Source organism: Bufo bufo, chromosome 11 (assembly GCF_905171765.1).
Source record: "Bufo bufo chromosome 11, aBufBuf1.1, whole genome shotgun sequence".
NCBI lineage: Eukaryota > Metazoa > Chordata > Amphibia > Anura > Bufonidae > Bufo > Bufo bufo.
In genome coordinates, this window is record NC_053399.1 from 83,117,107 (window position 1) to 83,405,464 (window position 288,358).

General features: G+C 45.1%; 1 protein-coding gene across 4 annotated transcripts; it reads right to left on the reverse strand.

Annotated features, from left to right (window-relative positions):
- Positions 1–22,487: 22,487 nt before the first annotated feature.
- FUT8 (fucosyltransferase 8) lies at positions 22,488–195,173 on the reverse strand. Of its 4 annotated transcripts, XM_040411703.1 has the most exons (12): positions 195,005–195,173; positions 194,208–194,386; positions 114,568–114,662; positions 110,750–111,103; positions 98,780–98,898; positions 90,393–90,561; positions 87,804–87,918; positions 80,740–80,977; positions 50,461–50,707; positions 46,839–47,015; positions 44,562–44,712; positions 22,488–23,413 (listed from the first exon to the last, which is right to left on the reverse strand). In XM_040411703.1, exons 4-12 carry the CDS (start codon positions 110,950–110,952, stop codon positions 23,096–23,098), a joined length of 1,737 nt encoding a protein of 578 aa, XP_040267637.1. In that variant the 5' UTR covers positions 110,953–111,103; positions 114,568–114,662; positions 194,208–194,386; positions 195,005–195,173; the 3' UTR covers positions 22,488–23,095. The 4 variants fall into 4 exon arrangements, with proteins under 4 accessions (XP_040267637.1, XP_040267636.1, XP_040267635.1 ...); XM_040411702.1 differs by lacking the exon at positions 194,208–194,386 and having other exon boundaries at positions 110,750–111,082; XM_040411701.1 differs by lacking the exon at positions 194,208–194,386.
- Positions 195,174–288,358: the final 93,185 nt, after the last annotated feature.

Sequence of the window (288,358 nt, forward strand, 5' to 3'; positions counted from 1 at the left end):
CCCAAGCTTTCCCCTACAGTAATATCAGATACCAAATTGCCATTTGTGAATACTAAATCTAAAATGGCCTCCCTCCGGGTTTTCTCCTTAACTACTTTAGAATTAGTGGAATTTAGAATATCTGTACTCCTGGCAGAACTAGCTATTTTGGTTTTCCAGTTTACAGCAGGAAGATTGAAGTCTCCCATAATGATAACTTTCCCTTTCAATGTCATTTTAGCTATTTCCTCAACTAGTAGATCATCTAATTCTTTGACTTGGCTAGGTGGTCTATATATCACACCTACACGAGTTACTGCATGGTTATCAAGCTGCAAGGTAACCCACACTGACTCTAAATTGGTCTCGCTAACTTGTATCAAATTAGATTTTATGCTATCTTTCACATACAGGGCCACCCTTCTTGGGGATACTATGGTGGATGCCATTACTAGGAAGCACTTTAGGGGGCATATTTACTACTGGTGCACACTATGGAGGCTTTAATACTACAGGGGGCATTATTACTAATGGGGCACTGTAGATGTGCTTTATTACTTATGGGGGCATTAATACTGTGGGGGGTATTATGGTGGGCTCTGCTACCACTGGGTGCACTATAGTGGAATTATTATTATTACTACTGGGGGGCATTATGGTGGTCTTTATTACTGCTGGGGGGCACCATGGGGAACATTATTACTTCTAGGGCATAATGGGTGACATTATTACTATTGGGGTCTCGGTTTAAACTTCTGTCTCTAGGGGGTATACCTGGCATGAAAAGATTGAGAACTGGCTTAGTTGACAGTACTATTTAATACAGAGGTATCCCACACTAAACGTATGTTATATATGTTTTTTTTTTTTTTTTTATAGTGGGAGATATGTACAGTATTATCTGATGTACAGATGTAGTAAACATTAAATTGAGATATAATGGGTTACATACCAGTAATTTCAAGGGCATGTAATAGGTTAAATAGCAGCTTAAATGGGTTGTGCAAGAATAGGGGGGTGAGGTGTTTGGCAATGCTGTGATGCTCCGCTGGACTCCATCGATGTCAGTATCAGGTAGGATATGCCCCCATTGTCTGATAGGTGCGGGTCGGGGGAGAGCTGTGGCTGGAGAACCCCGGATTTCCCGGGGTCCGTCCACCACTAAGCGCTGCTCCCCGGTGCTCCCATAGAAGTGAATGGGAGCGCACGCACGGCCCTTCTCCCATTCATTTCTATGGGGCAGACGGAAATAGCTGAGCAACCGCTCGGCTATTTTCGGCGGCCCCATAGAAATGAATGCAGGGCGGCTGCGCATGCGCAGTGTGCCCTCCGTTCATTTTTCTGCTCTGTTCTCATTGTAGGTGCCGCAGAGATGGGACCCGCAGCTATCAGACAATGGGGGCATATTCTAGCGATATGCTCCCATTGTCTGAGATGGTAAAACCCCTTCAAAAAAGTTTTCTAGGCTATTGATATTGGTGAGTTTACAGCGAAAAAGAAAAAAACTTCTATAAAACTTAAACTTTATTATTATATTCAAATAAAAACTCCCACAAAAATATATAGGTTACCCCAATAAAACCCCTATAGTGTACCGTCCCGTCCCTGCCTAAAGTGGAACTTCAGGATAGATCATTAGTAGCTGATCAGTGAGGGTCTGACCCCACACACCACCACTATTAAAGGGGTTATCCAGGAAAAGATATTTATGACTTATCCTCAGGATAGGTCATCAGTATTACATCTCCCGGGTTGTCACACTCATGACCCCTGCCGATCACCTGTTAGAAGAGGGCTTGAGCGCTGCAGCCTCTTCCTAGGCCAGTGACATCACTGTATATCGGTCACATGGCCTAGTTGCAGCTCATCCCCATTCAAGTCAATTTGGCTGAGCTGCCATACCAAGCACAGCCACTATACGATGTATGGCACTGTACTTGGAAAGCTGCCGGGAGCCTGCATCGCTCACCATAGCTTTGGAGAGCACAGCGGCACCCTGAAACAACTGATCTGCGGGAGGTGCCAGAACTTGGACCTCTGCTGATGTGATAATGATGACCTATCCTGAAGATAAGTCAGAATTATCTCTTCCAGGATAACCCCTTTAAACTGTTCTCTGCACCCTCTGGCACGGAAATTAGCACTGTGAATGGAACAGGAAGTGTAGTGGCCGCTTTGGGTCACTGCACCTCAGCTCCTATGGTAGTGGATGAGAGCTATGCTACAGAAACAGCAGAATGTCTGCCCGCTTGTCTGTTTCTGTAAGCCTTGCCCCCACTGAGTTCCTTCTCGCCATGAAAACAGTAAGTTGGGACAACCTCTTTAGGACTATTTTGTATCTTTTTAATGCCAGATCCATTGGATTCGTAAAAATAATTGCACCGCCATAGGAGAAGCACCTACTTAATTTGCATACACCGCGCATGCGCACTCAGGGGTAGGTAGATTTTTCAGTGCAAAATGTTCCATCAGACCTTCCTACCCCTGAGTGCACGGACACATCAGCTGGAGCAGTTCAGCCTCACCACATAGCAGAGCTGAGTGCAGGATATTGGGGTGGTGAGGTCACCACAGAGCTGAGTGTGCACGCGCGGTGTATGGTTTCGCGCATGCAAATGAAGTAGGTGCTTCTCCCGCGGCGGTGCAATCCAGTGGATCTGCGCTTGCGCAGATCCAAACACACCCTCCTCCAGATGATTCTGCTGGGGTCAGCTTTCTACTCATATACAACACCGAATGTTCCTCCCCATTCACTACCTGTGACAGAACTGCTCCCAGTCTTACATCAGAAGCATCTGTCTGATCCAGGAACTGTTTCCTAAAGTCCGGGTAAAAGAGTCCCGGCTGTTGACTCATAGCAGACTTTAGGCTCTGAAAAGTTTTTAAATACGTAGATATGAATACAGTAGTAATTCAACGAAGTCTTGCGCGATGTTGGGCAAGACGAAGTTTGGCTACACGGAGCCAATACATTTTAATGCTGTACAGAAACAACAGCATTAAAAACAAAGTTTTAAACGATTCGCTCAAGCCTAGTTACCAGTTATACCAAGAAACACCCTGACTTGTTTCTCGATGGCATCTGGTAAAAAAGTTCCAGGTCAATTGACTCAATTCTGTATTGTCTCAACCTTGTTGACCTGGGGCGTCACTAACCCTTTGCCCACAATGTAGCCGAAGTATTTTGCTTCTTCTAAGCCTACTGCACACTTCTCTGGGTTTATGGTAAGGCCCACATCACTAATGGAATTTCACAGTCTGTAGTTTGCAGAGGTGACTGTTCCATTTTGACCTCATCTGACAAAGATCTGCCAGTAACCCCTTTTGAGATTAAGAGTTGTCACATACCTTGCATTCCCGAGCCTCTTAATCAACGTCACCATTAGATAGCCGTAATCTCGCGATGCACGAGCTCGCGCATGCGCAGTGCCGGTATAGTGTTCCTTCCCTGTGCTGGCATCAGCCTCAGGGAAGGAACTGCGCATCGCGAGATTATGGCTATCTATCGTTGATGAAAGGAGGAGATTCGGAGGACGCAGGCGGTGCTGGGCTCCTTCACAGGCGGGCGTGGCTGGGCACCAGGAAGGTTCGTACAGCCCCTTGGTCACCTTACAAGACTAATTTACATATCTCTAAAATCCTTTTTTAAAGAAAATAAAAGCACACAGCCCTATAGGACCGGTATATTGTGGACATGCTAGCGGCGATCTAACCGTGCATCTCCGTATCTCTATAGCCTAAAACTTGGTGACAGAATCCCTTTAAATAAGGGCAGTAATTGTCACCTGTTTTTCAAAGAATGAATGACCTCACTTATTAAACTCCACACTGCTATTATTTTGAACATGCCCCTTTCAATAAGTGATTGAATTACAGAGAATCAGCAGCATGCATGTTTTGACTGTTGGGTCTGTTGGGTTTCTATTACTCTACTACACCTGCTAGTAAAGTATTTGCCATGTAGAAATATAATTTCTACCAAAAACAGTGATTGATCGGGTTAGTGATGTCTGACTGCTATTATTTTGAACACAACTGTACATACAGTGCCATGAAGAAGTATTCATACTCCTTGAACTTTTCTAAAAAATTTTTACGTTTTATCCAAAAACTTACACATGGGATTATGTGTGAAATGAAAATAAAATGATACATGGTTTTCAAAATTTTTAATAAAATTCTGGAAAGTGTGGCGTGCATTTGTATTTAGCCCCCCTAAGTCAATACTTTGTAGGACAACCTTTCGCTGCAATTACAGCTGCAAGTCTTTTGGGGTATGTCTCACATTGCACATCTAGAGGCTGACATTTTTGCCCTCTCTTCATTGCACAATAGTCAGATTGGATGGAGAGCGCCTGTGAACAGCAATTTTCAAGTCTTACCACAGATTCTCAACAGGATTTATGTCTAGACTGTGACTGGGCAAGTCGTTGCGCTGCTGGAAGGTGAACCTCTTCCCCAGTCTCAAGTTCTTTGCAGCCTCTACCAGATTTTCCTCCAGGATTGCCCTGTATTTAGCTCCATCCATCTTCCTATCAACTCTGACCAGCTTCCCTGTCCCTGCTTAAGAAAAGCATCCCCGCAGCATGATGCTGCCACCACCATGGTTCAGGGTGATGTGCAGTATTAGTTTTCCGCCAAGCATAATATTTTGCATTTAGGCCAAAAAGTTGATCTTAGGTCTCATATGACCAGAGCACCTTCTTCCACATGTTTGCTGTGCCCCCTACATGGCTTGTGGCAAACTACAAGCGTGACTTCTCATGGTTTGCTTTCACAAATGGCTTTCTTCTTGCCACTCTTCCATGAAGGCCATATTTGTTGAGTACTGTAGACAGATTCTCCCACCTGAGCTGTGGATCTCTGCAGTTCCTCCAGAGTGACCATGGGCCTCTTGCCAGCTTCTCTAATTAGTGTTTTCTTTGCCTGGGCTGTCAGTTTAGGTGGATGGCCATGTTTTGGTAGGTTTGCAGTAGGGGTGGGCGATATAGGAGATATGCAATATAAATTTGTGCCACGATATGGATTTTGTGCATATCGCCTATATCGCCGGACCGCGATATGATCGCGCTCTCGGCGCACACTATGTTCTCCTGAGCCGGCACAGTGGAGAAGGAGGGAGTCCCTCCCTCCCCACTGTGCGCGGCTGCCGCTGACCACCAATGAGAACAGAGTAGGAGGAGGAGGAGGGGAGGGACTGTGGCCACTGCGCCACCAATGAATATGCCGGCCATATCCCACAGGGTCCCCCTCCCCCCCCCCATCATTGGTGGCAGTGGGCAGTTCCGATTGGAGTCCCAGCAGTGTAATGCTGGGGCTCCGATCGGTTACCATGGCAGCCAGGAGTCACGCTACTGAAGTCCTGGCTGCCATGGTATGTTAGTGAGCAGCATTATACTCACGTGCGCCGTGGCCGCCGGTCACTCCTTCTTCTGTCTGTGCGGCACTTTGCTAATGCTTATAGCATTAGCAATGCGCCGCACAGACCTATGAGAAGAAGGAGCGACCGGCGGCCACGGGACACGTGAGTATAATGCTGCTCACTAACATACCATGGCAGCCAGGACTTCAGTAGCGTGACTCCTGGCTGCCAAGGTAACCGATCGGAGCCCCAGCATTACACTGCTGGGACTCTGATCGGAACTGCCCACTGCCACCAATGATGGGGGGAGGAGGGGGACCCTGTGGACACTGCCACCAATGATCAATACTGGGGAGGGAGGGGGGGGGGTAGGTTTGAGTTACCAGAGGGGGCTGATAAAAGGGAGAGGCTGGGGGGCACATGAGAGGCTGGGGGGCTGATCAGAGGCTGGGGGGCGGAGGAGAGGCAGGGGGGCGGAGGAGAGGCTGGCTGCCATGGTCAGGGCCGCAGGGAGAGTGTAAAGTCCTATTCATCCTAATAGAGCTCTATTAGGGTGAATATGACAAGGGTTCTAGCTCTTAAGAAGGCTAATAGTTATGAAATAAAAAGTAAAAAAAAAAAAAAAGTTTAAAACCCCCCCCCTCAATATAGAAAACAATATATCGCGATATATATCGCACATGCTTAAAATTATATCGCAATATAGATTTTAGGCCATATCGCCCAACCCTAGTTTGCAGTTGTGCCATACTCTTTCCATTTTCAGATGATGGATTGAACAGATGTTCAGAGCTTGGAATAAATTTAATAACCAAACCCTACTTTATACTTCTCCACAACTTTATCCCTGACCTGTCTCATGTGTTCCTTGGTTTTCATGATGCTGTTTGATCACTAATGTTCTCTAACAAACCTCTGAGGCCTTCACAGAACTGCTGTAGTTAAACTGAGAAAAGAAATTACACAGATGGACTCTATTTACTAATTAAGTAACTTGTGAAGGCAATTAGGCACACAGTTTTTTTTTAGGGGTATCAGAGTACGGGGCTTGAATATAAATGCACGCCACACTTTTCAGATTTTTATTTAATTAAAATTTTCAAATCCATGTATCGTTTTCTTTTCACTTCACACATAATTGATACTTTGTTTTGGTCTATCACAAAAAATTACAATTAAATACATTTAAGTTTGTGGGTGTAACGTTAAAAATGTGGAAAAGTTAATGGGGGTATGAATACTTTTTCAAGGCACTGTATGTGTGTAATTGTAAACAACTTGCACAGCTCTTTTGATACCTTTGACAAATCTTGTCCCCTGGTCAGTGAGTATTTCTTTAGAGATCCTTGTGCAGGAAAACAGAGTAATTGGTGGCATAATCCAAAAATAAAAGGTAGGTGCTGGTGTCCTCTGGCTGACTTGACTATAGGTCCCACTAAATCCATGGCAACCCTCTCAAACGGTACTTCACCGATGGGAAGTGGAGCCACGTGACTACAGAAATGTGATGTTGGGGCACGATTCACAATAATTCTTCACTTCTTGGTATACCCCAGGCCAGTAAAATCTATGGAGGACTCTCTTATGTTTTACCAGTTCCCAAGTGTCCCCCGAGTACATTATGTGCCATGTCAAGTACTACCCGTCGGTATGGTTTTTATATCAGAAGCTGCTCCATAATTTCACTGTTAGCTTTGCTAATCTTGTACATGAGATCACCTTTCATAGAAAAATTGGAAATTGTTTGTCATCCTTTGAAACTACAGCTTCCAGCATGCTTCATTCACTTCCATGGGAGTTACAAGAACAGCCAAGCAAGTGTGCATGCTGGGAGTTTCACAACAGCTGGAGTACTGAAGGTTGCTGACCCCTGCTCTAGAATATTATCTCCTGTATGAGCCCTGTTCTACACCTCCCCAACAGCTGGAACTCTCTTACCAGATGCTGTTGTTGTTCTGATGCTCCAGGGAGGTAATGGCGCCGTCGGGACATTGCGGGGGTAGTGCTTTGTTGCCAGGAACTGTTCCACCAGGCTGATGATCTGTTTTGCAGTCTTAGGGTCTCCATGCCTGACCCAATAATGAAAATCCACAGAAAGGTCCTCCACCACCACCTTCTTCACAATCTGTGCCAGCATACAGTAGATGACTCTAGTTCCAGCCACTTTCTTACCAGGGATCATCTGGAATATGAGAGGCTTTCCAAGCTGTATCTCCAATAGTGTGACCACTGGTGTGACCTCTAGTCAAGCAAGGATCTCCATCTTTAATTTGGCATAGTCCCAGATATCCTGCTCACTGAGATCATAGTAGTCCTTTTGGGGTTAATTTGTCAAAACAGGCGCAATTACTTCTGCGCATTCAACAACTGGCAGTCTTTCCCTCTGCCATTCTCTCAAACACAGTGAGGTAGGCCTCTACATCATCATCTGGTGTCATCTTTTGCAAGGCCCGCTGCACAGCCCTTCTCACATTAACAGTCTCAGTAGGCCTGTCCTCCACTCTTTAGACATTACCGGTTCCTCTCAATGCAGCCACTTGCTCTATTAGCAGACGATTCATCTTCTGCTGCTGAAGATTGGCCTGTTGCTGGGCTTGTAAATCATCCTCTGCATGTAACCTCTGCTGCTGTTTCATCACTTGCTGTTGTCCATGTAAGGCCTCTTCATGCACCTTCTGCAGGTTGGCTTGTATCAGCTGCTTTATCACTTCTTCCATTTTACTCAACGGGCCTTGCAAGGAAGCTGCAGCTTTCCTCCGGGACATATCAGTTTACTGCACTACTTTTGTCATGCTGTTGCCTCTAGCAGCCATTGCATCTTCCACCAATTGTACCGGGTTTGCGTACATGTGGTGATGTTGGCCATGATAGCCTCTCAGACTTTGGGAATTGAAAGTCTAAACAATGTTTATTTTCCTTCATAAACACGACAGGCATCCAGCACAATATCGGGCATCCAAGTTAACCATCACTTGGGTGTAGCCACAGCTCACGAAGTATAACACAAAATATTAAAGAAATACCTGCCCATCTGGGCGCTAACTGTACAGGGACCCCCTCTCTCACCTATGTTCTCTGTAACTTTGTGGGTCAGGCTTTACATAGCAGGCAGCTAACAGCTTCCAGGCACGGCTCTGAGGCCTCTATTTATTCCCCAGTAAAGATCCCAGTAGCCACATCTGGGAACGACTCAGGCTGTACTGGAAGGGGGAATAGGATATCCTACTACCATCCTACATGCCACTCCTTTAGAATCCAGTCCATGAATTATTAAACAACCTGTCTCCGCAAACTATGCTGAAACACAGCTTTCTGGATTCTCTTTCACCCACTTTGCCATAGACATTGTTACAACACATATAGCGGGATTTTTCCATGGTTACATACAGTTTTTCTGGTGTAAAAAAAAAAAAAGGCAAATTTTTTTTGCAAGATATTATATTATTGACAGAAAAACCTTAAAACAATGATGTGATTGCTGTTGTGACCTGTTTATTTTTATATAGATCATGGGAAATTGTGTCAGGGCCGGGGCTTGGAGTCAGTTTTCGGTGTAGTGGAGGTTGGTAGAAAGTTTGACTCCAACTGCGACTACAAAATAAATATATTTAATATGATGTATTAACCTTTTCAGGACACAGACATTTTTCACCTTCCTGACATGGTCAAATTTTGTGTGGTAATAACTTTAGAAAGCTTTTATTGATCCAAGCCATTCTGAGATTGTTTTCTTATCACACATCGTACTTTGTTAGTGATGAATTTGAGTCTATATATATTTTATCTTTATTTTTTTACATTCTAAATTTACCTAAAATTGGGAAAAACATTTTGGAAACTACAACCCTCAAGGAATGTAATTTCTTCCAATAAAATGTTACATAAGCCCCCCATTTTTTCTTTTCACAACAGGAGAAAAAGCACCCTACTTTTTGTTAAGCATTTTCTCCTGAACACGTCAACACCCCATATGTGGTCTGCTGTTTGGACACACGGCAGGGCTCATATGGGAACGAGCTCAATATGGGAGAATGGGAAAGCCCATTTGGCTTTTGGAGGGCAGATTTAGTTCGAAAGGTTTTCAGGCTCCATATCTCATTTGAAGAGACTACTCCTGGGTGTCAGACCCCTCATCAATCAGATACTTATGACCTATCCAGAGGATAGGTCATCAGTATAAAAGTCTAGGTAAAACCCTTAAAGACAATTACTTAAAGGGGCTGTAATTTGGGGATGGGCAGGCATGGTATGTTAGAAATAATAATAAATAAATAAATAAAAAAACACTCCTTTTCTTTGGTTGTCCCAGATCCTGCAGCATGACTCTAACCCTTCCATTTCTGGTCCTGCCATCTGATCAGTGGCCTCAGCATTGACGTGTGCAGGAATGGCACATGACCGCTGAGGCCACTGATTGTCTGGCAGCGGTGATGTGTGGGGACTTGGCTCGATTTTCTATTGTCTCTAGAGCACCCGAGCAATACATACCGGTATTTATATGATACAAAAGTCAACTTTCCTATGAAAGTGCATGTCCGGCCAGGCTGGGACCTGAATACTATTGGAGAATATTGTATTCAGCATCCACGTTCCCTGTGGATACACAGCCATCTGAATCAGGCCTTAGGGAAAGGAGAAAACACAGGAGAGGTGGGAATGGATTTTCTATGGTCTCTAGAGCATCCGAGGCTAAAGCAACAGGAGTAAAATTTCAGGAGTACAATATTGATATCCTCAGGACAGGTCATCATTATCTGATGGATGGGGGTCTGACTCCAGGCACCTCCGCCTATAAACTGTTTTAAGAAGCTGCAGTGCACTGGTGAGTGCTGTGGCCTCTTTCTAGGCCCATGATGGCACGTTCATTGGTCACATGGTCTATTTGCAGTTCAGTCCCATTCAAGTTAAGGGGCCTAGGCTGCAATACCTTGCTACGCTCTGAGGAGGCCGCAGTGGAGTGCCCTAGAACAGCTGATCACTGGTGGTTCTGGGAGTCAGACCCTCATGGATCAGATATTGATGACCTGTCCTGAGGATAGGTCATTAGTATTGTTCTCCCGGAAACCTCCTTTAATTATACCAACCATTTGTTTGTCAAATTTTAATTTTGCAGATGAAGTTTGTGGTCAAACGAGTGTAATGTCCTGATGTGATGTGTTCTTCTCTGCCCATTGACATGGCAGTATTGATGGTAGTCACATAGATGACACTGGTAATGTGCAGCTGAATTGCACCAGCATTACGCCACCTTCTTATCACATGCTGCCAGATTTGCGTGTCCTAACTGGGTGTTAGAAGAAGGATCCTCATTTGTCATGACTTATCTTCTCCATGGTGAGGATGAAATACATTTGAAATTCAAACTAGAAGCGCAGTCAACAAAACACTTTCCATTAATGGATGAGACTCGCCGACAGATAAGAGAATGGTCTAGCTGCACTGCATTTGGTAGATTTTTTTCTAACTTTGAGCACATTCAATACAAATCAGAAGGATGTTTTCAGTAAGGGCGCTTCTGCAGAGAGCAGAGCAATGGTTGAGATGAACGTTCGTAGGAATGTTAGTTCTTCATCATTGCCCGCTCATTAGCTACAATTAGGGCTGCTTGAGACTGAACGATCGTTATTCCAATTGTTCATTCCCATACAGTTTCCATGTTTGCCTGCAGCATATCCCAGTTTACTCAGGCTGATGTGCTGCCGGTGAACAAGGTTTATAGGCACAGCATGAAAGATGTGACCACCTGACGACATTAATCTGAATCTCAGGGGTGAACAGTCCCAAGGCGCAGTGTTCCGAAGGGAGATGAAAGGATTAGATCAATCTTTTATTGCAGTGATTTTCTAAGGGCTCTTTCACACTTGCGTTCTTGTCTTCCGGCATAGAGTTCCGTCGTCGGGGCTCTATGCCGGAAGAATACTGATCAGGATTATCCTAATGCATTCTGAATGGAGAGAAATCCGTTCAGGATGCATCAGGATGTCTTCAGTTCCGGAACGGAACGTTTTTTGGCCGGAGAAAATACTGCAGCATGCTGCGCTTTTTGCTCTGGCCAAAAATCCGGAACACTTGCCGCAAGGCCGGATCCGGAATTAATGCCCATTGAAAGGCATTGATCCGGATCCGGCCTTAAGCTAAACGTTGTTTCGGCGCATTGCCGGAGCCGACATTTAGCTTTTTCTGAGTGGTTACCATGGCTGCCGGGACGCTAAAGTCCTGGCAGCCATGGTAAAGTGTAGCGGGGAGCGGGGGAGCAGTATACTTACCGTCCGTGCGGCTCCCCGGGCGCTCCAGAGTGACGTCAGGGCGCCCCAGGCGCATGGATGACGTGATCACATGGATCACGTCATCCATGCGCATGGGGCGCTCTGACGTCATTCTGGAGCGCCCCAGGAGCCGCACGGACTGTAAGTATACTGCTCCCCGCTCCTACTAATATGGCAACCAGGACTTTAATAGCGTCCTGGCTGCCATAGTAACACTGAAAGCATTTGGAAGACGGTTCCGTCTTCAAATGCTTTCAGTACACTTGCGTTTTTCCGGATCCGGAGTGTAATTCCGGCAAGTGGAGTACACGCCGGATCCGGACAACGCAAGTGTGACAGGCCTAAAAACAACGAGTTTCAAAGCCCAAGAAGGCCCGTTCCTTAGTATTTGTTTAACCTAAGGAAGGGCCTTTCTTGAGCCCCGAAATACTTTTCTTGGAATAGTGCTCTTTTCTGTCCTTTCTTCTACATTTCTGTTTCCTGTGTTAGGGTACTTTCACACTAGCGTTATTCTTTTCCGGTATTGAGTTCCGTCCTAGGGGCTCAATACCGGAAAAAGAACTGATCAGTTTTATCCTAATGCATTCTGAATGGAGAGCAATCCGTTCAGTATGCATCAGGATGTCTTCAGTTCAGTCACTCTTACGGTACGGTATTTGGCTGGAGAAAATACCACAGCATGCTGCTGTATTTTCTCCGTCCAAAATTGCGGAACACTTCCATTGCAAGTGTTCTGGAAAAACGGATCCGGTTTCCTGGTCTGCGCATGCCCAGACCTTTAAAAATGTGAAAATAAAAATAAATACTGCATCCGTTTTTCCGGATGACACCAGAGAGACGGATCTGGTATTGCAGTGCATTTGTGAGGCGGATCTGGATCTGTCTACAAATGCTATCTGTTTGCATACGGATTTCTGGATCCGGTGATGGAACTGCCTGCCGGAATCCAACAATGCAAGTGTGAAAGTACCCTTAGGTGAACATCTGAGGTCATCTGGACAGGTCATATCGGGCATACTTGCCCTAAGGTGCGGCTACCTTCTCTTTTTGTTTTCTAGTCCTGTTATTGCTGCACCTTTACTGTAGGCAGTTATCAGGAATGAGTGTTTGTACAAACATCAGTCCCCAATAATAATTGTCCCAATACTCAGCCTGTTTGAATGTGTCTAGGAACGTGGGAGATGTCCTGACCAATTTCAGTAAGCCAGTAGGCCAATTATGGATATCTTACAGAAGTTAGGGCCCCTGTGTTTTCTGGGGCTGTGCCTCTTCCCCTTGATCTGGGGTGATTTCCAACAAGGGTTTAATATAAACTTTTAGTATATACTAATATATCACAGAATACATTAGACTTCCCTATCCCAACCTTCTTTGATTCAGGAATGGGAGTAAGGTTTCCCCGGGGTGGAAGTGTTTTTATGGGGTAGTCCCGCAGTTGTAAGGTTGGGGACCACTGTGCTCGACTGCTAATGTGCATTCTGTTTGATGGCCAAGACTTTAAAGGGTTTTCCAGGGAAATTCATGTTTTTTTTAATTAAAAGATGACAGAATAAATTAAAAGTAAAAAAAAAGTAGTCAGAACTCACCTGACAACTCGTTCCTCCATTCTGACACTGCTTCAGTCCCCGTTGCTCTCCACTTCCCTCTGCCAGGATTGACACATAAGAAACAATCATTTGATGCAGTGGCCACCCGCCGTAGCCAGTGCCTGAATGTGTTTGGTCATGTGACCTTCCATTGTCGTATGGATGGGACAGGAGGCCATACCAATAATATGGTTGCTTTAAAGCAGGCATCTCAAACTCTGGCCCTCCAGCTGTTGCAAAACTACAACTCCCACAATGCCCTGCTGTAGGCTGATACATGTAGGCTGTCCGGGCATTGTGGGAGTTGTACTTTTGCAACAGCTGGAGGGCCGCAGTTTGAGATCCCTGGTTTAAAGTAATAGTGGGCAGATGTGGCCATAAGGTGCCTACTTTGAGGCCCCATCTTGTTCAGCAAAACACATGCTCTCGTATGGCTATGTCAGTGGAACAATCGGCTTACATTCCTCTAGTGGTGGCTGTTATCTAGGTCAGAAGAGGACATCCTGTCTGGACTCTTTCTACAAAGAACTACGGGGGGTAATTTACTAATCAGAAATATGCCTATATTAGGCTTTTTTCTAGTGCAGATTGCGGCGCAAAGGTTCTTTGCGCCACAATCTGCGACTTTTCCCTGTTCACGCCAAGTCAAAAAAAGTGGGCGGAAGGGGCCGGTAGAAAATGGTCTAAATGTAAGACAATTAGGAAGCTGTCTTAGAAGCCGCGGTGGATCCGCAGAAGGTATGTAGGTGCCGGCACCCCTATGTAACTGTGGCAGATCCACTGCCAGCTGTAGGGAATAAATGACCCCCTAAGATTTTTATGGGCAGTATGTTCTTGGAGGACAAGCCATCTTGCCTCTAGGACCTCCTTAGTTAAATGGGCACTAATCTCTCCAGCCATTGTAAGGGGGGAACATTTGTCATGTTCTTGCTTGGTACCTAAAGTTCAGTTTCCTGTATAATGTCAGTGTTTAGTCCACACAAGAACTGATGATTATAATCATTTGGCTAACTCGCATTTCGGATTTTCTTCCCGAACTATCGGTTGGTGCAGAAAAAAATAATAATGCAGCATGCACTATTTTGGTCTGATTTTCACACTAAATTCACCCATTCAGGTCAATGAGTCTATGGAAAAAACTCCACCATCTGTATGTTCTCCGTTTTCCACGGATGGCTGCTATGCGCTGAGTGGGCATTCTTCTATTTATTTCCCTTTTTGACAGAACTGCAAAATAGATGAAATACTGATGGAAAAATTGAGAAACGGAACACAGTTATAAGGGTCAATTCACACGTCCGCAACTGCTTTGCTGTCCGCACATGGCCGACACTATTATAGAAATGCCTTTTCTTGTCCGTGTCTGCGGACAAGAATAGGACATGTTCTATTTTTGTTTTTCGGGGCCGCAGAACGGAAGTGCTTATGTGGACAGCACACTCTGTGCTGTCCGCATCTTTTGCGGCCCCATTGAAAATGAATGGGTCCGCACCCGTTCTGCAAAATTGCAGAACGGATGCGGACCCATTTTGTGGACATGTGAATAAACCCTTAGTGTGCAAGACATGGACGAGTTTTACATTGCTTGTCCTGAGTATCAGGAGTAGTGCAGGGTACTGCCATGTAGTTAGTAGTGCCTGTCAGGGTTGAGGGGGTGTCTAGTTGTGCTTTCTGGAAAAGTATGCACTGTCCTGTCATGTTCTGTCCTCACTGCACCTGGCACCATTACTAGAGTGGCATGTGTCTGCAGGCTCCCATGGGTGGCTCTTCATCCCTTCTCTGCTCAGTTTGGCTGCAAGAGAAATAAATGGCGCCGGGTGTTTTATTGGGCCACATTACGAGGAGCTTTTAAAAGGAGCCTGTCACCAGAACACTGGTTAACCAAGCACAGTGCCTTGTAGTGCTACTGTAGCTCAGCTGAATGTAGTGATACTTTTCACTTAGTGGTCTGTTGCTTCATTCTGGAGAAAAAGTACTTTTATTCCATATGGAAATGAGCAGTAAAGTGCACTGAGGGCAGGTCTAAACCACTATATGCACCCTTATTCCTCTGCCAACACCTCCCTCTCCCGCATGATTGACAGGGCAAGGTTCCTAATTAGTTATCTCATTTGATTCTGTCAATCAAGAAGAGGGAGGCGCTAACATAGGAAGCAGGAGGAGCAAGGTTGTACAGTGGTTTGGGCCCGCCCTTGGTGCACTTAACTGTTAATTTGCATATGGATTTAAATAAACATTTTAGCCAGAAGGAAGCAAAGAGACGCTAAATTATAGGTATCATTACACTCAGCTGAGCTAGCCCTACAAGACACTGTGCCTGGTTTAGGGTGGTATAAACCATCGCTTTTTTTTTGTACTGTTTTCTGTCTCATTTTCATATCATTGTCTACAGGGGCTGATGATCAGGAGTATTGATGAGCTTATTGATTTGTGGAGATTGCATTTATTAAAAAATTTGCCCCCTTGAGCAGTGAGGGACTGGGCCTTCTGCTTAAAGGGGTTCTGCAGGAATTAGAAAAAAAAAAGAATATACTTATTTATTATTTTATAATAAATATATTCACAAATACCTTTCATTACTTGGGGTACTTTCACACTAGCGTTTTTCTTTTTCGGCACTGAGTTCCATCCTAGGGGCTCAATACCAGAAAAGAACTGATCAGTTTCATCCCCATGCATTCTGAATGGAGAGCAATCCGTTCAGGATGCATCAGGATGTCTTAAGTTCAGTCACTGAACAGCGTTTTGGACGGAGGAAATACCGCAGCATGCTGCAGTATTATCTCCGTCCAAAATTCCGGATCAGTTGAAATGTATTATTAAAAATACCACAATGCGGGATCCGTCCTTCCAGTCTGCGCAGACCGGTAAAAATGTGAAAAAAATATATAACAAATCTGTCTCTCCGGATGACATACGGAGAGACGGATCCGTTCTTGCAATGCATTTGTAAGACGGATCCGTATTTTGAAGGAAGATCACTGCCACAAGTGTGAAAGTAGCCTTAGAATGGCTTGTTTTGTCTAGGGAGCAGTCATCAGGAGAAATAAAATGGCCGCCGTCCTATCAGCACACACAGAACCTGTCCTAATCACACAGGAGGACAAGTTACTTCACCACAATGAGCCACAGTGCTGCCTCATCCTCCTCTCTTCTCTTCTTGTCAGGAATCATGATCCTGAATACAGGTGAATGTCTGTGGGAATGGAGAGGATGAGGAGGGTGAGGTGTAGATAATGAGCAGCAGCACTTGTTTACAGTCTCCATCATTACCACAGTCTGTCCTGTCCATCCTCTCTGTACTTCATGTCTCCTCATGAACTAAATTCCCCAGAGATTCAGCTAAAGTTCTTATCATCTATATTCAGGATCATAATCCTTGACAAGTAGAGAGGAGGAGGAGGAGGAGGCAGCTCTTTACCTCAGTGTTGTGAAGTAACTTTTCCTCCTGTGTGATTAGGACAGGTTTTGTGTGAACTAATGGGACAGCAGCCATTTTGTTTACCCCGATGATTGCTCCCCAGACAAAACGAGCCATTATAAATAATGAAAGGTATTTGATAATCTATTTATTATAAAATAATATTTAAGTGTTTAAATTTTTTTAATTCCTGGAGAACCCCTTTAAGAGACTCCGCCCTTTCCCATTTCACAGTGGTGGCAAATGCAGAGTCTGTGCTGCTGCTACCTGAGGAGTACAGATGGTGACTGCATGCGCTGCTCACGTCTGGGTACACCTGGAAGCATAGAGACGCATGCACATTCAGCATCTGTGCTACTCAGGTAGCAGCACAGCCTTTCCGGTCAGAGATGAGGCGCAGGCACGGGATTGACAAGGCCGGTGCCTCGCTGGTCACGGAGGCCGATTTTTTTTATTGCTAATCTCTATTCAGTAGTGAACGTTTGTGGGAATATTTTTTTTTGCCTGATCAGTGCTCCATCTAATCAGCCAACAAATGAGCAAACACTCGGTTGTCCTGCTGATTGGATCTTTTATGCAGGGGTTAAAAACTCGTTTTTTGGCAGCACATCGCCCCATATAAACAGGGGACGTGCTGCTGACATGGACAGCTTGTATAGGACGAAGGCTATCAATAGTCTGTGAAAGGGGCAGGACTCTATCACTTGCTTCTCACTGGGATTTTATGAAAACGAATGGACCAAAACATGTAAGTGACCCTGCATTTCAGTCAGGTGACAGATGCCACGGTCGATAGTGACTGCAGCATCTAAGGGGTTATAGGAAGGCATCTCCCCCTGTCACTGCCATTGACCCTTGCAAAAATAATCATCACAGTCCTGTTTTTGTCAGAAGGGCTGCATGAAAAAAAGCTGGCTGTCCCCTTTGCTAGGCACCCTATCAGTTAACGGTTTAATTCTGCTGCAGCGCCACCACAGGGGAAATTAAGCATTACACAATGTCCATTTACTGTAAATCAGATGGCTGTGTAACACAAGGACAGGCTGGGCGTCCATACGTTCTGCTGCAGTACGCTTTCATTATTGCAATATTGTAAATTATACAACCAACTACAGTCAGTTGTTGGCCTGGGAAGCACATTGTGTGATATCATGAGCGTCCACACTGCGTATAGGAACACAGTGCCTCTGGAGGAAACAGAATGGCACTGGCTTCAAGTCTTTATTTTATAACCTTATTGTACAGTGCACTGACATGCTGACGTCCATTCTATCCCTGGACTGTGGCGGGTGGGGTCAGGCGGTATACGTTGTCAACCAGAGTGGGTCCGTCACAGTCGCTGAACGGCTTCTGTGCTGCAGTTCTTAGTGAAGATGATCATGTCTACAGGAGAGTGACCACAGTGACATGTCTGCACTCTGAGTCTCTTCCGCAGACAAGGAGGCATATTACTATTGTCAAACACATTTTTGGTTGAATACATAGATTTCTAATAAAAATGCTTACTTTTTAGAAAAGCACGGACAGAGATTTTGAAAAGTTTTATTTGTTGTATATTTATGGACATCAGATTTTCTTATAAATGAGCCAGTTTTAGGTAATTTTATTTTTTGCAGCTCAGGGGTATTCCACAAAAAGTATTTTCTATGCACAGATTGTAGGGGTTCTGACCACTGAGACCACCAGTGATTCAGAGATCGGAGGGTGGGAGGGGCAGATTTCCCTTTCTGAATGGGGCAGTAGCTCATGTCGTCTCACCACGCTATTAAAGAGGATGCCCCACAAATAATATTGTAAAGTTTTCAAACCAGCACCTGGATCTGAATATTTTTGTAATTGCATGTAATCAAACATTCAGCATAGCTGTTATTCAGTAAAATCTATCTGTATAGCGCTGTTTGTTTTTCTTATTTCTCTGTCCTGCTCACGGAGATGGCCGCACATGCTCAGTTTCTTCCTTCAACTGCCTTCTGAGCTGTGATAGGGAGAGCATGGACACGCCCCCTGAGCTGTGATAGGGAGAGCATGGACACTCCCCTTAAGCGGCCAGCTTGATATAAATCTACAGAGCAATGGATGTGGAGATCTCTGGATCCTTGTGATGTCCGATTTTCATTTTTACTTTAGTCAAGTAATAACCCCTGTAACTTCTAAAGGACTGCGAGAGCGCTGTCTGTGTAGACCCATAGAAATGAATGGAATGGTGGACAGACATGCACAGTACTTCATTCAGAGAGGGGATCCAGGGACCCCCTTCCTCAGGATCACTGGGGGTCTCAGACTCCCACAATTAGATATTTATCATCTATCTTGTGTATAGTCCGGGTGGCACAATGCCAGTGTTGCTTTGCATTATTTGGGTCGAGTTCACATCTAACCGAGAACATCTTGTGCGTTGTGTGGATTTATTCCCACATGCCACAAACGTACTGCTAGCTTAACTGGCTTTGTGAGGAACTGGTGTGTGTCTGACACGAAGACTGTTGTGAATGGTGACAACCCGCTGAACAGGTTGGCGCTATATAAGCAACAGGAAAGAAAGAATACAGTAGAAGTGTAGGGCCTACTGTACAATTCAGGAACAATTGTAATCCTCCCATTTTCCTTTAATTGTAAGGCATCATTACATGACAGATGCAAAAAGACAGATACTGTACTACAGAAAGTCTCATCTATCTATAGGCTGAAAGGCACTCTAACAACAATACAATCACTACACAGCCCACTGTGAACAGTGTTAAGGCATCCCCGCTTTATGGTTGTACACACAGTTTTCTGGTCAGCTCTCGGGAACAGAATGGGAGGACATGGAAAGACAATGTGTGAAGCAAAGGTCAGACACTTCGGCACAGTCTGTTGTGGTATAAAATGAAACATAGCTGTAAACATGGACACGAAACATACAAAAAAAGATTTCTAATTGTAAAACGAACGTCTTAATGCTGCATTGTTACTAAGGTTATGTAGTGGTATTATCTACATACATGTTGAGTAACTTTGTGGGACTGAATTCGAGTTACTGTCTGCATTTCACAACTCTGTAGGCTTCAGAGCTGAAATCTTTATGCTTTCTTTGCTGGCCCAGTAGCTACATAAAACCTTCCTGTTTGTTGCGGTCTAGAACAGGCGCTGTGCTCTCGTCTGAAAACCTGTCGATTGTTTCCAGTAGTGACCAGCAGAATTTTGAATGCAGCTCTAGGCTATTATACCGGCTCTAACTCAGTAACGTAATGTATTTATCAAGTCATTGTGACTATTTATGAAGACAATATCTACATTTAAACTGTAAAATGGTGTTTTAAATTTACATTTTAAAGAGGATTTTGCAATTTTGAACATTGATGGCCTACATTTCGGGCTCCCGCTGATCTGCTGTTTGAGAAGGCACAGAGCAGAGCGCCATACATTGTATAGTGGCTGTGCTTGGTATCGCAGCTTAGATCCATTCACTTCTGTGAGGCTAAGCTGCGCCATGTGACCGATGACTGGAGAAGGTTGTGGGGTTACTGCCAGCACCAGTGCCTTATCGAACAGCTGATCAGCAGCGGTTCCAGGAATCGGACCCCAGCTGATCAGATATTGATGTCCAGAAAAACACTTTTGGGAGAGATTTATCAAGACCAATGTTTTCTGCATGTAAGGCCTCATGCACACAAACGTAGTTTTGGTCCGTATCCGAGCCGCAGTTTTTGCGGCTCGGGTGCGGACCCATTCACTTCAATGGGGCTGCAAAAGATGCGGACATCACTCCGTGTGCTGTCCACATCCGTTGCTCCGTTCCGTGGCCCGCAAAAAATATATATAACCTGTCCTATTCTTGTCCGTTTAGCGGTCAAGAATAGGAAGTTATATTAATGGCTGTCTGTGTTTTGCGGTTCCATAATTTGCAGACTGCAAAACGCACATGTGCATGGGGCCTAAAAGTAATGATACAGTAAATCTCCCCCTTTAAAGAGGACCTGTCACCAGGATACATGTATTGAAATAGTTATATTACCTTACAGTGCAGCCCCCAGCAATGTCTTTCCGCTTTTTTTTTTTTTCAAATGGACCCCTTCCCTTTCATCCACTGTGGTCCCCATTTGTTTTGGCGCCTCATATGCTAATGAGGCAATTCGGTTCAACTAGGCGGGGACTTGAATTAGAATTTCTCGCAAATTGAGCTCCTTCTCCCTGGCTAAGAGCGGGGCACTCTGATTGGATGCGCTCACAGCCAGGGAGAAGATAACCGTGGCCAGGACAAATTCAAGTCCCCGCCTAGTTGAACCGAATCGCCTCATTAGCATATGAGGCGCCAAAACAAATGGGGACCACAGCGGATGAAAGGGGGGGGGGGGGGTCCATTTGAGAAAAAAAAAAACGGAAAGACATCACTGGGGGCCGCACTGTAAGGTAATATAACTATTACAATACATGTATCCTGGTGAAAGGTCCTCTTTAAGTAGTATTTTGTAGAATTGTGTTATTTTTCTGAACAAAGGGGGTCATTTATGCAGCTGAAATATCCTTATTTTAGGTGTATTTCAGGCGCAGATTGGGGAGCAATAGCTAGTTGTGCTGCAATCTGCGACTTCTCCCCGCTCATGCCAGGTCTAAAAATGTGGGCAGGGAAGGTCTAAATGTAAGACAGCTTAGAAGTTGTCTTACATTTAGAAGTAGGGGAGGATCCGCTGGAGTTATGTAGAGGCCCGCGCCTCTTCATTACTTTGGAGGATCCAGCGCGGGGGTTTATTAAGACAAAAACGCCTTAATAAATGTGCCCCTGAGTCTTTGTTTAAAGAGGACCCATCTTCTATCTATCCTGACAAGTCTGTTTTAGTAACATTCCCTGTGTACCAATTCAGGAGCATCTATTGTTGTAACCCTCTGTTGTCATTCCTCTATTATTCCTACTTTAAATGTATCAATTAATTACCAACTGGGTGTTACATTTTCATCCCATGTTAGACAGTGCAGGGACACAGCCCTTTGTGACTGGCAGAATTTATTGGACAATGTCAGACCATGTAGGGATACCCCCTCCCCAACCGACCGGTAACACCCGTTTGGCAATGTTTTGCATAAACTTCTATGAGGAACAACAGAGGAAAGGAACAACATGCAAATATAAGAAGAGATCCAGGTGACAGGCCCTCTTCAAATACTGTATATGCATATAGCAGGAATATTTATTAATGAAGATGGCATACAGCCTGGCTAAACACATCACCTGCAGTGGGATCATCTACTGTGTGTATGGGGGTATCCCGACTCTCCTCTGATGGCTGCAGTTAGAGGGCTAGAAGGTTTGAGTATTTAAGATTTCAACATGACTGTTCACCAGAAGTGTATGGCAGTAGGAAGGGTAATTGTTTAGCTTTGACCGTTATCTAAAGTATATGACTACCTTAAAGAGGACCTGTCCCCTCTCCTGACAGGTTTGTTTTAGTAATTCCATGTATTCCCTGTGTGATGACAATACTGGAGCATCTATTCTTATGGCTCTATGTTGTGCCGTTCCTGTAATAAATTGCCAGCAGTCTGCAGTAAAGGTACTGCTGGGTGTTACCAGTAGCGGGTGTGTCTGACTCTGTCCAATCAGTACTCCTGTTGTCTCACTGGACACACCCCCAACCGATTACCACCCCTCTGTACCCTTACTGCTAGCAAGTCAGTCATAGTAAAGGAACGGCACAACATAGAGCCATAAGAATAGATGCTGCAGAATTGTTATTACATGGGGAATGCATGAAGCTATGAAAACAGACATGTCAGGAGAGGGGACGGGTCCTCTTTAAGAATGAATCCACTAAACTGATCCAATCTCTACCCTTCAGAACAGCCCAGCAGACATACCTCCCCATCTCAGCAATGTGCAAACGGTTATAAACAGGTCATTTTTATCTTATTTAATTGTTTGTTATCAAAGACAATGCCAAGAAACACGTGTGTAAGAATCATCTCATGGAGAATTTATACAAAAAAACCTTCCTACAGCAACAAACAGTGAATGGTTTGTCTGCGTGATGGCCGTCCATGTACGGAACAACAATGCGACTCTTTCTCCTCAGATGTTGTTAAGTGAAACCATCCAACTTCCTTTGGACCCTTGGCCCGGAGTGTCATAGTCACAATGAGCATCCACACAGTGCTTCAGGCTGTGCTGGATTCTTCTGGCCATGTGAACCATTAGTAACGGGCATCATTGTTTAAAACCTCGCAAGTATAAAACATCTTCAGGTCGCCCTAATTGCACAATATGGCAGTGTTAACGTCTGAGATACCGTCAGTTAATGGCAGAAGGAGAGCACCGTGCTCTGTTGACCGGGCAGACAGATTGTATGAGACAGCTTTGTACTGGAAATGTTCTGCACAGACCGTCTCCCGTTACAGTCCCTTTAGTCGTGTTTCGTCTTCACATAAGTGAGAAGAGCAGTCCAGTCTGTCTGGTGGTTCAGTGGGCACATAGGAGCTTCCGGCATCAGACGCTCGTGGTAGTCTCTCATTTATCAGCATCCAGATATGTTGGGTATTTGATAGTTTCAATTTTTTCCTTAACTTTGTATGAAGGGTAGAGACCGGTCCGGCCTAGTTTACGATTAACGCCCTTTGAGTAGCCATCCCAGTGATTGCCGGCCACGCCAATAACGTCCCCAGGTTCCATGGGGATTTCATCGGCATTTCTCGGACGGTGGGGATATATGGCAATTTGGTTGTGAGCATTCTGTCCTCCGAAATAATAAATATCATCCAGGGAGTTGAAATTAGCGGAAGCATCGGGGTGGAGTGTCTGCATGATCTCATAAGCTACTCGGCAAACCTGCAAGAGAAGGAACAAAAAGTATATCAAACCTAGAATGGAAAAGGTTAGCCTCACTTTTCTAATTTTGAGCATAAGGTATTGTGGCATCAAAGGGTTCTGGTTTTAAGAGGAGACTCAGGTCATCTACCTGTAATAAAGAATAGATGATTACCTATAGGGATGAGCGAACCGACTTCGGATGAAACATCCAAAGTCGATCCGCATAAAACTTTGTTAGAATACTGTACGGAGCCAAACCTGAGTTCGGTAAAAGGTTATTTACAGTAGAAATACATTTTTGAAGTTATTACCTGAAGTCTCGCAAAGTAATAACTTCGGCTCATCGGAGCCAATACATTCTAATACTGTACGGAGCTTCCCTACACCTAGCATGGACGTTTACCACTGATAGTCCATACAGTGAATACGACGGGGAACCTACCTTTAGTCGATTCTAGTAAGTAGATCCTAACATTGATGATCTAGCATTTAGCTATATAGTCCGTTACCCAGGACTGTTAGTGACCAATATTTTGTGTACTTTGTGTTTCCCTCTTTTCTTTCTCAGTATTCCCTGAAAGTTCATTGAAGTCCCCTGATGAGTTCCGGTAATTCGGGATGAAACATGGCATGTAGGGCTTTATAAATAGGGTACGAGTAGGGATTAGGCTCCAATACAGGGAAAGGTTCCGTATGGGGTCGCCCCTGTCGGGGCGGGTGCTCTGTGTTTGTTAGGCAGGATACCTGTTTAGACCCCTACCCTTTATATAGGTAGGGCCTTATTCTAGGGTACAACAGGAGTGCCGGTCACCAGTGTCCTTCTGCCACTCTACAAAAGGACCACCACGCCACCAGGTGTAGATCTCTCTACTGAATGTGGTAAGATCTACCCTTTTTTCTTTTTCCATATATCCTGTGGAATAAATACCGTAAGTGGCGCTTTTATCTAATTGCGTTTTTGTCTCACAGCAATGTGGTGTATTCTATACCTATTTTAAACAATACATAGTAAAAGTTATGTTTAAGATACCCAGTTCACATAATTTTCTGACCATACATACAGATCCGTTACACACATACAGATATACAGTTCTCTTACACACATACAGCTCAGCTTTAGGCCTCATGCACACGACCGTTCTTCGGGTCCGCATCCGAGCTGCAGTTTTTGCGGCTCGGGTGCGGACCCATTCACTTCAATGGGGCTGCAAAAGATGCGGCCAGCACTCCGTTCCGAGGTCCTGCAAAAAAATAAATAAAAAATATATAAATATAGCATGTCCTATTCTTGTCTGTTTTGCGAACAAGAATAGGCATGTCTACAATGGGCCGCCCATTCCGTTCCGCAAATTGCGGAAGGCACACGGACGGCTTGCGTATTTTGCGGATCCGCGGTTTTCGGTCAGCAAAAAACAGCACGGTCGTGTGCATGAGGCCTTACACATACAGTTCTCTTACACACATACCGTTCCGTTACATACATACAGCTCTACTACACACATACAGTTGTTACATACTATGGGGTTTCACTCTGGTAGATAGGGTAAGTGGGCGCAGTACAGAGGCAAAATACAAGTTCTTAACTCAAAACGTCAGTGTTTATTCAGACTTGAGGTAATTGCACAAAACAGCACGTAACTTCATATAACACAAGTCACCTTGCTGGCAGTTCTGCCTCCAGTAGTCCACAGCCGGCTTTAGGGGGCCTGTTTCCCCAGCGTGCGGCTCTCAGCCCTCCAGCACGGCACAAAGCCTCAGCTCCCAAGAATAGAGCCATCTCTGCTGAGCCCTGCTGCCTATTTAAGGACAGCCAGGTGCTGCCAAAAACCGGACCGGCACTTAAACCCGGTCCGGTATCTGACCTCACCTGGCTGGAAACCAGCCCAGCCGCACATGCTGGGAGGAAAATACCTGCCTTGCCAGACACAACCCGTCACTGTTTCACAATACATACAGCTCTACTACACACATACAGTTCCATTACATACATAGTTCCGTTACACACATACAGCTCTGCTACACACATGCATGCACACACACCATCTTTAGTAAAAACCCACATTTCCCTGCACTAGTGCGGGCTGTATAGTCTGGCTCCTCCCATTGATATCATCAAAGGTCTTTACTTACAGTTTTTATTTCTTTTCAGTACAGCGCAGGACCTTCCTCCCCAAGTGCTGAACGGATGGTTCTCCTGCCGGCCGGCTCTCTGACTGATCAGGCAAAGCCGTAGTCAGGGGGTCTGGCCATTCTGGGTCTCCCCGAATACTGTTTATAAGATGCAGGCACTTTTTAGCAAGATTTTTTCTTCCTAAAAAGTGTGTCTTCTAAAGTGAAAAATATGGTATTTGGTACAATACTGCGTATTGTATGGCGCCATAATAAGGATGCAGTAGATGTACACAGGGCTTCTATAGTACCGCCTGCGGAGGTATACAGATGCGCTATAGAAATTCAATATGTATGGAGGTGCATGTTATAGAGCAGGAGGAACTGAGCAGATTAATATACTGAATAATTGTGTAACTTGTCAATTTAATTCCTGCTGGTTCTAGGCTTTAGAGTCCTGTGGGCGGTCCTAATTCCTTGTATAACTGTGCACATAGATAGCTGTCAGTCACTGAGTAGGCCTGCCCACTTGACTCCAGAATGAGTAGACATTAACCCCTTAGGGACGCATGACGTACCGGTACGGCATGTTTACGGAGTCCTTAACCCCTTAAGGACCGGGCTCATTTTCACCTTAAGGACCAGGCCATTTTTTGCAAATCTGACCAGTGTCACTTTAAGTGCTCATAACTTTAAAACGCTTTGACTTATCCAGGCCGTTCTGAGATTGTTTTTTCGTCACATATTGTACTTCATGTCACTGCTAAAATTGGGTCAAAAAAGTTAATTTTTTTTGCTTTTAAAAATAAAATGTTTACCAATAATTTAGAAAAATTAGCAAATTTCAAAATTTCAGTTTCTCTACTTCTGTAATACATAGTAATACCCCCAAAAATTGTGATGACTTTACATTCCCCATATGTCTACTTCATGTTTGTAGCATTTTGGGAATGATATTTTATTTTTTGGGGATGTTACAAGGCTTAGAAGTAAATTTAGAAATTTACAGAAATCTTCAAAATTCCACTTTTTATGGACCAGTTCAGGTTTGAAGTCTCTTTGTGAGGCTTAGATAATAGAAACCTCCCAAAAATGACCCCATTCTAGAAACTACACCCCTCTAGGTATTCAAAACTGTTTTTTCAAACTTTATTAACCCTTTAGGTGTTCCACAAGAGTTAATGGCAGATGGAGAAACAATTTTGAAATTTCTATTTTTTGGAAAATTTTCCAATATAATCAATTTTTTCCAGGAGTAAAACAAGGGTTAACTGCCAAACAACACTCAAAATGGGTTGCCCTGATTCTGTAGTTTGCAAAAACACCCCATATGTGGTCGTAAACTACTATTTGGCTAAACGGCAGGACATAGAAGAAGGGGAATGTCATATGGTTTTTGGAAGGCAGATTTTGCTGGACTGGTTTATTTACACCATGTACCCTTTCAAGCCCCCCTGATGCACCCCTAGAGTAGAAACTCCATAAAAGTGACCCCATCTAGGAAACTACGGGATAAGGTGGTTGTTGTTTTGGGACTATTTTAGGGGTAAATTTGATTTTTGGTTGCTCTATATTACTCTTTTTGAGGCAATGTAACAAAAAAATTAAATTCTAAAATTGTTTCTACATTCGCTATTTAGTTTTGTGGAACACCTAAAGGGTTAACATAGTTTGTAAAGTAACTTTTGAATACCTTGAGGGGTGTAGTTTCTTAGATGGGGTCACTTTTTTGGAGTTTCTAGTCTAGGCTACATCAGGGGGGGCTTCTAATGGGACATGGTGTCAAAAAAAAAACTGTCCATCAAAATCTGCCTTCCAGAAACCATATGGAGTTCCCTTCGTTCTATGCCCTGCCGTGTGGCTATATAGCCATTTACAACCACATATGGGGTGTTTCTGCAAACTACAGAATCGGGGCAATAAATATTTAGTTTTGTTTGGCTGTTAACCCTTGCTTTATTACCGGCAAAATGGATTCAAATTGAAATTTTGCTCAAAAATGGGTGTTTTGGCACCGTTTTTATTTTATATTTTTAACACCGTTCATCCGAGGCGTTTGGTCAAAAGTAATTTTTATAGCGACGACTTTTACGCACGCGACGATGCCCAATATGTATGTCTCTCAGTCTTTGGAGACACTAAGCAGGCATCCTAAAACTGCGGCCCTCCAGATGTTGTAAAACTACAATTCCCACCATGCCCTGCTGATGGCTGTAGGTTGTCTGGGCATGCTGGGAGTTATAGTTTTACAACATCTGGAGGGCCGCAGTTTGAGGATGCCTGCACTAAAACTAATATTTTTTGGGGAAAGAAAAATTGTTTCTGTGTCTCCAAAGTCTGAGAGACATAGTTTTTAATGTTCTCTAGTGGACTGTTGGGGATTATAAAAATTTAGTACTCCATGGAAGTGTGATACTCCCTGAAGCAATCGATAATGCAGAGGCCCAGATGATCGGGCCACGTGTCACACTGAGTAGTGGTGTTCTTTCGTATCCCCCTCCTGTGACACACTCTGCACTTTTTTTGGGTTCGTCCCTTCTTTTCAGTATGGGGGACCACACCTGGAAAGTGTTGGCCAGGGACGATCCGGGCGCCTCCAATTCCCGAGGTACTCCGGCCTGCTCTTTCCCGGTCCGAAAAGATCAGGGCCTTGAGGACTGCCTCATAGAATTGGAGGAATGTCCCTGTGCTGCCAGCGCTTCGGGATAGTACAAAATTGTTGTACATGGCAACCTGCACCAAGTAGACCGCAACTTTTTTGTACCATGCCCGGGTTTTGCGCATGGCGTTATATGGCTTGCGGACTTGATCAGAGAGATCAACTCCTCCCATATACCGATTGTAGTCGACGATACAATCGGGCTTGAGGACCGTTGCCGCGGTACCTCGCACAGGGACTGGGGTGGTGCTGTCACTGTGGATTGTGGACAGCATAAGGACATCCCTCTTGTCCTTATACCTGACCAGCAACAGGTTTCCACTGGTAAGGGCACAGGTCTCACCCCTGGGGATAGGTACCTGGAGGGGGTAGGCAGGGAGGCCGCGTTGATTTTTCCGCACGGTCCCACAAGCGAACGTGGATCTGGCGGCAAGGGACCTGAACAAGGGGATACTGGTATAAAAGTTGTCCACGTACAAGTGGTAACCGTTATCCAGCAGTGGGTACATAAGGTCCCACACGAGTTTCCCGGTAACACCCAGAGTGGGGGGACATTCTGGGGGTTGAATACAGGAATCTCGCCCCTCGTACACACGAAATTTGTAAGTGTACCCTGAGGTACTCTCACAAATTTTGTATAGCTTCACGCCATACCTCGCCCGCTTTGTGGGAATGTATTGGCGGAAACTGAGTCTCCCCTTGAACGCAACGAGAGACTCATCAACCGCGACCTCCCTTCCAGGTACGTAGGCCTCCATGAATTTGGCCCCAAAGTGATCGATGACCGGCCGTATCTTATACAGCCGGTCATAGGCAGGATCACCTCGGGGTGGACATGCTGCATTATCGGAATAATGCAGACATTTCCGGACGGCCTCAAACCGGGAGCGTGTCATGACCATACTGTACAGTGGGGTCTGGTATAGGACGTCCCCACTCCAGTATTGCCTGACACTGGGTTTTTGGACTAGACCCATATGCAGCACGAGGCCCCAAAATGTCCTCATCTCGGCTGCACTGACCGGCGTCCAGCCACCGGGTCTAGCCAAAACTGAACCTGGGTTTTGAGCGACGAACTGTTGGGCGTACAGATTCGTCTGCTCCACCATCAGATTCACCAGTGGGTTACTGAAAAAAAAAAAAAAGTCAATTTCAGTAAACCCCACTGTGGGAATCTGGATTCCAGGATTGCCAGCAAAATCCGGAATCTCAGGCTCAAAGTCCACTGGGGGACACCAACTAAGTTCATCGGCAGGGGGCTCCGGTGGACTTATTTGGTGGGCCGGGAAACCAGTACGAACCCCAGGGCGGCTCGTACTAGGGTGGGCCACAGGATCCCTAGCATGTGGGGCCCCTGGCTCCGCCTCCTTGGTGGCTCATCGTCATCCGATGATGATGAGGAGGATGCGGATGATAAAAGGAACGTGGGGTCATCCTCATCCTCACTGGGGCTCTCAGAGTCGGAGGCAATCTGGGCGTATGCCTCCTCGGCCGAGAACATCCAACGGGCCATGGGTGTGTGTGTGTGTGTATATATGTGTGCGTGTGTGGAAACCTTTATTATATGTGCGTGTGTGTGGGGGCAACGGGTGTTCACGTACTAAAAAAGGCAAAAAAAGAAAGGGCAAGTGTTAGGAAAAAAAAAGTTCAAATTTGCTGATCAGCGGTCGGTGGGGTGGTGGGGTGGTGCGGGCGATGCGCTAACAGTGGACGGACGCTAAAAAGTGCCGGCCAGTCAGCGCACGCAGAAAAAAAATAAAAAATAAAAGTGGTGGTGAGGGGATGGGGGGCTGGTCTGATGGATGGATCAAAAAAAGTTTTGAAATAAAAGAACTTTTTTTTTTTTTTTCTAACTAACTTTTCCCTTCTTTCCCTGCCTAACGGTGCCTCTCCCTCACTGACCCTAACCTACCTGGGTGGCGATGGGTGCAGGAGGGTGATGGATGGCGATTATGGGGACGCAGGAGCTGGTGCTGGACGATGCTGCACGGTCAGGATGCTGGACAGGAAGAGGAGGGGAGAGAGGAGCGCAGGAAGTTTGAATCTCGCGCCTCTCTCCCCTGCACCAATCAGCACCCTGGACAGCAGGCATCAGCACCAGGGCCAGCACCGCCTCTCCAAATCCTCGGACTGCGATAGGTGGTGTATAATTACGCCACCGATCGCAGTCTTTTTCCGGTTCATCGGGTCACAGGACACCCGAATAGACCGGAAACGCAGAAAACCGCAGGTCTGAATTGACCTGCGGTTTTCTACGATCGTCGTTCCGGGGGGGTCAAATGACCCCCCCCCCCTGCATTGTTACGGGATGCCGGCTGAATGATTTCAGCCGGCATCCCGTTCCGATTAACCCCCGCGGCGTCGGAATGCCGATTTTAAGTCAGGACGTACCGGTACGTCCTGTGTCCTTAAGGACTCGGGAAATAGGGCGTACCGGTACGTCCTATGTCCTTAAGGGGTTAAGGACCCATGACGTACCAGTACGTCATGTGTTGTTCCGATCACTGCCGCCCGGCCGGCTGTGATCGGAACAAGGTGCCTGCTCAAATCATTGAGCAGGCACCTCGGCTAAATGCGCGGGGGGGTCCCGTGACCCCCCCTCCCCCCCCCATGTCGGCGATCGCAACAAACCGCAGGTCAATTCAGACCGCGGGGATCAGAGACTTTAGTATTCCTAAAATATATATGTTTCACCCCCCCCCCCCCCTGCACCCCTGAATGATTTTATCCCGGTGGGAGGTGCAGGGGGGGGTGGGGGCGGTGCGGCAGGCGGGATCGCGATCCCTCGCCCGCCTCCCCTTGAATAATCGTTTGTGGCTAGTGGGTATACCAGGGACCGCTTTATGGAAAAGGTAAACAGCCCCCCGATGGAGAGGGAGAGAGCCCCCAGACAGCCCCCCTCCTTACCCTTCCCCGTCTGTGCAGTTCTGGCCACTGCTGAGCAGACGGGGAAGGTTCCCATGGCAACAGGACACCTTCTCAGGCATCCTTCTGTCCATGGTGCTGAACAGATCTGTGCTAAAGGCATAGATCTGTTCAGACAAAGTGTAAGTAAAATACAGTACAAAACACTATATGGTGTACTGTACTGTATTATACAGACATCAGACCCACTGGATCTTCAAGAACCAAGTGGGTCTGGGTAAAAAAAACTAAAAATCAAAAAACACATTTATCACTGATCAAAAATGAAAAAAATTAAATTCTCTACACATGTTTGGTATCGCCGCGTCCGTAACGACCTGATCTATAAAACGGTCATGTTACTTTACAAAATGAAATCATTGTGTAAAACTTACATAACTAAAAAAAAAAGTATACATATTAGGTATCGATCGGCTCTATAAAATATCACATGACCTGAACCCTCAGGTGACCACCGTAAAAAAATACAAAGAAAAACGGTGTAAAAAAAAAGCCATTTTTTGTCATCTTACGTCACAAAAAGTGTAATAGCAAGTGAACAAAAAGTCATATGCACCCCAAAATAGTGCCAATCAAACCGTCATCTCATCCCAAAAAATGAGACCCTACTTAAGATAATCGTCCAAAAACTGAAAAAACTATGGCTCTTAGACACTAAACTATGACTCTAAAGAGACACTAAAACTTTTTTTTTGATTTAAAAATGAAATTATTGTGTAAAACTTACATAAATTAAAAAATTGTATACATATTAGGTATCGCCGTGTCCGTGACAACCTGGTCTATAAAATTACCACATGATCTAACCTGTCAGATGAATGTTGTAAATAACCAAAAAAAAAAAACGGTGCCAAAAAAGCTATTTCTTGTTACCTTGCCGCACAAAAAGTGTAATATAGAGCAACCAAAAATCATATGTACCCTAAACTAGTACCAACAAAACTGCCACCCTATCCCGTAGTTTCTAAAATGGGGTCACTTTTTTGGAGTTTCTACTCTAGGGGTGCATCAGGGGGGCTTCAAATGGGACATGGTGTCAAAAAACCGGTCCAGCAAAATCTGCCTTCCAAAAACCGTATGGCATTCCTTTCCTTCTGCGCCCTGCCGTGTGCCCGTACAGCAGTTTACAACCACATGTGGGGTGTTTCTGTAAACTACAGAATCAGGGCCATAAATAATGAGTTTTGTTTGGCTGTTAACCCTTGCTTTGTAACTGGAAAAAAAAAAATTAAAATGGAAAATCTGCCAAAAAAGTGAAATTTTGAAATTGTATCTCTATTTTCCATTAAATCTTGTGCAACACCTAAAGGGTTAACAAAGTTTGTAAAATCAGTTTTGAATACCTTGAGGGGTGTAGTTTATAGAATGGGGTCATTTTGGGTGGTTTCTATTATGTAAGACTCGCAAAGTGACTTCAGAGCTGTAGTGGTCCCTAAAAATTGGGTTTTTGTAAATTTCTGAAAAATTTCAAGATTTGCTTCTAAACTTCTAAGCCTTGTAACATCCCCAAAAAATAAAATATAATTCCCAAAATGATCCAAACATGAAGTAGACATATGGGGAATGTAAAGTAATTTTATAGAAGTAGAGAAACTGAAACTTTGAAATGTGCAAATTTTTCAAAATTTTTGGTAAATTCGTTTTTTTTATGCAAAACAAATTTTTTTTTGGACTTCATTTTACCAGTGTCATGAAGTACAATATGTGACGAAAAAACAATCTCAGAACGGCCTGGATAAGTCGAAGCGTTTTAAAGTTATCAGCACTTAAAGTGACACTGATCAGATTTGCAAAAAATGGCCAAGTCCTTAAGGTGAAATAGGGCTGAGTCCTTAAGGGGTTAAAATAAATGTTGCAGGTTAAACAGAATCTTTTCCCATAAAACCATATAAATCTGCTCAGGGACATGCTTCATGCAGACCAGACACCGTGATCAGCGACAGGTTCCATTGAAGGTGTTATCCATGTTCCTGCCCTTGATTACAGTAAATACTTTTTCATTGGTACATATGAAATGGATCACGTGCTGTCAGTTCTGTATGCATGAGAATAAATCTCTCACCACAGTCATCAATATCACTGCTGTGAGCGCTACGTCCTTCTTCTCGGGGATCTCGGCAGCACAGTGTAGTCACACGTGCTTGATCCTCTCACTTAAAGCACTTTTAGATGCTGCGAGATGATGTGCAGTGTAATCCTGAAGAGGAAGTAGCGCTGGGCTGCTGGGAGTCGGACATCTGCCGATGACCTATCCTCTGGCTTTTCTGTGAGCGCTATGGCCTTCTCATAGCTTACTATGCACAGCGCCGTACATTGTATAGCGGTTAGTATCGTGCTCAGTCCCATTCACTTCGATGGGGCTGAGCTGCTCCTAGGCCACATGACATGTGAACGTGTCATCACTAGTCTAGGGAAGCTGTGAGGAGGATGCTGCACTACTGCCAGCACCTCTGCCTTCTCAAACAGCTGAACGGCGGGGGCTCCAAGTGTTGGTCCCCCATCGATCAGGTACTGATTAACCTATCTAGGAGGAGAGGGCATCGGTTCTAAAGTCTTGGAAAACCCCTTTAAATCATAATTTCTGGGCAGCAGATCATGCTGTGCGAACAGGGATCTGCTGCCAGATACAATGAATTTGTATGTGGACAAATGATGGGAGTAGTGATTGATCGTCTCCATACAGTGGAGGTGATTGCTGCATGAAAATGCTGCTTTTTCCTCCACTGAGGAATGGTCCCTTCCCTTGCCTGCTCCCATCAGGCAGTCTAAATATTAGGATCAGTAAATCTGCCCTCATGTGTATCAGATATCTAGTGGCTTCCAGTAAATGTACAGCCAGGTCCATAAATATTGGGACATGGACACAATTCTAACATTTTTGGCTCTATACACCACCACAATGGATTTGAAATGAAACAAACAAGATGTGCTTTACCTGCAGACTGTCAGCTTTAATTTGAGGGTATTTACATCCAAATCAGGTGAACGGTGTAGGAATTAAGGGACGATTGGCTTCTCAGCTGTTCCATGGCCAGGTGTGTGTTATTCCCTCATTATCCCAATTACAATGAGCAGATAAAAGGTCCAGAGTTCATTACAAGTCTTCTATTTGCATTTGGAATCTGTTGCTCTCAACTCTCAAGATGAGATCCAAAGAGCTGTCACTATCAGTGAAGCAAGCCATCATTAGGCTGAATAAAAAAAAAAAAAACATCAGAGAGATAGCAAAAACATTAGGCCTGGCCAAAACAACTGTTTGGAACATTCTTAAAAAGAAGGAACGCACCAGTGAGCTCAGCAACACCAAAAGACCCAGAAGACCACGGAAAACAACTGTGGTGATGACCGAAGAATTAATTCCCTGGTGAAGAAAACACCCTTCACAACAGTTGGCCAGATCAAGAACACTCTCCAGGAGGTAGGTGTATGTGTGTCAAAGTCAACAATCAAGAGAAGACTTCACCAGAGTGAATACAGAGGGTTCACCACAAGATGTAAACCATTGGTGAGCCTCAAAAACAGGAAGGCCAGATTAGAGTTTACCAAACGACATCTCAAAAAGCCTTCACAGTTCTGGAACAACATCCTATGGACAGATGAGATCAAGATCAACTTGTACCAGAGTGATGGGAAGAGATGAGTATGGAGAAGGAAAGGAACTGCTCATGATCCTAAGCATACCACCTCATGAGTGAAGCATGGTGGTGGTAGTGTCATGGCGTGGGCATGTATGGCTGTCAATGGAACTGGTTCTCTTGTATTTATTGATGATGTGACTGCTGACAAAAGCAGCAGGATGAATTCTGAAGTGTTTCGGGCAATATTATCTGCTCATATTCAGCCAAATGCTTCAGAACTCATTAGACGGCGCTTCACAGTGCAAATGGACAATGACCCAAAGCATACTGCAAAAGCAACCAAAGAGTTTTTTAAGGGAAAGAAGTGGAATGTTATGCAATGGCCAAGTCAATGACCTGACCTGAATCCGATTGAGCATGAATTTCACTTGCTGAAGGGAAAATGCCCCAAGAACAAGCAGGAACTGAGGACAGTTGCAGTAGAGGCCTGGCAGAACATCACCAGGGATGAAACCCAGCGTCTGGTGAGGTCTATGCGTTCCAGACTTCAGGCTGTAATTGACTGCAAAGGATTTGCAACCAAGTATTAAAAAGTGAAAGTTTGATTTATAATTATTATTCTGTCCCATTACTTTTGGTTCCTTAACAAGTTGGAGGCACATATGCAAACTGTTGTAATTCCTGCACCGTTCACCTGATTTGGATGTAAATACCCTCAAATTAAAGCTGACAGTCTGCAGGTAAAGCACATCTTGTATGTTTGTTTCATTTCAAACCCATTGTGGTGGTGTATAGAGCCTTAAATGTTAAAATTGTGTAAATGTCCCAATATTTATGGACCTGGCTGTAGTTGGTCCGATGTCAATATGATGGGAATGTGTTATAAGCAGTCAGATTCTGCTTAATGCATCAATTACACAAAGGGTTAAAATCCTACCCTGACTATGTACTAGTAACTAGCCCATGCCAGCTGCCAAGAAGTCCACTGTTTGTCAGCATAATCACATTTAACAATAGAAATGTGACCCTGTATCTGGAAATAAATGCGTGTACATCATACCGTGCTGCATCAGCACACATAGCAGTGCCATCTCCTCGTCTGTGGACCATCCCGAGACCTCTTCAATAAGAAGGGAATTCTCCAACAACAAATCTATTGCTCGTATTGCATGGAAGTTGTGATCTTCTGGGGTCTCCAGCGTAAGAAACCCTCTGTGTTGAGGCGCCATTAAACCTGATAGATGAAAGTTCTGTACCGGGGACTCTCCAGCTATTAAAGGGGATGTCTCATTAAGACAACTTATCCCGTCCATGGGATGGGGGATAAGTGTCTGATTGGTTGGGATCCGACTATTGGGGCCCCTGCTGATCACAAAAATAGGGCCTGTGCTCCCCAGATTGAATAGAGTCTCTTCATTTAGCTCTGGCTGCTGGAGATAGCCAGGCGCTTGTACTGTGCTATCCTTAGCAGTCCGATAACGGTGAATGGAGAAGTGGATACGCAAGCTCATCTGCTGCTCCATATAAATGGGGAGCATGGGCCCAGTAATCAGAAACAGCCCCTCTAACTCTGAAAAACACAACAGGGTATTAAATTGTGGACATCACTGTATGTATATACGTTTGGAGCATTTTCTCAACCTCTGCCAAAAGTTACAGCGTATGGGCATAGAGTGGCAAAAAAGTGTGGTGTAGTGATTTTTTTCAACTATATCTCACTGTATAGGAGACCACACTTTCCTTTAAGGTAAAAATAAAAAAATGACGATGCCATACCAGCCCTATAAATTAGTTTGGTATAGGCGCCAGGAATGTTTACAGCGATGGATGAGCTGCCGAGAGGAATGGTGGGAGGTTACTGACAACTGCTGCCATGAAATGTAGGGCTCACTGTCAGAAATGTAGGGCTCACTGTCAGAGCCCCCTGCAGTGTTACTCACTGGTTTTTTTCTTATGGAAATGCCCTTTATTATAACATAAAACACTTTTATGCATTCCGGGAGAAGAACACATTTGATCTTTTTTCGTTATCTAGGTTTCAGAATAAATTCTACAAGTGACAAATATCAGCAGGCGGCTGGAGATAACAAATGATAATTCTCTGCTGCCTGTGCGGTTTATTAGGCAGCCACCAGTCTGGTAATCAGACCTTTTATTGCACACTATGATCTACAGTTCATGGAGTCACCGGAATACTGCGCCGCTTTCTGGAGATTTCATGGGTTACCCACAAGTGTAAGGCCTCTTTCACACAAACGTTGCGGGTGCGTTGCGGGAACATACGCGATTTTTCCACGCGAGTGCAAAACATTGTAATGCGTTTTGCACGCACGTGAGAAAAATCAGCATGTTTGGTACCCAAACCCGAACTTCTTCACAGAAGTTCGGGCTTGGGATCAGTGTTCTGTAGATTGTATTATTTTCCCTTATAACATGGTTATAAGGAAAAGTAATAGCATTCTGAATACAGAATGCATAGTACAATAGCGCTGGAGGGGTTAAAAAAATTAATAATTTAACTCACCTTAATCCACTTGCTCGCGCAGCCGGCATCTCTTCTGTCTTCTTCTTTTCTGTGTGCAGGAAAAGGACCTGTGGTGACGTCATTGCGCTCATCACATGATCTTTTACCATGGTGATGGATCATGTGATGACCGGAGTGACGTCACCACAGGTCCTTTTCCTCCTGCACAGCAAAGAAGACGACAGAAGAGAAGCCGGGCTGCGCGATCAAGTGGATTAGAGTGAGTTAAATTATTATTATTTTTTATTTATTTTTTAACCCCTCCAGCCCTATTGTACTATGCATTCTGTATTCAGAATGCTATTATTTTCCCTTATAACCATGTTATAAGGGAAAATAATAATGATCGGGTCCCCATCCCGATCGTCACCTAGCAACCGTGCATGAAAATCACACCACACCCGCACTTGCTTGCGGATGCTTGTGATTTTCACGCAACCCCATTCATTTCTATGGGGCCTGCGTTACGTGAAAAACGCACAAAGAGGAGCATGCTGTGATTTTCACGCAACGCACAAGTGATGCGTGAAAATCACCGCTCATGTGCACAGCCCCATAGAAATGAATGGATCCGGATACAGTGCGGGTGCAATGCGTTCAACTCACGCATCGCATCCGCGCGGAATACTCGCCCGTGTGAAAGGGGCCTAAGGCCCTTGTTCGGGGAATCAGGGGATAATGTGTACAGTTCTCATACATAACCCCACAGCTACGTATTCATAGTGGAGGGGTAAAGAAACTGGACCTCAGGATTGGATTTCTATAATGGAGGATGGATTAACTCTGCTGCTCAATAGACAACAAATTACATTTTAAGAACATCTGTCAGCATGATCAATTCTAGTAAACCATACTGCCTGTTAGGGTTGATCATGCTTAGTGAAACACCCCCTGGTTTGTAGCAATCGGTTCTGTCGTTTTAGAGAATTTAAACTTTAGTTCATAAGCTGATTAGGTGTTCGGAGCACCACCTTAGGCACTCCCTGCCTGGCCCTGAAATCTCGCTCATGCACCATTGACAGTTCAGCTGTCCCTGTTAGGCTAGTATCACACTTGTGTTTATCGCATCCAGCAGGGTGTTCCTGCCAGATACTGCCGTTCACCACCGGACCCCATTGACTGGGTTGGGATCTGGCCAGACAAAAACTGGTGCATGCATTCAAAGAACTCTGATGGGTTTATAAACCCAAGTGTGAATATAACCTGAATGAGATCCTAACTGCGCATGCTCTGTACAAACTCATACCAGCGCATGTGTGACAACTCAGGCCCAGGCAGGAGGACAGTGAGAATGCCTTGCCCTGTTCTTCCATGAGGGGAAAAAGCGCTGGAGAAGCAGAGCTCTGAGCACCAAACCAGCATAAGAATTGAAGTACAGATTTTCAAAAATGGGTACAAGACAAAGGTGTTTCACTCAGCACGATCAACCCTAGCAGGCAATATGCCTTCTTTACTAGGGTTGATCATGCTGTCCACCATTAATGTATATAGCCAGGAGTCCTCTGTAATGGCCATCATTGTTATACACTCTTCTAGGACATGTCTAATTATACAGGATGGTCCCTCGACTAGGATTTCTCTAGAGCAGCTAAAGCAGAGAATAAATGAAGGGCATGATGGAAAATTATGGACATTATGGATAACCATCGACTTTTAAAGGGATGCCAGATTTAGGAAAGGGACATTAAGACTACGTCTACACTTAGAGATGGATTTTTTTGCGACTGTTGCATCGCAGTCGCGCGACAAATGTCGTCGTGTAGACCTAGCCTAATTAGGAGTTGGCAGTCCAGAGTTAAAAAGTGACTCCAACTGAAAATAATCCCCTGGATAAAACTTCCATTTAATTACGTCATTGAAATTCACTGATGCTCCTGGCTCTAATGCATTTGGTAAAACATAGGGTTGGACAGGTTCTGCTTTTTAGGTTTGTCCTTTTTCGTGGCAGGTGTGTAGGTTTGGGCAGTCCTAAGTATGTCAACACCACAACTCAAAATGTCCTTGGACTCCATGGATTGCCATGCTGAGGACTCTCCAGATGAGGTTGGGGTGAGTATGTAAAATTCATGTACCAATGCTCCATTCACTTCCATGGGACTGCCAAAGAGAGTACTAAACTCTAAGGTTCAGCTCTGGAGGACCTGACACATCTGCTCATTACACTGGTAGCTCATTGATTTACATTTACACCATGTAATGCTATATTCTCCCTGTGGTGGCGCTGCAGAAGAAGGTAACACTTGCTACCAGGTCCTCATCGCTGGTGGTCCTGCCAGTAGTACAGCGTGTGTTCAGCTTACTTCAGAGGGTCCGTATAATAAGACTGTGTCGCTGCTCAGGAAAACAAGCGTCTACATTGTGGCTGAGAATAATCCTGGTGCTGAACAAAAACAAATGGCCGGTTGTTACCGTGAAAAGAATGAGAGCTGGCGGCAGCCTAGAACTGCAGATGTAAGAGGCCCAGGCATATAGGGGGGTATTATCGGTCTTGAATAACCCATGTAAGGCGCCGATCCAGCACTGACGCTGTGTTGCTCCCAAAAGGTTTTTTCTCCAATACGGATTGTGTGATTGGTGGTCGGATGACAAAGGTTATTAACCAAGCAGTGGTGTCCTGTGCATCCTCTAAGAAGCCTACTCCAGTGCTGTGCTCGCCTTATCATACCGTATAAGCCACTGTATTCATTCCATCTTCCTCTTTAAAAGTGTTTTGCCATGATTAACACATCTCCCCTCTATCCACAGGACAGGCCATAACTACCTGACTGCTGGGATCCCCACTGATCCTCCATTGTGATGAAGCTGCAGGTCAAGAACACCTAACAAAAACCGCTGAGAAGCAATATCATCCAAAAGCTGTGTGGAACAACCTGGGGAGCGCTCCTCGGCTCCGAGTCTTGTATTCCAAGCATCCCGGTATGGCTTAACAGCCCACATATACAAAACATAGACACCCAACTGAACAACACTGCGCATGATATCAGGGACTGTCAAATCAACCCCCACATACTGGCTGCCAACATTAAGCTATATCCCCCCCCCCCCCCCCCACCACCACACCTGCGGAGGAAAAATGCTCTAAAGAGAGAATATAAAAAGATAATGGACAACAGAAACCTGCCGACACACAGGGACATAGAAGATGCCAATTGTGGCAGACTCCGATCCCGTAAACCACCTACCAAAACAGCAAAAATGGAGGAAGGGTACAACCTCACCAATGCATGGATCCAAGTACATAACATGCATCAAAACAACATGCCTATTCCATGCATTACCCAAACTCCACCGGGTTTCCACCTGCCACGCAAAACCTGGTCCACGCTAAACAGGATTAGAACAGAGCATGTGAAGTGCGCATACCTCCTACACAAATGGGGCAAACAGCCACCCCCACTCTGTGATTGCGGAAATAACCAGACTATAAAACACATGATAGAAGAATGTCCGACAAGGTCCTATGACGGCAGCCCAGAAAATTTCACTTATATAGACAAATTGGATGTTTGTCTATAAACTGACAAAGCCAGCTCTGCCACACCTACATATTCACTCTGCTTCATTATTGTTACCTTATTTTGTAAGTGTTGAGCTTATGCATTAGTATATGCCTATGGATGCGCTTATGCATTTTTAGGCCTCTTTCACACTTGCGTTGTCCGGATCCGTCGTGCACTCCATTTGCCGGAGGTGCCCGCCGGATCCGTAACACCGCAAGTGAACTGAAAGCATTTGAAGACGGATCCGTCTTCAAAATGCGTTCAGTGTTACTATGGCACCCAGGACGCTATTAAAGTCCTGGTTGCCATAGTAGTAGTGGGGAGCGGTATACTTACAGTCCGTGCGGCTCCCGGGGCGCTCCAGAATGACGTCAGAGCGCCACATGCGCATGGATGACGTGATCCATGCGATCACGTCATCCATGAGCGTGGGGCGCCCTGACGTCACTCTGGAGTGCCCGGGGAGCCGCACGGACGGTAAGTATACTGCTCCCCCGCTCCCCACTACACTTACCATGGCTGCCAGGACTTTAGCGGAGTCCTGGCAGCCTTGGTAACTATTCAGAAAAAGCTAATCGTCGGATCCGGCAATGCGCCGAAACAACGTTTAGCTTAAGGCTGGATCCGGATTAATGCCTTTCAATGGGCATTAATTCCGGATCCGGCCTTGCGGCAAGTGTTCAGGATTTTTGGCCGGAGCAAAAAGCGCAGCATGCTGCGGTATTTTCTCCGGCCAAAAAACGTTCCGGTCCGGAACTGAAGACATCCTGATGCATCCTGAACAGATTTCTCTCCATTCAGAATGCATTGGGATAAAACTGATCAGGATTCTTCCGGCATAGAGCCCCGACGACGGAACTCTATGCCGGAAGACAAGAACGCAAGTGTGAAAGAGCCCTTATGTGTTGCTATTTTAGTGTCTATGGCATACGATACAGAAACAAATGCAGGACAAGTATGTGTCCTGCTGCTCCATTCACTCTCTGTGGGAGATCAGCACAGACAGAACTCTGCTACTTCCAGCAGTCTCATAAGGGATGAATGAAGAGGCTGGGCACACAATCAACATGCCACTTCATCATGAGACGGAAAAATGACCTGCATTCCACCTTTTACTCATGGCACAACCTGTTTAGTGGGGATCCCTACACTATAAGGCACTGTTTTTTTTTCTTCATCTAGTTAGTTTCGGAATAACAGAGACATGGCTAGATGATAGCTATGGTTGGATCATGAAAACCGGAGGAGGGGGGGGGTCTGCCTTTATGTAAAGTCCTGTCTAAAGCCCACAGTCCGAGAAGCTATAAGTGAGGGACATGAACATGTGGAGTCCCTGTGGGTAGAGATACATGGAGGCAAAAATAATAATTATTATAATAAATTATTAATAGGAGTTTATTATAAACCACCTAATATACCGGAGTCCACAGAAAATATACTACTAAACGAGATAGACGAGGCGGCAAATCATAATGAGGTGGTTATTATGGGGGACTTCAACTACCCAGATATAGACTGGGAAACTGAAACTTGTATATCTCATAAGGGAAACAGCTTCTTGGCAATAACCAAAGACAATTACTTTTCCCAACTGGTTCAGGACCCGACTAGAGGGACGGCCATACTGGACTTAGTATTAACCAATAGACCTGACAGAACAGAAGATGTGCAGGTTGGGGGGACATGTGGGAAATAGTGACCAATCCTAAAATGTAATTGTTAATTAAACTTTTTTAACCTTTTTTTATTGTTAACTTAATTTATACCTTAAGGCCCCTTTCAGATGAGCGAGTGTCACACTCCAGACTCACAGCACAGCTCCCGTCCTGACCTCCCAGCACTGCCGGGGTCACATAGCATTATATTGATTTATGATGCTATGTAAACCTTAGAGGTCTGGAATGTATTGGATAACACTGACATAATGCTGTCACTGTTATCTAATACATTCCAGAACTGTAAGGGTTACATAGCATCATAAATCAATATAATGACCCCGGCAGTGCTGTGAGTCTGGAGTGTGACGTATGGTGGTGGTTTCTGGTTACTGAAGCCCACGACCACTATACACTGTACGGCTTCCGGTTACTTCCAGTGGATGTGGCTCCTGCTTGTAGCTGATCGGTGGGGGCGGTTTATCAAACTCTAAGGCTGGGTTCACACGGGCGCTGCGGGACAATGTGCAGGTGCGTTGCGGGAACACCCACGATTTTTCCGCGCGAGTGCAAAACATTGTAATGCGTTTTGCACTCGCGTGAGAAAAATCGCGCATGTTTGGTACCCAAACCCGAACTTCTTCACAGAAGTTCGGGCTTGGGATCGGTGTTCTGTAGATTGTATTATTTCCCCTCATAACATAGTTATAAGGGAACATAATAGCATTCTGAATACAGACTGCATAGTAAACTAGCACTGGAGGGGTTAAAAAAAATAATTTAACTCACCTTAGTCCACTTGATCGCGTAGCCCGGCATCTCCTTCTGTCTCCTTTGCTGAACAGGACCTGTGGTGAGCATTAATTACAGGTAAAGGACCTTTGGTGACGTCACTCCGGTCATCACATGATCCATCACCATGGTAAAAGATCATGTGATGACCGGAGTGACGTCACCAAAGGTCCTTTACCTGTAATGAATGCTCACCACAGGTCCTGTTCAGCAAAGGAGACAGAAGGGGATGCCGGCTACGCGATCAAGTGGACTAAGGTGAGTTAAATAATTTTTTCTTTTTTTTAACCCCTCCAGCGCTGTTTTACTATGCATTCTGTATTCACAATGCTATTATTTTCCCTTATAACCATCCCGATCGTCTCCTAGCAACCGTGCATGAAAATCGCACCGCATCCGCACTTGCTTGCGATTTTCATGCAGCCCCATTCACTTCTATGGGGCCTGCGTTGCGTGAAAAACGCAGAATATAGAGCATGCTGCGATTTTCACGCAACGCACAAGTGATGCGTGAAAATCACCGCTCATGTGAACAGCCCCATAGAAATGAATGGGTCGGTATTCAGTGCGGGTGCAATGCGTTCACCTCACGCATCGCATACGCGCGGAATACTCGCCGGTGTGAAAGGGGCCTAAGTCCTGGTAAACACCCTTTAAGGGTGCCTGATGCTCTAGTATGTAAACATGTAGTAACTCCCTCTGCTGCAGACAAACCAGAGATCAAAGCCTGAAACCAAACGCATTTTCCGTAATTTCTATAAGATTTATTTTAAGTCTATTCTGCATGTTATAAATACAAACAAGAAGGAAAATAAAAATGCTGAAGTCCATTAAAAATAGTATTGTAGTAAATTTTAAACCAAACCCGCCAGAGTCCTGAAAAAACGCAAAGCAGATTAATGGAATGACAATGTGTCTAGCATTATAAAGTAAGTCCATCCTTGGAGACTTATTACTTAGTACAAGCTGAAAGCGCCATCAATATCTCATCTATTAAATCAACATTAAAGTAAATTACACAGCACTCACCGCGCCGCTTCAAAATTACCTCATGGCCTTAACTACAACTCCACAAAATGCTAAATCAATCAACATTGCTGAATTCATTTGCACATAGCAGTGGTCTCCAACCAGTTTTTGTTTTTTGCAAAACTACAACTCCCAGCATTCCTTAATAGCTTACGGCAAAAGTCAGCAAACTACAACTCCCAGCTTGGCTGCACACACAACTCCTATAAAAACAGAGCATGCTGGGATTTGTATTTTCTTAAGATCTGGTGCGCCAAAGGTTGCCGACTCCTGGCCTATGTGAATTGTAGTCTTGTAATCAAAGGAGACCACAGCCATAGTAGGATGAACAAACACGTCTCGACAGAAAGACTCCAAACCCAAGTGTAATATTGGCATTCTGCGGTATAACTCACCTGCGAGGAGAAGGTGCATACAAGAAAATCCGATTGTGATAAGAAATGGATGTCTAGGATCACGCCTCGCAAGGAATTTTCTGTGTATCGATTATGGAGACCGGCTGACCAGGATATGGAGTTGTCGCTGATGAACTCGTACTGGGGGTATCTGCAGCAGAAGCCGAACAGTTAGAGGTTTATACACAGCACCCCCCTATTGTGAGGGTGTCCATAAGACTTATTATAAAATACTGATTGTAGCCATAAAGCTGCGGCTCTTACACTGACAAACTTGGGACGTCGATGTATACTGTTTATTTTTTGCTAACGGGTAGGGACAGGGAACATTTTTCTCTTTTACTTTATTTAGGGAAAACCTTTATTTATAGTAGAAAACTAGGGCTGAAATGTCCCTTAGCAGCAATATTTTTCAGAGCCTCTTCTAAGGGACATCCATCTTCCTAACAGTGCGGTGCTGTATTAGGAAGACGTGCTGGGAGCTGGCGGGCGTCTGCCCTCACATAGTGGGGCTAATAAAGTGATAACTAGTGTACATATATATGAATATATCAATATATAAACTTCATTGCTGCTCGCTAATCAGCGCAGTCAGTGAGCTCCCCCTTTACTCAGTAACCAGAGATGTTGATGTGAGCGGTAAGCGCTCAGTACTGGCAATGTAGGGGAGCTATTTTACTGTATATAGGGACAGTAATATACTATATCTGTCCCTATATACAGTAGAGGAGCTTCCACCTGCATTGCCTGTACTGAGCGCTTACCGCTCACATCAACATCTCTGGTTACTCGGCATGCCGGGAGTACAGGGGGGAGCTCACTGACGGCGCTGATTAGCGAGCAGCAATGAAGTTTATATATTGATATATTCATATATATGTACACTAGTTAACACTTTATCAGCCCCACTATGTGAGGGCAGACGCCCGCCAGCTCCCAGCACGTCTTCCTAATACAGCACTGCACTGTTAGGAAGATGGATGTCCCTTAGAAGAGGCTCTGAAAAATATTGCTGCTAAGGGACATTTCAGCCCTAGTTTCCCCTAAATAATGTTCCCTTTCCCTGTCCCTACCCATTTGCAAAAAAAGAAATATGACAGTAAAACTTTAATGGACAGCCATTCACTTGGAGATTTGTCAGGCTGAGACTTTCCCTGGTAAAATCCAAAGTCTCCAGAAGGGGCACAAACGCCCGCTCTACTTGCGTGTTCTAATCGGCCCTCACCCGGTGACCAGTTCCCTTTAAGAAATGTCTAACTACTGGATAATTAAAAACTGCACAGTAAAATTTGTCGAGTCAATGACAGAACAATCCTCCTAATTTCTCTAAAAGGATGAGGGGGTTTTACACTGAGCTCTTTCATGTACAACCCATTTGCATTTTACGTCTCATTTTCCTCCAATGAATAGGAGAGGCCCAGTCACTCATGAAGGATACAGCAGCGCTATAATAATTATGCTCTAATATATCTGAAGCCACTTGTGGACTGGAACATATCTCCAGCCGTTCAGCGTGTCATTTCTCTGCGCTCATCTTTCACCAGAGCAGTAGTGATCGTCGTCACACCGCTTCTCGCTCCATTATTAGAGGAATTTCAGTCTCTTGCGTTAAGCTCTCCAGCTAAAACTTGATTTGTCAAATTAAAGATTTTACACTCTCTTGCATTCCTGCGCTCAGAGGCATCATCTGCGATTCACATGTAAAGTATTCAGCATACTCAGGGTGATAAAATGTCTCCTTAGGTGGGTTTTTCACCTTCTAGGGGCCTTTCTGCCAGACCCCCCCAACTGGACCTGTGAAGGGAAGCATACTTACCTGCTCCATGCTTGCTGAGTTCGGGCTCCTTCGGTCCTTCGCCGCTGCTGCCTCACTCTAATCTCTGTTTGAAGCAGGTCTCGTGGCTGCTGCAGCGGAGAAGTCTGCCCCGTGTCACGTCATGCATGGGGGACACGTCACCGCTGCAGCAGCTACATGACCTGCGTCATGTAAACCACAACGAGGCAGCGGTGTTGGGGGCCAAAGGACCTGGAACCCAGCAGCAAGGAGCAGGTAAGTATGAGGTGTCTGGCAGAAAGGCCCCCAAAAAGGCAAACAATCACTTTAAAACAATGGCACCCCTCAAAATTTGGGGGGTGAATTTATTTTTCACTAAAATTGATTAAAATGGAAGAAAAGTAGTTTTATTAATTTTCCAGGAGGTTGACATACAAGACCCTTGTCTTGTCTGGTTTTAAAACCACTGGATCAAAAACCTGAGCGTCCGGCAGCACACTTACTTGGACTTTGCCTCTTTAAGTAATCCTGGGTCATCTGTTGCTAAGTAAACGCGTTTCTTGTCAATCTGCATCCTGCGGGCAAGCAGCTGAAAATGTTCTTCAACATGCACCATGTATTCTTCAATTGGGTGGAACGCCGCCTCCGTCCCTACTTTATCGGTTCTTCTAACATGGACTCTAAGAAACATAAGAAAGAATCATGTAAATAATAATTAGGTCTCGTTAGTCAGATGAGAAACAAGTTATTCGTTTTTACAGGGATCTACAAAGCAGTCAATGTCAGGTTTCCATAACACATATTCACCAGAATAAATGAGAACATAACACTGCCTGGATAGTCAATCTAAAATTGACAGCATTGCTGCAGGATAAGAATGATTCAGCATTATGCAAGCTACCACATGGTGATGGTACATACAGTCTGCAGTACATGCCCTGGATCCTTCATTCTGCTTGGGCTTTGAGAATGGAACCTAAAAGTTCAGCCTGAGCAGGGTGGAAGTGGGAGGGCTGCTTTAACCGTTCATATCTTGGACTCTATAGGATGTTTCAGCTGCTTTCACTCCTGACCAGAATTCTAAAGCTATATCTTCCAATGTAATGCTGCAATATTGATCTTGTTTTAAAGTTTAGATCCTCAACTTTCAAACAAGTCCAGGGCCATATGTAGGTCCTACAGTGCCCGAGATATGAAGGGTTAGAATAAGGTTATCATATTACTTAGGCCTTATGCACACGACCGTTGTGTGTTTTGGGATCCGCAAAACACGGATGGCGTCCGTGTGCGTTCCGCAATTTGCGGAACGGCACGGGCAGCCATTAATATAACTGCCTATTCTTGTCTGCAAATGGATAAGAATAGGACAGGTTATATATTTTTTATTTTTTTTGCGGACCACGGAGCGGAGCAACGGATGAATGGGTCCGCATGCAAGCCGCAAAAGCTGTGGCTCGGATGCGGACCAAAACAAAGTTTGTGTGCATTAGGCCTTAGTGTAAGAAGGTACCTGGAATCATCGTGAATGGAAGGTATGTGTCACCGAGGTTCCTGGCCTCGGTGAAGTAAGAGCCGGTATTTTATGTGTCAGCAGCAGCTATTGCTAATCGACACTGTGAGATTTAGCATGGCTGTCATAGCTGATCCGGGACGGCTCTTACTGCGAGTAGTCGAAAAGTGCTGGGTGGGTGACTACTCCCCATGTTCCAGGCCGGGTTTTGCCAGGCATAAAAACCAGCCAGCACTGCCAGGTGTGGTGGATTTACCTCCCTCTGACAGTGGAGCTCAGGAGTCTGTGTGCTGTGAACTGAGGGCTGTGCTGGGATTTGAGGTTTGACCTGGGCTGGAGGACTCAGGCCCCTCTAAAGGGGAACAGGCCGCCTATGGACTTGATGAGGCTGAACGGTTAACAGGATGTGAATTAACACCCAGGAGAAAAGGTGACTTTTATTGTTTATGGACTTTCCTAGTGTGTGAACAAACACCAAGCAACCTGCATTTTGTTATACACCAATGTGTGAATAAACACTGCTGTTTGATTCAAGAACTGTGTACTTTGCCTCTATACTGCATCCGCTAGTCCTGTCTACCTGAGCGAATCCCCACATTAAATATTACTTTTTTAATCTCCCGCTCTAAAAATAAAATAATAAAAAGCTAGTTAATACCCTATGTACCCCAAAATGGTTCCTAAAAAAACTACAACTTGTCCTGCAAAATTCAAGGTCTCATATAGCTAAATTGAAGAAACAAAAAAATAAAAAGTGGCTTCTGCAAATGGGTACCTAACCACTGAAACACAAAGGAGGAAAATTTTTACTGGTCCTTAAAGGGAACCGGTCATCAACTTTATGCTGCCCATACTAATGGCAGAATAAAGTAGAGACAGGTGAGTTGATTTCAGCGGTCTGTCATTTAAAAGTTAAAAGTAAGCTGTTGCCGAGAACCAACATCACAATCATGGCACACTGGGCCTGGATTAGAGTCACGGCCACCTGAGAAGAGTCATGGCTATTCATAAATTCCTGCCCACCTGCTGATTGACAGTCTTCTACCTAGTTTTCTCCCTAGAAGAGAACTGCCAATCATCAGCAGATTGCGAGAGAGCAAGAGATTATGAATAACTGACTCTTCTCAAGTAGATTTGACTCTTTTCAAGGCCTGGGCTGCAATGATTATGATGCTGGTTCTCAGCAACCACTTACTTTTAGCTCATGAGTGACACACCGCTGACATCAGCATTTCTGTCACTATTTTATGCTGCCCTCAGTGAGTTCAGCAAAAAGTTGATGACATGTTTCCTTTAAGGCTAAAATTAGTTATGTTACTAAGGGGTTAAAATGCACTTCAGTCACCTAATTTATGTGCCAGATATATTTACTTCAGACATTTCAAAATATTTTCAGGAGGGGTTTCACAAATTTAATGTGACTGTTGGGGGTACAGAGGACCCATCACCACAAAATCAGTGCAATCTGCAGGCACTATGTTGAGCAGATTGACATATAGTTTTCATGGGAAAAGTTTCTTGAAACTTGTAATTTATACATTTAAATCTCTCCTTTTTCTGATTTCATTGTACATGCGGAGGTGTTATCAGTAATAGCATTCTCTGTGTAAGTGTGTATACAGAGATAGCTGTCAGTCACTGATGGCTGTACACGGGAGGTGTTATCAGTAATAGCATTCTCTGTGTAAGTGTGTATACAGAGATAGCTGTACACAGGGAGGTGTTATCTGTGATTGTTAGCATTCTCTGTGTAAGTGTGTATACAGAGATAGCTGTACACGGGAGGTGTTATCAGTGATTGATAGCATTCTCTGTGTAAGTGTGTATACAGAGATAGCTGTACACAGGGAGGTGTTATCTGTGATTGTTAGCATTCTCTGTGTAAGTGTGTATACAGAGATAGCTGTCAGTCACTGATAGCTGTATACAGGGGAGGTGTTATCAGTGATTGATCGTATTCTCTGTGTAAGTGTGTATACATATATAGCTGTTAATGAAATCAGAAATAGCAGGGATAAAATGTATAAATTACAAGTTTTACTGAATCTTTTCCTGCAAAACTGTATATCAATCTTCTCTGGTACTGCCTGCAGATTACACTGCATTTAGTGTGTCAAGTCCTCTTTAACGGAGTGGCAAGGGCCATGACCAAGTAAAGCACAATTCACTGTGCATTACACAACACTATTTTCCTGCAGCATGAAACCCAGGGAGAGGGGCAGCTTTCTAATCCCGATATGGCGCTGCTTATGACAGGCTGTTATGGCATATCCACTGTATATATACCGTTGCTGGGACCTCTATCAATGCTTGTCCCCGGAAACTCCTATTCTCTGAACCAGTGCATGTACCCCAATGCTCGTTAAACTTCTGAAAACCCTTCAAGTCACTCATACATACATTAACACAGTGATTAATTCTGATGAAGTGAACAAAGGGGCCCCTGGCACTTCTACGGCATTGGCGTCTTGAATGCTCATGCTTAGACTTAGCACCCTATGTTATTTTCCCACTTATGTGGGTGACACGCCTTAGTGTGCCTGCAGTGTAATGAATGTCTGCCAGCATTCTGTGACCCGCTGCATGATGTTCAATCCTAATAACAGGTTACTTACCCAATTACAGGATGTTTAAATCCTAGTTTTTTGGTGGATTCCTCTATTTCTTTTTCCAGCCATGCTTGTGGCCTAATCAAATACTTGACGAACTGAGAGACCCACCAAACGGCTGGATCCCCATGTAAACGTATTAAGCGATCTGCAAGATCCTCGGGCACACCAAGTGGTAGATAAGGGGGTCTCGGGTGAAGGCTGTCAACGATTGGCAACTCCACAACTTGAACATCTTTGTCATTCGCCTCACCTGCAACAAGGAAATAGGAAAGTAAATGGTATAGAACGGCATCAAGATGTCAATATCTACTGGGCAGCCTCTAGGTATTGTCTGCAGGGAAAAAAGCAAAAAAAAATAAAAAAAAATTTCCAAGGACTATTACTGTGATTTAACATTGTCTGGTATTGCAGCCTTCAACATTTCATTGTATATAAAGGACAGCTTTACATTACTAACATCTGAGAACTCAGTAGTCACCTCAGATATGCACGGAATACACAAAAGCACCCAACTTCTTCTAAAGTGACTCTGTCCTCATTCCCAGTAGCCATTATTCACCTTATTGTCCCATATACCAGAAAAGAGAACACAAACTGGCTATAGATGGGACATACGTCAATATATACGGAGTGATGGAAAAAAAGCCTGCAAGAAGCTTTGATAATCGTAGGACCCCACAATAAAACCAAGAATAGCCTCCCACTAATAGCTCTGCCAGATGTCCTGTGCCTTTATAATGCCAACGTCCACCATTCAATTATTAGGTCCAAAATTTCTTTGTGGCAGAGCTTTGTTTTTAATAAAAGACATCATTTTACCTACTAACAGCAAATAAAATGTCACATCACACTGTTACACGTGCAAACAATAGAACTAAGGATTAGGGATTATTTTGGATTACACTGATAACTATACCTACTATACATGAAAAATGGTAGCTACATTTATGTGTCGGGCCCATCTACCGTCGTCAAGGTGGCTTCTGCAAATGGGTACCTAACACTAACAGAACTGCCTCTCCTGGACCTAAGCCTACAATGATCAGGGTGGTGTAGGAACCAGCGATATTTATACTCCGCGTAGAAGTCCTGGGCAGACAGAGCTGTTTAATTCCAGGGTAGGAGCAACAACATAACCGCTGTTTGCAGGGGTATGAGGCGTCAGACCACGCTGAGCAGATATTAAAATTCTGGATTAACCCCTTCAAGGTAAGTAAATTGAATGTTACTATTTTACTTTTTAGGCCTATCGAAAGCTTTTTATTCTATGGAAAATCTGTTTAAGGGCTCATTCACACGACCAGTCCGCAAATCACAAACCCACAAAACAGGGATACCAGCCAAGTGCACGCCACAATTTCATTTTTAACTCCTGCAGAGCTGTCCTATCCTTGTCCGCAAAACAGACAAGTATAGGACATCTTCTGTCTTTTTTGCAGTGCTGCAGTGTGGACATACGGATGCGGAGAGCACACGGTGTGCCGATTGCATCTTTTACGGCCCCCATTGAAATGAATAGGTCGGCAAAACGGTCGTGTGCATGAGCCCTTAAACTCATTCAGAATACGAGGAATAGTAAATGAAATGTGTTTGCATGCTGTGGGGATCAATACACGCAGGATCTGGATTTTGGGCAAATTCTCAAGGCACAATGGTGGCTTACAGGGGGAACTTCATGTGAGCGATCAGGTTTATATAATAAGGCTACTTTCACACTTGCGTTTTTCTTTTCCGGCATAGAGTTCCGTCACAGGGGCTCTATACCGGAAAATAACTGATCAGGCATATCCCCATGCACTCTGAATGGAGAGTAATCCGTTCAGTTTGCATCAGGATGTCTTCAGTTCAGTCGTTTTGACTGATCAGGCAAAAGAGAAAACCGTAGCATGCTACGGTTTTATCTCCGGCAAAAAAAACTGAAGACTTGCCTGAATGCCGGATCCGGCATTTTTTTCCATAGGAATGTATTAGTGCCGGATCCGGCATTCAAAATACCGGAATGCCGGATCCGTCCTTCCGGTCTGCGCATGCGCAGACCTTTAAAAATGAAAAAAAAAAAAAAACGGATCCGTTTTGCCTGATGACACCGGAAAAACGGATCCGGTATTGCAATGCATTTTTCTGACTGATCAGGCATTTTTCTGACTGATCAGGATCCTGATCAGTCTGAAAAATGCCTGATCAGTCAGAAAAAATGACATCCGTTTGCATACAGTTTGCCTGATCAGGCAGTCAGTTCAGGCAACGGAACTGCCTGCCGGAATCAAACAACGCAAGTGTGAAAGTACCCTAAGCTGGTGGTGTACACCGAGTAATACCCTGCTACCACACCAGCTGAAGATTTACCCCATTCACAATGCTGATTTACCCTCTGCCATTCATCACATTCCAGGGTGACGTATGAGACGGTGATCACAATGCCCAGGCTTACAGGCTAACAATCATATGCCTACACAGGAGGCCGTGTTTCCATAGTGTCACAGACAATACCAGGATCTGTGGCCAGGACTCATCATCATCATCTGGAGATGGTCTTATGGTAGTTATCAGGCATTCGTACTTCAAGTGTAACTGTGGAGCAATTTAAAGGGTTTAGAAACATCTTATAGATGACTCCATTTTAAAGTGTCCACTTAGCGTTCACAAAACCTTTGACATGTCATAGGTCAACCAAAAATATAAACCCTATTCTGGCCCCTAGAACTTTTTTGTAGTTATGTGTACAGCTGTGAGAAAATTTGGGAGGAGGTAAAAGGACCAAAAAACAATGTGCCGTATGGGATAAATTTTATTATATTTTAATAGTACTCACACAGCAATGCCTAGGATGTTTATTTTTGATTTAGATTTTCGGGAAAGGTGGCGAATAATTTTTTTTTAGTTTTTAAAAAACAAATTTTTGGCACTTTTAAAAAGTTCCCCTAGGGAACTGGAACAAGCAGGCATCAGATAGCTTCTCTCATAGATCTCAATGCATTAGCACTGAAGTCTATAGACTTGCACTGCCCTGGGAGCCACCCAAGCCCTTCTTACTGCTGCCAGCCAAGTACATAGTGATCTGATGCTCTCAGCGGTAATGAATGCCGGCAGAATCAGGTGACTGCAGACGTCTTCCTGAATTCAATTGTATGGTTGTCCTCAGGATGGTGAGACAGTTGAATACTGCAGTGTGGCATATCATTTAGAGAACTGGAGGACAGAACTTGCAGTTAGTGATGACCACCACAGAGGGACAGCTTCTGGGGCAGTATTTAGAGTGCACTGTGGTATTTAGTTCTACTGGCATGGATGGTATTTGGTGGTGCACTAAGGAACTCACCCCCCCCCCCCCCCCCCCCCTCTCTACTTGTGCTGCTCTGCCTTATATCAATCTGGACCTGCCTACAACATGGGGGTCACTTAAGTTTTTTCCAGGGCCACTTTAAGTTCCCAGTCCACCCCTGGTGGTCTGAGTGCTGAGGCCCCAACCGATCACTAGAACAAGGAGAAAGACGCGCTGCACAAGACTGAATCAAGACAGGCCCATAGACTTGCAGTGAGGAGGGAGAGCGCAGAAAACAAGCACTTCTCCCTCATTCTACAGAACTGTGGGGCCTCAGCTTTCACACCCTCGCTATGATGTATCTAAAGGTGTTTGAAAACTGACCATTTAAGAGGGAATCAGAAAATTATTATTTCATTAAAAAAATTAATCTAAAATCCTTAAAATTTTTGCTTTGCCCACTAAGCCTACATAATAGCCTGATAATCAGTTTGGGGGGTGTTTTGGAGCTGACAGGTTCCCTTTAAATGGGTTGTCCCATCTGTACATTTATGGCATGTCAATAGGCGATGCCATAAGTGTCTAATCGGTGCGTGCAGTCTCAAAAACAAAGCCCCGCCAAAGACACAGCACATGCGCGCCACCCTCACCATTTACTGCTTATCAGACTTCCAAGCGTAGCATTAAATTCTGTCATGAGGCCAGAGCATGCAAGTGCTGAATTAGGGAAAAGCATATGCACACATTACACGTTATATATTATGCACTGTTTTATGACAACTGGTGTCTTCTGCTCCACAGGTAGAAGGTAGGCTGCAATCTGCTGCAGGACCTCTGCCCCATTATGGCATTGCTTCTACCTACAACTCGGAGAACTCTCTAGTTCCTCCTCCAACAGCCAGGAGAAAAACGGATTTACAGCGCCGCCCAGGAAATGGGACATTGTCAGCCATAACGGCAGACGGCCTGGATTCCCTCACGTTACCAGACTATCCTTGGGAGAACGAACAACCTCTAAGCTCCGTACACAATCATCTACAGTGGTGAACCAGAGAAGAAGATCTAGCAGTGTTTAGGTACCAGTGAGGTCGGCACAGTCGCGTTACATGGCATACGACATGATGAGAGCTTTCAGACATCACAGGTGCGGCACTCGCAGTCTCATGACAAGATGATGGCGGAAATAAAGAACTCTTCAATTTCCGTCTACATGGTGTGAAAGCGGCGACACGTTCCATTAGCACAGTCCTGCAGACCGTAAGGGAGGACTTCTCAAAGACTGTATCTTACAGTATGTTTTTACTTACAAGTAGAGATGAGCGAATTTCATGTTATGAAATTATTTCACGCTTTGTTTTGGCGGTAAAAGCAGAATTGCGTTATGGATTCCGTTACCACGGACCATAACGCAATTCTATGACGAATGCCTTTAGAGGCATTCCGTTATTCATTCCGTCATAATAGAAGTCTATGTATGGCCCGCATAACGGATTCGTCCCGTTTCCGTTAGGCAGTAGAGGACTCCCCTGCATAACGCAAATGGGACTGAATCCGTTATGCATTCCATACAGCAATTCTGCTTTTACCACCAAACGAAGCGTGAACAAATTTCAAAATATGAAATTCGCTACTTACAAGGTTCAGGCAATGGCTTAAGTAGCAATTCTTGAGAATAATGGGGGGGGTATCATGAGGTTCATCATGAACAGTTTTGCTTTTATGTTGGTGTACGTTATGCCACATGTTTGATAAATTTGTCTCATCCTTAAACCTAACACTTTTGTCCTGGAAAGCTACTCCAGTTCTCCTACCCCACCCTCCTACTGGAGTGAGAGTGCAACTTTTTATTAAGTCTCGATAAATCAGATGTGAAACTTATTAACATAGCAAACCACGCGTACACAGACATTTTAAAACTAGAGTGAGTGGTGTAAAACTGCAAAAGGTCACGGAATCTTTACGCAAGCGAGTGCAAAAAGTTGCTAAAGCCCTATTTTGGGACTTTTTGAAGCCAGAATTCTGGAGTGAAGGCATGATAAATCAGGGCCAATTTTCTATATTCTGAATATGGGTCTGCAGGGCTTGGCCTTCTAATTAAACAGATTGTCCCATTAAGGCAACCAATCCCCTATCCACTTGATAGAGCTCGTTCTTCTGCCCCCTTCAGCTCTTGTATTCTGGTGTCTCTGGCAGTCCCACAGAGTTGAAGGGAGCAGCTCCATACACACATGGCACACAGGCCCCCGTTTCTCAGGGTCAGCGGGGGTTGGGGTCCAGTTGTTGGAACCCCGCTGATTAGACGCTTATCTTAATGGGACAACCCCTTTAAGCACCTAACTGGTTTGCCCAAGTCCAGCTCGGGTAGAATGGGGGCTACTTTAGCTGCTCATATCTCCTGGTTGGTGGCAGCTAGAGACATGGGCCTGGTCATGTTTGAAAGCTGGCAAGACCAAGCTTTAGCACATGAGCAGGAGATATTGCTGAAAACGAGTCGGGAATAAAAGCGATAAAACCTACTTTTCCTTTCACTTTCAGCTACCTTCACTGCATTCTAATTCCGATGTACTGAAGATAATGCTGTGATATTGGTATTTTTTGAAAGCTACCAATCCAGAGATATGAGCAGTCTGGAGGAGGGGGAGCAGTTGCAGAGCTGACAGCCTGCAGGAGGAGTTAAAAAATGTATAGAAATGCGGCATTATCATTGTACAGACCCACATAATAAAACTATGTTAGTTATACCACACAGTGAACACCATAAATAAATTCCACAAAATAATGTAAAAAGTGCTGTTTTTCTTTCCTCCTTAACGGTTTCGCCACTGCACTGGAACGATGGGTAAACATGGTGCCCGCTCTCGTGTGCAGCGGGTCACCGCTGTTTCAAACAGCAGATAATGCCGATCGCGGCCATTAAATGCTGTGATCAAGTGAGATCATAGCATCTAAAAACCTCTGAAGCTTGGGCTTCCAGGCTTCTTGCTGGCATCCTCTGCGGCCAATGAGGATGCCGGTAATTGACTTCAATACCCTGGGTCTCTCTGAAGAGACCCCCAGGGTATTATTGGAGCTGCAATTCTTATTTTGGCGAGCTGGTGGCAGGCCAACATAATAAATCTGAAATCTGAGTACCAATATGGATATATAAGAAACATAATGGTACAGAATAAAAAAAAAATAATAAAAAGAGTCCTGTAGCCTCAAACACAAGCAAAAAAAAACGAAAAAAAGTTTTAAAAAAAGTTAAAAGAAATTTTTTTTAAATCACCCCCCTTTCTGTAGAATAAAAAATTAAATACATAAATAACAAAAAATATAAACATCATGGGCATCACCGCCCATACTATTAAAATAAAAAAAAATGTTTTTCCAATACGGCGAAGTGGAGGGTGGCTGCGCATGCGCATTGCGTTCCAGATATAGATGTGATATGCCCCCATTGTCTGAAATGAGAGAACCCCTGTAAGTGTTCTACAATAGTGACATTTTTGGGAGGGTTTTTCCAGTGACTGTGAGGAGGTTAAGAGGTTATTAGGGTGAATGATAGGAAACTGATGCTCTGTGTTCTGGATGACGTCTGTGTGCGGCACGGTATATTAGTCTTTTGGGAAAATCAGAGCTGCATGCTGCGATTTGTCTCGGCACAGACTGATGGTCCATGTGGAAAATCATTTATCTGAATTGACTTTAATGGGTCTTTTCTACTTGAACAATACCTGGATCTGATTGAGCACTTACTGGAATGGGTTGTATAAAAAATGGAGCTGTCATCTGCACAATATGGGGCATGTCCAGCCATATCATGGGATCTGTAATAAAACAAAAGCTCTAACACAGGGATCAGCAGCCTTATGCACTGCAGCAATGGTGAAACTACTACTCCCAGCATGCACACTTGCTTTGTGGGAGTTTCACCACAGCTGGAGTTGTGGAGGTTGCTGACCAAGTCACCAAGGTTTTCCCGCCAGTAGAGGGGCTCTACATCATAGATCTGTAGAGACTCCGTGTGCCGCCAGCTCAGGCTCCATGCAGACATGTGGGGCTTTACACAAATCTACACATTTAATACACGTGGGCCAATATTTAGTTATCTTCCTTTTACTTGGGATGATTTGCGCTCGTTTAGCTCTATGTACATGGAGTAATCATCGGGAACTGGAGGTGACCAAATGATCATTAGTACAGTCCGTCTGGCACATAGTTTTAATACTGTGGGAAGCAGGTCCCTGTTTACTCAAGGCGAAGTGCTGCCAACAACTTGTTAGACTACCTTCCCATCTGCGCTTTGTGTGATCCGACAGAGGATCTCAAAACCGGAGCAAAACGCTTCTGTTCGATTTATCAGGATGCATCCGTTCCATTAGGATGTGGTTGTATTGAATCGAAACTGAACAAACTGGATCTGTCACTAAAAACAGTGTAAGTCGGTGACGGTTTAGATTTTTTAGGATCCGAAAAAAAATAATGATTCGGCACCATTGGCTTTCACACTTGCGTTCGGGGTTCCGCTTGTGAGTTCCGTTTGAAGGCTGTCACAAGCGGCCCCGAACGGATCCGTACTGCCCCAAAGCATTCTGAGTGGATCCGCTCAGAATGCATCAGTTTGGCTCCGATCCGCCTCCATTCCGCTCAGGAGGCGGACACCTGAACGCAGCTTGCAGCGTTTTGGTGTCCGCCTGGCCGTGCGGAGCCAAACGGATCCGTCCTGACTTACAATGCAAGTCAATGGGGACAGATCCGTTTGACGTTGACACAATATGATGCAATCGGATCCGTCCCCCATTGACTTTCAATGTAAAGTCAGGAGTCCCTATTAATATACCATCAGATCAGAGTTTTCTCCAATCCGATGGTATATTTTAACTTGAAGCGTCCCTATCATCATGGGAAAGCCTCTATGTTAGAATATACCATCGGATTTGAGTTAGATCGTGAAACTCAGATCCGACAGTATATTCTAACACAGAGGCGTTCCCATGATGATGGGGACGCTTCAAGTTAGAATATACTAAGAACTGTGTACATAACGGCCCCCTGCTGCCTGGCAACACCTGATCTCTTACAGGGGGCTGTGATCCGCACCTGAGGGGTTAATTGTGCGTATCATAGCCCCCTGTAAGAGATCAGGGCTAGACCCCCCTCCCTCGCCAGTTTTAAAATAATTGGTGGCCAGTGCGGACCCCCCTCCCTCCCCAGTATTATATTCATTGGTGGCCAGTGCGGCCCCCCTCTTTCCCCAGTATTATATTCATTGGTGGCCAGTGCGGCCCCCCTCCCTCCCCAGTATTATATTCATTGGTGGCCAGTGCGGCCTCCCCTCTCCGCCCCCCCCCCCCATCATTGGTGGCAGCGGAGAGTTCCGATCGGAGTCCCAGTTTAATCGCTGGGGCTCCGATCGGTTACCATGGCACCAAAGACGCTACTGCAGTCCTGGCTGCCATGGTTACTTAGCAATTTTAGAAGCATTATACTTACCTGCCCTGTCTGTGTCCAACTGGGCGCTCCTCCTACTGGTAAGTGAAAGGTCTGTGCTATAAGCAATGCGCCGCACAGACCTTTCACTTACCAGTAGGAGGAGCGCCCGGCCGGACATAGACAGTGCAGGTAAGTATAATGCTTCTAAAATTGCTAAGTAACCATGGCAGCCAGGACTGCAGTAGCGTCTTTGGTGCCATGGTAACCGAACGGAGCCCCAGCGATTAAACTGGGACTCCGATCGGAACTCTCCGCTGCCACCAATGATGGGGGGGGGGGGGGGGGGGAAAGAGGGGAGGCCGCACTGGCCACCAATGAATATAATACTGGGGAGGGAGGGGGGCCGCACTGGCCACCAATGAATATAATACTGGGGAGGGAGGGGGGCCGCACTGGCCACCAGTGAATATAATATTGGGGAGGGAGGGGGCCGCACTGGCCACCAATGTATATAATACTAGGGAGGGGAGGGCTGCACTGGCCACCAATGAATATAATACTGGGGAGGGAGGGGGGCCGCACTGTCCACCAATGAATATAATACTGGGGAGGGAGGGGGGCCGCACTGGCCACCAATGAATATAATACTGGGGAGCGAGGGGGGGGGGGCGCACTGGCCACCAATGAATTTAAAACTGGGGAGGGGGGGGGTCTGGCCCCTGCTGCCTGGCAGCACCTGATCTCTTACAGGGGGCTATGATCCGCACAAATCATCAATTGCGCCACCTGAGGGGTTAATTGTGCAGATCACAGCCCCCTGTAAGAGATTGGGTGCTGCCAGGCAGCAGGGGGCAGTTATGTACAGTTATGGGAACAGATCTGAAAAAGCTGTTTATGCAGACGGATCCGTTCTGAACGGATGCAAGCGTTTGCATTATAGGAGCGGATCCGTCTGTACAGATACCACACGGATCCGCACCGAACGCAAGTGTGAAAGTAGCCTTACACTGTTTTTAGTGATCTGGTTTGCTCAGTTTCGCAGCTTGCAGCAGTTTTGTGTCCGGTCACAAACCAGAGCGGAAGGTATCCTGATCAGTTTTGTCCCCGCTGACAACACATGGGGACAAAACATTTGAAGAAGAAGAAAAAAATCCCTTTATTGTCCCACATTCACAACAGGAGCAAAATAAGAGAAATTAAAGAGTAAAATACAGAAAAACATAACACAAAATTTACTTAAAAAATTCACTACTGGGTTTCTGGGAACAGTGGTGGTTATAAATCCTAACCGCTAATGGGAGGAAGGACCTCCGATAACGTTCCTTCGTGCACCTAGGATGCAGCAGTCTGCCACTGAAGGAGCTCTCCAGCTCCACAGCTTCATGCATGGGGGTGGGAGACATTGTCTAACAGTGATGTTACTTTTGCTAGAGTTCTTCTGTCACCCACTTCCTGCACTGGATCAAGGGGACAACCTAGGACAGGGCTGGCCTTCTTAATGAGCTTATCTCCTCTCTGTCTCTCAGCCGCAGATGAGCTGCTCCCCCAACAGACCACACCATAGAATATGGCTGATGCCACCACTGAGTCAAAGAAAGTCTTTAGGAGCGTCCCCTGCACTCCAAAGGACCTCAATCTCCTCAACAGATAGAGTCTGCTCTGACCCTTTTTGAAAAGAGCATCAGTGTTATGGCTCCTGTCCAGTTTGTTGTTCAGGTGAACACCCAGGTACTTATAAGAGTCCACCACCTCAATGTCCATTCCCTGTATGTTCACCGTAACCAAAGCAGAGGGCCTGTGTCTGGGGAAATCCACCACCAGCTCCTTGGTTTTGCCCGCGTTGATCTGGAACTGGTTCCACTGACTCCAGTCCACAAAATCCTGTGTCCCCTGTCTGTACCCTGAGTCGTCCTCACCTGTGATAAGGTCGACTATGGCAGAGTCATCAGAGAACTTCTGTAGGTGGCAGCCTGGGGAGTTGATGGAGAAGTCTGCAGTGTAGAGGGTGAAGAGGAACAGTGCCAGCAGAGTTCCCTGTGGTGCCCCCGTACTGCAGATCAACTTGTCAGAGACACAACCCTGAGATTTAACAAACTGTGGGCGTTCTGTGAGGTAGTCGAGTATCCAATGTGACATGTGGTGGTCCACTCGTGCCATCTCCAGCTTGTCCCTCAGAAGTCCAGGTTGGATGGTGTTAAAAGCACTGGAGAAATCAAAAAACATGATCCTCACAGTGCTTCCAGGCCTCTCCAGGTGAGTTAGAGCTCGGTGTAGGAGGTAGATGATGGCATCATCCACCCCGATGCCAGAAGTGTTTTGCGCAGGTTTTGAGATCCTCTGCCAGATCTCAAAACCGGAATACAAAGCGCAGATGTGAAAGTAGCCTTATGTCTGCGTGAAAGATGCAGGCGGTTTGTAGGTGGCCATGTTTCCACACGGCAGTTATTGGGACTGAACGTTTGTCGACCTGTGTACACTGATCCTAGGGCTCATGCACACGACTGTCCGCATCCACATTTTTAGCGGTTTGGAGTTGGACGCAGATCCATTCATCTCTGGCACCTGCGTGCTGTCCACATCTGTGCGGCCGTTCCACAAATTATAGAACATGTCCTATTCTTGTCCGTTTTACAGAAAAGAATAGGTACGTATTTCTATAATTGTGACGAGGAACGTGCAGGATGCACGCGACCGGCATCTGTATTTTGCAGATCTATGGTTTGTGGAGTGCAGAATACATATGGCTGTGTGTGAGGCCCTAAGTTGGGCTTTGGAATACTTTTCGGCAATAAATGCAGTAATTTGACAAATAATACGATCGTGTATGCAGCCCCAGTGCACACTTGTGTCTACATGCCATCAGAAATCAATATTCCAGCACAGCTCCTTCCTATAGAAGCTTCAGTCTTTAGTAATAACCTTTGACACCACGACATGTTCCAGTAGCCAAAGACGCTTGCGTGTTTCAAACCAAGGTGCACAGGGGTCTTACTCAGAGCTTAAATAATAAGATCACACGCAGTTCAGTGCACAGGGGTGACAACTAATGAAATTACTTGGTTTAACCCCCAGGTGATCAGATCGGACTTTACACAATGACATAATCCCATGTGGCGGAATTACAAGTTGCTGCACAGTCGTCATATATCCAACATCATAAACAGAGCATATCCAATATGCACTAACAGCCCTCTCAGACCCATGACATTGGGTGCAGGCTCCTTTTCGGAGTGTCTGTCTATATGGCTCGATAACTACATACAACAACTCCTGCGTCTGTAGAAGACCCAGAAAACCAGCGATACATTGTGACAGAGCCACGGCTCACACATTACTTCTTGTATTACCTCCAGCTATAGGGCTGCCCTACGGGTGCACGTTTCTGATGTAGCTCGGTGGTAGGAGCAGTGTGTATACACCCTCAGGAATCCTTTCTATCTACTGGTACAGACGATATGGAGGGGCCCAAAAACATCTACAGGGTCATTCATTTCATATTATGCTCTCATTCAGCAATCTACCATAAGGAGCAGCACTGAACGGGGGTCCCGACTTGGAAAGGCTGGACTCTCAGCACGTCCATCAAGGTGTTCATTTACTCACAGGCAACACTTCAGCCATTCTCAAGCCTGTTGCTTTTTTTACACTTTATGGATAGAAGTGTTGCTTTTTTTTCTTCACTACTATAGTGATCACATTCACTGCTGACGAGTCTATGCCAGTTTTAGATATCCGTGTAAATGGGGTTGTCAGTAGAGATGAGCGAATATCATATTTTGAAATTCGTTCGCGCTTCGTTTGGTGGTAAAAGCAGAATTGCGTTATGGATTCCGTTACCACGGACCATAACGCAATTCTATGACGGAATGCCTTTAGAGGCATTCCGTTATTCATTCCTTCATAATAGAAGACTATGGGCTGCAAAACGGATCCGTCCGGTTTATGTCCTCTCGGATCCGTTTTGCAGCCCATAGACTTCTATTATGACGGAATGCCTCTAAAGGCATTCCGTCATAGAATTGCGTTATGGTCCGTGGTAACTGAATCCATAACGCAATTCTGCTTTTACCACCAAACGAAGCGCGAACGAATTTTAAAAAATGAAATTCGCTCATCTCCAGTTGTCAGCATAGGAAAACTCTTTTGCAGGCTGCATATGAACTGTATTCTCCATGCTGCCAGTTGTCACCCAAGACATGCGGTACGCACCGTGCTTGTGGGGGGAGCACCTTAGGGTGAAAAGAAGTTGCAGTACATCTGAAGATTACTTACAGGAGAAAGAACGGATCACATCTAGACTGTCAGCCCGAGGGTACACGAGAGGATTTTGGAATAGAGTCTAGCAGATGCCAGATCTGGAGAAGAGTTTTTACAGCAAAGAAAATAAATGATAAATTTGCAGCGAATTCAGTCACGTTTGGCCTCTCATACAGCCAAGATTGCTGGCAGGTAAGTGGGACCCTTATGTGCTGTATAAGCATCCAACCCTGTGACATTCGTGAACCCGGCTGCAAGTTTGTTGCCAAAAAAATCTAGTAATATTGTTTCACCAAGTTTCTAGAACAAATGGGTGTTATGTGGTCATCAGAACCAGCATATTACATCTGCAAGTGCAAATCATCACACATCAAGAGATGAACTAGGACAGTGCTTCTCAATTATTTTCTCTCATGCCCCCCCCCCCCCCTAGGAAGAAGAAAACATTTCGCGCCCGCCGCGCGACTGTAAATAGTATCATTTGTCGGGGGCCAGGGGCTCCCTCTCTCCAGCCGTAGAGTTGCTAGGCAACCGACGCCGTGTGGGACGCCGCTTGTGAATGACGGACACTTATGGGGGGATCTGTGGATGACGGACACTTATGGGGGGGATCTGTGGATGACGGACACTTACGGGGGGGGAATCTGTGGATGACGGACACTTACGGGGGGGGGGGGATCTGTGGATGACGGACACACACTTATGGGGGGGATCTGTGGATGACTGACACACACTTATGGGGGGGATCTGTGGATGACGGACACTTATGGGGGGGGATCTGTGGATGACGGACACTTAGGGGGGGGATCTGTGGATGACGGACACACACTTATGGGGGGGATCTGTGGATGACTGACACACACTTATGGGGGGGATCTGTGGATGACGGACACTTATGGGGGGGGATCTGTGGATGACGGACACTTACGGGGGGGGGATCTGTGGATGACTGACACACACTTATGGGGGGGATCTGTGGATGACTGACACACACTTATGGGGGGATCTGTGGATGACTGCCACACACTTATGGGGGGGATCTGTGGATGACGGACACTTACGGGGGGGGGAATCTGTGGATGACGGACACTTACGGGGGGGGGGGGGGGGGATCTGTGGATGACGGACACTTATGGGGGGGATCTGTGGATGACGGACACTTACGGGGGGGGGAATCTGTGGATGACGGACACTTACGGGGGGGGGGGATCTGTGGATGACGGACACACACTTATGGGGGGGATCTGTGGATGACTGACACACACTTATGGGGGGGGATCTGTGGATGACGGACACTTATGGGGGGATCTGTGGATGACGGACACTTATGGGGGGGATCTGTGGATGACGGACACTTATGGGGGGGATCTGTGGATGACGGACACTTATGGGGGGATCTGTGGATGACGGACACTTATGGGGGGGATCTGTGGATGATGGACACACACTTATGGGGGGATCTGTGGATGACGGACACACACTTATGGGGGGATCTGTGGATGACGGACACTTATGGGGGGGATCTGTGGATGACGGACACTTATGGGGGGGATCTGTGGATGACGGACACTTATGGAGGGGGATCTGTGGATGACGAACACTTATGGGGGGATCTGTGGATGACGGACACTTATGGGGGGATCTGTGGATGACGGACACTTATGGGGGGGATCTGTGGATGACGGACACTTATGGGGGGGATCTGTGGATGACGGACACTTATGGGGGGGATCTGTGGATGACGGACACTTATGGGGGGATCTGTGGCTGGCACTGTTATATATGTGCCATCCACAGACCCCCCACCCCATAACAGTGCCATCCACAGTGCCCCCCCCAGCCCATAACAGTGCCATCCACAGACCCCCACCCCTTAACTGTGCCATCCACAGATTCCGTGTGCCCGCCGCCGCCGTTTAAAGTTATTAAACATGCCCCCCTCACTCCTAATAGTACCGTATATCCGAATTTCTTCTGTATAATGCCGGTGGTCCGGCGCGTCCCTCAGTGACGTCACTTGTCTGCGCCGCCTGCTTCATTCATAAAGCAGGCGGCGCAGGCACGTGACATCACTGAGGGACGCGCCGGCCGCCCGGCCTGCCTGCCGGCATTATACAGAAGAAATTCGGATATACGGTACTATTAGGAGTGAGGGGGGCATGTTTAATAACTTTTAATTCAATAATACATTTTATATTAGTATACCGGAGGGAGCGGTGGGGCGGGGCTATAGTACAGTGACCGCACCGCCCCACCGCTATTGGAGAAAAATGGGTGTAAAGGAAAAGTGGCTTAGTTGTCCCTAGCAACCAAGCCACTTATCCTTTACACCCGTTTTCATAAATCTCCCCCAATATTAACATTTGAGGACAGTGGGGAAGAAGATTTTGGACTGCGGAGGTGAAAATCATATCACCGGTCATGCAGCTGCCATAAGAACACATCATTGGTACTGTAGCATTTGTATGTTAGAGATAATAATACCACTTCAGGACAGCAGAAGAGAATACTCAGAATAGCAAAAATAAAAAAATAAAAATTACATTTAAGACAGTGGAGGAATCCAGATGGTGGAGAAGAAGAATCAGAACAGCAAAGGAGAAGAACCAAAAGAGGGGAGGAGAAGAACCAGAACAGCGGAGGAGAAGAATTAGAAGAGCGGAAGAGAAGAATTAGAAGAGAGGAGGAGAAGAACCAGAACAGCAGAGAAGAAGAATCAAAAGAGTGGAGGAGAAGAATTAGAAGAGCGGAGGAGAAGAATTAGAAGAGCGGAAGAGAAGAATTAGAAGAGCGGAGGAGAAGAACCAGAACAGCAGAGAAGAAGAATCAAAAGAGCGGAGGAGAAGAACCAGAACAGCAGAGAAGAAGAATCAAAAGAGCGGAGGAGAAGAATCAGAAGAGCGGAGGAGAAGAATTAGAAGAGCGGAGGAGAAGAATTAGAAGAGCGGAGGAGAAGAACCAGAACAGCAGAGAAGAAGAATCAAAAGAGCGGAGGAGAAGAATTAGAAGAGCGGAAGAGAAGAATTAGAAGAGCGGAGGAGAAGAATTAGAAGAGCGGAGGAGAAGAATTAGAAGAGAGGAGGAGAAGAATTAGAAGAGCGGAAGAGAAGAATTAGAAGAGCGGAGGAGAAGAACCAGAACAGCAGAGAAGAAGAATCAAAAGAGCGGAGGAGAAGAATCAGAAGAGCGGAGGAGAAGAATTAGAAGAGCGGAGGAGAAGAATTAGAAGAGCGGAGGAGAAGAATTAGAAGAGCGGAGGAGAAGAATTAGAAGAGCGGAGGAGAAGAATTAGAAGAGCGGAGGAGAAGAACCAGAACAGCAGAGAAGAAGAATCAAAAGAGCGGAGGAGAAGAATTAGAAGAGCGGAAGAGAAGAATTAGAAGAGCGGAGGAGAAGAATTAGAAGAGCGGAGGAGAAGAATTAGAAGAGAGGAGGAGAAGAATTAGAAGAGCGGAAGAGAAGAATTAGAAGAGCGGAGGAGAAGAACCAAAACAGCAGAGAAGAAGAATCAAAAGAGCGGAGGAGAAGAACCAGAACAGCAGAGAAGAAGAATCAAAAGAGCGGAGGAGAAGAATCAGAAGAGCGGAGGAGAAGAATTAGAAGAGCGGAGGAGAAGAATTAGAAGAGCGGAGGAGAAGAATTAGAAGAGCGGAGGAGAAGAATTAGAAGAGCGGAGGAGAAGAATTAGAAGAGCGGAGGAGAAGAACCAGAACAGCAGAGAAGAAGAATCAAAAGAGCGGAGGAGAAGAATTAGAAGAGCGGAAGAGAAGAATTAGAAGAGCGGAGGAGAAGAACCAGAACAGCAGAGAAGAAGAATCAAAAGAGCGGAGGAGAAGAATTAGAAGAGCGGAAGAGAAGAATTAGAAGAGCGGAAGAGAAGAATTAGAAGAGCGGAAGAGAAGAATTAGAAGAGCGGAGGAGAAAAACCAGAACAGCAGAGAAGAAGAATCAAAAGAGCGGAGGAGAAGAATTAGAAGAGCGGAGGAGAAGAATTAGAAGAGCGGAAGAGAAGAATTAGAAGAGCGGAGGAGAAGAACCAGAACAGTGGAGGAGAAGAATCAAAAGAGTGGAGGAGAAGAATCAGAAGAGCGGAGGAGAAGAATTAGAAGAGCGGAGGAGAAGAACCAGAAGAGCATAGGATCAGAACCAGGACAGCATAGGAAAAGAATCAGGACAGCATAGGATCAGAACCAGGACAGCATAGGATCAGAACCAGGACAGCATAGGAAAAGAATCAGAAAAGCAGAGGAATAAAATCAGAAGAGCTAAGAAGAACCGGACAGCGGAGGAGAAGAGGCGTTGGCTATATTCACACTAGCACTGTGGCTTTCCCTCACTGCTATGCCAGATTTGTCTTCTTGACTCTGACTCCACAAGAGTTGCCTACCATTCTCCAGGCAGCAGTTAGTAAATGAACTCAAGATTTGTACTAATTTAATAGTCACTGTCCTAAGTCTTCAGTGACGCTAAATAAGACAAATGCCTGTAGCAAACTTTTTAGCTGGAGCAGAGTGGAGGGTATCATGTAACAGATGCAGTGGTTGCTGTATTATGTCAAGAAAATCCACAGAAACTAGGCCGGGTCCCAAACCAGCAACTGATAGGTAAAGCAAACACGTCAGAATAGCCACAAGTTGAGACTATTTATTTTCTCATTCAGTTTGAGAGAATGAATCTGACTGTGTAACAAAAAGACTAAAAGTACAAATGAATGCTATACTCCCTGTGACGCTGATATGCTATTCAGCCAGAGAACAAAGACCGGCAGGAGAAAATTAGACCAAATAATCACGCTAAGGAAACACCCAACATGATGCCAAAAGGTAGAAAAATCAGTCCGAGCACCGTATTCACATCTGAAACATGTATTTAATAATACATTATAAGAAAAAAATATATAATAAAGAAAAAAAGACTTACACTGGCCAATGCAAAGTAATGTTCCTCCCCCTTTACTTGCACACCCCGGATTACACAGGGCAAAGCGCTGATAACCGAGCACCATTTATGTTGATTAAGCAATGCAATCCACTGCAGCTCAATTACAGCAGGCAATTATCGGGAGCGGGCGTTCCTAGGACAGCTTCTTCCGGAGTTTAAAATTCTTCTGTTTGATAGGGCTGTAATCCCCCCACATACACACAATACATCAATGCACTCTCTCCGTGTGACAGACAAGCTGCGGTCATGTGAGTCATATTCCAGGAATATACTTGCTATAGCACCACCTGCTGTTTATACTGAACAGCCTTGTTGTGTCCACTTCCGTAAATGTGCCAAGGTGGACGCACATGCTCGGTCTTGCCTCTCTCTCTGCCCTGTTGCATATGCGGTGGCACAGTAAGGGTGTGGTGAGCCGGCTGCAGGATCAGAGGATATTACTCTCTCACTCTCATTACTTGCTCAGCATTTCCTCTTTGGCTTCAGACTGAGCATGTGTGTCCACCTTGGCAAATTTACTGAGGTGGACAAAGAAAGAATGTCAAATAAAAACAATAGGTGGCGCTATTCTAAGGCTATTCATGACAAATCTGTGGATATAAAGCATTTTATTACCATATGTAAATACAAAATACATGTTTATATTTCTGGCCAGGAATAACCTATAAGCCATAAGAGAAGAACCCTATTAATAATGATATATAAGGTTTCCAATTCGACTGCTCATTCAGAGAACAGGATACTGGGGAAGACTATGAGATGTGGACAACTCATTTCAGGCCTGTAGGGGGTGTTTACTGTGAACATGTAATCTTGCTCTCCTCTAAGTGAGTTATTTTCGGGACTGGAGGTTATGCTTGCATTAAGTGCACACTGGTGGGGCCTGACTCCCGGCACGGCTGCATATCATATGTCTCTTCCTAGGCAAAGGCGCAACTCAGTCCCATTCAAGTGAAAGGGGCTGAGATGCAATACCAGGCACCGCCACTATACAATGTACGGCGCTGTGAGGAGGACACAGCGCTCCACAGCTGAATGGCAGAGGTGCAGGGAGGCAAACCCCGCCAATCACATATTGATGACCAATTATAACAATAAACCACCAATATCAAAATGTCAGACAACCCCTTTAACCCTCTTAGTGACCAGCCTATGTTGGGCCTTAGTAACCCAGTAATATTTTTCATGGCTGAATTCCAAGAGCTATAACTTTTTTATTTTCCTATCAATGTTTTTTTTGTTTTGAGAGACAAGTTGTGGCACTATTTTGGGGTACACATAAGTTACAGACTAACTTTTATTAACTCCTTCTGGGTGGGTGGGAAAAGACAATACTGCAGACAATACTGCCACTGAGTTTATACAGTACAGCTTTTGTGGCTTTAATTTTTTGGCATAAATAACATGCTTTATTTATCTGGGTGAGTACAGTCATACCATTTTACAACTTTTGCACAATAAAAACCCTTTAAAAAAATAAATAAAATGTTTTTGCATTGCTGCATCCCAATACCCACATTTTTTTTTTTTTCGTTTTCTTTCTATAGAGCTGTGTGAGGGCTTAATTTTTGCGGGACAACTTGTAGTTTTCATTGGTATCATTTTTGATCACTTTGTTACTATTATTTTGTGGTAAATAAGCAGAAAACCAATCTGGCATATTTTTTTTTTTACGCCATTCACCATAGAGGATACATTATATGATAGTTGTGTAGTGTGGACAATACCAAATTAACCATTAACTGGTCCCACAAGAGAACTTTAACAGGCGATCTTTTGACTGCTTGAATATATATTACACTGACAGATACCAGCAGGCTACGCCAGAGAAGTGCAGCCTTCATTAGGCCCCAGGCTGCCATGCAAAGATATCAGCACCCCACTAGGTCATTTGCGGGGTGCTGATGGGAGACAGCGGGAGCTCCCTCTCTCTAAATCAAGCAGATGCTATTCATGGCCCGGATCATCAGAGCAGAAACCCGACTCTCAGGTAAGAACCGAGCTCCTGCTCTCCGCTGTATGGCAGACCCATGCAGCACTTAGATAGGCTATCAAAAAAATCATATTGGTAATAACTAAGGCGTTAAGGCCACAATCCTATTTCCACTGCTATAACTACCATTTATCTTGTAATTATCATTGTCGTCGTTCGGTAGCGTTCACCGTCCTAAATCCACTAGAGTCCATGAATCAGCACTTGAGTTCTTGACATTCCCGGGGGATTCAATTTATTAGTAGATACCAAATTACAATAACTTTCAGTCTGTGATCTTCATTTCTTTATTCATTTTCAGAAAGCCTGACATTCAGTTTGCATCCGGACCCTACAGTAGATTCAGACTTTCCTCATGCTGTGTTGTGAGATATGTGCATCCAGGATGCTGCTGCCTTCACTAGCTCATAACAGATCTCTTCTCCCTTGCACTGACAATCATTGATGTTGAGGCGTGTGTCGCCTGTCCTAAACCCTGAAGAGTCTGCCATGTCTACTCTCCTCTATCTCCATACACAGCCCATGTGACCCCTCCCCCTCAGACTGTGGTTTGTGCTCTCCTTTATTTTAGTCTGAATGATCAGCCCTCGCTGGAGGCTAGGATGCTTTTCGGCCTCTCCACACACTGGTCTGTCATGCAGTTTTTTCACACTGATCACAATGCGATTCAATTCTTTACCAGTATTCTAGCACTTTATGAAATGGAAAAAAAATCCCTTCAAAAAGTAGTCTGGTTTATATTCTCAGAGGTAGTAGGGAATCCCTGCCCTTTCTGCACCTTCCTTTATTATCCAGAGCATTTCTCCATCTGGAAGGTGCTGCTGGATTCTCCCACAGATTACAGCGGTGGTGCTTATTAAAATGAAGCTATAGCATAACCATTATTAACATTATTTCCCTTTATGGCCATTATTAGCAGATTAAGTAGTATATAGACATTGTAATGAACAAACCCACATGGTAACACAGGGGAGCTGTACATGGTGCTACTGTAAAGGGAACCATCTAAGGCTACTTTCACACTTGCGTCATGGACGGATCTGTTCAGATAGTACAACCGTCTGCGTCCGTTCAGAACGGGTCCGTTTATATTATCTTTGAAAGTCAATGGAGGACGGATCCGTTTTTTATTGTGCCATCCATCCCCACTGACTTACATTGTGTGTCAGGACGGATCCGTTTGGCTCAGTTTTGTCAGACGGACACCAAAAAGCTGCAGGAAGCGTTTTGGTGTCCGTCTCCAAAGCGGAATAGACACGGAACTGATGCAACCTGATTGGATCCTTATCCATTCCGAATACATTACAATGCAAACTGATCCCTTTTGGACCGCTTGTGAGAGCCCTGAACCGATCTCACAAACGGAAAGCCAAAACGTCAGTGTGAAAGTAGACTAACCCAAAACATATCTAATGGATTTAAAGGTACAGTCCATGCAGTCCACATATTATATTAGTATTAGCATGTACCTTCTGGTTGAGATACAATTTACATGCAGGGAGATCTTACAAATGGGTATAAAGGGGTCATAAACCTCATTACCATTTGTTTAGATGGCAGAATCCAGTTTGACCTCACAATGCCCCTGAATGGCCTCCTGGTTATTCCAATTAATGGTGAGGGCCCCAAGGCCAAGATCAAACTGGGACCTCCACTATGGTGCTGGGTATTGCCACACAGAGTGCCATCGAGACACCCCTGTCTGGCATAGGCACCCACCACCCAATAGCAAAGGGAATCGGGCCAGTCAGAGCTGGAGCCATCTCTCCTAGGGTCCAACCGCAGCTGCCTCTAAGGTACATACATGAGCCCTTGGTAGGGTTCCTCGATCCATGGCACCTATAGACTATACTGATTCCAAGGAGAGAGAGTACGTGCTCCATGAAGATTGCTGCAGCGTGCCGGAGGCGACCAAGATCTGCTGCCTTCAGTGAAATAATAAGTGTACGTAAGTAAGATCTAGATTTATCTCTAATAGGATCCAGACGATGTACTTCACATGTTGTGTGCATAGGACTGTAATTTTAAAACCACACAGGAGCTCATGTATCAGTCTGTCAACTACTGAAACAAAATGGGGCACATAAGCGGTATATTGGACACTTGTGCACCATATTTACCACTGCCTTGGCCTGTCTACGGGCTCCACATAATGGCAGCAGCAGCCAACAATTCTTCCCAATGACACCCCTGATACATGGCCGCTCTGTGTCTTTACACAGGTGGAACAGATAAAAAAAAAGGGGAAAATGTTACACTTCTGTGCGTATGCCGCCTTCAGGGGATCTGTGGATCCAGTGCAGTAGGCTGTTAAAGAGAAAGAAGAGGTAAGTGGACAGATCAGCAGAACAGAGAGTCTACAGACGGACTACGAGAGGGCGCCTACGATCACTACACACGGCACATCGCTAAGATCTACTGCAAAGTCTGGGGAAATATTTGGCGGGACCCCACCTGTGGCCATTGAGGACAGAATTGGCCACCTACATACTATAGCAGCATCTTCCCGATTTCCCCATAGACTTGCATGTTTGGCCCGGCCAAGCTGTAGTGTATTTGAAATAATTATGGAATGGGGTAAGCGGTGGCCACACTCATTAGACACCTCAGGGGATCTAACAGGAAAACATCCAGATTATCATGGGGTCACCAGAGAAGTTGAGATACAACCTGCATGTCAGACGGCTGAAATCCGAGGGTCTGTCTCCACATGGTGCTGCAGGGAGGGCAGCATGGTGCAGGAGACGGCTTCTCATTAAACCCCACATTATGCGGCTCCAGTGCTGGGTGCACCAGAAATCTGGAGCTCCGAAGACAAAGATCCGACCACTATACAAATATAGCAGGAAATTCATCCACTGACTTTTGGACCTAGGTGCGGATTCACCGTAAAGCAAATTTAATGCTGTGTTTAACCTTACCGGAAATGTGAACCATTGCCAGCCGAAATGGTCATTTATGCAGCAGCTTAGAAATTATGCAAAGGTTCTTACATGACGGACAAACAGTGTGAATGTGTGTGTAAAGGAGCGCGACCATACAGTGTACGTGTACTATATAAAGGAGCGCGACCATACAGTGTACGTGTACTATATAAAGGAGCGCGACCATACAGTGTACGTGTACTATATAAAGGAGCGCGACCATACAGTGTACGTGTACTATATAAAGGAGCGCGACCATACAGTGTACGTGTACTATATAAAGGATCCGCGACTATACAGTGTACGTGTGCTATATAAAGGAGAGCGACTATATACAGTGTACGTGTACTATATAAAGGATCCGCGACTATACAGTGTACGTGTACTATATAAAGGAGCGCGACCATACAGTGTACGTGTACTATATAAAGGAGCGCGACCATACAGTGTACGTGTACTATATAAAGGATCCGCGACTATATACAGTGTACGTGTACTATATAAAGGAGCGCGACCATACAGTGTACGTGTACTATATAAAGGAGAGCGACTATATACAGTGTACGTGTGCTATATAAAGGAGAGCGACTATATACAGTGTACGTGTACTATATAAAGGAGCGCGACCATACAGTGTACGTGTACTATATAAAGGAGCGCGACCATACAGTGTACGTGTACTATATAAAGGAGCGCGACCATACAGTGTACATGTACTATATAAAGGAGCGCGACCATACAGTGTACGTGTACTATATAAAGGATCCGCGACTATACAGTGTACGTGTGCTATATAAAGGAGAGCGACTATATACAGTGTACGTGTACTATATAAAGGATCCGCGACTATACAGTGTACGTGTACTATATAAAGGAGAGCGACTATATACAGTGTACGTGTACTATATAAAGGAGCGCGACCATACAGTGTACGTGTACTATATAAAGGATCCGCGACTATATACAGTGTACGTGTACTATATAAAGGATCCGCGACTATACAGTGTACGTGTACTATATAAAGGAGAGCGACTATATACAGTGTACGTGTACTATATAAAGGAGCGCGACCATACAGTGTACGTGTGCTATATAAAGGATCCGCGACTATATACAGTGTACGTGTACTATATAAAGGAGCGGGACCATACAGTGTACGTGTACTATATAAAGGAGCGCGACCATACAGTGTACGTGTACTATATAAAGGAGCGCGACCATACAGTGTACGTGTACTATATAAAGGAGCGCGACCATACAGTGTACGTGTGCTATATAAAGGAGCGCGACCATACAGTGTACGTGTGCTATATAAAGGAGAGAGACCATACAGTGTACGTGTACTATATAAAGGAGAGAGACCATACAGTGTACGTGTACTATATAAAGGAGAGAGACCATACAGCGTACGTGTACTATATAAAAGAGAGCGACCATACAGTGTACGTGTACTATATAAAGGAGCGCGACCATACAGTGTACGTGTGTTATATAAAGGAGAGAGACTATACAGTGTACGTGTACTATATAAAGGAGCGCGACCATACAGTGTACGTGTACTATATAAAGGAGCGCGACTATACAGTGTACGTGTACTATATAAAGGAGCACGACCATACAGTGTACGTGTGCTATATAAAGGAGAGAGACCATACAGTGTACGTGTGCTATATAAAGGAGAGAGACCATACAGTGTACGTGTACTATATAAAGGAGTGCGACCATACAGTGTACGTGTACTATATAAAGGAGCACGACCATACAGTGTACGTGTGCTATATAAAGGATCCGCGACTATATACAGTGTACGTGTACTATATAAAGGAGCGCGACCATACAGTGTACGTGTGCTATATAAAGGATCCGCGACTATATACAGTGTACGTGTACTATATAAAGGAGCGGGACCATACAGTGTACGTGTACTATATAAAGGAGCGCGACCATACAGTGTACGTGTACTATATAAAGGAGCGCGACCATACAGTGTACGTGTACTATATAAAGGAGCGCGACCATACAGTGTACGTGTGCTATATAAAGGAGCGCGACCATACAGTGTACGTGTGCTATATAAAGGAGAGCGACTATATACAGTGTACGTGTGTTATATACAGGAGAGCGACCATACAGTGTACGTGTGCTATATAAAGGAGAGAGACTATATACAGTGTACATGTGTTATATAAAGGAGCGCGAGCATACAGTGTACGTGTACTATATAAAGGAGCGCGACCATACAGTGTACGTGTACTATATAAAGGAGAGAGACTATATACAGTGTACATGTGTTATATAAAGGAGCGCGAGCATACAGTGTACGTGTACTATATAAAGGAGAGCGACTATATACAGTGTACGTGTACTATATAAAGGAGCGCGACCATACAGTGTACGTGTGCTATATAAAGGAGAGAGACCATACAGTGTACGTGTACTATATAAAGGAGAGCGACTATACAGTGTACGTGTACTATATAAAGGAGAGAGACCATACAGTGTACGTGTGTTATATAAAGGAGAGAGACTATACAGTGTACGTGTACTATATAAAGGAGAGCGACTATATACAGTGTACGTGTATTATATAAAAGAGAGCGACTATACAGTGTACGTGTATTATATAAAGGAGAGAGACTATACAGTGTACGTGTGTTATATAAAGGAGAGAGACTATACAGTGTACGTGTGCTATATAAAGGAGCGCGACCATACAGTGTACGTGTGTTATATAAAGGAGAGAGACTATACAGTGTACGTGTATTATATAAAAGAGAGCGACTATACAGTGTACGTGTACTATATAAAGGAGAGCGACCATACAGTGTACGTGTACTATATAAAGGAGCGCGACCATACAGTGTACGTGTACTATATAAAGGAGCGCGACTATACAGTGTACGTGTGCGATATAAAGGAGACCATACAGTGTACGTGTACTATATAAAGGAGAGAGACCATACAGCGTACGTGTACTATATAAAAGAGAGCGACCATACAGTGTACGTGTACTATATAAAGGAGCGCGACCATACAGTGTACGTGTGTTATATAAAGGAGAGAGACTATACAGTGTACGTGTGCTATATAAAGGATCCGCGACCATACAGTGTACGTGTACTATATAAAGGATCCGCGACCATACAGTGTACGTGTACTATATAAAGGAGCGCGACCATACAGTGTACGTGTACTATATAAAGGAGCGCGACTATACAGTGTACGTGTACTATATAAAGGAGCACGACCATACAGTGTACGTGTGCTATATAAAGGAGAGAGACCATACAGTGTACGTGTACTATATAAAGGAGCGCGACCATACAGTGTACGTGTACTATATAAAGGAGCGCGACCATACAGTGTACGTGTACTATATAAAGGAGAGCGACTATACAGTGTACGTGTGCTATATAAAGGAGAGAGACCATACAGTGTACGTGTGTTATATAAAGGAGAGCGACCATACAGTGTACGTGTGCTATATAAAGGAGAGCGACTATATACAGTGTACGTGTACTATATAAAGGAGAGCGACTATACAGTGTACGTGTACTATATAAAGGAGAGAGACTATACAGTGTACGTGTACTATATAAAGGAGCGCGACCATACAGTGTACGTGTACTATATAAAGGAGCGCGACCATACAGTGTACGTGTACTATATAAAGGAGCGCGACCATACAGTGTACATGTACTATATAAAGGAGCGCGACTATATACAGTGTACGGGTACTATATAAAGGAGAGAGACCATACAGTGTACGTGTGTTATATAAAGGAGAGCGACTATACAGTGTACGTGTACTATATAAAAGAACCGCGACCATACAGTGTACGTGTGCTATATAAAGGAGCGCGACCATACAGTGTACGTGTGTTATATAAAGGAGAGAGACCATACAGTGTACGTGTGCTATATAAAGGAGAGCGACCATACAGTGTACGTGTGCTATATAAAGGAGCACGACTATACAGTGTACGTGTACTATATAAAGGAGCGCGACCATACAGTGTACGTGTGCTATATAAAGGAGCACGACTATACAGTGTACGTGTACTATATAAAGGAGCACGACTATACAGTGTACGTGTACTATATAAAGGAGCACGACTATACAGTGTACGTGTACTATATAAAGGAGCACGACTATACAGTGTACGTGTACTATATAAAGGAGCACGACTATACAGTGTACGTGTGCTATATAAAGGAGCACGACTATACAGTGTACGTGTACTATATAAAGGAGCACGACTATACAGTGTACGTGTACTATATAAAGGAGAGCGACCATACAGTGTACGTGTACTATATAAAGGAGCGCGACTATACAGTGTACGTGTACTATATAAAGGAGCGCGACCATACAGTGTACGTGTACTATATAAAGGAGCGTGCTCCTGAAAGCTATAAGTAGCAGGGCTGCAGAGGCCATGCATACACGGTGTTGTCTGACCAGTGACGCACCCCATGCACTAAAGCATGAGAACCTGTGGCTGCATTCCCACAAGATCAAGGTGAAAGGACTGGAAGAAATACAAGGTGTGGCCGCCTTATTGTGTCAGCAGAAAGTGACCTGCTGTTAAACCTCTTTTTGATATTTAACATCATTTTAAAGAATTTTTGATGGTGCCTTGCAGCGCTGGGGTCCTGGGCTCGAATCCGACCAAGGACAACATCTGCATGGAGCTTGTATGTTCTCCCCGTGTTTGCCTGGGTTTCGGCGCCGATTACGATCAGACGGATTACCATTTTATTACTGCCATTCATTGTGCTGTGAAGAGCAAGTGAGAGAAGCCAAGTGATAAGATCTGGCACTGGTTAATGGAGCAATGAGTTGGAGCTATTTCCGGGCAATGATTTTATGCAATGCTAATCGCACTACTACCTATAAAGACAGATAGCGCTGCTATAAAACTAACAATTATAACACCTGGCAAGACGTAGGAACACAAGCCGTCTCTGCAGGTCACACAACGTAACATGGGCGGCATAGATTCTGATTATACAAGGTCTATAGTACCTGTATAGTGGTAAGCAGGAAGGAGACCCGCCATACTCCGTAAACCTGCTGTACTGATACTACAGGTCACTCAGGAATGAATCTTGGGAAGTCAAAATCCATAAATGCAAAGCATCCCACACGACCTATGGGTACCTCCCAAACAACCCCCTCAGTCCTGCATCTCATCAGCAGGAATAAAGGGACCCCCCACCAATCAGCTAGTGATGTCCTATCCTAATAGGACAAGCCGGAAAAAGAAAAGGAGTCAGGCTCTGAGCAGAAGTTAGAGCGAGAGGAAAAATAAACGTCTAACATTTCACAGTCGACATTACCACGAAGCTTTGTGCTATGAGGTCGCCCCTCGGCACTCTCTTCAGGCCAAGGTAAAACTCGGTGCCCCTTTTGACATGGTTTCTGGCCCAATCACGATGTCATCTCGGGATGTGTGATGTCATCAGTACTTGTTGCCTTCTGTATCTAGGTGAATCTCCATTCCATTATCATGGCCCCGCTGTACAGAGACAAGCAGCCGACGCTGCTACCTCCCCTCCGCTTCTCATTAAGCATCTACTGGCCCCAGGTAACGGTCTTAACTTTGCTTGATAAGGTCCTCTTATACAACTGCTTAATTAAAAAGCTCCAATTTGATAATGAGCGATTTATCCAGTGCAGACACAGACATCGGGGTCAGGCAAGGGCGGTCTTGCTCTAACGGTGATTGGATCCACCAGGATCTAGAAGCTTTTCTTTTATACCTCACTTAGCAATTGGATCCAATCCCAACTGGGTGGAAAATGTGCCATAAATATAAAGTCAAATAAACGACCTTAGATAGATGAAACGGGCAACATGTACTTAACCCATTAAAGGGGTATACACATCCTATAAGGTTAGTGGATACTGCTAGCGAATGATTGTCTGGGACCCATGCTGATCCTTCGAGCTTGTGGAGCTCCCGCTCACCTGCTACATGGGCCTGCACCCCTGGCAAATGGCCACAACCAGCCAGGCATAGCGCCCACTGCAGGAGAAATGTAGTATCGCAGGATGGCCGTTCACATGTACGGTCATCTATGTAATGCAAGGACGGCTTGAGTCTGGTGCAGAACTCCATTCTAGAAAGCACGATCTGGTACATAGACACATCATTTACCACTGTTGTGGCGTGAGAAAGTCGCCAATTATGGCGCATGCACAATTTGCAACTTTTTGGTCTTCTCACCACTTTTCTAAAGTGGATATAAAAGGGGTGGGGCCTAGCAGAAGGGGCGGGTCTTCATGCTGCACCACCAGTCTTACTACAACTTATGCCAGTAGCGGAAGTCAACGCCAGCCCCCAGCTGGCATAGACTTCAGTTTCTGGCACACGGACGGCCAACGATGTGACTAATTTATTAAAAGGCACTCGCTCAGGAATCAAGAATGGAAACACCAGCCTTGAGGAGTGTCCCAAATGTGTACTTCCTGAGAGTTTGGAGAGGCCGCCAGCCTCCATGACGCTTCAGAGCCCAGTAAGTTCCAATTAATGTCAGGATCGGCCGTGACACTAATTGCCATGAACATTTCTGACCGAGAAGAAAAGCCACACAGGGTAATTTAATTCAGGGAGGCAAATGCCAAGGAGGACGCTCTGCAGATAAATATTCTATGGGGACTGTGTAATGCCTCATTTTCCCTGGGGAGGCGCTGCAGGAGAATCAAACACCTGGTTATAAGTTCACAAACAGATTACGGCTGCCGGTTAATTATTAGCTTATTGTCTGGGGACCCTTTGAAGAAAAATAGAAAACTAATAATTATCAGTTCATTACAAGTACCGTGAAAATATAAAACTACAGACGTGTAGGCATACGCTGCCTGGAAGATGTGGCTCATTGATATTTATACCGTCACTGCAGAGTCGGCATTTTGGGTAATGCTGTATCTGTCACTACACAGACCTGACAAATGTATGACGGTCATGGACAGGCAAGCAGATGATTGCCCTGAGAGGACGTTGGTCCAGAAGAAAGGTCAGACAGATCGTCTAAAGTTAGACATAAAGGAACTAAAGTTTGCTTAGTGCTCGATGGCAGAAAAGTAAATTTCCAAATGCAAACTTTCCAAGTGAAAAAAAATCTGCAAGTCTACAGCTCACAGGAGATTACACGCAACGCAAGTCAAGCAAGGTTGTGCTCAGCGGATTGTGAGATGGGTGTTAATGAGTAAATCGTTTCAAGGACACAAGCATCACGCTCCATGAATTTCATTGTGTCATCTACTACATGTGTCATATCACTGGGAAAATTAAGGTCAATGGCCAGATGAAAGAGTCTTCTATAGCAGATGACAAACGCAGCCATGCTAGGGCAATGTTACAGCTACGGCAACACATGGGGTCGGAAGCAACGTTCCAGACTCTAAGCACATTAAAGCAACGCCTGCTCAATCGGCTACTGGGCATATCATGGAGAAGAACCTCAAGCAGTAAGAGACTGACCTGACCAGTGTCCGGTGGAGGTGCCAGACCTATCCGTACATGTGTCACTGACCGGCTTAAAGACCGTCTCCCATCCACCGGTAGCATATCTCCAACTCTGTGACTCCAGGATGAGAGTCCTCTGCGTGCCGAAGGCTATCATGAAGCAGTAGACCACGTGGTGAAGTTGGCATCCGTAGCCGCACCCTTTGTTGATGTTACACACTAATTTCTTGGCTTTGCTGCAATCCTTTGGGTTCTGTGGTGGAAACAAAGGACAGTTTTAGAAAATCCTGAAAAACACATCTAAAAAAACAATATCATCATCATCCACCAATGTGGATTCTGCTTCTGCACTTGTGAACGCCTCCTGGAAAAGGTATCAAAGAAAGGCCCTTCTCCCAGAAGCACAGAGGGCTCAACTGGATTGGGGTGGACAGAGTGCCGAAGACACCATTTTATTACAGGGTCACAGAGTTTGGCAGAGATAGATGAAAACTTTTTATCAGTGGGGTTGTGAGCGCTGAGACCCACACCGATCTTTAGAATGGGACAAGAGAAGGGCACGGACATTGTGCTCTATCTCCTCACTGCAGGAGACAGGACCAATAGAAAGTCTATCAGTCCATCTTCATTCTGAGGAGAGAGAGTGTGATAGCCGCGCCCTTCTCTCGTCTCATTCTGTAGGGGGGGTCTCAGCACTCGGACCCTCACCGATCAAAACTTTTGATATGTCTCTATGACATATCAATTGTTTTTTCAAAACTCAGTGACTTTTTAATGTATAGAAGCCCTTTATGAGGAGCTTTCCATAGTCAAAGTCAAGGATTCTTGATGACCATACTCGTTAGATAGCGGTTGGCTAAATGCTTATTTGATGTGACAGCGCTCTCTCCTGACCGTCCCAAACATAGGCATGTGTTCTAAATCGGGAGAAGAGAGATACCTCAGGCAGTGGCTTATCTCCCAAGACCCAAGGATTGGGCATGCCGAATGCCAACAGCCCAGTCCTTCTCTTTCCTGACATCTGCTACTATGGGAGAGTTGGAAGCCCCCCTTCAAATCAGGTGGTGGGGCAGGTGAGATTGAGGGGTTAGGCTGGCATTCATCTGTGTCTGGCCAGCTTTAAGTACCTTATATACGGGTTGATTATCGCCTGAAAGGAGCATTTATTCCCGACCACTAGTCCGTGTAAAAGGCCCGCCAACAAAAGAGCAAACAATTGTTTGCCGGCTGATCGGATCCTTTATGCCAGCATTAGCTGCGTAAATGAGGGACGTGCTGCCAACAGTGTAAATAAATGGGCGCACAAGCACTCCACCCGCTCCTGCGGCTACGGTCCTTAAACGAGCGTCGATCAACATGCTGTATTCCTGATCAGCACTCACTGCTGGACATAAATCTGTCCGGTCAAAAGGACCTCTAGTCACACAGAAACAGCTGAAGTCCTCTCTACCCCAAGTGGGATTTCTGCTTCTCTGAGAGCCATACATAACTGTATATGTGATGGAAATACACATTATCAGCCCATGCCGTCAGTGACTATCCCTTAGCAGCATCTCATGAATAAATGAGGCATCATGGACAAAGACAAGCCCAGTACAGACATCGCAGAGCTGTGATTGTCAGCATAGCCGAGCTGAGCTTGGCACAGCTCATGGGAATATGACAAAGTGTCATCTATGCTTTTACATAAGATAGCAGGTGAACATACCGCCCAGTGCACAGTCCAGGCCGCCCAGTGCACAGTCCAGGCCGCCCAGTGCACAGTCCAGGCCGCCCAGTGCACAGTCCAGGCCGCCCAGTGCACAGTCCAGGCCGCCCAGTGCACAGTCCAGGCCGCCCAGTGCACAGTCCAGGCCGCCCAGTGCACAGTCCAGGCCGCCCAGTGCACAGTCCAGGCCGCCCAGTGCACAGTCCAGGCCGCCCAGTGCACAGTCCAGGCCGCACAGTGCACAGTCCAGGCCGCACAGTGCACAGTCCAGGCCGCACAGTGCACAGTCCAGGCCGCACAGTGCACAGTCCAGGCCGCACAGTGCACAGTCCAGGCCGCCCAGTGCACAGTCCAGGCCGCCCAGTGCACAGTCCAGGCCGCCCAGTGCACAGTCCAGGCCGCCCAGTGCACAGTCCAGGCCGCCCAGTGCACAGTCCAGGCCGCCCAGTGCACAGTCCAGGCCGCACAGTGCACAGTCCAGGCCGCACAGTGCACAGTCCAGGCCGCACAGTGCACAGTCCAGGCCGCACAGTGCACAGTCCAGGCCGCACAGTGCACAGTCCAGGCCGCACAGTGCACAGTCCAGGCCGCACAGTGCACAGTCCAGGCCGCACAGTGCACAGTCCAGGCCGCACAGTGCACAGTCCAGGCCGCACAGTGCACAGTCCAGACCGCTTAAAAATCATGGGAGCAGACACTCTTAAAAAAGTGTTTGTCCTTTTATCAAGCGATAGCCTATTCTAAGGATAGGCCATCACTACCTCATCAGAGGGGGTTTGACATCCTGCCGATCAGCATTAGTACTGGTGCCAGAAGTCAATGGGAGCACTGCTGCAGTCATGTCCACTACAAAGTAGGCGCAGCCTAAGCTACTGCTGAACACTCATATGAGCCACGCACACGTGTGCCCACCACAAGGTCAGGACAGAGTCTTATTCCCTGGGAGTAAACAATGAAGGTTCCTATTAAATGACAGCTAGAAGAGAACTAGAGTGCCCCTTTAAAATGGTTGTGCCATGAGAAATATTCCACGTTTTTCAAACCAGCACCTGGATCTGAATACTTTTGTAATTGCATACAATTAGAAATTTGGTATCGTCATCGAGCTAAAAATGTATATGTATAGCGCCACCTGCCGTTTGTTATTTTCCTTATTTCTTGTCCACCACACTGAGGTGGTCGCACGCGCTCAGTTTAAAACTTCAACTGGCACCAGCCATATCCTCTGTTAGAAGCTGTGGCATTACAGGGTAGAGGTACAGCAGAAATAACACATCCTCCTGAGCTGTTATAGGGAGAGAGCTGCAGCAGAAAGGACACACACCCCTGAGCTGTTATAGGGAGAGAGCTGCAGCAGAAAGGACACTCACCCTGAGCTGTTATAGGGAGAGAGCTGCAGCAGAAAGGACACACACCCTGAGCTGTTATAGGGAGAGAGCTGCAGCAGAAAGGACACACACCCTGAGCTGTTATAGGGAGAGAGCTGCAGCAGAAAGGAGACACACCCTGAGCTGTTATAGGGAGAGATCTGCAGCAGAAAGGACACACACCCTGAGCTGTTATAGGGAGAGAGCTGCAGCAGAAAGAACACACACCCTAAGTGTTATAGGGAGAGAGTTGCAGCAGAAAGGACACACACCCTGAGCTGTTATAGGGAGAGAGTTGCAGCAGAAAGGACACATTTCCTGAGAAAATCTAGCAGAGCAATTGGAGAAGTGTATGGGGAGATCTCTGCGTACATGTAAGGTAAATGGCTAGCTTTGTTACAGATTTCCATCTACAATACGATATCTGATTTTCATTTTTTTTTTCACCAATAATGGGATAATCCCTTTAAGACATCTGATCTGTTCTTAGCACTGTATAGTCATAAAGCACTGTAGAGGCCAAACCCTTCTCTCCACACAGCCCTGTTACACAAGACCTGCAATCACAGTAAAGCACTGGAAAAGATATTTCTAGTCAAAAATAGTGAGAATCACCAATATAATAGAAAACGCCATGTCCGTGGTAATTAGATAGTAGCAATACATAGGTAATGGGGTGTAAATATGTCGGCAGATGCATTTATTAACACAATAAAAGCTAAATCTATTCTCATTCACAACATATAAAAAGACTGACACTAAAGTGAAAGTTTCAGCGTGGTTTAGTTCGTTAGCTGGATCTGGCTTTTAACTAGATGCCAAGGTGACCTTGTGCGGCACGCGCGGCATGAATAACACTAGGCCGCGTCCTTACATATGCATGAAACTCTTGATATGAGTCCAACTGGGAAAATGCACCAGCAGCATAGCGAGTAAGAGCAGCGAGGTACTTAATGACAGCTCTTCCCGTAATTACCACTGCAAGCTTATACATATAGAGCACAACAGATCAGTGGACGTCACACATATATTCACCCATAAACTGGTTGGCCGACAAACGTCAGATCTGCCCGTCTGAGGCTTCCATCGGGAAGACTTCCGTCACCTCTATGTGCCCGTGTTACTACGGAGTGGCACAGTCCCCATACAGTGACAGACACCACCCAGTAGAGGTCTCCTTCAAGTGAATGGGGCCTATGGGTCCATTTGACGTATGCACAATACTCTGAAAATGCAGAGGGAAAACATCCCCACCCGGGCCTATGAGACAACCCCTTGAAGTTGGGGCGATTTGTGTCTGCTGATGTCTATGGAAGTACACACAATGTGTGCAGGTGGATGGGACTGTGGAAACTGGTGGGGGTCCAGGTGGATGGGACTGTGGAAACTGGTGGGGGTCCAGGTGGATGGGACTGTGGAAACTGGTGGGGGTCCAAGTGGATGGGAATGTGTGAAACTGGTGGGGGTCCAGGTGGATGGGAATGTGTGAAACTGGTGGGGGTCCAAGTGGATGGGAATGTGTGAAACTGGTGGGGGTCCAAGTGGATGGGAATGTGTGAAACTGGTGGGGGTCCAAGTGGATGGGAATGTGTGAAACTGGCGGGGGTCCAGGTGGATGGGAATGTGTGAAACTGGCGGGGGTCCAAGTGGATGGGAATGTGTGAAACTGGCGGGGGTCCAGGTGGATGGGAATGTGTGAAACTGGCGGGGGTCCAGGTGGATGGGAATGTGTGAAACTGGCGGGGGTCCAGGTGGATGGGAATGTGTGAAACTGGTGGGGGTCCAGGTTGATGGGAATGTGTGAAACTGGCGGGGGTCCAGGTGGATGGGAATGTGTGAAACTGGTGGGGGTCCAGGTGGATGGGACTGTGGAAACTGGTGGGGGTCCAGGTGGATGGGAATGTGTGAAACTGGCGGGGGTCCAGGTGGATGGGAATGTGTGAAACTGGTGTGGGTCCAGGATGATGGGAATGTGTGAAACTGGTGGGGGTCCAGGATGATGGGAATGTGTGAAACTGGTGGGGGTCCAGGTGGATGGGAATGTGTGAAACTGGTGGGGGTCCAGGTGGATGGGAATGTGGAAACTGGTGTGGGTCCAGGATGATGGGAATGTGTGAAACTGGTGGGGGTCCAGGATGATGGGAATGTGTGAAACTGGTGGGGGTCCAGGTGGATGGGAATGTGTTAAACTGGTGGGGGTCCAAGTGGATGGGAATGTGGAAACTGGTGGGGGTCCAGGTGGATGGGAATGTGTGAAACTGGTGGGGGTCCAGGTGGATGGGACTGTGGAAACTGGTGGGGGTCCAGGTGGATGGGAATGTGTGAAACTGGTGGGGGTCCAGGTGGATGGGAATGTGTTAAACTGGTGGGGGTTCAGGTGGATGGGACTGTGTTAAACTGGTGGGGGTCCAGGTGGATGGGACTGTGTTAAACTGGTGGGGGTCCAGGTGGATGGGACTGTGTTAAACTGGTGGGGGTCCAGGTGGATGGGAATGTGTGAAACTGGTGGGGGTCCAAGTGGATGGGAATGTGTGAAACTGGCGGGGGTCCAGGTGGATGGGAATGTGTGAAACTGGCGGGGGTCCAGGTGGATGGGAATGTGTGAAACTGGCGGGGGTCCAGGTGGATGGGAATGTGTGAAACTGGTGGGGTCCAGGTGGATGGGACTTTGTGAACTGGTGGGGGTCCAAGTAGATGGGACTGTGGAAACTGGTGGGGGTCCAGGTGGATGGGACTGTGGAGACTGGTGGGGGTCCAGGTGGATGGGAATGTGTGAAACTGGTGGGGGTCCAGGTGGATGGGAATGTGTGAAACTGGTGGGGGTCCAGGTGGATGGGACTGTGTGGAACTGGTGGGGGTCCAGGTGGATGGGAATGTGTGAAACTGGTGGGGGGTCCAGGTGGATGGGAATGTGTGAAACTGGTGGGGGTCCAGGTGGATGGACTGTGTGAAACTGGTGGGGGTCCAGGTGGATGGGAATGTGTGAAACTGGTGGGGGTCCAGGTGGATGGGAATGTGTGAAACTGGTGGGGGGTCCAGGTGGATAAAACTGTGGAAACTGGTGGGGGTCCAGGTGGATGGGACTGTGTGAAACTGGTGGGGGTCCAGGTGGATGGGACTGTGGAAACTGGTGGGGGTCCAGGTGGATGGGACTGTGTGAAACTGGTGGGGGTCCAGGTGGATGGGACTGTGGAAACTGGTGGGGTCCAGGTGGATGGGACTGTGGAAACTGGTGGGGTCCAGGTGGATGGGACTGTGGAAACTGGTGGGGTCCAGGTGGATGGGACTGTGGAAACTGGTGGGGGTCCAGTAGAAAAAGTGTTAAACCTTTTGGCTGGAATGCCCTTTTAAGTCTTTTTTTTATACATTTAGAACCCCTTTTATTATATATTACACATAATTCAACTTTTTTTAAGAAATTTTCCTTCAACTGCAAGTCGCAAATCTAAAACATGTGACAGTAATAACGCCTTTAATGATGGAGCTCCTTCGAGAAGTGGTGAGCACTGGAAGCTGCCATGTTAAAAAAAATACTTTACTGCAATTCTCGTGCCTGTGGGCAAGAAATCCAACTAATATTAATGACAAAGAAATTATAGATGAGGCCGTCAATCATCTGTAACAGGAACAATAAGTAAAGGAGGATTCTTTTCTATTTTTATTACTAGAGGGATCAGAAACCTAATTTTAACAGCAGATTATTTTCCCTGGACTTGAGCGGAAAGAGAAGAAAAAGACTTGGGTAACACAGTTCTGCCAGATTATCAGATGTCCCATCAATCCTAATGGCATGGCAGATCTCAGGTGTCAGTTCTTCTGGGCCAAAAACACAAAACAGGAGGAAATCTTTCCATCATCTCTGTGGAGGCTTCTCCACTGGTTTTGGCTCACCATAACTGATGGAAATGACTGAAGTGTGAACTAGGCCTTAGTAAGAGAATGGCCTGTCGCTGGGAAAAAACGTCTCTTATGATCATCCATTGCATAAGGATAAGGTTAGTCACCTGAACGTAGGCGATCCGTCGCTGTACGAGTTCTGTCAAATCTTTGGCCTCTCTTTCTCGCCAATCACCGGCACCGTCCGTCTGACTGAGGTAGTAGAGATCTGTCATTACTGACCTGTTAACAGGACACATACATGGGTAAGAACACAATACATAGATCCTTGGTCCCCCACCCCACTCACGCTATATGTCGTATCTGCAATAAGTGAGGGAGAAAAAAGGAAAACCGACATATACTGTACAAGCCGGATTATTACGCTTCCATTTGCCTATGCATCGGACGTACACCCCGGGATATGAATGTACCCTTATTCTCCATCATGATTTGCAATACTACACTATATTGCAAGGAGGTTCTTTAGTTTGCTATCCCTGTCCCTCCTAAAACCAGAGATTTTCTAGAAGACCCATCCTCTGATTTTAGTGGTTTAGTTTTCCAGAAGAAGCACTCGCCAACATTATCCATATGCTCCATTTTATTTTATTTTTTACCAAGGTCAATCTCTAGTCCTGCAGTGCTTGATCCTCCCTATCAGCCAACACACAATACAAAAGCTGGGTAGAGTTCAGGAGACCCCATACACAATACAAAAGCTGGGTAGAGTTCAGGAGACCCCATACACAATACAAAAGCTGGGTAGAGTTCAGGAGACCCCATACACAATACAAAAGCTGGGTAGAGTTCAGAAGACCCCATACACAATATAAAAGCTGGGTAGAGTTCAGGAGACCCCATACACAATACAAAAGCTGGGTAGAGTTCAGGAGACCCCATACACAATACAAAAGCTGGGTAGAGTTCAGGAGACCCCATACACAATACAAAAGCTGGGTAGAGTTCAGGAGACCCCATACACAATACAAAAGCTGGGTAGAGTTTAGGAGACCCCATACACAATACAAAAGCTGGGTAGAGTTTAGGAGACCCCATACACAATACAAAAGCTGGGTAGAGTTCAGAAGACCCCATACACAATACAAAAGCTGGGTAGAGTTCAGAAGACCCCATACACAATATAAAAGCTGGGTAGAGTTCAGGAGACCCCATACACAATACAAAAGCTGGGTAGAGTTCAGAAGACCCCATACACAATATAAAAGCTGGGTAGAGTTCAGGAGACCCCATACACAATACAAAAGCTGGGTAGAGTTCAATAGACCCCATACACAATACAAAAGCTGGGTAGAGTTCAAAAGACCCCATACACAATACAAAAGCTGGGTAGAGTTCAGGAGACCCCATACACAATACAAAAGCTGGGTAGAGTTCAGGAGACCCCATACACAAAACCAAAGCTGGGTAGAGTTCAGGAGACCCCATACACAATACAAAAGCTGGGTAGAGTTTAGGAGACCCCATACACAATACAAAAGCTGGGTAGAGTTTAGGAGACCCCATACACAATACAAAAGCTGGGTAGAGTTCAAGAGACCCCATACACAAAAGAAAAGCTGGGTAGAGTTCAGGAGACCCCATACACAATACAGTACGAGTATTTATCCCATTATCCCGCAGTGCTTCAAACACAATAGCTCTTATCAAGTGCAAACAATCAGCGAGACGAATGGCTTTATGTAAGCCGCCCCATATCAAATCTTTTAATTGACTCGCTTTGGAATTTATCAAAGTGCAACCCAAGTCCTAACATAACATGAAAGGCTTTATAAGTACGATTAGATTCCGCGGGGAGATCTTTATGTTGGCGACACATCCTAATACATCTCACTATGCTAAAAAATAACAGATGAACGAAAAAAAACAAAGGTGCATTTACACGGCCCGAGAATCAGGCAGATTATCAGGAACGAGCATTCCTGCAAGTCAGAGGACTCCCCTGCATAATGTAAACCGGACGGATCCGTTATGCAGCCTACAGACTTCTATTATAACGGAATGCCTTTCCGTCATGGAATTACGTTATGGTCCGTGGTAATGGAATCCATAACGCAACTCTGTAAATACCACAACACGAACTTCAAAATATAAAATTCGCTCATCCCCAACAATGATGTAACTGGTTGGGGGTATCTAAAACTGCCAGGTAGGTAGGTCTTGATCTGAAAGAGCTGTAAAGACATTGAGATTAGGGGGAAAAAAGCCTGACTAAGGCCCCATGCACACAATTATATTTAGGTTCGCATCCGATCCACATTTCTGTCTATGGGATTGCAAAATATGTGGGCAGTACACCGTGTGCTGCCTGAATCTGTATGTCTATTCCGCAGCGCCGCTAAAAAGATAGAAAATTTTATATTCTTGTCCATATTGTGGACAAAAATAGGCATTTCTACAACAGTGCGGAACGAAAAAGAGCGGGGCAGGCACAGCCGGTATAGCTGTTTTGAGGATCTGTGGTTTGCGGACCACAAAAATGGATATGGTCGTGTGTATGAAGCCTAAAGGGGTTGTCTCATCAGAGATTACCTAGGCAATCATGGCCTGCTGCAGGGTTATGTGATGTTACATGGAGGACATTTAGATGAATAGCTGGCCATGTAATACAAAGAACGGCTAGAGTCTGCTCATCTAAATGGAGTCAGTCACCCCCCCTATAATGTCCACAACAGGTAATAAACCCCAGTGCCTACCGTTGCTGATCACCCATGTCGATCAGTAATTCATCAACGTGTCTTTGGAGTTCGTTTCGGTCCAAATGTTTCAGTTTCTTCAGCTCACTTTGGACAAAATACCAGAATTCCTTGGCTCCGTTTTCTATTGCCCGTCTTAAGAGTTCATGATCTTTTCCCATGCCAGCCACTGAAAAGAACCCATCATAAAGCAATTAGCATTTCTATTCATTCATTACGTGTAAAACAGAAATATCAGTAGCCATATCGATCACATTTAAATACCGCACACAGGGGTATCTCTACTCACAGAACAAGCACCAGGCCCGTTCAGAGCACTTATCTACAGCTAGGGGTTAAAGAGACTGCTCCGGGAGCTGCGGCAGGATCAGAAGACCGTAGACAGTCCAGGAGAAGGTGATGCTAACGTCACATATACAGCTCATCAGTAGGGTGCGTGCATTACAACTCATACTGGACTACAGGAAAGACCAGAGAGGCTTACCGTTTTTTGTTTTTTTTGGGTCCAATATACATATAAATACATCCAGATCTCCTACATTGATGTAGATATGACAGATCGTGTGGCTTCCCGCAGCCGCCACTAGAGGGAGCTTACTGCATACGCTTATACATTGAGCTCAATGGTTAAACGGTATACAGCAGGCTCCCTCTGGTGGCGGCAGAAGGTAGCCAGGTTCGAGGCTCTGTAGCACAAAAATCAAAGCTCAGAACCCTCTACAGATAGATTATAAAATGTCTAAAGACAGAATTTTAAACCTACTGAGAAAAAAACCTAAATGGTTTTCAAGGGCAGGCATTTAGGTTATGGCATTCTGCAGAGCGACATACACCCTTTACCCACAGGGGTTGTGGCACACAGATGTTTTTAGAACTAGAATTACAGTGAAAAATTAATTAATACATTTATTTCAATGTATTCAACACATTTTAAAGGAGTTTTCCAAGCTTATAAGGAATATATAAAACTACCTACTGAATGTCCACCAGACTATACCACTAAAAGTACTTCTTTTCATTGCCCTGCCACTCTGTTGTTCTCATGCCGCCAAGGCTTGCTGTGGGCGGGATTATAAATGTAAAGGATTACAGTTCCATGATGTCTTTTCTCTGTCAAAGACATTAGGGGAGATTTATCAATCTCTTTGCTCCTGAAAAGTGGAGTTAAGGCGCAACTGTGACTTTATAAAAAAAATTTGCATTGCCCCCTTTTCCGCCAACCTTGCCACTTTTAAAAAAAGGGGCGTGACAATGGCAGTGAGGGGGGAGTGGCCAACAGCTGCAACAACTTTGTCTTCATTTACGGCAGTTTTATGGCGTAAATGAAGCCAGAAATCTACAGGAGTCATAAATTAGATGCACCCTCTGGCAGTGCAGGGGATATCCAGACAGGCGCAGAAAGCGTCAGTCTTGATAAATCCCCCACACTGCCTCTATATAGATCCGCATGCCTCTCTATTACTAGTTGAAATGCAGTGGTATATACTCTTTTGCTCATTGGCTGGATTATTTGCTGCCCAGCATGTGAAACAAATCCTGAAACAGCAGGAAAGAGGAGGCAGCCAGGGAACAGCTCCACTATTCTCTCAGGCCACAAGGCCAGCCAGTGACCATACGAGGGGAGGTTTGAGTCACACGTGTTGGCCAAGATCTGGTCAGACATTAAAGGCATATCCTCAAGGAATGCCCCAATGTCAAAATTATAAGAAGCCCTAGGCCTCATGCACACTACCGTATTTTGATTCCTTGTCCGTTCCGTTTTTTATTTTTGCTGATAGGATGCGGACCCATTCAATTCAATGGTCCTCAAAAAAAGCGGACAGCACACCGTGTGCTGTCCGCATCAGTATGTCCATTCCGTAGCCCCGCAAAAAAAAAAAAATAGTGCATGTCCTATTTTTTTCTAGTTTGCAAACAAGAATAAGCATTATTACAATGGATCCTCAAAAATAATTGATCCGCAAAAAAAAGGATGCCATACGGACGTCATCCGTTTTTTTTTTGTTTGTTTTTTTGCCGGATCCGCAATTTGCGGACTGCAAAACACATACGGTCGTGTGCATGAGGCCTTACTCTTATGGATTCACCTTAAAGGGGGGAATTTATTACCCAGGAGAGGGGCAGATGCTCTCTTTTATATCATACGACAATCAGAGGTCGCCATGACACCCATACAAGCATTTGTACGCTTTTCAAAAAGTCTCATGCGTATGAGACTTCCTTTGGTCTGGATCGCTGTATCAGCGCAGCCTGTGCGGTCTTGCTCAGTCCCTGCCGCCTGCGTCATTAATCCTGGTCTTTAGTGACTAGGGCATATGGGCAGTTAGACAGAAGAAGAAGGCTCCCTGCGAAAGAAAGTCCCACGTACCCCAAAATGGTAGTAATGAAAACCACATCTTGACCTTCAAAAAAAAAAAAACAAGCCCTCGTACAACTACATCCGCGCAAAAAAATTATAATTTGTGGGTCTTGGAATTTGTTGCAGAAAAAATGTTTGTAAACTGGGATTATTTAAAACGTAACCTTTACTAGGTCATTTAAAATATAAAGTCACACTAGATGAGAGACGACAAAGACAACAATAAATTCCTCCGCTGCATCAATTCATATTCATATTCCGTTAAGAACTAAAAAAGAAAAGATGGGTGGATCTCACCTCGTCTGGGCGGGGTCCAACTGTGACGGATGGTCCTGGCGATGGTATAGCCGTGGACCAATGTGACCAGGTGCTGTTTGTGGTGTTGGCACAATATATATCCTAGAAGGCCCTATTGTGGCTTTCCTGCCTACCTAGGGGGATAGGGACTCAAGCCTGCCTACCACAATGGAGCACCCGCCCCGACAGGGGCGACCCCACACCGAGCCTTTCCCTCAGTATGGGTCTGTATATCTAATAAGCCCTAATTATAACGCCCTACATGCCATGTTTCTGTCACTTCTGGACATCATCAGGGGACTCCGTATGTATATTCAAGGGCAACTACAAATAAAAGTTATAAACAGACACTCAATACAGGTCACCAGTTAATGAGCACCGCATGCAAAGTGGCTAGTTAACAGCCACAATTTACTTACTCAGAATCAAGGTGAGTTTGGCCTCGTATTCTTTGGACAAGGAAAAGGATAGCTCTTGTCCTCACTGATGCAGGGGAAGTGTCCCTTGTCAGTCCATGTCTCACCCAACACAACAGTAGTTTGGGTGAGCATTGAATGGTCATTAGCCGCCTCCTCTTATACCTCTACCTCCGCTACGTGTACGCCCCCCGTGATCAATTGACTCACCTGTCCAGGTATCGTGGAACGCATGTATTTCAACGTGGAACGCACGCCGCTCGCGTGCGTTCCACCGGACCGGAAGTCAGCGTCACATGATGCGGCTAAACCGGAAGTGAGGTCGGAGCCTAAGTCAGAGCGTTGCTGTTGCATAGCAACTGCTAGGCTCATGACACTTGGCCTCCGTAGAAGGCACTTGATACCTTGCCTGTCATTTTCATAAATGCACAATCGCATTACAGATATTATTTGGCATTACCACTGTGCATAAGCTCCTCCCCTTTCAAACACTGACCGATTCTTAGGCCAAAAAGCCTGAGCATGATCATATTATAATGCTATTTTTTATCATCGCGTCCTTTGCGCTCATGGTTTAAAGGGTGACAGAGATCATTATCCAGTCAAAAAAAGGCCCACTCCTTATCAATTGCACTATATGTAAACACAGTGGGATGTATCCACCATCATAACCCATATGCTCAGATGGGACAGCGTCTAGTCTGTGGATCATCCTGAACACTTATGGGGGATCCTTTATGGCCAAAGCGAAGTCATTCAGGAGCAACAACACAAATAAAGTCTATACAATTACGGACTTTATTAACTGCAGAAGCACAGGTCTGGTGTATAAGATTACATGCGAATGTGGCGAAGAGTATATTGGGAAGACTGGTAGAGAGTTTAGGAGGAGAATAGGAGAACATTTGAGCGATATAAGAAACGAAAAAGATACATCGGTGGCACGTCACGTTAACACCAAACACGGAGGGAGACCGGACTGTCTATCCTTCTCTGGAATTGAAAAAATTAAACCTGGCACCAGAGGAGGTGATTTTGATAGAAGGATCCTGCAATGCGAGGCTAAATGGATCTTCTATCTCAAAACAGTCCATCCATTTGGTTTAAACGAACAGCAAAACTTTTGCTGTTTTTTGTGACGTACATTTAAGGCTCAACAATTATGGAGGGATATTTGCCGTGCCCCTCCTCTCATGGTATGTGCCCAATCTATGGACGCATGAGATGGGATGATGGACAAGTATGTAAATAACAGAGAGGGAATCCGCTAACCGCGGCTCCCATTCCCCTCTTCTATCCCTCCGCCCCTCCCCCATAAGTGTTCAGGATGATCCACAGACTAGACGCTGTCCCATCTGAGCATATGGGTTATGATGGTGGATACATCCCACTGTGTTTACATACAGGGAGTGCAGAATTATTAGGCAAGTTGTATTTTTGAGGATTAATTTTATTATTGAACAACAACCATGTTCTCAATGAACCCAAAAAACTCATTAATATCAAAGCTGAATATTTTTGGAAGTAGTTTTTAGTTTGTTTTAGTTTTAGCTATTTTAGGGGGATATCTGTGTGTGCAGGTGACTATTACTGTGCATAATTATTAGGCAACTTAACAAAAAACAAATATATACCCATTTCAATTATTTATTTTTTACCAGTGAAACCAATATAACATCTCAACATTCACAAATATACATTTCTGACATTCAAAAACAAAACAAAAACAAATCAGTGACCAATATAGCCACCTTTCTTTGCAAGGACACTCAAAAGCCTGCCATCCATGGATTCTGTCAGTGTTTTGATCTGTTCACCATCAACATTGCGTGCAGCAGCAACCACAGCCTCCCAGACACTGTTCAGAGAGGTGTACTGTTTTCCCTCCTTGTAAATCTCACATTTGATTATGGACCACAGGTTCTCAATGGGGTTCAGATCAGGTGAACAAGGAGGCCATGTCATTAGATTTTCTTCTTTTATACCCTTTCTTGCCAGCCACGCTGTGGAGTACTTGGACGCGTGTGATGGAGCATTGTCCTGCATGAAAATCATGTTTTTCTTGAAGGATGCAGACTTCTTCCTGTACCACTGCTTGAAGAAGGTGTCTTCCAGAAACTGGCAGTAGGACTGGGAGTTGAGCTTGACTCCATCCTCAACCCGAAAGGGCCCCACAAGCTCATCTTTGATGATACCAGCCCAAACCAGTACTCCACCTCCACCTTGCTGGCGTCTGAGTCGGACTGGAGCTCTCTGCCCTTTACCAATCCCGCCACGGGCCCATCAAGACTCACTCTCATTTCATCAGTCCATAAAACCTTAGAAAAATCAGTCTTGAGATATTTCTTGGCCCAGTCTTGACGTTTCAGCTTGTGTGTCTTGTTCAGTGGTGGTCGTCTTTCAGCCTTTCTTACCTTGGCCATGTCTCTGAGTATTGCACACCTTGTGCTTTTGGGCACTCCAGTGATGTTGCAGCTCTGAAATATGGCCAAACTGGTGGCAAGTGGCATCTTGGCAGCTGCACGCTTGACTTTTCTCAGTTCATGGGCAGTTATTTTGCGCCTTGGTTTTTCCACACGCTTCTTGCGACCCTGTTGACTATTTTGAATGAAACGCTTGATTGTTCGATGATCACGCTTCAGAAGCTTTGCCATTTTAAGAGTGCTGCATCCCTCTGCAAGATATCTCACTATTTTTGACTTTTCTGAGCCTGTCAAGTCCTTCTTTTGACCCATTTTGCCAAAGGAAAGGAAGTTGCCTAATAATTATGCACACCTAATATAGGGTGTTGATGTCATTAGACCACACCCCTTCTCATTACAGAGATGCACATCACCAAATATGCTTAATTGGTAGTAGGCTTTCGAGCCTATACAGCTTGGAGTAAGACAACATGCATAAAGAGGATGATGTGGTCAAAATACTCATTTGCCTAATAATTCTGCACAGGGTGTATAGTGCAATTGATAAGGAGTGGGCCTTTTTTTGACTGGATAATGATCTCCAGTTCTAATGCTGTCACCCTTTAAACCATGAGCGCAAAGGACGCGATGGTGGAATCACCTAAAAAATAGCATTATAATATGATCATGCTCAGGTTTTCTGGCCTAAGAATCGGTCAGTGTTTGAAAGGGGAGGAGCTTATGCACAGTGGTAATGCCAAATAATATCTGTAATGCGATTGTGCATTTATGAAAATGACAGGCAAGGTATCAAGTGCCTTCTACGGAGGCCAAGTGTCATGAGCCTAGCAGTTGCTATGCAACAGCAACGCTCTGACTTAGGCTCCGACCTCACTTCCAGGTTTAGCCGCATCATGTGACGCTGACTTCCGGTCCGGTGGAACGCACGCGAGCGGCGTGCGTTCCACGTTGAAATACATGCGTTCCACGATACCTGGACAGGTGAGTCAATTGATCACGGGGGGCGTACACGTAGCGGAGGTAGAGGTATAAGAGGAGGCGGCTAATGACCATTCAATGCTCACCCAAACTACTGTTGTGTTGGGTGAGACATGGACTGACAAGGGACACTTCCCCTGCATCAGTGAGGACAAGAGCTATCCTTTTCCTTGTCCAAAGAATACGAGGCCAAACTCACCTTGATTCTGAGTAAGTAAATTGTGGCTGTTAACTAGCCACTTTGCATGCGGTGCTCATTAACTGGTGACCTGTATTGAGTGTCTGTTTATAACTTTTATTTGTAGTTGCCCTTGAATATACATACGGAGTCCCCTGATGATGTCCAGAAGTGACAGAAACATGGCATGTAGGGCGTTATAATTAGGGCTTATTAGATATACAGACCCATACTGAGGGAAAGGCTCGGTGTGGGGTCGCCCCTGTCGGGGCGGGTGCTCCATTGTGGTAGGCAGGCTTGAGTCCCTATCCCCCTAGGTAGGCAGGAAAGCCACAATAGGGCCTTCTAGGATATATATTGTGCCAACACCACAAACAGCACCTGGTCACATTGGTCCACGGCTATACCATCGCCAGGACCATCCGTCACAGTTGGACCCCGCCCAGACGAGGTGAGATCCACCCATCTTTTCTTTTTTAGTTCTTAACGGAATATGAATATGAATTGATGCAGCGGAGGAATTTATTGTTGTCTTTGTCGTCTCTCATCTAGTGTGACTTTATATTTTAAATGACCTAGTAAAGGTTACGTTTTAAATAATCCCAGTTTACAAATATTTTTTCTGCAACATTTGGGTGTAACTTTATACCACGTATAACTAACACTAAGAGTGGTATACACAATTTGTTTTATTCTTTCTTGGAATTTGTTGACAAAAAAATATTTATTTTTGCATGACATGCTATTATGGTGCAAAAGAAGACGAAAAACAAAACACATAAAACAGTGACAGGAAAACAAAAGCTACAGCCATGGTGGAAAATGCTAAATTCGCAGAGGAGTAATTTTACTACAAATTGGTGCAACCTCTGACGGTTACCCAGGCGGCACATGATCTATCTATGATCTATTTCTGAGGTAAAAGGCACACACCTTAAAATGTGGCATTCCTCGCTGTGAGTCGTGTCCTCTCTGACATACTGAAAGCTGTAACTTTTTTATTAGCCATTGACGCAGCAGTCACGCACACCGTGTTTCAGCACAATGAGTTTACTCGTACAATTTGACTTTTCTCTATTTCTCACAACTCCTTAAACTTTATTGTGGACGTTTTTCACTTTTCTTTGCAATTTAACCTTTTGCTAAACGCACCCCATGGTTACATTCACACGACTGTATGTGTGTTTTTTTTAACTGATCGCCCGCGGATCCATTCATTTCTATGGGGCTGCAAAAAAAATTAAAAAACCGCTGAATGGTGCTGCAAATTACAGAACATGTCCTGATCTTGTCCGTCTGGCAGACAAAAATGGGCATTTTGACAATGAGAAAGTGCAGGATGCGCATGGCCGGTATCCCCATTTTGTTTGTGGACCGCCAAAATGGATATGGCCATGTGAATGTAGCCTATCGGGCAACAGACAGTCCTGGAAACAATCTCCAGTGTGATGCCCTCCTTGGAATTTGTGCCGCTCGGGCTGGCAAGTGGGTCCCTCATTTGGACCAATGCCACAAACTTGTGGCACTGAAGAGGTGAACTGCTGGGATCGGTATACGGGTTCAACAACTGCAGTTGTTAAAACTAACCTTTGAATTTTGCAAAATTTCGATAATTTCACAGATTTTCTCTGCAGATTTATGCAACGCATATGGGGTGAAATCAAAGGCAAATCTGCAGCAGCACATCTACGGATTTGTGGTGGAAACGCCGTGAGGTCTAGAGCGCGGTATCTCACCTGCATTGCTAGACTGTTGCTTGTACATCTCAATCTGTTCTTTGGCCTTCAGCAGCTGCTCCTCTAATGCCCGTATCCTTCCTGCTGCGGCTCCTTGCTCCACTGGACCTTCAGGTATCCTAAAAAACAAAGAAGTGCAACATAATTACATGAGGGTGCAGAAATGGATCAGAGACCAGACGTGTGGACTTTGCTTACTAAAAGAGCAGGGGAAACCTTTATGAAGACGGGTGTTCCCACATACCAGGATAACGTCTGGATTGGGCACCCAATTCTGGACCAGGTGCACGAGGCAGCCTGACTTTATTGGCCCAGGTTCCCCACAGATCAATACCAAACAATGCAAAAGAAATTGCATTTAACTGAAAAACGTCTAGGCACTTTGGCAACCTGGCCCGAGGGATCTGTCAGGTCCTATGTACGAGCATTAAACATGGCCGCTTCCAGTCCTATTAGTGTATTCACAAATGCCAACATCAAGCACGCAATGTATAAGAAAATCAATGTCGTCGAGTGAAAATGAAATTGAATCTTTATGGCCATAAAAAAAAGCCCAAGTCTATTAAATGAGATAACTGTGGAGGTCACAGCGAGGAACGATTTGTTCCATTTCCTATGGCAGAGGGGATCGTCCAGGGCACCAGGGACATTTGTCTTTTATCTCTGGCTGAACGCTGCTTACAAAAAGCCATTCTCAGAGAATGAATTCAAAGTCCTGGAATAAAAGTAACCTCTAGATTAGCGGTGCCGCGATCAATTTTAATTGTGCTCAGTAGCTAGGAGGGAGAAAAAAAATCAAAACTCATTACGGACTCTTAGACTACAAATTAGGTAACGCGGCAACATATTCATTGAATGGAGGGGGAGGTTAACGCTCGGTAAACACGACCTCCGATCAGACTCACCGTGTGCCCGAAACCTGCATATCATATGGGCGTGGGGCGCTGCCCCATTATCTTTAGAAATGTGCCTATCCTAGGAAGCTCAATGCAGTGACTTACACCAGTTAAACCACACAACTGTTACTGTACAACGCATTTTATGCCACATGTGACTTTTTGCATTTTTCCAGACGTTCTCGGCACTTTGCAAAAAGCAGACGGGCTAATAAATAGTGGGGTGTGCAGATATTAAATGGATATATCCTATATTATAACTGAAGAGTATTTACATTAGGGGGCGTTATACCTATTCCATAAACATGAGTGGGTCTGAGATGCAGTACCAGACACAGCCTGAGGACAAGAGAGGTGCCGTTTCTAGAAGGCAGCAGTCATGTAAGGGTAGGTTCACGGCTATGGCAGAGAACAGCCTGCCGGAGTTCACCAGATGTGGCCTAGCCAGATACTGCCATTATAGTTATTGGGATCCCGACGCTTACCGGTATAAGTGCCAGTTTTCAGCCAGGCCGCATCTAGTCAACTCGGATCTGCTGGATCCGATAAACATAAATGTGAACTTTCCCTTATTGGAATCTCACATATTCTTTTTAACCACTTACAGACCGTCAGACAACTTTAAATATCTGGAGGGTACACATTTAGGTCAGCAAGAAAGTTTTATGGAGACTGTGCAGCTACAGAAGTGGGGTGCCAGAGATCAGTGACAGGCTCCCCATAGAGAAGTCAGAGACGGTTTACTACTGTCCCTACCTTCCCCATCCTTATATTGTATGTACACAGCTCAGAAAACAGCTGCCACCTACCTACCGTCCCAGCAATAATCTGATCTCCGGGTAACAGCAGGAGCTGCTGGTTCCTAGCACACCCAGATCAGCGAAATAGAAAGTAATGTAATGTATCCCAAATGTCTTGCATAGCCTTATGCGGGCGTCAAAGTGTAAAGAAAAAAAAGAAATGCCACTGAAGCTTCTAGCCCTGCCCCCGTGAACCCTGACATATGTTGAAGCTACCGTAACAGAATCGAGAAAAATATGAAAAACTATTTTCCCAAGTGTCATGTTCCACCCAAAAAAATTACCTAAATAAGTGAATAAAACAAAAAAGTTATGGCTTTTGAAGCGCATGTACTAGAATATGTGAGGTCATGAAGGGTGGGGATGGCCCATTCTTCAACTGGTTAAGCAAATATACAATTCCTGGATCCAACAAAGAGGAGTCAAATCCTGGAGATAAAAAGAATTATTGAACAATGGCATATATTAGGAAAACGAACCCCATTCTTCTGTCGTTGACTCGCTAATTCTTTTCAGCGCCTCTTAAAACCCGATGCCATGCTATAAAGCCGAGACTTCCGATCGACAAAACAGCTTTCAACTCGCTATCATAGAGGAGACATTGCAGGAAAATCCTCTGGCTTCTTTGTGAACCGGAGAAGAACGTGGCTGTCTTAACGTTGCGAGCTTTGGAGAAGAAAAAAATCTAATTTCTTGTTCCTGAATAATGTTTTGCGCTCATTAAAAATTACATAAAGGACATTGGCAGTCAATTAAAGAATACTCCGTCTAAAGGTCAAAGAAGAAGGGGAAAAACAGAGAATTGACTAGGTACTCAAGCAAAAAGATTTCCCTGAAGAAAACCTTTATTAAGAGCAAAGCAATGAACCATGAAAAATTAAATGTAAGAGAGAGAGAGAATGAAAACTGCAGTCCCCCGAATACTGTGGTGGCATCATAGTGCTCCCGGTAAATCCCATTACAGTATGGTTTCTACATTGTAGCAGTTTGTGGCTGTCATCTCTAAACTAACCCCCCCGAAAGACTGAGAAAACCAGCCGCAGCTATAAACTGAGCCCCCAAAGACTGAAAAAAACTGCCGCAGCTATAAACAGACCCCTCAAAGACTGAGAAAACCAGCCGCAGCTAAAAACAGACCCCCAAAGACTGAGAAAACCAGCCGCAGCTATAAACTGACCCCCAAAAGTGTGAGAACGGCAGCTGCACCCATAAACTGACCCCCCAAAGACTGAGAACAGCAGCCGCAGCAATAAACTGAGCCCCCCAAAGACTGAGAACAGCAGCCACAGCTATAAACTGACCCCCAAAAGTGTGAGAACGGCAGCCTTAAACTGACCCCCCCCCCCCCAAAGACTTAGAACAGCATCTGCAGAATAAACTGACCCCCCCCAAAGACTGAGAACAGCAGCTGCAGAATAAACTGATCCCCCCCCAAAGACTGAGAACAGCAGCTGCAGCAATAAACTGACCCCCCAAAAATGAGAACAGCAGCTGCAGCCATAAACTGACCCCCAAAAGTGTGAGAACAGCAGCCGTAGCTATAAACTGACCCAAAGACTGAGAACAGCAGCCACAGCCATAAACTGCCCCCCCCAAGACTGAGAACAGCAGCCGCAGCTATAAACTGACCCCCCAAAAGTGAGAACAGCAGCTGCAGCCATAAACTGACCCCCAAAGAGTCAGAACAGCAGCTGCAGCTATAAACTGACCCCCCCCCCCAAAGTGTGAAAACAGCATCCATAAACTGACCCCCCAAATACTGAGAACAGCAGTTGCAGCCATAAACTGACCCCCGAAAAATGAGAACAGCAGCTGCAGCCATAGACTGACCCCACCAAAGACTGAGAACAGCAGCCACAGCTATAAACCGACCCCCCCAAAGTGTGAGAACAGCAGCCATAAACTGATCCCCCAAAGACTGAGAACAGCAGCTGCAGCCATAAACTGACCCCTCCAAAGACTGAGAACAGCAGCCGCAGCTATAAACTGACCCCCAAAAGTGTGAGAACAGCAGCCATAAACTGACCCCCTAAAGACTGAGAACAGCAGCCACAGCCATAAATTGACCCCCAAAAGTGTGAGAACAGCAGCCACAGCCATAAACTGACCCACCAAAGACTGAGAACAGCCGCCGCAGCAATAAACTGCCCCCCCCCCAAGACTAAGAACAGCAGCTATAAACTGACCCCCAAAAGTGAGAACAGCAGCCATAGCTATAAACGGACACCCCAAAGACTGAGAAAAGCAGCCGCAGCTATAAACTGACCCCCCCCCCCCCCAAAGACTGAAAACAGCAGCTGCACCTATAAACTAACCCCTAAAGACTGAGAAAACATCTGAAGCCATAAACTGACCCCCCAAAAATGAAACCATTAGCTGCAGTCATAAACTGACCCCCCAAAGACTGAACAGCAGCTGCAGTTATAAACTGACCCCCCAAAGACTGAGAACAGCAGCTGCAGCCATAAACTAACCCCTAAAGACTGAGACCAGCACCTGCAGCTATAATCAGACCCCCCCAAAGACAGAAAACAGCAGCTGCAGCCATAAACTGACCCCCCAAAGACGGAGATCAGCAGCTGCAGCCATAAACTGACCCCCCAAAGACTGAGAACAGCAGCTGCAGCTATAATCTGACCCCCCCCCCCTAAAGTGAGAACAGCAGCTGCAGCCATAAACTGACCCCCCAAAGACTGAGAACAGCAGCTGCAGCTATAAACTGACCCCCCAAAGACTGAGAACAGCAGCTGATGCTATAAACTGACCCCCCAAAGACTGAGAACAGCAGCTGCAGCTATAAACTGACCCCCCAAAGACTAAAAACAGCAGCTGCATCTTGGGGGCTCATGTACATGAGCGCACTTTTCTTCGCTGTGCAGTGACAATAGGGCCATGTTCACACTCTTTCATGCATATGTGTGTCTGATCCGATCTCACTGCAGGTCCTATTTCTGTCCGTTTTTGCACACAAAAATAGCCATTTCTACTCATGGGCATATGAAAATAGGGAATGCACAAGAATGCTACCCGTTTTTCAAGGATCTGTTGTTTTTTTTTGTGGTCCAAAAATCAGACACAGCCGTGTGCATGAGACCTAAAGGTAACCCTTTCACAGGTAGAGAAATGCAGCTGTAAATGTATATAGTTTTTTATAGATCTTTGGATTCTCCTCCATTTTTTCATGTAGGTTTATCAGCACTCAATCATGAAAACAACCTGCTGCGGCTGCTGTCACACGGATGCATGGAGACATAAACAGAAACTTCTTGTGGCTTCCTTCTGGCGACCTGTGATCACATAGAAACCAGACGAGCACAGATCTGCTGAACGCCTCCACCTGCAACATGGCTATAAGAATCAGAAACTAGAAACTGTCTTATTCAAATACAATTTTTCAAGATGACTGAGCAGTGACCTCAAATTTCTGGCATCAGCGCTAAATACCCAGAAAGGCCACGTCACGTGTCAGACCACGAGGCTGTATGTATCGCTATATTATCACTTTTAGAAACTCTCAGTATGACAGGAACTTCACATGAAATTTAGTTGGGCCGGCTGCCAACATGCTAAACCAAGCACACCGGGGGGGATGTTGGGTTGACTATTAGTGTTGAGCAAATTGAAGTTCACAAAGTGGACTTCGATCCAAATTTTAGAAAATTGCACCCGCTATTTACAAAGAAATGCGCTTCATGACAAATTTTTGAGAACTTCATCTCTATTGAGTATATTGGGGTCCCATCTACACTGGTGAATTGTGGGAGATGGCCGTTTCTACATAGTTTTGGACCTCGCAGCTTAACCTAGGCCAGTGACGTCACGTTCATCGATCACGTGGCCTATGCGCTGCTCAGTCACATTCAAGTGCTTGGTGAGCTGTGAGGAAGCAGCGGGGCTCAACTACTTTCAAACCATCTATTTTTCTATTCTTCACAGTACAGAAGGCACAACACGCCTTGTGGTTACAGATATCATATAGGGTACAAAACCTTGCTAGTTGACGTTTACACTAGGTGGCGCTATTGGGGAACGTTCCACACAAATCACAAGAGATCTGAATGCTGGGACTCCCTGTGATCCGGAGTAAGAGGGGTCCACCTCTCTGAATGGAGCAGTAGTGCTCATTAGTCCACCAGTCCATTAACATCTATGGAACTGATGGCTCGCTGTCTCACGCTGCTCTCTAGCCCCCTCTCAGGCCACTCTGTTACAGCCACTATTCGGCTCGTGGGCTGTCTGTTACAGTAGACTAATGAAATCTATGCTTGCTATGTGCAGCTAAAATTTGCGCCATTTTCTATCTTTAGTAATAACCTGTCAAAGATGTTGGTCATATCCTCTCATGATTTGCGACTCTTCTGGGCCAACATACTGTCCCCCGACAGTCTTCACCATGAATGGGAGATCTACATGAATGTGCAGAAATAGCAATCGACCTAGCTGCATGCAGGAACATACAGCGTGGAAAACCTGGGAACCCCAAATGAGAAGACTACAGGCTGCTGGGAAGCAGACTACAGGTGTCACAATCCCTCCCATGACAGAGGTGAGAAGATCAGATAGACTGGCGGCACAAGAGGGTATCTGACAGTCTCTCTGTTTTCTCCTTTCAGTGTTGTGTTTGGTAATGACCACACCTCTTGTCAGGTGCAGCTTGTGGTCATTACTGAGGCTCTATTTAGTTCTGACTCACACTGCTTACCATGGGGTTGATATTTCCTGCTGGAGTTGGATGAGCTGGTGTGTTGTTCCTTTGGATCTCCTGCTCCTCCATTCTGCTTTAAGATAAGTCCATTTTGTCTTGCATTTTGTTTTTGCTTGTGTGTGTTGTTGTCTAGGCTTCAGGGAGACGCTGGTTCCTTCACCTTGGAAGGAACCAGTAGTCTCATTCCCTGCCACTATTCCTAGGGCCTTCCAGGGTCTTCAGGGCCTAGGTTCCGGTGTATGAGTATTTCCACTTTCAGGTTCTACTCATACTGGCAGGAGTCAGGGAGAGGTCTAGGGATTCCTAGGAGGTCTCCCTTAGCATTGAGGCCTAGACTCCAATCTATTCCTTCTGTATGTCATTTGGTGTTATCCCCCCCTTATTACTCATGACAACAGGCCATCATAAAACAGCTTATGCCTGCGTAGACAAACAGCTAGGAAACTGCTATTTATGCAATTCCCTAATACACTTCATCAGGTTAACCAAATGTGCCGGTCCCCAGCTTACGGCTGTTGGAAAACTACAAATTGAAACATGCTGTGAGTTGTACTTTAGTGGCAGCGGGAGCGCTACAGATTAAGTCCACTGTCTTACAGTCAGTTTATTACATTAATATACGACACCCCACGCAGTCATGGCTGCCGCAAGGCCTATATCCTGGGTAGTGTTACAGAATTACGGTGACTTATTACTCTGGGCTCCAGAGAGATTCTTTCCAAATTTTCTCCCCGGATACTATTTCCGCAGGTGGATTAAGAGAAGGATTAGAAGTCCGTTCTTTTATTTGATCTTATAATCAGAGGTATCTGAAGGTTACATGCCGCATTTTATATAGATTTTTCTTAGAGGCGCCTCCTCCAACAAAAACAGGGAAAATGTGATTTTTTTCATCTTCTTTCAGCTTCTGTTGTGCAGATTTGTATCTTCGAAATCATTTCATGAGATTAATCTATGTATAACAGCTATAACGGCTATGTGCTGCCCATCACTAATGCATTACCGTTGAAGGGGTTTTCTGGGGCTTAAATATTGATGGCCTATCCGCAGAATAGGTCATCAATAACGGATTGTTGGGGGTCCGAAACCTGCCCCCCCCCCCCCCCCCCGAGCAGCCGGAAGGGGCTCTTGTGCTCAGATGAGTGCTGCGGCCTCCTGCTTGGCCTGTGATGTCACATCCATTGGTCACATGGCCTTTTTGCAGCTCAGTCTCATTCAAATGAATGGGACTGAGTTTTTACAACGTATCTCGCTATGCTTGGTTTATCTGAGCATGGCGGCCCCTTTAAACGGCTAATCGGCAGGTATATCAGGAGTCAGACCCCCACAGATCAGATACTGATGGCCTATCCTGAGGGACCTAGACAAGCCCTTTAAAGGCAGTCAGTCACCAGGTTTATTCTGCTCAGACACCCTGACTTAGCACTGTGAAGCCTTCATAACATGATGTCCTTAAGCCACCGGCTGCCCCGTGGCGCTGACTGACAGCTTTCTCCTATGCACGATAATCAGCGTGTCTGTCACCGCTTTATGCTCTCCTTTAATTATCATCACTTTACTTGTGTATTGGGTTTCATTTGTCTGGACGGGTCCCTTGTGAGATGCCCTACAGGAGCACGTTCAGATTCAGACCCTGCCCTGCTTAGGTACAGCAAAGCGTGAGGACGAGCACATACACAATGGTCTCTCCAGCCACGGCAGATAATTAAAGTGTTCATCGGCATTGGGACCCCTCCACAACCAGCTAGTTTCCAGGCTTTGTCCAAACCAGGCGACCCCCCTACCCTGTGGATCGGTGATAAGTTCTTAGGGTAGGACAGCCCCTTTAAGGTAAGTAGCTTGTAAATAAATTGCTCTACTTATCTTGTGCTGTTTGTCAGTTACAGCCTTTATTATACTCAAGAGCTGCATTCAGACTTCTGCTGATTATCATCGGTAGCAGAAAACAAGCTTGGTTGGGCACCTAAAATTCAGAAAGGCAGGTTATCCCACATCAGATTACTGTACCATGTAATAGCAGTCTCAAACTCAGTTCTTTACAGTCACCAATCCGGTAAGAATTCATGTGCTGATGCCTGCAGAATTGTGAATGCAGCTCTGGAGTACTCAAGATAAGCAATGAAATGTACGTACAACGTTACTCATCTCATCATGTAGAACAATAATATATGTTAAACCGTTAATAGAGAGCTGTTTTCAAGCAGACTGGCACTGAGCTGGCGGCAGAAAAGGGGAAATGAAGCTTCCCTCCTCAGTGTGCGGTATTAATCAGATTTTTCTAAAAAAATAAACCGGCATGATTAGATCTGAAAGTGAGATTTTATTAGCTTCCAGACCATATAGAAAACTCTTGACGTCTCTAAAAACATAACCCGGGAGACCAGGCCTGGTGGTAAGTGCTGGAATAGAAGAGAAGAATGTCTTATTGATTTGCCATTCAGAAGGAGCCATGGTAACAAGACACATCTCAACTTTCTTTGGATAAGAGGCCGGCACTTGCGTCCTTCTATTAGTTGAAGCTTGGCAGCGTTATCGATCAGAGAACCTGACATGTGAGGATCTCTCTCTGAAGGGATTAGACAGAAGTGTCAGCTATAGGCACGACTCGGACGGCCTGTGGACACAGCCGGCGGAGGCTGGAAACACATTTATGCAGAGAAGCGCTCCGAGAACCCCTGGAAACTCCTTGTACTTTACACAGCAAATACAATGTCTGTATACGCTCAATATGGAAGAGCAGGAAAATTGAGACATTTTCCCCAATTAAAAGGACCCAGAGCAAAAAAAATAAAAATTGCCTACTAATAGGTAGGTAACTGGAATACCCCTTTAACACAACAAAAGCCAATCAGAGTCAAGATAACATCTGCTGCAACTGTTTTATGCGTTATGAGTGGCAAGTTAACCAATGCTTCATCTGTATGTCGCGGAGATCACCCTTTGCAATACACTGGCCTTTCCTGCTGAATACAGGACTGCAGATGTTCTGAGAAGCCTGACTGGTGGACCCCACAGACTGTCTAGTATAAAGTATACATACGTCTATATGGCAGTATACAGGGAGATCTGACCCGCTCCCCACCGAGATGCCAACCCCAGGAAGAGTCTAAAATAAAAGCCTCAATGTACAGATGACTGCACCCTCTCTATACCACAAGCAGCGCTGGATCCAGGCAATGACCCATTTTATTTCGCTGGACATATTGCACATGACTCAGTGAAATTCGCTTTGGGCATCCACACATGTAAAAATCGATGGCGTGGAATCTCCCAGTGTTTCGCTGCTTTCATTTCATGCCGCATACGTTTGACTTTGCTAAAGGGGAAATGTATAAAGAAGAAATGATCAGGCGCTGTGTGCTTTATAGTGTTTTACCAAGGCTTTATGGGGACATCTGCAAATAGAGGATGTTATGAATATCAGTGCAGCAATGGCCTCTATACAGCAAGATGGAGAACTCGGAGCCGCCGCCATGCTAACTGGCATCAAGAACGTTGGTTTCTCAGTAGTCCGCTAACAGGAGGAGGTGCCGGTGTCCAGGTAGGCCCCTAATGCGGAGATAGGTTTGTGCAATGTGATGCTAAATAGAAGGGGTTTGGCACTAAGGGCTTGAGTGAAGATGGTCCGAGTGTGCTGTAGAGCGGTGGTCTAGGTTAGCGTAGCCATGGGAAGGGGCAGCTCTGTGCAGGTCGTCGCTGAGGCTACTGTTGGCCAATATCAGCCATTGGAGCTAGGTAAAGCCTTATGGCAGTTTTTTTTCTATGGCATAAGGCCTCATCTCTATGGCATCGCGAATCTGCAAAACATGGACACCGGCCATGTGTGTCCTGCATTTTCACTCAGGCCTCCAGCTGATCATCTTCAGTCCCGCTCCCGGCACCCTGGTCCAACAACCAGGGGCGGACTGGGAACTTAAAGTGGCCCTGAAAAAAATAGGCCTAGTTTTGTAGTTGGGTCTAAATTGATGGAAGGCAGGGCCAGCAATACCATATGGTGGCACATTATACCACCCCAACAGAGCCAAATGCCACAGTCCATCACCTGTAAGGTCTATGGCCAATCCGCCCCGGCCAACAACTGATCTTGCCAGGGGGAAGTCTCAGCCAGCCAGGACTTTTCCCTGCAGCGCTTGATGCAAAGGAAATGTAGTATTATATGACGCTTATACTGAGAGGGTATGAGTCTGGGCTGCCAACATGAGACGCCCCCAAGTAACTAACCTTTGACTGATCCGGAGTCTCATCCTGAGCCCAAAGCAATGCAAAATTTGTTGTCTGCTACTGGGAACAGTCAGGCAGTAATTCTAACACATGAACCAGCATTTTTCCCTGCTATACTACTACTGGTGCTACAGGATACAGCACTGCTACCCCCCCCCCCCCCCCAATCTACACAACGCCCGCGGCTAGGCCCCCATCTACACAACGCCCGCCGCCAGGCCCCCATCTACACAACGCCCGCCGCCAGGCCCCCATCTACACAACGCCCGCCGCTACGCCCCCATCTACACAACGCCCGCCGCTACGCCCCCATCTACACAACGCCCGCCGCTACGCCCCCATCTACACAACGCTCCGCCGCTACGCCCCCATCTACACAACGCCCGCCGCCAGGCCCCCATCTACACAACGCCCGCCGCCAGGCCCTCATCTACACAACGCCCGCCGCCAGGCCCCCATCTACACAACACCCGCCGCTAGGCCCCCCATCTACACAACGCCCGCCGCTAGGCCCCCCATCTACACAACGCCCGCCGCTAGGCCCCCCATCTACACAACGCCCGCCGCTACGCCCCCATCTACACAATGCCCGCCGCTACGCCCCATCTACACAACGCCCGCCGCTACACCCCCATCTACACAACGCCCGTCGATACGCCCCCATCTACACAACGCCCGTCGATACGCCCCCATCTACACAACGCCCGCCGCTACGCCCCCATCTACACAACGCCCTCTGCTACATGCCCATACAACGTCTCAGGTATTTACCTGAATGAGGCTGAGTTGCAATACCAGACACAGCCCTTAGACAAGAGTGGCGCTGTGTCTGGGGGAGGGGGACAAATACTTTCAATAAATAGTATTTTACTTCCCTGGCATGTAACAATTATGGTAAATGAGTTTTCTAGCCCATTTACACATGAACAGTGTAGGGTGTCTACAAACAGATCATAAAGGCTAATAAAAGACCGGTATGAATGATGTGACCTTAAGTGCAGAGCAGCTTACACCTCAGACCCAGCCTGTACGTGTACAGTCATTTCTGTCACAAATACCCGGCATGAGTACATACATGTCACCGTATCACAAATACCAAGGAAGTGGTTATAAGACTGGGAGAACATTCAGCGTATAAGGGAAAATGGTCGAAAATGGTCAATGTCCTTGACCTGAGCAGATCCATCCTGCACATGTAAGAAATCACCTGTATGAGATCTACACGGGGAAGCTTTATGCATTTCTGCCAAAACATAAAGTTGTTTGTTTTTTTTTAAATAAAGTAATTACCCTAAAAAAAATGGTAACAGGCAAGAAGACGACGAGGATTCAGCCAAGCATCTCTTACCTGAGGGATTCTGCCATTCTTCTCAAGTCTTCATTCTGCTGCTTTAATCGTTCCAGTTTGGCCAATATCTTAGACAGTTCTCTACTGGAATGGTCTGGATTTTCATTATCCCTCACTAGATGTCCTCCAATGTAAAAGAGTAATGTCCCCCAGGCAAAGAGAATGAGCATTATCCACCGCCAGGATCCCGTCCATGGCCGCATCTTCAGCTTCTGCCCACAGAGCGTCGTCTCATGAAAGAAACATTGTTTTCCCAAAGTCCGCCTTGTCGTCCAAAGATCACCAGTCACTCGTCATGAAAGCCATGGTCAGCGGCCTGGTCCTCCAAATTATCTGCAAGTACAGATCACAGCACTGCTACAATTATAATTGGGAATCATACGGGTCATCATGACAGCTCAACTCAGCGACACATTTTCAATTTAAGTGAGGTTGTCCCATCACATGACAGGCGATAAATATCTGATCGATTGGGGAAGGGGGGATTGGGACACCTACCCATCACAAAAATGGGGTCCAGGGGTGAATTGAGCGACGGTTACACTGCCACTCCATTCAACTTATGGGGCTGCCTCCGCGGTCCTATAGAGAAGAATGGTCTATTCAATCTGGAGACTCTTAGGCTGTATTACACCAACAGATTATCTGGCGGATTGTCTGACCAATCATTGGTCTGATAGCCGTTTATACACACACCAACTATTGGTCTGATTGGACAGATACTGGTCAGATAATCTGCTTCGTTCATCGGGTGATCGGCTGCACGTTTCCAGGGGCAGATGATCAGGAAAGAGTGCTCCTAGAAACCTTCTCCCCCCGATAATCTGCTTGACAATTGTGCGGTGTACATCCGCCTTTGCTCCGCTCACCCGACTCGAAACAACTGCACGCTACAGTACGTTGTGCCATATAAGAAAGAGCTGTCCATCAAATTACTGAGAACGAGACACAAAGTCCCATCTGCGGCCACTCTAGAGCGCGGAACAAGGGACTTTTTAATTTTTAAATAGATTTAGAGGTTTGCTGCCTTGTTAAATTTATCATTGTTTTGTCTGTGAAGGTTCTCATTTATCCAGGTCATGGTATATCTGTAAAGAATAAATTAAGGCAACTGGACTTACTGTAGATTTCTTGAACGAGTGAAACGTTTTCAAGAAATCTACACTCAGTAAGTCCAGTTGCCTTGATTTATTCTTTACAGATATATCATTGTTTTATATTTTATTTGTGGCACAAATTGCTGCTTTTAGGCTTATTGTACCACCAGAAATAGGTTTTCAAATCTATTCTATAGGAAGTTATAGTTATCTATGTTATTTGCCTTTTTTTAGTCTATTTTTATATTTCATCTTTAATTCCTATTTATACAGATGCTATGCTATCATGCTGGATGTTCTCATACTGTGCATTATGGCAGGGCCGCTCATGGGTCTTTACAGGGAACTCACTTGTCTGGCCTGCTGTTTTTATACATTTTATATATTAGTGTATTGACGGCAAGTACAGGCAACAGTATAATGTGTATGGAGAACTCCCCCATCATCATCATCATCTGTACTCGCCATCAATACACTAATATATAAGGATGGGGCAAAGTGAATATTTTTGCCTGATCCTTTGGTTCTCCCAGGAGCAGTGTCTGGCGGTGGCTTTGTCCTCTCTCCCCACTGACTATATATACATGTTCGGCTGAACTAACCGTGTGCGGAGGAGTCAGGAAGGAGCTGGAAGAGACGGCTCTTGGCCAACAGCTGCTGTGTATGTTCACCTTTATGTCAGGTCCACACAATGTCCACAAAGCCTCTTTTTGCTGGATCTCATAATAGGAGGCATGTTTTTCTGTATGAGCTCTAAAGGCCCATTTACATGGGCGGACTGAGTAGGCAGTAAGGTTGTCATGGCTTACAAATACAACTCTTACAACACAAAGTATGTATTCGCACAGATTAATCAAAACTAAAATCGTAAAATTACTGTTACTTTATTTCATCATCGTATCAAAAAACATAAAAAAAATAATAAATAAAAAGTCCACAAAACATTGGTAAAATACATGATTGAGGGACCACTGGAAAAGGCTGGCAGCAGTTACATCCACATGGACGAAGCCTGGAGGCAAAACGCGTTGGCCGAGTGAAGGACACTGGTATAGTAGATACACTTACACATGGTCTTCATGCTTTAGTCCTGTTGTTGGACAATCGTTAGGACTCCTTTACATTTGGGCCTACTTTGTTGGTAGTGGGTAGATGGTACTATGTTACCATATGGTGTTTGCCTCTTTTCCAATGTGGATGTAACTGCTGCTAACCTTTTCCAGTGGTGCCTCACTCATGTATTTTACTAATGTTTTGTAGACTCTTTTATATGTCTTTTTAATACAATCATGAAATAAAGTAATTGTTATTTTACGATTAGTTTGGATTTTGATTGATTGATGGGTATACATACTTTTGTTGTAGGAGTCGTGTTTGATGTAGGTCGCCCTTATAGGTTGGCTAATATAGGTATTATGGCTTGCAAACAGTAGAGAATACTTTAAGTTACTTGTGTCTTAAAATGCTCAGCAGGATGTGGTAAAAATATATAATGCATGCATAAAAAAAATGCATACGTTTTTACCATCATTGTTGCAACGTGTAAACACAGCCGGAATCATGTAGGTGCAGGAGCGGGGAGGTCTATTACACTGCCTTCCTGATCACTGTATACAGATTACTGCTGCAGTGCCGGGGACCATGATAACCGGGGAGCTGAAGAAGCCCACAGTGTGGTCAGGAGGCTTTCTGTTCCCCTATATCTGGAGCTAATATGTCATGGTAGAGGGGCGATCAGAAATTAAAATAATCATCATCTTAAAATGTCCCCAAAGGTCTCTTATGATGTTATGGTAATCACAATGGCTGTAAAAATAAGGCTACTTTCACACTTGCGTTAGAGGATTCCGTCGCCGGAACTACCTGCCGGATCCGTCCATCTGTGTGATAACGGACTGCATTTGTAGACTGATCTGGAGGCGCCTCACAAATGCATTGCAAGAAAGGATCAATCTCTCCGTTTGTCATACGGACAAACGGATCAGTTTCTATTTTTTTTCTTCACATTTTTAAAGTTTTGCGCATGCGCAGACCGGAATAGCAGATCCGTCAACGTGGTAATTTTTTTATGCTGGATCGGGCACTAATACATTTCAATAGAAATTAATGCCGGCATTCCGGCATGTGTTCCGGTAATTTTGGACGGAGAAAAATCCGTAGCATTGCTCTCCATTCAGAATGCATTAGGATAAAACTGATCAGTTTTTTTCTGGTATTGAGCCCCTAGGACGGAACTCAGCGCCGGAAAAGAATAACGCTAGTGTGACAGTACCCTAAATAAATAAACGAATCAAATAAATAAATAAATAAATAAATGAATCAAATAAATAAACGAATCAAATAAATAAATAAATAAATAAATGAATCAAATAAATAAACGAATCAAATAAATAAATAGAAAAAGGGAAATAAAAACAAACACAAAGAATGGCAGACCCTTATTGAAAGGGGGACACACATATGTTTTTTCTATTTACAATTTCCCATTATTTCACAAAAGAAAATACTAATATAAAAATGGCATAACGTGACCATGTGTTGTGACAATTTTTTAAAAAAAAAATGAGCAAGTACTAAAGAAACTGAATACTATACCTGGTTCTTAACAGGAGAAAATGGCCGGTCTTAAGCTAGTCGAGCAATGGTCCAGCATATAAACTGAAGCAGTACACACAGGCATACCCGAGAGCAGGTTCAATTCTAGGCTGACTCGTTACTTACTTGGTTGGAGCATAGTCCGATACCTCTTCACACCCGCACAGAGAGAGATCAGAAGACCACGTAGCGTCTGGCAGATGTATCCTGTCTTCTTGTGTCTGTAAAAGAAGGCAAATAGAGGACTATGATTAGATGACTTAATTATCGTGATGAGATATCAGGTCCCTGTGCAGCCACTGAACACTAGCAAAAAGCAACACAAAACTACAGCACTGCTACTAAAGAGCCTTTAAAAAAATTATATACATATATATATGATATTTTAGTGACTATAATCATGAGCTCTGTCCGGCCCTTATACAAAGCCAAAAAATTAAAGTGTCAAATATTCAACATCTAGTTAATCTCAACTATGGCACCAGGTGCAGGAAGATTAGGATCCGTCCCATCATGGCTTAACCATGGGCACATTTTCTCTCCAACTGTAGATGCATAAACAATCGCTTTCTAAAACGCAATTCCCCCGGCGTTCCTTGGAGCGAGAGCGCGGTGTTGTTTTTCCCCTTGTCCCGTCCACATGGGAGTAGTGATGAAGTAAACAGGTTGAGGCTCAGGAGAAGACATGGCTGCCTATGTGTGCATTCAAAAGCTCAAAACCCATAACAACTTCTATGCAAAAGAAAGATATAAATCGTGAAATAGGAACATAATGAGCATTCATGCATAGGACGCGGTGTGAAGTATCCTTCATGTATGAATGTGTGATATGGCGTGTGGCATCTAAATCATCATCATCTCAAGACTCTTGCTGCCCGATTTCTCCTCCTCATGTCTCCTCTGCCAACCCTTTCCCTGGCTCCCCCATTACCCAGCAACTCCGAGATACAATAACACACAAGGCCCTCCACAATCTGTCCCCTTCTTACTGTCCGTGGAAAATGTGGACCGCACATGTCCGTGAAAAAACGGAAATCTAGACAAGGCCTGGCTGTTCTGTCTACTATAGAGACCCGGAGAGGCCTGATCGTGGCGTCTGTCCCACCCTGAATAATCTAAAATGTCTACCTGCACACGAGACGAGATCTGCCGCAAAATGACATCAAATCCACAAGTAACATGTCTGGATTTGGTGCAGAAAGGCGCATAAATTGGCGAGGAATTTGCGCAAGACTACCCGTAGCCTAAAAGATGCGAGACACCCACTAGTGATTGGAAAGATTTTGATGTGGTCTTTAGGCCTCCCATTGATTTTAACAGGGATTTCCACGTGGAATGTTGCTTTTTTTCCCCCCCAAAAGACGCCTTATCAATCAGCACGCAAATTTCCCATCAAAAACAATAAGGAGCGGATGGAGAGCAGATTCCAGGTGGACCCTGGGGTAGAACGTATGTTTGAACACAGCAGACAGAAAGAAAATCCACCATGTCTGAACTCATCCTTCATCTAGAACATCAAAACATTTCACGAAATGGGAGTCATCCATTTTAGGGATCGTTCTAGTATTTTCTGAAAGGGTTGGTCTGGCTTAGCAAAATCATCTTTTCGAAAGCCCTTTTTTTTAGAGGATTGCCTCCCATTCAGGAGCACCCACAACTGGCCAGAATGGAAAACAGTGCCTCTTAACTTGGAGGACCCATTACATCCAGTCAGCCCATTGTTTGCAGTGGAAGGCCTGTAATGCTCCATTTCTCCAGCGGTGGTGCTGCAGACTGACTGAAAACCTACTGCTGATCGCTGAAGGTACAGAGGACCCTCCAAACAAATATGGACAACCCCTTTAAGTTAGCAGCGCCTTGTATTCCGACTTGGGCTACACTGCATGAATTTATGAATTAATAATATATTAGCATAGGACATTAAAAATAATCAAGCCGAAATATCAATTCTAAAACCCAGCAAATTCAAATGAGCAGAGGGCGTCGTGAAATTTACTTACAGACAAATACTGCTAAGTGCCCCTGGGAGCCGGGGCAAAGTAATCGAAAGTCATCTGATTAATTGCTGTAAATGTGCCACAAATTCTGAGAAGCTATAAACCTTAATATAACAAAATACATAAGCTCATAAAATATACATGAAGCTGGAGAAGAAAAAGAATAACGCCATTATATTAATTAATGCAGGAGCCGGTTTTACTAATTCATCCTATGATGGCAGATAGTGCCGGACCACAAAGCCTGCCTCCGCTGAGCGCCCTAATGGAACGGCGAATTAAGATCACTGCATCCGAAAATGAATCACCTCATTACTGCTTATTAGGGAGAAGACCGCGCTCCCGTTAACTGCATTAAAATAACCAATTAAATATATCGCCGAAGCGTTACAGAAAGGGGAGCTCCACCTTTAACATGCCTTGAAGAAAGTTTTGCCATTTTGCTTAAAGGGGCATTGTCTCTCAGTGGTCTAACTGGCCCCTAAAATGTATATCGTTTCATCTGTCTCTGCTGTATTAAAAAAAATGAAAGAACTTAAAGGGGATGTCCAACTAATAATATTCTACCGTTTTCAAACCAGCACTTTTGTATAGCCACTGAGTTATCCAATGAAGCATATCTATGTAGCGCCACCTGCTGTTTGCTCTTTTTCTAATATATCTCTGTCCTGCTCACCGAGATGGAAACACATGCTCAGTTCCATCCTTCCACTGCCACCAGCTGCAGCAGACAGGACATGTCCCCTGAGAAAGGACACTCTCCCTACGATGGCAGCTTGATAGACATCTAGCAGAGCAATGAATGGAAAGATCTCTGGATCCAGGTGAGGTACAGGGCCGGTTCTAGCTTTGTTAGAAAGAGATTTCCATGTCCTAATGTCACGGAAGGTGTACAGAAAACTAGAAGACACAAAATGAAGATCCGACTGACTGGATCCAAAACTAAGGAACCAAAGAGATAGCCCTGCAACAGACCTGGCTCTCTCCCTAACTGCTCAGCCTATGCAAAAATCTCAATGGTAGATGATCGCATATCCTCGTACCTCGACTGTATAACACCTGAACACCCTATAATAGTGAGGGGACACGACCACCGGCTCCCTACACTTGATACGGAGGGAGTCAGGGTCACCTGGGATCCAGCAAACAGGGAAATACAAATGAATGAACAAAACTTATCTGTAGAAGACTCAGTAGTAGCATCCAGCATGCATACACTCCAGGAAGTTGTATAAACCGCAAAGTAATGCAGTATGGGAAGGGATTTAAAGGGATGCAATCAGTGCAACTACATGACAGCTGAGAAAGGCTAACGAGATGAGAAAATGAAAGCAAAACAAAAGGAACCTCAAGGAGGAGGTTCTGAAGGACGTCTGTCAGCGCTTCTCAGATGTCTGGTGGTGACACCTATAGGATGTCCGATTTTCATTTTTTACAGTAAATCAGTGGATAACCCCTTTAAGGGAAAAGGGAACAAAATGGGAAATGGTTTGCAAAGGTTTATCAGTGGGTGAGTTAAGAATAGGCATTTGTAACAGTGTGGGACCTGTGGAAGGGGAAAATGTGGGATGTACACAGCCAGTATCAGTGTTTTACAGTCAATTTACACGGCCATGAGAAAAATCCAAGAAAATCCAGTCGGCACTCGATCGAACTACAGGTTGCAGCGGGAAGGAGCAAACTCCACGTGGAATATATGAAGAGATCCCGGCAACCGAATCTTGCTTCAATCGTGTTCTTTTATTATATCTCCATGTTATACACATTTCAAACAACACGCGTTCCGGCTATTAGCCTTTCTCAATCATCAACTCATACGTGTGAATAACTTACTTTGTAAAGAGTAGGACAGATCAGACGCAAGTGACGCAACACGCCCAGCAGTGGGCGGCAATTAACCTAACACAAATCAGTAACGAGGTTTAATTATCAAACCATAGTAAACAAACCAGCAATTAGATTACGGTCTCTTACGTAGGAATCACAGAGACGGGTATCAGACGTGGTGACGAAGTCTATAAAAGAACTGTCTCCCTTTTTCCTCCCAGATCAACTTGCACTCAAAGGAGGATGTCGAAACTCCTCCACTCCAGGATAGGCTTTAGTCAATAGAGGTCAATGTCGTCTCACTGTTTGGTCAAAGCCGGCATTATAAGGGTGATATTTATGCATAAACATTATCCTCTGAGGTTTTTTAGGGGTTTTATCTCATCATTGGTCATGTCGGTTTGTACATCAAGTTTGGCCCTATCCAAAATGGATTTGGGATAACCCCTCTCCATAAATCTCACAGTCATTTCTGTGCAACAGGATCTGATACCACACGTGTCACCCTTTGAAACTGGGATTCGGGTATCGCTCACTTAAGTGAGGCAGGGTGGGCACCAGTATAATGGTGGACACTGTTCCTGTAGGTTTCTTTTCTGAATAAATCAGTAGATAAAAAAACAGAATCATCTTTTTATTACAGTAGTGTCCAAAAAATTCACCTTGTGTTGGTCAGAGGTCATTGTGAATTTTAGACCATCACACACCCCATTCAGGAAGGTGAAGAAGGACTGGAGGGTCCCATGTGGTCTATGCCCACACGCAAAATATATCATCAATACATCTTTTCCCTATTAGGATATTCCGAAACTGCTCAGTATTGTAAACATGCGACTCTTCTATGGAGGACATAAATGCGTTAGCGTAGGGCAGGGCCACATGAGGATAGGCAAGCACAAGTTTTATAGACTTCGTCACCACGTCGATCCTCTCTGTGAAATATGATATCCGTCTCCCTTGATTCCTACAGAAGAGATCGGAATCTAATTGCTGGTTTGGTTTGATAATGAAACCTCGTTACTGATTTGTGTTTGGTTAATTGCCGGCGTTACTCGTGTCTGATCTCTCCTGCTCTTTATAAAAGTAAGTATGAGTTGATGACTGAGAAAGGCTAATAGCCGGAACGCGTGTTATTTGAAATATGTATAACATGGCGATCTAATAAAAGAACACGATTGACGCAAGATTCGGCTGCCGGGATTTCTTCATGCAGGCCATCAGAATGTGCAAGCATGGTTGGATTGCAGGATGGTCGTAGCCATGGAAACGAGCAGTGTATAATGTGATGGAAAAATGAATCCAGCCAGCAAAGGAAGCAATATGGAGAATCACAATACATTAGTAAGTGCCTGGTATTAATGTTCTCTACATGATAAATGCCATTTATGAAGTGAGAGACCCCTTTAGATCCCAGTGTTGGGAAAAATGACAGTAACAAGGTAAGTACCTGCTAAACAAATTACTCATAGCAGAGCTTATTAAACCCACTTCTAATTAGAGGTCTGATGAAGGTTGTAAGTGTGGGCATGTCCGGATGGTTGTGTATTATCAACATAAAAAAGCAATTATAAAAAGGCAAGAAAGCAAAGCAAACACCCACTTATAAACCCGTCCACCTGCCAATCTTCACACAAGGTGCGGACTTACCTACTCCTTTGGGGCTTTAGGAATGGGAACGGGTCGTCCCACAAATCTATATTCATTTAGGGCTCATTTAGACGACCGTATGCTATCCGCAAAAATGCGGATCTATTTTTTTGCAGATTAGATGCTGACCCATTCACTTCTATGGGGCCCTTTTCTATTCCACGGTTCCGCAAAACATATGAAACATGTCCTATACTTGTCCGTGAAAATCCGGACATGGCCTCATTGAAGTCTATGGGTCTGCAAAAATACTGAATGCTATCCTTTTTTTGCGGATCCGCAAAAAAACTGATAACATTCAGTATTTTTGCAGACAGCATACGGCCGTCTGAATGAGCCCTTACTCAGAACCAATTTTCAACTGCAATAATTTATTAAATAGGCTCCTGTGTCCAGATATTGCTGTTACACACTGGTGTTCCTTAGGTTCCCTCTGAGAATGCCCACCCACAGTGTCCAGTGTGGATGGTCCCATATGATGAGTATGCAAGATGCTTAAAGGGGTTGTCCAAGTAAGAAGAACTACTGATAAATGGCAAGGAAATGGTCAAAATGATAAACCGCCGTTGCACCAGTCCCGTCCAGTGCTCTGTGACCTGTGCCAAGGTCATTGTGCAGGGAGGGGCAGGAGGTGAGCTGTGTCTATTACTTACTGTGTTATCTATATATAAAAGTGTTACCTTACATAATTGCATGGAAAAGGAAGAAAAACTAAAAATGTTTATAGTCTGCAAGTCAATTTCAGATAACATGTTCCCTTTAAGCTTTTCCCAAAATATGAGTTCTGGCAATTCCTGTTGTTTGCAAATGTTCCTATTAACATAATCTGTTCAAGCGCCCCCATCATCTCTCGACGCTCTCGGGAAGGATCTCTCACCAGGGTAAGCGTTTTCCATAGACGCGCTTTACTAAACAAGCCGCGTGTCTGTCAAAAGGCAACCAATTTTCTCCAAATTTAAAATTGTACAAAAAGCCTTGCAAGGCCCTGGGCCAGATTTAAGGCTTCCAACCTCATTATTCCTGCAAGTACTACAATCATTCATAGCTGGCGGTACAAATAAAATGATAGCCGTCACTGGGCATTAATAATGTATGAAAGGCCGGTGATTGCACCGATAAGGCGATGTAAATAATCCGCTCCAGCTTTCTAGATGCGATTTCACCTTAATAGGCCCGGCTGCTTGCAGTTCGATCTCTCTGGGGGTCTGTATTTCACGCAGAAAGGAAAATATCTGGTGCGCGCAGAGGTTTTTGAAGTGTTCAGGTGCTTTTATTTTTTTGGGAACGTTCCGATAAGACGCACAAAGCAGAAGGATCACAGCCTCATTCAAATACTCCAGCCTGACAAATACGCCAGAACGCTATGTACTTATTGTGAGAGCCGGAGCAGAACAACCGCATCGCCTCTGATTTTACAACATACCTCAAGTCTAACGGGAAAAAAACAGAAGCATCCTATGGCGGTACATGACAAGGAAAGAGGCAACTGCAGAGATGAGAGTTTACTAATACGTTCTCATCACTAGACACTTGGAGACGTGTGAAACATGGGGCAGCAACCTTATTTATGTTCTAGAGAAAGCTTGTGAGTCCTGCTGATTGCGTGGGAAGGGCAAGAAGGACTCGCAGGCTTTCTCTAGATCAGGAAAATACTGAAGTCAGTAATGGAGAACTATATATCCCCCAGTTTAGCATCTCGCCCAGTAATGCGTTTTGCACTCGCGTGAGAAAAATCGGCATGTTTGGTACCCAAACCCGGCTTGAGATCGGTGTTCTGTAGATTGTATTATTTTCCCTTATAAAATGGTTATAAGGGAAAATAATTGCATTCTGAATACAGAATGCATAGTACAATAGCACTGGAGGGGTTAAAAAAAATAAAAAAAATTTAACTCCCCTTAATCCACTTGATCGCGCAGCCCGGCTTCTCTTTTGTCTTCTTCTTTGCTGTGTGCAGGAACAGGACCTGTGGTGATGTCACTCCGGTCATCACATAATCCATCACCTTGGTAAAAGATCATGTGACGGACCATGTGATGACCGGAGTGACGTCACCACAGGTCATGTTCCTTTACACAGCAAAGAAGAAGACAGAAGAGAAGCCGGCAGCGTGATCAAGTGGATTACGGCGAGTTACATTTTTTATTTTTAACCCCTCCAGCGCTATTGTACTATGCATTCTGTATTCAGAATGCTATTATTTTCCCTTATAACCATGTTATAAGGGAAAATAATACAATCTACAGAACACCGATCCCAAGCCGGGTTTGGGTACCAAACATGCCGATTTTTCTCACGCGAATGCAAAACGCATTACAATGTTTTGCACTCGCGCAGAAAAATCATCGCACATTTTCCCGCCACGCCCGTGTGAAAGAGGCCCAAGGGTAAAATGGAGCATGGTGGTGTTCACTGTGACAAATACCCTTTGGAGATGTCACCTCATTAAGAAAAGATGCTCCCGAATTCTCAGTTCATAAGAAACGCAGGTACTTCCCATACCCCTAGGTCCTCTTTATCTCCGTGCCGCACACCCAAATCATTGGTTTTCGGCGCCATATACAGTGCAGGGCCCAAATCTGATCAAAACTGCGCCCTTTAAGCAAACAAAAAGCTGCCAGCAATGCATCGTTGGTATAAATGCTTCCTTCAGGTTTCAATGTGAATGAGGGGGGCTGTCTTCTCCGGGCGGCCGTACTAACGGCGATGGAGACAGCCCGCTCTGTTTATTAGGACCTCGGCTTCATTAATTAAATAAAAACACATTGACGGAGAGATTAAAGAGTCGCTCAGGTTTAATAAGAAGCTGAAGCTGCAGTATTACAAATTCCCAGCGCACAAACTCCGCTTTTCAGCAAACATAAGCAACAAATCAAAGACGGCACGCTTTTAACCCCCTTAGCGCTGAAGACTCTCGGCACAAGAATACAAATTTCCAAATTAATCTCTAAATGCCGAAGGTCTGAGATATGTGACCTGCCACCAATACCCAAAAGCTGTACTCGAGAAGTTGTGACATATTAAAGCCTAGCAGCCCCCTTAACAGGGATCTTCCCCCAATTACTCCAAAATCTTATCTGGGCGGCCAAAAAAATAGGAGCCCAATTCTGGGACTGAAAAATCGCCTTCCCCTCAGGACACTGCAAATAGTGACGCTTCACTCAGGGCTGGCGTGTTCTAACCCAGTGTCGGACTGGGGTACTTAGGGCCCACCAGTGTGACGGATTCTGGGGGCCCACCTTAAAGATGAAGTATGATGGCAGACATTCACAGCAAAATGCACAAACATACATGTGGCAGAATGTACACATATATGGATATGCACATGCAGCGCACACCAATCACTCATTGGACACACGTGGCACACAAGACACTTATACGTGGCTCACATGCTGCACATACACCACTGATACATAGGACATCTATAGCACACACCAATCACACATAGGAAACACGCAATGCCCACACCAAGACATTTATGCCTAACCCTATTAAGTATAGCACACTTTAAGGGGTTAAAGGGCTTGTCTCACTTCAGTAAATGGCATTTATCATGTAAAGAAAGTGATAACAAGGCACTTACTAATGTATTGTGATGGTCCATATTGCCTCCTTTCCATCACATTATACACAGCACGTAGCCGTGGTTATTACCGCCGTGTAATCCAGCGGCGGTGGCCGTGCTTACACACTATAGGGAAAGGCTGGAAGTGCTCATAGGCCAACACCTTTACCTATAGTGTGCAAGCACGGGAATCCGCCGCTGGATTACACGGCGGTAATAACCACGGATCTGTGCTGTGTATAATGTGATGGAAAGGAGGCAATATGGACAATCACAATACATTAGTAAGTGCCTTGTTATCACTTTCTCTGCATGATAAATGCCATTTACTGAGGTGAGACAAGCCCTTTAAGCATAAATGTCTGGCATTAAATTTACCAAATCTTAACCTCCCCAAATTGCACATAATCTACAGTATATTTAAAAGGGCTGTCCTACCATAATGACCTATTGCCTATCTACAGGATAGGTGACAAATATCAGATTGCTGGGGTCTGACTGCTGGAACACCCACTGATCATGAAAAAAGGGCTCCTGAGACATTCAATTACATTACCGCCAATCTATGTACACAAAAGTCTTAAAGAGGACCTTTCACCTGTATAAACTATGGTAACTGAGTATGCTGACATGTAGAGCGGCGCCCGGGGGTCTCACTGCACTTACTATTATCCCCGGGCGCCGCTCCGTTCTCCCGTTATAGGCTCCGGTACCTTTGCTTCTTAAGTTATAGTAGGCGGGTCTTCCCTTGTCCTGTGGGCGTCTCCTTCTCCTAGGCTGCAGCGCTGGCCAATCGCAGCACACAGCTCATAGCCTGGGAGAAAAAAAACTCCCAGGCTGTGAGCTGTGCGCTGCGATTGGCCAGCGCAGCAGCCTAGGAGAAGGAGACGCCCACAGGACAAGGGAAGACACCGCCTACTATAACTTACAGAGCAAAGGTACCGGAGCCTATAACGGGAGAACGGAGCGGCGCCCGGGGATAATAGTAAGTGCAGTGAGATCCCCGGGCGCCGCTCTACATGTCAGCATACTCAGTTACCATAGTTTATACAGGTGAAAGGTCCTCTTTAAGACCACGTTCCCTTGATCATGGGGGTCCCAGCAGTCAGACCCCCAACAATCAGACACTTATCACCTGCCGTGTCATAGCTGTTGGACCTTTTCACATTCCCTGTCCTTAAAGGTTTTTTTTGGGGTGTAAAAAATTAAAATAAAAAAATAAAATAAAATTTTTAAATCTGGCCCAAAATATGTGTCAAACTAAAATGGAAATGATCGCCTGTTAAAGGGCCTGAGTCCACCTTTCTAGTTACCCTCTATCCACAGGATCGGGGATAACCAAGTGATCCGTGGGGGTCTGAACGTTGGAGCCCCCACTGATCCCCCTTCTTGACTGAGTGGCAGGTCGAGCATATGTCCTGCCTCTCCATTCATTCTCTATGGGGTCGCTGGAGATGGCAGAGTACAGCGCTGGCTATTTCCAGTAGTCCCAAACAGATTAAATGGGGAAGCAGGGCATATGTGTAGCCTGCCACACCATCACAAAGGGGGAACAGGACCCGTTCCTGGGATCAGAGGGGTCGCAGAAACTGACCCCACTAATCATATAGTTATGCTCTATGGTGTGGAGAGGATAACTTGAAAACCTGGACAACCCCTTTAAATCCTCCACCGCTCCACCACCAGTATCTCTTTACATGGCAGCAGTGATGCCTGTAAATACGGAATATCATCACTGCCGCCATGTAAACCATACGTGTCAATACTGGAGAATGTGACGCACTGGGCAGAATTTTTGGGCATAAGTCCAGCCCCCTTTCCAGGTCACAACCTTTAACAAAGCCCAAGCAAAGGCGCTTGAGGAGCAACATGAGCAAAGGGCACAAACGGAGGGTCATAACTGAAGCAGAGGCATTAGGGTCACCTGAGGTAGGGTAATAGTTGGGATCCTGGAGCAGATGTAACTGGAGAAGAGGCAATGTTAGCGGTGCATTTAGAGTGGGAGCATCTGGAGCTGGGGCACTAATGGGGGTGCACCTAAAGCAGAGGCATTGGGGGGACCTAGGGCAGAATCCCCCCAATGCCACTCTGAACTCTGCAGACAGCAGCACACATACGCAGATCTGAGTCTACTATAAACAAATCCCCTATTTCCCCCTTACAGTCTCCTACAGCTTACTACTGTCACACACATGAGAAATCAGCCCAGCACCGCAGAGGAGTCCTTCTCACCTGCAGCCACAGTTTTCTGACAGCAGGGAGGGCATGAGGATGGCCAGACATGTTCTCTCCTCCTTCACTGCCAGCAGCCCAGAAAGTTTAAAAGATACTGCAGGGCCTCGTGTACAATTTACACCAGTAGGAGGCTGCATCACTGTGCGATACTGCCACCTAGGGGCTACAATAATTATCTCTCCTGAGAAACAAGATTAATAATTACTCCTCCATCTCATCTCCGGGCGCAGGAGACTGGGGCCTACCGAAGAATCCCCCGCCTCCCCGGTGGGCCAGTCCGAGCCTGTCCTTACCAGCTCTAGAGTGGTTTTCAAAGATTTTAAATGTCTTATGGAAAATAAATACTGGGGAATGGGAGAATTTATATAAAATCATAGAAAGTAGGCACCCACCCACAAGGACATCGCTGTACATTGTATAATGGCTGTGCATGGTATCGTGCTCAGTCCCACAGAAGTGAATGGGGCTGAGCTGCGATACCAAGCACAGCTGCTATCCAATGTACAGCGCTGTGCTTGGTGAGCAGAGAGAAGGCCGCGGGACTTATGCAGAATTATGAATACAGCTCTGGATGACAAAAAACAGACTCCATGGTTAGTGGAAGATACACGATGCAATGTATTTACAAAGCTATATGTAATACACAAATCCAATTCAATGGATATGCCAACTAAAACACCTCCACTAGGCAGTCACTCTATAAGCCAGTGCCCAGGAGCAGATCTTAAAAACATCCTATGGGTACTGGCTGACATTGGGCAAAGGCATACTACGCAGTAGACTTCACTTTACTAGCATGTGTGCATGACATAGGCACTGAAGCATCCTTAGCGTCATCGGCATAGTACGCATGTACCCAATGCCACTGAAGTCACTGAAGTAAAGTCCCAGACACTTTTCCCAGTAAGTTCAAAATTCCTTGTGGGGACAGTTTTGTATGGAACCCTAATCGGCATCTGCAACAACGGAACGCCGGTGGTTTTATTGGCCCCCAAAAAGGTGACAGGTTCCCTTCAATTCTTTCTGGGAAGCGGAAGAAAATTCACTCTTGGCCCGAAATATCGAACACAGAGAATTTGTAGCCCCCTCCCCGTCATCTAAAGAAGAAACATATGCTGTCCCGTTTGTGGAAGTTAGGACATCCATCCGAGACTAATGCTATTATATTAAGGAACTGCTATTTAAGCGCTTCCCTGCAGTTTCTGAGTCGGTAAACTTTTCTTACAGTCTGCAGTAGTTCGATATTGCGGCTCTACAATAGGCGACATCCTGAAGCTTCAGACGCACATTATAAGGACCACTAAACAGCAAAATTGAATTTTTTAGTAATGAACCATGAAGAAAAAAATACATTGCTTTGACAATCCAGTAGAGCTGGGACCTATAAATGAAAGCGTATTGGAGGCGTCTGAAGTTCATCTCAGGGGATTGTATTACCGGACAGAATTATATGCAACCGTGTTACTGGGCAAGTGGCGGCTGACCACCCATAGTCTCAAATCAGCTGGACGATGGACAGGAGCCCAGGAATGGTCTGCTGGTGCTTAAAGGGGTATTCCAGTTAGAACAAGTTATCCTTACCCACTGGATAGGAGACAACTGTTATATTGGAAAGGGTCTCAGTGGTTGGATTATGAGAACCCCATGGACCCGTATGAATGGCGCAGCAGGTTGAGCATGCACACTGCCGCTCCGTTCATCTCTATGGGACAGCTGACATGTGCATTATACCGGACTGTGCTAGGTGGCTTGAAGACCTCCACTGAAAGGGAAACGGTCGCCAGATTTTGGCTACTAACCCACGAGTAGGTTGTTGTGAAGGAGACTTTTAGCTGTCTGAACTTGTGCAATGAAGCGAGGTGTACTGTCCCCGATTTTATCTCTGTAAAGTACAGTACACGCGTCCAATACCGGTGGAGTCATCTCTGGACGTTGACAAGATCTTTTACTACGTTTTTGACACGCCCCAAACCAGGTGACCGGTTCCTTTAACATGCTATTGGCATGTCAATGATAATTAGGTAATAACTACGACATCCCCTGTCGATGTGCACTACTAGAGATAATGGACTATGTTAAAGAGGTTCTCCAGCTTAAAGGGAACCCGTCATCAACGTTATGCTGACCTCACTAAAGGCAGCATAAAATAATAACAGAAATGCTGATTTCAGCGGTGTGTCGCTCATGAGCTAAAAGTGGTTGCTGAGGACCAGCTTTATAATCATTGCAGCAAAGGCCTTGAAAAGAGTCAAATCTACCTGAGAAGAGTCCTGGTTATTCCCAATCTCCTGCTCTCTCCCCGTCCATCTGCTGATGATTGGCAGTTCTCTCCTAGAGAGAAAGTGAGAAAACTAGGTAGAAGACTGTCAGTCATCAGCAGGTGGGCGGGAGAGCAGGACTTCATGAATAACCAGGACTCTTCTCAAGTGGCCGTGACTCTTTTCAAGGCCTGGGCTGCAATGATTATGAGGCTGGTTCTCGGCAACCACTTACTTTTAGCTCATGAGTGACACACCGCTGAAATCAGCATTTCTGTCACTATTTTATGCTGCCCTCAGTGAGGTCAGCATAACGTTGATGACAGGTTCCCTTTAAGTCTCTCTCCATTAGCTAAGGCAAAAACTGCTGCAAGGGGCGACAGCTAGCCTGGCAGATTTGGTATGACCACATACTACACGGTTACACATTCACTTGTGTGGTCACCTATAAACCTCTGGTTTCAGCCGCTGGACCTAAGCCAATGCACTGGTCTGCAGCCTGGTTGTGCAGTTGAGACAATCCTTTTAGACCAGTTGTCTGCTTTTTCGTATAAATATTTCCTATATGCCTATGAAAAGCAGATTAGAGGTGGACTCTCTTCCGAGACCCTCAGCTACAACCTGTGGGTCCTTCCAGCAGCAAGTGTTAAATTATCCTACAGCGCCACCACAGGGGAAATTACGAATTACATAGTGTCCACTGAAATCTGCAGCTTCTCATACTTTGTATATGCCCTGTGTTTTAGCCTTCTTACGTCTTAGGCATTTACAGATATCCTTTTGATTCATCGGGGCTCGGTGCTTGACAATCCCGCTGGAGGTTGATGCTCTTTTATATGTAAAGCACTAGATCCCTTCGGGCTCCTGCAGTCCGACTTCAAAGCCTGACCCTTAGTACAAACACTTCTATTCCTCAGAATTAGGCCTCCGTCTACTTCTACCTTCGACGTGCCGGACATGCCAAGGTCCTTTGCTCATCAGTGAAGATTATATGATGGCGGTATTATGCACACGCAGCAGATTTTGTGGTCTGATGGCTTGTTAAAAGAAAGGTCATTTGCACGGGGAAAAAAAAATATAGAGATTAAACAAAATCCCCAAAGTGTCAAGTACATCTACAAAAATGACGTTAACTACGTGAATTTAGCGTAACATGAATTATCTAAACCAGGAGACACCTCGCCTATTGGAACATCAAAATGCTGCTGTTAACCCCCATGGTTTACTCTGCAACTCTTCTTTTCAAGAACAGAGAGATTATTCCCATTACAATAAGAAGACTATTAGAGAAAGGATAAATGTGTACTGAGGTAAATGGTCCTTAAAGGGGTTGTCTCACAAAAAGTATTCTACAGTTTTCAAACCAGCACGTGGCTCGGAATACTTTTGTAATTGCATGTAATTAAAAATTTTGCATAGCCACTAAGCTGTCCAATAAAATGGATCTGTGTAGCGCCACCTGCTGCTTGTTCTATTCCTTATTTCTTTGACCTGCTCACTGAGATGGCAGCACATGCTCAGTTTCAGCCTTCAACTGCCTCCTGAGCTGTGATAGGGAGAACATGGACACGCCCCCTGAGCTGTGATAGGAAGAGCATGGATACGCCCCCTTAACTGCAGCAGGAAAGACACTCCCCTTCCGCTGTCAGCTTGGTATAAATCTAGCAGAGCAATGAATGGGGAGATCTCTGGATCCATGTGAGGTACAGGGCTGGTCCTAGCTTTGATAGAAAGAGACTGTCATGTACTGTATGATGTCTAACTTTCATTTTTTACATTAATCATGGGATACAACGAAACCTGGAAATCCTACAGTGTAGGTACAGTGCAAGTTTAAAGCGCCTGCTATCTAGCATGAGCAGGTTGGGTGCTCAACGGTCTCTGACCCTAAGGGGAAGATAGAAGTGGTTTACAACCAACTGCAGTCTACACAGCGGGTGAAAAGAGACTGCAGAGACGCAGCTCCCTCTACTGGACCTGTCAATCAAGTGCATTTCCGGCGCCAATCAGATATTGGTAGCCACATAATGGTACTTTTTCCCATTTAACTGTCTAAATGTTGCGTCCCCAATCACAGGTGATCGGGGGTGAGAGAAGCCAGCTTCATTTTTAAAAGGGGTCTGTCTTCACTCAGGCCGCGTAATGATGAGCTGAAAATGGAGGACCAAATCCAGCTATCACAGACTGTAAAATGATCATGAAATCTGGCCATACATCAGTCACGTAGTAGAGGTAAGTGTGCAGACTCTGGCCATACATCAGTCACGTAGTAGAGGTAAGTGTGCAGACTCTGGCCATACATCAGTCACGTAGTAGAGGTAAGTGTGCAGACTCTGGCCATACATCAGTCGCGTAGCAGAGGTAAGTGTGCAGACTCTGGCCATACATCAGTCACGTAGTAGAGGTAAGTGTGCAGACTCTGGCCATACATCAGTCACGTAGTAGAGGTAAGTGTGCAGACTCTGGCCATACATCAGTCACGTAGTAGAGGTAAGTGTGCAGACTCTGGCCATACATCAGTCACGTAGTAGAGGTAAGTGTGCAGACTCTGGCCATACATCAGTCACGTAGTAGAGGTAAGTGTGCAGACTCTGGCCATACATCAGTCACGTAGTAGAGGTAAGTGTGCAGACTCTGGCCATACATCAGTCACGTAGTAGAGGTAAGTGTGCAGACTCTGGCCATACATCAGTCACGTAGTAGAGGTAAGTGTGCAGACTCTGGCCATACATCAGTCACGTAGTAGAGGTAAGTGTGCAGACTCTGGCCATACATCAGTCACGTAGTAGAGGTAAGTGTGCAGACTCTGGCCATACATCAGTCACGTAGTAGAGGTAAGTGTGCAGACTCTGGCCATACATCAGTCACGTAGTAGAGGTAAGTGTGCAGACTCTGGCCATACATCAGTCACGTAGTAGAGGTAAGTGTGCAGACTCTGGCCATACATCAGTCACGTAGTAGAGGTAAGTGTGCAGACTCTGGCCATACATCAGTCACGTAGTAGAGGTAAGTGTGCAGACTCTGGCCATACATCAGTCACGTAGTAGAGGTAAGTGTGCAGACTCTGGCCATACATCAGTCACATAGTAGAGGTAAGTGTGTAGACTCTGGCCATACATCAGTCACGTAGTAGAGGTAAGTGTGCAGACTCTGGCCATACATCAGTCACGTAGTAGAGGTAAGTGTGCAGACTCTGGCCATACATCAGTCACGTAGTAGAGGTAAGTGTGCAGACTCTGGCCATACATCAGTCACGTAGTAGAGGTAAGTGTGCAGACTCTGGCCATACATCAGTCACGTAGTAGAGGTAAGTGTGCAGACTCTGGCCATACATCAGTCACGTAGTAGAGGTAAGTGTGCAGACTCTGGCCATACATCAGTCACGTAGTAGAGGTAAGTGTGCAGACTCTGGCCATACATCAGTCACATAGTAGAGGTAAGTGTGTAGACTCTGGCCATACATCAGTCACGTAGTAGAGGTAAGTGTGCAGACTCTGGCCATACATCAGTCACGTAGTAGAGGTAAGTGTGCAGACTCTGGCCATACATCAGTCACGTAGTAGAGGCAAGTGTGCAGACTCTGGCCATACATCAGTCACGTAGTAGAGGTAAGTGTGCAGACTCTGGCCATACATCAGTCACGTAGTAGAGGTAAGTGTGCAGACTCTGGCCATACATCAGTCACGTAGTAGAGGTAATGAGTGTGCAGACCATTTGACTTGCGCTCTTTGGCAGCATACAGTAATGATAATTTTGTATTAATGTGGAAAACATTGCACAGCGCTGATTAACTATTACAATGCTGTCCTCAGGTGCAGGCTGGCGCGCGGGGTGTAATTTGCTGTAATTACAGGTTGTCGTCTTCCTCTACCATCACTGTGTTGTCAGCTCATTTATTTTGTTTTCTTTTTATATAATTCAAAACTGTACCAAAAACACAGAAGTCGTTGTCGTCACATTACTTGTCTACATGAAGAAAAAAAATGTAAAAAAAAAAACGTAAACAAGAAATAAATGACTAGCAGTCACTAGATGCCACGTCAGTGTTCTGGCTGTGTCATCCACATGGATGTCTCTTCTGTGACATGGCTCGATCGTAGGTTTAAATGACCCGAACTCACAGCCTTGTAGATCCCTATATGCTTAAACCCACGTTCGGATCGTGACGCACAGCAGAAATATGGAAGGATAACAGTGGAAACACGGTGGGAATCCGGCCTTATCTGCAGGCAGACACCCTCATTGGAGGCAACGGGTAACAGGCCGTGGAATAGGAGCCAAAATGTGCATAAGATTCAAGCCTTGAGGACAGGAGCGGTGCTAGGGTCTCAAAAGATCCGGGGCCCAAGCCCCAATGAATATGGCCCAGTACTCTAAGTCGCCTCCCCCGACACACGCATTATGCAGTACTTACCTCTCACATCCAGGGCCTCCCAGGTGACGTCTCCTCCGATGTAGATCTTCTCCATCATCATCTTCTCCATTTGGTCTGTACAACTTCTTTCAGCCGCCCCTGGTCTCTGCAGAGTGTGACACACGGACATCTTAGCTTCCTCACTTTTCTATCATCATCATCCCCCACTCTGGAGTCCCAACAGTGTTATCCTGCTGCTCGCTGTGCTCCCCAATACCCCCAAATACTACAAAAGAAAAATGAGTGCCCCCATAGTAAAAGTGCTCCTCATAGTCCCACCAATAGTAATTCCCTTCTAGAATGCCCTGATTAGTAATACTGCCCCCTACAGTGCCCCCAACCGTGATAATGCTCCCCAAGAGTGCCTCCATTAGTAGAAGAGCCCTCCAGTATTTATACTGCCCTCACAGAGCCCCCATTAGATATAAGGCCCCCCTATTGTTACCCCAGTGGTAATAAAGCTCTCTACAGACCCCTCAGTAGTAATAAGGCCCCCATAGTGCTCTTAGTACAAATAAGGCAGATCTGTAAGTCCCTCCTATAGAGCCCCCAGTAGTAATAAGAAAGCCTAATGTCCCCTGGATTTATAATACCCCTAACAGTGCCCCCAGTATTTATACTGCCCCCTACTGTTATAATGCTCGCCCTAAAGTGCCCCCAGTATTTATAATGCCCCCTGTAGTTATATTCCTTCCTCCACCATACAGTCCCATGTAAATATCATCACACCATCTCTAGAGCCCCATCCAATATACAACCCATGTAAATAACATCCCTCTCTATCTACAGCCCCCTCCAAAATACAGTCCCATGTAAATAACCACCTCCTCCCCAGCCGCCTTCAACCTACAGCCCCATTAATAATATCACCCCCTCCCCAGCCGCCTCCAACATGCAATCCCATGTAAACATCACCCCCTCAACATTCAGTCCCATGTAAATTACATCATTCTCTCCCCCAGCCACCTTCAACATACAGTCCCATGTAAATAACATCACTCCCTCCCACAGCCGCCTCCAACATACAGTCCCATGTAAATAACATCATCCCCTCCCACAGCCGCCTTCAACATACAGTCCCATGTAAATAACATCACTCCCTCCCACAGCCGCCTCCAACATACAGTCCCATGTAAATAACATCATCCCCTCCCACAGCCGCCTTCAACATACAGTCCCATGTAAATATCACTCCCTCCCACAGCCGCCTCCAACATACAGTCCCATGTAAATAACATCATCCCCTCCCACAGCCGCCTTCAACATACAGTCCCATGTAAATAACATCACTCCCTCCCACAGCCGCCTCCAACATACAGTCCCATGTAAATAACATCATCCCCTCCCACAGCCGCCTTCAACATACAGTCCCCTGTAAATATCACCCTGCCCCAGCCCCCTCCAACATTCAGTCCCATGTAAATAACATCACTCCCTCCCACAGCCTCCATCAACATACAGTCCCATGTAAATAACATCACCCCCTCAGCAGCCACCTCCAACTTACAGTCCCATGTAAATAACTTCCCTCCCTTCAGCCCTAACATACATTCCCAGTTAAATAACTACAACTCCCAGCATTGCTCTGCCTCTCCCTTTACTTACCTCTCCTCATGTAGCAGACATCACCAGAGCTTCTTCCCCCAGGACTTCTCTTCAGTGCGGTCCTCTCCTGCACTGGTCACAGGATGGTGACATCATCGCAGGGCCTTCTCAACCACTGCCTGTTTTACTGGTCACATGACCTGTGATGTCATCACAGGTCCTTCAGTGCATTAGATCCAATTGTATTGCCGTCACGAGGACAGCAATACAGTTGTATCTAGCAGGCAGGCAGGACATTCAGGGCCTGGGACAAAACATCAGGGACCCAGGCCCCGAATGTTTTAACCTAGCAACACCCCTGCTTGTGAATGTCCCGTGGTAAGGCCTTGGCTACACAGAGACTTTCTGATTGACTTTTTAAGGGGTTTTCGGGCCAAAAATTAAATTGTTAAGAATGCTGTTCAAAATTTTAAATTCGTCATGAGCACCTCCCAGATACCCCACCGCTTTTGTTCTGATGCTGCCCGGTACCCCGCCTCTCTCTACTTCCTGGTCCAGGACATGTCAACACAGGGCCACATAACCACTGCAGCCAATCAATGGGGATTTTTTCTATATACACTGCCTGTCCAAAACAAAAAAAAAGTCGCCACCAAAAAATTAATAAAAAGGTCACACATTCTAATATTTCGTTGGACCGCCTTTAGCTTTGATTACGGCACGCATTCGCTGTGGCATTGTTTCGATAAGCTTCTGCAATGTCACAAGATTTATTTCCATCCAGTGTTGCATACATTTTTCACCAAGATCTTGCATTGATGATGGTAGAGTCTGACTGCTGCGCAAAGCCTTCTCCAGCACATCCCAAAGATTCTCAATGGGGTTAAGGTCTGGACTCTGTGGTGGCCAATCCATGTGTGACAATGATGTCTCATGCTCCCTGAACCACTCTTTCACAATTGGAGCCCGATGAATCCTGGCATTGTCATCTTGGAATATGCCCGTGCCATCAGGGAAGAACAAATCCATTGATGGAATAACCTGGTCATTCAGTATGTTCAGGTAGTCCGCTGACCTCATTCTTGGAGCACATACTGTTGCTGAACCTAGACCTGACCAACTGCAGCAGCCCCAGATCATAGCACTGCCCCCACAGGCTGGTACAGTAGGCACCAGGCATGATGGGGGCATCACTTCATCTGCCTCTCTTCTTACCCTGATGCGCCCATCACTCTGGAACAGGGTAAATCTGGACTCATCAGACCACATGACCTTCTTCCATTGCTCCAGAGTCCAATCTTTATGCTCTCTAGCAAATTGAAGCCTTTTTTCTGGTTTGCCTCACTGATTAGTGGTTTCCTTACGGCTACACAGCTGTTCAGTCCCAATCCCTTGAGTTCCCTTCGCATTGAGTGTGGGGAAATGCTCTTACTTTCACTATTAAACATAGCCCTGAGTTCTACTGTTTTTCTTCGATTTGATTTCAAACGTTTAAGTGGTCGCCGATCATTCATGATTTTTTTCCCGCCACATTTCTTCCTCGAATACGATGGGTCCCCACTATCCTTCCAGTTTTTAATAATGCGTTGGACAGTTCTTAACCCAATTTAAGTAGTTTCTGCAATCTCCTTAGATGTTTTCTCTGCTTGATGCCAATGATTTGACCCTTCTAAGACAGACTAACATCTTTTCCACGACCACGAGATGTGTCTTTCGACATGGTTGTTTAGGAAATGAGAAGCAACTCATTGCACCAGTTGGGGTTAAATAACTTGTTGCCAGCTGAAAGATAATCGCCCATGCAGTAATTATACAATAGGAGGCTCATAACTATTTGCTTAGTTAAATCCAGGTGGCGTCTTTTTTTTTTTTTCCCGGACAGGAAGTATTTGCACAGCATTCTTTGTAGTTAAAAAATAAAATAAAATGGGTGGCTAGAAGACCCTTTAAAGGCCCAAAGGACCACACTGACTTGCATGAAATCGTGGGCTTCAGCTGATTTTTGGTTTGACTGCAGTGTTCTCCAACAGGATTGCAGACTAGAAAAAAAAAAATCTCTGGCCCCCATGACCACTACTTTACCTTGCATCTAATGCTTCTGACTCTACTTCGACAGCAGATGTCAGGGAAAGAAGGGTCAGGCATGTTGGGTTTCAACCAATCCTTTTGTTCTCAGGGGAGATAAGCCACCACTAGAGGAGTCCAGCAACAGCTTATTCCCCTCTCTCTATTGAGAACACATGCACGCTCAGCCACATCAAGAATGCAATATGGGGGGGGGGGGGGGGGCCGGGGGCTGAAACATCTTGGCTAGGAATAAGGAATATGGTCATCTTTCGAGCCTCCAGGAATATTTACATAACAGCTGTGCACTTGGGCTCGGAAACCTTGGTAGACCCTTGCAAAAATGTAGACGATAAGAGCTCCATGTGGGGAGAGAGAACATATTGTGACTGGCAGATTTCTTTACAAGGTCACTGTGACTGCAAATGAATCACATTCACTCAATTGATGCAGAATGAGAGGCGTCTGGGGGTAAGCCCCTGGGATTAGCGTGCGTCTACACATGTAATAGAAAGGATGCAAGTGCCCAGCATGTACAGTGCCAACAAAGCCTCTCGTAATGAGTAAACACGAGAAGAGGAACAAACTCGAAAAATGGCTTGAATTTTAAAGCGTGGAGCAACATAGGATCCGAATGATCTCCATTACCTGGCAGGCATGACTTATTGATGTGCTAAGCTGTCACAACCCATCTCCTCTCTAGTACTGAAGGCACCTAGGCCCGGCCATGATCTGCTCTATGCTATTACTGGACATGCATCGTGTGCTGGTGGGAATGATTTGCTGATTTATCATGCCTTCACTCCAAAATGATGTCTTCAAAAAGTCACAAAATGGGGCTATTGTGACTTTCTTGTGAAAGAATTTGCAACTTTTTGCTTTTCTACACCGCTCACTCCAGTTTTGAAATATGGGTGGGAAAGTTAATGAGTTTCACGCCAGATTTATCACAGAGTCTTGTTCCAGGAAGGTGGGTGGAGCAGGAAAACTGGAGGAGCTTTACTAGATAAAAGTGTTAGGTTTAAGGATAAGACCAATTTATCAAACAACTTCCATTTGATAAAGTACGCCAACGCAGAATCAAGCAAAATTAACTTCTAAATATTCCCCTCAAGATAAATTCGCCCCAAAGTGTTTAGTATAGTCACTACTGACCGCAAATCATTTCATATTGTGCAGTGAAGAACTGTCTTCTAGAAGGATAGCCTTCTCCAAGAAGAGAGCCGACATATACAGGATATAAAAGGAACTGTGAATCCTTCACAGAAAATCTAGGCTAGATTACGGGTGGTCTTCTGTGCCACCGATACATAAACTGTATCGGGGCGAGTGATGATCCATTATTTATCCCCATACTCCCGATCACGCAGGAAACATCACTTAACAAGCTCCAATTAACATGCTGTACCCGCATTTGTCAAGAGGCAAAGAAATCTGCCTGTGTAAAGGCCCTGTTCACATATGTCCGGCTGTCCAGGTCAGTTCTTCTCCGGCGTAAAGCTACCAACACCGGAGGTGAACTGAACCAGAACTGATCCCATAGTTTTCTGTGGGATTGTGCGCGTACATCCGGTGATCAGTTGTGATGCTGCACGTAAAAGATCTGCACGCTCAGTTTTCTGTCTGAAGTGCGGTACACATATATCAGTTGTCTCTGGCTCCAGCAACTGGCCAGGCACAACTGATATATGTCAAGCGGGCTTCAAGGGACTATAACTTTGTCTAATACAGTAGTCAGACTGTGTAAAGTCAGACCAAGCCGCCCAAAGATGAGCCAAATTTATCACAGTGGCTCACACTAGTGCTCAAATTCCAAAAATGGCATACACTGACGTGTAGTGGCATATGAAACACTAAAATATTTCACGGAGTACCTTAGTCCGCACAGTAAAGCCTGCCCAACGTCTATGGGTAACGCCTGTAAATAAGCTGCAGTGTCCATAGTTTCTGAGGTAGGCAGTCAGTGGAAGCGCCTTCTACTGTGAAGGTGTTGAAAGTGTTTGGTGCAGGAGATTCTGCTACCTGTGCATGCACTAAACACTATCCACATCAATGTGGTAGGGGACACAGTCACCATGTTCTCTCTATAGGTAGGGATACAAGGTTTGGGTTCGGGATAAGTTATGGTCCGTGGTAGCGGTATCCATAACAAAATTCTTAGATAACCCGAATCCGAACCTTGTACGCCAAACTTGAAAACACAAGTTCGCTCAACACTATTTACAGGCGTTACTTTTGGACTGCGGGCAAGCTTCACTGTGCAAAACGAAGGTATGCCCTTAAAGGGGTTGTTCTCACTTCAGTAAGTGGTATTTATCATGTAGAGAAAGTTAATACAAGGCACTTACTAATGTGTTGTGATTGTCCATATTGCTTCCTTTGCTGGCTGGATTCATTTTTCCATTACATTATACACTGTTCGTTTCCATGGTTACAGACCACCCTGCAATCCATCAGTGGTGGTCGTGCTTGTGATAGAAAAATGGATCCAGCCAGCAAAGGAGGCAATATGGATAATAACAATACACAAGTGGCTTGTATTAACTTCCTCTACATGATAAATGCAACTTAGTGAAGTGAGACAACACCTTTTAAAGGCTCTGTACACCTTTATGACGGATGCATGCGATTGTATTATTGCAACGGATCCGTTTTTGCAGATCCATGACATATCCACCCAAAACGCGAGTGTGAAAGTAGCCTAAACTACTGGGAGGTCATAAACACTTATTTAAGCCACATTCGTATCAGTAAGATAAGAACTGAGCTATAATGATTGTTTAGAATGTCAGAGAGCAGAGATAAGGAGCCTGTCAGCTCCTGGTCTGACAGAAAATCCACAGACTGCTACTAGAGCATGTCAGCTCTGTACAGAAAAAAGGACGACATATTTTTAATAAAGACCAATTTTACAAAACATTATTTTTAGCTCAAAATGAGTACAATGCAATAATTTAAAAAAACTGCCCCAAAAGGAGACAGGAGGTTTAATTGGAGATGGTACAGGGATGGGTACACCATTTGCTATGGCTCCTAAAGACTAAGTGGGTCATTTATTATCAGTATATCTAACGCAGATTCGGTCGTTAACGGGGATTCACGGCTGAAACTGCAACTTTTCCCCACTCTAAATTCTCACCAGCAAGGGAGCGAAGTTATGTAGAGGCCGGCGCCTCTATTATATCAAGAGTTAGGACACAATGTCAGGTGTCCTCATCCAGTCCCGGTCATCATTGTGTGCACCGCCACCCAAGCGCAAAAGTTTGGAGTTGAGCAATCAGCGGATTGTATGGACTGCAAATCTTTACCAGCGACTTGAAAATACCAATGCACTGCCTTTAAGTGAATATTTTTCAACCAACAAAATGTTCATATCCCAGCTGGGCCGTTAAAGAGACTAAATGGGCCATTGGAGTAGTAATGTATAGCATAAATGCATCAAAAAGTCACACTCGCGCACGCCTGGGACAGCAATATTGTTTATATAATGGCTTATAAATGTCTGTAAGTTCCAGCTTTCATCGTCTCTGTATTTGCTGTGGGATTATTCCTCTCAGGGTAAATATTGGCGGTGCACTGGATATTTGGCATACTTAACTCTGACCTTCCTCCTTCTATAAACATACAGAAAGACGTGCAAACCTGAAAGATTTTGCATAATTGCATAGATTTAGTCACGTTGAGTACTCCACTAGACAAAGCATCTAATTCATAGACTCCCGATCTGGTGGTCTCAGCATAGCCATATATCACATGGTCAGCCATTCAAATGATCCCATTTCAATGGACACCATGTAATACTACAATTTTCCCCTACAGAGGCCACTGCATAGGAAATGTGGAGAACCAACAGCGAGGCTCTAGGATGAAGGTGCATTGTCAGGAGGTCACTGATGGTGATCCAAGAGTGAGGTTCTAGGATGAAGATGCATTGTCAGGAAGTCACTAGGATGAAGGTGCATTGTCAGGAGGTCACTGAAGGGGATACAGGAGTGAGGTTCTAGGATGAAGGTACATTGTCAGGAGGTCACTGATGGAGATCCAAGAGAGGCTCTAGAAGGAAGGTGCATTTTCAGGAGGTCACTGAAGGAGATACAGGAGTGAGGTTCTAGGATGAAGGTACATTGTCAGGAGGTTACTGATGGAGATCCAAGAGAGGCTCTAGAAGGAAGGTGCATTGTCAGGAGGTCACTAGGATGAAGGTGCACTGTCAGGAGATCACTGATGGATATCCAAGAGAGGCTCTAGAAAGAAGGTGCATTGTCAGAAGGTCACTAGGATGAAGGTGCACTGTCAGGAGATCACTGATGGAGATCCAAGAGAGGCTCTAGAAGGAAAGTGCATTGTCAGGAGGTCACTGAAGGAGATACAGGAGTGTGGCTCTAGAATAAAGAGGCATTGCAGTCCTATTAATTTCAAAAGGACAACCAGTCAACAAAGCTCAGAGAGCTAAAGATCTTTGGTAGAGGTGGAAGAGCTGTCCTAAAGGCCAAGGGACGGGCTAGAGCCTAAAGAGCTGGGGTATAGTCTCACACTTGACATAATAGTGTCCCTAGGGCCTTAGTTGAATAAAGCTGAGGTGCCTGTGCAATCAACAGTATGGGGGGAGGGGGCGGTAATACACAGGAAGTGCCAAAATTGGAGGAAACTCTGATCTTCACAGTTAACCTGTTAAGCACCATGATCCAAACAGTTTGCAGTGCTGTACAAGTAGTGCGATCTCCCTAGTATGAAGACAACATTAATCCAAGCACTTCTGTAATTCTATTAACCTTTAACCCATGAACGCTTGTTCTGGTGACATGATTGCCTGGGCTGGCATCACTATGGAAACCTGAAAAAGGTCCTCAGGAATGTCTCTTGTAAAGGCCTGTTATGGCATTTCAGTACATAGTGTTATACACAGGCACAATATACTGGAATACATGAGAAAGGACTAGCTATGCAGTGAACAGTAGCATACGCAGCACTGACTGCAGTAACTAATGTAAGTGTAATACACAACCACCTGCGCATAAGCCCTTTCTTAAAGGGGTATCCCTATCTCAAGCAGCCAAGGCTGACATCAGAATACCATTGCATGCAGCGGTCAGGAAGGAAATATGGAAAGAGACAAGCTCGCTGTGATAGCCGCTTTCCCGAGGCCCCTTTCATATCTATCGGAGTCACACATCCATGGGTTATAAATGGGGCATTTAGCCGAAATGCGTAGGGCAACTAAGCCGTGTTCTACATTGGATTTTACATTCATCACATTCTGTGCCGGATCTTCCGCTTTTCTCATTAATGTGCCGTCTGCATTTCTTTTTGCGGATCCACTTAGTTCAAAGAGTCCGTGGTCCGCATTTTGCAGACATTTTCTATTCTTTTTGTGGAACAGATATATGGATGCAGAAAGCACATGGATGATCCATGCGTCGTCCGCATCATTATGTGCATTCTGCAAAAAGATATAGCATGTCCTATAGAGACCCACTGAAGTCAACAGGTCCGCAAAATATGTGGCTGCAAAATGAACGGTATCCGTGTTTTGTGGATCCCCAATTTGCGGACCACAAAATACCTATGGTCCTATAAAAAGCACCTGGAAAGCCCTCCCCTTCATGTTAATGGTAGATACACTGGTTATAAAATACAGAATTAGACATGTCAACAGGTGAACAACATGGCTGCAGCAGGTCTACACGATGGAATCAGGTGTCTGCTTCATTCATACTGTATTACATACAATGTCAGCATTGTCAAACAGAATTGCTAACAGTAAATGGCTACCATTCTTATAGTTTTTTGTTTAAAGGGTTGTCTCATCTAGATATTGATGGCATATCAAAAGGGTATACAATAAATGTCCACCACTGGGACACGCAGCAATCTTAGGAAAGGGGCCAAATGGTGAATGAAAAGTGTGCTGCAGACTCCCCTCTATTCACTGCTATGGCACTGCTATTATCAGATATCCCATAGCGGTGAGTGAAGAACGCCGTGCATGTGCAGCGGGCTCTACAGACACAGAAGGGCCCGATTGCCGAGATGGCACCCGCAGCCATCAGACATTTATGGCATTACGCAATTGACGAATGTCAAGATGGGACAACCCCTTTCATACAATGACATTCCTTTAACCTGGTATCTGACCACGCAGAAAGCCTGATAATCCGGCACAAAAAGATATAGAGCAGAAATTTACAAGACTGAACAGCCTGCTACAAATTAGGAAAGACCTCCAAGATAAAGACGTACTTTGAGCTTCCTTCTCCTCGCTTCTCAAGTTGGTGGAGCATGCATGCTTAGTCATTAGGGGAGAAGGAGACGGGAGGTCCCTGGAGGGACTTCATGTACATCACATAGTCTATGGACCCTGCCAAAAGTGTCAAGAGCCAACAACAACATGGACCTAATGATCTAGCGTTTTTCAGGTACGTCCACACATATCGGAAAGTTTCCATTGCAGAGTTCATGGCAAACACTGCGATGAATCAACAGCGTGGTCTGCATGCATTACATATGCCGGTTTTGTTACCGATTCAGCAGAAATCCACTGAAAGGATTTAATATCTACACCACATGTCGGTTTCTGCAGAGGTTTTTCTCTGTAATTTGTCTTATCCGCTTTGCAGCTCCTATACTAAACACTGCAGATTTTCCACCAGCAAATCGGGAGAGAAAATCTGTTGCATATCCACTACATGTTACTATACCCCCTAAAGGGGTTTTCTGGGACTTAATCATGGGGACTAATCATCAGGATAAGTCATCAATATGTGATCGGTAGGGGTCCAACTCCCGGTATCATCACTAATCAGGTGTTAAAAAGGGGCCATGGTACCTGGGCAAATGCTGTGCCTTCTTCCTCAGCTTGTGACGTCACATCATCCGGTGACATTGCCTGTGTGTGCAGCTTGGTTCCATTCAAGTCAAAGGGATTGAGCTGCAAAACCAAGCACGGCCACCATACAATGTACGGCGCTGTGCTTGGCATACAAAGAAGAGCCCATAGCACTCAGACAAGTGAGGCAGCCTCCTCTTTGTATACCAAGCAGAGCGCCGTACATCCGCTTGGTATGGTAGCTCAAACACATTTCCTTGCTGATCCGCAAGGGTGACGGGAGTCGGACCCCCAACCATCAGATATTGGCAATGAGTTATTATCATATTAGGGAACTCATAGGAACCAGGACAATACAATAGGCTTTTTATACCCACATGCAACCAACCTGATCAACAAGTTAAATATAATAATGTGTCTTGCTAGTAATCTCTTGATCCCTAATGAAGTCTGGGAGGAGATTTCCACCTGTTGTCTTTGGCTGCTGGCCCGTGGTTAAGAAGCCACCACAAAGAACAAAACACAAATGTTCTCCAACCGCGTAAGCAAACCTGGGCGTCGTCTATAAAGTCTGACTGATAAGGACGGCGGGAGAAGACAAAGCAAACCGCCGCAAACAAAAAGCCTAGCCTCGGGCAGTGTTTCTGATCTTTATTTACTGCATTTACAACCCAGAGACATGCTAATGTCTGAGGAACATCTCACCTGATAGAACATTCCATCAGTAGCCTGCCACCAGACTAACCCAAGGTCAGCAGGAACTGGTATGCCTCGCAAATCGAATGGGATACGAACGGGCCATGTAGATTTATGCGCTAAACAAATTCATGAATTGTACACACTTCTTTGGGCAAATGCTTAGAATCTCCTTCCTTCATTCACTTTGCTTTTCATTGCCTATTCAAAGGCGATGAAAGCAGGTCTACAGAGACTCCATCATAGAGACGTTACTTTCAATATCTCCGAGCAGGGAGAAGAGCATGGGCTTTTCTTCTTCTGGATGGATAGTCTAAGTAAGAGACTTTTAACCACATGCCTGTAGCGGGAGGAGGCCTGGTTTTCTAATGGACATCTTCTGCGCTACTTTATTGGAGATGACAAGCCAGTGAGAATCGATTTGATTAGAGAAGATTATTATGACCTCCAGTCAGGGGCCTGCGTCTTGCTCTTCACAGGAAAGCAAATTCATAAATTCCTAATCTGATCATGGCAAGATGTTGGCTCATTATGTTACGTCCTAGAGTGCTGCCTGCTTCCTCCGTGTCTCCAAGCTCAGGCTGGTTGAAAAGCTACAGGCTTTACCCGCGGGCAGCCCACGGATTCAACGCAGAGACGTCAACGAAGCAACCGGAAAATAGTGTAAAGACACTGAACATATATCAGTATAATAGTTTGTAAAAAGCATTTACGTAAAAAAAAATTAAAATAATGAAAATCACCAGGCACTAGTGCTACAAGATATTATTCACTAGTCCAACATGGCGCGTTTTGGCCATTAAATACCCCTTCATCAGAAGGATAGCTGGAGGTAAAAGTAAAATTTATATTATCTTAAGATGTAGATAGTCTAAAGATGTGCCAGGGTTATCACAGAGCCTGATGCTGGTGCATCTTCAGACTGTCTACTGTTACATGGGCAGAGGATCCAGCCAACTATAGGTTTACGACAACTGCCCTGTAAATGCGCCGCCGACCACAGGCATTTTGCTCCGTCTTTTATCCGGCACATAAAGTCATCATTTGTCGGCAGAATACGGCCATGTGTAAACAGGGATGCGCAGCCACCATGAATCTGTATGGGGATGAACGATCATAGTAGTGATTGTTCATCCCCATAGAGAGGGAATGATTACTGCATGTACATGCAGCTCACACAAATGGATTACAGTTAGGAGTGAAAGGTTTATTTCTGATCACTGCTCTGTAGATCAGTCCACATGAATAAGCCCTAAGGCAGACTTTGCTGGAGAATTATTCAAAACATTCTGGAACGAAGGCGAGAACCTTTCAACTTGTCAGTTCATACACACCATTATACAGTGCACAGGATACAAGATGCCCTTTTACCTTGCCAGCGTGATGTCAGCATGTCCTCTGTCCCAGTGGGCACGGACACCGGAGAACTCACCCTCCCAGTTGCAGGCAGCTTGTAGCCTTCCCAGTCTGCTTTCTGGTGCTTGCTCCATGAAAGCAAACGCTTTTCCCGGCTCTTAAAGGAGCTGCCTGAGCATAGGCTAATCTGTCCCCATAAAATGAGCAGCCCTTTGTCTGCAGGGCATCACCTCTTCTCTGTATAGATTTCCTGTCCCCAGCCAATGGCAGTATTCTATGGGGTATGTAAGGCACCTTTTACTATGGGACGGCTTCCTAGCTTGTCTAGTCATGCGAAGGTTTGCTACGAGTCTGGCCAGGCTCTTCCTTTTTACTATATTGACCTAGTGCTGCCTGTCCTGACCTCAGCCTGATCGCCGTAACCCACTGCCTGTTTATCTTATTGGGGAACTCTGCCTGTTCTGACCTCGGCTTGCCCTTTGACCACGCTGTTGGTCTGTCCCCTTGTGCAACGCATCGGTGTATCTCGACCCGTCTGAACAGAGACAACTGCTGGAGATAGTGGTCTGCTGGCCCCTGCAGCAAGGTCCAGGTCAGCATACGGGGGTGGAAGGGTGAAAACCAAGGGGTCCACCTCATAAATAACACCAAGACAAATCTGCTTACTGGCACAATGGGCGATATTGAAAAAAAAAATATATGAATCAACTGAGAAGTTATTAGTAAATTCTGTCACAGTGGGTCCACACCTGCCGCGTTACAACTGGTCATCAGGACGCCATTGGCACCTTATCCCCCGTTACCTAACTTAGCACCCTGTCTTTGGTATTAAAGTGGAGTGTTTTATACTGATGACCGATCCTCCATATAAGCCCTCAGTATCTGATCCCTGGGGGTCCTACTTCCGGCACTGCCACCATACCCTAGGCTAGTGATGTCACATGGGCTCGGCGCAGCTCAGTCCCCCTTTAAGGTTTGACCACAGCAGCTGAGCACAAGCTTCTATGGCACGTCGCCTGCACTGTTGTTTTGCATGTTTCTCCATTACATATCCTGACAGCGTGGAGATTGTGAGAAGTGAAATAAGAAAGAAAAAAAGCAACAATTGTAAAGCATTAAAAAATGAAACCAGTACCGGAGCTGAATAAAGAACAGCAAAGTGATAAAAGCTCCTTTCCGCACTGTTCTTGGCATACAGGTAGTCTGTACAGCAACGTCCTGCATAGCCGAACATAATAAAAGTCACATCAGCTGCAGCACGACCCCACCGGATTCTGCATTCTGCTCCTCTATTCAGAGTCTGCACGGTTACAAACATTACACAAGACATTTGACTGCCTGATATGCCCTCTGCAGGTTTTTTAGGAGAGTAGAATAAACCTTGCTTTTAAGCACTTTTACAGGGTTTTCTGCGTTGCTCCTCCTGAGGTGTCAGCACTGAGGGAATCTGAGTTTTCGGCGACAGGTTGGACCCGGGGAGTGAAGCCTCGTGCACAGAGGTAGCGCTGACGGAGAAACACTATCTCCCCCCATGTGCTCCCGAGGGAGGACGGTATACTACAGCAAAACATACACCAACCAACAACTACTCCCCTAGCACAGGATTCAAAATTACATTTTAAGGGCTCATGCACACGACCATACGTTTTTTGCAGTCTGTAAACCACAGATCCGCAATATACAGACAGTGAGCATGCCGCACTTTTCTCAGTGTCAACAGTAGAAATGGCAAACCAGAAAAACGGACAAGAATAGGACACGTTCTATAATTTTCTGGACGGACACGCGGATCACATGCGGACCAAAACTACGGTCATGTGCATGAGGCCTTATACAGAGGGTTGACATGGTTTGGTATTATAATCGGGCGCGCTAAGGATTCACTTCCAGTAAAGCCACGGGTTTCAGATATATGGTATTAGTAAGTGTTCCCTGGTCCACAGGTAGGGGCTTTGACGGGGTATTTCCATTTTGGACATGTCATAAATGTTTGATAGGTTTGGGTACCCATGGAGGGACATGCACCTATCTTCAGAGTTTCGAAGCCGCTGTGAGTACAGAGATGAGCGAGCATATAGCTTTCCCACTCACTTCCATGGGAGCGCAAAAAGTAGCTGAGCACACTTACTGGCTTATTCTCAAATAGTATTAGAAGTAAAAGGAGACAGCCATGTCTTCATTCACAGCAGCCGCGAGACAAGGTGGGGGGACTGATGTACTTGAGATAGGAGTGGGTCCCAGAAGTGGGACCTGCATCTGTTGGCATTTATGGAATATCCACAGGATGTCCAAGGTGGAAAAAAAAAAAAACGCTTTAACTAAGGCATACCCATAAAGAGCTACAACGGTGAACAAATGAGTATTACACTCACCGGTAATCTGGTTTCCTGGAAGTCTCCATGACAGCACATCCTGAGATTGACTTCCTCTGATGGGACAGGAAAAAACACAGAGGTTTAAAAACCCCACCCCTTCCCCTCATCGCCAGTGTATTTTAACGGAACCAGGAAAAAGGGGTAGAACATAAATTAAAGTAAAACTATCAACAAAAGGGTGGAAATATATGTGCTGTCATGGAGACTTCCAGGAAACCGGATTACCGGTAAGTGTAATACTCATTCCTCCAGTCATCTCCATGACAGCACATCCTGAGAACAAAGTAAACTTTAGGGGGGGAACAACAGCACCTAGGACCTTGCGTCCAAAGGCCATGCCCTCATTGGCAAATACATCAACCCTATAATGCTTGGTGAAGGTGTGAGCCCTCTTCCAAGTGGCCGCTCTGCAAAATTTGTTCTAAAGACGCAGAGGCTCTCTCGGCCCAGGAAATAGACACGGATCTTACTGGGCTCTGAGGGATGGAGGAGCTTCTTTACCGGAGGCTCTGTAGGCCTCAGAAATGGCACACCTAATCCAGTGGGATATAGAGCTTTTTGCCGCTTTTTTTTTTTACCCTTATTTGGGCCGGAAAACTAAAAAAATAAGTTTATCTATCCTCCAATCTCTGGTGACATCTAGATAATGAAGTACACTTCTTCTAACATCTAAATTATGAAATCTTGTTTCCTGCTCGTTTTTGGGGTTGGCACAAAACGAGGGAATAACAATGTCTTGTGACCTGTGGAAAGTAGAAACCACCTTAGGGAGAAAATTTGGATCTAATTTGAATATGAGCTTGTCTTCAAAAACACTCTAAGGAAGGGCTCCTGGATAGATAAAGCCTGAAGCTCACAAATTCTTCTTGCAGAGGATATTGCCACTAAGAAAATGGTCTTAAGAGTAAGCCACTTAATAGTCAGAGAGTCTAGAGGCTCAAATGGAGAATCTGACAAACCTGTAAGAACAGTATTCAGGTTCCATGGAGCGACCATATTTTTAATTCAGGGTTTCAATCTATCAGCTGCTTTGAAAAACCTAGACACCCAGTGGATCTCATAAAGACTAGTGTTATATAGGGCACCTAATGCGGAAACCTGTACCTTAAGGGTATTTGGGGAAAGACCCATATCCAAACCGTCCTGGAGAAATTCCAGGATGAGAGGCATATTGGGGGTAGATTGGTTAAACCTAACACCACACCAGGATGCAAATTTTTTCCAAACCTTAAAGATATGTCATAGAGGTATTGGATTTTCTACTGAGCAAAAGGGTATTTACAGCCCTCTGGGATAGACCTAGACCTAAGAGGATGGATTGCTCAGTAACCAGGCTGACAGCTTGAAAAGACTGGGGTTCGGATGAGGGATTAGGCCCTGCATTAGAAGATCTTTCCTCGGGGAGAACAGGATTGAATCTTCCTGGCTGACGGATTTTAAGAGACCGAACCAGCCCTTTCTGGGCCAAAAGGGGACGACCAGGATTAGTACACATCTTTCGGATTGGAATTATTGCAGAACCTTTGGGATCATCCGGATTGGGGGAAAGGTGTAAACCAGTCCCAACGTCCAGTTCTGAGTGAAGGCATCTACTGCCACACAGGGATACCTTGGATTGAGCGAGAAGTAATGCAGCACTTTGTGGTTTCTTCTTGAGGCGAACAGATCTAGACTCGGAATGCCCCATTGATTTTGGATCCTATGAAAGGCCGACTGGGATAGGGACCACTCGCCTGGATCCAGTCTCTGACGACTGAGAAAATCTGCCTGAAGATTGAGAGAACCCTTTAGGTGTACCGCAGCCACAGATTTTAGGTTCTTTTCTGCCCATAGGAAAATCTGTTTTGAGAGATTGCGAAGGTGTCCATGCCTTGTACCTCCCTGATGCTGGATGAAGGCTACAGCTGTGGAATTGTCCGAGTGGACTAGTACATGACGGTTCTTGGATTGAGTCTGAGTTGCTTTGAGGCCTTCCCATATAGCCCGAAGTTCTTTGTAGATGTACGACATCCTCCTCTGAGCTTCGGACCAAGTCCCCTGAAAGGAACCTGTGGCAGTAAGGGCACCCCAGCTCCAGGAACTGGCGTCTGTTGTCAACAATAGCACTTTCTCCTGGCTCCAAGATACTCGTGTCTCTGAACCACCACTGGAAGGAGGTCTTTACCTCTTTGGTTACGGACATCCTCTGGTCTAGGGTTAACTGAGATCTGCTCCATTTCCTGAGGATGAGGTCCTGTAGAGGCCTCATGTGAAATTGGGCCCAGGAGACAGCTGGAATGCAAGATGATAAGCGTTCTAAAATCTTCATGTCTGATCGAACAAACAGGCTTTCTGATCCTGGACCTTCGGAGATGTAAAAAAGGACAGAATCCAGGAGGATGCCTAAAAATATTCTTTGATGGTTTGTGATAACATTGGATTTCTCCCAATTGACTATCCAGCCCAGGTTCTGAAGATGAGAGAGGACCACCTAAAGATGAGCTTGTAGGAGATCCGACGTTTCTGCTATAACTAACAGATCATCCAGATATGGAATAATTAATATTCCCTTTTGGCTTAGGGAGGCCACTCTCTCACACTTCTGCCATAATCTTGGAGAAGATCCGAGGAGCAGAAGATATTCCGAAAGGGAGACCGTTAAATTGAAAGTGATGAATCTTCTTTCAGCTTCACTGCAAACCTCAGATATATTCTGTATAGGGGATGGATTGGAACATGAAAATAGGCGTCCTTGAGGTCTATTGTGGCCATTATAGCCCCCTTTTTGATGAGTTTCACAGGGGATTTGACAGTTTCCATTTTGAACTTGCAATACGTTATGTCTCTGTTTAGTGGCTTCAGATTTATAATGGTCAGGAATTTGCAGTTTGATTTCCGAACCAGGAACAATGGGGGAATAGTGACCCCTTCCTCTTTCCAAGTTGGGAACACTCTCTATTGCCCTAGGCAAAATAATTCCCATATGCCTTCGGACAAAGAGGACCTCTGAGGCCAGGGGAGTTGGGTTATCATGAATTTCACTGAAGGAGTGGGAAATTATATACACTCCGAAACGCGTTTGGTTTTAAAGAGAAAAAAAGCTTGATGAAGTGCCCCAGCATTATATTCTGAGGAGACAAGTATAAAGTTGCGCAACTGGAACATCAAAGAGAACTTTTATCCTGGAAATCGTGCTCACCAGCTTGATTAACTACCAGGAGCAGCTGTCTACCAACTCCTAGACCCCAGGACTAAAAACCGGCAAGTTCAACAGGGTTAATCTCCAAGATCTCGAGATAACTCACGAGACTCATTACGCAAGGAGCCGCAGTCACGCTGAAAACAGGTGGGACGCCACACAGCGTGCAACATTATCTGCGGTTTGGAGACACCAATTGTAAGTACCCTGTAATGCCGATACTACAATTGTAGAAAGCAGGGATTATTTTAAAAGTGGACGAACAATAAGTTTATCCAATATCCCCATTTGAACATACTTTAGGGAGGACATGGACTGATGCTAGTGTGAGCACGCTCAGCATATAATCAATTTACCGTACTGTTTCTGGAGAGACAATTCCAATAGATTCAACTCTGCTTCACCATATAAGATTTATTCGAATACAATTTTTCCACTTCTATATGTGACCTTTGCTTGAGTCAACGCATATCACTATTTGGTGACTCAAATCATCTCCTTGTTTTAGTGTTTTATTGTTGTTTTATTATTGACTGCAGCCAATATTTTTTATATAGATGTGATAGCATATTTTATGGATGTGATAGCATTTTTAATCTGATGTTGAATAAACATATTGTTATTCCAAGTGAACCAAATATTTGGTTGTGCCTATCTCCAATTGTTATATCCATTTTTCACTGATCTAGTGATAGTAGCACCCATACATCTTACCCATTTTGTAGAGCCACCCAATTTCAATACTTTTTTACCATTTTTCAGGTTTGTCCCATTCCGCTCTTATGATCTTCTGTATGTTATCCGGAACTGGGCCTCTCCCCCAAACCCCCAAATATTTCCTCCTGAACAGATCTGGGCTTCCTGGGAATCTCCATTCTGATTGTGGCTCTTATGGCTTTGATTAGCTCCTCAATATCCTCAGGATTAAAAAGGAATCTTTTATATTCATCGGATTCTTGAGATTTTTCCAAGATCTCAGGATCCGATAGTTCAGGATTCACGGAATCGGAATCACTTCCCACATACATAATATCTCTAGAAGAACCCTGTCAATTTGGAGGGGGGGGGGGGGGGGGGGGGCTGGGGGAGGTCCCGGGGCGGCCAGGGCAGATTGAACTTTCACTCTAACTATGGACTTAATATCCTCCAGCAGACTAGATGATTCGGACTTGACAACAGACGCGGTACACTCTTTGCATAAAGGTTTCGACCCGGAGGAAGGTAGACGTTTAGAACAGAGACCACACATCCTGGGTTTAACCTTGGCAGAAGAGAAAGACTCCTTTTCTCCCTGCAACATACAAGGGAGAGAAGGGTCAACCACTACAGGGTACGTATAACATAAGGAGGGTGCCTGACACAGACTACTCACAGAACCCAGGGTAGTGGGGGGCTCAGATCCACAGCCAGTGGTGGTAGGGGCACTCATGTTTCCAGTTCCCATCCACAGAAACGCCAGAGACTGCAGGCATGGTGAGAACGCTGGGCGCCATATTGGGACCGGCATTGCCCTCTTTAAACAGTAGGCATGCACCGGCCGCGAGCCGTCATGACGCTAAGCCACGCCCCCTCGGCGTCGGACGTCATCACCCAGCGGCTGGAGGGAAGCGCGTCCTAGCGTCGCTCCAGCCGCCTTTCCACTCCGCATTAAGCCCTCCTGGACCGCCGCAGGAGGGAGCTTCTCCGGGGACACCATACAATAAAGGGGGCCCGGGCGCAGACCACACAGGAGGAGGGAAGAGCCAGTCCGCCGGAACCAACCTCCGATCTGCAGAGCAAGATGATCCAGGTATTGAAATAGGCTAATAACCCAAAGAGCTCCCAGCACCTCTCTGGTCTCCTTCCTTGACAGGACAGTAAAATACACTGGCAATGAGGGGAAGGGGAGAGGTTTTTAAACCTCTCTGTGTTTTTTCCTGTCCTATCAGAGGAAGTCAATCTCAGGATGTGCTGTCATGGAGACAACTGGGGAAAAGGAGGGGTAGCTCCTCTCCAACCAGTAATGCACTACAAGATCTCACTGGAGGATATCAGGTAACTAATAAAGTGCCCCTCTGATGACACACCTGCACCCCCAGATTCCTTTAAAGTGAACCTGTCAGCAGGTTTGTACCTATGAAACTGGCTGACCTGTTACATGTGCGCTTGGCAGCTAAAGGCATCTACAATTTCCAAAATGTCAAGGTCATAGTGTAGTCCAACGTGAATATATCCTAACATGAGTAAAATAGCAGTATTTTAAGATTATTTCATAAATTGGATTTATTCTAAAGCACAGAATAAAAATGTAAATGAGATCATTGAAAAGGAACACTGATCAAAATTAGAGAACACTTTCAGATACCTGCAAGTTATTGGTGTTAATCTGGCAACTGGTGCCAATTTCCTTATTGATCTGACAAACCCTATTTAACTGGCAGCCTAAGGCTACTTTCACACTAGCGGCACGGACCTCCAGATGAAGGCCAAAGGGGTGACCTTATCAGCCATAGCAAGAGAAGTTGGTCGTTCAAAGTCTGTGATTTCTAGGATATTGCTTCTTTACAACATCACAAACTCATTCAAGTCCCCCAAGAAGGCTGGTCGCCCTTTAAAAGACAAATGCAGGACGATGCCCCCTGTCACACAGCAAAACGGGTAAAGAAGTTCCTTGAAACTGAAAACATTGAAACAATGAAATGGCCGGCCCAGAGTCTTGATCTAAAACCTCTGGAAAATCCTTGGTTGACAAAGTTAAGGTCAAGAAACTCACAGAACTGTTGAAGAGACTGGAAGAAGAGTGGACCAAAATCCCACCAGAGCCGTGGGAGAGACTAGTGATGTCCTGTGGCCGCGGATGTGCTGAAGTCCTTCAAAGCCAAGGTCCTGTACACGTCTACTGATCGGTGACTGGTGTATCCTTCAGAAAATGTCGTTAGAATCTTTCTCTGTGCTACAGTCATTGCTGTTCTCTAATTATGATCATCACGTTTTTTGATAAATAAAGGTTTAATGTTGATATACTTTGGTTATTTTGGAAAACACTGTTCTAATGACATGGTGTACCCCTTACAGAAAATCCTTCAAATGATGATCAATGTAGATTACATTATTTCTGAAAAAAATTCAAGTGTTCATAAATTGGTCTCTAATTTTGATCGCCACTGTATGTCGGTCCCATGTTCATAATTCTGAGAAAAATTATTTAATATTTGTGGAAGAGCCTCGATGAGCAACGGGGGCGTTACCGTTACACCTAGAGGCTCTGCTCTCTCTGCACTTGGACAGGACCAGGGAGTGAAAACATCATCACACCTGGTCCTGACTTTTCCTCAAATCAGTGTGCAGAGAGCGCGGCAGGTGCAGAGCGAGCTGAGCCTTTAGGAGTAACGGCAACGCCCTTGTTGCTCCTAGAATCACATTTGCATATATTGAAAAGTCACAAAACACCACGCAACCACAAAACATGGATACCAGAAACGTGCATGCACTCATTTTTTATTGTTTTGAACCTCCTGCAGTCCCCAAAACGGACTAGAACAGGACATGTTCTATCTATCCATTGAAATGAAGGCGTCCGCATCCTATACGCAAAAAATGTAGACTGAAAATACGCTCGTCTGCATGAGGCCTTATACCTTCTCTCCTTTTATGATCCACACCTGATTTTGGCTTCCAAAACCGCATCAGGAAACCTGAACCTGTGGCCATACCCTAAAGGATTCAGGGGGTGCACTTGATGCATGATGGTTGGGGGGGAAGGATGTTAAAGATTTTGCATTTTCCCAAACATGTCAAACAAATGTAAAAACTATTCTTCAACCAGTTATGTGCAGATTACACCACGTTATCTCCTCTGATCATATTCTCAATCCTGCCGAGTGCATAGGGGAGCCGCCTGTACTACAACTAAAGGACCTCTCTAACCTTCCTCCTCTTCAGTGCAAATACTAAATAGTGCAATGCTGGAAGGGGAAGAAACTGCTTGGTGCAAACACTGAAGCAGCAGGGGGTGACTGAGGAAGGGAGGTCCTGAAACCTCAAAGCAGCGGGAGAGCAACCACATAACAGCTGCAAACAACACGACGTCCAAATACGCATTATAAGACGAAGAAGAAGACCTTTCATTACTGACTGGTGGCCTGGTTCAAGGGAAAAGGCTAAAAATGAATTACCTTCTAGGGATCTAAAAACCAACGACGAGGAATAAAAGCAGGAGGGGGCGCTCTGGATGGGGGGGGAAGTTGTACATAAAGAAATATACTGCCTGCAGCTGCCCGTCACAGGTGGCGCACCAGATCCCCAATGCGCACTTTCGATGCCCAGTTTCTGTGCAGCACGGTATGGGGGAGAACTGGTGCAGAAACGGACAGAATAGAGGACAGAAGGAGGGAGAGACTGGCTGCCCTTAGGCCAATTGAAAGGCCAATTCCTCCAACTGAACACGGTAAGTGGACTGGTGGGCGAAAAGGGAAATTACAAGAAAAGTGGTGTACCGACCATCGGGGGAGTATCACACTGAACTGCTTCTCTTGTTCCCAAGATAGATTCATGGCATATTCCTGCAGTCACCACTAGGAGGAGCTCAGCTTCTACTGAGTACAATGGTACCTATAAATTTCAACGTACTGAGCTCCCCCTAGTGGTGGCTGCAGGTAGCCAACTTTTATATATAAATTACAGAGTTTAGAAACCTCTGGCACTCTAGCTGTTGCAAAACTACTAAATTAAAGCATGCACAGTTACCCATATAAAAGTGATGCATGTTGGGAGTTGTAGTTTTTTTAACAGCTGGAGTGCCAGAGGCTTCTGATCCCTGATGTATTATGTCAGAAAAAGCTGAGGATTTACAGCTGTATGGGAGATATTTATCAAATGTATTTATGGCAGTTGTGTGGTTGCTCTTTTTCTGACAAAAAGGTCAAGTAAAGTGGATGAGGTGGAGCGTAATTTTGTTTGTAATGAAAAATAAAAATGGTGTACACCCCTGCACAAGAGTACTTCTCCCCCGTCATACATGGCTGATATGAGCTCATTTACATACTATTTTCCCATGGAGCATTGCCTGCCGTTGAGTCTCTTCAATGAGAAACAGTACCCCCCCCGCGCTGCGACAGTGAACCAATATCTCCCCACTCATCTCATATGTTGTTGTGTAACAAATTTGTCTTTCTGGAAAATGGTAATACAAGTGGACAATGGCCAATGGTCAATGGCCAATGGTCAAGTTACAATGGCCTCAGGATACACACACTGGTGATCTGCCAAACTAATTTAATCAGTTTCTATGAGGAGAAGGTAAGTTCTAGACTTGACAGCGGTGAATCAATGGATGTCGGATATCTGGACTTCTCCAAAGCATTTGACACTGTACCGCATAAAAGGTTAGTATATAAAATGAGAATGCTCGGACTGGGAGAAAACGTCTGTATGTGGGTAAGTAACTGGCTGAGGGATAGAAAACAGAGGGTGGTTATTAACGGTACACACTCAGATTGGGTCACTGTCACTAGGGGAGTACCTCAGGGGTCAGTATTGGGCCCTATTCTCTTCAATATATTTATTAATGATCTTGTAGAAGGCTTGCATAGTAAAATATACATTTTCGCAGAGGACACTAAACTGTGTAACGTAATTAACATGGAAGAGGACAGTATACAGTATATACTACAGAGGACAGTATACTGTATATATACACTGCGTGCAGAATTATTAGGCAAATGAGTATTTTGACCACATCATCCTCTTTATGCATGTTGTCTTACTCCAAGCTGTATAGGCTCGAAAGCCTACTACCAATTAAGCATATTAGGTGATGTGCATCTCTGTAATGAGAAGGGGTGTGGTCTAATGACATCAACACCCTATATCAGGTGTGCATAATTATTAGGCAACTTCCTTTCCTTTGGCAAAATGGGTCAAAAGAAGGACTTGACAGGCTCAGAAAAGTCAAAAATAGTGAGATCTCTTGCAGAGGGATGCAGCACTCCTAAAATTGCAAAGCTTCTGAAGCGTGATCATCGAACAATCAAGCGTTTCATTCAAAATAGTCAACAGGGTCGCAAGAAGCGTGTGGAAAAACCAAGGCGCAAAATAACTGCCCATGAACTGAGAAAAGTCAAGCGTGCAGCTGCCAAGATGCCACTTGCCACCAGTTTGGCCATATTTCAGAGCTGCAACATCACTGGAGTGCCCAAAAGCACAAGGTGTGCAATACTCAGAGACATGGCCAAGGTAAGAAAGGCTGAAAGACGACCACCACTGAACAAGACACACAAGCTGAAACGTCAAGACTGGGCCAAGAAATATCTCAAGACTGATTTCTCTAAGGTTTTATGGACTGATGAAATGAGAGCGAGTCTTGATGGGCCAGATGGATGGGCCCGTGGCTGGATTGGTAAAGGGCAGAGAGCTCCAGTCCGACTCAGACGCCAGCAAGGTGGAGGTGGAGTACTGGTTTGGGCTGGTATCATCAAAGATGAGCTTGTGGGGCCTTTTCGGGTTGAGGATGGAGTCAAGCTCAACTCCCAGTCCTACTGCCAGTTTCTGGAAGACACCTTCTTCAAGCAGTGGTACAGGAAGAAGTCTGCATCCTTCAAGAAAAACATGATTTTCATGCAGGACAATGCTCCATCACACGCGTCCAAGTACTCCACAGCGTGGCTGGCAAGAAACGGTATAAAAGAAGAAAATCTAATGACATGGCCTCCTTGTTCATCTGATCTGAACCCCATTGAGAACCTGTGGTCCATCATCAAATGTGAGATTTACAAGGAGGGAAAACAGTACACCTCTCTGAACAGTGTCTGGGAGGCTGTGGTTGCTGCTGCACGCAATGTTGATGGTGAACAGATCAAAACACTGACAGAATCCATAGATGGCAGGCTTTTGAGTGTCCTTGCAAAGAAAGGTGGCTATATTGGTCACTGATTTGTTTTTGAATGTCAGAAATGTATATTTGTGAATGTTGAGATGTTATATTGGTTTCACTGGTAAAAATAAATAATTGAAATGGGTATATATTTGTTTTTTGTTAAGTTGCCTAATAATTATGCACAGTAATAGTCACCTGCACACACAGATATCCCCCTAAAATAGCTAAAACTAAAAACAAACTAAAAACTACTTCCAAAAATATTCAGCTTTGATATTAATGAGTTTTTTGGGTTCATTGAGAACATGGTTGTTGTTCAATAATAAAATTAAACCTCAAAAATACAACTTGCCTAATAATTCTGCACTCCCTGTATACTACTGAGGACAGTATACTACTACAGAGGGATCTGGATAGATTGGAGGCTTGGGCAGAGAAGTGACAGATGAAGTTTAACACTGACAAATGTAAGGTTATGCACATGGGAAGGAATAATGCAAGTCACCCGTACATACTAAATGGTAAAACACTCGGTAACACTGACATGGAAAAGGATCTAGGAATTTTACTAAACAGCAAACTAAGCTGCAAAAACCAGTGTCAGGCAGCTGCTGCCAAGGCCAATAAGATAATGGGTTGCATCAGAAGGGGCATAGATGCCCGTGATAAGAACATAGTCCTACCACTTTACACATCACTAGTCAGACCACACATGGAGTACTGTGTACAGTTCTGGGCTCCTGTGAACAAGGCAGACATAGCAGAGCTGGAGAGGGTCCAGAGGAGGGCAACTAAAGTAATAACTGGAATGGCGGGACTATAGTACCCTGAAAGATTATCAGCATTAGGGTTATTCACTTTAGAAAAAAGACGACTAAGGGGAGATCTAATAACTATGTATAAATATATCAGGGGTCAGTACAGAGATCTCTCCCATCATCTATTTATCCCCAGGACTGTGACTGTGACGAGGGGACATCCTCTGCGTCTGGAGGAAAGAAGGTTTGTACACAAACATAGAAGAGGATTCTTTACGGTAAGAGCAGTGAGACTATGGAGCTCTCTGCCTGAGGAGGTGGTGATGGGGAGTACAATAAAGGAATTCAAGAGGGGCCTGGATGTGTTTCTGGAGTGTAATAATATTACAGGCTATAGCTACTAGAGAGGGGTCGTTGATCCAGGGAGTTATCTGATTGCCTGATTGGAGTCGGGAAGGAATTTTTTTCCCTAAGTGGAGAAAATTGGCTTCTACCTCACAGTTTTTTTTTGCCTTCCTCTGGATCAACTTGCAGGATGACAGGCCGAACTGGATGGACAAATGCCTTTTTTCGGCCTTATGTACTATGTTACTATGTGTGATTGCCTAGAAAATCCAACCAATTTCACTAGTAAAACCAATGTATCACTGAAGAGCAGTGTTGTAGCGCCTGTCTACAGTACAGTGCGGTACTACATCTTCTGCATGGATGAGCTGCTTCTCTGGACACCAGGATGAGGAGGTCCACATGTTATTTTTCTGGTACAATGTGCCCTGTACAGGATCCTGAAGAAGTGCCAGTCCTCAGAAAAGTGTTTTCCCTCAGCTATTTCTTTCCATTACATTTAAGAACTTGCTTTATCTGTAATAGTGATCTGATTATTTTCTTTAAAATTCATTTTTTTCTTATTTTTGGTTGTCCCTTTTAGCAGGGCTGTGGTGTCAAAGCTAGTTTTGCATGGAGTCCGAAGAAAAAGTACAGACTCTAATGTATTAACTTTCATAGCAATTTAGAAAAGTTTAGAAATATTAATAATACATATATTTTATGTTCTATCGACCTAAAGGCCGCAGACCAAGCAGGCAATTATCGGGAAGGGACTGTTCTTTCCCAATAGTTGCCTGCTCGTCAGTGGAGGTGAAGAGCTGCATTTACATGTAGCAATCTCCTCCCCTGTATGGGGGTGAGCAATGGCTACTACCATCGCTCATCCTCGTACAGACTGTTTCTGGGAAGCAGGTCTCTATTCACACGGCCGCAATATGCTGCCCGGAAACAATGATGTAATGTGCTGCATGAATGAAGTACTCACCCGATGAACAAGCGTTTTACTACATTCTCAGTTGATCGGCAGCACATTTACGCAGGTCTATTATAAGGAGCAAGCGCTCGTAGTCACATTCAATCCTGATAATTGACCCGGAATTGTGCGGAGTGAAAACAGTGACCAGCAGGGTCTTCTACTGGTGACAGAATTACTTCTCGCCTCTCCTGTCCCTTATACTCGGTATCTTCATGCTGCTCCAAGGTCTTCACTGGAAACTGAGCTGCAAGGGCTCAGTAGTGAAGACCAGAAGAGGAAGTTCATCTCAGAACTGCTAGACAGAAGAGGAAGACAGCATTAAAGGGGTTGTCTGGGAATAAGGAGCCCACAGCCGGCCTCCACTAGGGAAGGATTCACACTGGCCTGCTACCTGCAGCTTTGGTTCTGCGCGCTGGCTCCTGTCTTTACTTCCTCACCAGCATGGTCTGCTGCAGCCAACAACTGGCTTCAGTGGTGATGTGTCTCTTGTGGATATGTCAGAAAACACTGCTGCACTTTATGTACACGATTCTCTGCATTTTCAGGACATACATTTAAAGCTTCTCTAACTTTTTTTTAAGAACAAATTCATAGATTTCTTACAATTATTAAGTGTATTTCCCAGTTAAAGGCATAGCACATTTCAGATTTACTTACAGGAATCTAGAAAGTGTCAGGAATTTCAGAAATAGTTTTCCAAGAAATATGGTTTAAGTTCTAAGTAGTCTGATGACTTACATGATGGAGAGAAAAAGCCTAATGTCACCATTTTACTACATGGAATTTGTTATTACTAAATTATTGGCCATATATGAAGACGTCGGAGACGGATAAAATGCAGGGGTCGGGGGCAGAACTTTGGCTGACAGACTCCACAGCCCCGCTTTTTAGGGCTTCAGAACCAAGTACTAGTTTTCAATCAAGTTATGATCTCGAATTCCAATAATTTCAATTTACAATGGTTGTCCCAGGACCGACTGACGTTGTAACCTGAATCTCGGCCACTTGTACTGATGAGAACTGGAGGACAATTTTTGGTCAAATATAAAAAGTAGAGATGTTCTTTAAAGTGTAACGGTCATATTTTATTTTATTTGCTAGCTTATTAGAGCTAGGCATGTATTCCTGAGTTAGTCTGTCAATGATTGCCAAAAGATCTGTAATTACCTTATAATAACGGCTTTCATTAATGTCCGCTGTCCCTTTCCACTGCTCCCTTAAAAGACAGTTGCTATGGCTTGTCTGTCTCTGGCTAAGGCTGCGCTCACACGGGCGAGATTTCCGCGCGGGTGCAATGCGGTAGGTGAACGTATTGCACCCGACTCATTCATTTCAATGGGGCTTGTGACGGTAGTAGAAAATATCCTCGTCAAGCATTCCCTTCTTCCCATAAAAGAAAATCACCCAATATTCCACGAGTAGGAATATCCCTGGAATCGCCGAATAATCCACACATGAGTCAACTTAATGCTGGAACAAGACTGATTTACTGGTACACAGAACTCACAATTTATGCAGCAAAAACTCCTCCTCTGGGCCAGGCTAGATAATTGAGTTTTAAGAATACACACAGCTCAATTATCCTAAAACTCCTCCTCTGGGCCAGGCTAGACAATTGAGTTTTACCAATACACACAGCTCAATTATCTGCTGGCCAGAACATTTACAATTCTTAACAATTTCACACAAGTACTTTCTATCCCACATACAAACATAATCTCAACATCATTGTCCGGTACACGAATACATTCATTCTTGACACTTGGAACCGAACAATATAGTCCTCAAAATAGCAGGGAGAGAATCAAACTGAAGCATATAGGCAATTGCATAAAAGTCCTTCACAATGGCCCCCCTTTTTCTCCCTGCTCCGGCAACTCGGTTGGACCTTTCCTGGTCCAGTAGGGTTGACGGGTTCAGAGCTTTTAGTCCGAGGTTAAATCCGCTTGGCGTGACAATCCATCGGCATTCCCGTTTTGCTTGCCTGGGCGATAATGAATCGTAAAGTCATAGGGCTGTAAGGCCAAGCTCCAGCGTAGCAAACGGGCGTTGTCCCCTGAAACCCGGTTAAGCCACACCAAGGGGTTGTGATCGGTGATGAGAGTGAACGCCCGGCCATAAAGGTAAGGTGTGAGCTTTTTGAGTGCCCATACCAAGGCCAAACACTCTTTTTCAATGGTGGCATAACTGACCTCCCTTGGCAACAGCTTCCGACTCAGGTATGCCACCGGGTGCTCTCCTCCATCCTCCCCGATCTGGCTTAGTACTGCCCCCAGTCCAAACATTGAAGCGTCTGTATGGACAATAAATCTTTTGTTAGGATCTGGGGTAACCAACACCGGAGCATTAACCAGAGCAGTCTTTAGTGCTTGGAAAGCCACCTCGCATTCCGGGGACCACAGGACTTGTCGGGGTAGCTTCTTTTTGGTCAAGTCGGTCAGGGGTTTGGCCAGGGCACTATAGTCGGGTACAAAGCGTCTGTAATAGCCGGCTGTGCCTAAGAAAGCCATGACTTGTGTCTTGGTGTGGGGAGTGGGCCAATTGGCAACGGCCTCGATCTTAGCCGGCTCCGGCCGTTGCTTACCACATCCTACTCGGTGGCCCAAATATTGTACCTCCGCCATACCCAAGTGACATTTGTCGGGTTTCAGGGTCAGCCCGGCCCCCCTGATCCTATCTAATACTACCCCTACGTGCTCTAGGTGCGCTTCCCAGGTATCGCTGTGGATGGCGATGTCATCCAGGTAAGCGCATGCAAAGCTCTGGAGACCCCTAAGTAACTGATCCACCATCCGTTGGAAGGTGGCCGGGGCGTTCTTCATCCCGAACGGCATAACCCGGAATTGGTATAGGCCGAACGGGGTGATGAAGGCCGACTTGGGTATGGCATCTTCTGCTAGGGGAATCTGCCAATATCCCTTGCATAGGTCTATTGTGGTCAGATACTTCCCTGCAGAGATACGGTCAAGCAGCTCGTCCATCCGTGGCATCGGATAGGCGTCTGTAACTGTCTTGTCATTGAGGCGCCGGTAATCTACACAGAAGCGGGTTGTCCCATCCTTCTTTGGCACTAAGACTACCGGCGAGGCCCAAGGACTTTCTGAGGGTTCGATTACACCTAGCCGAAGCATCTCATCTATCTCCTTCCGCATCCCTTCCCGGACTGCTTCGGGGATACGGTAGGGAGGCTGTCTCAGGGGTGCCTGTCCTGGAGTCTCTACCTTGTGTATGGCTAGGAGTGTGTATCCAGGCTCCTGAGAGAATGTGGCCTGTTTTGTTTCTAGTAAGCGGACAGCTTGATCCCGCTCTTGCGGCTCCAGCTGTTCACCTAGCTGGACTTTCTTTATCTGGGTCATCCCTTCGTTACTGCCCAATAGGTCGGGAAGGGGTAGGGTCTCTGTGTCTTCTCCTGCTGGTGCACAGATAGCGGCTACCTCCTCTGCACGTTCCTGATAGGCCTTGAGCATGTTGATGTGAAAGGTTCGTTTCACATCTTCATCCTCGCAGCTGGCTATCGTGTAGGTAGTGTCGCATATCTGTCCTATAACTTTATAGGGGCCCTGCCAGGCGGCCTGGAGCTTGTCTGTTCGGACCGGCCTTAATACCATGACCTTTTGGCCTATCTGAAAGCTCCGGTGCCTAGCCCGTCGGTCATACCATACCCTCTGGCGCTGTTGGGCCGCCCGGAGGTTCTCTCGCACTGTCTGGGCTAATTCCTCCATGCGGTCCCTCAGCTCCAGGACATAAGGTACAACCGGGGTCCCCTCAATCTCTGTCTGCCCCTCCCAGTGATCCTTGATGAGATCTAAGGGCCCCCTCACCCGCCTCCCATAGAGAAGTTCGAAGGGTGAGAATCCGGTCGATTCCTGCGGCACCTCTCGGTAGGCAAAGAGAAGGTGTGGCAGGAATCGCTCCCAATCCTTGTATGCCCCCATGAACGACTTCAACATTTGCTTTAGCGTTCCGTTGAAGCGCTCGCACAGGCCGTTAGTCTGGGGATGGTATGGGGAGCTAGTCAGGGATTTAACTCCACAGGTTTTCCATATCTGCTGGGTTACCTCGGCCGTGAATTGGGTACCTTGGTCGGACAGAACCTCCTTGGGAAAGCCTACTCGGGAAAATACTTTAACTAGGGCCTCTGCTACGGTCTCAGCCTGTATGTTAGAGAGAGCTACCGCTTCGGGGTAACGGGTGGCGTAGTCTACTATGGTGAGTATATACCGCTTGCCGGAACGGCTAGGTTGGGCCAGGGGCCCTATAATGTCCACGGCTACCCTTGTGAACGGTTCTTCAATAATGGGCATGGAAACTAGTTTAGCCTTTGGGTGGTCTCCCTTTTTACCTATACGTTGGCATACCTCGCACGTTTGACAATACGCCCTGACGTCGTCGGACACCCCAGGCCAGAAGAAGTTCTGGGTTATCCGATACCCTGTCTTGCGTATTCCCAAATGGCCTGCCAAGGGTACGTCGTGCCCAATCCTCAATAACTCCTGGCGGTATTTCCGGGGAACTACCAGCTGGCGTTTTTGCTTAGGCCCTGGTGTATTACCCCGGGTCTCGGTGAGCCTGTACAAGCGGCCTTCCTCCCAGATAAATTGCTCCTTCTCTAACCCCCCTTGGCCCCTCCTGGCTTTCTCTCGATACTTTCTGAGGGAAGGGTCTCCGGTCACCTCCCGCCCAAAATCCTCTGGGGTGTCCCAGGGTAGGGGTTCTACAGTCAAGGATAGGTTGGGTTGGCTTACCTGGGTCTCAGTAGGAAGCGGATGGCTCTCGGCAGCGCGACTTTGTGCTCTGGTGGTTACTGCGTGGGCCTCCTGAGCGGGGGTAGAGGCGAACGCCGAAGTCAGGGGGCCAATGTCGTTGCCCAGGATGACTTCAGAAGGTAAGTCTTTCATGACGCCCACATGAACATTGCCAGCTCCCGCACCCCAGTCTAGGTGTACCTGTGCAGTAGGAATACGGTATACTGCCCCCCCTGCCACTCTCACAGCAATTGATTTCCCCGGTTTCTCTGATGCCTTAATAAGGTGTCTTTGTACCAACGTGATGGTTGCCCCACTGTCTCTTAATCCCCGGGCGGTTTTTCCGTTAACCATGACCAGCTGACAATGGTGTTTCCTGTTGTCCGTAATAACAGATTGTACCATGAGAGCTTCGTAAAGGGTGCCCAATGGTTCTTCCTGACCCAGTTCCTGGGGATCCCAAGCCGAGTCTACACAATGGGCTGCTGCTGGTGGGCGGTACCCAGGTCGAGACCAATTTGACCTGGTGTTGTTGTCCATGGGGCAATTCTGCTTGTAGTGACCCAGCTGTTTGCACCGGAAGCAGCGTTGTTCATTGTCCTCCTGGCGTGGATAGCGAGGGCTAGATGTCACCGGTCTGTTAGGAGGTTGGTATCTAGCGGCTGGTGGGTGTGAGGGCACCGTTGGTCGTGGAGGTTGTACCCGTGGTGTGACCGGGTTCGTCTGGCGAGTATCCGCATATTCATCCGCCAACTTAGCGGCCTCTGGTAGAGTCATGGGCCTGCGATCTCTCACCCAGTCTTTGACATCCGTCTGGATGTGATTGTAAAATTGTTCCAGGAGCATTAGTTGTAAAATGTCCTCTGCGGAGGTGGCCTGGCTGCTGTTGACCCAGTTAGAGGCCGACAGGGATAACTGGCATGCCCATTCCACGTAAGAGTCTTTCGTGGTTTTGCGTGAGTCCCTGAACTTTTGTCGGTAGGACTCTGGGGTTACTGCATAACGAGCCAGGAGCACTTCTTTAACCCTGGCGTAGCTATGGATCTCCTGCTCTGGCACGGTCCGGAAAGCATCAGAAGCTTTGCCTGACAGTTTGCCTGACAATATTGCGACCCACTCTCCTCTATCTATTCGGTGCAGGTTACATTGTCGCTCAAAATCTGCCAGGTAATTATCAATGTCACAGTCTTTTTCATCAAAAGCTTTAAAAGCGCTAAACGGAATCTTCCTTGTGTCTGCTGTGCTGTACTCACTGTTTGGAGAATGTGCGGCTGCTCGTTGGACTGCTGCCAATTTTAACTGTAGCTCTGCGTCTCTTATTTGTTTAGCCTCCTCCGCTAACAGGTTCATCACTTTCAGCACCACATCCGCCGTTGGGTTCGGACCGAACCATGCTAGCTTCTCTCTCATTGCCTTGTTGGCTGGTGATTCCTCCTCCTGAATCACTGGTGTCCCCATCTCTTGTACTGCTGGCGTTGCTGCAACCAAGTTCTCCTGGTCTAGCTCCATTAATTTCTGCTATAATGACCCGCTTGGTTTTGTTGCTAGCAATCCTTCCACGGACTTCCAGTAGTTCTTTCAGTGTATTTCTTTTAAGCAGGGTGTACCAGCCTTCCATTCACTGTTCCCAGTGTCTGCTTGGAATCCTGGTGTAAAGGAAAGTAGAAGGGAAAATCCCGCTGCTGCCAACCAATTGTGACGGTAGTAGAAAATATCCTCGTCAAGCATTCCCTTCTTCCCATAAAAGAAAATCACCCAATATTCCACGAGTAGGAATATCCCTGGAATCGCCGAATAATCCACACATGAGTCAACTTAATGCTGGAACAAGACTGATTTACTGGTACACAGAACTCACAATTTATGCAGCAAAAACTCCTCCTCTGGGCCAGGCTAGATAATTGAGTTTTAAGAATACACACAGCTCAATTATCCTAAAACTCCTCCTCTGGGCCAGGCTAGACAATTGAGTTTTACCAATACACACAGCTCAATTATCTGCTGGCCAGAACATTTACAATTCTTAACAATTTCACACAAGTACTTTCTATCCCACATACAAACATAATCTCAACATCATTGTCCGGTACACGAATACATTCATTCTTGACACTTGGAACCGAACAATATAGTCCTCAAAATAGCAGGGAGAGAATCAAACTGAAGCATATAGGCAATTGCATAAAAGTCCTTCACAGGGCTGTTCAGATGAGCGGTGATTTTCACGCATCACTTGTGCGTTGCGTGAAAATCGCAGCATGCTCTATATTCTGCGTTTTTACCCAACGCAGGCCCCATAGAAGTGAATGGGGTTGCGTGAAAATCGTAAGCAAGTGCGGATGCGGTGCGATTTTCACGCATGGTTGCTAGGTGACAGTCTATTCACTGTATTATTTTCCCTTATAACATGGTTATAAGGGGAAATAATAGCATTCTGAAATCAGAATGCTTAGTAGGTGATCAATTGAGGGTTAAAAAAATAAAAAAAATAAAAAATTAACTCACCTTCTCCTCTTGTTCGCGTAGTTCCCGGTCTCTTCTTTACTTCTTTAATGATGAACTACCGGCTAGGACCTTTGGTGACGTCAGATAACATGCTCCAATCACATGGTTCATCACCACGGTGATGGACCATGTGATTGGAGCATGTGATCTGACGTCACCAAAGGTCCTTTAGCCCACAGCTCATCATTAAAGAAGTAAAGAAGAGACCGGGAACTACGCGAACAAGAGGAGAAGGTGAGTTAATTTTTTTGATTTTTTTTTTAACCCTCAATTGATCACCTACTAAGCATTCTGATTTCAGAATGCTATTATTTTCCCTTATAACCATAACATCTACACAACACCGATCCCAAACCTGAACTTCTGTGAAGAAGTTCGGGTCTGGGTACCACAGTCGGTTTTTTATCACGCGCGTGCAAAAGACATTGCACCCGCGCGTTAAAAACTGAACATCGGAACGCAATCGCAGTCAATTAACTGACTGCAATTGCATTCCTACTCGCGCGGGTTTGCCGCAATACACCGGGACGCATCCGGACCTAATCCGGACACGCTCGTGTGAACCCAGCCTAAGAAGACAGGAAGACAGAGGGGCGGTCCTCCACACTGCAGGCCTGCATTAGGCTTCAGAGTGAGGAGGCGTGTCTCTCAGTAATCCAATCTGATTGGCTGGCTACAGCAAGTGTGTATGTGAAGTGAGGGAAAGCAGTGTTGGCCTCAGAGAACTGGCAGAGGAGCCGTCTTAAGAAGATCTTCACACTGGCGTTTCTGGGTCCGCTTGTGAGATCCGTTTCAGCGGCCCAAAACGGATCAGTTCAGCCCCAATGCATTCTGAATGGATAAGGATCCGTTCAGAAAGCATCAATTTGGCTGCGTCTGGTCTCCGTTGCGTTTTTTTAGACGGTCACCAAAATGCAGCTTGCAGCGTTTTGGTGTCCGTCTGACGATGCGGAGCCAAAACGGATCCGTCCTGACTTACAATCTAAGTCAATGGGGACGGATCCGTTTTTCACCGACACAATATGGTGCAATTGAAAACGGATCTGTACACCATTGACTTTCAATGTAAATCAAGACGGATCAGGGTTTTTTTTTAACGAATAATGCAAACGGATCCGTTATTAATGGATACAAGCGTTTGCATTATCGGTGCGGATCCGTCTGTGCAGATACAAGACGGATCCGCACCAAACGTGAGTGTGAAAGTAGCCTAAGGAAAAACTAAAGGAAAACAGTGGTATGTGAAAAAACTAAAGATTGTTTTATGCAAAATGCTCCACCAGCAGTAATATATGATAATTTTTTTACGAAAAAAGTTACACTTTAAATGGTTTGTCCCATCTCATTGCTTCCATGACTAGATGGCCGGGTTTATGGAAACAGCCGAGCGTGCCAGCTCTCCTCTGTTCCTGTAGTGCCCATTGCAGTGAATGGGAGCTACGCAGACAGAACGGCTTCCATTCACCTTGATAGGAGCTGACTCGCTCAGCTGTTTCTGTACATCCGGCTCTTAGTCCCATCTTGCCATGGAAGCAAAGAGATGGGACAAACCCTTTCACTGTGGAACGAGACAGAAGCGATGGAGCAGACATTTCTACAGTCCAGCATTATACCTTCCGAAAATCCAGATAATCTAAAAAAAGAGGGCAAAAATAGTAATGCTTTTTAGAAGTGGGACTACACAACAGGCACAGCGGTGCTCATGTAAACCAGCATCCGTGCCTCCATACAGATTCCTATGGGTGTCCTAATACAACGTGGTGTATGTATAGGACAATCCCTCCTTCCCGCACACTGTCAGTGAATACCAGTGAGGCCTGCGTACCAGCGGCATGTTCTCTGGTCAGCCACCCGATCAGTCGAGAACGTCGTGCTGTCAGGACTCAGTACGCTGAACATTCATACTATAATAAACAGCATCCATCACAGATGGCTTTAAGAACAAATGTTGACCACATCCGTGTATTTCTGTAGTCATGCAGTTTGCCCGCGATTAACTCATTAACTGCAAAATTTGCATTTTATAGCACTAAGCTGACTTCTGATGCCAGCCTGTGACGCCAGCTGGGATACGTGTCTTTATGGCCATGCACCCAGTTTATTGTGCACCTAGTGAATGATACCGGATCATAATATTCTATAATTCAGGAGGGCTGATGGATAACGACAGCTGCAGGGGCAACCACAAGGATCAGTGTGTGTGTCCCCTCCCAAATAGGGGCTAAACTGCTGTCAGCAAGATCAACCATATGAAACCAGACACACTGTCTGGTAGGGTTGACCCTGCTGATCAATAGGATACATGTCTTATGAAACTTATGCACTTTTCTTCTTTATGTAAATCCAGTGCCCCTCAGCGTACTGAAGCCCTTAGACCTCATGCACACAAACGTGGTTTAGTTCCGCATCCGAGCTGCAATTTTTGTAGTTTCCTACTGGAAATATTGGAATAATCTCCATCCGCAATCTAACAGCAAACTGCACGCCGTAGTCCTTGGACTATTAAGGTGAGCATTCGCTTTACTAAAACCTAAGTTAATGTGTCGACCATCACATCTTAATGCATTACAACATGCAAATGCGGAGTCCTGTATGTAGGGCCCGCGCCCGGGTAATCTAGCCGTCGTCCCCGATAATGTCACCGGCCTGAAGAACAAATGGTTGTGATGCCCAGACAGGTCCGGCAACGAGGAGAAGTCATTTACCATGGAGTTTAATAACTCCGAGATGAACATCAGCGCCCGGGCCCAGCGGACGAGCCAGACAATGTTCCCTATTTTAATTCTAATTGCAAAGTACCATTGTGAGGATGGCAATATACAAGATCTATACTGGCGAGGCAATGGCCTGTAATAACAGCGAGAAACCATATTACTGGCTCTAACATGAGCGCGGCGCACAGAGGCCATTAGCTTTTAAAATCAATTGGCAGTGAAGTAATGGCTTTCCTTTCTTAAGGTCTGTGGCCTAGTTACAGTCCTATAGTGGAAGACACGTATGTGCATTAGGAATAATCACAGGAAAAGGTCTATTTTATTTAAATACTAGCACAAGGACCGGACTTCGCACGGGTATATTTCATTTAATGTTTGTGTGTGTTAAAAAGTATCGACAGTATCCCCTATAACAGTAACATCCACAGCGCCCTCCCCTTTAACAGTGACCTCCACAGCGGACACCCCTTAGTGACCTCCACAGTACCCCGTCTCGTTAACAGAGCTCCGTTCCCTTAACAGTGACCTCCACAGAGGCCGCCCCTTTATTAGTGACCTCCACAGAGGCCGCCCCTTTATTAGTGACCTCCACAGAGGCCGCCTCTTTATTAGTGACCTCCACAGAGGCCGCCCCTTTATTAGTGACCTCCACAGAGGCCGCCCCTTTATTAGTGACCTCCACAGAGGCCGCCTCTTTATTAGTGACCTCCACAGAGGCCGCCCCTTTATTAGTGACCTCCACAGAGGCCGCCCCTTTATTAGTGACCTCCACAGAGGCCGCCCCTTTATTAGTGACCTCCACAGAGGCCGCCCCTTTATTAGTGACCTCCACAGAGGCCGACCCTTTATAAGTGACCTCCACAGAGGCCGCCCCTTTATTAGTGACCTCCACAGAGGCCGCCCCTTTATTAGTGACCTCCACAGAGGCCGCCCCTTTATTAGTGACCTCCACAGAGGCCGCCCCTTTATTAGTGACCTCCACAGAGGCCGCCCCTTTATTAGAGACCTCCACAGAGGCCGCCCCTTTATTAGTGACCTCCACAGTGGCCGCCCCTTAATTAGTGACCTCCACAAAGGCCGCCCCTTAATTAGTGACCTCCACAAAGGCCGCCCCTTAATTAGTGACCTCCACAGTACCCCGTCTCGTTAACAGAGCTCCGTTCCCCTAACAGTGTCATCCACAGCGCCCTGCCCCTTTAAAGCTAACCTACAGCAGTAAAGAAAAATGGCTGGGTTGTTATGGAAACCTGGTGTAAAACTATGTGTATGTGGAGACTAAGTGCCTGCAAGCTTCTATTGGCTGATAGCGGTCAGGTGACCAGGCTTCTATTGGCTAATGCATTTTTTGGGAATATATCAGGACGTTACTTGTTCGAGAGCGGAGGCCTGGTCTAAAACCTCCTCCCACAGCTGACCACAACGGGTGCCAGGAGTCGGACATTATGTGTAGGATTCGTGCTAAATATTAGATTGCGCGGGTCCAACCACTGTGAACCACGGTGACCCCAAGAACGAGGGTTCCCAAGTGCTTCATCTCAATTGAGTGTCAGTCCACAGCTCCGTTGACTTCTATGGGACTAATGGACCATAGAAGGCCACCCCTTCCAAATTGCAATCCTTACTACGACGGCCCTCATTGCCATGGCTCGCCACGCATATGTCATCGCTACGCATTGTAAACATGTGCGCCGCACAGCCAATCAGATTGTGAGGTCGTGTGATGTGATCTGTGATGTCATGTCGCGGGGCGGAGCAGTGATAAGGGAGAGCCTATGTAAGGAGCTGGGTGGGAGGAGCTATAATCTAGCTGGGTGGTGTCAGGGCAGTGCTGGCGCTGTGGCAGAAAAAGTGCACAGGAACAAGAAGTGCCACATACAGGATGTAAACAGACCAGCGCAATTTCTTAAGGGCTCATGCAAACAAACGTCCGGATTGCGGGCCACAAACGGCGGGTCGGCAATATACGGGCACTGGCCATGTGAACTCCGCAATCTGCAAGATATGTCCAAAGATATGACATGTCCTATCTTTTGCGGAATGGAGGCACGGATCGAAAGCCCACGGAAGCACTGCAATAAGTCGCGCGACAGAAAGGGCACAACTACACTGCAACATTTGTCGCGCAACATTTTGTTGCACTAATGTCGCGCGACAATTTTTATAATGGCAGTCTATGGTGTCGCACTGCAACATGCAACATGCTGCGACTGCGACGCAACAGTCGCAGAAAAATCCATCTTTTGCGACTGTCGCGTCGCAGTCGCTGCATGTCGCATGTTGCAGTGCGACACCATAGACTGCCATTATAAAAATTGTCGCGCGACATTAGTGCAACAAAATGTCGTCGTGTAGACCTAGCCTAAGCGTGGCCGTCCCAGCGGCAAAAACCACCCCAAGCCACCAGCAGTGTGCGTTTCTCATGATGATTTTCTTCCTGCAGTCACATGCGGTAAAAGCAGGAAAAAAAATAACTTTATTTTATCCCCTGCTCGCGCCATTTTTGAGTCACGCTTGAAGTCAAGGTAACTGCGCCCCCTCGCCTGTCCCGTCGCCTGACAGACTGCTGTACGGCAAAGCACGCCGAACTCTCTGCATAAGCGCTGTCAGTCACAGGCGAACGGACGCGGTTACCTTGACTTCAAGCGCGACTCGAAAATAGCGCGAGCAGGGGATATAAGAACGTTTTTTTTCCTGCTTTTACCGCATGTGACTGCAGGAAGAAAATCATCCATAGAAACCCACTGCTGGCTACTGGAAGGTTCTGCTGGAGGTTTTGGCTTCTGACAGGTTCCCTTTAAGCGGCTAGGCTTGCACAGGATGCAGTATTGTGGGTTATTATCTGCGGCGCCCATACACGGACACCTTCCATGTTTACTCTAGGAGGTGCACTCATTTCCTATCTGTTCATGACTAAACAGCACTCGTCACGGAAAGAAAATATCATGCTTAAAGTGTAACCGATACCAACACCGTCATCCGGCGTCTTCTCGGACAAGACAACGATGCAGTGGAAGCCGGCGTGACATTGGTGTCGTAACTTCTGCCGCCCCTGAATTTTAAGGCTACCCGCACACGGGTGCAGGAAGACTTGCAGAAAACCCGCACGGATTTCAGGGCATTTCCGCACCAAATCTGTATGTGTTACTTGCGGATTTTGTTGCAGAGTTGATGCAGTGTTACCGCACATTTGAAAAGGGTGAAATCCTCTAAAAAAAAATTACACAATCCTCGCGGCAGGTCCATTTCCACACGGAGGGAAAAAAAGCAATGATGTCATGAGATTTGCTGCTCCTGTATTAATGGTTCCTGGTTACGTTTTTTTGCATACTTTAATAGCAAATCATAAACCCAGTGCATGAAAGGGAGCAGCGTGCCTGCAGGGTCTGACTATGGTGACACATAGGTCTGGATAGGAGCTGCAGACATAAAATGGTAGGATGGTTTTACTCTAAAATATATATATCTAATATTTTTTTATCTTTCTTTAGATGCACCGGAGCAACACATGATACAGAATAATCTCTTAAGGGGTCAGATTAAATTAGTTTAAAAACAAAGAACCACAACCTGTGCCCGCACCGCTGCCATATTCCCAGCCACCTCCAGTCCCCACAGGATCAGGACCAGGAAGTTAATTGGTCTGTGACCAGTCACTGGCCTCAGTGGTCACATGTGCCAGCAGTGATGTGCCATTCAAGCAACATGTGACCAGCGAGGCCTGAGACCTTAGGATATGTCATCAATATCGGGCAGGTGGAAGTCTGACTCCCAGTACCCCCCCCCCCCCCCCCCCCCCCCTATCCATCAGTGGTTCATACTAGTCGCGGCACCTACTTGAATGGGAGCAGAGCTGCAGTAACCAGGCACAGCCACTACAAGGTGGACGGAGCTGTGTATTACCAGTAATATGGCGCTTGCTCTGAGGTTGCCATGGCAATGTCAACCAACTCTTCTGTGCATGCACATCATGTCATGTGACCACCAGATGATTATAAATGTGTTGTCCATACGATAGAATGTACAGATCAGAAAATGTCTTCTGCTTGTGGGGGTCTACTAGGAAGGATCTGCATTTTTTCTTGGGGGTTCAGTCTTTCGTACCTAAACCCGAGAATCCGTTTTACCTAGTGTGTAAGCAGTCGGCGGCTGGAACACCATAAAACACTGACGGGGGCTATTACAGAAGCAGGCTTGATTCACAATGACTTTAGCTCATAAATCTGGAGAAGACAGCAACAACAATGGAAAAAATAAAATCAACTAAAATACAACATAAATCAGCAAATGCATTTTGCAAATCATATCAAATGCTTAAATTTTTTTTTTATAAAAATCAATACTCCACATCTCCAGTCTGACCATAGTATGGTTTATAATTTACCTCCTCATTAAAGCTAGGTCGATGGGTTCTCAGAAGATCCCTCCTTCCTATAAACATACCATCCATGGAGGATTTCCTGAACATTTTAGCCGGCATTTAATCTCACTGTGTAAACAAGGGTGAGGAATTTCTTAATGGACTTTTCACGAAATTGATTATTATCACTCCTTACACTGCCGAGTACTGCACTTCTTTCCGACAGTCCCACAGACGTTGAATGGAGAGGCAGGCCACTGTGCCATTCAGAATCCTTCCCACTGTACTCGGGGCCACATTCTAGGGGTCAGTGGGAGTCCCAGTCGACCAGCCATCTACCACCTATCCTGTGGGTAGGTGAGGTGTACTCAGTCCATAAAAGTGAATGGAGAGGTGCGCGCACCACCACACTATTCCAATAGGGGACTCCAGGATTACCATTTTCGTGATCGCAAGGGGTCCTAACTGTTGGACTTTCAGCGATCCTGTGGGTAAAGCTCTGTTAGTGGGAAAACCCCTTTAAGATAGGTCGTGATGAGTAAAGATGCCCTGGCTTCACTTGCAGATTTCGGCAGGATCAGCTAAAGTCTAATAGGGACTACCCAACTTTCCCCAAATGAAAGTCACTGAGAGATAGGGAAGAAGGTTCATGACTCCCCCATAAAAATGCATGCTGACTGTGCATATCCCGTGCCATTGCCTGCTGTCAGACACAACAGGTGCGGTTGTCATGATCCTTTTGCCCTAGAGGGAGTGGTGACCAGCTGCAATTATGTCTCCCACACATAGTACCCATAGAGAACAAGTGATCTTACTGCCCACCTCTGTAGTGCAGTCTCAAAAGCAGCAAGAATAATATTATACAGCAGTAATGAGTGGTGTAGCTGTAAATCCAGCACTGGGGTAAGGCAGAACATTTACTGGAGCCACCAGCAACCTCTCTGAGTGCCTCTACCTGTCTCCCTCCAGCACCATACCCCCCCCGCCACCCCCAATGCAAAGACTTCTATATGAAGATAATAAAACAGTCTCCTCTCTGATTTTGACAGATTTTAGCAGAAAACTGAGCATAAATGAGTGCAGGAGGCTAATAAATGGAGAAAGAGGAATTTTTTCTCGTAACATATATTAAAAAAGTTTCTTATATCCGCTTGCAATATTGATTTATGCAAAGTGTATTGAAATGAGAGTGACCATTTTATTTCTCCTGCAAGAGGTCCCATCGGTAGGGAGCATTGTGATCAGCATACCTCAGGAGACTCTTCACAAAAAGGTATTTTCTAAAGACAACTCTTTTGAAGGGGTTGTTTGACGAAAACAACACTACAATTTTCAAAGAAGCATCTGGGTTTCAATACTTTTGCCACTGCATCTAAAAATTTAGTATAGCCACAGGGTTATTCAATACCAAAATATATTCAATACCCATTTGTTCCTTTCCTTATAGCTCATGCACATGACCATTGTTTTAGTCTGCATCTGATCCGCAACGGGGCTGCAAATGGGTCCGTTCTGTGGCCCTACAAAAAAAAGTATTATAGACAAAGATAGGACCGTTGTATTAGGGGCCCTCCAGTAGGAACGTCCCCCACAGCGCTCCTCCAGTAGGAACGGGGGATCTGTGGATGACACACTTATGGGGGATCTGTGGATGACACACTTATGGGGGATCTGTGGATGACACACTTATGGGGGATCTGTGGATGACACACTTATGGGGGATCTGTGGATGACACACTTATGGGGGATCTGTGGATGACACACTTATGGGGGGGGATCTGTGGATGACACACTTATGGGGGGGGATCTGTGGATGACACACTTATGGGGGGGGATCTGTGGATGACACACTTATGGGGGGGGATCTGTGGATGACACACTTATGGGGGGGGGGATCTGTGGATGACACACTTATGGGGGGGGGGATCTGTGGATGACACACTTATGGGGGGGGGATCTGTGGATGGCACTGCTACGGGGAGGAGGATCTGTGCACCTCTATCGGGAGGGGGATCTGTGGATGGCAGTGGCACTGTTATGGGGAGGGGGATCAGTGGATGGCACTGTTATGGGGAGGGGGATCTGTGGATGACACTATATAGCATCTTATATTATATGTGTCATCCACAGATCTCCCCCATAACAGTGTCTCCCGAGTCCCAATACACCGGCCCCGCCGCTCACAGCAATATCTAAAGAGTATTCCTTAAGGCTGGGTTCACACGAGCGTGTCCGGATTAGTTCCGGATGCGTCCCGGTGTGTTGCGGCAAACCCGCGCGAGTAGGAATGCAATTGCAGTCAGTTTTGACTGCGATTGCGTTCCGATGTTCAGCTTTTATCGCGCGTGTGCAATGTGTTTTGCACGCGCGTGATAAAAAACCGACTGTGGTACCCAGACCCGAACTTCTTCACTGAAGTTCAGGTTTGGGTTCGGTGTTGTGTAGATGTTATTATTTTCCCTTATAACATGGTTATATGGGGAAAATAATAGCATTCTGAATACAGAATGCTTAGTAGGTGATCAATTGAGGGTTAAAAAATAAAAAAAATTAACTCGCCTTCTCCTCTTGTTCGCGTAGTTCTCCCGGTCTTTAGTTCTTTAAAAAGATGAACTATGGGCTAAAGGACCTTTAGTGACGTCAGATCACATGCTCCAATCACATGGTACATCACCGCGGTTATCGAATATTATCAATAAAGTCGATTAATCGCTGCAGCCCTACATGTTAGCAGCAGCTCTCTGCTATGACTAAGAGGGGGCCTGCTCATTTACAACCATATGCACTTTAGATGGATATTGAAGGTTTTTTTCTGGTGATAATGGCCTTACTCAGTAAGAGGTAAAAGGATTACTCACCTCACCGGTCCCCCACTGCCGAGACCAGCTTCTCTGCACTTCCTGCTCTTGGCATAGCACACCTGCTCAGCCAATCACTGTTGAGGCAGGTCAAAGCTGTGGCCAGTAATTGGCAAAGCAGGCAAGCATTTCAAACCATTTCGCACGTTTTTGAGCCGGGACCAGGAAGTGAAGAACAGCGGGGACCAGAGCTGCTGGGAATAGGTGAGGTGAGTAATGATTCCTTTTTTTTTTTTTTTTTTTCAGCGCGAACTTGGCTGAAAATGGTTGTATAAACACCCAATTATGTCATCTTTCAAGGAAAGCTGACAAACCATGAAGTATTTTCTCCTGTAAACAGCAAGAAAACATGTCCTCTTAATCAGGTTTTATCCCTGTGATTTTCCTCCTCAGGTGTCAGTCACCCTTGGCTCGTATATTAACAGGGGGATTGCAGAACATTTTAAAGCAAGGTGCTGTAGGCAAGAAGAGAACTGTAACACATTTTTAAAAAAATCAGCAGCCTTAATATATAAATCATCGAGAGGCCACACAATAAGACATGACACTTTCACATATTCTTCCCGACCCTTCCCATACAGACACATAGCAGAACCTTATTTTCCCCTACATCATCTGTCAGGAGAGAAGAAGACCACCAAATCCTACTCAGCGTAACCCTCTACTGGAAGTCACTGCTCTATCTTTTTCTTCACATCAGTCTGACCTTGCGGTCCTCAATTTGCTGACTCTACGTCTTCTCCTCTCACTCTTTCTGTTGAGGTTCCTCTGGGTTCAGTTCTGGGGCGTCTCCTCTTTGTTCTCTACCCAGCCCCTATTGTTCAGCAGTTTTAGCTTTCGACGCCATCTCTATGCTGATGACACAACTATATCCCTCATCTGGTGACATCACTCCTGCACTACCGTACAACATCAGTGATTGTCCGCTTTCTCTAACCATGTCTTCTTCTACCTCATCTTTCAAAAACAGAACTTCTTGTGTTTCAACCATCTTAGGCTACTTTCACACTAGCGTTTTTGCTGGATCCGCCAGGGTTCAGCAAAAACGCTTCTGTTACTGATAATACAACCATCTGCGTCCGTTATGAATGGATCCGGATGCATTATCTTTAACATTGCCAAGACGGATCCGTCATGAACTCCATGAAAAAAAGTCAATAGGGAACGGATCCATTTTCTATTGTGGCAGAGAAAACGCATCCATCACCATTGACTTGCAGTGTGGGTCATGCCGGATCAATCTTGCTACGCATCCCAGGACGGAAAGCAAAATACAACATGTTTGGGTTTGCTCTACGGTATGGGAATGCAACTAAACGGAACGGAATGCATTTTGGAGCACTCCCTTCTGCTGAGTTCAGTTTTGTCGCCATTGACAATAAATGGGGACAAAACGTAGGCGTGTTTTTTTTCCGGTATTGAGACCCTATGACGGAACTCAATACCGGAAAACTTAAAAGCTAGTGTGAAAGTAGCCTAACTGACCAAACCTGGTGTTTCCATTTCTGGCCCCCTATATTCAGTCACTTGCTCCCGTCTTCTGCCCCTGAGAAATAGCTCCAGAGTCCAGTCTTTTCTCACTGAGGAAATAGCAAAAACTCTCATAGTCGTCCTGATCCATTCCTCCTCCTCCATCCCCACTAAACTTTCCCCTCTTTAATTTATCCTGAATGAGTAAGCCAGGATCACCCCTTTGTCCAAACACTACGCCACGCTGTGCCAGTCACTACACTGGTTAGGCTGGTTTCACATCTGCAGCACAGCTCTCCTGCAGGCTATTCTGGTGGAGAACGCCCTGCCTGTGTTCTCCGGATTCAGCATTGCCAGACTCTGCCCACCTGACCCCATTGACTATAATGGGATCTAGCGGAGATCTGACCACCTCCCAGCAAATATGCCGGGATTTGGCAAGACAAAAGCCACCGCACTCAATTGTTTTTGTCTGGCTGATTCCCGGCATTCTCAGCCGGAGCGGACAGCCCCACATGTGAAGGTGGCCGTATACTTATCACTCTCGCCCACATGCTCTCCGCAGCGCTGCACCTCCCTAATCTCCCACGGCCAGCCATGCTCTCCATTCTGCCAACAATCTAAGACCAAGGGTTCTTTCACACGGGCACACTTCTGCCCACTAAGGAGAACTGATCAACAATATAGCATGTCAATTGGCGCACATTTAACCCCTTGAGCCTCTGCATCAGAATAGTATGTTGCTCCAAGTAGATAGTTAGGCCATATTACTACAACGTTATGATGGCTCAGGACCTGTGCAGGTGCCTGTATTAGGGTAAGTCTACACAGAGATTATGGGGGCGCGACATACGTATCGCAGTGTAGCAGACTGCCATAGGAATGAATGGGGCAGCTGTGGGGAATTGCTGTATAGATGTACTGTACCCTTATACAGCTGGCACTTCATGCTCATTGCTAGGATTCCGGATAACTCAGATCCCACCAGTTTAACCCCTTAGATGCGGTAGTCAATGGCCACAACACCTAAGTGGTTAGAGTGGAGGAACTCCCTCTCTCACCCCATTGGCACCTCTGTAATGCCATTGTGAGGTGCCAAGGGGCCCCATTTCCCAGACAGTTTCGCAATCCACAGGGACTACCCGTCTAGCTTGCTGTGGTTTTGGCTGCTCCCTTTTCTGTCTTTGCTCTCTGCAAGTCCCACGTTTCTCAATGCATACATCTGTCAGACATTTGACTGACTAAATCATGTGCTGGTCTCAGCCTGGGGAGAGTAGCTAACCTGGTGTCCCACGTAGAAAGGAGAAGGCTGCAGAACACCAGAAGCCGGGAACCTGCTCCATCCAGGCCTCAGCCTGGAAATCTCAATGGCTTCCTGGGTCTCTCCCGTCCCGATGCATCTACCCCTCCACGTAAACATCCGACAAATTACCCGCTCATGTGATGTTCCTCGGGGTGCTGATGGAGCTGCACCACTTGCCCTATGGTTGACCCTGACAGATTCAGACCATCCTTTTTTGCAGTGCTCAGAGACTAACAAGCAGTGATAATCTGCATTGAGCATAGCACAGTCAGTGGGACATCCATTAAATGCAAGGACGCACCAAGTTCTCCTGAGTGAGAGAGTCACCTTAGCAGCTCTATGCTTTAGGCTAAGAGAGATAAAGGAAGGGGGTCCCAAAACTTAAGCCTCCACCCAATTCACTCAGAATACCCTAACAGGGCAAGGGTTCTCTTATCTCATTTAATAGAGTTCTGACCAACAGCTCACCGTCACAGGAGTTTATTGCTATAGAGTACTAGTGACTGGCATAACTAGTGCATATGCGGATCAGTTATGCCTGCCATAGATCTTGGATACGTGAGCCCGCTCTGAGGAAAGTAGCGGAGGCTAGTGGTTCTGGGGATCTGCCATCCTCCTGCATGAAGGACGGCGGCTATAAGCGAGGGGCGTAGTGTGAATGGAAATACCATCTATGCCAAATGACTTTTCAAATTAGAGCTAAAGTTCCCACAAGATCTATCACACATCAGAATGAGGACAAGCAGGAAAGAGCTGCTCCTGTATGTGCGGAGAAGAGCCTTTTATGAGTCACTCCGAGAGCTGGAAATGCTGGGCAAATATTGACTAAATGACATTGTCGACTTTCTACGAACAGATTCCTTGTATCAATACAAAGGCCGCAATATTCGGACTACTTCTAGGGTATGTTCACACCTTGCGGACACTGCGGATTCCAAAGTGTATTACAGTACTAGCAAAGTGTATAAGATTTATAAAAAAATGCTGTACACTGAATCTGGATTTTGGTGCAGAATTGCAGCAGAAAATCCTCCCCATTTGGCCGTAGTCTAAAAGGGTATTCCCATCTCACGAAGTGAGAAGCTGCCACCACTTTATGATGGATCAGGTCTGAACTCTAAGACTCTGTTCACACCAGGATTTTTGCCAATGGAATTTAGTGCGGCATTTGCCTGCAGTAGGCGCAGAACATAACTGCCATTGTTTTCACATTGCACTTCTAGCGGTTGCCATTTATAGCTGACTTCTCACGATTTAGCTCCACTCAATAGGGCTGAATCGCAAGCGGGTCTACAGCATTCAAGTTAAAAACCATGGCAGCTCCTGCACAGCATATGCAAAACCCACCGTGTGAACTAACCCTAAGATCCCACAACCAAAGGGGTTTCACACAACCGTATTTTCGGTTTGCAGTGTTTGCAGATCAGATCCGGCCCATTCATTTCAATGGGGCGCAAACTATGCCGATAGAACACCGTAGCTCTTGCGGACAAGAATAGTAATTTCGAACAAATGGCGGTGTGAGGAATATGGATTATTATTTAATGTCAGCCATGTTCTTACACCAGCCATCTGCTGTCTGATAGCAGAGGGAGGAGCACCGCAGGGGGTCCTGGCTTCAAACAAGCCACTAGTTTACACATAGCACCTACTCCAGCCAGCCAGAAACCCAGCTAATGCGACAGGAAAAACCTCTCTGCAGGGAATCTAAGCCATTCACCACTTCAATCAAATTTATCAGACATCATGGAACCAGAGATTCATAAGGAAGTATGAATTGCCCGGCCACAACAGGCATAAACCAGATACATATTTGTGTCCCTGTGGCCACGATGAACAGGCCCATGGTCATAGTTTGGTGGTGGGATGCCAGGGAGGGGAGATATACATATCTCCCTACAGAAACCAAATAACTGTACCATGCTTGGACTCTACTGGTATCCGGAACCCAGGCGGATCTATTGGTCCCAGAACCACCTGCTGCCAGCCCCAGAAGAGGGAGAGTGGACTCCTCCCAGAGGCCGGGAGGGGAGGGGCCGGCTACAGGTCAAAAGGCTTATGCCAGCAAGTGGGCATGTCTTTTCTCTGAAGGGGGGGGGGGGGGGAAGGTCACATCGTGCCATGTGTTTAGAGGGACCTGTAAACTGCTGAAATCACGGCACCCATGTGACTACAGCTAAGAACTCATCACAACCCAAAGGACTCACATACCTGGTAAAGTTACTTTTGTTCTGCTTAACCCTGTTTGTACCCTACTACCTGTATTTGCAACCTCAGACCACTGTATATATTTTCTGTGTATATTGTGTTATGTCTAGTGAGCCCTTAAGGCAATTAAATATATAATTTAATCTTGTGCTGTTCTGGTATCTCAATCACGAATCCCCATGTCCGTGTTTTGACCTAGTTATACGCTACTGTGGGTTGGTTTCTCACCCTATATAATCCTGTTAGCGGACCGGGCTTTTATCAAACAAAGCGCTGTTTCACAGGGGCAGCTTGTTGCCTCTCTGTGCCCATGTGGACAGGAGGAGTCTGTAAACACTGTGCCAAGCTGACCTTACCTGCTCCTCAGAGATGGCGTAACGTCACGCCTTGGTAACCAGTGACTATATCGTATCTTGCTGGCTCTACGTATTTGACATCCGACGGCAGCGAGGTGCATTATTCGTCACAGGCGGGTTGTGATGTGCAAAATGAGGACTTGCAGACCACAAGATGGATACAGTCGTGTGAATGCCCCCTAAAGGGGACCAGATGCAGTTGCCTGCACAGTGGGTAGCTCGAAGCAACTCTGCGCAGGGAAAACTAAGAAAGGAACAATAAACCAGGGATGCGACCCCTTCATGCTCAGGATTGGTAGAGATCTCGCTCAGTTACTGATGGCATATCCCAGCAATATGCCATCAATACACAGCCGAAGATGGAAATACCCCTCTAGGGTCCATTCAAACCACAGTATTTCTCAGTACGCAACCATTCCGCAATTTTGCAGAATGGATGCGGACCCATTCATTTCAATGCGGACAGCACACGGTGTAGTTCCGTTCCGCAGCATCGCAAAAAAGATTGGGACAAGAAGAGGACGTGCTCTAATTGCAAACTGGCCCTGTGCAGTCCGCAAAATTAAGAACACCCAGAGGGTATCTGTGTTTTGCGGATCCGCAATTTGCGGATCCGCAAAACACTTGCAGACGTGTGAATGCACCCTTAACAGGGTTTACAAATGTAGAATGATCATTGTCAAATCAGGACCTAGAGTGGAAAGCAGTTTCAAAGAGCATCTCTCACACACGAACATGTGCGCCCCGTGGCCGTGCTGCGGGCCGCAATGCACGAACACCCACCGTGGGGCAGCCGCAGCGGATCGCAAAAAGATAGGACATGTTCTATCTTTTTGTGGAACGGAAGTACGGGACGAAACCCCACGGAAGCACTCCGTAGTGCTTCCGAAGGGTTCCGTTCCGCACCATTACGCATCCGTGATGCGAAAATGCGGTCCGCAATACGGCCACGGAGCGCACACGTTCGTGCGCAATAAGCCTAAGGCCTCAAGCACACGGCCGTTGTTTTGGTCCACATCCAAACCGCAGTTTTGGCGGCTTGGATGCGGACCCATTCACATTAATGGGGCTGCAAAAGATGCGGACAGCACTCCATGTGAAGTCTGCATCCGTTGCTCAGTTCCGTGGTCCACAAAAAAATATATAACCTGTCCTATTCTTGTCTCCGTTTCGCGGACAAGAATAGGCAGTTATATCAATGGCTGTCCGTGCCATTCCGCATATTGCGGAACGCACATGGACGCCATCTGTGTTTTGCAGATCTGCAATTTTTGGACCGCAAAACACACAATGGTCATATGGATGTGGCCTAAGGCCTCTTTCACACGACCGTTTTTCTTTTCCCTTTTACGGGCCGTTTTTTGCGGTCCGTATACGGAACCATTAATTTCAATGGTTCCACAAAAAAAAAAAAAAAATACAATTTCCGTTCCGTTGAAAGATAGAACATGTCCTATTATTGCCCCCAAATCACGTTCCATGGCTCCATTCAAGTCAATGGGTCCACAAAAAAACGGAACACATACGGAAATGCATCCGTATACGTTCCGTTTTTGCGGAACCATCTATTGAAAATTTTATGCCCAGCCCAATTGTAATTACTGTATACTGTATATGCCATAGGGAAAAATGGAACGGAAAAACGGAACAGAAACAAAAAAAAAACAAACTGAACAACGGACCGCAAAACACTGAAAAAGCCATACGGTCATGTGAAAGAGGCCTAAGGGCTCATGCACACGAACGTTTTTTGCGTTCAATATACTGGCAGTTTTTTTAGTGCAGTATGCGTTACTTATACTGAACCATTCATTTCAATGGGTCAGCAAAAAAAACTGAAGTGTCTCCGTGTGCATTGTTTCCGTTTTTTCCGTTCAAAGATAGAACATGTCCTATCATTGCCCACAAATTACGTTCCGTAGCTCTATTTAAGTCAATGGGTCCGCAAAAAAAACGGAACACATACGGAATGTACTCTGTATGTCTTGCGTATCTGTATATGCCATACGGAAAAACAGAATGGAACCGGAAACCCTACTTAAACAAAAAAACGGAAAAACTGATCCGTTAAAAACACTGAAAAAGCCATACGGTAGTGGGCATGAGCTCTAAGGGTACGACTAAACGGCGTGGTCATGCCGCATTTGCGACATGCAGCAGTCGACTGCCAAGATCTAATTAAACGAGGCTGCACTGTTCTGTGGGTCTGTATTGTTAAGAAATATGGTGCCAGGCTCAGAATGCCACAGCGGTACTTGACTGCAGCGCGGCCACCTCACAACCACGCCGCTAGGTCGTACCCTAACCAGGGATGTACAAGCATTACACAGACAGGCCTGTAATATAGATGGCACCTGTGTAATGCTTCATTTCCCCCTGTGGTGGCGCTGCAGGAGAACTGTACCGCTTGCTAGCTTCCTTCGGGGATTACAACGCCGGGGAACTCTGTGGTGGATCCATCTTCAGGAGGCCTTTCTAACTAAATGAGATTATCCAATGCAGATACATCTACATCACTTTGTTAGAACAAGACCTGACAAATATGGAGTCTCTTCGTTTTACTGAAGAATACCCATAGGAGACGGTGAGACTTCCAAGCAACATGACATGAATCTGTGCAACTTCATTATCATCTGAGGGAATGAACTATAGTTCTTCTTAAAGCCCAGGCTATAGGGCGATTTTCCCATGTAACTCCAATTTACTAGTAATAACGGGGTTTTCCTCTTTGAACAATGCTTTTAGGATTAAGCCTCATTCACACATCAGTGTTCTCCACGGATGGCACACATATCCATTCATTCCAATGTGTGTAGCACGGAAGCATGGTCTATTTTGTCCGTCTTCACAGATCCATCATGCCCATTATAGTCTATGGGTCCGTGAAAACCACGAATGCATCACAGATGCCATCCGTGTTTCACGGATCATTAGGAAGAGAGGTCTTGAATTTTTTTTTCAGCTGCACGGTGTCCGTGAAACATGGATGACACACGGACATCAAAAAACGGACACAAGGACCACACACAGACCCCTCACGGACATCTTCATGGAGGCATCACTGACGACCTTTTCATGGGTTTGAGCACGGACATGTGAATGAGGCTTTAAGGGGTCTTCTAACCACCATTGGGACCCCTGTAATCAGTTGTAATCTGCTGGGAAATTAGCAGCAAGTGTGGCACTGTCACACAGCACCACCACAGGAGAGATGAGGTATTACATGGCAGGGTCATTTGGAGAGCTGCTCTCCATTCTGGACTCGCCACCATTAAAGGGGTTATCTGATATCTAAAATGCCTGGGCCCCTTGTATGTATTATACTTACCTGCTCCCTAGCACCCGCATCGCTCCGGATCCATACATGGCCGCCGCAGCGTCTCCCCGTCACTCCGATCAAAACTTCCGGCAATGTGGGGGGGGAGCAGCCAATAGCAGGTCACGATGGTGACCAGCCTCAAGGGAGCTCGTCCCTGTCTCGGGCAGCTATTGGCTGCTCCCCCCCATCGCAGGATGTTTTGATCTGAGCGACAGGGAGATACAGCGGCGGCTGTGAAGGGATCCGAAGCAACGCAGGTGCCGGGGAGCAATGGGGGTTATATTTTAGATATTGATTAACCCCATTAAACGCTATAAACACCTTTGGAGGCAATTTTTGTTTATGATTGAATTTTACAAATTTTTGGCTAAAAATCATATTCTCATATTAAAAAAATATTGAGCCATTCTGTCACAAAGGGTTAACATTTTTTTTCTAACTTTTACTTTGTGCCGGTCATCTAATAACCCTCATCTCTAAACTACTTAGAGGCCATAAACACTTATTTAAGCCACATTCTTAACGGTAAGATAAGAGCTGAGCTATAATGAGTTTTTTTTTTTAAGATCAGAGAGCAGAGATAAGGAGCCCCTCAGCTCCCCAACTGACGGAAAAGACAGAAAACCCACAGACTGCTACTGCAAAACATGTCAGCTCTGCACACAAAAAGAATTCCATATTTGATATAAAGACCAACTGCAAAAAACAAAATTTTTGCTCAAAATAAGTACAATGCAATAATAAAAAAACAAAATTTCCCCAAAAGGTGTACATAGCCTTTAAGGGCTGACTCAAACATGAGTTCAGTACGACAGACCCATGATCAGATAGGAACTGACTGTATCATAAATCACTATGTTGCAGTCAGGTCAGGGAAGCAGCGGTCGGTCCGGGAGATACAGCCGACACATGGAGCGCGGTCGTGTGAATCAGCTCTAAGTCAGAAGGGGTCATTGACGAACAGTTTTACGCCTCTTTGCGGTAATATTTGCCACACCGACGTTTTTATGCCACCTTCGACACAAAAGAATGACAAGGGCTTGGGAACTCTGTGGTCGATTTATCCTTTCTAACAAAATGAGATTATCCAATGCCGATACGTTCACAGTCGACACAAAAGAATGACTGGAAAAAGGCGTAAAAGTTGCCCAAAAAAATTCCCAGCAGATGCACAAACTACCAAAGATGCGCCTGACTTATGCTACGAGCTGCACGTCCGGTCATAAATTAGGTGCATGTTCAAACACCAACGCCAGCGTGAAATGTATTAACAAGACTATCATAAGTCTGACCGCCCAGAATGTCCATTTTCTTAAGTCACGCATCGCCTTTAAGACATCCAATCACTCGCCTTAGCCCCTATGTCTGTCACTGGAAAGTGACGCTTCTCTCTTATTATAGTGGCCTTTTCCTCTGATTATGAAGACGATTCGCACATGACTACATCTTGTCATATGAAAGCTGTAGCTGGCAGCAATTTATCCCAGCTGGATGGCATTCATATCACTGAGCAGCTAAAAACCTTCCGAGGCTGAAAACTTGCTTGGAAAAAGAGGCGACTGAAATTGCCTTTTAGGATTGGGCCTTAAAGGGTTTCTGTCATTAGATTTAACCCTATTAGGCTAGCTGACGATAGCGATGTGCTAATGTCAGCTAAACCTAACTAGCCTATTCCTACTTTTATCTATCAGAAATCTAACTTTTATAATATGCTAATTAGCCTCTAGGAGCAGCGGGGGGCGTTGTTCCTGCTCCTAGAGCAGCGGGGGGCGTTGTTCCTGCTCCTAGAGCAGCGGGGGGCGTTGTTCCTGCTCCTAGAGCAGCGGGGGGCGTTGTTCCTGCTCCTAGAGCAGCGGGGGGCGTTGTTCCTGCTCCTAGAGGCTCCGTTCTCCCATCTTTGTCCGCCTCCCTCCAAGACCTGATTGAGAGGGCCAGGCAGCGCTCGCATCTGTCTGCCAGCCCTGTGCTCTGGTGAAATCTCGCGCCGTTCAGCATTCGGCGCCGGCGCGGTGAGGGAAAGACGCTCGCAGGCTGCCAGCTTCCTCTCCGCGCCTGCGCCGAATACTGAACGGCGCAAGATTTCACCAGAGCACAGGGCTGGCAGACAGATGTGAACGCTGCCTGGCCCTCTCAATCAGGTCTTGGAGGGAGCTGACAAAAGTTGGAGAACGGAGCCTCTAGGAGCAGGAACAACGCCCCCCGCTGCTCCTAGAGGCTAATTAGCATATTATAAAAGTTAGATTTCTGATAGATAAAAGTAGGAATAGGCTAGTTAGGTTTAGCTGACATTAGCACATCGTTAATGTCAGCTAGCTTTTTAGGGTTACATTTGGTGACAGAAACCCTTTAAAGGGATAGTCGGGTTCTTTATTTTAGGATAGGAGACCATTAAAACAAATGAAAAAAATTAAATAAAAATTTTACACCCACTGGACAATCAATGTACCCATTGTCAGTAAATAGATGACGAGTTTTCCCTACAGAGGAGAATGCTAAACCCGTCCTGCGCCACGAATTCCAGGGGAAACAATAGAGCAAAGTCTGAACAACATCCCACAGAAGGTTGGCATCCACCAGTGAAGAGGCCGATGGCACGCTGCCAGCTCACTTACATATAACTGACCAGGGTCACAACAAACCTGGATGTACCACTCTAGCCTTCCCGGTCAGACCCCGCAAACCCTCCTTAGTAATCACTTACCTCTAGAACTAAGTTTGCATTCCATTTACTTAGGGTTGTCATGATGCCAAAATTTTGATTCGATTTCGATACCATAAAAAAAGTATTGCGATACTCGATACCATTCAATACCAGGCGACAAAAATAAAACACCAAAAAAGCTGCGTGCATTCCGCATTTTATGGAACATCCGGCCCATAATAGAACAGTCCTATTCTATTTTTTGGGGGGACAAGGTGACTAAAAAATGGTGAATCGCGCAGTTTTTTTTTTTTTCCTATTACGGCATTTACCACATAGGAGATATTTTTTTATATTTTAATAGTTTGCACTTTTTCTAGCGTGGCGATATGTAATATGTTTATTTTTTATTGTTTGTATAGTTTATATGTAAAATTAGGAAAGGGGGAGATTTAAACTTTTAGTATTTTGGTGGGTTTTTTTACTTTTTCTTTTTACTTACTATTAGCCCCCTTAGGGGCTAGAACCTTGGATCTTTTCCTCCCTTGTCCTATTCACCCTAATAGAGCTCTATTAGGGTGAATAGGACTTCACACTCTCCCTGCTGCCCTGTGCATAGTACACACAGCGGCAGGGAGGTTACCATGGCAGCCAGGGCTTCAGTTCAGTAGCATCCTGGCTGCCATGGTAACCGATCGGAGCCCCAGGATTACACAGCTGGGGCTCCGATCAGAAGCTGCCACTGCCACCAATAAGGAGGAGGGGGGGGACCCTGTATCCACTGCTTATAATAGTTATAATACTCGGGGGTTGGGAGCGCACTGTGCCACCAATGATTACACTTTACAATACTGGGGTTGGGGGGGGGCGCACTGCGCCACCAATGAATATAATTAACACATTAATTTAAGTGTAAGCAGCGGATGCCAGCAGTGGTATCACATACCCGGCACCCGCCCTCGATGACATGGCCCTGCGATCCCTGGCAATTAACCCCTCAGGTTCGGCACCTGCTGGCGCAGTGGCCACAGCCCATCCCCTCCTCCGCGGTGCTATCAGTCCATTGGTGGCAGCGGCACAACGACAAGGGAGGCACTGCCTCCTTCTCCCCTGTGCTGCTGAGGAGAACATGGCAGCGCAGCCTAGTATCGTTAAATAGTAAGACCCGGTATCGTATCGATCCGGGTATCGAAACATCAATACCCGATGCAACTCTATATTTACTGGAGGTCAAAGAAGTTTGTTTTTTTGTCCCTTTGTGGCTCTGTGCAGGAACAGCCATGGTTTTTAACTTGAATGCTGTGGACCCACTTGCAGTTCAGCCCTACTGAATGGAGCTAAACCGTGAGCAGACACCGCGCCAAGAAAGGGGAATGTCTTTTCTTGGTATTATCGCAAGTATAAAACACGACTGCAAAAAGTGCAATGTGAAAACGGTGGACGTCCCTTTTACATCTGCTTTGTTGCTGGAAGATGTGACTAATTTATGACGGGCTGTGCATCATAAATTAGGCACAGCTTTGGTAGTCCTTGTGCTCCTGGCTGGTGTAGGTTTTCAGCTATTTTTTCACCTTTTTCTAGGCGCAACGTTAGTAAATGTGCCAGGGCCGGAGCCCTGCCCCCCTCCACCACTCCCTTGACACTACTTTGTGTCAAACATGGCGTATACTGTCGCACAGGTGTTTAAAAACTTGCAAAAAAAGGGGGTGTGCAACAATTTTACGCCACAAAGAGGCGTAAATGACTCACAAATAGTTAGAGCTAATTCACCCGACTGTGCTCAGTAGAGGAAACACGGTCCATGTGTCTTCAGGACTGATCGCTGCTCCCCTGACCTGAACTGACTGCATCAAAGTGATTTATCTGATTGTTTTGCACATGTGTAAATCGGCCCTTAATGTAATACATAGTCAGGTCCATAAATATTGGGACATTGACACAATTCTAACATTTTTGGCTCTATACACCACCGCAATGGATTTGAAATGAAACAAACAAGATGTGCTTTACCTGCAGACTGTCAGCTTTAATTTGAGGGTATTTACATCCAAATCAGGTGAACGGTGCAGGAATTACAACAGTTTTCATATGTGCCTCCCACTTGTTAAGGGACCAAAAGTAATGGGACAGAATAATAATTATAAATCAAACTTTCACTTTTTAATACTTGGTTGCAAATACTTTGCAGTCAATTACAGCCTGAAGTCTGGAACGCATAGACCTCACCAGACGCTGGGTTTCATCCCTGGTGATGCTCTGCCAGGCCTCTACTGCAACTGTCTTCAGTTCCTGCTTGTTCTTGGGGCATTTTCCCTTCAGTTTTATCTTCAGCAAGTGAAATACATGCTCAATCGGATTCAGGTCAGGTGATTGACTCGGCCATTGCATAACATTCCACTTCTTTCCCTTAAAAAAACTCTTTAGTTGCTTTTGCAGTATGCTTTGGGTCATTGTCCATCTGCACTGTGAAGCGCCGTCCAATGAGTTCTGAAGCATTTGGCTGAATATGAGCAGATAATATTGCCCGAAACACTTCAGAATTCACCCTGCTGCTTTTGTCAGCAGTCACATCATCAATAAATACAAGAGAACCAGTTCCATTGGCAGCCGTACATGCCCACGCCATGACTCTTCCACCACTATGCTTCACTGATGAGGTGGTATGCTTAGGATCATGAGCAGCTCCTTTCCTTCTCCATACTCTTCTCTTCCCATCACTCTGGTACAAGTTGATCTTGGTCTCATCTGTCCATAGGATGTTGTTCCAGAACTGTGAAGGCTTTTTCAGATGTCGTTTGGCAAACTCTAATCTGGCCTTCCTGTTTTTGAGGCTCACCAATGGTTTACATCTTGTGGTGAACCCCTATGTATTCACTCTGGTGAAGTCTTCTCTTGATTGTTGACTTTGACACACATACACCTACCTCCTGGAGAGTGTTCTTGATCTGGCCAACTGTTGTGAAGGGTGTTTTCTTCACCAGGGAAAGAATTCTTCGGTCATCACCACAGTTGTTTTCCGTGGTCTTCCAGGTCTTTTGGTGTTGCTGAGCTCACCGGTGCGTTCCTTCTTTTTAAGAATGTTCCAAACAGTTGTTTTGGCCAGGCCTAATGTTTTTGCTCTCTCTCTGATGTTTTTTTTTTTTATTCAGCCTAATGATGGCTTCACTGATAGTGACAGATCTTTGGATCTCATCTTGAGAGTTGACAGCAACAGATCCCAAATGCAGATAGCAGACTTGTAATGACCTCTGGACCTTTTATCTGCTCATTGTAATTGGGATAATGAGGGAATAACACACACCTGGCCATGGAACAGCTGAGAAGCCAATTGTCCCATTACTTTTGGTCCCTTAACAAGTAGGAGGCACATATACAAACTGTTGTAATTCCTGCACCGTTCACCTGATTTGGATGTAAATACCCTCAAATTAAAGCTGACAGTCTGCAGGTAAAGCACATCTTGTTTGTTTCACTTCAAATCCATTGTGGTGGTGTATAGAGCCAAAAATGTTAGAATTGTGTTGTTGTCCTAATATTTATGGACCTGACTGTACAAGGGGCCCGGGCATTGGGGGGGAAGGGGGAAGATATTTTAGATAATCGGATAACCCATTACCGGAGGGGAGTCCAGAGCGGAGAGCAGCTCTCCAGATGACCCTCCCATGTAATACCTCATCTCTCCTGCGGTGGTGCTGTGTGACAGTGGCACACATACAGCAGATTACAACCCTGTGGTGGGCACATTGTAATCAGTTTATTAGGCAGGCTCTTAATCCAAAAAGGATTGTTCAAAGAGAAAAACCCCGTTGTCATTATTAAATTGAAATTACATGGTAAAATTGTTGCATGGGTGTTTAAAAAGTCGCAAAAATTGTGCGGCAAAGACAGGCATAAAACAACTGTTAAATGGCCGCCACTGTCTGGTAGTTGTATAGATTGGCCACTCAGGAACCCAGGCATGTAAGGCTCCTCTTCTGAAAGTCCTGCTTCCGCCAACTTCATGTCCTTTACCAGGCTTTCACCATGGACAGGACATATTGACGTATTCCTCTCCTTGGCACATGTGCAGACGAGGTGGATTCAGGAGCTTTCGCATGTGCCAGGTAAAGGCATGGCTCTGGCACCATTCTCGGCAGAAGCGACGTCCCGTCCATAGTCTTGGCAGAAAACCTGCTAAAGCATGTGACATCGGTGGAAGTAGGGTTTGCATAAACTTTCATCTACAGGCGGGTTATGTCCCAGAAAATCCCAAAAAACTGACACCACTGACTATGTGAAACCTACATGAGTCCATACTACTTCTACAACAGTCCGTCCCTTAGTGCTTCTTTTGAAATATGCTTAGGGCCCTTTTACAAGAGCTGATGAGCGGGAACAAAACCTTGTGGTGTTCACTAGTCCGTCTACAAACCCCATCGATCAGACAATACACCAGCAAATTCTTGTTTTGGGACCGATTGGATCTTTTGTGTGGCCGCAAAAAGTATTGTATGCTGGCAGTACATCATCCATGCATAAGAGAGGATGTGTGCGGACAATATGCAAATTGCATGGGGGATGAATGATCGTACTAACGATCATTACTCCTCATGCAGTTTGTATTGCCCCATATAGAGGTCCTTCTAACGAAGACCAATTGACCTTTTAGATTATTGCATCGGACCACCACAGAGCTTTGTGATCATCTAAGGTCACAGTATGGCCCTTAGGCCTCTTTCACACGGGCGAGTATTCCGCGCGGGTGCGATGCGTGAGGTGAACGCATTGCACCCGCACTGAATCCGGACCCATTCATTTCTATGGGGCTGCGCAGATGAACGATGAACGGTGAATGGGGCTGCGTGAAAATCGCAAGCAAGTGCGGATGCGGTGCGATTTTTTCACGCACGGTTGCTAGGAGACGATCGGGATGGGGACCCGATCTTTATTATTTTCCCTTATAACATGGTTATAAGGGAAAATAATCGGCTTCTTAATACAGAATGCATAGTACAATAGCGCTGGAGGGGTTTAAAAAAAAAAAATTAAAAATAATTTAATTCACTTGCTCGCGCAGCCGGCATCTCTTCTGTCTTCATCTTTGCTGTGCACAGGAAAAGGACCTGTGGTGATGTCACTGCGCTCATCACATAATCCATCACCATGGTAAAAGATTATGGTGACGGACCATGTGATGAGCGCAGTGACGTCATCAAAGGTCATATTCCTCAAAGAAGAAGACAGAAGAGATGCCGGCTGCGCGAACAAGTGGATTAAGGGGAGTTAAATATTTATTTTTTAACCCCTCCAGCGCTATTGTACTATGCATTCTGTATTCAGAATGCTATTATTTTCCCTTATAACCATGTTATAAAGGAAAATAATACAATCTACAGAACTTCGAACTCAAACCCAAACTTCTGTGAAGAAGTTCGGGTTTGGGTACCCAACATGCCGATTTTTCTCACGCGCGGGCAAAACGCATTACAATGTTTTGCACTCGCGCAGAAAAATCGTGCATTTTCCCGCGACGCACCCGCATCTTATCCGGGCCAAAAACATGACGCCCGTGTGAAAGAGGCCTTAGAATTTGCCCTTTATGACTCAGTTTTGTCAAAACCTAAATCACCGTTCTGGATCGGTCTTGCCAAAATTTGTGTAAAAATGAGAAGAAAGCCTGATTTTCTAGCATTTTCACAATAAACACAGCAAAAACCTACATCCGAACACATACTTAGCGTCCATTCACACGTCTGCCAAATGGGTCAGCAATTTTGCGGAACAGGTGCGGACCCAATCATTTTCAATGGTGCCGGAATTTGCTGTCCGCATCCGCATTTGCGGATCCCCAAACAAAATAGAACATGTCCTATTCTTGTCCGGACATAAAAAGGCATTTTCTACAAGAGTGCCGGCGAAGTGCGGTCAGCAAAATGCGGAACGCACATTGCTGGTGTCTGTGTTTTGCGGATCAGCAAAACACATATGGACGTGTGAATGGACCCTTATAGGGGGGTGTCCTTGGTTAGAAAAACATGGCTGCTTTCCTACAATAAACAGCGCCGCACCTGTCTGCAGGTTGTGTGTGGAATTGCAGCTCATCCCACTCACAGCCTCAGTCAGCAATGGTGCCGTTTTTGGAAAAGAACCAGCCATGTTTTTCTAATCCTCGGCTACCGATGCGCCGCCATCCAGCGCTACTTTTTTTGCCATATGCGACACAATGAATGATTTGGCGCACAGAAAACACCTTCTATCGTGGTCACTACAGTCCGTCCACATGAAACCCCCGTCTTTCAATGTGAGGATATTAGGGGGTATTCACACGGCCCAAAAAATTCTGCTCATTTCCCCATAGCTCTGAATGGGGTTTGCAGAAATCCATGCACATGCTGCAGAAACAACTCCGCTCACCTGTACGGAAGCGTCTACGAGAAATCTGCCACGTGTGAATTGACCCTTTGATATACCATTCAGTCGACCTGTTAGAGACTCTAGGAAAGGAGGAGGATGACGATGGCAGATGGAGTGCTGAAGGCTCCTGACGTACACTACACAACGCCGGTAGGATAGCACAGCCGCAAATAATTACCCTGCAATATACAAGCATAAAGGGTCGGTCCAGCGGGGACGATCCTGCAGCACCGTGCCGGACCACAGGACCCACCCCGCGTCCAGGATCACAGGGATGACGAGGCTTTGATCCTACAGCAGAAAGATGCTACGGACCAGCAACATGTGCACTCCACGGTGCCCACTACAGAGCAGCCAGCAGCATACTGGTCGCCAATGGAGACAGGAAGGCACTGGTGTCACAACCCCAACCAATGTCACCGCGCTGCGTGCCATGTGGCGCCAGGGTCACGCTGTCACTTAGGGGTACGCCTCAATGTACTGTACCCCCCAAATAATAACGAGAAATATCAATACCGCCTTGGCGTAATTTTACGGAATACGCGATAGTCTGCGCTACCGTTTTTGGTGCCGTCAGTAATAATGGATTTATCAAGGCAAGACGCCAAAAACGAGATAGCGCGGCGCTCACCTGGCACAAGTTACGTAGAAGGGGTCGTATTCTGCACAAATCATGTGACAGTGCCAGCTGTGGGCACCAATCTCTGTGCCCACCATGGCACCACTGGGCAGCCACATACACACAGCCATTCATCCGTATCACACCCAGACAGAGCCGGGGTCCCGGAGCCACCTACCGTGGAAGGGGACGGCGAGGTCAACTTGCTGCAAGAATCCCAAACCAGCCAGGTTCACAGTGCGACCGGGAGAGCCTCCACCCTGTGCCCGGCACCTCCGGGCGGCGAACGGACAGACACTTACACCGGGGGAAGGAGAAGGAGGAGGAGGAGGGAGCGGGCGGGGAGAGGATGCAACGCGCATGCGCAGGCTACTGTGAGCTCAACGGGGGCGATGAGAGGGGGAGGCGATACGGATGGGCGGGGGGGACAAATTCAGCAGTCTGCGACACCCCCTGGGATACGGTGCCCGGTACCTAACGCCGCAGGAGCTGTGTGCCCAACACTGTGAGCTGTACTCACTGCTGACAGGGTGCACATAGCGGGACGTGAGGCACTGTATATACAGAGTGAGGTATATAGTACTCCTATATACAGAGTGAGGTATATAATACTCCAATCTGTATACAGGGTGCACATAGCGGGACGTGAGGCACATATAACACTCCAATCTATATACAGCGTTATACTGAGGTATATGATACTCCAATCTGTATACAGAGTGAGGTTTATCATACTCCTATATACAGAGTGAGGTATATCATACTCCAATGTATATACAGCGTTATACTGAGGTATATAACACTCCAATCTATATACAGAGTGAGGTATATCATACTCCTATATACAGAGTGAGGTATATAATACTCCAATGTATATACAGCGTTATACTGAGGTATATAACACTCCAATCTATATACAGAGTGAGGTATATCATACTCCTATATACAGAGTGAGGTATATCATACTCCAATCTGTATACAGGGTGCACATAGCGGGACGTGAGGCACATATAACACTCCAATCTATATACAGCGTTATACTGAGGTATATGATACTCCAATCTGTATACAGAGTGAGGTATATCATACTCCAATCTATATACAGAGTGAGGTATATCATACTCCAATCTGTATACAGAGTGAGGTATATCATACTCCAATCTATATACAGAGTGAGGTATATCATACTCCAATCTGTATACAGAGTGAGGTATATAATACTCCAATCTATATACAGAGTGAGGTATATCATACTCCTATATACAGAGTGAGGTATATAATACTCCAATCTATATACAGAGTGAGGTATATCATACTCCAATCTATATACAGAGTGAGGTATATCATACTCCAATCTGTATACAGAGTGAGGTATATCATACTCCTATATACAGAGTGAGGTATATAATACTCCTATATACAGAGTGAGGTATATAATACTCCTATATACAGAGTGAGGTATATAATACTCCAATGTATATACAGAGTGAGGTATATCATACTCCAATATACAGAGTGAGGTATATAATACTCCTATATACAGAGTGAGGTATATAAGACTCCTATATACAGAGTGAGGTATATCATACTCCTATATACAGAGTGAGGTATATAATACTCCTATATACAGAGTGAGGTATATAATACTCCAATGTATATACAGAGTGAGGTATATCATACTCCAATATACAGAGTGAGGTATATAATACTCCTATATACAGAGTGAGGTATATCATACTCCAATCTATATACAGAGTGAGGTATATCATACTCCAATCTGTATACAGAGTGAGGTATATCATACTCCAATCTGTATACAGAGTGAGGTATATCATACTCCAATCTGTATACAGAGTGAGGTATATCATACTCCAATCTATATACAGAGTGAGGTATATCATACTCCAATCTGTATACAGAGTGAGGTATATCATACTCCAATCTATATACAGAGTGAGGTATATCATACTCCAATCTGTATACAGAGTGAGGTATATAACACTCCAATCTATATACAGAGTGAGGTATATCATACTCCAATCTATATACAGAGTGAGGTATATCATACTCCAATCTGTATACAGAGTGAGGTATATAATACTCCAATCTATATACAGAGTGAGGTATATAATACTCCAATATACAGAGTGAGGTATATCATACTCCTATATACAGAGTGAGGTATATAATACTCCTATATACAGAGTGAGGTATATTTAATACTCCTATATACAGAGTGAGGTATATTTAATACTCCTATATACAGAGTGAGGTATATAATACTCCTATATACAGAGTGAGGTATATAATACTCCTATATACAGAGTGAGGTATATAATACTCCTATATACAGAGTGAGGTATATAATACTCCTATATACAGAGTGAGGTATATAATACTCCTATATACAGAGTGAGGTATATCATACTCCAATCTATATACAGAGTGAGGTATATCATACTCCAATCTATATACAGAGTGAGGTATATAATACTCCAATCTATATACAGAGTGAGGTATATCATACTCCAATCTGTATACAGAGTGAGGTATATCATACTCCAATCTATATACAGAGTGAGGTATATCATACTCCAATCTGTATACAGAGTGAGGTATATCATACTCCTATATACAGAGTGAGGTATATCATACTCCTATATACAGAGTGAGGTATATCATACTCCAATCTATATACAGAGTGAGGTATATAATACTCCTATATACAGAGTGAGGTATATCATACTCCTATATACAGAGTGAGGTATATCATACTCCTATATACAGAGTGAGGTATATCATACTCCAATCTATATACAGAGTGAGGTATATCATACTCCAATCTATATACAGAGTGAGGTATATAACACTCCAATCTATATACAGAGTGAGGTTTATAATACTCCAATCTATATACAGAGTGAGGTATATAATACTCCTATATACAGAGTGAGGTATATCATACTCCTATATACAGAGTGAGGTATATAATACTCCTATATACAGAGTGAGGTATATAATACTCCTATATACAGAGTGAGGTATATAATACTCCTATATACAGAGTGAGGTATATAATACTCCTATATACAGAGTGAGGTATATAATACTCCTATATACAGAGTGAGGTATATAATACTCCAATGTATATACAGAGTGAGGTATATCATACTCCAATGTATATACAGAGTGAGGTATATAATACTCCTATATACAGAGTGAGGTATATCATACTCCTATATACAGAGTGAGGTATATCATACTCCTATATACAGAGTGAGGTATATAATACTCCTATATACAGAGTGAGGTATATAATACTCCTATATACAGAGTGAGGTATATAATACTCCTATATACAGAGTGAGGTATATAATACTCCTATATACAGAGTGAGGTATATCATACTCCTATATACAGAGTGAGGTATATCATACTCCAATCTATATACAGAGTGAGGTATATCATACTCCAATCTATATACAGAGTGAGGTATATAACACTCCAATCTATATACAGAGTGAGGTTTATAATACTCCAATCTATATACAGAGTGAGGTATATAATACTCCTATATACAGAGTGAGGTATATCATACTCCTATATACAGAGTGAGGTATATAATACTCCTATATACAGAGTGAGGTATATAATACTCCTATATACAGAGTGAGGTATATAATACTCCTATATACAGAGTGAGGTATATAATACTCCTATATACAGAGTGAGGTATATAATACTCCTATATACAGAGTGAGGTATATAATACTCCTATATACAGAGTGAGGTATATAATACTCCAATGTATATACAGAGTGAGGTATATCATACTCCAATGTATATACAGAGTGAGGTATATAATACTCCTATATACAGAGTGAGGTATATCATACTCCTATATACAGAGTGAGGTATATCATACTCCTATATACAGAGTGAGGTATATAATACTCCTATATACAGAGTGAGGTATATAATACTCCTATATACAGAGTGAGGTATATAATACTCCTATATACAGAGTGAGGTATATCATACTCCTATATACAGAGTGAGGTATATCATACTCCTATATACAGAGTGAGGTATATAATACTCCTATATACAGAGTGAGGTATATCATACTCCTATATACAGAGTGAGGTATATCATACTCCTATATACAGTGAGGTATATAATACTCCTATATACAGAGTGAGGTATATAATACTCCTATATACAGAGTGAGGTATATAATACTCCAATGTATATACAGAGTGAGGTATGTCATACTCCAATATACAGAGTGAGGTATATAATACTCCTATATACAGAGTGAGGTATATAAGACTCCTATATACAGAGTGAGGTATATCATACTCCTATATACAGAGTGAGGTATATAATACTCCTATATACAGAGTGAGGTATATAATACTCCAATGTATATACAGAGTGAGGTATATCATACTCCTATATACAGAGTGAGGTATATAATACTCCTATATACAGAGTGAGGTATATAATACTCCTATATACAGAGTGAGGTATATAATACTCCAATGTATATACAGAGTGAGGTATATCATACTCCAATATACAGAGTGAGGTATATAATACTCCTATATACAGAGTGAGGTATATAATACTCCTATATACAGAGTGAGGTATATAAGACTCCTATATACAGAGTGAGGTATATCATACTCCTATATACAGAGTGAGGTATATAATACTCCTATATACAGAGTGAGGTATATAATACTCCAATGTATATACAGAGTGAGGTATATCATACTCCTATATACAGAGTGAGGTATATAATACTCCTATATACAGAGTGAGGTATATAATACTCCTATATACAGAGTGAGGTATATAATACTCCAATGTATATACAGAGTGAGGTATATCATACTCCAATATACAGAGTGAGGTATATAAGACTCCTATATACAGAGTGAGGTATATCATACTCCTATATACAGAGTGAGGTATATAATACTCCTATATACAGAGTGAGGTATATAATACTCCTATATACAGAGTGAGGTATATCATACTCCTATATACAGAGTGAGGTATATAATACTCCTATATACAGAGTGAGGTATATAAGACTCCTATATACAGAGTGAGGTATATCATACTCCTATATACAGAGTGAGGTATATAATACTCCTATATACAGAGTGAGGTATATAATACTCCAATGTATATACAGAGTGAGGTATATCATACTCCAATATACAGAGTGAGGTATATAATACTCCTATATACAGAGTGAGGTATATCATACTCCTATATACAGAGTGAGGTATATAATACTCCTATATACAGAGTGAGGTATATAATACTCCTATATACAGAGTGAGGTATATAATACTCCTATATACAGAGTGAGGTATATAATACTCCTATATACAGAGTGAGGTATATAATACTCCTATATACAGAGTGAGGTATATAATACTCCTATATACAGAGTGAGGTATATAATACTCCTATATACAGAGTGAGGTATATAATACTCCTATATACAGAGTGAGGTATATAATACTCCAATGTATATACAGAGTGAGGTATATCATACTCCAATATACAGAGTGAGGTATATAATACTCCTATATACAGAGTGAGGTATATAAGACTCCTATATACAGAGTGAGGTATATCATACTCCTATATACAGAGTGAGGTATATAATACTCCTATATACAGAGTGAGGTATATAATACTCCAATGTATATACAGAGTGAGGTATATCATACTCCAATATACAGAGTGAGGTATATAATACTCCTATATACAGAGTGAGGTATATCATACTCCTATATACAGAGTGAGGTATATAATACTCCTATATACAGAGTGAGGTATATAATACTCCTATATACAGAGTGAGGTATATAATACTCCTATATACAGAGTGAGGTATATAATACTCCTATATACAGAGTGAGGTATATAATACTCCTATATACAGAGTGAGGTATATAATACTCCTATATACAGAGTGAGGTATATAATACTCCTATATACAGAGTGAGGTATATAATACTCCTATATACAGAGTGAGGTATATAATACTCCAATCTATATACAGCGTTATACTGAGGTACAGTCAGGTCCATAAATATTGGGACATTGACACAATTCTAACATTTTTGGCTCTATACACCACCACAATGGATTTGAAATAAAACAAACAAGATCTGCTTTACCTGCAGACTGTCAGCTTTAATTTGAGGGTATTTCCATCCAAATCAGGTGAACGGTGCAGGAATTACAACAGTTTGCATATGTGCCTCCCACTTGTTAAGGGACCAAAAGTAATGGGACAATTGGCTTCTCAGCTGTTCCATGGCCAGGTGTGTGTTATTACCTCATTATCCCAATTACAATGAGCAGATAAAAGGTCCAGAGTTCATTTCCAGTCTGCTATTTGCATTTGGAATCTGTTGCTGTCAACTCTCAAGATGAGATCCAAAGAGCTGTCACTATCAGTGAAGCCATCATTAGGCTGAAAAAACACCACAACCCCATCAGAGAGATAGCAAAAACATTAGGCCTGGCCAAAACAACTGTTTGGCACATTCTTAAAAAGAAGGAACGCAGCGGTGAGCTCAGCAACACCAAAAGACCCGGAAGACCACGGAAAACAACTGTGGTGGATGACCGAAGAATTCTTTCCCTGGTGAAGAAAACACCCTTCACAACAGTTGGCCAGATCAAGTTATGCGTTTTGCACTCGCGTGAGAAAAATCGGCATGTTTGGTACCCAAACCCGAACTTCTTCACAGAAGTTCGGGTTTGGGTTAGGTGCTGGGTAGATTGTATTATTTTCCCTTATAACATGGTTATAAGGGAAAATAATAGCATTCTTAATAGAGAATGCATAGTACAATAGCGCTGGAGGGGTTAAAAAAAGAATAAAAAATTATTTAACCCACCTTAATCCACTTGCTCGCGCAGCCAGCATCTCTTCTGTCTTCTTTTTTGCGGTGTGCAGGAAAAGGTGACGTCACTCCGGTCATCACATGATCCATCACCATGGTAAAAGATCATGTGATGGATCATGTGATGAGCGCAGTGACCCACCACAGGTCCTTTTCCTGCACACAGCAAAGAAGAAGACAGAAGAGAAGCCGGGCTGCGCGAGCAAGTGGATTAAGGTGAGTTAAATAATTTTTTAGTATTTTTTTAACCCCTCCAGCGCTATTGTACTATGCATTCTCTATTAAGAATGCTATTATTTTCCCTTATAACCATGTTATAAGGGAAAATAATAATGATCGGGTCTCCATCCCGATCGTCTCCTAGCAACCGTGCGTGAAACTCGCACCGCATCCGCACTTGCTTGCGGATGCTTGCGATTTTCACGCAGCCCCATTCACTTCTTTGGGGCCTGCGTTGCGTGATAAGTTGGTAAGGCTGAAGTTCAGCCTGCATTTGTGGGAGGGGCTTGAGCCTTTATAAACCCCACTCCCCTCACCTCAGTAGGCGTTCTGGTTCATGGATTTTCACTTGCGATTGTTACGTGTGTCTCCTTGTATCTCCGGCCGCCTCGCGCAGAGTTCATCCCTTCCAGTGGTAAGTATGAGGCACTATCGCGGGGCAGAGGACAGCGGCAGTCCGGCTCCTTCCCACCGCTTCTTTCAGCGGGTGCGTTCCAGCGTGGAACGCACGCGCTTCCGGGTTCTCGTCACCGCCTGTCTCCCTGACTGTCCGGCGGCTCGGAGCACACCTTGGAGCCAGCACGGCTCTTTCCTTACCGGGGGGGGGGGGGGGGTGGGAGACATGACTGGCCGGCTCACCCCTTCTTCCAAAACCCTGGCGTCACCACATTGGGGTACACCATCTTTCAAATACAAGGGTGGGTATCCTACGCAGGACTAGCTCGGCTTCCCTCGCGCCTCTGGCACCTGGTCACGCCCAGGGTTGTCTGGTCTTCCTGGTTCGCCCAGGTCGTCATTGTCTTCATGTCACTAGGCTTATTTGGTCTGCTGGGCACAGCCGGGTGTCCGGTCACGGTTTTGGTTGCGCCACATTATCTTCCCTGGTGCGCCCAGGGCACGGTACACTCCTGGTACGCCCGGGTCTTCATGTTTCTTCTCTAACACACGGGTTCACGCACACGTCCTTTGACTTATCCGAGTCTTTCTAAGGGGCCATCCTTCGGCTGCTCCCCTGGTCGTTCTTTGCTTTCCATGGCTTCTAGGTTCATGTCTTACCACCGCCCTTCGCGGGCCGCTGCTATGCGCAGCCTCTATCTCATGGCTACGCGCCTTCTCTTCTGTCAACCGCCTGGTACGCTCAGGCGGCTCTCTTCGGTCAAGTATCCGGTCCGATGCGCTCGGATGGTTACTTGGCCTAAGGGTGCGCCCCATCCTGGCCAGTTTGCCTGGTTCCAACAGGTTTGAGGTCACCCGTTTCCTCTGCACTTTCAAATGTTTTTCGCCTGTTACTTTATTTTCAGGGGTTTGTTCCTATTTCTCCGTTCCTATCGGTCCTGTTCAGGTAAGTTCGCACTGACGCCACCGGGGTCCCAGTCAGATCATGTTCACGCTTTTAATTATGCCTTTGTCTGTTCGGCTAGGTCAGGTTCTACTGAGCCATCCTACGAATTCTATTCCGGTACGTGTTTCTCTATCGTGCACCTATCCGAATACCATTCCGTCATCACCCTCTCGTTTTTGTTTTTTTTTCTCCTTTATTTGTCATGCCTTTTATTTTTTAGCTGCTCTGCCATGTCTCGTGCCTCGGATATGGAGGACGGCCTGTCCATCTCAGGCTCGATCATGTCAAGCCGGCGGGTCCATCATCCCTTCGGAGCTGGACCATCCCAAAGCTGTTGGCTGAGCTAAACCGAAGAGGCCCGGCACCCGGCCACCGCAAGGAAGGCAGAGCTGTACAAACTGCTCATGACCAGCCCCAGCACTTCGGCGGTGCAGAAGGAGGCGTCGTCCATCCAGTTGTCTCTGGTGCAGCTACAGTCGACCCTAAATTCTTTGGTCGACTCGGTAGCAGACGTTCGGGCAAGGGTTTCTGAGCTGGAATCCCGGCCACCCATGGCACCCCCGGCTCCCGTCCCGCTGATGGCTCCATCTACATCGGGTTGGCTGGCTACAGTTACGCCAAGACCCATTCCCCAGGTGTCCCCCTCTCACTTCATTCCCGACAACCTCAAAAGAGACATTCTGGCAGGGAAGGATGTCAATCTGGCGTCAATCCTCATTGCCGCTCAAGATGTACCCGAGAATAGGGTCATCAACTGTGGCGATGTGTCGGTGGTCCTCCGGGCCAAGGACTCACGGCTCAACTGCAAGTTGACAATCCCGGAGTTTGTCTTGGCTTTCAGCCTCTTCAGAGACATCATCTGCACCGCACAGCCGGAGAGGAGAGAGGAGCTGGACAGCTACTTGTACCTGGTCACTGACCTGGGGCACAAGTATGGTGGGTCGGCCTTCTATGACTACCACCGTTCCTTCTCGGCTAAGGCGGCGGCAGCATTGGCCCAATTCCAGTATGTCACCAGCTGGTCTTTGATTGACACAGAGCTTTTTTGCCGTCACTTCGCTGGCCTCAGGGCTCCCAACTGTGCGACGTGTCAGTCAATCTTCCACTCTTCTGAATGGTGCCCTAATACCGCCCACCCGTCTCAGGACAGGGCCCTCCCGGGGACCTCCAGGTCTTTTCTGTCTAACCCCTCCACTGACAAACTGGGCAGACCCATTGTCTACTTGGGGAAGAGCCAGGTCTGCAATAATTTCTACTCAGGGCGGTGCTTGTATGCCAGCTGCAGATCACTCCACGTCTGCTCCCTGTGCTTCAGGGCCCACCCACGGTCCGCCTGCCCCAAGAAGTCTGCTAAAGAGTCCTGACTAGCGGACATCAACGTGGACCTCTTGGCGGCGCTCCTTCACGATCAGGATTTTGTGGCGTTCCTGTTGGCAGGCTTCCGCCAGGGGTTCCACACAGGGCTCATCACGCTGCCACAAGTGCCCTGGGAAGGCAGGAATTTGCTGTCCGCCACCCTGGACCCTCCAGCAACTAGCGAGTTGCTCCAGTCGGAGGTAGCTAAAGGGTTTCTCATAGGCCCATTCCCACGCATCCCGTTTTCCTCTTGGCGAATCAACCCCATCGGCTTAGTGGCGAAGAAAAACACCAATAAAAAAGATTGATTTATGATCTGTCCGCCCCTCATGTTTCCGGAATCCCTAGCCTTAATTCCCTGATTCCCTCGGAGGAATTTGCCATGCGTTATTCCTCGGTGGACGTCGCAATTCAGGCCATCCTGTTGCATTGTAGGGGCGCTTGGTTGGCAAAGGTTGACATCGCCGATGCGTTTAAACTCCTTCCCATCCAACCTCAGTTGTGGCAGTTCTACGGCATTGAGTGGCCCGGGCAGTATTTTTTCGCCAACAGGCTCACGTTTGGATCCAAGAGTAGCCCCTGGTTATTCGACCAGCTGGCCAAGGCGCTACATTGGATCTTGGTCCATCACGGGGGCCTCCGGTCAGTCATCCACTACCTCGATGACTTTCTAGTTGTCGAGGATCCGCAGGGCGGGTCCGGCATTCTCACCGTCCTCCTCGAGATGTTCGCCAGTCTGGCTGTTCCGGTCGCGGAGTCAAAGACTGAGGGTCTCGTTCCTGGGCATCGTCCTGGATTCGGTTCTATTGCAGGCCAGCCTACCGGAAGAGAAACTCGCTCAGTGTCGGGAGGTCATTTCCCATGCGGCTTCCACGGGGTGCCTCACTAGAGTCGAGTTGCAATCTCTTCTGGGGCGGCTCAATTTTGCCTCTAGGATTATGCCCCAGGAGAGGACTTTCGTGTCGAGGCTGCTCCAGCTTCTTCCCTCGGCACCCGAACAGGACAGCGTCATCCGGTTGGACGGCCAGGCCATGGCAGACCTGGCCATGTGGGAGTTGTTCCTGTCCCGATGGAACGGCATCTCCTTTTTTGTATCACCTTGGTCTCCCTCCTGCCCGACCATTTTTTCGGACGCTGCTGCATCTTGCGGCTACGCGGCCATTTGGGTTCCCCGTTGGCTAGCGGATCGTTGGCCCACTGCTATCCTAGAGGAGGCCGAGTCCATTCGCACCTCCTCCCTGTTGGAGTTGTACCCCATCGTTGCAGCGGCCCAGGCATGGGGTCACCTCTGGGCTAACTTGCCGGTGATGTTTGTGACAGACAACCAGGCCTTGGTTGACATCTTAGCCAAGGGCAGGGCCAAGTCCCCCAAGATAATGGCACTATTACGCCAGCTGGTTTGGCTGGCCCTGTCACACAACTTCCATGTGCATTGTAGCCACATTCCGGGTGAGCAAAATGTGGCAGCTGACGCGCTATCCAGGTTTAATTTCGCACTCTTTTTTCAGGTCATGCCGGAGGCCGAGCCGCTCAGATATCCCACCCCGGCTTTCAGTTCCCTGACAATGGATTAGGCATGCTCGTCTCTTCGGCAAGAGACCTGGCGCAGCAGTCCCTCGCCCCCAATACGGCCAGGAACTATCTTTCAGGCCTGAGAACTTTCCAGGAGTTTTCGCGTCTGCACCCGCAGGCTGGCCTGGTGGACATTCCTTACATCATGGCCTTCATTGCCCATTGTCACCACCAGTTACACCTCTCCTACAACACTGTTAAGTTGTACCTGACGGGCGTCCAACACCACACTATGCTCCGCAACCCAGGGGGCGGGTCCATTTTTTCTGCGCACGCAATCAAGGCCACCTTGCGAGGGGTCCAGAGGGGTAGGTCCAATCCCCCGTCCCGCAGGCAGGGCGTCACGGGGGAGATGTTCCGGAAATTGTCTTCAGCCCTGGATGGTGCTCCTTTTGGGCCCTTCTCCAGCTTGATTTTTAAAGCTGCTATGTATTTAGCCTTTTACGGCTTCCTTAGGCCAGGCGAGTTCACTTGCAGCACAGCAGGACGGTGCAGTCTGCACAGAGAACAGCTGGTGCAGGATATAGACCATTACACGCTGAAGTTAATTTCCACCAAGACTAGTCAAGCAGACCCCCCGGTGGAGGTTCAGTTTTTCCCGACTGGTAATAGATGGTGCCCGGTACAGGTGTTTAGCCAGCTCATGCTCGCCCTCCGGGATGCGCCACCTCACAGCCCTCTACTACCACATCTCAATGGCGCTCTCACCGCAGCACAGTTCATCAGCCACATCCGCACGGTTGCTGCTGGCTTAGGATTGGACCCTGGCGATATATCCGGCCATTCCTTCCACATTGGAGCGGCTTCCCGGCAGGGGGTCCCCGCCCATGTCATCCGAAAGATGGGGAGATGGCGTTCGTCTTGCTTCAACAGATACATACCTAACCCACAGGTGGAGATTTCGCAGGCGTTTCGGTCATTGGTGTTATAAGGTAATAAAGTCTTGCACCTTAACTATATTGTTGTCATTTTTGCCCCCTTTTAGGCTGCTCTCGTACCCGACTCCAGGCACACACCAGCCGGTTTAGGTTCCAGGCAGGCGCGCTGCCCGAGTTCGTATTTAGCCATGACCACAAGTTGGTAAGGCTGAAGTTCAGCCTGCATTTGTGGGAGGGGCTTGAGCCTTTATAAACCCCACTCCCCTCACCTCAGTAGGCGTTCCGGTTCATGGACCCACCCACCCATTCCCTTCATTTCAAGGGTCCTCCTTAGGGTAGCCCCCTTTTAGGCTGCTCTCGCACCCGGCTCCAGGCACACACCAGCCGGTTTAGGTTCCAGGCAGGCGCGCTGCCCGAGTTCGTATTTAGCCATGACCACAAATGCACAATATAGAGCATGCTGCGATTTTCACGCAACGCATAAGTGATGCGTGAAAATCACCGCTCATGTGCACAGCCCCATAGAAATGAATGGGTCGGGATTCAGTTCACTTCACGCATTGCACCCGCGTGGAATACTCGCCCATGTGAAAGGGGCCTATATGTGTCAAAGTCAACAATCAAGAGAAGACCTCACCAGAGTGAATACAGAGGGTTCACCACAAGATGTAAACCATTGGTGAGCCTCAAAAACAGGCTCTGACAAAATCCATTTGCTACTCCGGAAGAGTGAATGGTAGAATACAGACTTCACCTCGGCCTATCTTCCCGGCTTCAGTGGCGTAACTACCGGGGAAGCAGCTGCTTCGGGGCCCGGGCTGCCAAGGGGGCCCGGCGTCCCGGCAGCGTGTGTGACAGTTTATTTTCAAGTTCGTTAAATATCGATGTCTTACTGTTCAGGGCCCATTCACAGCAGCTGACCAGGCCCCCTCGCTAATGTGAACTAATCTTCCTGTCTCCTAAAGTCTTCTGATGTATCAGAGGCAAAGCATTTACCCTCACAACCATAAAGGCTGCATTACAACTGATTGAAAAAAAATGAGACTTCTACTGTTATAGCTGGCTAAGTGTACATCTATACACATGACAGCTGCCCCAACACACCCGGCACTGCTATATCTCTATATGACAGCTGTCCCAGCACACTCAGCTCTGCTATATCTCTATATATGAGCAGCTGTCATCTGTATAGCTGTACACTTAGCCAGCTATAACAGTAGAAGTCTCATATTTTTTCAGTGAGCAGCAAGGCATCTCTTATGGTCTTGTGGTTAGGTGCTTTGCCTCTGATACAGAAGGTCGTGAGTTCGAATCCCAGGCACATGGGGGGCGGAGAGGGGTTGGCATCTGATACTGGCACCTGGGGGGAGGGGGGGTTAGCACCTGATACTGGCACATGGGGGGGGGAGAGAGGCACTTGATACTGGCACTTTTTTTGTGGGGGGGGAGATGGCACTATGATACTGGGACATGTGGGGGGGGGGAGGAGTGAGGCACTTGATACTGGCACAGCATGGGGGGGGCATTATATGGAGAATTATTACTACTGGGGGGGCATTATGGTGGGCTTTATTACTCCCCCATGGTATGACCCCCTAGTAGCAGCACCAGCCTCTCCCTGCTCTGCGACCCCACTGCCCCTTCTCCAAATCCTTATTATGAAATCTTTCTCATTAGGATAAAGCACAACATCAGCTCCGCCGAGCCCCCGGCCAAGTGTTGAAGTGGTGTCCGAGATCCCCAAGGGTCAAGTAACTGTAAGTTTTCATGTGAAATATGTTTATGTTATACACATATAGCCTACACTGTGCCACACAATATACAGTATACCGCTACACTGTGCCCCACAATATACAGTATACCGCTACACTGTGCCCCACAATATACAGTATACCGCTACACTGTGCCAAAGGAGTGGGGTTTACACAGGAGGAGGGAGGTGCGAAGCGCACTGGGGGGGGGCCCTTACAAATATTTGCTGTGGGGCCCAGTCACTTCTAGTTACGCCCCTGCCGGCTTGACACTGAGATACAAGTTGGCTCCTCTGGGCCGTGGAGCCCAAAAGAGCGAGCTGAGAGGAAAGGGGACCTCTCCTTCCCCCTAGCTCCTCACTCCATCTTCAACTCCCACACTCTGAACACTCCCTAAACTAGGCCTGAACTGTGCTATATATACTGTGGTGCTACCCCCATCTAGCATGATGACACAATAAGCTTTTGCAGTGCCCACGTACACTAGTTTAATATGTGTCGGCCCCGACACATTGTAGACGAAGTCTCTTGAAAGATATAAAGGGGCAAACATGCAGACAAGCATACAAATATAAATAACAAACAGTATGAAAATACATATAATAACATCACAAATTATGTGAATCACAACGCAAAATGGGATGTGGGGCGGCATTTTTTCTGAACTTGCCGGTGACACAAATGGCCGTTGATCTCACAAACATAATATAAAGTCCATGGCAAAGTACAACCAAGTCTTTAGAATATAAACTTTTTATTGCAGCATAATAAGGAAAGTGCAAAAAGTCTGTTGACTTGTAAACATAGGAATTGCATAAAAAGCACAGAAGAATGTCTTTCTGGGTATGTGACTTAAACATTATTATAGTCCTGTTGCATAACCCAAATCAACCTGAAGAGGGAATAGGAAGGGAAAAACTTTGCGCAAACTGGGTGCAACTGGGACAGAAGGAAAACACACGCCAGAAGGGGTTCTAGAAAGTTCCTTAAAGGGCCAGCAGGCTGAGCAATGACTTGGAACAACTGTCACTGTGTCTCGGAAACTGACAGCAGTCCATGCTGGGCAACAAAGAAGGACTCCCAAGTGGCACAGTCATTGTAGAATGGCCTACAGGCCTACTCACAAATAGGTATCTTCCTCCTCTGGATCCTCCACCGTTACGGGCCAAAGGATTCTACTACCGTCAGGAGACAAGATCTGTACCCGGACTTCCGTAGGTTCAATGGCATCAGCTAAGATTTCCTCCTGGGTACGGATTCTGGACCGGGAATAGCACAATTTTTCGGTAACATGTGCAAGCTTCGGTGTGACAACCAGTTTCTCAGGCTCCGATTCGGGAGGATTATTTATCTCTTGGGGTGAAGTCATCTGGCGTTGGCTCTCCAGGTAGGCTTGAAACTTTTCTTGCACCTCCATCTTGGCCATTACTTGGGCTCGATGACTACGGTCAAACGCTGGATAAGGGTTGGCACTTCTCTCCAGCACCGTCGGCTGCCAGAAGATGTTGGGGCCTATTAAAGAGGATTTCTGCTGATACATAGACCGGACAGGCCCTGGCGGGAAGTCGGACATGCTCTCTGGTCCCACAGCGTCATGTATGCACTCCCAGTCTTCTGGTTTGGCACGCAATCTGGACACTGCCGGCGATTCAAGTAAAAGTCCCTACCGGTATCGTGATCTTGTACGAAGCCATAGCCTTTCTCTTTATCGAAGGCCAGTGCGGTCCCCGTTCTCCGTTCCAGTCTGGGTTAATTATCTTCTGGATGCTCAATCAGTCTCTTGGTGAGCTCCTCGAAATAGATCTTAGTGCGATTGGTTTTTCTTATCGCAGCTTCACGAATTTCAGCCATCAGAGCAGGCCATAATGGATTAGGTGAGGCGAACCCTCCTTGCGGTCGTGAGCAAGGGTAAGGCGGCAATCTTTCACCTTGGCTATATGCTGGCGGTGCACCCATCGAGTGCTCAGGCCCAAGCTGTGACATAACAGTAAGCTTAGCGTCTCTCTGCGTGTCTGTAAGCAGCCACTCATCTAGCAGACTGATCCAGTGATCATGCAGGCTCCACCTTTCCTCTTGCACGCCCCCTAGGTTCTGCAGCATAGGGGAGGCGGCGCTCTTATTGTAATCCATGGTAATGAAGTGGTGGCGCAGCAGAAATTATTTTCCCGCACTTTTCAAGGGGCGGCACTAAATTTTTCCCGCCGAACAGGGCGTTTTGCAGAGTGATGGCGCCATAAATCAGACAAGAAGGCCTCCGGCGGCCATTTTAGGTTCAAAGTCAATTCAGTCACAGCAAGCAGTTCTAGTGACATAAAAATCAGCGCTCTCTTCAGTTTTAACAGTGCGATTTCAAAGTAGACAGTTGGCACAGTATATTTCATGCAGTTTTTAACCACTTCCCATCTGGACCATTTGCCCCCTTCCTGACCAGGCCTAATTTTGCAAAACGGACATATCTCACTTTATGTGGTAATAACTTTGGAACGCCTTTACTTATCCAAGTCATTCAGAGATTGTTTTCTCGTGACACATTATACTTCATGATGTCTACCCATATTGCACCCATATGTCTACTTTATGTTGGCATCATTTTGGAAATGTCATTTTATTTTTTAGGACGTTAGAAGTTTAGAAGCAATTCTTCAAATTTTTAAGAAAATTTCCAAAACCCACTTTTTAAGGACCAGTTCAGGTCTGAAGTCACTTTGTGGGGCCTACATAGCGGATACCCCCATAAATGACCCCATTGTAGAAACTACACCCCTCAAGTTACTTAAAACCGATTTTACAAACTTTGTTAACCCTTTAGGCGTTCCACAAGAATTAAAGGAAAATGGAGATCAAATTTTTAAATTTCACTTTTTTGGCAGATTTTCCATTTTAATCCAATTTTTTCTTTAACACATCCATGGTTAACAGCCAAACAAAACTCAATATTTATTACCCAGATTCTGATTTCTTTCACTGTTGATTTCTCCTGTAACTGGGGCTGAAATAGTAGCCCCAGTTACAGGAGAAATACCACCCCCCCCCCCCTTCCCAGAGAGGCTGTACAGCCTCAGTGCAGGGCCGGAACAGGAAGCACATAGCGCTTCCTGCTTTGTATACACAGCGCTCCGTGATGTACAGCCTCAGTGCAGGGCCGGAACAGGAAGCACATAGCGCTTCCTGCTTTGCATACACAGAGCTCGGTGATGTACAGCCTCAGTGCAGGGCCGGAACAGGAAGCACATAGCGCTTCCTGCTTTGTATACACAGCGCTCGGTGAGCGCTGTGTATGCAGTGATCCAGAAGGCAGGGACACCTGGGCACTGTCCCTGCCTTCTCCCTGGGTTGCCCTGCTGTCACTGACAGCGGGCAACCCGATCAGCAGCTGCACAATTAGCGTGCAGCTGCAGTTTTATGAACGGACATTCTGGAACGTCCATTCAGAAATAGAGAACCACCTCCCGGACGTTTATAGTCAACGTGCGGACGGGAGGTGGTTAAGTAGTTTAAACAGTTCTTTAGCCCAATAAAACAGTCAAACAAATGGGGCTCATTCACATAAGGCACAGAGGATATAGATTATGTTCTATAAGGCACAGAGGATATAGATCCTGTCCGTGACGCCAATTTTATGTAACGTGCCAGTCTGCAGGGGTAGAACACGTGAGGTTCACGGTGGGCCGAAGTGTAAAAACAGTTTATCGGGTACTCACGGTTTAGCAGATGCCTCCCTGGGCCAGCAGTGCAGTGAAGGGGAGAACAGCACTGGATTCTCCGGGGCACACTCGGTTACAGGGGACACCGGCCAGTTGGTGATTGAGGTGCCCTTGATGGTGATTGGGTCTCTGAGTGCTTGTGCGGCTGGGCCCCTGACTTAGTTATTGTCGTGACGCCAGCACCTTGTTGGTGCAAAATATTGAGAGTGGTAGTAGTGTAGAGTTAGAAGAATGAAGCAGGGTTTGAATCCAACTGAAAATTTTACTATAACCAGGTTCTTGATAACAATTTGCATCCAGTAATAAAACCAGTCTTTGATACACATGCAGGTTGGATGTGATGAATCCCAGTAACAGGCTGTACATGTAGTTATGTCTCAGGCTAGGGTAGTTAGTTCAGAGCTTCAGACTCAGTTGAGGTAGTTCCAGTCTTTATCTTCTACACACAAATGATGCAACAGATGTCCTATCTGTCCATAGAATAACGGTGAGGCTGCCGGAAGCTAATAAGTCCTTCACCTAGATACAAAGGCGTCTAGAGCCTAGAATAATGGCTTTGTCCTTTCTTTGTCTTTATCCACAATAAACTTGACAAAATCCACTTGCTACTCCGGAAGAGTGAATGATAGAATACAGACTTCACCTCTGCTTATCTTCCTGGCTTGACACTGAGATATAAATTGGCTCCTCTGGGTTGTGGAGCCCAAGAGAGAGCTGAGAGGAGAGGGGACCTCTCCCTCCCCCTAGCTCCTCACTCCATCTCCATCTTCAACTCCCACATTCTGAACACTGCCTAAATAGACCTGAACTGTGCTATATATACTGTGGTGCTACCCCCATCTAGTGGTGGAATGTGTGTAATGCACCTGACAGCCTGGTAACAGGAATTTCACATAAAGATGAAATACAGCAGGATATAACATGTGACACAATAAGCTGTTGCAGTGAAAAAACTTCACTGAACAAGGGGCGGTAATCACTCACTCTAGAGCAGTTGCGGCGCAGGCGCAGTCTCAGGTATTGACCCTTAGGGAAAACTTTTTTCAGGGACGTGGAGTGGCAGCAATCCCATCGCAGGAGACCCAGCCGAGTCCCCACATTACCTTCTCTATCCTTGTGGATGGTGAGGTCCAGGAAGGTGATCTGATGTTCATGGATCTCGGATGTAAAGAACAGTCCCAAGTCATTTTTATTCAGGTCCTCCACAAACTTGTTAAAATCTGTCTTGCTCCCAGACCAGAGAATGAGGACATCATCTATGTAACGTAGCCACAGGCTAATACAGTCAGTTCACTTGTTGCCCTCATCTGCAAACACCACCTCCCACCAGCCCAGGTAGAGGTTGGCGAAAGTGGGCGCACATGGCCCATATCTCAAATGCTTCTGAAGATCCCTAGTGAGGGTGAAACGCGTAGAGCAGGATTGGGGGCGATTATATTCTAGATAGCTAATGGGACGTTGATTCGTGCTCACATCAAGGATACTGGATGCATCCCGTCACTGTAATGTGGATGCATGCTAGGATGTGAGCAGATGTTTATCAACTCCTTGCAGGACATAGGGCATTGTGTATGTTTTCTGGTATAGCAAACAATAGCCAGACTTGCCGCCTACTTGTCAGCGCATTAAGCCGCTTGCACCAGTAAGTATTACTATGACCATATCTAGCTAGTGGTGTGGAACCTGTCAGCCGCATTGGCTCACTATAGGTTTTTTGAATCACCACTTGTCAATGCGTAGGGAATGGTCATAGTCCTTAGTGATGCTTATGGATGACTGCTTTTCCACACCGGAGCGGCCGGACACACTGAATTAGAGCGACACAGCTTTTCAGTGTATCAGACTGATTTCCGAGCTAGTCTCTTGTTTGTGGATAGTCGTTCATTCATTATTTATATAGCAATTTAGGTAGAGTTTATCGTAAACAAATAGCATAGGAAAAAAGGGAGAAAGGGGTGGCACTGCTACGTGTAACGTGAAATCACACAGGCACTGAAACACTCCGTCAATGCAAAAGCTACTGATCATGGTGCTCTGCCCAAAAATTAAGAGTTTCAATTAATATTGGCATTGAGTATAAAAAATATAAAGAAAAGGGCGGCATATGTTGAGGTGTAATGTCCATGTGCAGCGTCCCACTAGTGTACATGGGCACTGCAAAAGCTTAAAATCATCTTTATTAATTATACTATTAAAATAATAGGAGGGACAACATAAACTCTACCTATACTGGACATGAGGATGAAAATATAAAGAAAGGGGCGGCACTCACCACTGCTGAATTAAAAAACTGTCCTTTATTCTTCACTTAAAAAGGCGTAACAACAGGAGCAAGACATGCGAGCTTCACAGATCCAAGAGCGACGACGACCATTTTGCGCTAACTTGCGCTTCGTCTGGCCTCTGACTAACCGATCCCCGGCGGCTGCAGTTGTGATGGAGTCAGGAGTAGTTAGAGGCGTGGCCTAGTGTGAAAAAAACTGACGTGATGCGCGCTACACATATTGTCCCTCTTTGTGATTTTCAAAAGTTGGGAGGTATGGCATATAATACTTCACTGTGTATACACTGAGGTATATAATACTCCACTGTGTATACACTGAGGTATATAATACTCCACTGTGTATACACTGAGGTATATAATACTCCACTGTGTATACACTGAGGTATATAATACTCCACTGTGTATACACTGAGGTATATAATACTCCACTGTGTATACACTGAGGTATATAATACTCCAACATACAGTACAGACCAAAAGTTTGGACACACCTTCTCATTCAAAGAGTTTTCTTTATTTTCATGACTATGAAGGCATCAAAACTATGAATTTACACATGTGGAATTATATTCATAACAAACAAGTGTGAAACAACTGAAAATATGTCATATTCCAGGTTCTTCACAGTAGCCACCTTTTGCTTTGATTACTGCTTTGCACACTCTTGGCATTCTCTTGATGAGCTTCAAGAGGTAGTCCCCTGAAATGGTTTTCACTTCACAGGTGTGCCCTGTCAGGTTTAATAAGTGGGATTTCTTGCCTTATAAATGGGGTTGGGACCATCAGTGGCGTTGAGGAGAAGTCAGGTGGATACACAGCTGATAGTCCTACTGAATAGACTGTTAGAATTTGTATTATGGCAAGAAAAAAGCAGCTAAGTAAAGAAAAACGAGTGGCCATCATTACTTTAAGAAATGAAGGTCAGTCAGTCAGCCGAAAAATTGGGAAAACTTTGAAAGTAAGGGCTATTTGACCATGAAGGAGAGTGATGGGGTGCTGCGCCAGATGACCTGGCCTCCACAGTCACCGGACCTGAACCCAATCGAGATGGTTTGGGGTGAGCTGGACCGCAGAGTGAAGGCAAAAGGGCCAACAAGTGCTAAGCATCTCTGGGAACTCCTTCAAGACTGTTGGAAGACCATTTCAGTGGACTACCTCTTGAAGCTCATCAAGAGAATGCCAAGAGTGGGCAAAGCAGTAATCAAAGCAAAAGGTGGCTACTTTGAAGAACCTAGAATATGACATATTTTCAGTTGTTTCACACTTGTTTGTTATGTATATAATTCCACATGTGTTAATTCATAGTTTTGATGCCTTCATAGTCATGAAAATAAAGAAAACTCTTTGAATGAGAAGGTGTGTCCAAACTTTTGGTCTGTACTGTATATGTATATACAGCTTAACACTGAGGTAAAGTATAGACCTATATGTATATACAATGTGGCACGGAGGTATATTATACACCTATATTAGAAATGGGTGGTGATTTGTGAAAAATTGCCCTGAAAGTTGGTATATAACCCCCTCTAGCCTCCTTGGACTCTTTTTTCGGAAAACTTGTTATCTCTTTTTGTAGATTTTTTAAATGATTTTTTTACCCTCCCCAGACTCCGGAACGCAATGATAGCAATAGTAAATGATGTCTGAGTGACACTGACATACATAACTATGAATAAACGCACATTTGCTTAAAAACACACAGCGCCGGCACATGTCATGCTTTTTCATATTCCAAAGCTTTCAAAATTTGTCCCTTTCAAAAACCCTCTACGAGAAGACACAAGAGGCAGAGCAAGAAAGAAGATGGAGAGCATTCTGTGCCAGTTTGGGCCACTGTTCCAGTCTGCCTGCCCTGAAATCTATGGGTTCAGGGAACTGGGTATGCGACAGGGACCGGCTATAGTTTAGGTAGGCCTGAACCTGGGTGTTGAGGCATGACCTGTCAGCTTGATGACTGCCTCAGCCAGTGGCGTAGCGTGGGTTGCCAGCACCCGGGGCAATGTAGTAGATGTCACCTGCAGTCCTATGTAACACCACAGATGACTCAGTGATAACTCTCTGATTACAGATAATGTAGTAGATGGGTGTGAGGCCCCAGAATTCAGAACACGCACAGGATGCGGCAGGGTGGGCCATATTCTCAATCTCCTCCCCCAACCCTACCGTGAAACAGATATGAGGATGGACATTATTATATACAGTAGAATACAGCACCACATACCTCATCCATCCAGTGACATGTCCTGTGATGTAGACTTTCCTAAACGTCTTCATTCGGAGATAAGACCGCCATGACACCTTCTTTCAGCCACATCTCTACAGAGTTTCACAGAAAACATTTTTAGATTGCTCACTTTACTATCATCCTCCCCTCCTGGTGCCTCAACACTGTCATCCTGCTGCCCCCCAATACTGTGGTAGAGCCAGACAGATAGGAGGACCAGAGTAGAGGCATACTAATATATACTAATAATACAGAGGGGCCATTGTATATACTAATAATACAGAGGGGCCATTATATATACTAATAATACAGAGGGGGCATTATATATACTAATAATACAGAGGGGCCATTATATATACTAATAATACAGAGGAGCCATTATATATTATAATAATACAGAGGGGCCATTATATATACTAATAATACAGAGGAGCCATTATATATTATAATAATACAGAGGGGCCATTGTATATACTAATAATACAGAGGGGCCATTATATATACTAATAATACACAGGGGCCATTGTATATACTAATAATACAGAGGGAGCCATTATATATACTAATAATACACAGGGGCCATTGTATATACTAATAATACAGAGGGGCCATTATATATACTAATAATACACAGGGGCCATTGTATATACTAATAATACAGAGGGAGCCATTATATATACTAATAATACACAGGGGCCATTGTATATACTAATAATACAGAGGGGCCATTATATATACTAATAATACACAGGGGCCATTGTATATACTAATAATACACAGGGGCCATTATATATACTAATAATACAGAGGGGCCATTATATATACTAATAATACACAGGGGCCATTGTATATACTAATAATACAGAGGGGCCATTGTATATACTAATAATACAGAGGGGCCATTATATATACTAATAATACACAGGGGCCATTGTATATACTAATAATACAGAGGGGCCATTATATATACTAATAATACAGAGGGGCCATTATATATACTAATAATACAGAGGGGCCATTATATATACTAATAATACACAGGGGCCATTGTATATACTAATAATACACAGGGGCCATTATATATACTAATAATACAGAGGGGCCATTGTATATACTAATAATACAGAGGGGCCATTGTATATACTAATAATACAGAGGGGCCATTATATATACTAACAATACAGAGGGGTCATTATATATACTAATAATACAGAGGGGCCATTATATATACTAATAATACAGAGGGGCCATTGTATATACTAATAATACAGAGGGGCCATTATATATACTAACAATACAGAGGGGTCATTATATATACTAATAATACAGAGGCGCCATTATATATACTAATAATACAGAGGGGCCATTATATATACTAATAATACACAGGGGCCATTATATATACTAATAATACAGAGGGGCCATTATATATACTAATAATACACAGGGGCCATTGTATATACTAATAATACAGAGGGGCCATTATATATACTAATAATACACAGGGGCCATTGTATATACTAATAATACACAGGGGCCATTATATATACTAATAATACAGAGGGGCCATTGTATATACTAATAATACAGAGGGGCCATTATATATACTAATAATACACAGGGGCCATTGTATATACTAATAATACACAGGGGCCATTATATATACTAATAATACAGAGGGGCCATTATATATACTAATAATACAGAGGGGTCATTATATATACTAATAATACAGAGGGGCCATTATATATACTAATAATACAGAGGGGCCATTATATATACTAATAATACAGAGGGGCCATTATATATACTAATAATACAGAGGGGCCATTGTATATACTAATAATACACAGGGGCCATTATATATACTAATAATACAGAGGGGCCATTATATATACTAATAATACAGCGGGGCCATTATATATACTAATAATACAGAGGGGCCATTATATATACTAATAATACAGAGGGGTCATTATATATACTAATAATACAGAGGGGCCATTATATATACTAATAATACAGAGGGGCCATTATATATACTAATAATACAGAGGGGCCATTATATATACTAATAATACAGAGGGGCCATTGTATATACTAATAATACACAGGGGCCATTATATATACTAATAATACAGAGGGGCCATTATATATACTAATAATACAGAGGGGCCATTATATATACTAATAATACAGAGGGGCCATTATATATACTAATAATACAGAGGGGTCATTATATATACTAATAATACAGAGGGGCCATTATATATACTAATAATACAGAGGGGCCATTATATATACTAATAATACAGAGGGGCCATTATATATACTAATAATACAGAGGGGCCATTATATATACTAATAATACAGAGGGGCCATTATATATACTAATAATACAGAGGGGCCATTGTATATACTAATAATACACAGGGGCCATTATATATACTAATAATACAGAGGGGCCATTATATATACTAATAATACAGAGGGGCCATTATATATACTAATAATACAGAGGGGCCATTATATATACTAATAATACACAGGGGCCATTGTATATACTAATAATACAGAGGGGCCATTATATATTATTCTAATACACAGGGACCATTATATATACTAATAATACAGAGGGGCCATTATATATACTAATAATACAGAGGGGCCATTATATATACTAATAATACAGAGGGGCCATTGTATATACTAATAATACAGAGGGGCCATTATATATACTAATAATACAGAGGGGCCATTATATATACTAATAATACAGAGGGGCCATTGTATATACTAATAATACACAGGGGCCATTGTATATACTAATAATACAGAGGGGCCATTATATATACTAATAATACAGAGGGGCCATTATATATACTAATAATACAGAGGGGCCATTATATATACTAATAATACAGAGGGGCCATTGTATATACTAATAATACAGAGGGGCCATTGTATATACTAATAATACACAGGGGCCATTGTATATACTAATAATACAGAGGGGCCATTATATATACTAATAATACAGAGGGGCCATTATATATACTAATAATACAGAGGGGCCATTATATATACTAATAATACAGAGGGGCCATTGTATATACTAATAATACAGAGGGGCCATTGTATATACTAATAATACAGAGGGGCCATTATATATACTAATAATACAGAGAGGCCATTATATATTATAATAGTACACAGGGGCCATTATATATACTAATAATACAGAGGGGCCATTATATGTTGTAATAATACAGAGGGGCCATTATATATTATACTAATACACAGGGACCATTATATATACTAATAATACAGAGGGGCCATTATATATTATAATTAGGGTTGTCCCGATACCGATACTAGTATCGGTATCGGGACCGATTCCGAGTTTTCTCGGCGGTACTCAGCCGCCGATACCCCGCCCCGATACATAAATAGAATACTATGGGCGTAACTATGGGCGGGGCCCGGTGCAGTCACTGTACTCTTACACCGGGCCCCGCCGCTCACCGAAGTATTTATAAACGTGAATCCTATCCTGTTGTTAAGTTGAACTAACGCTGCCCTCTCCCATGTTCCCCTGTATCCCCACAGCACTTACTTAAGCTTCCATAGCAGGCAGAGCAGACGGCAGCAGTAACGTCACTCACTGACGTAGAGCGCCTGCTCCGCCCACTTTATAAGTGAAGCAGGCGGAGCAGGCGCGCGACGTCAGTGAGTGACGTTACTGGTGCCGTCCGCTCTGCCTGCTATGGAAGCTTAAGTAAGTGCTGTGGGGATACAGGGGAACATGGGAGAGGGCAGCGTTAGTTCAACTTAACAACAGGATAAGGATTCACGTTTATAAATACTTCGGTGAGCGGCGGGGCCCGGTGTATTGGGGGACACTGTTATGAGGGGGATCTGTGGATGACATATAGCAGTGTCATCCACAGATCCTCCCCATAACAGTTCCATCCACAGATCCCCTATAACAGCACCATCCACAGATCCCCCACCAAATAACAATGCCATCCTCAGATCCCCCCACCCCATAACAATGCCATCCACAGATATCCCACCCCATAGCAGTACCATCCACAGATCCCCATAACAGTGCCATCCACAGATCCCCCATAACAGTGCCATCCACAGATCCCCCATAACAGTGCCATCCACAGATCCCCATAACAGTGCCATCCACAGATCCCCCATAACAGCACCAACCACAGATCCCCATAACAGTGCCATCCACAGATCCCCCATAACAGTGCCATCCACAGATCCCCCATAACAGTGCCATCCACAGATCCCCATAACAGTGCCATCCACAGATCCCCATAACAGTGCCATCCACAGATCCCCCATAACAGCACCATCCACAGATCCCCATAACAGCGCCATCCACAGATCCCCCATAACAGTGCCATCCACAGATCCCCCATAACAGTGCCATCCACAGATCCCCCATAACAGTGCCATCCACAGATCCCCCATAACAGTGCCATCCACAGATCCCCCATAACAGTGCCATCCACAGGTCCCCCATAACAGTGCCATCCACAGATCCCCCACATGACAGTGCGTCATCCACAGATCCACAGATCCCCCAAAACGGTCACATGACATTTAAAAAAAGTATCGGTATTCGGTATCGGTGACTACTTGAAAAAAAGTATCGGTACTTGTACTCGGTCCTAAAAAAGTGGTATCGGGACAACCCTAATTATAATAGTACACAGGGGCCATCATATATACTAATAATACAGAGGGGCCATTTTATATATTCTAATAATACACAGGGGCCATTATATATACTAATAATATATAGGGGCCATTATACAGTCCTGATCAAAAGTTTAAGACCACTTGAAAAATGGCAAAAAATCATATTTAGCATGGCTGGATCTTAACGAGGTTCCAAGTAGAGCTTCAACATGCAACAAGAAGAAATGGGAGTGAGAGAAAACATTTTTTGAGCATTCAATTTAATGAAAACAACGAATAAACTGAAACAGGCTGTTTTTCAGCTGATCAAAAGTTTAGGACCACACCTCCAAAATACCCCTAAACCCCCCCAAAACAGAAATCCAACTTCCAAACATGAACTCAGTAATGAGTAGCTCCGCCGTTATTGTTTATCACTTCCAAAATTCGTTTCGGCATGCTTGATGCAAGCGTTTCCATGAGGTGAGTGGGAACATTTCTCCAAGTGGTGAAGACGGCCGCACGAAGGCCATCTACTGCCTGGAACTGTTGTCCATTTTTGTAAACTCCCCTTGCCATCCATTCCCAAAGGTTCTCAATTGGATTTAGATCAGGGGAACACGCAGGATGGGCCAAAAGACTGATGTTATTCTCCTGGAAGAAGTCCCTTGTCCTGCGGGCATTGTGTACTGTAGCGTTGTCCTGTTGAAAAACCCAGTCGTTACCACACAGACGAGGGCCCTCAGTCATGAGGAATGCTCTCTGCAACATCTGGACATAGACAGCGGCCGTTTGACGCCCCTGCACTTCCTGAAGCTCCATTGTTCCACTGAAGGAAAAAGCACTGCAGACCATTATGGCGCCCCTCCACTGTGGCGCGTAGAGAACATCTCAGGTGGGATCTGCTTGTCATGCCAGTAATGTTGGAAACCATCAGGACCATCAAGGTTACATTTTTTCTCATCAGAGAATAAAACTTTCTTCTACCTTTGAATGTCCCATGTTTGGTGCTCTCTTGCAAAGTCCAAACGAGCAGTTCTGTGGCGTTCAAGGAGACGAGGTCTTTGAAGACGTTTTTTGTTTTTGAAGCCCTTCAGTCTCAGATGCCGTCTGATGGTTATGGGGCTGCAGTCAGCACCAGTAAGGGCCTTAATTTGGGTCGAGGATCGTCCAGTGTCTTGACGGACAGCCAATTGGATCCTCCGGCTCAGTGCTGATGAAATTTTTTGGGGTTTTCCACTTGACTTTTTTATTCCATAACCCTCAGGATCATTTATGAATTGAAGAAATTCCAAATGACTGTCTTACTGCGTCCCACCTCAGCAGCGATGGCGCGCTGTGAGAGACCCTGCTTATGCAGTTCAACAACCCGACCACGTTCAAAAAGGGAGAGTTTTTTTGGCTTGTGGTCCTAAACTTTTGATCAGCTGAAAAACAGCCTGTTTCAGTTTATTAGTTGTTTGCATTAAATTGAATGCTCAAAAAATGTTTTGTCTCACTCCCATTTCTTCTTGTTGCATGTTGAAGCTCTTCTTGGAACCTTGTTAAGATCCAACCATGCTAAATATGATTTTTTGCCATTTTTCAAGTGGTCTTAAACTTTTGATCAGGACTGTATATTATAATAATACAGAGGGGTCATTATATATACTAATAATACAGAGGGGCTATTATATATCCTAATCCGTGTGGAGGGGGCACAGAGGAAGCAAAATCACTGTGTAGGGTTGAGCGAATTTCATGTTATGAAATTCGTTTGCGCTTCGTTTGGTGGAAAATGCAGAATTGCGTTATGGATTCCGTTACCACGGACCATAACGCAATTCTATGACGGAATGCATAACGGAATGCCTTTTAGAGGAATTCCGTTATTCATTCTGTCATAATAGAAGTCTATGGGCTGCAAAACGTATCCGTCCCGTTTCCGTTATGCAGGAGAGGAATCATCAGACTGCTTGAAGTCAACGATACTCCTGTCACTGCATAAGCAAAAGAGCATACAAGTCGCTATTCTGACCAGCATGCCCAAGGAGCCACTTCTGCCCCCCACTGAGAGGATAGGGTGTCTTGGTCGGTGCCATCCTCATCATCCTCAACTCAGACTCATCATCCTCCTCCTCTTGCAGTGGCAGCTCCTCATCTTCGTCATCCTCCTCCTCCATGGCAGATTCCCTTTATGTGTTCCCAATAGCCATAGGGTGGACAGCAAGATGCGCCAGCTGCTCTTTTTCTGCCGCGGCCCCCTGCTGAATGAGCGTCAGCATCTGTTCTAAGATAAATATAAGTGGGATCACGTATTTTTTGCCACAGTTGTCCCTGCTGACGAATTAAAGCATGTGCAATGTTGAATTACAGCTAGTTGACACATCAGGGATTAAGCGGTTTAGCGGCAGGCCGTTCTGTCGTTGCAGGTCCAGGAGAACGTTCCTCGCCACGTAAGAGTGGCTGAAGTGCTTGGACAGTCTCCTGGACTTTGCTAGAAGCTTGCACAAGCCAGTGTACTTATTTAGAATTAGGTTGTTGACGTGCACCATGCAGGGACGTTTGTTATTTCGCCCAGGTTCAGGGCTGCCACAATGTTGCGCCCATTGTCGCTGACCACCTTGCCCAGTTGGAGTCAGCGGGGTCACAGCCAGCAGGATGTTTGCTGCTTGATGTACTTGAGCAACTGCTTGCCTGTGTGGCTACTCTCTTCCAGGCCGATCACCTCCAACATGGCATGGCAACACTTGACCTGACACATGTGATAGGAAGGAGGGGGAGTGCAAGCGACCCTGTGCCCAGCTGCTGCTGGGGACAGGAACGTGTCCATGGAGGAGGCGGATAAGTGCTTGATGTGGACAAAATCGTGGGATGGTCAAAAAGAACCTGGCCTTGGTGCCGGGGTGCTGCCTCTCCCAGTGGGCTGTAAAAGACATGTACTATCACTGCTTGTAAGAGCTGCTCTAGGTGCCCACTGTGGCATGAACCTTGCTTCTCAGTGAGAATTGCAGAGAGCAGCCCACGTTGTTTGCCACGTGAGAGTACAAGGTAGGAACGGCTTTTTGGGAGAAACAATGCAGGCTAGGTATCTTCCAGCGAGGCTGAGTCAATGCTATCAGCTCCCTAAATGCAGCAGACTCAACTAAATGGTATGGCTTCAACTGCACTGCCAGTAACATGGCCAGGTGGGAATTAAGCTTGTGCACCATCTGATTGCTGGGCACATAGAGTTGTTTCCTGGCCACGCATTCTGTTATTGATGGCTGACAATGGAGCAGAGGATAAAGAGGAGGAGTCTGAGTGGGAGAAGCAGAAAGGGGTTATGACAATTTGAAAGACACCATACTGCCCTTGGATGTGACCTGGAAAGCTGGACTGGGAGAAGCAGAGAACTCCTGCCGCGGTGGCTGGCTGGCACCTCTGTTTGCCCACAGGCCGTCCTTTGAGAGGTACATGGCCTCTGCTCTTTATTGCTGCCACCATCACCCTCCTCCTCTGATGTTGCCTCCTCCTCAGCACCCTGATCCAGCTCCCAGGTCCTGTTCAGCACACAATTGTCATTAGAGCCCTCACCGTCCCTTTTTGCTTCTATCAGACTGTGGAATATCATGGTGGGTTCTTTAGCCCCCCTTCCTTACTCTTCCCCTACTGCCACTACTACTACCACCACCAACATGGCTATGCTTGGGCTCTGCAGCCTCCATCTCTGACAGCTCTTACACAAGTCATCAACAGGGAGACTCTTTTGACTATCTGCCGTAGGGTGTGGTGGGGTTCTCTTGCCACTTCTTAGGAAAAAGTAAGGCGCCTCACTAGGAAGTGGCAGTGAAGACTGGGAGGACTCTACTTAAAGCCTTCTTTGGGACTGCAAGGAGGAGGAGAAGGAAGAACGCTGTGACCGCTGGCTTCACGTCACAATGTCAGACTCTGAAGTCACCTCCACATTCTGCTGTGACTGAGAGGAGGAGTGAGCCACCTGATCCACAATCTCATCATCTTTATCCTCAGTTATAATGTTGAACCTTTCCGAAGCTAGCAGGGACAACTTTAACCTACTACTACTACCACTACTTCTGACTGGATAGTTGGTGCTGCTACTACCAACATTCTGGCTCTGGGTCTTCCATTTAGAACCCTTCTAGCCCAGTCATTTTCTGGCCTCTCAGATAATGCTATGCACTACCCTGTGTATTGGTGTAGTAAAGCTATATATGCTGCCAATTTGAATATAGTCGTCAACAACCCCTCTCCAAAAATTTTTTTATTAAAAATTTGCGAAATAGGGAAACATATTTGGGCCTAAATTCATTATCATTTCCAGATACTTTTGTGTGCTACCCTGTCTATTGGTGTAGTAATCATGTATATACACTGAACAAAAATATAAACGCAACACTTTTGGTTTTGCACCCATTTTGCATGCGCTGATCTCATAGTTACATAGTTAATACGGTTGAAAAAAGACAAACGTCCATCAAGTTTAACCAAGGGATAGGTGGGGACGCGAATCCCAGAAGGAAGTGAGACTCAGATTTCTACACGTTTTCATAAGCATTAATGTCATTTACTTTTAAGAATTCATCTAAACCCTTTTTGAAGCCGTCCACTGTTCCTGCTGTGACCACGTCCTGAGGAAGTCTATTTCCCAGATTCACAGTTCTCACAGTAAAGAAGCTTTGACGCTTCCAGAGACTGAACTATTTCTTCTCCAGTCGGAGGCAGTGCCCCCTTGTCTTTTGAGGGCATTTTACATGAAACAGCTTTTCGCCGTATTTTTTGTATGGCCTATTTATATACTTGTAAAGGTTAATCATGTCCCCCCTTAGACGTCTCTTCGAAAGACTAAATAAATTCAATTCTTTTAATCTTTCTTCATAACTAAGACCCTCCATGCCCCTTAAAGATCTGAAACATTTTCTACATACACACAAGGCACACCTGTGCAATATCCATGCTGTCTAATCAGCACCTTGATATGCCACACCTGTGAGGTGGGATGGGTTATCTCGGCAAAGGAGAAGTGCTCTAAACACAGATTTAGACAGATTTATGTAGAAAATGTTTCAGATCTTTGATTTCAGCTCATGCAAAATGGTAGCAAAACCGAAAGTGTTGCGTTTCTATTTTTGTTCAGTTTATATACGCTGTTTTAATTACATTTAACAATCCAGAACAAACGGACAGCTAAGGCTTGATGCTCGATTTTAACTTAAAACACACACCGGTTATATATATAGAACCCCACAAAAAAAATAGGCACAGCCACAGGTCCTGTCTCTTCTCCGGTCAGTCAGCTGCACTGCTTCTCTCTATTGTACGCAACGTACACAATTCGTCTTTGCCATTCTAGACTTTCCCTTCACTTTTCCTGGCAATAAGCTTGATTGATTTCTGACTGTCACTGATTGATTTTTTAACTGTTCCTGACCGACTAAGATAGTCACACACAACCACCCTCATTCCCAGCCCAGCACAGAATAGCGCTCCGCAGGACATCCTAAAACATTCAATGTGAAAATGGCTTAATGTACCATAATGTGCCTAAACCTCAATCAATTTCCTTGAAACTTTGCACAACCTTAAGATCTCAGCTTCCCAAACCTATCCTGGAAGTTTCATGAATTTTGGTTACCCACAAGGCAAATGAGTAACATTAAGTGTTACACTGAGGTATATTATACACCTATATGTATATACAGTGTTACACTGAGGTATATTATACACCTATATGTATATACAGCGTTACACTGAGGTATATTATACACCTATATGTATATACAGTGTTACACTGAGGTATATTATACACCTATATGTATATACAGCGTTACACTGAGGTATATTATACACCTATATGTATATACAGTGTTACACTGAGGTATATTATACACCTATATGTATATACAGTGTTACACTGAGGTATATTATACACCTATATGTATATACAGCGTTACACTGAGGTATATTATACACCTATATGTATATGCAGCGTTACACTGAGGTATATTATACACCTATATGTATATACAGTGTTACACTGAGGTATATTATACACCTATATGTATATACAGCGTTACACTGAGGTATATTATACGCCTATATGTATATACAGTGTTACACTGAGGTATATTATACACCTATATGTATATGCAGCGTTACACTGAGGTATATTATACACCTATATGTATATACAGTGTTACACTGAGGTATATTATACACCTATATGTATATGCAGCGTTACACTGAGGTATATTATACACCTATATGTATATACAGTGTTACACTGAGGTATATTATACACCTATATGTATATACAGCGTTACACTGAGGTATATTATACACCTATATGTATATGCAGTGTTACACTGAGGTATATTATACACCTATATGTATATACAGCGTTACACTGAGGTATATTATACACCTATATGTATATACAGTGTTACACTGAGGTATATTATACACCTATATGTATATACAGCGTTACACTGAGGTATATTATACACCTATATGTATATGCAGTGTTACACTGAGGTATATTATACACCTATATGTATATACAGCGTTACACTGAGGTATATTATACACCTATATGTATATACAGTGTTACACTGAGGTATATTATACACCTATATGTATATACAGCAGTACACTGAGGTATACTATACACCTATATGTATATACAGTGTTACACTGAGGTATATTATACACCTATATGTATATACAGCGTTACACTGAGGTATATTATACGCCTATATGTATATACAGTGTTACACTGAGGTATATCATACACCTATATGTATATACAGTGTTACACTGAGGTATATCATACACCTATATACAGCTTTACACTGAGGTATATTATACACCTATATGTATATACAGCTTTATACTGAGGTATATTATACACCTATATGTATATACAGTGTCACACTGAGGTATATGATACACCTATATGTATATACAGCGTTACACTGAGGTATTATCACGGATGAAGTTAGCAGATAGCTGGAACATATAAATAAACGAGCGACTGGCTTGATCCCAAACTAAGGAGCTTATAGGTTAGCCCTATAAAACCCTAAGATCTCTCCCTGACTGCTATGCACATGCAAGGGTCTGTATGGTAGATGATTGCATGCCCGCGTACCTAATACTGTGTGACACCTGAAAACCCTATAATAGTGAGGGGACACGACCACCGGCTCCCTGCACTTAATACGGACAGAGTCAGGGTCACCTAGAATCAAGCCAGCAAGCAAACACAATAAAGTAAATGACTGCTGCTGAACAAACAGCAGAAGCAGCCTCCAGCAGTGAACACCTCATCCAGGAAGTAGTATAAACCGCAAAGTGAGGCAGAATGGGAGGGATTATAAAGGAAGACGATTAGTCGAAATAAGTGACACCTGGCAGAAGGAAAGGAGATGAGAAAGTGAAACCAAAACAAAGAACATCATACAAGAGGTAGAGGAGAACGTCTGCCAGATCTTCTCACAGAACTGGCGGTGACAGGTATATGATACACCTATATGTATATACAGCGTTACACTGAGGTATATTATAGACCTATATGTATATACAGCATTACACAGGTATATTATACACCTATATGTATATATAGCGTTACACTTAGGTATATTATACAGCTATATGTATATACAGTGTCACACTAAGGTAAATTATACTCCTATATGTATATAGAACGTTACACTGAGGTATATACAGTGTGACTCTGTGTACAGTTGCCACTGAATGTTAAACCAGTGTTTAGCAAGCAACCGCAACTACAAAAAGGAAAAATACAAATACAAAAAGATTATCAAAATAATAATGAGGTGGAATTAGACTAGAAGGTTAGACATTTGTCTTTTTTTTATCTGCCAGGGTGGTGAAGTTGAATCATGACGTCTATCCGTATCATAAGCTCAGTCACTTCTGCCAAACTTCTGATAAGGAAGGAGCAGAAGGGCCTTTCCTGCATTTTGCAATTAAACTCCTTTTAGCTAAAATAACATGTGAAGCAATTGTTCTAGTGTCAGCAGGAAATTTCTGTATGTTTAGAAAATCTAGATCAAGGTCTGGACTGGTTATATTTGTACCCAGTAGTTAAGAGCCTTAAATAGGGAAGACCAGAAAGTCTTCAAGACATGGCATATCCACCATACTAAATGTAGGTGCTTTGTTGTCCACAACCCCTCCAACACTTATGTGAATAAGTTGGATGTGCTTTAGAAATACGCACAAGTGTTAGATCTCCTAGATATTTAGTCCAGTTAAAGGTGAGGACCATTCTTCCAGAGTAACTCTCACTTTTTCCCATTTAAAGGGCTTTTCCGGGATTTTAATATTCATGACCTATCCTTAGGATACATCATCAGTATCAGATCTGATATTGATGACCTATCCCCCTTTAAAGGGCCTGTTCACATGGAGGAATTCTCCAGTGGAATTTTGTCATTGGCTTCCCATAGTTTTCGATAGGAAGCAATGCTTCTCTTTTCTGGCTGGCGGTTTAAAGCCGTGACTGCACCAAGACAGGATATGTCCCTTCTTGATGCAGTGCCCAGACAGACCCCTCTTGACCCCACAGCAGGTGTCCACTTATGGTTTAGCTGTATTCAATGGAGCTTAGCCGCAAGCGGTTCTGTGGCATTCAAAGTGAATAACTGCAGTCAAAACTGCGGCTTCTGCTGTCCGTCCTTGTATAACATGTTGGACTATAATTTCCTTTCTAATCACCATGATACCAATCAGTGCAGTGACTACTTTTCACCCTTTAAATAGGCAGACTGACTGATTACAAGTGTGAAGTCATCTGTGATGCTAATTACAGGACATACCTTAGTTGAACATGTCCCTATGGTCACATTATGTTTAATCTTTTCTAGGGGTGTCATCATTTTTGCCCAGGCCAGTTTCATTAGTTTGTTTTATAAATTATTCTGGTGAAGCACACTTCCAAAGCAAAGTCTTTAACTGATTTTTATTTATTATTACTTTTGTCAGTTTCAAGTTATTTCAGTGACCATTGTGTTTTTGTTTTTTTTCTTTAATGGAAGGGTAGCAACAATTTTGTCCGTGTGTGTGCATGTATATGTGTGTATATAGGGCATACAAGCATTCATAGAGTGGGAGACTTGGTATCCTTCCAGCCACACAGCACAACCACCACTCTTCGCTATACGACACATGCCTAGCATCATCAGACCTCAAATGACTTGGTAATTGTAGGATGTTCCTTTATCTGGAACCCAGCAGAGTTGGGCTTTATTTAATTATTATACATTTACAATTACGAGAACATTGCATTGACGGCTACATAAGGACTGTACATGCAAGTTACCAACAACGTTCATATGACTGCCATATGTCCATCCATATAGCACAGACTACTATTAATGGACAATATCTGATACACTGTAAAAACTGAACCATAACCAGCAGACTTCATGCCATAACGCAAGGGGCCTACCAGAATATAGTCTAAACTATAGTCCGCGACCTTGGATTCTGCCCTCTCCTTCCGACCGCACATCCAACCCTATTCCACCACCTGCTGCCTCCAACTCAAAAACATCTCCCGCATCCGCGCTTTCCTTAACTTTGAATCTGCAGAAATTCTTGTACATGCCCTCATCATCTCCCGCCTAGACTACTGCAACATTCTCCTCTGTGGCCTTCCATCTAGCACTCTCGCACCCATCCAATCTATCCTCAACTCTGCTGCCCGACTAATCCACCTCTCCCCCTATTACTCCTCTGCCTCTCCCCTCTGCCATTCCCTTCACTGGCTCCACATTGCCCAGCGAAATCAGTTCAAAATACTAACAAATACATACAAGGCCGTCCACAACATGTCCCCTCCCTACATCTCTGAGCTACTTTCCCGATACATCCCCACACGCAATCTCCGATCCTCACAAGACCTCCTTCTCTCCTCTCCTCTTATCACCTCTTCCCACAACCGCCTCCAAGATTTCTCCCGTGCATCCCCCACACTCTGGAACTCGCTACCTCAACATATCAGACTCTCACCAACAGTGGAATCCTTCAAAAGAAACCTGAAAACCCACCTCTTCAGACAAGCCTACAACCAGTGACCCTGATGCCTCTATTCCACCATGACCAACTTCACCCTCACCTGCTGTGTCCTTCTCCCATACCATGTAGATTGTAAGCCTCACGGGCAGGGCCCGCTCTACTTCTGTACCAGTCTGTAACTCGTCTTGTTTATGCTTAGTGCAATTGTCTGTATTATGTATGCATACCCCTTTTCATATGTACTGCGCTATGGAATGAATTGCGCTTTAATAATAAAAATAATAATAACAGTTTTCTGGACCTAAGTGGGTCAAAATCTCTATAAAATTGTCAATTCTAGTGGCTGCTGCTGCTAACAGATTTATTTCCTATATCCTATATTTCCATTTTGTATATCATATTTGTGTTTTTGTGTATACATCAATCAGTCTGTGTGTACAGTGATCTATTTTAGCTTTAATTTTAACCTCCATTGATATTTTTATTTTGGCATTGAAAATGGAATATCCCATCAAACAAACCTGTCAGAGTGTGAAGTCTTCTTGAGTACCAGTTGCCCACAGAATTATCTCAATTTGCACTCTAATAAATATATGTCACATTTTGGACCATTTCTTCATGAGAATGTGTTTAATTTCATCAATATTTGCGTGCACAACCCTTTCAGGTCATTTCTCAGCATTTCAGTGAGGTTAAGGTCAGGACTCTGACGTGATTATTTTAAATCCCAAGTCTTCTTAGTTATTAACCATTCTTAAGTTGCTTTACTTGTGAGCTTAGAGTCATTGTCTTGTTACATTACCCAACATATTTGTTGCTTGAGGTCATGGTTGGCTGCCCTTACTTACTCTTCTAAATGTTTTCATATACCTTAGAATTCATTGAAAGACTTTTACATCTCCCCCATTTTCTCCTCAATTATTTCAAAGTCTCCAGACTCTGAGGCAGGAAAGCAGCCGCCAACAATGATGCCTCCTCCACCATGCTTCAGGTTTTGGTGTTGGTGGGTTCTTTTTCCTCTAAACACAGCATTGTGCATTTGTGGTGAAAGGCTTCACTTTTGTGTCATCTGTCCGTAGAGCATTTTCCCTAAATCACTGTGGGCCATTCAGGTGGTCACAGGCAATCTTGAGATGATTCGCAATATTTTTTGGGGACAGCAGCGGCTTCCTTCTTAGTGCACCCCCCCCCCCTCCCCCGAAGACCATTCTTGTTCAGTGCTTTTCTAGTAGTAGACACGTGAATATATGTTTTTGTAAGTCTTCTGCTTGGGTTCCGTTGGGTTCTCTCTCATTTCCTTCAGGATTTCCTTTTTTTAAATATTTCTATACAACATATGGTCAATACTGGGTCTAGCTTTGGATAGAACAGCAAGGACCATTCACTGAAGAAAGGTAGCATCCTTATTAAAAAATATAAGTGTCAACATTAGAAAGATAAAACAACTACATAATTTCCAGAAGATCAGTGGGACCTGTACAGATAACAATCGGGCGCAGACACCCATCCCAACAACTCTGGGATCACCTCCGACAACCTAAATGGTGTTGTAAAATATTCTCATCAGTAACGGCCAGGACAAGGAAAAGAAGTCCATCAGGGATGAGGTGAGGCCTCCCAGTCATGATAAAAATGATAGTAATATATTATTAGGACTATCCATCAGGAACGATGGGTCCATCTCTGAGTGCCAGGTCCATCTCTGAGAGCCTGTATTGAAGCAATAACCTTTTAACCAATGGAGCTAACAGATTAAACATTGGCTCATCTTGCTCCATCCCCTCACACCTTACTCATATACAAGTTATCTCTGAGGGCTACCCTGCAGCCCTATCGGATCTCAGGGTGCCTGTTGTAAGCAGGTGCAAGAGAAATACGCGAACCCTGACTTTTATGTGACAGAGGGAAGATAAGAAGATTACAAATGTCAAGATTTTTAGGTGGGAAGTCAGGAGACAGAGACTGGGGATCATTTCACAGTAGGCGTTCCTAATACCATGTGGTTAAAAAACAGGAAGGAATGTAGTTTAAAGCGAGTCTCTGGGGAAGTAATGCAACGGATTTACCCCATACTGTGAAGAAGGACTTAACCTTCCGCTCTGTGTGCTGGGCCGCTTCTATCCAGTCCATTTTCATGATAATCATTTCTCAGAATAAAGGTTAAATGAAGGAGGAAGGACTTGCTTCCAGACTTCAAATACTGCCTCTCTCGCTGCGGCTAAAACCATGTGTAACAGTTTAAGATACTTTTTTGGTATATTGTGCTGCGTTTTGTCCATAAAATGCCTAGTCTAGTGGTTTTAACTGGATACCCACTCCGAGGGAGAGTAGCAACAGTCCTGAATTCACTCTATTTGTAGATGATTTGACTAACTGTGGACTGATGTACACACAGGTCTTTAGCAATGATTTTTTTTTTAGCTTTTTCCAACTTTATACATAACATGTCTTCTGAGAGCTCCTGAAGAACACATTTGTCAGTAACCAGGTGTTGTGTGCCTTCATTTAATGGGCAAAGCAGCAGTAAAACCCACACTTCTAATATAAGAACAGAAGTTTGCTACAGCTGAGTTCACATCTCCGTCAAGGAGATCTGGCAGGCTGTTCCGGCAAAGATCTTGCAGGATCCAGCATTGCCAGATTCTCGCAGGATCCAGCATTGCCGTTTTTTCGCAGGATCCAGCTTTGCCCGATTCTCACACGATCCAGCATTGCTGGATTGTCTACTTCACCGCTGGATCCCTATTGACTGTAAAGAGATGTAGCAGTGATCCAGCTTTCCGGCTTCAATGCTGGGTTTCGGCTGAACAAAAACTGTTGCATGCAACGTTTTTTTTTGTCCAGCCGCATCTGGTGTTTGTGCTGGATCAGGAAACCGGATCTCATTGACAGGGGCCTTATCTTTTCTCCCTGCACTGTGGACGCTTACTCAGTGTGCTAAATAAAAAACATGACGGGTACACCTCTCAGTGTGTTATTCATTTACTTGCATCATATTTCTCTGTAATTGCGACTTAGAGAACAATCAGGCCACATTTTATTAGTAATCAATGCAAAAATCCAGATAACTTTACAGGGTTCACTTACATTTTCTTAATAAAATGCCCCCACATATAAAAGTGACAGGAGTTTTTATAAATGATTAATGCTGTCACCTTCTTGTATCACTGTATGTTTTTATTCAGCCACTTCACCCTCGACTTCTATTACAGGAGATGTTGCTCATATAAAATGTGCACCTCTCCAGATCTCATTCGGCGGTTTCCTCGCGGCAGTAGTTTGTAGCTTGAAGAGAACAGTTTGCTTATTTAACAGGATGAGATGTTCGCAATTGACCTTTTTAAAAGTCAGAACATCAGGATGTAGTGCTGCCACGCTCAGGTGTATGTATACTGTAATGTCCTGTTAGACTGGTTTATAAGCATATTCACCTTCTAACACTGGCTTACAGTCTGTCTATCTATCTATCTACACTTTCCGTTTGCTCCCATTTTGTATGAGCTGAACTCAAAGATCTGAAACATTTTCTACATACACAAAAGACCCATTACTCTCAAATATTGTTCACAAATCTGTCTAAGGCCTCATGCACACGACAGTTTTTTTTTTGCGGTCCGCAAAAACGGGTTCCGTTTTTCCGTGACCGTTTTTTCGTCCGTGGGTCTTCCTTGATTTTTGGAGGATCCACGGACATGAAAAAAAAGTTGTTTTTGTGTCCGCCTGGCCGTGCGGAGCCAAACGGATCCGTCCTGACTTACAATGCAAGTCAATGGGTACGGATCCGTTTGACGTTGACACAATATGGTGCAATTGCAAACGGATCCGTCCCCCATTGACTTTCAATGTAAAGTCAGGAGTCCCTATTATACCATAGGATCAGAGTTTTCTCCAATCCGATGGTATATTTTAACTTGAAGCGTCCCCATCACCATGGGAACGCCTCTATGTTAGAATATACCGTCGGATATGAGTTAGATCGTGAAACTCATATCCGACAGTATATTCTGACACAGAGGCGTTCCCATAGTGATGGAGACGCTTCAAGTTAGAATATCCTACGAACTGTGTACATGACTGCCCCCTGCTGCCTGGCAGGACCCGATCTCTTACAGGGGGCTGTGATCCGCACAATTAACCCCTCAGGTGCCACACCTGAGGGGTTAATTGTGCGTATAATAGCCCCCTGTAAGAGATCAGGTGCTGCCAGGCAGGAGGGGGCAGACCCCCCTCCTTCCCCTGTATTACATTTATTGGTGGCCAGTGCGGCCTCCCCTCCCCCCCCCCCCTAATTAAAATCACGTTCTCCCATCATTGGTGGCCAGTGCGGCCTCACCTCTTCCCCCCCTAGTTAAAATCACGTTCCGAATCCCCCATCATTGGTGGCCAGTGCGGGCTCACATCTCCCCCCCCCCCTAGTTAAAATCACGTTCCCCCATCATTGGTGGCCAGTGCGGCCTCACATCTCCCCCCCCCCCCCTAGTTAAAATCACGTTCCCCCATCATTGGTGGCAGTGAAGGTAAGTATAATGCTTCTAAAATTGCTAAGTATCCATGGCAACCAGGACTGCAGTAGCGTCCTGGTTGCCATGGTTACCGATTGGAGCCTCAGCGATTAAACTGGGACTCCTATAGGTAACCATGGCAACCAGGACGCTACTGCAGTCCTGTTTGCCATGGTTACTTAGCAATTTTAGAAGCATTATACTTACCTTCGCTGTCTGTGACCGGCCGGGCGCTCCTCCTACTGGTAAGTGAAAGGTCTGTGCGGCGCATTGCCTATAGCACAGACCTGTCACTTACCAGTAGGAGGAGCACCCGGCCGGTCACAGACATCGCAGGTAAGTATAATGCTTCTAAAAATTGCTAAGTAACCATGGCAACCAGGACTGCAGTAGCGTCCTGTTGCCATGGTTACCGATCGGAGCCCCAGCGATTAAACTGGGACTCCGATCGAACTCTCCGCTGCCACCAATGATGTGGGAACGTGATTTTAACAAGGGGGGGGGAGGTGAGGCCGCACTGGCCACCAATGATGGGGGATTCAGAACGTGATTTTAACTAGGGGGGGGAGAGGTGAGGCCGCACTGGCCACCAATGATGGGGGATTCGGAACGTGATTTTAACTAGGGGGGGGAGAGGTGAGGCCGCACTGGCCACCAATGAATATAATATTGGGGAGGGAGGGGGTCTGCCCCCTCCTGCCTGGCAGCACCTGATCTCTTACAGGGGGCTATGATATGCACAATTAACCCATCAGGTGCAGCACTACGGGGGGGGGGGGCTGCCCCCTGCTGCCAGGCAGCAGGGGGCAGTCATGTACACAGTTCTTAGTATATTCTAACTGGAAGCGTCCCCATCACTATGGGAACGCCTCTGTGTTAGAATATACTGTCGGATTTGAGTTTTCACGATCCGTCTGTGTAAAAGTAGCCTACGGCCACGGATCACGGACGCGGACGCCAATCTTGTGTGCATCCGTGTTTTTTCACGGACCCATTGACTTGAATGGGTCAGTGAACCGTTGTCCGTCAAAAAAATAGGACAGGTCATATTTTTTGACGAACACGGATCACGGCCGCGGATGAACAACGGTGCATTTTCCGTGTTTTCAACGGACCCATTGAAAGTCAATGGATCCGCAGAAAATCACGGAAAACAGAACAACGGCCACGGATGCACACAACGGTCGTGTGCATGAGGCCTAAATCTGTGTTAGTGAGCACTTCTCCTTTGCAGAGATAATCCATCCTACCTCACAGATGTGGCATATCAAGGTGCTGATTAGACAGCATGAATATTGCACAGGTGGCCCTTAGACTTCCCACAATAAAAGGACACTCTGAAATGTGCACAGTTTTGCCTTACTGGGGTGGGGGTGGGGGGCAGAAAACCAGTCAGTATCTGGTGTGGCCACCATTTGCCTCACGCAGTGTAACACATCTCCGTTGTTGCAGAATATTGGCAGGCAGGGGCGTAGCTATAGGGGAAGCAGGGGAAGCGGCTGCTTTGGGGCCCTGACCCAGAAGGGGCCCATCCAGGAGGAGGAGGACTAAAGGATTTGGTCAGGGCCCCCTCAACAGTATTACACAATGAAATTATATACAGTGACAGTATAGACAGTGTATAAACTGATGAAACAGCTGCCGGCCCTGGTCTGAGAGAGTGATCTTTACTAGCCACAGGAATGGGGGCAGCATGAAAGGAAGGTGTTGTGAAAAAAGTACTGGGGGAGGGGGGCCCCATTCAAAAATTTGCTGTGGGGCCCAGTCATTTCTAGCTACGCCACTGAACACGCTGTCGTATACGCCGATCCAGAGCATCCCAAACATGCTCAATGGTGACATGTCCGGTGACTATGCTGGACATGCAAGAACTGGGATGTTTTCAGCTTCCAGGAATTGTGTCCAGATCCTTGCAATATGGGGCCGTGCATTATCATGCTGCAACATGAGGTGATGGTCGTGGATGAACGGCACAGTAATGGGCCTCAGGATCTCTTCACGGTATCTTTGTGCATTCAAAATGGCATCAATAAAATGCACCTGTGTTCATTGTCCATAACATACGCCTGCCCATACCATAACTCCACCTCCACCATGGGCCACTCGATCCACAACGTTGACGTCAGCAAACCGCTTACCAACACGATGCCACACACGCTGTCTGCCATCTGCCCTGAACAGTGAAAACCAGGACTCATCCGTGAACAAAACGCCTCTCCAATGTGCCAGACGCCATCGAATGTGAGCATTTGCCCACTCAAGTCGGTTACGACGAACTGCAGTCAGGTCCAGACACCGATGAGGACGACGAGCATGCAGATGAGCTTCCCTGAGATGGTTTTTCACAGTTTGTGCAGAAATTCTTTATTTATGCAAGCCGATTGTTGCTGCAGCTGTCCGGGTGGCTGGTCTCAGACGATCATGGAGGTGAACATGCTGGATGAGGAGGTCCTGGGCTGGTGAGGCCGGTTGGATGTAATGCCAAATTCTCTGAAACGCCTTTGAATACGGCTTATGGTAGAGAAATGAACATTCATTGCACGGGCAACAGCTCTGGTAGACATTCCTGCAGTCAGCATGCCAATAGCACGCTCCCTCAAACGTTGCAACATCTGTGGCATTGTGCTGTGTGATCAAACTGCACATTTCAGAGTGGTCTTTTATTGTTGGCAGTCTAAGGCACACCTGTGCAATATTCATGCTGTCTAATCAGCACCTTGATATGCCACACCTGTGAGGTGGAATGGATTATCTCGGCAAAGGAGAAGTGCTCACTAACACAGATTTATACAGATTTGTGAACAATATTTGAGAGTAATGGGTCTTTTGTGTATGTAGAAAATGTTTCAGATCTTTGAGTTCAGCTCATGCAAAATGGAAGCAAAACCGAAAGTGTTGTGTTTATATTTTTATTCAGTCTATCTATCTCTCTCATGTCTATTATCTATTCTATCTCATATTTATCTATCTATCTGTCTGTCTATCTATCTCATATATACACTGCTCAAAAAAATAAAGGGAACACAAAAATAACACATCCTAGATCTGAATTACTTAAATATTCTTCTGAAATACTTTGTTCTTTACATAGTTGAATGTGCTGACAACAAAATCACACAAAAATAAAAAAATGGAAATCAAATTTTTTAACCCATGGAGGTCTGGATTTGGAGTCACCCTCAAAATTAAAGTGGAAAAACACACTACAGGCTGATCCAACTTTGATGTAATGTCCTTAAAACAAGTCAAAATGAGGCTCAGTAGTGTGTGTGGCCTCCACGTGCCTGTATGACCTCCCTACAACGCCTGTGCATGCTCCTGATGAGGTGGCGGACGGTCTCCTGAGGGATCTCCTCCCAGACCTGGACTAAAGCATCTGCCAACTCTTGGACAGTCTGTGGTGCAACGTGACGTTGGTGGATAGAGCGAGACATGATGTCCCAGATGTGCTCAATTGGATTCAGGTCTGGGGAACGGACTGAAGCAAATTTAAAAAAAAAAATTTGGCAAACTGGCCGAATCGAATTTTTGGAAAATTCGCTCGTCTATACACCTGATCTCTGAGAAGGCTTCACTATGGGTTTTGGCTCGCAATAACTGATGGACATAACTGACCAAATAACTGAGGTGTGAACTTGGTCTAAGAGAGCAATGGCACAATTGTCCACCAGTTATGTTATTTTAATGGGAATACATGTAATTAACGAAAACAGACATGTCAGGAAGCTGATAGGTAGAGGTACAACTCTTGACAGCCCTGCCAATCAACTGTTTGAAGGAACTGTTTACTATGCACAGCTTTAGTAGCATCCAGGCCTGGTGCTTCAGCTCACTACAGCTTTGTCTCATTCACTGAAGTTTCAGTACCCAGTACTATGCGCAGATACATGGACCAAAGTGGACAATGAGCTGATTAGCAGAGGTGCCGCGAGTCTGAGCTTCACCAATCTGATATTGATGGCCTACTGCTGTGATGGCTAACCGCCGGCACTCCAGCTGTGATAAAACTATGACTCCAAAGATGTACACATGTGAGATGGGGAAACAGCTCTCCTTGTCTGAACACTGTTTGTGTAGATTAAATTAAATGATCTGGACTGACATTCTGCTGTTCGGCCACAAGATGCCGCTGTTTCTTAAAGACAGCTACAGACTGCATATTTCCATATTCATGAGAGGTGGAGTTACACACAGAGCCTGGAGAGGAAGAGAAAAGGAGAAGACATCTTAGAGGGAGCTGAGACTGAGGAACTGTGTCAGCAGAGGATCCAATGGCATCCAAGTATGGAAGCATACATCAGTGACCAGAGCTGCAGCTAAGTGATGCTGATCGTGTCCAAGACCCTGATCCTGTCCAGAGGAAGGAGGATTGCTTCCAGGAACGCTGATGAGAGCTGAGGAGCAAAGCTACATACACTGTGGGACCTCATGCTTGTTGGAGAGGCATTTGTTCTGTTCAGAGTTACCAGCGGATGCAGAGCAAACCTGGGTCGGTAAGATCGTGCACGCATCTCATTACAGTGTTGGCGCCTAGAGACTGAGACCAGGCCTGTAGTTAGGGTCTCTGTGTCAAGCCACAAGTGTTGCTACTGTCCATTGCAAGGACTCCATAACTTAAAGTGACATTTCACACTAGAGAGCTGATAAACTTCCCACAAACTCAAGCCAGGCTGGCGTTTTGCTCAGGAGGAATACTCAGGCACGTGCTACAGGACCAGTTATGGGAGGGATAATTCTGTAGAGCTTTGTAAGATTGTAAGCTGTTGTGCTGCACCGCAGGCTAGCCCGCACCACACACCCAAACAGTTATTCTAGGTAAATTACCACACTTTCCTCCTGCATCCATCGGACGGCGTCGCGCTGTGCAGCACAAGGGTCTCGGCCTTCGAGCTGGGTGTATGTAAATTGATTGTATGTTTCCAGCATTTGTGGTTGTATTAATTACCACGTTTAAGTAAAATTCTGTATTGGCAAAAGCTGGTGGAGGAGTTGTTCTCCTCGTTCACAACTTCACTGTATCCTGGGGAGCCCACACCGGTGCACGGCTTACACACATGCTTGGCTGTTGTCAGAACTCCATAGAAATGAATGAAGCACGCTGTAAGTCGTAGTTTCACCACAGCTGGCGTGCCCGAGGTTAGCCATCACTGGGGCCCTAGTGTGAGGATAGGTTATCAATATCTTAAATCCGAACTCTTTACCTATACTCGCCAACATGTTCTGCTGATTCTTGGATAGTGTGCATTATGAGGTGTTGTCTGTTCATATAAATACATTCAGCAATTAGGAAATCGGGGGGGCTACTGACGCCAGAGAAAGCTGCCAGCGAGTGTTCATTTCCCTGTGGCAATACTGATGGAGAAACAAAGCATTATGCAGCAGCCACTCAAATGCTGTATTCGCTCTGAGGGTGCTGCTTGCAGCCAGTGGTTTAGCAACAGGCAATGAGTCCGTGTCTGGCCTATCAATCCAGTCGCTCAGTGCTATTAGGGGGGGGGGGACACCGCTACCAAGCAGCTGCTGGATGTATTCTGTGAATAAAATTGTGTCCTCCCTTAAGACATCATTGCAGCTAGGACTGCACATTGCCTGCCAGTTGTTACAGTCCATAACCTGCCTCTATTTAATGGTGTCAAGTAACGTATGGTCATATCATGTCAGTATGTACAGTACATCTCTATTGATGTAAAGTCCAACATTGCCTAGAAATGGCCATAAAACTGATATATTAGATCTGTTACAGATCATTACGGACAAATCTGCCTGTATCTACATACCTCTCCAGGGGAAACACCATGTTCCTGTCGCCCAACATCTTTGTTACCCCTTTACATTTTCCCCAATTCCCCCAAATAATAAATCTCAGTTGGATGAATATAACCAGTACATGCCATGTTTCTGAGCATTGTATGAATGGTCTGTTTTTTCCATGACCTGTAGGATTCAGAATGAGACACAGAGGAATAGGTGCAGCCTGCTTACTCACTACAAACAGACAGATGTGCTCCTATACTTTTGCCCAGTCCGCCTAAACTGCAAACAGTTGTCTATTTTTATTGCACACGTGAAAACCATGAATGCAGCGTATGTCCAGATAGGCTTACATGTCCTGGTAAACACAAGGACACAGCCAAAAGGAAAGTGCATACTGCCGGGTGACACCAGAAGGAGCGGCACACTGAATGGTGCTGACATTAGACAATTATTGATTGATGGCTTCCACTATCCACTGGTGGCATATTTGCATGGGATAGTGATTGGATGTTTCATCCACCTTCCATGGACCTCTCTTATAGAGGTTTTCTGGTACTTCAATATTGTTGGCCTACCCTCAGGATCCACCGGGTCCGACAACCTGGCACTAGAACTACACAGCTCTGACTATCTCTGTAGTGGTCACTGCAGCTCTGCTCATATTGAACTACTGATCAGTGGGGGTGCTGGGTGTCGAATCCCCGCAGGTCAGATATTGACGGCCTATGTTGACCTATCCTATAGTGCTGGAAAACCCTTTTAAGATGCTTTAGCTGTCAACCAAATGCTGTTTTGACCAACCAGTACCTCTCCCAACTCCTCCAAACACACTTGTTCAGCCCAGAATGTATGTGTTTTCAGTGGGGAGAGAGGAGAAATCTGCTGGTGGCTGCTCATCTCCCAAGGAGTACAAAAAGATTGATCTCGCAGGGAATCGGGAGCTCCCCATACATGTTAGATTGTTGCCTGGTCCCGCCAAAAACGGTAGGTTTGGCAAATAATAGTCTAATTATCACGGTCGGCGTGACTATCACATACGTGACGCAGAGGGAGGGAACAAGGAAGGCCCTGCCCAAGTGAGAGGGAAGGTGGTGACCCCTGACTCACCTAGCGGCTGGCACCTGGCTGCCCTGACGTCTCTAGACGGGTTCCTCACCCGTACGCCGATCACGTGCCTAAAGCCCTGGCTTTCCCTAAGCTGAGCCCTAGATAGTGAACAGGGCAGTGGGAACACTAGTCCGCACCACTAGCTCTAAAGGAAAACACCAAGGGAAGGACAGACAATACAAACTCAACATATAATCCCAGGTGGGCGACAACAGGAGACAACAAGAAGCCCAACAGGGATCCGGAGGGTAGCACTCTGGAACGACAACCAGGATTCACAACTCCAGTGGGTCAGTATAGATGTCCAGGCAGGAAGCTATATAACTGGCAACTAGAGAAGAGTGAGGGGAGAATATAAGGAGGTTGGGAGTGGCAGACAAGAAACAGCTGAGGAGGAGAAGCTACGGATCCCTGATTGAGACAAAAAGGATAGCAAGGCAAACACAGAAAACAATCACTAAGAAACAACGTGATCTTTAGATATAGAGCGCGCAGCCACCCGCTGCGACCTCCTGACCCCGGGTATAACGGAGTCAGACGTGGCTCTTGATACCCTCGTGACAGTACCCCCCCTTTCACGAGGGGCCTCCGGACACTCAGGACCAGGTCTCTCCGGATGAGAGGCATGGAAAGCCTGAATTAACCTGTTGGCGTTTACCTCTGACGCTGGAACCCACATTCTTTCCTCGGGACCGTAACCCCTCCAATGCACCAGATACTGAAGAGAGCGGCGGACCCGACGAGAATCAACAATTCTGGCTATTTGAAACTCCAGATTACCATCCACAATAACAGGAGGAGGTGGCAGCGGTGATGGTTCTAGAGGTGGAACATACTTCTTGAGTAACGATTTATGGAAGACGTTATGGATCTTAAAAGTCTGAGGTAGCTCCAGGCGAAAAGCCACAGGGTTAATGACGGCTACTATTTTATAAGGACCAATGAACCTAGGGCCCAGTTTCCAAGAGGGAACCTTCAACTTAATATTCCTAGTAGACAACCACACATAGTCATTCACCCCTAGGTCCGGACCTGGCGACCGTTTCTTATCGGCCATGCATTTATATTTACCACTCATCTTTTTCAAGTTAACTTGCACCTTCTGCCATACCGATGAAAGAGATGAAGAAAACCTTTCCTCTTCGGGAACCCCAGAAGACCCCCCCTCTTTGAAAGTACAAAATTGGGGATGAAAACCGTATGCACCAAGGAATGGTGACTTGCCAGTGGACTCCTGATAATGATTATTTATGGCAAACTCAGCTAACGGTAAATATGATGACCACAACTCTTGGTTTTCAGACACAAAACACCTTAAATATGTTTCTAGGTTTTGGTTGGTACGCTCAGTCTGTCCAATCGACTGAGGATGGTAAGCTGAGGAAAAGGACAAGTGTACCCCCAAACGGGAACAAAAAGCTTTCCAAAACTTAGAAATAAACTGGGTTCCCCGATCCGAAACCACATCGGAAGGGACCCCGTGAAGCTTCACGATTTCACTGATAAACACCTGAGCGAGAGTTTTAGCATTAGGAAGTGCGGGTAGCGCAATAAAGTGTACCATTTTGCTAAACCTGTCTACTACTACCAAGATAACAGTTTTACCCGCAGACAATGGTAAGTCAGTGATGAAATCCATTGACAGATGTGTCCATGGCCTATTGGGGATAAAAAGAGGCAATAAAGACCCTGCTGGACGTGTATGAGAGACTTTCGCGCGTGCACAAGTAGAGCAAGTAGACACGAAATCCATTACATCCTGACGCAACCTTGGCCACCAAAAACGACGAGATAATAGCTCCAAAGTTGCTTTACTACCCGGGTGCCCAGCAAGTGCCGAATTATGATGTTCTTTTAATAATTCAAGACGCAGGTTTAACGGTACAAACAATTTCTCTGAGGGGCAAGAGGCCGGGGCGTCCCCCTGGGCCTCTAACACCTTTCCCTCTAAAACAGAGTGTACAGCAGAGACAACCACTCCTCTTTGTAAAATAGGTACCGGATCACTAGCATTACCCCCTCCAGGGAAACTACGAGATAACGCGTCTGCCTTGGTATTTTTTGCCCCAGGACGATAGGTGATTACAAAGTTAAATCTGGTAAAGAATAGCGACCACCTAGCTTGTCTAGGGGTGAGACGCTTAGCCGATTCTAGGTACAGAAGGTTTTTGTGATCCGTAATCACCGTGACGGGGTGGATTGCTCCCTCTAAGAAGTGACGCCACTCTTCAAGCGCCAGCTTAATCGCCAACAGTTCCCTATTTTCAACATCATAGTTCTTCTCTGCAGAAGATAATTTTTTGGAAAAGAAAGCGCAAGGGCGCCATTTGCCAGGAGACGGACCCTGAGACAATACAGCCCCCACTCCCACCTCTGACGCATCTACCTCAACAATAAAAGGCTGGGAGACATCAGGTTGAATTAGAACAGGTGCCGAGGTAAACCTCTCTTTTAGAGAGGAAAATGCATTTTTAGCGGCGTCAGACCATTTAGAAAAATCAGTCCCCTTCCTAGTCATGTCGGTAAGGGGTTTAACGATCACTGAATAATTTTTAATGAACTTTCTATAGAAATTTGCGAAACCCAAAAACCGTTGTAGGGCTTTAAGGTTCTTAGGAAGATCCCAATCTAAAATTGCCTGGACCTTCCCAGGATCCATACGGAAACCTGAAGCAGATAATAGATATCCCAGGAACTGTATTTCCTGAACGGCGAAGACACATTTTTCAATTTTCGCATATAATTTATTTGTCCGTAGGACCTGCAGTACTTGCCTGACATGCACCTCATGTGTTTTCAGATCAGCCGAATAAATTAAGATATCATCTAGGTATATGACTACAAACCTGCCGATGAGATGACTAAAAATATCATTAACGAAATGTTGGAAGACAGCGGGGGCATTAGTCAGACCGAAAGGCATAACTAGATTTTCATAATGCCCCTCAGGGGTGTTAAAAGCTGTCTTCCACTCATCCCCTTCCCTGATACGAATCAGATTGTAGGCCCCCCTAAGATCAAGTTTGGAGAACCACCTAGCACCCGCAATCTGATTAAAAAGGTCAGGAATGAGAGGAAGAGGGTATGGGTCTCGGATGGTTATCTGGTTTAGCTCACGGAAATCTAGGCAAGGACGCAGGCCCCCATCTTTCTTTTTAACAAAGAAAAACCCTGCAGCCACGGGTGAAGAAGAGGGTCTGATGTGTCCCTTAGCCAGACTCTCGGAGATATAATCTTTCATGGCTTGTCTCTCGGGACCCGAAAGATTATACAACCTGGACTTGGGTAATTTTGCACCGGGAATCAGGTTAACCGGGCAATCATAAGGACGATGAGGTGGTAGCTTCTGACAACCCTTTTCAGAAAAAACGTCCTCAAAGTCTGAAATAAATGTAGGTAGGGAAGCTATGGAGGCGATTAAGCAATTGTTATTTAAGCAATTCTCTCTGCAATGCTCACTCCACTCCAATATCTCCCTGGCCTGCCAATCCACCACTGGATTGTGCGCTACCAACCAGGGAAGACCCAATACCACAGGAGAGGGAAGGCCCTCCAGAACGTAACATGAAAGACACTCATTATGGTGGTCCCCTACCCGAAGGTGTAAATTATGAACAATGTGGGTGAGGTTTCTCTGAGACAGAGGAGCCGAATCTATAGCGAATACGGGAATAGGTCTCTGCAGCGTACAGAGAGACAAACCCATAGTGCGGGCAAAATGGGCATCTATCAAATTTACCCCTGCTCCACTGTCTAGAAAAAAAGAAATAGACTCCGTCTTAACACCAAAAACAATAACCGCTGGTAACACAAACTGAGATGTTCGTATGGAGGAAACGTATACCCCCAGGCTGACATCCTCCGCACAGCCTGGGGTTAGTAGTTTTCCGACGGTCTTTTGTTTTTGAGAAAGGAGGGACAGACATTAATGAAATGACCCTTCCCCCCACAGAAAAAACAAGCCCCCCCCCTACGGCGAACCTCAGGAGGACGGACCTGACGAGAAGTTCCGCCTAGCTGCATAGGCTCATCTAAGTCAGTACAGACTAATTGTTGCTTGGGAGAGGTAACCAATTGCTCAGGAATTTTCGATCTCTCCCTAAGACGCCTATCTATTCTGATAGAGAGGGACATAACAGCATCCAGGGAAAGGGGGGTCTCATACAGCGCCAGTGCATCCTTAACCCTTTCAGATAACCCAGAGCAGAACTGACTCCTGAGAGCCGGGTCGTTCCACTGAGTATCCGTAGCCCACCTACGGAACTCTGAGCAATATTCCTCTGCTGACCGATCTCCCTGTAGGAGTCTCCGTAACTTCGACTCAGCCAGGGCGACTCGGTCAGGGTCATCATATATGAGACCCAAAGCCCCAAAAAACCCCTCCACTGACCGGAGAGCCTGGGAACCAGGGGGTAACGAGAACGCCCAGGATTGTGGGTCCCCCTGAAGCAGGGAAATGACAATCCCTACCCGCTGTTCTTCATTACCTGAGGAGTAAGGGCGCAACTTAAAGTATAATTTGCAGGCCTCACGGAACGTCGCAAATTTGTCCCTTCCCCCAGAAAATCTGTCAGGAAGAACAACCTTGGGTTCTGTAACTACCTGGTTACCCATAGCAACCGCTGGGGGTGCGGTCTGCAGCATTTGCTGCTGTTGTTGGAGGACAGACGACTTCAATCCTGCCACCTCCAAAGACAGGCCTTGAAGCTGTTTTGCCAAGGCAGCAATAGGATCCATATTGGATTCTAAGTAGAGAAAAAAAAACAACAAAAATTTTTTATTTTTTTTTCTCAAAAAGTAAAGGCCAGTTATAATATCACGGTCGGCGTGACTATCACATACGTGACGCAGAGGGAGGGAACAAGGAAGGCCCTGCCCAAGTGAGAGGGAAGGTGGTGACCCCTGACTCACCTAGCGGCTGGCACCTGGCTGCCCTGACGTCCCTAGACGGGTTCCTCACCCGTACGCCGATCACGTGCCTAAAGCCCTGGCTTTCCCTAAGCTGAGCCCTAGATAGTGAACAGGGCGGTAGGAACACTAGTCCGCACCACTAGCTCTAAAGGAAAACACCAAGGGAAGGACAGACAATACAGACTCAACATATAATCCCAGGTGGGCGACAACAGGAGACAACAAGAAGCCCAACAGGGATCCGGAGGGTAGCACTCTGGAACGACAACCAGGATTCACAACTCCAGTGGGTCAGTATAGATGTCCAGGCAGGAAGCTCAATAACTGGCAACTAGAGAAGAGTGAGGGGAGAATATAAGGAGGTTGGGAGTGGCAGACAAGAAACAGCTGAGGAGGAGAAGCTACGGATCCCTGATTGAGACAAAAAGGATAGCAAGGCAAACACAGAAAACAATCACTAAGAAACAACGTGATCTTTAGATATAGAGCGCGCAGCCACCCGCTGCGACCTCCTGACCCCGGGTATAACGGAGTCAGACGTGGCTCTTGATACCTTCGTGACACTAATCATATATGGGGATTTTAAAATGCAGATGTAATGATAGGTATGGAACAGTGCAGTCCTGAAGTCCACCCACACCACTGTGTCTACCTACTTGGACAATCTGCCCTAAGTAACAGCCCCCCACTTGGCATCGGGCCCTAATCTGACTCAGTGCTGATGTTTTGTTTTATTTTATTTTAAACTGTTCTTTTGGTCTTTTTTCACTCAATGTGAGGCTGAATCACAAGTATAATTTCCATCTCCTGTCTTGTCTGCCCTTCTCTCTCCTGCAGCATGATACCTGCGCTACTCACCATGCTGCACCTTAGGGTGCAAAATCCTTCCCCAGTTCCTTGGTATTTAAGGCTCCCCTTTCATGCAGAGGGTGCCTGAGCTTTAGGTTCCCTGGTGACCAGCAAAGATGTTGTGAAGGCTAGTACTTCTGCAATTTACCTGTGTTTATACTGCTTTATCTCCTGACTGTGTTTCTGGTGTACTCCTACCCTGCCCTTCCCGGCCTGTTTACTCCTGCACTTTCTAGTTAAGTTTAGTTTTGTTTGTGTATAGTTTACCCTGTCCGGCTATTAGGTCTGTATTCTTGCCAAACACCAAGCCTGCCCTGTCTGTGTCTGAACTGCTTCCCTGCCTGCCTGTCTATCTTGAGTCTGCATTCATCTACACTTCCAGGTTGTTTCCTGGACCTGAAAACCAGCAATCAATCCTAAGTGACTGTTTAGACTATGCCTGTGGTTTTGGTGCAGTTTTTGTTATTCGGAGCTGGCGTACCTGACACCAGCAGGTCAGCTGCCAACTATACCGGGACTATCCCTGTCACGGTCCCTCCAGTGACAGAGGTTAGAAGATCTGAGAGACAGGCTGTCAGATGACCTAATGTGCAGCTAATCTGTTTTCACTTCCCTCATTCTGGTGTTCCTCCCCTCCCCCTACAATGTGACAATCCCAGGAGGTAGCGGTCTGGTTGCTAACCCACAGCGAAGTCCAGATCCCTGTACAGAGGTTAAAGGGTGAATAACGCCATTAGGGTTAACCCTATAGCAAACTGGTTAGTTGGCACAGTGGGTCCACACTGATCCGTAACACCCTGGAGATAGTCTCCAGGAAAGCATGGGTCCTAACCCCTGGGCTTGGCTTTTTCCTGTGGAATGAGTGCGCCTGAGGGAGTTTGTTCAAGTGTGAGCAGCTTCCAACCCTCCTCATTCCTGTGGCATACACAATCAGAATGTGGGTGTTACATCAGTGGACTGAGTCCCTCATGGCCCTGCTACTTCTATTAAGAAAATTATTCATTGAACTACTACAATTTCTGCCATCACTATCATTACCCTCCTCTTCTTGCTCAGTGTACAGTTGTATAGCTGCTTCTAATTGTTAATCAACTTCTGCTATAAATGCTGGTCTGCCCTCTCACTCCTTGCCTGAGCTTAGGTTTCTAGTTTACAAGTTTACCTCACACACAGGACCAGTGGGGCACCATTATCTTGTGTACACGGGCTATGGCTGGAGTGACAGTGGACATACTACTTACTCCACAGACAGCCTGGGCCCTCCATGGCTGTATCCGGACACGCAAGTAGTATCTGATTACCTGTTTACTATCTTTATGCTTATCACACATATTATCATACATGTGTGGGTGTCTTAGGAGGTCGTCACTCTGATTACCCATTTGGGAACCATCTATGTCTGCATGAGCCTGTATATCTGTGTGGGAATCTGCACCCCATGCTCCATACCCACTATGGTGATTGACTTACTCATTTAGTACCCCCCCCCCCAAAGGTCTCTGAATATTGTCTTTATATCTGACCGTCTAAAGCTATTTAATGATTGAACTTAATAAGACCAGCAAATGGTCTGGTCAAACTGTGTCATCATAATTGAGGACTCTGCTGACTGCTCTGTCACCTCTTACTGATGCCAAAAACAGCATTGTACTTATATATGTCCCCTGAGGAACCCGGCAATCAATTAGGGTGAAACGCGTTGGGACACTGGCACCTGATTGCATGCCATTTTAGGCATTGCTCCTGGTGCCTAGCGTGTATACACATCTTAACTATACACTTGCATGTACAAATGTGTACGGCGACTTCCGGTGTGTGAACATCACACATTAATTCTGGTGTGTGAGGGCTACACACTGATATCGCCAATTTGATGATATATAATTAGGTCCCACAAGGAGGTTCCAGAACACTGGATCGGCTATTCCGTTCTTAGGAAGGGTTACCTAGCCTAGGGCCAGATATAGGGACAGATCAGACTCCATGACTGTCCACTCCGTCTATCATTGACCCGTGCCATTGGACGATTGCAGTATTATCTTCTATGTCATCAAGGATATATCTCTTTTTTGTTTCTTTTCTATGTGTGTCTGTGGGAGTTTGTTATTTTATGTTTAAATTAGATTAAAGGCTACGTTCTAAAACAGGCTGTTTTCTTGTGATTACATAGTTTACAAGTTTAACCAGTTAAGGTGTGCTATTTTGCCCCTGTACCAAACTTCTGCCTGTTTACTGATTCTGTTACCCTGCTGCCTTCACTGACCTTAGCCTATCTACCATACTGACCCTTGGCTGCCTGCCTTGACCTCGGATTAGCTGTCGGATTTTAACAAAGTCTGCCTACCCTGACCTCTGCTAGTTTATTTGCTATGAGTATGGCCTGGCCCTTTGCACTGGAGTCCCTAACCCCTTTGTGTCACAGGGACTATTCCAAGAGGTAGTAGCCTGGTGGGTCTTCTGCAGCAAAGGCCAGATCTCTGTATAGGGGTTAAAGGATGAAAACCAGGGATCGTCAGGATGACATCCTCAGAACTAACCCAAAGTCAAACTGATTAGTTGGTACATTGGATCCACACCCACTGCCCATTACATTGGGAACCAGGGAGGACTCCAGAGAACCCATGAGAGTAGAAAAGAACTATTGGGGAAGTTGAGCAGCCAGAAGGATGTGTGGAAGTAGTCTGTGAATATAATGCACCTTTATGGCTTTTAGACTTCACAGTCTTAAGCTGGGCAGAAAGGTTTCCAGCTCCCAGTCATACCAGTGTGACAGATTGTCTGTCGTAGGGTCTACACCCTGCAGTGAGAATTGAAGATATATATTTTTTTGCAGAATTATAGCCCTAGGCTGGATTGAAATATAGAAAAGTGTTATACGAGCAACTGCATCTTATAAGGGACCTGGAGATAATCCCTTGATTCAGCTTAAAACCTACTAGAACTGGTTAACCCCTTAGTGACCACAATACACCATCACTATGGCGGTGACTAAGACGGTCACTAGGGGGCCTTAGGCTGGGCCACTACCTTTTTATGGAAGCCCAGTTTAAGTGCTGAATGGCTCTCCCATGCAGCGGAGTGCGGAGGCTCAGCTCTAACAGAACAGCTGGGCTCCTGCTGTAACGGCCTACACTGGGAGAAGCGCCAATCTGGGATGTTTAACCCCTTGGATGCCATGGTCAATAGTGATTGCGGTTACAGAGGGAGCAAACTCTGTGGAGCAGCCTGCTGGTGGAAGTCAGCATAGCAAGCAAATGCAATGTATTATAGAAGCAATCAAACGATCACCAATAAAAGTCCTCTTGTAGGACTAGTAAATAGTTAAATAAAGTTTAAAAAGTTTTATTAAATAAAAAGAATTCCAAGTAAAAAAAATACACAGTTTACCATTAAAAGAAAAAGCTTTTCAATGGAAAAATTGCTAAAATAAAATCCCCTCCACATATTTGGTATCGCCGCATCTGTAATGATCTGCGCTACACAATTTTCATGTACTTTATCCCGTACTGTGAATGCTTAAAAAAAAAAAAAAATCTAATTCAGTTTTTTTTCTTCTTCACCACAAAAAAAAGTGTTATCTACCACAAAATTATACCAACGAGAAGTACAAGTCGTCCCACAAAAATCAAAACCTCACGCAGCTCCATAGAAAGAAAAACAAAAAAGTTATGGGTCTTGGGATGTGTCAATACAAATTTTTATTATTTTTTTTTATTAAAAAAGGTCCTTTATTGTGCAAAAGTAGTAAAACGTAAAATAAACTATATATTTGGTATCGCTATAATCATATTGACCCAGGGAATAAAGTTCTAATGTTATTTATGCTGCGAAATGAATGCCACAACATTTATAATGTAAAAATGCAATGGCGGTATTAGTGTTTTTTCCCATCCCCCCCAGAAAGTTAATAGGTTAATCAGTATTTTATGTGTAACCCAAAATGGTGCCATTAAAATCTACAATTTGTATGATATAGCCCTCATAGGGCTATATTGTTGAAAGAATAAAAAAGTTAGGGTACTTTCACACTAGCGTTATTCTTTTCCGGCACTGAGTTCCGTCCTAGCGGCTCAATACCGGAAAAGAACTGATCAGTTTTATCCCCATGCATTCTGAATGGAGAGAAATCCGTTCAGGATGCACCAGGATGTCTTCAGTTCAGTCACTGACAGGCGTTTTGGACGCATGCTGCGTGCGGTATTATCTTCGTCCAAGATTCCGGATCAGTTGCCGGAATGCCGGATCCGGCATTAATTTACATTGAAATGTATTAGTGCTGGATCTGGCATTAAAAATACTGCAGTGCCGGATCCGTCCTTGCGCAGACCGGTAAAAATGTGAAAAAATATATATAACGGATCCATTTCCCTGGATGACATCTGGAGAGACGGATCCATTCTTGCAATGCATTTCTAAGACGGATCTGCATCCGGATCAGTCTACAAATGCTGTCCGTTTGCATGCAGATTGCTTGCCGGATCACTCTGCCGCAAGTGTGAAAGTAGCCTAATAGCTATTAACCTCTTAAGGACATAGGGCGTACAGGTACGCCCTTGTGCCCTGGTACTTAAGGACACAGGGCGTACATGTACGCCCTGTGTATTTTCGATCACTGCCGTGCGGCTGGCAGTGATCGGAACCCGGTGCCTGCTCAAATCATTGAGCAGGCACCTAGGCTAAATGCGCGGGGGGGTCCCGTGACCCCCCCATGTCGGCGATCGCGGCAAACCGCAGGTCAATTCAGACCTGCGGTTTGCTGCGATTTCTGAAGTTTCTGGTCCCCGCGGTCCCTGACCGCGGGGATCAGAAACTTTATATGCCTAAAAAAAAAGTTTTATTCACCCCCCCCTGCACCCCCGAATGATTTTTATGGTGGCGGGAGGTGCAGGGGGAGGGTTGCGGGCGGTGTGGGCGGTGCGGGAGGCGGGCGGTGCGGCAGGCGGGATCGCGATCCCCCGCCCGCCTCCCCTTGTATAATCGTTGGTGTCTAGTGGGGATACCAGGGTGCCAGCACATTGCTGGCACCCTGGTATAAACGGCTGACATCTGCGATGCGATGTCAGCCGTTTAACCCTTTCCATACAGCGGTCCGTACGGACCGCTGTATGGAAAAGGTTAACAGCGCAGGGAGCTCCCTCCCTCTCCCATCGGGGGGCTGCTGTGCCTTTGCAGCCCCCCGATGGGAGGGAGAGAGCCCCCAGAGAGCCCCCCGAGAGATCCCCTCCTTACTCTTCCCCGTCTGCGAAGTTCTGAGCAGACGGGGAAGGTTCCCATGGCAACAGGACGCCTCTCAGGCGTCCTGCTGTCCATGGTGCTGAACAGATCTGTGCTGAAAGGCATAGATCTGTTCAGTGTAAGTAAAATACAGTACAGAACAATATATATTGTACTGTACTGTATTATACAGACATCAGACCCACTGGATCTTCAAGAACCAAGTGGGTCTGGGTCAAAAAAAAGTGAATAAAAGTGAAAAATAAGTAAAAATCAAAAAACACATTTATCACTGATAAAAAATGAAAAAAATAAAATTCCCTACACATGTTTGGTATCGCCGCGTCCGTAACGACCTGATCTATAAAACGGTCATGTTACTTTACCCGAACGGTGAACACCATAAAAATAAAAAATAAAAAACTATGATGAAATTGAAATTTTGCCCACCTTACTCCCAAAAAAGGTAATAAAAGTGATCAAAAAAGTCGCATGTACGCCAAAATTGTAACAATCAAACCGTCATCTCATCCCGCAAAAATCATACCCTACCCAAGATAATCGCCCAAAAACTGAAAAAACTATGGCTCTTAGACTATGGAAACACTAAAACATGATTTTTTTTGTTTCAAAAATGAAATCATTGTGTAAAACTTACATAAATAAAAAAAAAGTATACATATTAGGTATCGCCGCGTCCGTATCGCCCGGCTCTATAAAAATATCACATGATCTAACCCCTCAGATGACCACCGTAAAAAAATAAAAATAAAAACGGTGTAAAAAAAGCCATTTTTTGTCATCTTACGTCACAAAAAGTGTAATAGCAAGCAATCAAAAAGTCATATGCACCCCAAAATAGATGCCAATCAAACCGTCATCTCATCCCGCAAAAAATGAGACCCTACTTAAGATAATCGCCCAAAAACTGAAAAAACTATGGCTCTTAGACTATGGAGACACTAAAACATTTTTTTGGTTTTAAAAATGAAATCATTGTATAAAACTTACATAAATAAAAAAAATTGTATACATATTAGGTATCTCCGCGTCCGTGACAACCTGCTCTATAAAATTACCACATGATCTAACCTGTCAGATGAATGTTGTAAATAACAAAAAAAAAAACGGTGCCAAAAAAGCTATTTCTTGTTACCTTGCCGCACAAAAAGTGTAATATAGAGCAACCAAAAATCATATGTACCCTAAACTAGTACCAACAAAACTGCCACCCTATCCCGTAGTTTCTAAAATGGGGTCACTTTTTTGGAGTTTCTACTCTAGGGGTGCATCAGGGGGGCTTCAAATGGGACATGGTGTCAAAAAAACCAGTCCAGCAAAATATGCCTTCCAAAAACCATATGGTGTTCCTTTCCTTCTGCGCCCTGCCGTGTGCCCGTACAGCTGTTTACGACCACATATGGGGTGTTTCTGTAAACTACAGAATTAGGGCCATAAATAATGAGTTTTGTTTGGCTGTTAACCCTTGCTTTGTAACTGGAAAAAAAATATTAAAATGGAAAATCTGCCAAAAAAGTGAAATTTTGAAATTGTATCTCTATTTTCCATTAAATCTTGTGCAACACCTAAAGGGTTAACAAAGTTTGTAAAATCAGTTTTGAATACCTTGAGGGGTGTAGTTTCTTAGATGGGGTCACTTTTATGGAGTTTATAATCTAGGGGTGCATCAGGGGGGCTTCAAATGGGACATGGTGCCAAAAAAACAGTCCAGCAAAATCAGCCCTCCAAAAACCAAACGGCGCACCTTTCACTCTACGCCCCGCTGTGTGCCCGTACAGTAGTTTACGGCCACATATGGGGTGTTTCTGTAAACAGCAGAGTCAGGGCAATAAAGATACAGTCTTGTTTGGCTGTTAACCCTTGCTTTGTTAGTGGAAAAAATGGGTTAAAATGGAAAATTAGGCAAAAACATGAAATTCTCAAATTTCATCGCCATTTGCCAATAACTCTTGTGCAACACCTAAAGGGTTAACGACGTATGTAAAATCAGTTTTGAATACCTTGAGGGGTGTAGTTTCTTAGATGGGGTCACTTTTATGGAGTTTCCACTCTAGGGGTGCATCAGGGGGCTTCAAATGGGACATGGTGTAAATAAAACAGTCCATAAAAATCAGCCTTCCAAAAACCAAATGGCGCACCTTTCACTCTACGCCCCGCTGTGTGGCCGTACAGTAGTTTACGGCCACATATTGGGTGTTTCTGTAAATGGCAGAGTCAGGGCAATAAAGATACAGTCTTGTTTGGCTGTTAACCCTTGGTTTGTTAGTGGAAAAAATGGGTTAAAATGAAAAATTAGACAAAAAAATGAAATTCTCAAATTTCCTCCCTATTTGCCAATAACTCTTGTGCAACACCTAAAGGGTTAACAACGTATGCAAAATCAGTTTTGAATACCTTGAGGGGTGTAGTTTCTTAGATGGGGTCATTTTTGGGTGGTTTCTATAATGTAAGCCTCGCAAAGTGACTTGAGACCTGAACTGGTCCCTAGAAATTGAGTTTTTGTAAATTTCGGAAAAATTTCAAGATTTGCTTCTAAACTTCTAAGCCTTATAACATCCCCAAAAAATAAAATATCATTCCCAAAACAATTCAAACATGAAGTAGACATATGGGGAATGTAAAGTCATCACAATTTTTGGGGGTATTACTATGTATTACAGAAGTAGAGAAACTGAAACTTTGAAATTTGCAAATTTTTTTCAAATTTTTGTTAAATTAGGTATTTTTTGGTGCAAAAAAATTTTTATTTTTGACTCCATTTTACCAGTGTCATGAAGTACAATATGTGACAAAAAAACAATCTCAGAACGGCCTGGATAAGTCAAACCGTTTTAAAGTTATCAGCACTTAAAGGGACTCTGGTCAGATTTTCAAAAAATGGCCTGGTCCTAAGGTGTAAAAAGGCTGTGTCCTTAAGGGGTTAAAGGGTAACGAAGACATTTTTTTATATAATCAGTTTGTCAATAAGGAGTTAAGAATTTTGCCGCTATTTGTATGTGGATGATTCTTTAGCACTTGCTTTTCAGTAAAGATTTCTGGTAAAAGTTAGCCTGCCGCACCTCTGGTCTCCTGTCCTTAAACTGCATTCTAACACCAAGGAGACCTCACCTTCCACTGGGCAGGAGGCCACAACATGGAGGTGCCCACAAGGGCCCCATTCAAGTCAATGGGTCCGCAAAAAATACGGAACGCACACGGAACACATCCATATGTCATTCGTATTTTGTGGATCCATACTGTAGAAATGCTATGCCCAGCCCATATTGCTTATGTTTTTGGTGATTAATAAGTTACTGTTTCCGTTTCCGATCCGCAAAAAATGGATCGCATACGGAAAGCATACGGATATATTTTGAGGAATAAAGGAATGGAAGAGGACTTTAATCAGAGAAAAAAAAAAACTCAGATACGGAACAACGGATTAGCGAAAAACAGACCACAAAACAACAATGGCCTTGTGCATGAGCCCTTAAGGAGAAAAATCGCAGAAAATGATGTTAATTAACCTTAAGGCTACTTTCACACTAGCGTTGTTTTAATCCGGCGTTCAATTCCGACACCGGAACTGCCCGCCGGATCCGGAAAAACGTGTGAAAACGGATTACATTTGAATCCTGATCAGGATTTTGATCACAATGAAAAAATGCATTGGAAAAAACGGATCCGCCATTTATGGACTTTAACTTTTTTTTCACATTTTTCGGGTTTAACATGCAAAAGCCGGATCCGTTTTGACTGAACACACAGTGCCAGATCCGGCGTTAATGCAAGTCAATGGAAAAAAGGCCTGATCCGGCGTTCAGTCAAAGTGTTCAGGCTTTTTGGCCGGAGGTAAAAATACTGCATGCTACGTTTTTCTGAAAAGCCTGATCAGTCAAAAAGACTGAACTGGAGACATCCTGATGCATCCTGAAGGACTGACTCTCCATTCAGAATGCATGGGGATAAAACTGATCAGTTCTTTTCCGGATTTGAGCCCCTAGGACGGAACTCGGCGCCGGAAAAGAAAAACGCTAGTGTGAAAGTAGCCTAACTATGGTCAAGCTCAAGGTCATTAACAAGGATCAGCTCTGCTTATACAGCAGGATCAGCTAGGCATGACGCAGACAGATTTTGGAGATACTTTGTGAGAAATTTGTTTAAAAAATAATCACTGTGAGGGCTCATGCACACAAGTATTTTCTTTCCGCTTCCGTTCCGTTTTTTTGCGGAACCATTCACTTCAATGGGTCCGCAAAAACAACGGAAAGTACTCCGTGTGCATTCTGTTTCCGTATTTCCGTTCCGCAAAAAAGTAGTGCATGTCTGCATTATTGTCCGCAAATCACGGTTCGAGGCACCATTCAAGTCAATGGGTCCGCAAAAAATACGGAACGCACACGGATCATATCCGTATGTCATCCGTATTATACTGTATCCATACTGTAGAAATGCTATGCCCAGCCCATATCGCTCATGCGTTTGGTGATTAATAAGTTACTGTTTCCGATCCGCAAAAAATCGGATCGCATACGGAAACCATATGGAGATCTTTTGTGGAATAACGGAACGGAGGAGGACTTAAATCAGAGAAAAAAAAACCTCATATACAGAACAACGGATCCGTGAAAAACGGACCACAAAACAACAACGGTCGTGTGTATGAGCTCTGGGGCCACATCATGTATTAAACTCCGCACAGTTGGAAGCCTAAGGCCTCCTGCACATGAGCGTGTGCACCCTGTGGTCGTGCTGCGGCCCACAAATTGCGGGCCGCAATGCACGAACACCATCCGTGGGGCAGCCACAGCGGATCGCGGACCCATTCACTTTTATGGGTCCGCGATCCAGCCGTTCCGCAAAAAGATAGGACATGTTCTATCTTTTTGCGGAATCCGTGATGCGGAATGCCCACGGAATGGCACCTATGTATTGTGGATCCGCAAATGCGGTCCGCATTACGGCAACAGGCAGCATACGTTCATGTGCAGGAGGCCTTTTTCAGTATTTTGCGGTCCGCAAAAAACGGATCCGCAAAAAATACGGATGATGTCCGTGTGCATTCCGTTTTTTTGCGGAACGGAACAGCTGGCCCTTGATAGAACAGTACTATCCTTGTCCATTATGCGGACAATAATAGGACAAGTTCTATCTTTGAACGGAACAGAAAAACGGAAATACGGAAACGGAAGGCATATGGAGTACCTTCTGTTTTTTTGCGGATCAATTGAAATGAATGGTTTGTATATAGAACGTTCGTGTGCAAGAGGCATTCCAACATTTTCAAAAAACTCAGTTATAGGATCCATTCACAGGACTTTGTCCATATTGCAGACCGCGGATCTGCAAATCATGGATACCCGCCGCATCGTGGTGCAGACCCATTGACTTCAATAGTCCGCAATCCGCAAAATGTGGCAAAGAATGGGACATGTCTTATCTTTTGTGGCGTGGCTGCACAGACCCCGGAAGCACTTTGGAGGGCTTTCATGTGCTTCCGGGTCTGTGCAGCTGGGCTACAAAAGATAAGAGACCTATATATAGCCCAAAATTCAAAGTTTAGGACCCACACCCAACTAGATCATGAAAACCAACCAGAGATAATGGGTCAATAAAGTACAAAAACACATATCAGACTAAAATCATCACAAAATAGCATAATTTTATTGAGAATCACATAGAGACATGATTAGCACAAGCCACAAAAAACAATTAACACAGGCCACAATACATTTAAAAATTAAAAACCAAGAGGACCGATGGTGGGCTGTCGGTATATGTTGAAAAGTGCAAGTGCAATAGTCATGATTGGTCACGAAAAACCACTGTGGCTCAAAAATACAAGATAGCAAAAATTCATATGCGCATATATACAACACACACTTAACCATGTGGGTGATAATACACACCACAAGGGGTCACTGTAGCAAAAAAGACAATAAAATATAATAGACACCTAGCAAATACCGACCAACCAAACTAGTATACCGCACACGACCACCACCAGTCCACTCCCCAACGCACGTTTCGCGTTAGCTTTTTCAAGGGGCTACAAAAGATAAAACATGTCCTATTCTTTGCCACATCTTGCAGATGATGGGTCCACACCGCGACATGGCATGCAGACAGGCGGTATCTGTATTTTGTGGTTTGTGGCACAGAAATGGCCTTTGCCATTGGACACAGTTGCATATACTGTAGACATATACAAGTCTCCTACACCAGCCAACCACTATTAAAAAAAAGGAAGGATCAGAAGTAGCTGTGGTGCTCTACAGACGGCCAGGACCCCTTCCTTCTATGAATTAGTTGGCTTTAATGGTCCGGCACCCTCCAATCAGCAGGTGACAACATATGCTAGCGTTTCAAAGAGTTTTCCAGGAATTAAATTCTGATGACCTATCCACAGGACACGTCATCAATACCTGATCGGTGGGGGTCCGACTCCCATCACCCCCACCTTCACACGAACGTATGGCTTTTATAGTTTTTTGCGGTCCGTTTTTCACGGATCCGTTGTTCCGTTATTTGAGTTCCGTTGTGTTTCCGTTTCCTTTCCATTTTTCCGTATGCCATGTACAGTATACAGTAATTACATAGAAAAAATTGGGCTGGGCGTAACATTTTCAATCGATGGTTCAGAAAAAAACGGAACAGATACAGAAGACATACGGATGCATTTCCGTATGTGTTCCGTTTTTTTTTGCGGACCCGTTGACTTGAATGGAGCCACGGAACGTGATTTGCGGCCAAATATAGGACACGTTCTATCTTTCAACGGAACGGAAATACGGAAACGGAATGCATACGGAGTACATTCCGTTTTTTTTGCGGAACCATTGAAATGAATGGTTCCGTATACGGAACACAAAAAAACGGCCCATACACTCGCAAAAAAAACCGTTTGTGTGAACTAGGCCTAAGAGAAAGCTTAGGAGAACCGGAGTGGCGTGGAGCAGATAAGTATGCATCTTCTCTTTCAGAGGGCAGGCTATGGGCACTTGATAAATCATAATTATTACTAGAAAACCCCTTTAAGTTGGCTTGCCCTGATGCCTAGACGTCTCCCTTGTATTAACCCTTCCCTTACTAATAGTGATTATGGCCTGTTTGACCTTCCTTTTGCCTGCCGTTCTGTCACTTTTAGATCCTCCCTGGCTTTGACTGTGCTATAGCCATGACTCGGTCTTGCCTTGACATCTTCTCTGCTGGTATTAGCCCCTTGGCACCCTGTTTGCTCCACCAGTCCGTGACTACTCTGTGGGGATTCACAGCAGCAAAGTCCAGATTCATGTATAGGGGTTAAAACCTTTGTTCCATTAGATTCGGCAGCCATGGTGGCCAGTGCAAATTCTGAATGTGGATGGCCACCTAAACCGTGACATGAAGACTACCCAGGTTTATGGCCATTTCATAGAATTCGGAAGCACCCCTACCAAAGAGGACTGTCTGCATTTCCAGTTTTCTCATTCCTTTAGTCAATGACCTCCAAGGAGAATGACACAACTCATTGTGACAAATATCGTCTTGGCATTAGATAAATGATGGTTTCTAACATAACAGAAAATGTGTTTTTTTCCAGCATTTGTGCTGTGATGTTAGGCTGGTGTTCTATCACTCATATCATAAAGTGGACGCTCTTTTGAACAGTCTGCCATTGAACTGCAAATGGACTCTATGGTCAATGAACATTTAGCGAAAATGCTGCCTACTTGAGGATCAATGTCAACAACTTTTACAAGCAGCAAAACATAAAATAAAAAAATTATAGTAAAACATAACGCATCTATTTAACCCGTGAGAATGAAAGCGGTGAGAATAACGAGAGCTTGAAAGGACAAAAAAAGCCAAATAATCTGATGAGTTGGTTGTAAAGTGTTTTTTATTTCATTTTATTTCTCGGCTGGCGAGCTGTGACCCCTTTTTACATTTTTCTTACAGCAGGAAAAGATAGCAGCAGCACACAGCAATTGTACATCATCAGATATTACAGAAGGCTTTGAAATGATGGAGGATGCGATGCTTTGAAGTATAGTATAGTAGAATGCAATGTTCGGAAAATGTGGTAAGGCTGACGCCAAGCTTTACGGAAAAGCAGAAAAAATGAATGCGATAAGTAATGGAAGGTAATCCTAAGCAACAGGTTAACTCTTTTGTTGCCAAGGCTTCCTGCCAACCTGCCTGCATGTCCTTGCTGGATCTATTCCCATACTTACAGTACGTATAGTGGATACTTTAGAATTCTGGCAATTTTTGAAATGTGGGATTTTTATTTTATTAACCTTTTTATTTTTATTTTAGCGGTCTATCAGTCAGTACTGTATGTTTTGTATATTAATATTATTTGTTCTTACCAGGGTTGTGGAGTCAGTTTTGGGTGGAGTCGGCGTTTACTACGCTAACATTGTATTATTCGTTTATTAAAGGGGTTTTCTGTGACAATTACATTTTTTACAGATGTGCTAATGTAGTTGCTTATCTCATGTACATTTTCCCAATGCATTTATTTCAATTTGGTCTCTCCTGACCCATTTTCACCATGTCAACAAATCCCTCCGATTTCTTTCAATCCTGTATGTAGCAGCTGTATCCAACCAAACCCATGATGCACTTCTTCCTTTGCCCTAACAACACCCAGCAATCTTATAGCTCCTCCCACCCAGCTAATTACATAGACACTCCTCTAACACCGCCCCTAACACCCAGCAATCTTATAGCTCCTCCCACCCAGCTAATTACATAGACACTCCTCTAACACTGCCCCTAACACCCAGCAATCTTATAGCTCCTCCCACCCAGCTAATTACATAGACACTCCTCTAACACTGCCCCTAACACCCAGCAATCTTATAGCTCCTCCCACCCAGCTAATTACATAGACACTCCTCTAACACCGCCCCTAACACCCAGCAATCTTATAGCTCCTCCCACCCAGCTAATTACATAGACACTCCTCTAACACTGCCCCTAACACCCAGCAATCTTATAGCTCCTCCCACCCAGCTAATTACATAGACACTCCTCTAACACTGCCCCTAACACCCAGCAATCTTATAGCTCCTCCCACCCAGCTAATTACATAGACACTCCTCTAACACCGCCCCTAACACCCAGCAATCTTATAGCTCCTCCCACCCAGCTAATTACATAGACACTCCTCTAACACCGCCCCTAACACCCAGCAATCTTATAGCTCCTCCCACCCAGCTAATTACATAGACACTCCTCTAACACTGCCCCTAACACCCAGCAACCTTATAGCTCCTCCCACCCAGCTAATTACATAGACACTCCTCTAACACTGCCCCTAACACCCAGCAATCTTATAGCTCCTCCCACCCAGCTAATTACATAGACACTCCTCTAACACTGCCCCTAACACCCAGCAATCTTATAGCTCCTCCCACCCAGCTAATTACATAGACACTCCTCTAACACTGCCCCTAACACCCAGCAATCTTATAGCTCCTCCCACCCAGCTAATTACATAGACACTCCTCTAACACCGCCCCTAACACCCAGCAATCTTATAGCTCCTCCCACCCAGCTAATTACATAGACACTCCTCTAACACTGCCCCTAACACCCAGCAATCTTATAGCTCCTCCCACCCAGCTAATTACATAGACACTCCTCTAACACTGCCCCTAACACCCAGCAATTTTATAGCTCCTCCCACCCAGCTAATTACATAGACACTCCTCTAACACTGCCCCTAACACCCAGCAACCTTATAGCTCCTCCCACCCAGCTAATTACATAGACACTCCTCTAACACCGCCCCTAACACCCAGCAATCTTATAGCTCCTCCCACCCAGCTAATTACATAGACACTCCTCTAACACTGCCCCTAACACCCAGCAATCTTATAGCTCCTCCCACCCAGCTAATTACATAGACAGTCCCCTAACATTGACACACCCATGGACACAATATAACATGAAATAGGAAAGAGCTGCATGGACATGGTCATGTGACCACATGCCAGAATGGAAGATATCAGCAATAAAGGTTAAAAAAAAAAAAAATTAAATGATGCAAACTGGAAAACCCCTTGAAACGCATAGCTTGTTGCTTATTTACTTTGAATTATATATATTGTAGGAAGGCGCAAGGGTCCGTCATTGACGGAAGGTATGTGTCACCGAGATTCCTGGCCTCGGTGAGGTAAGAGCCGGTAATTTTATGTGTCAGCGGCAGCTAGTGCTGGTTGACATGGTTTTGCTATCTAGTATGTGGCTGTAAAGCCGATCTGGGCCGGCTCTTACTGGGAGCAGCCAAAGTGCAGGGTGGGTGGCTGCTCCCCACATTCCAGGCCGGGTCTTGGTTTGGGCTATAAAACACAGGCAGCACTGTCAGGTGCTAGGAATTTGGGACCTGGGAGTTTGGGCCTGGGTAAAGGCCTTGTTGGCGTGAGAGCAGGTGGTTTCTGCTATGTCCAAGGACTTCTGCATTGCTGCATGGTGTGAACAAACACCAGACTCAAGGTGACTGTTTTCCTTGAAAATGACTTTGTTTTGCTTATCCTTATGTGTGAATAAACACTGAACTGTTTAAGTTAAAGATGTCGTTGCCTCTATACTGCGTCCGCAAGCCTGTCTACCAGAGCAAATCCCCACTATATATATAAAAGAAAGTTCAAGGCAGCACAGATGGTAACCAAGGTAAGGAGTGCCAGCAATTAGACGCAACCCACCGTCTTGAAATACAAAGAAGAAAAGACTGCTAAAAATAAAAAAATAAAAATTTTTTTTTTCAGTAAACAAAAAACAACTGATCCATGAAAAACAGAGCGCAAAACACTGAAAAAGCCATACGGTCGTGTGAAAGAGGCCTTAGGGCTTGCTCACACGAACGTATTTTCTGCGTTCCGCATACGGTCCGTATACAGAACCATTCATTTCATGGGGTCCGCAAAAGATGCGGACAGCACACAGAGTGCTGTCCGCATCCGTTGCTCCGTTCCGTGGCCCCGCAAAAATTACCATCCTCCTCTCCAGCTTCTCACAGCCTCGCTGCCCATTACACAATTCACTATACATAGTATGTGCGAAAAAAGAACGTTCAACCAAACAAAGCTCGGGGGTTGTTGTGAGGGGAAAATCGTTACCCTTGTTGATCCAGAAGAAGGCAAAATACATTTAGAAAGCATTGAGGAATTTACCCCAAAAAAGGAAGGGGGGATCTTCCTGACCCCGAGTGACAACCACATTGGAGCAGCATTCCACTATGTATTGTACATTACATAACCCTTTATTATACTTAGGTTGAAGACACATCTAGGTTGCTGTAACAAGTTTTCTTCATACAGCTTGGGGGGCTTGACCCACCAGAGAATATGAATATAGGAAGGGGGGGTCCACCGCATATGGAGCACCCCACTTTTGAATTGCATTGTAAACTTTGTTATAATTGCAGACACAGGACATGTAACCAACAAGAACTAACAGGTTATTTGAGAGTCATCCCATAAGAAACAGACCCAAGCAGCAGGAGGATGGCTCCACAGTTAGCTCTAAATGGGGTTGTCTTCTGCTGGACTTCGTGGTGCATTGCTGCATCAGCTCCTGAACCCAGGGACTTCCCCCAGGGTGGATCCTGTGGTACGTTGGTGGGCTAGTATTTTTAGCGAGTACATGTTTGAAAAGTTGCAGACTATATTTCGTTGAGAAAAGCGTAAGGGCAGTGATACAGAGAGGTAAACCTTGTCCTCCTCGCTAAGGGTCATTACTAGTGTTGAGTGAGCATGCTTGGCCGAATACCTGTTCGGCTTGAGCATCGCTATGCTCGGCACATGGCGGCACTCGGCCGAGTACCGCATGTGCTCGAGCTCCATGCTCGAGTCTCCTCCCTGCATGTTTTGCGGCTGCTAAGCAGCCAATAAACGTGCAGGTAAGTACTGCCATCACTGTAATGCCAGTAGCCATGTTGGCTACTGGCATTACAGTGATTGGCTGGCCGGAACGCATCATCGGGTGCTATATAGCACCCCATGACGCGGATTCGGCTCATTGTGAGTCAGGGAGAGCTGCACTTTGGAAGGGACAGATAGTGTAGGGAGTGTGATCGCAATATATTGAATAGAAAAATGTTTCAAAGACCCAAAAGTCCTTTTATGGACTATTGTGTGTGGTGGCATACTGGCAGCAATATAATTTAGCCAGCAATTTTTTTTTCCATACTTTGCAATACTTTTTCGATAGAGGGTGTCTGCAGTGACTTGTGACATCTGTGCTGCAATACCTTCTGTGTGTCAGGGCCAGATATTGGGAAAAATATTATTATATTTTTTCCATAATTTATCCACATTTTTCCTATAAACGGTTCATTACAACATATAACATTTAATATGAAGAAGGCGAGCATTAAGGGACGAGGAAGTGGCTGTGATGCTGATTGTGCACACAGAGGCCGTGGTCCTGGGCGCGTTGAAACTGTGCCTGCTGCCAGAGCACAAGAAAAACAATCATCCAAGATACAGTTCAAAATTATTTAACCCCCAATGCTGTAAAGGGTTTTAGGGAATTTAGTGTACGTTTGTAATTGTGTTCAGAATGAAATCTTACAAGGACTTTTTAAAGAACCAAATGCAACTAAAATGACATCAATTGTTTTTGTAATACAGTATTAAATGTTTTTTTTGTGATTTCTTCATTGACACAATTATTCAACCCCTTAAAGACTACCATTCTTAAGAACAGATTGTTCATTCAAGTGTTTTCGATCAGGTATTGAAAACACCTGTGGATGTCAAGGAGCAGCAATGAAGCATAATAAGCACCAATTAGGCAGATTTAAAAGGACTGTGATACTCAGCTCCTTCTAGACATTTACTGGTGTGTTTACAAACATGGTGAAGTCAAGAGAATGGTCCAGGAAGACAAGAGAAGAGGTGATTTCTCTTCACAGGAAGGGCAATGGCTATAAGAAGATTGCAAAGATGTTAAACATACCAAGAGACACCATAGGAAGCATCATTCCCAAATTCAAGGCAAAGGGCACTGTTGAAACGCTACCTGGTCGTGGCAGAAAGAAGATGCTGACTTCGACTGCTGTGCGCTACCTGAAGCGCAAAGTGGAGAAAAGTCCCCGTGTGACTGCTGAGGAACTGAAAAAAGATTTGTCAGATGTGGGTACTGAAGTTTCAGCTCAGACAATAAGGCGCACACTGCGTAATGAAGGCCTCCATGCCAGAATTCCCAGGCGCACCCCCTTGCTGTCTCCAAAGAATAAGAAGAGTCGATGCAGTATGCCAAAAGTCATGTGGACAAACCACAAAAGTTTTGGGATAGTGTTCTGTGGACTGATGAAACCAAATTAGAACTGTTTGGGCCCATGGATCAACGCTATAATATAAATGTTATGTTATATTTGTCTGACTTACAAGGGCCTCTTTGATTTAATTGTAAACAAGATGACTGAAATGATCAAAATCAATGTCAAACTGGCCAAAACACTCAATTTCAGTGGGGGTTGAATAATTTTGAACACAACTGTACCTAGCTTCATGTCCCAGTTTGCAGGGTGGCGCGGGAGACCACTCTTGAAGTCAACCTAGTGCGAGCAGGTGGTCGGTTGGATTGCAGCAGATAAAGCTTCCAGTCGGTTAAGCATCACCCTGTCTTCCACCAAGTCCAGTCTCACTAGCCAGGAGTCTGGTCCACACAATCCTCACCCTGATCCTCCTTTCTCCCACCATTTACAGTCTGGCCAAACAAGTGATCCCACACTCGGATATTCCGAGGACCTCTTTGCTTCGCCATTAATTGATTTGGCCCTCTCGCCAAGCACGCTTGAAGAGGGACCTGAGATCTTGTGCCCCGATTCCCAACCTCTTGAGCATCCAGAGTCACAATAACATGACGCTGGGGAATGGCAATTAGTGTTTAATGAGGTGAATGATGATGAGACACAGTTGCCAATGACTCAACCACAATTACTGTCTCAAGAGGTTGAGGAAGAAGATGACACACAGTTGTCAATCACTGAGGTTGTGGTTAGGTCAACAAATCAGAAGGATGATCAGAGTGAGGAAGTGGAAGAGGAGGTGCTGGACGACGAGGTCACTGACCCAACCTGGGAAAGTGGTAACAAGCCGAGCAAGGAGAGCAGTACAGAGGGGGAGGGATCTGCAGGACTGCAACAGGCTGGAAGAGGCAGTGGGGTGGCAAAAGGTAGAAGACGGGGACCACCGAACAGGCCCGCAAATGTTCCACGGAGCACCCCCTTGCGTAAATCTCCCTTGCCAAGGGGTATGTGTTTGGCAATACGGTGCTTTTTTAAAGAAAGTGCGGATGACAAAAGAATAGTAGTTTGCAACCTGTGCCACACCAAAATGAGTCGGGGCGTGAACACTAGCAACCTCACCACCACCAGCATGATCCGCCACATGTCATCAAAGCACCCTAATAGGTGGGCCGAACGCCTGGGTCCACGATCTGTCTGTGGTCACACCACTGCCTCCTCTTCCCCTGTGTTACGTGCTGGCCAATCCACAGTCCAAGACGCAGGCCCGGATGCTTCCCGCCCTGCACCTAGAGGAGGAGCAGGAGAGGGTTGCCTCAGCTACAGAGGGAAGTACCCATTGAAGTTTAATTCCATCTGTTCTGCGTGGGTGGGCAGAAGAGGATGAGGAGATTGTGATCCTCCTGATGACGACAGCAAAGTCTTGCCTGTTGGTACTCTGGCACACATGGCTGACTTCATGTTAGGCTGCCTTTCCCACGACCCGCGCGTTATACGCATTTTAGACAACACGGATTACTGGTTGTTCACCCTTCTCGACCCCCGCTACAAAGAGAACTTCTCATCTCTCATTCCTCTGGTGGAGAGGACGAGCAAAATGGTGCAATACCAGAAGATCCTTGTTGGAAAATTGCTCCAAAATTTATTTTCCATCTGACAACACTGGCGGCAGGGTCCGTATTTTCTTGGCCAACCGAGGAGGAGAGACAAGGGAAACACACAGCAGTTCCAACAGAGGCAGGGCAACACTTTCCAAAGCCTGGGACAGTTTCATGACAACCGGCAGCAACCTCACCCTGATGTGCGGCCTACTGCCACAAGGAGAAAAAAATGTTGGAAGATGGTGAAGGAGTACATAGCAGACCGTGTCAGTGTCCTCAATGATCCCTCAGTGCCTTACAACTACTGGGTGTCCAAGCTGGACACGTGGCACGAACTAACGCTCTACGCTTTGGAGGTGCTGGCCTGCCCTGCCACCAGCGTTTTGTCAGAGCGGGTATTTAGTGCTGCTGGTGGCATTATAACAGATAAGCGTATCCGCCTGTCACTGTCACCGCCAGTTCTGTGAGAAGGTCTGGCAGACGTTCTTCTCTACCTCTTGTATGACGTTCTTTGTTTTGGTTTCACTTTGTCATCTCCTTTCCTTCTGCCAGGTGTCACTTATTTAGACTAATCGTCTTCCTTTATATTCCCTCCCATACTGCCTCACTTTGCGGTTTATACTACTTTCTGGATGAAGTGTTCACTGCTGGAGGCTGCTGCTGCTGTTTGCTCAGATAAGTCTTTTCCTTTATTGTGTTTCCTTGCTGGCTTGATTCTAGGTGACCCTGACTCTGTCCGTATTAAGTGCAGGGAGCCGGTGGTCATGTCCCCTCACTATTATAGGGTTTTCAGGTGTCACACAGTCTTAGGTACGTGGGCATGCAATCGTCTACCATTGAGACCCTTGCATGTGCATAGCGGTCAGAGAGAGCTCTTAGGGTTTTAAAGGGCTCACCTATATGCTCCTTACTTTGGGATCAAGCCAGTCGGTTGTTTATTTATAAGTTCCATCTATCTGCAACTTCATCCGTGACAGTCAACTGAAAATGCTGACAGGTTGACTCATGTAAAAATGAACAAGGCCTGGATTGACCATGACTTCACGACTCTACCAGAGGAATGCTGATGAACATAAAGGCACTTTACATGTGTTGTTTTTAATGTAGTTAATAGACTGTATTTCCATGCACCCCTTTCACCACAAACAAGGGTATATGGTTGAATATTTACTTTCTCATCCTCCTCCTCCAATTCCGTCATATCAACATGCATTTCCTATTCGTCACATATAATCCCCTCCCATATATGGCCTTCGAATATTATTTTTTAGTTGGTCCTCTCACCAGCAGGCCCTCACATCAATTTTTTTACAGGGTTTGCTCGCCAGCAGGCCCCTTACATCAAATTCTTTAGATGGTCCGCTCACCAGCAGACCCTCACATATAATTTTATACAGGGTCCACTCACCAGCAGGCCCTCACATATAATTTTTTTACAGGGTCCGCTCACCTGCAGGCCCGCAACTCAAATCTTTTACAGGGTCAGCTCACCTGCAGGCCCGCAACTCAAATCTTTTACAGGATCAGCTCACCTGTAGGCCCACAAATCAAATCTTTTACAGGGTCAGCTTACCGGCAGGCCCGCAAATTAAATCTTTTACAGGGTCAGCTCACCTGCAGGCCTGCAACTCAATGTAAATGAGGCCCTCCTTTATGTGATATACAGGTTGTATCGGAGTGCCTCTTCCTTGTAATTTTTGGCAGCACTTGCACTTTATATACAAGTAAATATACAGGAAAGAATGTTTTCAATACATTTTTCCTATAAAATTTATTTTTTTACTTTGGTATTGTGCGTAAAAACCTTAATTAGATTGTGGGCCTAGTAATCAGTTTAAGGCCTTTCAAGCAGCATCAGCAGCAGCATGGTGATAAAAATGAGTGGCAAGGTGACATGGTGTGGAGATGTCAGCATGAGGAGGCCACATAGTGGCACAATGACTGAGTCTGGATAAAAGACTAAGGCCACAGATTGTTTAGAAAGATGCAGATGGAAAGAAATGTGTGGAGCTGTAAGACGGTCACCTGCAGATTAATGCAGAGCAGGGGCGTAGCTATAGGGGAAGCTGCAGCTTTGGGGCCCTGACCTAGAAGGGGCCCATCCAGGAGGAGGAGGACTAAAGGATTTGGTCAGGGCCCCCTCAACAGTATTACACAATGAAATGATATACAGTGACAGTATAGACAGTGTATAAAACAGATGGAACAGCTGCCAGCCCTGGTCTGAGAGAGCGATCTTTACTAGCCACAGGAATGGGGGCGGCATGAAAGGAAGGGGTCGCCTTACTGTGGGATGGAGCCCCATTCAAAAATGTGCTGTGGGGCCCAGTCATTTCAAGCTACGCCACTGATGCAGCCCACAAAAGCAAGTTGGGTTTATCGATTCCAAAACCTTAATTAAATTGTGGGCCTGGTGATCAGTTTAAGGCCTTTTAAGCAGCATCAGCAGCAGGGTGATATAAATGAGTGGCAAGGTGACATGGTATGGAGATGGCAGCATGAGGAGGCCACATAGTGGCACAATGACAGAGTCTGGATAAAAGACTGAGGCCACAGATTGTTGAGAAAGATGTAGGTGGAAACAAATCTGTAGAGCTGTATGATGGTCACCTGCAGATTAATGGAGCCATCAAAATCAAGTTGGGTTTGTTGGTTCCACCTCAGCTCACCAGCAGGCCCACACCAAAAATCTTTTACTGGGTCAGCTCACCTTCAGACCCGCAACTCATGCTGCCTTGCTTTGAATTAGTATCCGTATACCAGGCTTCCTCTCTGAAATCGAACAATGATTCCCCGTTACCAGTGGTCACCATGTTAGGCGCATAAAAGAAGATCAAAAGTCGATAGGGAAGATTTAAAAATGGATCGTGGACGTCACGGGAATGTGCGATCAGGCAGAAGTTATCTACAGTTGCAAGAAAAAGTATGTGAACCCTTTGGAATGATATGGATTTCTGCACAAATTGGTCATAAAATGTGATCTGATCTTCATCTAAGTCACAACAATAGACAATCACAGTCTGCTTAAACGAATAACACACAAAGAATTAAATGTTACCATGTTTTTATTGAACACACCATGTAAACATTCACAGTGCAGGTGGAAAAAGTATTTGAACCCTTGGATTTAATAACTGGTTGAACCTCCTTTGGCAGCAATAACTTCAACCAAACGTTTCCTGTAGTTGCAGATCAGACGTGCACAGCGGTCAGGAGTAATTCTTGACCATTCCTCTTTACAGAACTGTTTCTGTTCAGCAATATTCTTGGGATGTCTGGTGTGAAATGCTTTCTTGAGGTCATGCCACAGCATCTTAATCGGATTGAGGTCAGGACTCTAACTGGGCCACTCCAGAAGGCGTATTTTCTTCTGTTTAAGCCATTCTGTTGTTGATTTACTTCTATGCTTTGGGTCATTGTCCTGTTGCAACACCCGTCTTCTGTTGAGCTTCAGCTGGTGGACAGATGGCCTTAAGTTCTCCTGCAAAATGTCTTGATAAACTTGGGAATTCATTTTTCCTTCGATGATAGCAATCCGTCCAGGGCCTGACGCAGCAAAGCTGCCCCAAACCATGATGCCCCCACCACCATACTTCACAGTTGAGATGAGGTTTTGATGTTGGTGTGCTGTGCCTCTTTTTCTCCACACATAGTCTTGTGTGTTTCTTCCAAACAACTTTTGCTAGTACTGCTATGGAACATCCAGGTTCTCTTGTGCAAACTGTAAACGTGCAGCAATGTTTTTTTGGACAGCAGTGGCTTCCTCTGTGGTATCCTCCCATGAAATTCATTCTTGTTTAGTGTTTTAAGTATCGTAGATTCGCTAACAGGGATGTTAGCATATGCCAGAGACTTTTGTAAGTCTTTAGCTGACACTCTAGGATTCTTCTTCACCACATTGAGCAGTCTGCGCTGTGCTCTTGCAGTCATCTTTACAGGACGGCCACTCCTAGGGAGAGTAGCAGCAGTGCTGAACTTTCTCCATTTATAGACAATTTGTCTTACCATGGACTGATGAACAGCAAGGCTTTTGGAGATACTTTTATAACCCTTTCCAGCTTTATGCAAGTCAACAATTCTTAATCGTAGGTCTTCTGAGAGCTCTTTTATGTGAGGCATCATTCACATCAGGCAATGCTTCTTGTGAAAAGCAAACCCAGAACTGGTGTGAGTTTTTTTATAGGGCAGGGCAGCTGTAGCCAACACCTCCAATCTCATCTCATTGATTGGACTCCAGTTGTCTGACACCTCACTCCAATTAGCTCTTGGAGATGTCATTAGTCTAGGGGTTCACATACTTTTTCCACCTGCACTGTGAATGTTTACATGGTATGTTCAATAAAAACATGGTAACATTTAATTCTTTGTGTGTTATTAGTTTAAGCAGACTGTGATTGTCTGTTGTTGTGACTTAGATGAAGATCAGATCACATTTTATGACCAATTTGTGCAGAAATCCATATCATTCCAAAGGGTTCACATACTTTTTCTTGCAACTGTAGAGTCAACAAAGCGGGAGCAGGGCCTAGACTGTATAACGTTTCCTCATCCAAAATTTGTATTACTCATTCCAATAACAGGGCATCCTAAGATTCCTGTATTGTTATTTATCGTCACTACCTCCATGAGTCGGGAGTGTGTGATTTGCGCGCCTTTCTTGGATGTGGTAGCCGTTTCTCAGGCTCCCTCTCCGGAATCAAACACTGATTCCCCGTTACCCGTAGTTTACAATGGTTTTGAGCTGACAATTACATCGAAAGTTGATAGGCCAGACATCCGAATGGATCGTCGCCGTCCCTGGGACGTGCCATCAGCCCCAGGTTAACTAGAGTCACCAAAGCGGCAGCAGGCCACTGCCGGTAATGTTTTAGATGGTCAGATAAGCAGGCCCTTGCTCCTAATGTTTTTGAGGGTCACCAGCAGGCCATCAATCATAATTTTTAATGGGTGTGTATGATGCCCTCCTTTATGTATAACTAAGGGTGTATCGGAGTGCCTCTTCCTTGTAATTTTTTGCAGCACTTGCACTTTATATACAAGTAAATATTCAAGAAAGAATGTTTTCTATCAATTTTTCCTCTAAAATCAATTTTTTTCCCCTTTGTTTTGTGCGTATTATTGTCATTATGTAAAATTGGTGTACTATTCGGACAACATAGTTCCTATCAGCGACCAGCGAGTCCAAGATGCATCTATACATCCTCCCCATGCTGTTACAGAACCATTTTGGTGGTGTTATCAACAATTGACATTTTCTTATGAACCAGGCACCCTACCCTTTTCAGGGCAGGGGGGTACCTGGTTTAATGCTCGTGTACTCCCATTGACTTCCATTATACTCGAGTGCTCGGTCGAGCACCCGAATATCACGATGTATTAGGCCCGAGCACTATGGTGCTCGATCAACACTAGTCATTACTAGCACAATCTGACCCTCTCTTGTACAGAAAAAGTCAATTTTCTCAGGATTTTAAGTATTTGGGATATATTTGCTTTGTACAAATGCCCGGACAAGAATGGCACGCTAGATTTATCATCAGTATGATTGAAAGCAAAATGGTTTCAATTGTCCTTGATTCATATAATACATTGGAAGCAAAGGGACTATTTCCCCCGTATTGCAATCTTTGTGGAACGGCATTAAGGCTGCATCATGAAATAAATACATCAGAGGAAAATATATTTTATAATTTATACCTAAATCTCCCCATGATTTCCCTTCTGACTGGAGGGTCTATACATTTTGAGATAGGTACATTGAATTTATAGATGTGCGGCGCCACAGATAGAATACAGCTGTTTTGTGGCAAATCTTCCTATGAGATATCCTATAAGATATAAATATTCCCTTCAGTGCAACTGCCTTTTTCAAAAGTAATATATATTTTCATGAATGTCATTTCCAAGGAAATTGGAAAGATTTTTATTTTCTAATCTGCTTTCTATATATTTGATGTCGGAACACAAATGTAATTTACGGTGTTGTTCTATTATGAACTGTTTCTGCTTCTCTGGCGAGGACTGTTCACTTCTGTTTCTTCACTCTTTTTATTTCCTTTTCACTTACATGGTCCAAACGGCCACAATGCCCATTCTACTACTTCCAAGGGCCACAAAAAACACTAAAAAAGTTAAAAATTATACACAGGGGGAGGTTTATTTAATGGGTTTCGGATTCAGTACCTAATCGGTTGGGGTCCGACTTCCAGTGCCCCCCGCCAATGAGCTATTTGAAGAGACCGCAAAGCTCGTGTTAGAGCTGTGGCCTCTTCCCAGGCCAGTGATGTCACCTTCATAGGTCACATGACCTAGGTGCAGCTCAGTCCTATTCAATGGATGGTAAACTACGAGGAGGCTATGGCATCCAACAGAGACGCTTCAAACAACTGACCCTCGGACCCCCACCAATCCCATCCCGAGGACAGGCCATAGATTAGGTCGGAAAACTCCTTTAATACTGTCCTGAAGTTAGCACAAAAAAAGACAAGACAGAAACTGTGCCCAACTTATCCATAAAGATGCTGCATCCTGCCAGATACCTTACATACATTACTCTTCCTTATGCCACCTCTTGGCTGACTTACTTTACACCAATATTAGGAGGAAAATCTGTTTTATTTGCATTAATAAATCTGGTACATTTTATGTCTCCTTTTCTGGACGCGTTTCAAAACTGTCTAGTGAGGAATAAAACAACACATAGAAAAAATTGGCACACGCCTTATACACCAGTTTTTGTACAGTACACAGAGGTAGGTATTGGACCATAGCGGATTATGCATGGCCTCATTACAGATCTGCAGCTGGAACCCTGATACCGCCATGTGCAAGAGATCAGTGTATGAAAAATGGCCACCTATAGGTGAATAGCACCTAATCACATATTAACAGCCTACATGTGAATGTTCTTTTTTTTTCTTTTTTTAGGTGGGTAGCTGTAATGTCAGTAGGTAGGGACAGACATGAACAGTGAGCCCTAACTAGAACCCTGCCTACTTGCAGTGTAAGCTCTAGGTAGCAAGTCTGCAACTGGTCGATGTTCCCTACTCTGCAAAGACAAACAACACCAAGGGACAAAACAAGACACGAAGACAGAGTCGTACAGAAATGGGCCATAGCCAGGAGGACAACAAAGTACGAAATAGAGAGACAGAGTAGTCAAATTGCCAAACCGAGATCAGAACCAGACGAGAAGCTTAATATCAAAACGTTAGACAGAGAGTAGTCAAAAAGGCAAGCCAAGGTCAGAACACAGGAACCAGGAACACAGCTAGTGAGTCAGACACTATTACTGGCAGAGGTGTATTGCCAGGAAGGAATTTAAATAGAGTGCCGCGTCCCTGGATCAGAATTGGTAGGTCCGTGGACTTGGCGCTCTATAGGACAGGATACAACCTACACAGTAACTGGGCAGCTGGGCTGTCACTCAGCCCCCTGCCAATCTCCTCCAGCGCATGCACGATGTAGGGAGAAACAGAGCATTGTGCTCTGCTTTTAGGGACGCGACTGCGTCACCAGGGTGCGTGGCCTGGCAGCGCGTCTCATCCAGCACAGCCATGCCAAAGCCAGAGACCGCAGCGTTGGAGCCCGGACAGGTAAGTTCATGACAGTAGTTTTCTGGATATAATCTTTTGAAGTCACTCCATGCATACTACTTCCTGTCCTGTCTCTGTAACTTTTAGCACAGCAAACTGCCTCACTAAACTTTCCCAGTCAGACCATTCACTCTGACCAGAGAAGCAAGAGGATGAGTGCCCTAATTAGAGCATCACACATTACACTAATAAGTGGACTGTGGACATCTTTATCTAGGACTGAGCTGTCATATTGTTATCCCAATTCTACTAATCTACTATTATACTAACAGATAACATCTTCCCCTTACAGCAGCAGTAACATAACAATAGGATCCCTATTTATATATACATAGGGGTTTTATCTCTCAGTGCTACAGAAGGACAAGGCCCAAATGAAAAAGGAAAACGGTAAGAAATGTTTTCTATGAATATAGTTTAAAAAAAATCCATTCTGACAGAAGCATCGATGCAACACAGTGCAGGATGCCAGCTATCACTTTATCATGTGACACTGAAAATCTTAGTGCATTATTGAGTTTCTTATACAGTATGAAAAGCTAGTCTCCTCTCTTGTACATGGACTGATTCTCTCATCAGAAGTGATATATATACACTCACCTAAAGAATTATTAGGAACACCATACTAATACGGTGTTGGACCCCCTTTTGCCTTCAGAACTGCCTTAATTCTACGTGGCATTGATTCCACAAGGTGCTGATAGCATTCTTTAGAAATGTTGGCCCATATTGATAGGATAGCATCTTGCAGTTGATGGAGATTTGAGGGATGCACATCCAGGGCACAAAGCTCCCGTTCCACCACATCCCAAAGATGCTCTATTGGGTTCAGATCTGGTAACTGTGGGGGCCATTTTAGTACAGTGAACTCATTGTCATGTTCAAGAAACCAATTTGAAATGATTCGAGCTTTGTGACATGGTGCATTATCCTGCTGGAAGTAGCCATCAGAGGATGGATACATGTTCTCATTCTGTTTACGCCAAATTCGGACTTTACCATTTGAATGTCTCAACAGAAATCGAGACTCATCAGACCAGGCAACATTTTTCCAGTCTTCAACAGTCCAATTTTGGTGAGCTCGTGCAAATTGTAGCCTCTTTTTCCTATTTGTAGTGGAGATAAGTGGTACCCGGTGGGGTCTTCTGCTGTTGTAGCCCATCCGCCTCAAGGTTGTGCGTGTTGTGGCTTCACAAATGCTTTGCTGCATACCTCGGTTGTAACGAGTGGTTATTTCAGTCAACGCTGCTCTTCTATCACCTTGAATCAGTCGGCCCATTCTCCTCTGACCTCTAGCATCCACAAGGCATTTTTGCCCACAGGACGGCCGCATACTGGATGTTTTTCCCTTTTCACACCATTCTTTGTAAACCCTAGAAATGGTTGTGCGTGAAAATCCCAGTAACTGAGCAGATTGTGAAATAATCAGACCAGCCCGTCTGGCACCAACAACCATGCCACGCTCAAAATTGCTTAAATCACCTTTCTTTCCCATTCTGACATTCAGTTTGGAGTTCAGGAGATTGTCTTGACCAGGACCACACCCCTAAATGCATTGAAGCAACTGCCATGTGATTGGTTGACTAGATAATTGCATTAATGAGAAATAGAACAGGTGTTCCTAATAATTCTTTAGGTGAGTGTATATACACATATTGTGGTAATGTGTACAGTATAGTGCTGGAAGGTCTGTATATCCCACCCAGATACCTCAGCTGGGTGAGATAACTAAAAATCCAAAAAGCTGCAGTGGTTTCAGCAAAGTGTAGTTTGCTGAGACAGTTTTGTCTAGATTCGGTTCTGGGCTGGATTTTATTTGGACTGGTGGGTAGGTTCGGTAGTGGCATCTGCCAGTCCACACCCTTCCAGTACACGTATTGCCTATAGCTGAGGAGATCACAGGTGAGGCCTGCTGCTGTAATCAATGAGGGATAAACCAACCCTCAGTGTATGCGTCTGGGGAGAGGAGGTGACCCTAGAGAGGGGGACTTGGAAACAGATGCTCTGTGTGGTCTCAGCCAGGAGGGCTGAGGGGCCACGAGGCTGTGTGAAGACTGTGTGGGACTGTGTCTGGTGAGCTGACCTGCAGAGTGTTGGAAACAGATACTGTGTGTGTGAACTGCGCTCTATAGGTGAGGTAGAGACAACCTATGTATTAGGTAGAGACCAGACAGGCAGGTGTTTATTTTTGTTTATGTTTGTGCTGGTGCTGAAGTGCCGGAATAAAGAACCATTTGGACTTAAACCCCGTTGTCAGAGGAGAAGTCTGTGATTGCGACCCCCTGTGAGAGCGATCCCTTACAATATATATATATATATATATATATATATATCCACACACACATCAAAAGAACAGATTATGTACATACAGTATGTAATGTACACAATGTGCAGTATAAATGGATGACTTACTATATGCATCCAGAACTGTATGGCTTCCAAGGTGATAACCTCCCCAGATGAGAATGTCTATCTTGTTGTGTCTTGTCGTACACACTCAGTGACTTGGCTATGCTGTAAGACATGAAGGTGTGGTGGTAATCAACTAAAGAAATATGGCAAAGACTCACAGGTTCATAGTCTTTACATAGTGAGTGGTAAAAGGTCGTTCTCACTGACGATACTGATCCTAGTGATACACCCTTGGGAAGGTCCATTTTTGTAATTTCTCCAGTGCATTTATAATAACTAATAAGGTAAATTTGCAAACAATCTTAATTAGAAATCTCAGCACCTATGCAGATCTACAGGGTGGGCCATTTATATGGATACACCTTAATAAAATGGGAATGGTTGGTGATATTAACTTCCTGTTTGTGGCACATTAGTATATGTGAGGGGGGAAACTTTTCAAGATGGGTGGTGACCATGGCGGCCATTTTGAAGTCGGCCATTTTGAATCCAACATTTGTTTTTTCAATAGGAAGAGGGTCATGTGACACATCAAACTTATTGGGAATTTCACAAGAAAAACAATGGTGTGCTTGGTTTTAACGTAACTTTATTCTTTCATGAGTTATTTACAAGTTTCTGACCACTTATAAAATGTGTTCAATGTGCTGCCCATTGTGTTGGATTGTCAATGCAACCCTCTTCTCCCACTCTTCACACACTGATAGCAACACCGCAGGAGAAATGCTAGCACAGGCTTCCAGTATCCGTAGTTTCAGGTGCTGCACAGCATAGACAATTGCCTTCAGATGACCCCAAAGATAAAAGTCTAAGGGGGTCAGATCGGGAGACCTTGGGGGCCATTCAACTGGCCCACGACGACCAATACACTTTCCAGGAAACTGTTCATCTAGGAATGCTCGGACATGACACCCATAATGTGGTGGTGGGTGCACCATCTTGCTGGAAAAACTCAGGGAACGTGCCAGCTTCACTGCATAAAGAGGGAAACACATCATCATGTAGCAATTTCGCATATCCAGTGGCCTTGAGGTTTCCATTGATGAAGAATGGCCCCACTATCTTTGTACCCCATATACCACACCATATCATAAATTTTTTTGTTCCAACAGTCTTGGAGGGATCTATCCAATGTGGGTTAGTGTCAGACCAATAGCGGTGGTTTTGTTTGTTAACTTCACCATTCACATAAAAGTTTGCCTCATCACTGAACAAAATCTTCTGCGTAAACTGAGGGTCCTGTTCCAATTTTTGTTTTGCCCATTCTGCAAATTCAGTGCGCCGATCTGGGTCATCCTCGTTGAGATGCTGCAGTAGCTGGAGTTTGTAAGGGTGCCATTTGTGAGTAGCTAATATCCGCCGAAGGGATGTTCGACTAATGCCACTCTCCAGTGACCTGCGGCGAGTGCTACGCTGTGGGCTCTTGCTGAATGAAGCTAGGACAGCCACTGATGTTTCTTCATTAGAGACAGATTTCATGCGTCCACATTTTGGCAAATCCAACACTGAACCAGTTTCACGAAACTTAGCAAGCAGTTTGCTAACTGTAGCATGGGAGATGGGTGGTCTCGTAGGGTGTCTTGCATTGAAATCTGCTGCAATGACCCGGTTACTGCGTTCACCAGACATCAACACAATTTCTATCCGCTCCTCACGTGTTAACCTCGGTGACATGTCAATGGCTGTAAACAAAGAGAAACTTGTAAATAACTCATGAAAGAATAAAGTTACGTTAAAACCAAGCACACCATTGTTTTTCGTGTGAAATTCCCAATAAGTTTGATGTGTCACATGACCCTCTTCCTATTGAAAAAACAAAAGTTGGATTCAAAATGGCCGACTTCAAAATGACCGCCATGGTCACCACCCATCTTGAAAAGTTTCCCCCCTCACATATACTAATGTGCCACAAACAGGAAGTTAATATCACCAACCATTCCCATTTTATTAAGGTGTATCCATATAAATGGCCCACCCTGTATATGTTTCCATGGTGACAGAATACAAACAAACTGTGTGTATGTAGTCTTATCCCCTAGTCATATTGCCATACCTTTGACCCCTACTTCATGCTACCGTATAACGTGGAGTCAAATAGATCTATATAAACACTTTTTTTTAAAATTATGATTACATGTAAAGTTATTTCATGTTGTATTTCAGATGCACTAGAACAATTTATTACAACTAAAGGACCTAATCATTGTCCCCACTATCCATCGGTCCTGCCTTGCACCAAGCAAATTATCCAACATTAAGGTCATCCCAATCAACATCGGGGAGGAGTCCCAATACTGGCATGTGCCCCCAGGGAAGAAAGGGTGCATCCTCCAGTCAATGCAAGGCCCTAGGAAGCGCAAGAATGGTGAGCACCACTGTGATCTGAGCACTACCACCACCCTCAGAGCCCCCCAAAAAAACACTACTCCCATCCTTCCCTCACTCCTCCTAGGCCGCTGCATTAGTACCAACCGAAAGTGGTCCAAGTAAGGAAAACCAGTGAACTGGCATAAGGGTCATGGGCGCCCAAGACTCACTCACTCTGTTCTTGAGGAATGAAGACATTTCCATCTTAATTAACCATGGTTAATTGTGATCACTGCATCTAAGGCGGCTTTTTCCAGGACCGCTGCGCTCCCAGGGCCCAAACATCTCTCTTGCGCTGAGATCGGAGAAAGCTGTTCATTGTCTGCAATAGTTTGGCTCTCCCTGAAGAAAACCAGCCTATTACAGCTGTAGTTCTTTTTGAGGCCTGCAGGTGGCAGAGCTCCATAAGAACATAGTGAATCTGCAATACATTGCAGTGATAATTGATTACAAGGTAAGGCAGAAGCAATCTGAGCATTGCATATTCAAGCTTTCTTGGAAGGCTTAAAAAAAGGAAAAGAATAAATAAAGTTTTTATAATGTAAAAAAAATTCAAATCACCCCTTTCCCTATAATAAAAAATAAACAATAAAAAAATAAACATAATTTTTCCAAAATGTCTGAACTATTAAAATATAAACTTATTTATCCCGTATGATGAACATAGTGATGGAAAAAAATTCCAAATGGTTTGCATTTTTTTTTTCCTCCACTTCACTCCCCTTAAAATTTTTTAATAAAAAGTGATCAGAAAGTAATATATACTCCAGAATAGTATCAATAAAAACTACCGATTGCCTTGCAAAAACAAACCCTCACAATTCTCTGTAGATTTAACTATAAAAAGTTATTGGGGTCAGAATATAGCAGTGCAAAAAAATAAAATAAAATTATAATTTTTCCAAAGTTTTATTTTTTTCCCCACTATTTAAAAAATGAAATAAATGTGTTATAGCTTTAATCGTACTGACCCAAAGAAAGAAACAGGTCAAAAATAAAAAAAGTTATGGCTCTGGGAAGGCAAGAGTGAAAAACAAAAATGCAAAAACTAAAAATCGCGGGGTCCTATAGGGGTTAAAATGTTTTCCATGGGGTCTAGCCTTTTGTACTTTCACCCCTGCACATGACAGATGGAATAGTAACACCTAACACAAAATAGTAGAGAACAATTATAAACTAGAAGAAGGCCGAGTGTGTAAAATACATTAGCTGGTAGTATCTGAAGTAGGTGAGTCTCAGTAGAGGGGGGGATCGTGAAGATTTGCTTTTTGGAGTAATTTTACAGTCCATCCTAAGTCATCCGACAAATATGTCTGCCCCACTGAGAATGGGAGCAGTGTACTGTCACATTTACATTACAATGGTAAAAGCAATCTCTGCTTTTCCAGTAATGCACTAAACCTCTATAATACTTACCTGGTCCAGAGGAACATTGGTGTTCGTGACTGAAGACGGCTTCAGGAAATATCCTTATCTGTCCCTCGGAGAACTGCATTAGCTAATGGTGTATAGTCAGGGAATATATAAAACCAGGAAAATGTGAGTCTGCTTTTACCTATCGGAAACATGCCATTTCTACACAACCATTCATATACTGCAGTATGGTACTTAAAAAAGGGGACCTATGCTCCTGAAACGCGTCATATAAACTATTTTTTTTTTATGCATCATTGTGGTCCTTGGGCATCTGGGCCAGAATAGGCTTTCAATGTGCCTTCTGGTGTTACAGTCCCCAAGCTTGGTTGATCTCCAGTAAAACCAGCATCGATCTCCCGACGTATGAGTTGAATGTACATCGTGTTGGGCCTAAGTTTAACACAGCATTTCAAGGTAATCTTCTGTGATCCACAAATTTATGGGGTGGCACAAGTTAGCTATACCTAATAAACCTATGTAGCATGTTTTTATGTTTTTCTCTCCCTGTGTGCAATTTAGGATAGGCTTTAGGGTGTATTCACACAGGACAGACATGTTTCAACTGTCCCAATTATCTGAATGGGGCTTGCAGAAATCCACGTGCTTGCCACCAAAACAATCCCAATCCCATAAAAATATACCCTAAAGGGATCCATCTGGTGGACCCAGGTCAGCTTTACTTCCATAAAAGTGACTGGAGAGACCCCCGCATATGCAGCCCCCTCCAGACGATCTTCATGATAATACTCCTTTAACGTGTACTTAGCTCAGCGACCATACATACATCTAGAAAGACCGCCATGTGCCTAATGTATGTGCAGTTCCTGAGCCCACAAGATCTACTTCTTGTAGGATGGTCTTATCACTAGAAAGGACTGAAACGTTTATGACAGCTCAGTCTTCTATAGTGTCTTCAGTAGTAACCACTGAGCCACCATTCCATATACAAATACGTCTGTAAAATGACCCAAGCTAATTCAAAAGGATCACTCAAGAAACCTACGTATACAATAAAGACGTATGTGTTATGATATTTGTGTCTATGTGGTTTCTGGGGCAGCTTCTGGTAGGTGTATGTGTGTTGATATGTATATACATATACACACTCACCTAAAGAATAATTAGGAACACCTGTTCTATTTCTCATTAATGCAATTATCTAGTCAACCAATCACATGGCAGTTGCTTCAATGCATTCAGGGGGGTGGTCCTGGTCAAGACAATCTCCTGAACTCCAAACTGAATGTCAGAATGGGAAAGAAAGGTGATTTAAGCAATTTTGAGCGTGGCATGGTTGTTGGTGCCAGACGGGCCGGTCTAAGTATTTCACAATCTGCTCAGTTACTGGGATTTTCACGCACAACCATTTCTAGGGTTTACAAAGAATGGTGTGAAAAGGGAAAAACATCCAGTATGCGGCAGTCCTGTGGGCAAAAATGCCTTGTGGATGCTAGAGGTCAGAGGAGAATGGGCCGACTGATTCAAGCTGATAGAAGAGCAACGTTGACTGAAATAACCACTCGTTACAACCGAGGTCTGCAGCAAAGCATTTGTGAAGCCACAACACGCACAACCTTGAGGTGGATGGGCTACAACAGCAGAAGACCCCACCGGGTACCACTTATCTCCACTACAAATAGGAAAAAGAGGCTACAATTTGCACGAGCTCACCAAAATTGGACTATTGAAGACTGGAAAAATGTTGCCTGGTCTGATGAGTCTCGATTTCTGTTGAGACATTCAAATGGTAGAGTCCGAATTTGGCGTAAACAGAATGAGAACATGTATCCATCCTCTGATGGCTACTTCCAGCAGGATAATGCACCATGTCACAAAGCTCGAATCATTTCAAATTGGTTTCTTGAACATGACAATGAGTTCACTGTACTAAAATGGCCCCCACAGTCACCAGATCTCAACCCAATAGAGCATCTTTGGGATGTGGTGGAACGGGAGCTTCGTGCCCTGGATGTGCATCCCTCAAATCTCCATCAACTGCAAGATACTATCCTATCAATATGGGCCAGCATTTCTAAAGAATGCTATCAGCACCTTGTGGAATCAATGCCACGTAGAATTAAGGCAGTTCTGAAGGCAAAAGGGGGTCCAACACCGTATTAGTATGGGGGCACTAATAATTCTTTAGGCGAGTGTATGTCCCAATTAATGTGTGTAGTGGGTGCATATAGTTATCCCGTTGGGATTGTTGGTGTATTCACCCGCAGTGGTGGCATGGTTTGGGCCGATCATGTGACGGTGTCATGTGATGTCACACTCTGATCACCTCACACGATGCTGGTTTCTGAATCAACATCATTGAGTGGTTTCTGACGAGATACATGCGCCAAAAATATGCAGATGTGTATAGCTGATTTGTTGTTCTGATTGGTTCACTGTGATTTAAATATTTGATCCATATGCATGTCACCGGCCCTTCCCGGAGACAGCGTGATTACTTTAGCAATGGCAGGATGTGGGAACAGTGTGATTTTTGCTATTTGATACTGCAGGCTCGGTATCTTTAGTACCACATGGTTGACACCGTTTACTGGTAGAGATTCCTTCCAGCCATATTGATTTTTACCAGCATTTATGCTTTTTTGCATTAAATTGTATATGTGTACTTTCCCCCTTCTCCAGTGATGCCACCTCCATCTTTGCACATTCTGTTTTTAATGCAGTATTTTTTGTATTCGGTGCACAATAAAGATTCATATTTTATGATATTTGTGGTTTCTGGTGCAGCTTTCTGTAGGTTTATACACTTTGTTCTGGATAGGATCATGGAACGGCCATCAGGGCAAAGGGGAGGTAGCAAGCGTATGGTCTCGAGATGAAGCGGTGTGACAATAATAGGGGACCTAATTTTCCCTTTTTTTTCGGGGTTACATCATTTCTTTCGAACCCTAAAAGTTAACGGCAAGTTCTCTAAGGCCTCAATGGACCCAACCGTATTTTTAGTCCATGTCTGATCCGCATTTTAACGGATCACATGTGAAACTATTTATTTCTATGGGGTCGGGTCGCAAAAAATACGGACAGAATACGGCTGTCATCCATGTGCTATCGGCATCCATGCGGCCATTCTGTAAATTATAGAACATGTCCCATTCTTGTCCATTTGTGTGAAAAAATAGGTATTTCTATAATAGGGACCGAGGAAAATATGGCATGCACATGGCCAGTATGCATATTTTGTCAATCTGCGGACAGCAAAATACATATGGTTGTGTGCATGTAGTCTTAAAAGGGTTATCCCATGATTAATGTCAAAACGAAAATCCGACATAGCACATGACAGTCTCTTTCTAACAAACCCAGAACCATCCCTGTACCTCACATGGATCCAGAGATCTCCCCATTCATTGCTCTGATAGATTTCTATCAAGCTGACAGCTCAGGGGGCGTGTCCTATCTGCTGCATCACTTTCCCTATCACAGCTCAGGAGGCGTGTCTCAGCTCTCCCTATCACAGCTCAGGAGGCGTGTCTCAGCTCTCCCTATCACAGCTCAGGGGGCGTGTCTCAGCTCTCCCTATCACAGCTCAGAAGGCAGTTGAAGGATGAAACTGAGCATGTGCGTCCTTCTCAGTGAGCCGGACAAAGAAATAAGAAAAAAAAACTAACAGCAGGTGGCGCTATACAGATACATTTTATTGGATAGCTTAGTGGCTATGCTAAATTTTTAATTACATGCAATTCCAAAAGTATTCAGATCCAGGTGCTGGTTTGAAAACTGTAGAACATTATTCGTGGGACAACCCCTTTAATGTAAACCTGTGGGCCATTGTGATGTGCAGCTACTGTATATAATATAAACCTAGTTCCAAAAAAGTTAGGACACTGTGTAAAATGTACAATTGAAATAAAAAGATAATGCAATGATTTGCGAATCTTGTAGACCCAATGGGATTGCCACAATGACAACGCCTCCTTTGTACTTGGAATATATATGGCACTTAGTGTTTCACTGTTATACAAATTTGTTTCCGAGCATCTGCACATACCAGGCCTTGCTAGACCTCCCAATGACCTCGCCTAGGGCGCAGGTAGTTGACAAGTATGGATATAGGTGGATATTGATGGGTCCTCCAGTCTCAAGGTTACTTTCTCGCTCTCTAATTTCCCCTGCTTGTATACACTTGCCCCATCGTGGCACAGCTGGGTTAATAGTGCTCATGACTTCTTAAATCTCTAACTTTTGAAAGGCTGAATATTCAGCAGTGCCGAGGGATTCCATAACCTGCCCTAGGGATGTGGATTCCTGCTTTCAAAAAGTGCCCTGTAAGCGCCGTTAGCACTGCTAACACAAATCAAAAAAGGGAGGAAAGTCACAATATAGAGAATATTCGCAATGCTTCATCGAGAACCCAGGATAGCAGCTTTGGGGAGTCATTTAGTGTGTGCAATTAGTGGTATTAGGGTATGAAAGTTTAGCCTAAGTTCAGAGCTGCATTAATGTAATTGCCTGACACTAATCTGGGAAAGTAAACCAGAAAGATTCCGGCCCCGATTAGGGTTATAGCTGTAATTAGTACATGAGGAGAACATAGCATTGAGTCGGTCATGGAGTAAAGATTATCCCATGATCCCTCCGGCAGGTTGATATTTTTATACTTCAAACTCATTGGCAAAAAGGACCCGACCAAGTCAGGTTTCCTACAATCTGAATCATTTTCCCAATCCAAACATTTTAATACAGGTGCAAAAATATCATATACAATGAAAGTCTTCAGACCCGTTCACTTTTAACCCCATTTTGTTATGTTGCGGCTTTGGGCTAAAATCAAAAGAATTCAAGTTTTTCCCATCAATCTGCACTCAGTACCCCATAATAAGATAGTGAAAAGCGAATTTTAGAATTTTTTGCCAATTTATTAACAAAGGAAAAGATAAAATTTTGCATGGACATACGGATGTATTCAAACCCTGTACTATGCCACTTGACATTTAGCTCAATTCCTTTGAGCGTCTTTGAGATGTTTCTACACCTTGATTGGAGTCCCCCTGAGGTAAATTCAGTTTATTCAATATGATTTGGAAAGACACAGCTCTGTCTCACAGATCTCACAGCTGACAATGCATATTAGAGCTAAAACCAAGGAATGAAAAGGAAGGAACTGCCTGTAGAGCTCAGAGACAGGATTGTGTGGAGGCATGGATCTGGAGAAGGGGACAAACATTTCTGCTGCACTGAAAGTTCCTAAGAACACATCGGCCTCCATAATTCTTAAATGGAACTTCCAGGACTCTTTCTAGGGCTGCCCCTCTAGACTAAGCAATTGGGGAGAAGGGCCTTGGTAAGAGGGGTAACCAGCGACGTCAGAGCCGCGTCTCTCGCAGGATTGGCTGTGTGAGCGGAGGTACGTCCCTGGGGCGGGGTGTTAGCACTTTAATTCGCGGCCCTTACAGTGCTGAGGCTCACATCAGAGCCGTTTGTTAGCACGCCGGCTCTCACACTAGAGGAGTGCGGCTTAGGCAGGCGCTTTAGTATTAATCTTTGGTGCTCAATACATGTGCTTCTGAGACGCGTCAAGCACTTTGAAGTGGTACACTCTCGCCTG

Bases quoted from the DNA above. Each gene is read 5' to 3' on its own strand.
- FUT8 (XM_040411702.1), bottom strand. From the start codon at position 110,952: ATGCGGCCATGGACGGGATCCTGGCGGTGGATAATGCTCATTCTCTTT. The intron at 44,713-46,838 runs GTAAGTGTGCTG...CTTCTGCTGCAG, and splicing joins CTTAAAGAGGCAAAGTCCAA to ATACCCCCAGTACGAGTTCA. The intron at 23,414-44,561 runs GTGAGTTATACC...CTTCTCTTGCAG, and splicing joins TATGCACCTTCTCCTCGCAG to GTTTGCCGAGTAGCTTATGA.